Here is a 264,880-nt window from a genome sequence, read left to right as displayed (position 1 = left end):
CCTGCAGAGACCGAGAACTGTCATGAGCTCGTTAATCCTGCCCAGCACTTTGAGGTAGGTATGATCATCCTTGTATTACACGTCAGGAGATTGAAGTCCAGACACAGGAGACCCCTTACTCAAGGTCACTGGCTTTGAGTGGCAGAGCTGGGATTTTTCCACATATGGGCGACCTGGGAGCCCAGTGCATTCTGGCCCGAGACCACCCTGCCTCTCCCAAGGAGGAGAAAACTGGAAGTTGAGCGGAGAAGTGACGCCTGGTGGGCCTTTGCCTGAACATACTGGTCTTGCAATGAAGAATTCAAAGTTGGGCCTCCATAAAGTGACAAATGATGCCCTATCACAGGTGCCTTTGAGGTTATTGACCGATGGCCCAGACCTCAAGTACTCCAGTCCCGAAGACTTGTAGTCAACAGCTCTCGCTGTCTTAACTTCTGGACCTTTGTACCCTTTGGTCTGCCCTTGGGAGGCTTCGGCTCTGACAAGCTGCTCAGTACTAATCACGTTTTGTGAGATCCAGAAGAGAGAACACAACCACACAGGGGCGCCTGGTGGCTCAGTTGGTTATGCACCTGACTCTCGATTTTGGCTGAGGTCGTGATTCCCAGGGTCGCAAGATCGGCCCTGCATCCGGGCTCCACACTTAGTGGGGAATCTGCTTGGGATTCTCTCTCTCTCTCCCTCTGCCCCTTCCCCCTGCCCCCGCTCCTGTTCTCTCTCTCTCTCTCTCTCTAATAACTAGCTACATCTCCTTTTTTTTTTTTTTTTTTAAGAAGAAAAAGAGAACACAGGTGTCCAGCTACAAACCTAGGCCATGCCTCAACTCCCCTCTGGCCTGCTCGGTGGGAGTGGGTAACGCTGCCTCTCCGTGCCTCAGTATCTTCACTTGTAAGGCCAAAATAATTACATCTCACCTCAAGGTTTGAGGATCCTCAAGTGAGGTAACAGAGGCCAAATGGCAAGTAGCAGTGCCACAAACGGCGTTAGTTTTAATCACAGTGAAAGAGTAAATCCGATAGGCTGTGTGTAAAAAGCAGCTGCTAAATTCACAACTACTGTCCCTTCACTTCTCGATCCCACCCCCCAACCTACATCTGTGAAATCTTTTAGTCTACAAAATCCTTTCCGTCTGTTGCCTTATTAATCCTCACCCAAGCCCTGCGGGGCAGAGTGTGGGATTATCACCCCCAGGTTACAGATGAGAAAACTGGGATTGCAGTAGGGGGAAGTGCCTTTCCAAAGGTCTCAGAGCTGGTGGGAGGTGGTGCGGTCATCATACCTGGCCTGTCTCTGCCCTGCCCTCACCCATGTGACCAAGCCTGTGCTAATTAGCCTGGCACATGAGGCTCATGGGGATCTGGCCCCCGCCTGCCTCCTCAGATTCATCTCTCTCCTTGCCCCTTTATGCTCTGGCCTTCCCAAGTGTCTCATCACCCCTCAGACAGGCAGTGACCTCTCTTAGCCCTTGTCCTTTGTTTCCCTCTGCCAGGCCGCCTGGTGGACGCCTGCCCATCCTTCGTCAATTCCTTCCCGCAGGCCCTGTGACAGATGCCAACACAATGAATTTTCATTGTTGTCGTCACTACTGTATTGATCATTTTGCAGAGTGGATCGGGGACCAGACTCTGGAGCCAAGCTGGGTTTAAATCCTGGCCCAGCCACATACCAGCTGAGTGGTCATGGACAAGTTACTTAACATCTCTGTGTCATGGAGATGCGCCTTCTAGGATTGTGAGGGGTACATAGTACGTGCAGAAAGGTGGGCTCAGGGCCTGGCGCAGACTGAGCATTAACAATCATTAGCTATCACCGTTATCATTAGCTACCACGATTATTTTCTATTATTTGTATTCACTGATGCCTACCTCTGCCAGTCCTGGTGTTGGGCACACTGAGCTGACTCAGACACAGTGTCTGGGCTTGGGGCCCAAGGGAGGAGAGAGGCATGTAAATACTCCGTGACAATGCATTCATTCTGACCACGTCACTGTACTGCTTACACACCCCTGTGCCCATGTTCAGGGGCTCTCAGGAGCTGACACCATTCTGCAAGCACTCCCTCCCTGCCAGGGGTGGCCTGGGTCCTCGTACCCCCACCCTGCTAGGTGTCTTATCCATGGGGAATGGTTTTATCGGCTCTCCCTTCTTTCTGTGTTAACCCCAGAGACAAGCTGCTCCTGGAGTGCAAGGAGAGTCAGCTGCAGTACGATTTATCTCCCTGGGTCTCTTCCTCAGCTGAGATTTACAGGCTGTGCCTGTCACAGGGACCCTGCAGGCTCAATTACAGATCTGCTTCTAGGCCAGACTGGGGCAGAAACCTGCCTGCGTTTGCTAAGCGGCCCTGAGGGAGAGCCACGGGCCCTGACAGACGGGGACCTGGGAGAGTGTGGGACCCATTCAGCTGCCTCGCTTGTGACTCATGAGGAAACTGAGGCCAGAAATGGGAGATACATTCAAAGCTCCCATCAGGCAAATTGGGCCCAGTGTGAAGTCTAATGTGGGCCTTGAGTACCATCCAGGGAGCTTATTTTACTGTACCTGAGTGTGTGATTTTATTATTACCCAAATAGCTTTATTTTATTTTTTTTTTAAAGATTTTATTTATTTATTCATGATAGTCACAGAGAGAGAGAGAGAGAGGCAGAGACACAGGCAGAGGGAGAAGCAGACTCCATGCACCGGGAGCCCGATGTGGGATTCGATCCCGGATCTCCAGGATCGCGCCCTGGGCCAAAGGCAGGCGCCAAACCGCTGCGCCACCCAGGGATCCCTTAATATAACAAAAACATTCACTACGGAAACATGCTTTGAAAACTTAAGCCTAAAGCAAAACACTGCACTTTCAGAAACAAAGACCATATTCTGTCCACACAAACATATTAGGAATGTATTCCATTGTGCAGCCTAGGCATTGCCCGGCTTCACCAGCCTGCGATTACAAAACGGAGTCCCATTTTTGTCCAAAGACAACGGCCCTGAGGTCCCTTCTACATAAGCAGGAAATTATCCCGGTTATTCCAGGGAATCTCCAAGAGTAGCCACAAACCAGTCTGTCAATTGCAATCACCATAAAATATTTGCTGTTCTTCCTCTCCAGCTGTCTCCTTCTTCATCAATATCCTCAAGTAATAAGGCCCTTAGCAGGAGTCCCATTGCTGCCACTATGAATAGTGCCTGTCGTGGGGACCGTGTCAGGCCATAAAAGTGCCTCAGACTGCATTTTCTCAGGGCATGACCACCCAGTGGGGCTGGGCCTCCTGGGAGGGCACCCAGGTCCCTTGATGCCCTGTCCTACCGAAAGCTTACCAGCTGACAGTCCTTGGTCAGGCCTCTGAACCCAAATCATCTCAACAGTTATCTAGAGGTGATAAGAATGTTCTCATGAGGATCACATGAGGTCATATGTGCCTGACACCTGTTATATATAGTAGGTGCTCAATAAGTGGAAGTTACCATTTTTAAAAAAAGATTTTATTTATTCATAGGGGCAGGGCAGAGATACAGGCAGAAGGAGAAGCAGGCTTCTTGAGGGGAACCTGCTGTGGAACTCAGTCCCAGGACCCCAGGATCATGCCCTGAGCCAAACGCAGATGTTCAACTGCTGAGCCACCCAGGTGTCCCTGGAAGTTACCATTATTAGTAATATTATTATTATACTGTCCAAGACTGGGTTTCCCCAGGAACAGACTCTGAAACAAGGATTTGAAACAAATAGTTTATTTGAGAGGTAATCAGGGGAAGCCTCTATAGAGGTGTTTGTTAGAAAGTAAGATAGAAGGGATCTCCCCTGAGATCCCTGGATGGCTCAGCGGTTTAGTGCCTGCCTTCAGCCCAGGGTGTGATCCCAGAGTCCCGGGATCGAGTCCCACATCGGGCTCCCTACATGGAGCCTGCTTATCCCTCTGCTTGTGTCTCTGCCTCTCTCTCTCTCTCTCTCTCTCTCTCTCTCTCGTGAATAAATAAATAAATAAATAAATAAATAAATAAATAAAGTCTTAAAAAAGGGGGGGAGGGAGAAGCAAGGCATGTATTAGCAAGCAGGTTTCTGCTATAAACTCTCCAGTGCTCAGTTCCACTGAGGAATTCTGAGTGATAGTGTAGAATGTGCCTCCAAGTTGTTTGAATCAAGGGGCGAGGGAGCTGGGGTATGTATCCACCCCGTCCATCACTGGCTGAGATCTGCTCAGGGGAAGTAGATGTTGAGTCTGTGGCAACTTTCCTGCACTCACACAGGCCAGGAAGAGTAGGCTCTGAGCCCAGAGAAAGTCCTCAGGGGGAGTCACTTGGAAGCTATTGGGTCAGCATGCTCAGAAATGGTGACACAAGGAACACAGGTACGATACTCGGAGCAACTGCTACAAATCCCGTGAGGTGTCACTTCATCTTGAAAGAAAGATGCTAAAAGCATCTCCTTCTCCTTCAGGCTGGCAGAACCCAGGAGAAGGGCAGAAGCTACGTGGGTTCTCGTTCCAGCTCTGTCACCTTCAAATTGACTGTGACCTTGGTCTGTGCCATCTCTGGTCCTCGGTTTCTTCTCCTATCAGGTAGGGAGTTAAAAGCAGATGGATCTTGAGGTCCCAACCAGCTCTCCGAAGTTCCAGAATTCATCCAGCTTTTTCATTTGCACCTCACAGCACCCCTTGGCAGGAGGTAAGCAGGGCTGGTACCAGTCTCCCTGTCAAGAGCCAAGGGAACTCAGACTCAGACTCAGGAAGTGGCTAGGCCAGCAGTTCTCAGAGTGCATTCCCTCCACCTGCCACATCGGCGTCACCTGCACACTTAGAAATGCAAATTCTCTGGCCCCAAGCTAGACCTACTAAATCAGAAATTCTGGGGGTAGGGCTAGCAATCTGTGCCACTTCCCGCTGATTCTATTGCTGTGCGTGCTCGTGTTTGAGGCGAGGCCGTACAGGGAGTTCAAGACAAAAGTGGGACTAGAGTCTGAGTTCCTACCTCCCAGGCTGCACATCTGTTTTTGGCACAGAGCCATGTAGACCTTCAATAAATAGCAAGGAGATTGTTAAGCCCCACACCCATTTCTGGTCGCTGCATCTCCAGGGTACCCTCTGTGCTGTGCTTCATCTGCTATTAATCTCTCTGTGGCAGTTTGGAGCCCTTAAATGTCAGGGCACCGGTGGCTCAGTGGTTTAGCGCCACCTTCAGCCCAGGGCATGATCCTGGAGACCTGGGATTGAGTCCCACGTCAGGCTCCCTGCATGGAGCCTATTTCTCCCTCTGCCTGTGTCTCTGCCTCTCTCTCTCTCTCTCTCTCTGTCTCTCATGAATAAATAAATAAAATCTTTTTAAAAAAATTAAAAAAAAAAGTCAGGGCATGAGGCAGTCAAGTGAACCCATGATAGTTAAGAAATAATCCTAGAGGAGAGGATCCCCTGGCCTGAGGTTACCCTGTAAGGAAGTGAGCCAGCCAGACCCAAAACCCTGGTGTCCCTCTTCTTACCTCACAGCTCCCACAGCACTGACGAGTGCCACCTCTGGGCTAGCAGTGAGGTGGGGATGGGGGTCTTCTGAGCCATCTGGACATAAGGTTGGAATTCCTTCTGACACTAGGTCTCTAGTGTCCTTCAGCTTCCCCTAGATGCTTCTCCTCTCCCATCTACTTGTGCCAGGGCTTATGACAAAGTTCATCTTTGGAGACAGAAAAGAAAACTCTTTTGGAGTCTTGAAAACTATGGCATAGCAGCCATAAAATTTCTCGTTATGCCTTCCCCACCTAACTACTTCCTAAGACCACCTAGAAATTTTCCCCAATGTGGGGTGCTTCGGTGGCTCAGTTGGTTAAGTGTCTGCCTTCATCTCAGGTTATGATCCTGGGGTCTAGGATGGAGCCCTGTGCCGGGCTCCCCACTCAGTAAGGAGTCTGCTTTTCCTTCTCCCTCTACCCTTCCACCCCCACCCCATTGCTTGTGCTCTCTCTTTCTCTCTTTCTCAAATAAATAAATAAAAATTTTTAAAAAGAAAGAAGGAAAGAAGACAGTTTCCCCGAGGTAAGGAACCCTTCCCTCTGCAGAGCCTGTGATGCTGTCACAGCATCAAGTGGGGGCTGGTCCTGGGGAGAGTCGTCTAGGGTGGCAGCTAGTGAAGGAGGCAGCTGAGTCACTGCAGACCCCTAGAGAGCAGTCATTCAAATACCTGAGAGGGGAGGTACTCGGTCAAGGTTGTGCAGTCAGATCCTGGCTTCCTGACCGGCCTAGGCCTACCAGATGAGGCCTCTCAGCTCACCATCTCCACCACATGCCGCCCCCCCACCCCTCCTACAAGGGGTCTCGGGCTCACCCTGACATGGCATCACTCTGCAAATCTGACTTGACACCCCCGGCTTCCACTTTCACATGTCACTTGCCTGGACCACCGGCACTCTCTCCATTTGCACATATAAATTGGGGCTGCCAGTACTTACCCAGACTGATGGATGGCTACCAGAGCTGCTGGCCACTTCATCCTTGAAACTCATCCCTCTCAAAAAAAAAAAAAGAAAAGAAACTCATCCCTCTCAGTTTGTCCACCATCATATTTTTCTGGTTTCTCCTCATGGGTCTTAGGAATTTGTGGACTCCTTCATTCATCCCACCAAGATGTAAGTGGGTGTTTTTATGTGTCGGTCAGTATGGTTGAGTCTGGCAATCGGTGGGGAGCAGGATGGCCAGGACCTGCCTTTTGGAGCACACAGTGTAAGAGGACAGTCTGGGTCCTGTTGGGAGCCCCTCCCATCTCCTTCCTCCCCGCTCTCTCCTGATCATCTCAGCTACATGCCCATGACCATCAAGCCCCATTCTCTGCCCAGAACTTCCTTCCAAGCTCTAGACCCACATCTCTTATACACTGTGGAGGACATTTCCCTCCAGATGGTCCACAAACAACTCAAATTTGCTTCATGATCATCTTCTCCAGCCTGTCCTCCCCTACGACTTGTCTCATAAAACTGGAGAGACACTCTTCGCTCTTCCTTCCAGCACTTCACAACCATCTACCCCCTAAAGAATGTACTCTGTCCTTCCCACGGCCAGCGCCCCAGGCTTGCATCACTAACCCGGCCCTAGCCTTGTTCCCTCTAAACTGCATGGACACGGCTAGAGGGATCTTGTAACTCCAATCAGCTCAGTATCTGTCAGTGGATAAATGAATAAACAATGTGTGGTATATCCACACAGTGGAATATTATTCATCCATAAAAAGCAATGAAGTGCTGATACATATGATACAGCACTAGTGAACTTTGAAAGCATGAAGCCGGGAGAAGGAAGCCAGATACAAAAGGTCACATAATGCATGGTTCCATTTATGTGGAACGTCCAGAATAGACAAATCTATAAAGACAGAATTGATGGTTGCCAGGAGCTATGGGGAGGGATACAGGAGAGAAACTACTTACCAGAGAAGGGATTTTACTTTGAGTAATAAACATGTTTTGTCACTACATAAAGGTGATGGTCATCCAACACTGTCAATGTACTAAATGCCACTGAATTGTTCACTTTAAAATGGTTGATTTTAGGGACACCTGTGTGGCTCAGTGGTTGAGCATCTGCCTTTGGCCCAGGTCATGATCCCAGGATCCTGGGATCGAGTTCCGGATTGGGCTCCCTGTGGGGAGCCTGCTTCTCCCTCTGTCTCTGCCTCTCTCTGTGCGTCTCTCATGAATAAATAAATAAAATCTTAAAAAATAAAATAAAATGGTTAATTTTATTAATGTCACTTCAATTAGTTATGTTTTTTTAAATACCACGTCATATCCATTAGGATAGCTCCTACCAAAAACAAACAAAAAAAACAAGCAAAAGAAAGGAAGCATTGGCAAGAATGTAGAGAGATCGGAACTCTTGTGCACTGCCAGTGGGAATATGAGCTGGTACAGCCTCCACGGAAAACAGGATGGCAGTTCCTCAAAAAATTAAAAATAGAAATACCATATGATCCAGCAATTCCACTTTTGGGTATCTACCCAAAAGAATTGAAAGCAAAGTCTCAAAGAGACACTTGCACAACCATGTTCATAGCAGCGTTACTCACAATAACTAAAATGTAGAAGGAACCCAGGTGTCCATCGACTGATGAATGGATAGATGATATGTGGTGTAAATACATGCAGTGGAATGTTATTCAGCCTTAAAAGAGAAAGAAATCCTGCCATATACTACAGCGTGGGTGAAGCTTGAGGACAAAATGCTAAGTGAAATTGGCCAGGCACAAAATGACCAATGGTGTATGATCCTGCTTGTATGAGGTACTTGGAGGGGTCTGGTTCACAGAGACAGACTTGTAATGGGGGTTGCCAGGGGCTGCGGGGAGCAGTTAGTGTTTCACGGGTACAGAGTTGCAGTGTTCCAGGATGAAAAGAGCTCTGGGGATGGGTGGTTCTAATGGTGCACAACAGTGTGAGTGTATTTAATACCTCTGAACTGGACATTAACAAATGTTTTCAGAGTAAATTTTATTCTAGTGTATTTTATTTTATTTTATTTATTTATTTATTTATTTATTTATTTATTTATTTATTTATTTAGAAAGAGAAAGAGCATGAGCGGAGAGAGGGGTAGAGGGCAGAGGGAGAGAGAGAATCCCAAGCCGACTCCATGCACAGCATGGAGCCCAACATGGGGCTTGATCTCACAACCCTGAGGTCATGACCTGAGCACAAATCAAGAGTCAGATGCTTAAGTAGTATCTTTTCAGTTCCCTGTCATGGCTCTGCTCTTAGAATGGAGCTCCAGCTCCCCAGTTTGGCACCCAAAGCCCCCTGGGACCCGGCCCCTGAAAGTCTCAGACTTTATGCCTTGCTGCTCCCCACACACAGTCTTTACTTCACAGTCTCAACTACTGACAGTTTGTCACACATGCCCGCCACCTTCTCCAATGCTGTGGGCCTTTGCACATGCCCTTTGTACATGCTATTCCTTCTGCCTGGGACACTTTTCCCCACTTCCTCTCCAGGCACACGCTTCATCCTTTAAAACTATTCTTGGGGATTATTTTCTCTAGGAAGCCTCTTTTTGCCTCCCTGCTCCCAGGTCAGGGGCCTTTGGGCTCCCCTCTGTTATGGCACCAATGTCACAGTGCTATATGTCTGTCTGTCCCACTAGGCTGTGTGCTGCACAAAACCACTGACGAGGCTTTATTCACATCCATGCATGAGCCAGCAGAGAAGAAAGGAAGAGTGCTAGTGTGGAGATTACCGAACTCTTAGTTTAGGTGTGTAAGACAAGCACAAAGGAAGTAGAAATGAGGGGCAGTAGTGCATAGAGGAGGAGACCGTTCTGTTCATGCCACTGAGCCCCAGAAGCTTCTTGGAGGTGGGCCATTTGAGAGGGCGACATCTCCACAGTCAGAGATGGTGGTCATCGGGAAAGCATGGAAAAAACACAGAGGTAGGGAGTTGCTTGGCGTGGAGAAGGAGCAGAAAACAACTGGTCAGCTTCAAGCAAAACTCCTTCCAAACCTTTCAAAGCCACAGAAGCCTTCTTAGAAACAAAGTCACAAGGAACCCCAATCCATAAAACATATACAAGTGGAACAGCTCTGCTCAAACTAGACGTGAGGAACCGGAAAGCTCTCTTCTGTCCCCACCATCACACACACAGCGTCCCAACCACTATGAACACACCATCCCAACTGTACACATACCATCCCCACCACACACGCCATCCCAACCATACACACGGCATCCCAACCACCACACACTGTCACAACCACCATACACACACCGACCACCGCCACATGGTATGTGTATACCATCACAACTGTCACACACACACACAAATACCACCACATTCACACCATTCACACATACACACCATTACACATGTACCATTATCATTCTCACCAGAACACAGAAAATCAGCTGCACCGTGAGTACAGGTAGAGAACGGTTAGAAGTGTAACTCCATGAACAATAGGAATTAGTCACATGGTGCCTTATCAGCTCAGTTGAGGAGCTCCAACTTCATTCTGAGGGCCATGGGGAGCCATGGAGGAGCCTGAGCAGGAGAACCAGCTGCAGTATAGAGATGGTGTAGAAGGACAGCTGAGTTGGCCATGGCTAGCCTACCCAGACAAAGGCCCTGAAGGATGCAAATGGGACCCTCACTATTCCTTTAGTGCAGGGTAGGTAAGAGGGTGTCCCTAGGCTGGCATGGCAAGTATTCTCAGGCTTGAGGACATGGACCCAGGTCCAAGCCAGCATTCTCACTCCTCCTTAAGCTGGGACCAGACTCCATGTTCTGGCCATTGTCTAGATGAACCCAGGGTAATTGCTGGGAGCTGGGGGGGTGTGGTGGGGGCAGGGGAGGTTCGTGTTGGCAGTGTAGTGGCAATGGGGATGAAGAGAGGAAAGAGCAGATTGGAGAGACGGGACACACAGAACTGAAAGGACTGGCGTGGAAGGTGAAGAAGACAGATCAAAGAGGACCCCAGATGTCTGGCTAGATGACTGGTGGGTGGGAATGCCAGTCATTGAGATAGGGACCCAGGAGAAGGAAGAGGCTCAGGTGACATAATGATTCCATTTGAGGCCTATGGGGTGGATCTGCCTGTGGGACAGCCTGTCCCCGTTGTTCAGAGCAGAAGAGGGCAGCAAACCTAGGTGAGAGGTCTGGGAGGAGGCCCAGTGTAGAGTCACCAAATCCCACAGAGATGGTAACAAGACCTCAAGGATAGAAGAGAATGCCCAAAGCATCTGTAGCCAGTGAGATCTGTGGTGGGGTGAGGGCACAGGAGCTTCTCTAACCCCTCAGACCAACCAAGGTCCCCGGGACATTGTCTCCACAGCACCGTCTGTTTCCTGTTGCCACACTTGCTCATCTAGGGTGACTAACTAGTCCCATTTACCAGGACTTCCCTGATCCTAAAACTGAAAGTCCTGCGTCCTGGGGTTCCCTCAGTCCCAGGCAAACCGAGGCAAACCAGGGCAGCCAGCCACCTGTGACTTATGTCAGTGTTAAGGACTTGGTTGATGTCCATCTTTGCTAGTCAGTGGCAATACCACTTAAGAGTCAGGGGAAAGAGGAGGATGCTAGAGGATCTGGGAACTGGTTTGGAAAGTAGGGGGAGAACCTCAGGGAAGCATCTTGGATCTTTTTCGACCTGGGGAATTGGTGCAACCGAGATGTGGTGGCTCAGGATCTGGGAGTGGTTTGGGCCCCCAGGCCCCCCAGACCCCCCAGGCCCCTCTCCCCCTTCCCCATCTCTCTCTCCTGCCTCAGAGGCCATCGGCTTCCGGGAGATACCAGGGATCCCTCCTCACAGCCCCACAAGGTGGCGCTGTGCCAACGCCTGCCCTAGGCTCTGCCCGCAGGGATGGGGCCTGGAGAGCCTCAGGCCAGCCTCCTGAGCGGGCTTCCCCACCTCTCCCGGAGGCCCTGGGTGATCAGGGCTGGTCTGGGGGAAGGTGACGCCCCGATGCCCCCACAGTGCACACAGGCTTTTGCGCTCACCAGGCATACTTACACTTAGCCAGCACATTCTCCTACCCACATGGACCCCAAATACCCTTGACCCTGCCGCCCTGCAGGAACATGCTTGGCAGAGCCAGGACAGCCTGAGGGGTCGTCGCTCCCAGCCCCCTGTAGGGATGGCCTCGACCAAGGCACACATGGGAGCATCGGTCAGGACCACAGTGCACAGAGCCGCCTGCCTCGTCTGGCACCCTTCCCCTCACTCTGAGCAGAGGCCCTAGCTTTCCCCAGATGCCCTTTCTCCACAACCCCTGCCATGCCTCCCTCACGGCCCTCCAGTGGGGATCAAATAAGACGCCGGAAAAGAGGGGGTTTCGTGAGAGCGCAAGGTGGGCAAGAGGGGAACATACACACACATCTGTTCACAAATAGACCCAAACACACCTGCACACACAACAGGCAGCCCCCAGCACCTGTGCCCCAGCTACACACGGGTGAGCTCGTGGGCAGTGGTGCATGTGAACTTCAGCACAAGGACACATGGCACCCAAACTCACCCTGCTGCTTGGACCTGCACACCTGGTCCAGACACCTGATGCCTGGTGGGCCCCTCCTTTCCTCCTTTCCTTTCCAGCTATGAAACGGAGCTGGTGAAGAGGCCCAGTGCCCAGGCAGGGGTTCCCCAAACATCCAGACTGTCCCCCAGTCAGCCTCAGGTTTGGCTCTGGCTGCAAATGTGCTCCTGCAGCCCCCCAACCCCCGGTCCGGGTTCCAGCTCCCGCTCCACCAGCTGTTGATCTCAGGCAAGGCCTTCTACTTTCTGGTCCCTCCCCAGCAACCAAAGGCTGTATTGTCCTGATCAGAACTTAAGGGGTTCTGGGGGTCTGGGGAGAGACTTGGGGGTGCAAATGTGCCGCCCTGCAAGGTATGCCCCACCTAAATCAGAAGTCCCTGAGTCTGGGTCCCTCTGGTACCCTGAGAAGCCTTTCCAGGGGTTCATAAGGAGCCCGACACAGGACATGGTATGCCAGAGGCGTATGGGAAATCCTTCTTCCTTTATGACAGGGAATCGTCGCGTTGTGGCGGGGATTGTAGAGGTAGAGAAGGAGAGACTGTATGAAAGAATGGATTTCCACACCCCTGACCGAGTGTGGAGGTGCCTAATAACAGGAAGCTGCATCCCAGAGGAGAAAGGGAGTGAGCTGGTCTCAGAGTCTACCTGGCTCCTTATCATCCCTCCCCTGGCCTCAGCCTGCACCAGGCCTGTGAGCTCCTCCTCTACTGGGGGTGGGCAAGCCTGGAAGGAGCGGGTGTCCCGGAGCACAGGGCAATGGCCTGGGTACTCATGTGTGCGTCTAAACGTGTGTGTGTGCCTTGAAGGAGGCTAGCCTTCACATTGCTCAGAGCATGTGCAAAATTGCTCAGGTGAGCCTGTGGCTTCTGTTGGAATCCCAAAGGCACCTGTGGACTCTGAGACCTTACCCAAGTTACTTTACCTTCCTGTGCCTCAGTTTCCTCATTTAGAAAATGGAGATTATGATCATAATCAAAACTAACTAATAGACACAGGCCTCATGGGCATGTAAAAAGTAGCTAGCTGAGCACCTGGTGGCACATGGCTAGTGTCTTAGCTGCTGTTTTATGTAACACAGCTGGCACTGTGTACTCATTCATTCATTCATTCATTCATTCATTTTGATTCACTAACTGGCTCTATCTCTGTGCCAGGCCAGCCTTGGACTGGACAGGGTCCTCAACCTCCAGGAGCTTCCAGAACAGGGGGAGACAGGTCTGAACACCAACAGCAACAGGAGAGCAGATGCTGGGAGAGGAGCTGGGAGACAGGAGGGGCGAAGAGGCCTGTGGGAAAGGAGGGACCCCACCCCCAGGTATCCCCACACTCTGTGTGCCACCCCCATCTGAGAATTCCCTCTTCACCAACTGTCTACCTGCCTGCCTACCTCCGGGCCTTTGCTCACACTTTCCTTTGCCCAGAAAGGCCCCCTCCCACATTCAACCTGGTCAGCCTTAGTGGTACCTCCTGTGTTCCACTCTTGGCTTTACCCACCACACTCATCAGAGATGCACCATTTGACTGATGTATGGCCAGCACATGCCACCTCCTGGGGCTACTTGTTTCTGATGCTAGAGTGCCTTTGCTTCGTGACCTTGAGCACAACTCTTCACCTCTCAGGCCTCAGTGTCCGCCTCTGTAAAATGGGCAGCACCTTTTTCTCAGGACAGGTGTGAGGATCAAAAGACAGAATGTTTGGGGAAAGCACTTTGCAAACTGTAAATTGCTGGGCACCTGTCCAGGAGAGTTTTTTATTCAAATAACTTCCTTTCCTCTCCTGGGTGTGAGCCAAAAGGTGTGTACACCCCATAGGTTCAGGCCATACTTCCCTGGAGCTCAGGTGTGGGGCAGCTTCTGTTTGGGGTTTGTGTTTGATTCAAAGACAGGGACACTCCCTCTCCCAGGTGATGTGGGTGGCGCCTGGCCAACAGAACTGCCAGGGGAATCCCGAGGCTGACGGGCCCTGATTGCACCCCACAGTGATCAGACGGGAACGCGACCCCCAAGAAGGAGGAAGGACGTCCAGATGGTGCTGCAGGGACAGAGTGTCCCCTGGCATCAGGTGATCTGGGTGTGATTCTGGCTCCTCTGGGTGACCTTAGGCTAATTGCCTTCAGCCATAAAGCCAGTGCACAGGATTTATGATTCGGGAGCCCCTTATACTTCAGGGGGTCCTGAGGGTACCAAATGGGGACCAAGAGCTGACAGGGCCACTGTGTGGGAAGTCTCTTGAAGTCAGGCTCTGTACCCCCGGCCCCACCCCCCCGCCTTCCCAGGCTTGTCACCTCCACCCTCCTATCCACTCTATGCTGTAGCCACCTGGCGAACCTGGGGTTCCCTCAAGTCTGCTGAATCTCTAATCTCCAGCCCTTCCTCCCTGCCTCTCTCCCCAATCTCCTGTTTAACATCTTTTCATCCCCCAGGACCCTGTGCAGACATCACCAACTCCAGGGACCCTGGCAGCTTCCAGGCACTGAGGGGCTCCTCTTCTACTCACGTGCTCTGTGGTTTATGGGCAGATATACCCACACCACTCACATTACCACTGTTCCCCCAACACCTACCAGTTCAGGGCCAGACACAGTCATGAGTAAATACTCCTGAAGGTCCTCGGCACACAGAGTAGGGGGACCATCTGGAAGAGTCCATGTGGTTTTGGTTTTGCAGAAAGAGCCCCCAGAAGGGGCTGGGCTAAAGTCCCTGCCCCACCAGTTACCAGTTGGGTGGTCGCTGGCCAGCCCGTTGGCTTCACTGATCCCTGGCTTTCTCATTTGTTAAGTGGGGTGGTCTGAGCGTGAGAGCGGATAAATGCCCGTGTGCCCAGAGGGCTCAGTGACTGGGAGCCGTGGCTGCTCTATCTCCACTTTCACCAGGACTTCCAAGGGAAGCGGCATCAGGGCTCTGAGTGACACAGCCTCCACAGCGACAGCCGGGGGATGCTGCAGGCATGCGTTGGGCCAAGGTGCACAGATAGCTAGAGCAGCCTCCCCAAGGTGCCCGTCGCTCCTGGAGCCTGGGTGGGCTTGGAGGAAGCCAGCAGAGGGCAGTGAGCCCCACTGATTTTCTAGGAGGGAAGCCAGCCAGGACCTGGTTGACTTTGGAGGAGAACATGGACCGGCCCCGGGAGGCCCCAAGGGGCAGTGTGCAAAGCAGCCAGGCCTGGCTCGGGCACTGTGTGTTCTGGCGACTGCATGAGGGCCAGGCAGGCTGGGGGCGCCGCAGGTCCCAGGAGGTGCCCCTGGGAGCAGCTTTGAGCTCTGTCCACACCGGTGATGGACAGCTGTCCACTGGGGGGCCTCTCTGGGACCTCAGGAGTCCAGAACCCATTTTGCAACTTCACACTGAGACTGGCCAACACCTATCATGTTCCTGCACTGCAGGAGGCCTTGTGCCAAGAAGTATTGAGGCCGCTGGTTAGGAGCAGGGACTGAAGTCAGACCACCTGTTTTGAGGCCTGATGGTACCACTAAGCAGCCATATGACCCTGGGTGAGATACACAGCCTCTGTGCCTCCGCTGTGAGGCTTAAACAAGCTAACACATGTGAAGTGTCTAGAATCATTCCTGACTCTGAGCATTAGCCTTCACCTAATGGGAGCTATTAGCGGTGACCTCAAGAAAACCATTTAATTGGGCAACCTCGGTGGTGCAGTGATTTAGCGCTGCCTGCAGCCTGGGGTGTGATCTTGGAGACCCGGGATCGAGTCCCACGTCGGGCTCCCTGCATGGAGCCTGCTTCTCCCTCTGCCTGTGTCTCTGCCTCTCTCTCTCTCTCTGAATAAATAAACAAATCTTAAAAAAAAAAAAAAAAGAAAACCATTTAATTTCTCAGTGTCCTCATCTGTGAAACAGGACTCATAACAGTACTCCCCTCACAGCATTGTCACAAGGATCGGATGAACTAACTTATGGAAAGTGCTTCGATTCTGAGCATAACACCAGGTGCAAAGCGCTCCGTATTATTGGTCTAACACGTATCTTGTTACAGCTACAATCGTGAGTGAAGGCTATGACCTGTTTCTAGGGACTCCCCTCACCTGCTGTCTTCTAAGGTCTGGACTCTGCAGCCAGATCAGCTGCCTGGGTTTGAATCCCACCTCGGCTGTTTCTTAGAGGGAATGCTAATAGTTACTGTTTAGAGAACTAAATGAGAACAGAAATACAAAACGCTGTATTTTGATAAATGATGCCTAGCAGAGAGTACATCTCAACAAATGTTTCAGCTGTTGTTATCCCAGTTGACAGATGAGAAAACTGAGCCTTGGTGCAGTGAGGGAAAGCTAGTGGCAGGGCCGGTGCCGGGTCTTGGATCCTGGTGGGGGCCGGGGAAGTACCTCGTGAAGGAGGCCCAAGGAATGGGGGGATTCACAGACCAACATCACCAGGCCAGGAGGTGACAGAGACAGACATGAACCCAGGGCTTGGCTCACCGCCAACGTGGTTTACTCTCAGGTGGGACATGTGATGCCAATGGACCAAGGGCCTTCCTGCATGGGAGCTGTGTCCCGGGAGAAGGCATCAATGACAGAAAAAAGCATTGACTTGACCTTGTTGTTTCAGTGGGTGTCTTCATTCTGAGGCCAAGGACACAGAGGGCTTCTTCCTCTGCGGTTCTGAGAAACTGCCAGTGCCATCCAGATGTCCTGAATAGTAACTTCCCATCCTGCCTTCCCGGCTCCACCCCAACATACCTCCCAGCCCCCCTCCCGTCCTTATCATGAGGTAGTCTTCATGCCTCTTTGCATTAGCACATGCTGTTCCCCCGCTTCTGGAATGCCATTGCCTCTCCTCTGCCTGAGGTGTCCCTCTGGGCTCATCTCGCACTTACCCAAGTTGAGTCAGGCAATGTAAACGGTCTTGTTCCCAAAAGTCTTTAAGAGGAAGACACTTTGTTTCTGTGCTGGTCTCCCTTTGCTCGTCAAGGTCCACCCTGCTCCATGCCCTGGGGAGGCTGAGCACTCGGACTGTGTTCTTCTGTGCTCAGCCTGAAGAGCCCCGGGGAGGCTGGGGGCCCGGGAGAGAGTGGGGGGTGTTCCCCTGGCTGGCTGTGTCCCTCTACCTCTCCTTGCCCTGAGATGCCTAGTTCATCCCCCTCACCTCCCTGCGATGTGAGCCCCTGATGGGGGCAGGGTGGTGTCACGTCTGAGCCAGTCTGCGGGTCTACGCACATGACAGCGCAGAGAAGACCCTTGGGAAACGTCCTTGACCCAGACCGCACCAAAGGACTCGGACTGCCACACACGTGGGATTCAGTGAACAGAGTCATGTCGAGCTCAGCGTCCACCCGCCAGCTCCCCATCCAGTACCAGGTGCTTACGGAGGTGTGCAGGCGCCAGGCCAGGCGGGGTGGCAGGATGAACACTGCCTTGGGTGGGGCGGCGCTGGCAGCGCAGGCCGGGCATAGCCCAGCAAAGCACATGCACACACCTCACACTGTTTCAGAAGGCGATGCCTCCTAGGAAGGACGGAGAAGGGGTACAAAGTGATGGGGGGGTGCAGATGTGTGCTCAGGGGGCCACTGAGAGACGGGGTGTGAAGGAGCCAGGCCAGCGATGTTCTGGTGCAAGGACATTCCACACAGAGGGACCGGGGTACAGGAAGGCTGGGGGGTGGGAAGACTTGGTCTCTTGAAGAACAGCAGGGAAGCTGGGAGTCGGGGAGAGCCGAGGACTCCTCGGGGCAGGGCCCTCGCCTGGCCCTGGGCCTGCCAGCTTCCTGAATGGTGCGGGCGGGGGCCCCATGCAGGCGCTCTCTCCCTGTGCTCTCCAGTCTTCATGATGACCTCATGGGGAGGGTCTTGGTATCTCTACTCCGTACATGAGGAAACCGAGTCTGAGGGAGGTGAAGCAACTTGCTGAGTTCACAGCATCAGAGGAAGGACAGAAACGGACCCAGGCCTGCCTGCCCCGTAGGCCAGAAGGCATTTTTCCAGAACCAGCACATCCCTCTGCCAAGGATCTCTTCTTCCCTAACACTGGCCCTACAAGGGCAGGCTGCTGAGAGGACCCAAAGCTCCCAGCCAGAGGATAGGCATTCCGAAGGCCATAGAGCCAGTGGGGAGGGTACTGGGATTCAGGCCCCCCGCTCCTTGCAAAGGAGAAACTGGTTGGTGAACAGCAAAGCTGTGCTATGCCCAGACCTTCCTCCGGGGCCAGGGCGTATTGGCTAATGGGTATCATTTCAGTCCTTTCATTTCTAATAGACACTGTAGTGTCATAAAGACTGTCATTTCCCATGGCTCAGGCAGGATAATCAACATGCTGGCTGCCCACAGGGCTGGGAGTGGCAGGATCTGGACAGAGCTGTAAAGATGACTATCCTCTCCCTGTTGGCCATTCCAGTCCTTTTCCAACCAGATATAGCTGGGCTTGGGGTCCCTAGAGGCCCCCACTGGCTACACAGGTACAGGTGCCAGAGGTGATGACGCCTGTCACATTTTAAAAACAGAAACTGAGGGGCAACCCGGGTGGCCCAGCGGTTTGGCGCCTCCTTCAGCCCAGGGTGTAATCCAGGAGACCTCGGATCGAGTCCCACGTCGGGCTTCCTGCAGGGAGCCTGCTTCTTTCTCCCTCTGCCTGTGTCTCTGCCTTTCTCTCTCTCTCTCTCTCTCTCATGAATAAGTAAATAAAATATTTAAAAAAATAAAAACAGAAACTGAGGCCAGAGAAGGAAGTGGTCTCCCTAAGATCACGCAGCAAGTCAGCGACAAAGCTGGGCTGAGAACTTGGGTTTCCAGGCCAGAACTTTTGCATGAACTCAGTGGTAAATAGTAGTCACCGAGGTGTGTTAAATCTTTCTCAGGAGCCAGGCACAGTCATGCATGACCTCATTCAGTTCCCACACAGAACCGACGAAGCAGGTGTTATTACCATCACCCTCAATTAGCAGGCTGTAAGGTGGACCCCGTGGGATGCCCTCGAAGAAGATCTGGTGTGTGACGAGTCTTGTCCAGAGAAACAGACCCAGGTGGTTTGTAGGCTGGCCAAGATAGCTCAGCTGCTGGAGGAGTCTGAGAGGTAGATGGTGGGTGGGAGGAAAAGAGGAAGAAGCCTCTGCTCCAGACACACCGCGGTGTCAGTCAAGCCTCTCCTGCTGGCCCCTTACCCTGCTAGACTTCCCTAGTTCATCATCTTGCTACATTCACACAGCAAGCTACGAACAGTGGTCCCATTTTGCAGATAGAGATAGCGAGGCTCACACTATCAAAGTGATTTGCCCAAATTCACAAAATTAATAAGAACTTGGACTTGAACCTGGTTCTCCTAATGTCCAGGCAACTCTTTTTCCCTTCCTTAATTCATTTTTTACTTTGGTGGCTCCTTTCTCTTTTGTTTTCTCTACAAGTTACCAACTGTTTGCCTCCCTCTCCTTTTTGCCGCTACATCTGGATGTAAGCCTCCTGAAGGTAGGAATCTCATCTGACTTCTTCACTGCTGTGTATTTGGAGCCTGTCACAAAGCTGGAATCAAGGGCTTGGGTGAGTTGTTGAAGGAATCATGATCCGGCTATAATTTGTTTAACTGAAACCCATGGTCAGCATGGTCAACGTGGAGATTTCTATTGATGGTGAGTGATTCATTGTGCAGCTATGCGGGGGGGGGGGGGGGGGGGGGCAGGGGAAAGTGGTGTATTATAACTGCATTTTTTGTTTATTTTTCGTTAACAAGATTGCTCCACTTCTTGATACGTAGAGCTCTGGGGAGGCCTGGACCAATGTTCAGGAGGATGCCGGAGCCGTCCTCATAGGAAAGCCCTGGGAACCCAACTCCTGCTTCCCCATTGTGTAAGCTTAGAGAAACATGGGTGCTGGACTCGCTCTGAGTGAAGTCCAGTGGTAGGAGAGGGCCCACAGATGAACAGTCTCCAAAGAGAACTCAGCTGACGGGAAATAAGGGACTGATGACCTATGCTCAATATCAGGGGGAGGACAGCTCAGGACTTTAATCAGCTTCTCAGTCAAGGATCACCATCTACATGAGGAAAAATGCCACCGTGAAGGAGACACCTGTCCTCAGCTTGCAGCCTCACTGCTGAGCTCAGGGTGGGCCTGCCTGCATTTTATGGGGGGCACTGGACCCAGAAGCATTGCCAGCTCCATACACAGGGTCCGCGGGGATGTGCACAAGCAGCCGTCCACAGCGATGCCCAGGTGGGACGTCCGCTCCCTTTCTCTGTATTCCTGGACTATGGAGGCCGGGCTGGCCTGCTGTAGACAAAGTCCTCAGGGTTCCTGAGTCAGCCCAGGAGAGTGGAGGCCCCTGGATGGTGACTGAACATCCTGCCCATGAAGGCTTGTGATAAGCGATGAGCTGGAAACGTAAGAGATGCCCTTGTTTTTACCACCCTGGGTTGGTGAAGCACGTGTGCACGCTACAGAACACATCTGTTTTACCCTCTGTCACCAGTGACCACAACTGTCCACATTAACAAGTAACACACACGAGACTTCTTTTCTATTGCAGACTGTCTTTGAAATTAGTAACGATTGCACACCCACACAGGACATGCCATAGATGACAAAGCTCTTACCCATTCGTGCTGGTCTCTGAGCCTCACACCAACCCTGTGAGGGAGGGAGGGCACATGGATCCTTCCTAGGAAAGTGAGACTCAGAGAGCGACAGTGGCTTGCCCATGGTCATCAACGAGTCAACAAGTCCAGGCCCTGCCCCAGTTGTGGGGACCCCACACTGCCTGCCAGGGAAGCCCGAACCCAGGTCCCCGCCTGCTCACAACAGCATCAGGACCACGATGGCAATGACCATGAGGACTCCAGCCAGGATGCAGAGCCCCAGGAAGACAATGTCACTGGTGTCCTGGGCCACCATAGCCACGGGGCCCTCTAGTGCATCCACCTCATCTCTGGGAGGCGCTTCCTGAAGATGCTCTGCTGTGGCAGCATAGGGCCCAAGCCAGTCGGAGCCGGACAGCAGGTGGACAGAAGCCTCCTTGCGCCGTGGCTCACAGCGGACCTCATACTCATGGATGTCCTCCTGCCCACCGGCCGAGAAGTCGATGTACAGCACACTGACGATCACGGAGGTGTTGTTCCTCCTCTGTGGGGGTCACAGGGCGCTCACTTACACCTGAAGGGGCCAGGGCTGAGCCTGTTCCCCTAGATTTGTGGGGACTCTGTGCCAAAAGGGCAGAACCACAGGAGCCTGGGTTCTAGTCTCTGCTTGGCCACTGACTCCCTTCCTGCTCGGAACCTCAGTGTCCCCTCCTGTAAAAGAGACACTATGGGGATGTCTAGAAGTACAAAATCAGATTTAATGGGTCAGTGCTTGATCTGGCTTCAAAGAGGAGGCATCTCTGAAAGATAGTAACCGACCCATTTGCCACATTCCAGGCTCTGTTTCAAGTGCATTATCTCATTTAATTCTCACTATGACCCTCTTCTTATTGTTACCATTAATATCCCCATTTCACAGATGAGGAAACTGAGGCCCGGAAGTTAAATTCTTTGTCTGAGGTCACACGACACACAAGTGACAGGTAACATGCACTCACCCAGATCTGCCCAGTTCTTGACTGTGCTCTTAGCCACCAAGCCTCTCTCAAACCAGAGTAGACGTTAAGTAGACGTAAGTAGAACCAAAGCAGACTCTAAAGCATCTAATTCAGTCTCCCTTGGCAATTTACAGATGTGACTACTAAAGCCCGGCAAAGGCAGTAACTTTCCCAGAGCTAGGTCCAGAAGCCAAAAGTTGCCTGCCTCCCAGTTAGAAGCTCATATCCCTGCCTATGTGACCTTCTTTCTGGAATCTTTTCTCCCAATTATGCCTGCGGTCATTATGTGTCCCTGTTGTTGAGTCCCTGGCCGTGCTAGTGGCACCACCCAGGGTTAGGAAGAGCCACTGAGGAATGAAATGTGGAGGGCCTGGCTACTGCTGCCCTCCCTACCCCTATAGACAAGGGAGGCAGGAGTCAAGCTGCCCTGAAGATGGTGGGGGTGTTTGGGCCAGGACCTGAGGGGCAGCATTTTGATGGGCAGTCTGGTGTGGCCTGGGACAGGGGACTGCAGTGGGGCAGGGCAGTGGGGCAGGGCTATTCCCCTCACCTGCCCTAAGTCTGCAGCGGCTGTTAAACCCCTTGGGCTGCCCAACTGCCCATGTCCAGTGGTGGCACCTCTGAGATGAAGCTTCTGGATGTGGAAGCTGTCTAATACAGAGCAAGCAGGCAGGAGCAGTAGAAAGCTGCCATCACTGGACACGGGGTGACCCCTCTGGGGAAAGGGAGTTACAAAGGGGCCTCCTTCCAAAAGGCTCTGATTCCATATCCTCAGAGGAGGTTTTTGCATTTGTGCCCTCAACCTATCTGCCACCACACCCTGGTGTCCTGGGTTTTCATGGTACAGAATTGGAATGCCAGGCAAAGAAACACAAGATCTGTGAGTGGAAGGGGACGCAATAAAGTGAATCCACGTGATAAAGAAGGGAGAAAAAAAATTACATAAGATGGGGGTGTAGGGAAGGTTTAGGGGTTTTCGATGAATGAGAAACTTGAAGGGAAAAAACCAGCCACACGAGATGTGGTTGTTGGCGGTTATGAAATCAAGTCTCCAGTGTTTTTTAAGAGATGTGAGCTGCACATCTTTGAGAGCAACTCAGGACAGACCCTGGTCTTCGTAGGTCTAGGACTTATAAGGGTGACACTGGGAATCCAGGAGTCCATGGTTCTCAGCTTTTTGTTTCCATGATATTGGCCCCCAGATTCTATGATTCTGTGGCTCCAAGTTATGGTAGTGGTTCCATGGCTCAGCCTCTGAGTTATTATGATATCTTGTTCTCCATTTCATGGTTCCCTGCCTCTGGGATTCTCTGTCACCATGTTTTCATGACTCTGTGGAATGTCCAAAGAAAATCCCTGGGGGATTTAGGGCATGGAATCGGGGTGAGGGCAGATCATCTTGGCAGTTGAGACTGCCCCCACTTCTCTCCTCAGGTCAAAAGGACAGAGGCTGCCAGAAGCTGGGCAAGTGGAGGCATAGGCCAGTGGGCCCTAGGGGGACATTTGGCTAATGTGGGGGGGCAGGTTGGTACAGTTTGCTGGAAAGTATGTGATTTCTGCCAAGCCAGTCTGGCACATTGCCAAATACCACGGCTGGGGTAGAGGGTCTCCCTGGAGGTTGAGAGGGGTCCTCTTCTTTCCCCTTTAACCTGTCTCTAAGAATGCAACATCTGAGGTGCTTGGGCCACTCTGAGGGCCCCAAACCTGGAGTCAAGGCCTCAAAAATATACAGATAGTGGAAAAAATTCATTTGTAAGCCTCGCTGCCTTTGGAGGGAAGTGGATCCTGTCACTTGAAAGGCCCTTTTGTTCTGTGGAGCCCAGGGACCATTTGGATCACAGGTTGGGGAGGGGGCAGCAGGAGGCAGCAGGGCTCCAACAGCTCTGCATGTTAAAGGGGTGAGGCCCGGGTAGTGGGGAGTTCCCAGGAGAAGGGAAGGCCTCCAAGGATGGTCAGGGTCAGGGCTTTGCAGGAGGAGTCTTCAATAGAGGCTTTTGGGGTGGGTGCCTGGGGGGCTCAGGTGGCTAAACGTCTGACTCTTGATTTAAGCTCAGGTCATGATTTCAGGGCTGTGGGATCGAGCCCTGTGTCGGGCCCTGCACTTATCGTAGGGTCTGCTTGTGATTCTCTCTCCCTGTCCCTCTGCCCCTCCTGCTCGTGTTCTCTCTCTCTCATAAGTAAATCAATATTTTTTAAAAGATTTATTTATTGATTAATGAGACACACACACACAGAGGCAGAGACACAGGCAGAGGGAGAAGAAGGCTCCATGCAGGGAGCCCGACGTGGGACTCGATCCCGGGTCTCCAGGATCACACCCTGAGCCAAAGGCAGACACTCAACCACTGAGCCACCCAGGCAGCCCTCATAACTAAGTTAATCTTTAAAAACATAGGGGCTTTTTAGTTGTCACTGGGTTATACAGCAGGGCCCCCTTCTCTGTCTCCCATTTGAGTTCTTCCTCACGTTCACTCTGCTCAAGTTTGTTGCGTTCTGTGTCCAGGCTTGTGGGGTCACTGAGCCAGGAAGAGAAGCTAAATTCTCAGGAATGGCAGGTGCCTCTCAGCAGGAGTCAGACCCCCTACCCTGGGCCTGCCCTCCCCCAGCCCAGCCCCTACCTGAGACTCGGTGCCGCAGGTGTCAAAGCGGGCCTGGATCCTGAAGGAACTGCCCGCTTCCTGGGCGGCACAGCTGCGGCTGCCCAGGTAGACCTTGGTCCGCTCCAGCGGCGCCAGCGCCTGTGCGGAGATCAGGATCTGGAAGTCCGTGCGGGAGCAGCTCACGTTCACGGGTACGACTAGGAATGGAGGGAAGGAGGGAGGGGCTGGAGGCCTTAGGGGCAGGAGGTCTGTCCTCACCATCCCGAGACCCCACTCAAAGGGAGGCCTAGAGTGGCGAGATGCCTATGCAGCCCGATGGGGGTGTTTGCGTGTGTTGTCGCATTTAACTGCATCAGACATGAGCTCCCCGGGGCAGGCACCAGGCCTTCTCATGTCCTCGAAGCCCAGCTCTCATAGCAGGTGCTGTGAATGTTGAATGAATGAATAAATATTCTTAATCACAAGAAGAGCTACTATTTGCTGATCTCTTTGCCGTGTGCCTGGCAATTCATTCAACCATTTAACAAATATTTCTTGATGGCTTACTATGTGCAGGCACTATTTCAAGCACTGCAGAAATAGAAATGGAAAAAAAAAAAAAAAGAAAAGAAAATCCAACAGCCCAAACTTTCTGCCTCCTTGGAGCTTACATTCTAGTTGGGTAGGGGGGCAATCAGTATGAAAATGAAAGACCGGTCACAGTGGGCTGCAGGAAAATCAAGCAAAGAAGACAAGGAAAGCAGAGCTCGTGTGTGGGGCTGGAGGCAGAAATGCAGTGTTCCGGAGGGCGGAGAAGGAAGCCTCACTCTCTCCCCATGATGACACTGTGAGGTGGACACAACTAAAACCCATTTTAGTTTTGGAAACTGAAGCTCTGACAGGTGAAGTTGTTGGCAGTAGTTGAGTTGGGATTTTAACCATCATTGAGTCTACAGGATGGAGTCTACGGGTGACCCCTCCACCCCATATGGTGGGCCCTGCTGCCCTCCAGGCCAAGACACGTGACTTTCTGTGCCTGGGTGTATCCCAGCATGCATGTGCGTGTGTGCATGTGCGTGCGTGTGTGTGTTTGTGTGCATATGGGGGCAGTGCCTGCCGGGGTGGGGGCCGTGGAGGGTAGAAGGGGTGGCCGGTGGCAGGAAAGGGAAGAGCTGGCAGGAGGAGGCCTGAACTCTCAGCGCGTCTCCGGGAAATGCCTCAGACATGTTTCAGCCTCTGGTGTCTGGGCAGCCGGGGATTTACGGGCCTGCCATCTCCCACGATGATCTTCGGTGGCGCTGAACTGTGTGTCACCCCTGATGGATGCTGAGGTTGTCCTCCGGCCAGGAGGCCGCGTGCCGCCTGTGCCACAGCTGGAGCCTCGCCCACCACGAGTGCCCCTGTCTGACCCTGGGCTCCCACGGGGATCTGGGGAGGGGGGAAGGTGGGGGCTCCTGCCCAGGAACACAGTCGGGTTTAGAGCTGCCCACCTTCAGTCTCTGTAGGCACCAGAAGGAGAAGGGGCTTGTCCAAGATCCCACAGGCCTGGGAGAGGACCCAGGCCCAGAAACAAGATGATCAGAACCAAAGGGGACCTCAAAGATGCCTCAGCCAGTGTCCTCATTTTACTGAGACCCTCAGAGAAGAAACAACCTGCCAGCTAACTGAGGCAGAGCCTGTGGCACCCGAGTCCCTGGAGTGAAGCCCTAGTGAGGTTGCTCTAACAAGGGATAGCTCCCCTTAGCCCCAGGTTACGGATGGAGCCAACTGAGGCCCTGGAGGGTGGGTCTGCCCAGGTGGCCTCATTGCCACTAGCTTGCGGTGGCTCTGCTGTGTCCTGCCCCTTCACCACTTGCATATAGAGTAGAGACAGAGGGAAGATGTTTTGAATGCAGACCAGGCCTGAGACACGTGAGGGAGAGAAATCCACCTGCAGCCGAGGCAAGGATGTCCCCGGAGTCGGGCACTGGGACCCGTGCCCTCATTCCATCTGCATGACTGCCTACAAGGGCATTCATCATCCCCTTGTACAGATGAGGCCACTGGGTGACCAGTAAATGGCAGCATTTGGATGTGGCCCTGGTCTGTCTGTGCTCAGCCCTGGTTTCCTCCCCACTGGGCTCTGTTGGGCCACCAAGATGGTAGACACGGGTTCTCATCTTGGCCGGGCCCCTGCTGCCCACATGACCTTGGTGAGGTGTTTCCTCTCTCTACCTCCCTTTCCACACCTGCACAGCAAGAAGCTTTCACCTGCTCAGGCAGAGGGCAAAATGGGTCCAGAGCATAGGCTTTCCTGGGCCTGTGGGTGAGGGAAGGGTAACGAACAGAGGGGAGAGAAGGTGGAGGCTGCTGGCCGGCCAACCTAACAGGTACTATGGAACCTGGGAAAGCTTCTTCACCTGTCGCTGTAGCTAGGCGTGGCCACCTGACCAAGTTCAAACTCATGAGACCAAGAAGTCTTTTTCTGAAAATGCTTTTGCTTTCCTCATAATAGGACATTTGTAGCTGGCATCTCCCCTACCCTCTCCCAGCCTTGAACATGGACGTGATGATGTCTGGAGTTGTAGCAGCCGTGTTGCAATCAAGAGGCCAGCAGAATCCCAGAGTTACCAGCTGAGACAGTGTTAAGTCTCTGAACCAACAAAGCAGCTCCTTAGCTCTAGATCTCTCGTGATGCGAGGAAAACAAAAGCCATTTGTTCAAGCCGCTGTCGGTCAGGATTTATGACCGATACAAGCAAAGCCGGTCAGCGTCTCCATGGTTATACCGATTGTTTATCATAAGTGATATGGACATATTGTGTGTACTGGCCCTGGAAACATGGGATGAACCACAGCATGAGAGAGGCCAGGGTCTCAAGGGGGAAGGAGACAGATGAGGGGGAATTAGGGAATGTGGAGCTGGAGGCTAGAAAGGCAGGGCTCTGCAGTCATGGAAATAAGCATGGTCCACATTGGCAGGGTCCCCAAGGTCCCAGAGCAGCAGCCACCCCAGAAGAGATTGGAGGAGCCAAGTGGTGGGATAGAGGGAGGAAGGTGCAGAGGAACCCAGCCTTGTCCCTCCATCCTATCAGCACCACCCACACCCTCACCCCCAGCTGACCTCCAATGTAGGCCACAGAGAAGCCCCTTCGGGCAGTGCTGCGGTCCGTGTGCAGCAGAAGCAGAAGCTGGTTTTGGTTCGAGGTGACCGGCGCTGGCAGGTGGTGTCCACACCAACTGCCCAGTAGGGGTGCCTCCTCGCTGGCCCCATCATAAGCTGACAGATGGTCGAAGTCACAGGTCCTGGTCAGGCTATTGGGACCCTCCAGATCCAGGTCCAGGAAGAACACCTTGACCCGATAGCCAGGAGGCAGGCGGATGGTCCAGTGGCAGTGGATGTTGTTAGGGTAGGAGTCGGGGTACTGTGGGCTGGAGAAGTTACCCCGCACAGCCGTGTACACCTCCTGGCATTCTCCTGGATTGGGGAGGGGGAAGGGGTCGAAGAACAATGATGACGAGTGTAGAGACTGTGACCCTCTGCTTCACGGCTTGGGCAGTGGGCACCGTAAAGGTCCTGAAACCACCCTGGCAGGTGGTGGGCACCATGGTCGGCAAATCAGACAACTGATGCCAAAGCCTGCTTTAAATCAAAACTAACTGAAGACTAGGACTCTCATTCCCATCGGCAGTCCACTTCACGAGTGCTAGTCCTGTTAGGAATTCAACAACAAGACCTAATACTTGTCCCCAGAGTTGAGTTGAACATTAGACTTGATGGACAATGTGGCTCATGACATGACCTTGCTCATTTTCTCACTGCCCCTCATCCAGCTCTATCTTTCAGTCTCACCAAACACCTAGCCTTGGAGCACTGAACCCTCTCTGCCTGCCTCCCCGCCTTCATGCCTACTGAGCTCTCGGTCTCGAATACCCTTCCCTCCCTCTGCCTCTGGCTAACTCTTCCAAAGCACTACTCAATTCTCTCCTCCTCCAGGAAGTCCTCCATGATCCTTACTGTTAACGCCGATCACAGTGGCTTGTCCTTGTCTATTTCCTCCTCTATCTCCTCCACCGTCTAGTTCATTTCACTGTCAAGGGTTCATTCATTTGGGCAAACATCAATCGAATCTCTTCTATGTGACAGATACAGAGACAAATCCACAGGAAGTCACAGTTGGGGGGAGGGGGATCAACGTGTGAATCACAAACATAAAGGATAAATGTTAGATCATTGCTGCAGAAAAACCTCCAGAAGGAATCGAAAGGACTAATTCTGAGTAAATCAGGAAGACTTCCCAGAGGAGGTGACATGCTTCTGCCTTGGCACTGGCCAGGCAGGGCCATGCACAGCATGCACAGGGGACTCCAGGGATGTCCCCAGCCCCTTCTACCTGAGAAGTAGTAGGCCTTGAAGCCCCGGCCTCCGATGTTAAAGTCGGACTTGAAGATCACCTGCAGCTCGTGGCCCAGTGACACAAGAGTGGGGGGCCTGGTGCTGCCACAGTAGTGGTGCCCGTGGGCAGGGACTGACCCCTCAAGGACGGCCACGTAGTCATAGGTGCACTCCTCATTGCCCTCCAGCTGGAAGTCCACGAACACCAGCTTGACGGTGGCAGCGCCAGAGGCCCGGATCACCCAGTGGCACTCCACGTTGTTAGGGTAGTTGTCAGGGTACTCAGGGCTGGTGAGGACCCCCGAGAGGCCCGTCAGGACGCCACCACACACATCTGCAAAGAAGCCCTCCTGAACTGACCTTTCTCCCTACCCATGGCCCCTCAAGCCTCCTCCCTTGGGAACCGGATGCCCCCCAACATGCCACTTGGATGGGTATCTCATCACCATCCACTGAGTGCTTGCTAGGTGGCAGGCACAGGCCTGGCACTTGGCATCGAGGCCGTCTTTTGACACCATTACCGTCGCCCTAGGGGAACGCATAGTGGTTCTCCCCCATTTTATGGTTGTGAAAATGGAGGCACAGGGAAGGTGAGTAACTTACCTGGGCGGGGGGGCTGGGGGGTGTGTCACCCAGACAGATCCTGAGACAGGGTGTGAGCACAAGGAGTTCATTTGAGAGATATAAGGGCCAGCAAAGGGCACTGTCAGGCCTGCTGCCGAGCCCTGCTGGGGAACCCTGGGGAATGGCATCAGGCACACACTTCAGAGTTATGTCCCCCAAGACAAAGGGAGCTGAGGCATTTGTACAACAACTCCAGCAAGTCCAGGCCAAGGGCTGCTGGGGATAGAGGGGACCCACTGAGACTTTAGAAGAGGGCTTCCACTAGGGATGTAGAGGCTGGCAGGAGCCGCTGAAGGGATGAGGCCCCGGGAACATGGGCAGGGCCCTGACAGCATGCCACCCAGATGATAACGGATGCAGGGCCTGGGCACTCAACCGTGGGGTTCTCACTGTCCCCTCCTACCAGGCCCGTGGGGCACAGAGGCTGGGGTGCCGAGTTTGGGAATGTTCTCAAACTTTCCTAACAGAAGAAACTGAGGCTTGGAGAGAGGATCTGGTGAAGTGGAGATGGGTGTGAAGTCTGAAGACAGGTGTCCTCTCAGCTTGTCTCCTATTAGGGGTGTGACCCCGGGCCAGTGATCCAGGCTCCCTGAGCCTCGAGAGAATATTAGAGGTCAGAACCTGCCCAGCCAGATCTACCGGGGGCAGGCTCACGCGGAGTCTCAGAGGCTGGCGAGAAGAGGTGGGTGATGATGAACGCCCTGACCAGCTGGAGGCCCCAGCAGGGAGGGGCACACTGCTATTCCCCAAAACTCCAGAATCTCGCCCCAGGGATTGGCCTTTGTGAGCAGAGTGCTGCTCTGGCCGTGTTTTTCACGCTCGGCCGTGTCATTTTGAGAAGGCACACTCCTTCTCTGCTCGCAACTTTCTTGTTTGTGAAATAAGAGGGCAGGTTTTGACAGCCTGTGAGATCCTTTTCCATGTGAACACCCTTAGCAGAGGCTTTCAGACTGTGCTCCGGAGCTTCGCAGCAGGCCCCGGGGCATCTATCTGCCCGCATGTGGGGCAACTTTCATTCCTGTGCTGTATCCAAGCTCTCTACGGTGCCCTGAAAGACAGCGTCCACAGTCACAGGTCATATGTATAAATGTCACTCATTGGAGGCCATCCGTATTGACTTCTGTTTTCCGTGATTGGCTTATAATAAGTAAACGCTAAAAATACGAACTTAGAAAATACAGTAAATGCCTACCAATAAAAATACTGTCTTTATCTCTTTTATATAGAAGGGATTATCGTGAAGTTCCATGTGTTTTAATGGTACTCCTGTTTTTAAAAATGTTGGAAAAGATTGCTTATGGTATTATGACTTGGATATGCTAACATTTTAAAAAACTAAGTCTAAAATTCCAAAACTACTATGCAATTAGTCTGTGATTCTTGTGCTTCAGCATGCTACAGTTCTGTGCCTCCCAGGCCAGCTCGGGGAGTGGTGTCCTACCTGAGGCACCACCCCCCCCATTGTTGTCTGGGGACCCTGGGTGCCAGGAGCCTCTGTGGCTGTCTGTCGCTGGAGCTGACGTGAGTATGGCCTTGGGCTTAGGTCTGGGGAGAAGGGAGGAGGTCTGAGTATATGAGAGGCCTGGAAGCAGAAGGAATGAGTCAAGAAGAAAGGCAAGCCTAGAAAGGGCTCTGCTCCTCTCGGTAGACTAAGGGGCCTGCTTCCAGGCTGAGAGAGAGAGGGTTAGGTTATATCACATCAAGTGTAAGAGGGGTTAGGAAAGGCTTGAGGAGGGAGGACGTCACCGGCTCCACACAGATGGCCCTCGTGCATCTCTTACTCCAGAGGACTTGGGGTCCCTGAACCTGCGAAGTGATGGGGTGCTGCAGAGGGGCAGGCAGCAGTGGCAGCATGATGTCCTCTCCTTTGTCCTGGTACCATGACATGGGATAAGGACAATAGAGGGGTGCCTGGGTGGCTCAGGTGGTTAATCACCTGCCTCGGCTCAGGGTTCATGATCCTGAAGTCCTGGGATCAAGCTCAGGGAGGAGTCTGCTTCTCCCTATGCCCCTTCCCCCACTTGTGCTCTCTCTCTTCTCTCTCTCAAATAAATAAATAAAATCTTTTTTTAAAAAAGAGGAAGGATGATAGCGAGCACAAGAGGCCTTGCTCCTGCATACAGTGAGACCCTCCCAGGGCTCCCAGGACCACTGCCGTGAAGGTGGGGACCCACAGCCACCATGACCACAGCTGGAAGCTGCCTTTGCCCCTGAGCTGCGACAGCAGGGTCACCCCGTCTCACCCCACCCACTGCTCTCCTCCCCACCCCCGACCTCCACAGGGCCCCCCTCTTCCTTGCTCAGGCCTCCTTGCCTTTCTGGTAGCCGGCAGAAAAGCCACGGCTGGCCACGTGCTTGTCTGAGTGGAAGACGACAGACATGACGTGCCAGGAGGAGGTGAAGGGCGGCGGGGGCACCTGGCCACAGAACCTCCCCAGCAGGCTGCCCTTGTCCCCGGACGCCCCGTTGTAGACCTCCAGGTAGTCGAAGCCACAGGAGTCGTGGTACTCCAGGTCAAAGGCGTGGAAGGTGAGCAGCACCGAGGAGCCCTCGGCCACCACGATGAGCCAGCTGCACTCCGTGTTGTAGGGGTAGAGCCTGGGGAAGTTGGGGCTGGAGAAGTTTCCGGAAGGTGCCGAGAGCACGCCCCCACATTTGACACCTGGGGCAAGAGGGAAGAATGGCTCAGTCCGTGCTGGGGTCCTGGGCGGTGGGCCCAGCCACGAGGCTGGGTCTTCGGAATGGGTGGGGGAACATGAGGCCATGACCCTATACTCAAATTCCTTTACGCATGTTTGCTCCTTCATCTGCTTAATCCTCAAATACTTTTACCAAGCACTCTTTTACTCACTCAACAAATATTGTCTGAGTGCTAGGCAATGTTCTAGGTGCTGGGGTTTCAGCTGGAGCAGAACAGACAACAATTCTTGCCTTCGTGGAATTTCCTGTGTGGTTCTGACGGGGAAAACATGATAAACACAAGAAGTAAAATACAGAGCATACTGAATAGTGATTAGTGCTACGGAGAAAAGTAAAGCAGGGAAAGGAGACAGAAACGTTGGGGCGAACCTATAATTTTAGATAAAACGGTACTATATGCCAGCCCCTGGGCATGCGCGGTAGGGAATTTAAAAATAACAAATGAGCCACCTGGGTGGCTCAGCGGCTGAGTGTGCCTTTGGCTCATGTCCTGAGCCCAGGGTCCTGGGATCAAGTCCTGTATTGGGCTCCCCGCAGGGAGCCTGCTTCTCCCTCTGCCTGTGTCTCTGCCTCTCTCTCTCTGTGTCTCTCATGAATAAATAAAAATTTAAAAATACTTTTTAAAAATTACAAATGAAAATAAAATTACAAAGGATAATACCTCCACCCTCAGTGAAAATGTACACAGCCTACTGCAATGGTACAAGGACATTCTTATGTGCACATACTTGCTTATATTTTAATTTTTTTTATTTATTTATGATAGTCACAGAGAGAGAGAGAGAGAGGCAGAGACACAGGCAGAGGGAGAAGCAGGCTCCATGCACCGGGACCCCGACGTGGGATTCGATCCCGGGTCTCCAGGATCGCGCCCTGGGCCAAAGGCAGGCGCTAAACCGCTGCGCCACCCAGGGATCCCCTGCTTATATTTTAAAAAAGAAAACAATGTGAAGGAAACTAATAAAAATGATTGTCAGGGAAAGGAGTAAACAGAGGGAGGAAAACAGGCATGAAGCTAGACCTCTTTCAACGTTACCTGTTTTATAATTTTGACTTTATAATCATCCCTTTTAATATAATTTTTAAATTAGCAAAAAAAATTTTAAGGAACCCTTAAATATCCCAAACTGAAACAAATAAATGTAACTATGTATCGAGTTGGAGGCGTATTCACATGGTGAAAAATGATTTCAAATGACTTGGAAATACACTTTTTTGACCGTACCTTCCCAGTGGGATATATGCCCAGGACAAAATGAAGCACAAAGAAATCTGAAACTTGACTCAGGAGGCTTAGTGTTTGTAATCACAGTCAACAGCGCTATTTTACAGTATTTTATGAACCGGAATAAAGCACGTATGTTCATGTCCACAGAAGCTAAGATGTTCCGTGTAAGAGGAGAACGATACAACCGTAAAATTAAAAAATTAAAGAGAACACTTGTGATCCTTGATTTGAATTGAAAACAGTATGAATTTAAGGTTTATTCTTATCTCTAAAAAAGAATGAATTTCCGCGCTCTCTTCACTGAAAAGGCCAAAAAGCATGTACCAGGCCCGTGCTGACTCAGCAGGGCCCTCCGTGGGGAGCGCGCTGTGGAACGGGGGTGGCGGTCCGCTGTGCCATAGCGCTGCAGCCACACGCGGCCCTGGGGGCCCAAAGGACGGAGGCTAATCTTGCTGAGCCACACTGCTAGGGGAGGGACAAAATCCACAGGGAAGGTGATGTTCGGGTATGACCAGGAGGGATGAAGATTGTTAGTTGGCGACAATTTGGAGGGAGCAAATGGCCCAAACTCACAGGCACTTTGCCTCCCCGAGCCTCGGTCACGCATCCGTGAAATGGGGTGGCTGTGAGCGCCGAGGAGACAAAGCTTCTCCGAGGGCAGCGGATACACACCCGGTTCAGGTGTGCCAGGGCGGGAATCCCCTCTGACTTATGCCTTGATGGCAAGGGGCCGTTCCGTCCCCTGCCTGTCCTTGTCTTTCCCCAGCCCTGCCCACAGGACAGGAAAAGCCCTGGAGTGTTGGAGCAGGACTCCTGTGGCCAAGGAGGCCCTGGGTGCTGGCACAGGCAGAGGCCTTGTCCTCCGGGACTCAGCCCGACGACTTGAAGCCTAGGGTCACCCTGGGGCCTCTAAAACCTGGGAGGCTGGAAAATGAGAGCAGCTAGCCTCTGTTCTCTAGGGGGACTAGAGGAAGGAGCAAGACACCTGGGTACCCAGCCCCCCTCTGCCACCGACCAGGTGACTGGCACGTCACCTCTCCTTCTTCGAGCCCCACTTGAGCCTGTAGGAAACCCAGGCACTGAGGGCTGTTTGTGGAGCCCCACGACGTGCTCGCCCCTTGGCAACCAGTGAAGTGATACTGCTTTAGAGACAGGCCCATGACACAACAGTGCTGGGGCAGCGCAAAGCGACCTGGGACCAGGATGCTGGCTCAGGGTTCTGGGAGCTCCAAGGAGGGAGCTCTGAGGCTGATGAAAGGATGTGGAAGGCTTCCTGGAGGAGGTGGTGTTTGACTGGGGTTTGATAGATGGGCCAGATGTTCTCAGAAAGCAAAAGAGGAAAGGGACCTTTCAGAGAGAGGGTACCCTGGGGCAAGAGCTCTGAGGCCGAGGCATCTCCAGGAGGGGGTATGAGGCTCTGCTAGAGCACTGGATGCCCAAGGGACACAGGGAACCGAGGCTGGATATTATTCAGAGATTGGGGCCAACCCTGGGAGACACCGAAGGCCATTTTAAGGAACTTGGGATTTTACCTGGCTGGCAGTGGGGACGTACAGCAGGTTTTTGGGAAGGGGAAAAAATCCTCCCTCCAGCAATAAACCTTGCGTTGTTTTTTGAGCCAGTCCTTTAGCCCTTGGTAACTATGCCTTCTTGCACAGGTTACTTAACCTCCTTCTGCCTCAGTTTCTTCATCTGTAAAATGGAGGACTCATCCCCACCTTGGAGTTTGTCATGAAGATTAAATGCAGTCCTATTTGTAAAGCATCCAGCACAGAGCAGGGGTGCTGCAAACACTGTCTTCCACCATCTCAGAAACAAATGCACCCTCGACTCAGCCGCCTCCCACCTCAAAGGCCTCCTGCTTTCTGGCCTCCCGTACGGAACCCTCCTGAGACCCTGGCAGCCCCCCGTGCCCCGGCCTGGCCACCCTCCACCCCTCCCAGACCCTGCCTGTCCTCGGCAGCGCCTACCTTTCATGGCTTGGGCCCTGGGGCCTGGGGCCAGCAGCACCCCTGCCAGCAGCAGACAGGACGCCAGGTCTGCCAGCATCGCCTCACCGGGGCCCCCACGGGTCTGCAGAAACTGGGCAGGTTGGGATCTGAGGGTCTGGAGCCGGGGAAAGAGAGGGGAGTCTGAGAGGACCTCCAAGTTAATGATGGCCTGAATAATTCATCGGGCCCTCGAATTAGTAAGCTGATCCCCGGGTGCTTACTCCGTCCCGCCCGAAGGTGACGGATCTGGTGTCAGCGGGTTTACACATTCTGAGATCTGCACTGGCCGCACTGTAGCAGGAAGGGAAGTAACTTAGGGTGGGAAAGGAACCCGGTGGTGGAGAAAGGGCATGGGTTTGGGGGTCAGGCAGGTCTCACAGCCACCCTAGGTCAGCTCGAGCTGGCCAGGTGGCCTTGAACAGGTCCCCTGGACTGTGGGTCTCAGTCTTCCTCATCTGTCTAGTGGGGCCATTCAACCCTGCTTGTAGGAAATGGCATACGGCGACATGTGCTGCAGCCTGATGGGAGGCCCAACCCCCCACCCACCCACCAGGGTGCAGAAGGGACCCTCTAACTAGGGGGACAGGCACATCCTTCAGACATGCCTAGATTAGCTCAGACGGGGAGCGAAGGACACTGTTGGAAGATGATGGAAGAAGGCAGCCGAGACAACAGAACGGGAGAATTGTCTTGTACTGCTCCTAATGCGACCACGGATCTGGGCCACGGTGTCAATTCTGGCCAAAAATATTAGATATTCCCTCTTCAATGGGTCCACAAACCATACCTGAGCATCGGTCTGTGCCAGGCTGTGTGCTAGGTGAGAGGTGGCAAAAAGGCCCTCAAGGGCTCTGTGTCCAACAGGAAACAGGACCCATTTCCTCTGGGAGCCCTACTGGGCTCCGCTCAGCCCAGCTCTCGTGCCTCAGCTCCTTCCCTGGGCAGAGCCCCCTCCAGGACAGGGTGTCTGAGGGACACGTGGCACATTCCTGCCTCCCAGTGAGGAGCCTGGGCTGTGGTTTGGCCAACGGGGTCTGAATCCTGGCTCTGTCACCCTCTGCCACTTTGGTCAGGCCGCGGCAGCCTGGGAAAGTGGCCCAACCTCCCTGAGGCCCAGCCTCCTGAGCACGAAGAGGAGAAAGCTAGTCACTTGTCCTTTGCCGCGAGGATGAGATGGTTCGTAGGAAGCCTTAGCCATCGCCTGGCTCCATCCTTCGGAGCAAGCACGATTTTTATTTACCTCAGAGGAACTCAGAGGGCCATCTGCCAGACCACGTGTTGCCTCTGGCCCATCTTTGCATCAGGAGGTCCCCGGGGAGCCCTTTGCTGCCAGCATGGGAGGCCACCTGGAAGGTGTTCAGCAAAGAGCTTCGGGGGTGGTTAGGCCTGAGGGATTGGCTTACCTTTGGGGCTTGACTGGCAGCAACAGAAACGTTCTGCCGTCCCAGGCCCTGTGAGGGGACAGGAGCTTTTATCACACCCGCTGTGTATATGAGAGAAGGTGCTGGGCCTCAGCCAGGAGCCCAACGTCGTGTGCGTGTGCCCTTCCAACGTCACAGGCACACAGATTCCCTGTCTCATAGACGAGGAAGCTAACACCCAAAGGGAGTTAACATCACAGGAAGACCCTGTGATGAGCAGTTTATCTGGGAGGTGGTCCCGGAAGCATAGGCAGGGGCGTGGGGAAGAGAGCCGGGGATGAGAAGAAGCCAGTTGAGGGCATGTGGATGAGCAGGTACCATTGTGGGAAACGGAGGCTCCAGGCCCATGAGCACCTCCGGTGGCGGTGTAGACTATGCCCACGCTGCTCCAGTGAGGGGTGAGGAATGGCCCGAGAGCGCAGGAGTTGAAGACAGAAGCTGTCTGCATGCCTAAGAATGGTGAAAGCCATGGAGCCGGGGCCACGGTGGCATCGACTGAGCCATCCAGAAGACTGTCACCATTAGTGTGATTCCACCCTGGGCCTGCTACCCCTCGAACCCCTCACCTCTGAATGTTCCTCCTTCATCTCACTCCTGAAACAGCCGTCTCTCCCACACTCCATGCAACCTCTGCTCTTTCCCCCACCCTTCTCCACACGCCTGGCATACCCTTGGCCCCATCTTCTCTCTTGGGCTTAGATTCCAGGGTCAGGCATCCTGCTCTTTCATGACACCTGCTGGACAAGCCCCACGGGCCACATCGTCCCCTGCAGGTCTGGGCCTCTGAGCACAGCTGGGCAGGATCCCGGCACCACACAGCCAGCACTGGCACCTGTTCAGCATCCCCGGCCTCTCCGTGTTCCCCTGGCTGGCCCTCTCTCAGACCCTCCATGGACATCATCCCAGATGGCCACCTGTCTCCCCCTGCAGATGACCTCAGCCCCTCCTGCTGAGCCAAAAAGACGTAAAGCAGAAACCCCTTCATCTCTCAACCCTTATCCTGTCTCCAAGTGCTCATGTGTCCCTGCCCTCCAGCCTCAGGGGACGGTGGTTCCACATCCTGTCTGAGGCCAATTCCTCTCCCATGCCTGGAGCCTGCCCCCCTGGCTGCTGCAGGGACCTAACCCTGCATGAGCTCCCCTCCCCCCAGGTCCCCAGCCTCTCCCACCTGGCTGCCCATCTCCCATTCCCATTTTAGGCACGCAGGCTTCCCCATCATGGGGGTGGCTAGGATGCAAACGCTTCCCACGAGCCTGTGTTTCCCTCCAGCTCCCACCCCTACACATCTGTTGGCTCTCACCCCTACCCATCTTCTTGAACTTCCATACTTCTTAGCTTCACTTTCTCCCCTCTTCTAGGGTCTGCAGGGATGTGGGTATATTGCTACCACAAAAAAAATACCCTCAGGATTTGGTCAGCAAAGAGCAAATCACAGATGATGGCTTTTGGGCTGGCAACCGGTGGTAACCACCAGAGTGCCCCTTGGGCCACTCAAAAATCCTCAGCGACCCCACCCCCCAAATTGCCTCTCCTCTGGGGCTTCCTATTCTAGGTGGTGGCACTACCAACCCACTGAGCTGGAAACGTAGCAGCTGCCTCAGCCTCCCTCCCCTCATCCCCATGTACATGGTTCTGCACTTGCGCTTGGCAAGGACCTGAAGCTCTGAAACCATGGCTCCCCACACCCCCACCTGGCTCCTGCCTGCCTACTTCCCTGGCTTGCTTCCTTCCCCTCCAAACTGCTCTCTGCCTCGATCTCTCCAAAACACGGACCTGACTGTGCCACCCCTCTGCTTAGCATAAAATCCCAAGTCCCCTGAGTGGCATTCATGCTTCTTCAGGACATCTCAGATGTCCTTCCTATCTTTCTTCCCCACGTCCCAGCCGCTATCATCTCTCTCACTCACTGTGCCCCTCCTTCTGTCCCATTATCCTTTGACAGACTCTTACTCATCCTTCAAAACATTGCCACCTCCTCCAGAGAGTTGTCCTGCCCCCACTCCAAGCTGGGAGAGTGCCCCCTTCCCTGGGTACACCCCTAACATGGAGGGGATCCCCTGGCTTTTCTGCAAACATCCTCTTTCTTCTCGGGCTTTCGCTCCAGTGTCCGGCACGGGGCTTAGGCTGGAGCACATCATCTCGTTGTCCCCATTCCCACTGCACACCCTCCTCCTAGCACATACTACATGCTCAGCAGCCCCCAGTAGATTGAAAGCCTCGGGAACACACAGCTAAGAAGCATCCCTGTCGATTTGAGCCCATGCTCACCTGTGTCCAATGCATGTGCTCCCCCCACCCATTCCCCCCCCCCCGACCCACGGGAGTGGCAGGGGGTCTGGTGTTGTGATTTTGCCCAGAGCTCCTAGAACCAAGATCACGTGGGTTCCGGTTGCAACTCTGGTAGTTACTAGCTGTGTGACCCGAGACAAGTCACTTTGCCTCTCTGGGCCTCTGTTTACTCAGCTGTGAGATGAGAATGGTGGCCACCTGTCAGGTGTCGTGAAGACCAGATGTGGAGTGTGAAGAAGACTGCCAGCACTCAGCTCTCTCTTCCCATGTCTTCCATTTGTGTGGACCCCCAGGGCTACACAGACCTCAGGGCTGCTTGCTCTGTTCTTTTTGATACTCCTGGAAGTCACGTCTGGGTGGGGCCTCCCCTGGTCAGCAGCCTGGCCTCGGCTTCTCTCCCAGTCCCCAGGGGAGGCGGTGGTGAAGGGCCGTTAGGGAGTATCCAAGCTGCCCACAGGACGGTCCACCCCGGGGGCTGGGGCCTTCCAGCGTCTGTCTGTGCAGCCTCCCACAGCCAAGCCCTGAGGACACGCTCTCAAACTGCCAGGGGGTGTGTTGGCATCAAGATGATTCTCCTCTCCATGACTGGCTCTGCAGATGCCCAGACGCCTAGCCGATGCGAGGGCTGTCCCTGAGGAGCGGTGTGTCTGGGGTGGGGGCTGCTGCCACGTGTGCCTCTGCAGACTCGCCCGTCTCTGGGTGCACCTGAGTCATCGGCTGTCGTGCTGTTTCCTGGCGGACATGAGCCCATCTTAGCGTCTCTGAATCAGGCACCAGGCACATTAATAATCTCTGTGGGTGACTGTCCATTCCTGCGTGTGAATATGCCCTTTGCAACTGCATCCAACACTGTGCACTCATAACTATTTCTTTGCACACCTGCTCATCTCTGTGCATACTCACGATCACGCCTGCTCCTGCTTCTGTGTACCCACATGTCTCTGTGTCTAGGGATGTGCATGCACACCTGCAGGTGCCCCGCTCCCTCTCTGGATATATACAAACATTTCCGAGGTATCATCCCTTCCTGGGTGCTCACCTGTGTCCGAGTGCAAATGTCATAGCTGTGGGCATGCATGACCGCGTCAGGGGGTGTGTCCCTCTCCACACGTACATGCTTATCTTCACACGCTCATGTCTACTATAGGTCTGTGCCTCGGGTATCACGGCTGGGTGTGCGCATCTGTGCCTGAGTGCTCATAACCAGGTGGATATGCTAGCACAGCTCTGCTGGGCACGTCTACATCTGAGGCTCCTCTCCGACCCTGTTTTGTTTTCCTGTCTACCTTCTGTCTCTCCCCCTGGGTACAGGGAAGGTTTCCATGGGACAGTGAGGGTGCCGCCTCCAGCCTCCTCTGCTGCTGAAGTCTACACTGACAAAAGGGGGTGCGCCAGAGGGCAGTGGGCTTCTGGCTGGGCTGCAGGGAGCCACATCTCCCCACTAACGGGGGCCCTGGGGACTTAGGGGAGCTTCCGTGAGGATAAGCCTGGTGGCAGAGGCCAGGAGGTAGGGACACCAGGGAGCACCCACACCCTCTCTTCCCGAGGTCGGCAGGGACTGGCCCTGCAGGGTGGGAGATGGGCCCATCACATCCCTGACTTTCTCTGCGGGGTCCTGATAGAAGGCCACGGGGTGGCACAGGGTGAGTGGGCGAGCGTGTGAGGGAGAAGCAGAAGGGGAAAGAGACAGGAGGGAATAGACACAGCCAACAATCAGGAGAACCAGTGAAGGGAAGGGGCAAGAAGCAAGGTGGAAGCTGGGGAGGCAGGTCCTGATGACACAAGGCTGGTGGTGGGTGGGGGTGGAGTCCCCAGGGCAGCAGAGGGGGGCTGAGAGAGCCCCAGAGCAGCCCCAGGGCTAGGTCTCCGTGAAGAGGACACCGCTTCCCTGCCCCATCTCTCCTCTCTCCATGTCTCTTTTCCTCCCAGTCGCTCTGCCCTGTCCTTTCCCAAGGCTACACCGTGAGGGCCACATGCTGGGAATGATGGCCCCGAGGACCAGGGTTCCTGAGAGGCCCCAGACAAGGGCATGACCTTCACAGCCTCGGGCCCCTGGGCCTGAGAAGTGAGGAAGGGACTGAGATCGCCCCCATTGGTGGGGCCTGTCTGGCCCCGGGACCTTCCACACCGTCTCTCACTGAATCTCCCAATCACGCAGGGAGGGGCTACTGCCCCCACAGGACAGCCGAGGAGCTGGGCCTGGGCAGGGTGGGTGCCCTCAGTCCCAGGCCGGGGAGGGAACCGGGGGCCCTTCGTGGGACCTGTGTGCCCTCAGCAATGCTAGGGCACTGCCAACAGCCTGGGTTTAGTGGAAAGGGTGACGGGTCTGGGTTCAAATCGTCCTGGTTTTGGACCCGTGTTTCACATCTGACAGGCAATGACACTTCGGGCAAGTCACTCACTGGAGTCTGGGTTCCTCATGTGTGCAGGGGGCTTCTTAATCCTGCTCCCCATCTCCCTGGGCTGCTGTGTGGACTGAATGCAAGATCTGAGAGGCCAAAGGGCTTTGCAAACTGTGAAGAACTGTGCACTGTCACTGTCTGGGGTGGGGGCGGCACTGCCCTAACAACTGGGGTGACCATGATAGTGAGCTGGGCGGTGGGCGAAGCCCTTTGTGTCAGTCAGGTCATCTCCTGTAATCCACACGTGCCCTCTGAGCAGGCCCTACCATCACCCAGCGCGTAGACGGGGGCACATTGATGACCCAGGATCACAGGCCTCTAAGTGGCAGGACTGGCATTCCAACCCAGAACTGTAGAGCTGCAGGGCTGGTGCTGAGCACCAGATAGGGGTTGGGGGGTCCAGGGAAGTCTGACACAGGGTGTTCTGGAAGGCCAGGAGCAGAGGGGTGGGAAAGGTTCCAGAAGGAGGCCTCCTCACTTTCCCCACCTTTCCCCTCCCTTCGATGGTCAATTAGTCCTGCTTCTTGGGCAGCCCAGGATCTTTAACAAGGTTCAAGGCTATGGAAGGAGAAGCTGCCCTGGTGACACCTTCCCTACTCACCGTAGAGGCTGCTGGGATGGCCGTGCCAGCATTTCAACCTCCAGAGATGTGTCCGCAGTTCTCTACTGCCTCCTCTCCCCTCACCAGGCCCTTGTGTCCCTCTCACCCACCTACCACATCCCAACGCTCACAGCCCCCTCGCGGCCCATCCACACCCAGAGTTCAGGCTCGTGGGAGCCTTCCCAACCCTTCTGCTTTGCTCTAGATACCAAGCCTAAGACCTTTCTGCCCCATGGCAACTGTCGAGCTCCTGTTGTTTGCCAGGTACGTTCATATCCAGACCTTATCCAAGCTGTGTGACCTTGGCAGGTTCCTTTCCCTTCCCCTCTGTGTCTCAGTTGCCCTATCTGTAAAATGAGAATAATGACTTAATAGTTGCAAAGGGTTTAGAAGAAGAGTACCTGGTGAGTAGTGCATTCTATTTACTAATTTAAATTCATTAATTGAAATGAAGTTAAAAATCCTTACAGCAAACCTTGCAAGGTAAGGGTTGCCAGGCTCCATTGTACAGTTTGGTAATTAGAGCTCAGAGAGAGTTGCTTTTATGGAGTCACATATTCAACAAGCATCATGGAGCACCTCCTGTGTGCCAGGCCAAGGCTCAATATTTTGTGCACTTTATCCCACTTAACCCTCATGGCTCTGTGAGGAGGTGTTCGTATCCTCCCAAGGTTTCTAAACCCCTCCTGGGAGGTGGGACTATCCTGGGGAGGACCCCTGGCTGCTGATTGTCTGTCTCCCCTGGCACCTGGTCACTGGAGAGCAGAGACCTGTATTCTATTACACAGCCCAGGGCTCAGAGAGAGTGCTCGATAAATATCCATTGAGAGAAGGAATAAAAGCATCCCTGGCTTACAGGTAAGGAAAGTGAGGTTCCGAGTAATGAAGTGATTTGCCTGAGATCACACAGAACCACTCGAGGGGGAGTTGGGGTCTGAGCCATCTTACAAGCCTGTGTTCTTTCTCTGATGCCAATTCTACCCACAGGCAGACCCATGTCTGAGGAAGAAGATGGGGTCTGAGCCAGTGTGCAGACTTGGGGCAGAGCCTTGGAGATGCTCGGAGTGGCAGGGCTGGGGGCCGAGACCCCTGCAGCCTGATTTGTCACTGAGAGCCCTGGTGACTCCAGTCTGTCCACCTGGTTTTCCCCTCAGGCCACTAGCCTTTTTGGTCATCAAGAAGGCTCTCCAGGCTCATTCATGTTTATTCTCATAGCTTCTGTGACCCTGGGGGACTGCAGACACCTCCAAAGTCAGTGTCTTTGAAAACCCAGCAAAATGTCCACACACACGCAGGTGTTCAGAAATGTTTGCTGAACACAAGAAGGAGGGAGTGACTTCGTCCTCAGAACAGTCCAATGAGGTGGAACTTATTACGCCATTGAGGAAACAGGCTCGAAAAGGAGGGATGTGACCACAGCATCGCATGCTGCTGGAACATCATCTCTGGACGCCAGGAGCACATGTGGGGTGGGCACCAGGCGGCAGGGGGTTGAGGAGTAAAAAGATCTGAGAAAGGAGGCCCTGCCAGTTGTAGATGGCTCTTCAAGAGAAGCTGGAAATGTGGAAGGCAGAGGGGTTGAGAGATGGAAGGCGCACCCTTCTCTGGGATAGCTTTGTCATCATGGGGGAAACTTGGATAGGCTTCCTGGCTCGCCAGATGGAGGCAGTCGAGGCACACTGGAGATCCCCTGGAGCCTCTCTCTGGAGCTTTGGGGGCACTTCCCTGAAGGTGGTCATGTTGCTGGGCATGGAGGTCTGTCTCATGGCAGCGAGCCCTGTGGCCCTTAGAGGGGACAGAGGAAGGGGACCACTGCCCACGAAGACCCCCTTGTGGGCCAGGCACAGAGCTGCACACTTTGTTACTTGATCTCCACCCCAACCCACAGTCATGTGACTCCCACCAGCTCATTCATTCATTCATTCATTCATTCAACAGATGTCACTTCAACATTTGCTGACCAAGACATAGTGCTAGACAGGGCGATGGGGAGGGAGCCGGCAAGCTATGGACCCTTCCCCATGCAAGAGCACTACTTTCTCCATCAAGTGCTTTACCTCTTGTGCATCTGTGTCTTTCCCTATGAAACAGGGAAGATTGAGAGAATTGAGATACCTTAGCCAACACTGTTCTTGTGTCACCTCTCCCACATGCGCACCAGAAGGGACTTGCAGGAAGTCCCTACAAGCACCGGCTCCTGTGTCTTTTTGCCTGAGAGCTCCTCTGGCTGCCAGACTCTGAGCTCACCCCCAGGAGTCCACAAATTCGGAGAGTTGGTGTCTCTGAGCAAGCCGCAGCCCCCCAGGGACAACGGGTGTCACCCCTACTTCCTCACCCCCACTGGGGCATATCTGAAGTGTGTTCTGCAGGCTTGTGGCCCGACCCCAGTGGGTGAGCTCCAGCTGCCCTCCGGGGTAATCTGCCTATCAACAAACCCTTTATCTGCTCTCCTCCTGAACTGCCTCACTGTGCTTCCTTGAATCACCTTCCCAATAAATTTCTTGCACTGAAATCCTCGCTCAGGGTCTGCTTTGGGGCAAAGCCAGGCTGGAGCAGATGACCAAACCCTGGCATTGATAGATAGTAGATAGATGTTCAGTAAATGTTGTTTACTTCCATGGTCATTTTCACTTTTACAGAATCAGACATCTTTGAGAAGAGAGTCGTGGCTCCAACTGAACCACAACAGACTCATCAGTGTCATTCCAGAGCAGTGTGGGCCAGAGGTCTGGGGCTGCAGGGAGGGGGTGGGAAGGGGCCATGGGCCCTGGGGCACTTACTGTAGGCTGAGCCACTTAGAAGCCAGGTAAATCTCTGCACCTGCAATTATAAGGTTATTTTCTGTGTTCTTGGTTTTAGGAACTATTTTCCACTCCACTGTCCTGAATTGTACGTTCCAACCTGGGGTTCTATGTTCAACACCATTGGCTTCAAGCCCAAATTTGATGCTCCTTGTTACAAGCACCCTCATTACCACCCAGCCAGGCCAGGGGCGAAGCTCCTCCATGTCTGGGTGGAGGAGCTGATGCGGGGGCACTTGCCCCTAAAGTTGGCCAGTGTGGCCTACCACCTGGCCCAGTGCGCCCACTGGCCGCCGAGCTGAGAGTTTCGATCTAGCACCTGGGTAAGGCTGTCCCCTGGCCCCATTACAAGCTAGCATGCTCCACCAGCACCGGGAGCAAGGGGCAGAATGACATAGTGGTCTCCAGCTGGACCCTGTGGGATCCACGTGCAGACAGCTTCGCCACCTCCCGCTATGTGAACCCCATGTTCTTCAAGGCACTGGTCCACACCATCTATTGATAGTGAGCCCTGTGGCATGAGGGTTCCTGGACCCACGTGGGGCCCTGTGCTCATTCCTGGCACAGAAAGCTCAGCAACCTAGCTCACCAATCAGTGCCCTGTGCAAACAGCACCCACCCAGGTGAGGCCAGCAGCTCCCACAACTCACGGTCAATGCGAACAAGAAAACGAACATGACGCATCTACAGTACCCCTTCTCAGGCCACCCACACCACACTTGCAGCTGTGTTCCTTTGCCGCTGGCTGGAATTATGTCAACCACGTACAGCTCCCTGCTGGCTGTACAGATCAGAAGCTCTGAGGGGCAGATATCTAGGTCTTTGATTAATAAAAAATGGGAGATGAATTAATAATGACTTAATACATGCAATTTGGGATCAAAATCTTCCAAAGCATGGGGAAAATAGTAAAAAGGGGAGCCCTTGATGCTGGGAAGTTTGAGAACAAGTGCTGTTCTCAGAGGCCAGCCACGAGCCAGGCACTGCTGGGAGACGAGAGAAAGGAGAGGACTGGGTTCTCATGCCGGCTTTGTGCTAGGTGCTGTGCTTGAACACCACACACATTTCCTACAACCTCACATAACCCTGGGAGACAGTACAACCATCCCCATTGTAGATGAGTAAACTGAGGCTCCGAGAGGCCAAGTTATTTGCTTTGGATACTTACACAATTGTCAGGAGATTTTTTTTTTAAAGATTTTATTTATTTATTCATGAGAGACACACAGAGAGAGGCAGAGATATAGGCAGAGGGAGAAGCAGGCTCCCTGTGGGGGAACCTGATGTGGGACTCAATCCCAGCACATAGGATCACGCCCTGAGCTGAAGGCAGATGCTCAACTGCTGAGCCACCCAGCCTTCCCTTGGCAAGAGATTTGAATCTAGGTCTTTCCCACTTAAAAAAGAAAACAAAATAAAACAATATATAAAAAAAAAAAAACCCAAAGAGTCTGAAACTGCAGTGTCTAGAAAGTCACTCCAGTCTGCTGTTTATGAGTTTATGAGGAAGAGTAGAGGCACAAGCAGAGGGAACAGCATGTAAGCTGAGTGCCAAGGTTGCTTCTCCCACATATTGTTGTCCCTGGACCAGGTCACACAGTAGGTGCTCATGACAGTTTCAAATGGAAACTGGACAAGCCTGGAAGCTTAGAGGGCATAGCCTATCCCAAGGGGGGTACGGATGACTGTGTTTAAGCCTCTAGTTTCTGAAGCACAGTGACCAAGTGCATTTAGTCTTCTTTTAAAAATCTTTCATTATGGACCTATTTCAAATATGGAAAAAGCAGACATCAGTGACCCCATCAGCCAGAGTCACCCAATGTTCGTATTTGGTCATATTCATTTCAAATGCTTTTATATTGAAGTGATGCAGATAAAAGAAGAGCCCTCACCCCACACCATCCCCTGAGGTCACCACCATCCTTACAGTTTGTGTATCCCCTTCCTGAGCATTTGCCATGATTTTCTGTTTTTAAACTTTGAAAATATTGGTATCTCACTGTACCTTGCCTTCTACAATTTGGTTTTTGCTTAAGTATTATGTTTTATTTTTGTTTTTACTGAGTTTATGTTGATACATGTAGATCTAGTTCATTCATTTTAACTACTGTAGGTTATTTTTATTGGTTGAATATAGAACAATTTATTTCTCTATCCTCTTATTGATGGATGTATGGGCAGTTTTCATCCTTTGCTATTTCAAATGATGCAGCAATGAAAATCTTCATACACATCTCCTGGTGCACTCAGGTGTCACATATAACTTTTATCACAACTGCAGCGTGTAGGAACTTATGCACCCCTCTGTGACCTTGCAGAATTGTTTAATGTCTTGGAAGCTCTCTTGGAAGCTTGGTTTTCCTCATCAGCAGCCTGGGGTATTGGTGTGTGTTTTGGTGACGATCAGGTGGTTCAACATCGAGGAGACGTATATTTTGCAATCTGTAAAGTACTCCATATTCTTTGCTTGTTATGGGGGTATTCCACATTTGGGATGTGCTGAGCACACTCTGACGCTGGGGAAACAAAGCCCTGGGGCCCCAGGACAGGCCCAAGATGTGCTCACCTGCAAATGAGGCAGCTGGAAAGGCGCAGCAGCAAAAGGATGCATAAGAACCTGCTCGCTCACCTGGTGCACTGGTAGAGGAAGGCCTGGCTTCAGGGAGGAAGGGAACTGAGCTGAGTGAGTCCTCAGAGGATGGGGAGGCAAAGGTCAGTGGAAGAGAGAAGGGTGGAGGGATGGCCCAGGCACAGAGAGCAGCAAGTGGGAGGAGCTCTACTGACTGGAGAGCCACAGAGCCGGTGCTCATGCGGAACCTAAGGGGGTGGGCGGGGGGGGGGGTGACAAGGCAGAAAATAAGTCTGGAGGGGCAGGCAGAGCTGAGATGTGGTGTCCTAAGGCAACAGGGAGCCACTGAAGGATTTTATGCAAGGAGGTGACAGGCTCTGATGTGCATGCTTGGAAAAGCAGACCGAGTGAGCTCTGGAGATGCGCTGTTCAACACCGTACCTTCAGTCAACAACAATGTACTGTGCACGGAAACCTGTTGGGAGGGTAGCTCTCAAGTGTTCTTACCAGAGTTGGAAATCAGGTCTGGCTCCAGCGTGGAGGGAGTGAGACCAGTGGGGGGATTGTGGGAGATCTGCAGGCAAGACGCCCAGGGCCCCAAACTCAGGCAGGTGTCCTTTTGCTGCGTCACCCAGTCACTCGCCCCTCAACGACAGGCACGGGTGCAGCCTCAGCAGGAGGGGCGGGCAGGATGGGCAGCTGACAGAGCCTCACCTCCAATTCAGAGTCCATCCTCATATGCCCCAACCAGTCCCCTTCTTAGGCTCCCTTATTATCTTGCAAGGCAGGAGCTTTCAAGTCTCTGGACTATATGAGCCCTTTGGGCATCCTGGTACCAAGGGCCTGGCTGGGTCTCCACCATCACCCCACGGTAGGAGACCCCAGTCTAACCAGACTGTATGGATGCCGTGGGGGGTGAGGGGCAGAGAGGGTGACATGTTCTAGGACAGGAGGGGCTGATGGTTATCGCTGAGTGGCTGTGTCTAACGTCTAAATACCCTGTGTATAAAATGGGACAAAGACACGAAAGAACTGCCCCAGAGCCTCATTTCCCCCAACTCTGAGTGACAGTATTGCCTTTGAAGCTTTGACCCTTGGGGCAGTGGCATGTCTCTGGCCCCCCAGAACTAGGCTAAAAGCCTTGCCATCCACTCTCCTAATACTTCTCTTTCTAGAACACTCATCCTTTTTAGATTTATGAGTTTAATTTCCACAGTCCTCGTGGGGTTATAAGCTCTGCGGTGGAGTGACCAGAACTGCATCTGCCTTGTTAACTGGAGTTTCCCTGGTGCCAAGAACAGAGTGTGGCTCATGACAGGCCCCCCAGGAATATCTGTGAGAAGGAAGGGAAAGGAGGGAGGAAGACGCCCACGCTTCAGGAGCCTGGAGCAGGAGGGTCTCACCCAAGTCACAGGAGAGGCAGGAAGGGATCAGGGCTCCTGCTCCTGAGGCTTAGTGCAGTCCTTGCTGCTCACTACACCCCGTGGAAAGGGGCTGCGCCACGGACCACTGTGTCCCAAAGCACAGGCCACGGAATGCTAGTCTCCAAAGATTCTAGTGGACAAAACCATCCTATAGTTAAATAAGCTTGGAAAACTCCGAGTTAAACAAAATGAAAGAAATTTCTTGACCATCAATCAGACTTTTCTGATATGCTTGTGTGCGCAGGATTTTTGGTGGAGGCCCCCAGCAGGGACTGCAATACTCTGCCTGTAAAGCGCAGCCTGAAGCCTCTGACCAGATGCCCGCCAGGGCTGTTTACTGAACACGGCACAGCACGGACATGTGCGGCAACATTTGAGATAGGAAAATCCTATCTCACAAATAGTGGTAACTGCAAACCCCAATACAAATGGGGTGAAAACAGAACTGCTCTGGTTGCAGGGGGCCTGGAAACCCCATCTGGCTGTCCCCTCACTGCTGCCATGCCAGGAACCCCAGTGTCCCACAGAGCCCAGTTTGAACATCACCAGTTATCCAACTCTCCATACAGGTGACATCAGGAAACCTGGCTTCTCATGCCAACCCCACCGTGAACTGTTTTACCTCGGGCAAATCGCTCAGCCTTGCTGGGCCTTAGTTTCCCCATTCACACAATGAGTCTATTAGACGGGATGGTTTCTGGAGTCCTGAGCTTTAATCTCTGGTGTGAGGACGACTGTGATCCCATGACTGTAATGTTCTCACTCTGCTTCTGTGGTCCTCTGACTTGGAGATTTCATGGCTTCATGTTCCAATTCCAGAGTGCCCGCAGCCAGCCCAAGCTGATGCAGCACAGTGGAGACCAGACGGTGGGAAGCAGAGTTCATTACCTGCAGTGCGCTGCCCAGGAGCGCCAGGTCCCTGGGGAGGGCTGGCCCCACATGGGATGGAGGGTGGGGTGGGGAGGGCTGTGGGGGCGGAGCAGAATCAGCAGCTGCTCAGTGGGCAAAGCAGGGAGAAGGACCCAGGTCTCCTGACTCTTGCTCTATCTTTAGATCGCCATAGCAACCGTCACCAGGGCTCCCGGCTGGAGGCGGGCTGAGCTGGCTGCCTGCGGGAGGGAGGGGTATTTGTTTCTGTACCTCTTTTGCTGGGGAAGGACTCTGGGCTGGGCTCTCGAGCCAGGGGAGACTGAGAGCCGAGCTGTCTGCAGCAGGAAAGGCCTGGGCCCAGTACAAAATAACAGTAATCCAGGGCCCACCTTGCTCAGAGAATGTGATCAGGTCACAGACCCCAAGACCGTTGTGTCAGGCTTGAGGCATAGGAGGTGCAAAGTCAAGTTCCTACTCTGAGGAGCTCTTAGCTACCCCTGTGGTCATTCCCTAAACACTTAGCAGGCAACACAGCTGAGCCAGCCCTGAGGCCACAGCAGGAACATACAGTTTTCAGGGAAGGCAGGTTTTAGAACAGGCATTTACCCCTACGGGTAGGGTAGGGGTAGGACGGGACGGGAGTCCGCAAGCCCTCTAATCTAAGGAACCTGGGAAACTCCTGCACCTTCTCCTGCCTACCCCGACTCATTCCGGGGCTGGGCACGGCTTTCCCCCACAGAGGCCTCCTTGACTCCCATGCTGGTCTTTCTCCTCCCCAGGGCCCCCGCAGCCCCATACTCTCTTGCACAGGGATACGCCTGCCTGAGGGAGCTGGGAGGCTTGTGGGGTAGATGAGAGACAGAGGTGCACAGAGGGAAAGCATTTACCTAAGGTCACCTGGCCAGTGAGCAGTGGGGCCAGGCCTGCACTCTATGTTTTCTGACTCTAGTCTGTGCTTCTTCCAGTGTCTCAGTGGCAGGATGCTGGCTGGGGCTTTGGAAGGGAGGCAAGGGCTAAAAGAGGAAGTAGGAGTCCTCGGCTAGGCCTGCACACAGCAGACACCTGGCCATGTCCTTGGTAAACTCGGCTGAGCCACAGACCAATGCAAATGGCTTTCTCCGGCAGGAGCTGACCAGCTCTTCAATCAGGTCCTGGGCCAGGCGGCCAAAGCGGGTCTTCTCCCGGTAGCTCCAGGGAAGCTTCTCCAGGGAGTTCTCCTGAGACAATGAGACAATGAGAAACAGTGCAGGTGACTACCGAGAAGTCTTCCAAGCTCACACGGTTCTCTGTCAAACGAGAAAATTGAGGCAGAGAGGTGGGAAGGCAACCTTCAGCCAGCCCTACCCCAAGCCGGGGATTTCCTGGCCCTGGGGCTCTGCCTACCCTAATGAGCCAGAGGGTGGATGCTTATCCTCCCACGGCAGGTGAGGTACCGGAGAGGAGGCGGACATCCCAGGGCACATCCCAGGGCACACAGTGAGGCAGGCCCCACTATTTCTCAGTTTCCCAGAGGGCACTCCACCTGTCACTCCAGGGGGATGTTTCCTCCCCAAGATAGGGGGCGTCCCAGTACATTTTTAAGGTTGTCCGCCACCATCATTCTGGGAGCATAACATGTGCTCACTTGTTTCATAAAGTTTTAAAGACCTTGTTGATCACAGATATTTACTGAGTGGTCACTCTGCGTCTAGCCCTGTGCAAGGCCCTGGGATGTGGCAATGTCTCTAAACAGAGAAGGTTCCTGGTCTCGCTCTGGCTGTGTGTCTCAGGGATCTGGGGCAGCAGTGCCTTAACCAAGAGGGTGGTATTTCTCACATAGAAAGGCTGGAGGGAGTATTCCACAGTGCATGGTGCCCAAGCGACCCAGGCTTTTCTCTTTCTGCTCCTCCACCCTTCACTTGTGGCTTTCATCCTAGGGTCGCAAAAGAAAAACTCCACCTCAAGCTGACTTAGAGGAACTTTTTAAATGGACATTTTATGGAGGTACAACACACATACAGGAAAGCACACCAATCAGGAAATATATGTAGTTAGAAAATCTCTAATGGAGAGAAGACACCATGTAACCAGCATCTAAACAAACAACAGAACAGGACTGTCACCTCTGCAGACCCTATCAAGGCGAGCTTCTAGCTTCTGGGGCTAAGCAGAGAGACAGGAAGGAGGAGGGGGCTGGAGTCTAACCTCTGCCACCGTGTCCCAGCCGAGCAACCATGGCCTCTGTGGGCCACTGTGATGAGTGGAAGCCTCAGGGGCTTGCGTCACAGAGCTCATCTGATCCCAGAGGCCCCAGAAGACAACATTGTGGTGCTCACAGGGGATCCTCTCCGATGATCTGGTCCTTCCCATATCTGACCTCCTAGTTCTGACCTGACCCTTGAGGGCTGGGACCAGCAGGGCCCAGTGACCTTACCTGTCCCTCCCACTGCCCAATCCCCCCAGGCTAGTGAGGTTTGGCATAGCACCCCTCCCCCATATACCCAGGGATGCGGTGGGTCTGGTTGCTACCCAGGTGGGGTGGGGTACCCTTACCAACGATGACACAACAGGGTGAATGCTGTTAAGGAGATCCCGGCCCTGACGGCAGAAATGCTGACACCAGTCTGGGGACTCTGGAGAAATTTCTGGGATAGTCACAGCTCAGCAGAGAGATGTGAGCGGTGAGTCGACGTTAGGTGAGGAAGTGGGGATAAGTGCTCTGGGAGGGGGAAATGGCACCAGCACAGGCAGGCCTGGCAGCCAGAAAAGCACCGGGTACTTGCAACCAAGAGCAGACCAGTGATGCCCCAACATGCAAGGAGGGTGTGCCAGGAGAGGAGGCCACAGAGGTCGGGGCAGCCATGCAGGCTTGGCCATCATCCTGAGAACAGCGGGGAGCTGTGAAGGGCTGGAAGCAGGGTGGTGATGTGGTCAGTGCTGCCCTTCTGGCTGCAAGATGAAGGGCAAACTGGCAGGGAGTGGCTGCAGGGGGAGACCCATGAGGCTGCTGTGGCTGCAGCCCAGGTGGGCCAGGGAGCATCCTAGGTCAGGGAGGCACAGAAGGGCAGGAGGCACCTCCCACTCCATCACCCCTCACCTGCTCCTGTCGTTGACAGCCAGCTCACTCGCCTGCCCAGTCCCAGGCCACTAGCATCATCAATGCCTGGCCCAGGGCTGAAGGCCCTTTATTCCTGGTCAACTTTAACTCTGCCCTCAAGCCCAGGGTCAATGCCAGCTCCTCTGTGAAGCCCTCCCTGCTTGCTGCCAGTACCCTCCACACCCTCCATGTAGGACCTCTCCCTGTGCTGTCTTATACCAACAAGCAGTAAAAATAGGACCTCTGGAGCAGGACCACCTGGGTTCACACCTAACCCTCCACCCACTTGGTCAAGGTTCTTTTGCCATATGTATAGAACAGGCACAGTGGCAGTACAAGCCTCCTAAGATTGTGGTGGGATTAGATGATTTAACACACACAGAGTGCCTAGAACACTGCCAGGCACAAAGAAAGTGGTCAGTGAAGCCACCCCTGTGGCTGTCTCCCCATAGAAAGGTGAGTGCCTGGAGGGCTGGGGGCAGGTCGTCCTCATTTCTGACCGTCCCTGGCACCTGACATGTGGTTGGGGGTGGGGGGAGGAAGGCTGGCCAAGAGCTGACAGTGCCTGGTGCCGGCCTTCCTGCCACTCCTCCTACCTTCCTTTGACCTGGCCCTTGAGTCAGGCTGCACACTAGCCTCTGCTTTGTTCTCCGGCCTTCAGCACTTCCTGTTCCTGCTAATGCTCACCAAGCATGGCCCTCCCGATGTTCATGCCACTAAGCCTTCTGTCCCATGGACAGGCCCACAGAACCTGGGCACCGAGGATTCCAGGACCTCTGGGGCTGGGGTGGGGAAACCTGGTTCCCTGACACCTGCCCCAACCCGGTCACAATAGTGAAGATCACGGCAGTCTTTAGGGACCCTCTGATGCTGCCTCAAATAGAAAACTGATGAGAAGAGTGCTTCACAGTACTGGGCAGTGAGGCCAACCCCGAGCAACACAGAATGGGGGGAAGGCCCTCACCCTGGGGGTGTGTGGAAGAGAAATAAAGGTACAGACCAAGGAGAAGGCAGCTTAGGGCCTGGCTTCTGATGAGAAACCCTGGGCCAGAGGGGAGGGAGTGGGCAGGGTGGCTCGGGGGCATGCGGGAGGAGGGATCTCAGGGGCAGGGGTCAGGAGGCAGTTCAGTATCTGCAGCAGGGAGTCTGGAAGCAGCTTTCTTCCCATGTAGGAGCGATGTGGTGTGGTAGGGACCCTGATAAATTTGGTGAACCCAGAGCAAGCTTGCTCCACCAATTATTGATGGAATGCATGCCTACTCTGTGCCTGGCACTCTGCAAAGCACCAAAGACAGTGTGATGATCCAGACACATGATCTCCGCCAAGAAGGAGCTTATGCCCCCACTGGGGGACATCTGCGGCCTGGCCCACTGACTCCACAAACAGGCCCCCAGCCCTATACCTGGTGACGCCAGAGGCAGATGGCAGGCAGCATGGTGAGGAGGGCTGGAGCTCTCCCAGGGCTCCAGGCCTGGCTTCGCCCCAGCCAGCAGCGTGGACAGATTTGCACCTTCACCTCTCTGAGCTTGGTTCCCGCATCCACCCAAACAGAACTGTACCTGCCTTCCTTGCAAGGCACAGGGGGGTGGGGGTGGGGGTTCCCACCGGCAGCAGAGATTACTGGTATAGTGGGGCAGGGAGGCCACAGCAGGTCCTCAGGTCGGGCACAGGGGGACTGCACAGCCTCAATCTGGGAAGGAAGTACCCATGCAGGACTCACCTGGCTGAGTACAAAGAAGGTTCGGACGTTCCAGAAACGGGCCTGCTCCTGGAGGAAGGTTTTCAGGTAGATACCCTCGAAGGTCTTGAAGCAGCCGACCAGGGTGACGAAGGTCTCGTCCTCTGCGTTGTCTGTTATGCTCTGCAGGACTGGCACCATGGGGGCCAGGCCAGTGCCCGATGCCAGCATGAGGAGCTCACCGTGCTGGGGATTGGAACGGGGATGTGGCAGGTCTCAGCCTGCTCACCCGCCACATGGCCTTTTCTGGGGCTTGCCTGAACTGCACAGCACATCTGAGTTCCCCTGTCTACATCCTCCAGGAAGCCATCCTGGCTTGTGAGGTCTGTGTAACAGCAATCATGGACTCTGGGGGCTGATGATACATGAAATGGTCTAGCCCATCCTCCAAGTGGCTTAGTTGCTTTCTTGCGAATCTCCACAGGACTTTGCTTACTACCTCCCAAAGCCATTTGCTCTGTTATAGGCTGACTCCCCTTGCCAGGGAGATCTCTCTACCTCACACTGAGCTGAAATGTGCACCTGCCAAAGCCTTGTCCACTGCCCCTATCTCAGCCCTGCCCTGTAGGCTGCCTTCTCCACCCCTAGGCAGCTCTGCAGAGATCTGAGGGCCCTGACATGGATCCCTGAGCCTGCTCTTCTCTAGTCTGAGATACTATGCATAAGCGCCTAGCACGGTGCTGGCACAGAGGAGCCACGCAATAAAAGTGAATCTTTCCTAAGAGGCCCCAATGCCGCCAACCCATCACTGAATCCACGAATCCATCTCCTGGCTCTCGGTCTGTTTAGGAGGCATGATCTTCTTTAAGGTCAGTGCTTTAAAGGTTAGCTCCTGACCTATGTGGCCAAGCAGTTACCTCCTGCATTCTAGAGCTTAGGCTTCTAAGAATGCAGGCCAAGTTTTCACCACTAATGCACATCATGCCCCTGCATGAAACACTCCCTTGAGTATCAGTCATGCAGACATGGGTATAAATCCCCTGCTGTATGATCTGGCCAACTGCTTCACTTCTCTGAGCCTTGGTTTCATCATGTTAAAAATAATAACAGCTCCTCTCCACAGTAGCACATGCCTCAGATTTGTCGTAGGATTAAACGAGATGCCATCAAGTGTCTGGTGTGGATCCTGCTGCTCCACATGATTTGACCCCTTCTGTCATGGAGCCCCGCTACTGGACACACCACCCTATCCTGCGTGCCCCCAGACTCCTGCTCCCACCCCTGTCCCGTGCGCACATCCTCAGCCTCCTGGTCCCCAGCATGTGTGCTCCTCCTTCTCCCACCACTGCTCAGGGTCTCTTTTGGAAAGTCTTCCCCGAGCCAGTAGCATGTGAGAGGTCCTTCTTTTGCATCCCCACCTCTGTGCACCCTCCTCATGACACTAGTCATGCCGTACTGCCACCATTTGTGTAGGTGTCTGTCCCCCATCACACTGTGAGCTTCTGGAGAACAGGGCCTTGTCCCACCTGTCTGTGGCCCTGGGTGGGGTCTGAGAGTGTCTGGAAGGAACACATGGACAGATGCTCATATGCCAGTCTCAGGGCTGCCACGATATCCATCTACAATGAAGATGAAGGCAGAGAGGAAAGGCAGGGCCAGGGAGAGGGTCAGAGCAGCCCATGTCCCCTGGGCATAGAACCAAGCCTTAGCCGGTTTCAGCAGTCACATTTTTCTGTGTGAGATGCCATCTCTTCTCTCTTACTGACTAGCCCTACAACCTCCCTGGATAGGAAGTACAGAGACTTGGTAGGGGCATTCTGTGGACATGGAGAAGGCTTCACCTGGAAATGCTCAGAACAATGTTCATCAGGTGTCCCCTCTAGGTCAGAAGGAAACAAGGACAATCCTGGTCCCTGCTTTCAGGGGCTGGGGAAGAGCTAAAACGCAAGGCTGAGCATGGTTTATACTAGGAGTATGCTGCAGAAGAGTATTGCAACATACATACCACACATGTCTGCAAAATGGAGGTAGCAGTACCTAAGAGCTGCCGTGAGGGTAAAATAAAGTTTTATACAGCAAGTGTGAACATCAGAACCTGGCACATAGGCAGCACCATCCACGTGCCTCATAGTATTGTCACACACATGTGTGTGTGCATGGCTGTTCCATCCATGTGTAGAAGGGGAGCTGGAAGGTTTCTGCCATGGTAGCGAGCCTGGTATGTCTGGGTAGGCAGCCTACAGGTGTTCTTTCTTTTCTTCCTTTTGCCTCTCCATATCTGACTTATTATTATTATTTTGGTAATGTACAAGTACTGTATTTGTAGTAAGGAAAAAAACAATAAAAGCTATTTTTATATTAAACAAAAATAACAGAGAAAGGAATGATTCATTATTTTTCATTTGCTTTTGATTTGCTTTGTTGCCTAATTATAAAAGTAATAGGTATTCACTGTGGATAATTTGGAAGGTATAATGAAGAAAACGAAAATCACCCATAATTCCACCACTCAGAGCTACTAACACTGCATTGCATTTTCTTTTCATATTTATTCCTGTGCATTTAAACTTAGTTTTCCAACCCGTTGTATATGCAGTTTTGTACATAGTGTTTGTCACCTGATCTTATAGCATAAGCATATAACATCATTTATAAACATAATTTAAAAATCCAGAATGATATTCTATCAAGTACCTGTAACCCATTGTATTTAACTATTCCCCTGCGGCTGAATATTCAGTTTCCTCCAATTTCCTGCTATTATAAATAAAGCTTCAGTGAACATGTGCACAAGAGGCAGCATTTGGATTCTTTCCACAGGACAGACTTCCAGGAGTGGAATTACTGGGTCAAAGGATTTGAAGATTCTTAAGACTCTTGGTACGCACTGCCAAGCTGCCTTCCAGATAGGCACCAACTGATGAGAAATTATTAATTCTTGGGCACATCAGGGAAGGATATGAATATGCCAGGAAGATGAGAGAAAGGGCCTCTGAGTGGAGAGCTATGGAGTATATTTAAGGGAGTAGTCTCCACGGTGTTATAGCTGGAATGTGAAAGTGGAAAGATGTCTGAGGGTCTGATGGTACAGGAGTCCTGAGTACCAGGTATATGAGTATGGATTTTCTAGGCAATGGGCAGCCCTGGATAGTTGTAGAGCATATGCAGGCAGTTTTGTTTATTTGTGCCCATCCCATCTCCTCCCATGTCCAACCCCAAGGATGCTTTTGGGCTTGGGCTCGGGCTCAGGAAGACTACAGTGCAATTCTCCAGCCTGAAACCTAAAAACTGTGGTCCTGGAAGCTAAGCCAGGAGGGGTCTCCTGGGGACTTGGTGTGCTGGCACTGACCTGGTTTGGTTTATAGAAGAAGTCGCCGAAAGGTCCTCGCCAGAAGGTTGTGTCTCCTGTACTCCAGGACTTGACATACCGGGACATCAGCCCAGTCTCGTAGCACTGGGAGCAAATACAAGGAAACCTCACTGGGATGGATGCAGGCCAAGCGCCTAACATGGGTTATCTCACTGAATCCTCCTAGTTGCCCCAGAGTTGGTACATGGGTCCCAGTTTTCACATGAGGGCCCAGAAGCTTATCCAGAAGGAAAATGGTGAGGCTGGGATAAGAACCACAGGACCGACAGGCTTACTTTCAGAGGTCTCAAAACCACATGACTAGGGGGGTCCTGTGATGTAACATCACTGAGTAAAGAACTGGGTATGAGATGATTAATGGCAACTGACACTCACTCTACTGGGGAGACAACAGGGGGTGGTGGGGACTGTGGTAAATTGGTGAGTACATGAATGCTCCTTCTAAAGGAGGAAGTTGCTTTGCAGATTCTGGATTATGGATTATGGGAGGTGGATTATGAGGCTGATGATGCCATATCTTCTGATTTTCTAAGAGGGGTAAGAGATTCAAATTTTTTATTTTTGAAACATCAGAAATTAATTCTAAATTTAAAATGCTGTAGGCCCAAACCAAATACACTTAAGTGCTGTAATCCATTTGCAGGCCACTCATTTGCAACCTCTTCATTACCTGTCACTGTCTCCTGGCTGGATGGAAAAGCAAGGGTTGTGGAGAGGATTCCTTCATGGGAGTGGGCAGGCACCATGCTGGGGCTGCATGGAAGACAGCTAGACCTTAAGCTCCGTGAAGGCAGTCAGTGCCAGAACCTTGGAAAAGACTTCGTAGATATCTCAATGAATCAGTGAATCAATCCAGATTCAGGCCCTTCCCTTAAGGAGCTCACAAACTAGGAGGGCCAAAGTCTCACATATATACAAGGTAGAGACAGTCTAATACCCAACGAAAAGGACAGAATGCTGAGAGAGCCCTGAGGAGGTACAGTCACTTCCAATGGAGTAGGATCAAGGGTGGTTTCCTGGAGGAGGATGCATTTGAGCTGCACCTTGCAGACGAGGCAAGATTGCATTCACTAGGGATGGGAGCAGGAAGGCACACAGGGTTCTGTATCAGATGTGATATGGTCAAGGGTAGGACAGCCCAAGACATAAGAGTGTGAGGGAAAGGGGGAAGCTCTGACAGGACCTGAAGGGTGTCTGGAGTGAGAATATAACCAAGTTTGAAGGAGACTGGGCTTTGGTCACCAGACATGCTTTTGAATACCCACAGCTACCTCTGGGAGCATCTCTGACTTTGTTGGGTTCCATATGCATCAAACAAGGTAAGTCCACAGCCCTCCTGTAGGAAGTCTGGGAGGGAGGCTAAGTTCTCCTCCCAACTCGCTGGAGGCTTGTCTCAGAAGATGCCTGTTTTCTGGACCCCGTCTTGAGGAAGCCATAGCCCCAGGTATGGCTTCCATGGCCCTATAGCATAGACAGCACTCAAGGAGAAAGGAAGGATTCTTCTGTGTCTCCAGCACGTGCGTGGAGCCTGCTCAGTCTGTACTCATTAAACAGAACTGACACTGAACTTCTGTTCTTCTATGTGGGATCATGTTACCCAAGGGACCTTGGGACAGTGACATCATCACTCTGAGTTTCAGTTTTTTTATCTGTAAAGTGGGATAATGAGATTTACTCTGCAGGATGGTTACGAGATTGAAAGGAGATGATGAACATGAAGAGCTGGAAAGAGTGCCTGGTGCCCAGACAGTGCCCGAGAGATGGGAATGCCTCCCTCCCATCCACAGGGGAGGTAAACCTAAAAAACTCGCCTGCCTCCACAATTTGCAAAGACATTTCCAGCTCTTCCCAGCCAGCGGCTTAGGGATAATTAAGCATCTCTCTAAAGAGAGGCTTTCCGGTAAACGAAGGAGAAAATCAGCCTTGCAGCTGGGAGAGATCCAGCTGCCCTGAAGAACTATCTCCAGGCTTATCCTTTCAACAGAAACACACCCAGACAAGCAGCTTGGGGAAGCAGGCCATTTGGAGAGGATTTGTGGAATCTCCCAGACAAACAGTTGCGTGGAGAAGGGATCCCATCCAAGCTTCTGTGTGAGGGAATAAACACTTGGGCTTTGACTGCAGTCAGGGAAGGCAGGAGCCAAGACAGCCCTGGGGTCCTGGAGTCAGGAGGCCAGGACTTGCTCACTGGCTACACTTCTTAATACTTGTGGAGCCTTGGGTCCTCCTGGGGTCTCAGTTTGCTTGTCAGTGAAAGGGGAATAATAATTCCCGTCCTACAAGGGAGATAAAGGATGTGAAAGCTATTCTTTTTTTTTTTTTTTTGAAAGCTATTCTTAAACATCAGTGTTCCCTAGGATTCTGTTTGGGAAATGATGATGGAGACTGTATATCAGGTTGACCTTTGTGAAGCTACCGTTTCTGTAAGTCAAAAATGTTAGCATATCAAAAGTTTCATTATTTTTTCCACATAATCGTATCTTCAAGACCTCTTATACATCTGGTGTGGAGTCCTTGGGTCCTAGGGGGTGGGGCAGTATTTGTACCCAGCCCATTTTGTTCATCTCCTCTCTGCCAAGTGCCCCTCCCACCCCGGCTGCTCCCATGAGCACCTCTCTTCAACCTCAGACTGGGTACAGTTGCCACAAGACCTTGTTTCACCCCTCCTTGCCTTTGGTCATCTGTCCCCTCGGCCTGGAATGCCACTCCCTGTCACTGCCAATTTGTATTCCTTCCTCAAGGCCCGAATCCAATGCACTAGCCCCATCTACTCCCTGAGAATGGTCTGAGGCCCCACCTTTTTGCTGCTCGTCCCCTTCTATTCTGAGACAAGTGACGAACAGCTCCTCAAACCGTGCCTCCTCTGCCATCGTACGTGCTGTTTCCGGCCCTGTGACCTTCCTCCACTCCTTAATTTCAATGCACGGTTCAAACTCAGCTTCTGTGAGGAAGCCCCGCTGCCTACCCTGCACCCCCAGCTGCCCTGAATCAGGTTGAGGCCTCATGTCACGGCATCTCTCACATTGTACTGCCTTGGTCTGGCCCCCCATCCCAGGGCGGGAGTGTATCTGACTCATCTTTGAAGCCTAGCCACCAGTACACAGCAGGGACAGGAGACTTGGTTGCCCCTTCCCTGGGGCTCAGTGCTCACTCCCTCCCCGTGAATAGCTGAGAAGACGAGAGGGAACAGCATTACTTTTCTCAGTCTGAGCCTCCTTTTCATAGAATCTGTCTCTGCTGCGGTCTGAGGTGACAGCTCCCCTCCCCTGGGAAAGGAGGAGACGGGAGAAGGTTTCCTTCACTCTGACTGCACTTTCCAGCCAGCCTCCTCCCACGTGAACACTGGCTTTTCCCCCATGGGGGGCACCGCCCCATCCTGACCCAGGTGGCAAACAGAGGTCTGGTCTGTACCATCCTAAGAGCATCTGCGTGGGTCAGCTCACCTTGATTAAAACTTCAAAGTACCCTTCTGCATTGGCAGGGCTGATGGGTGTATAGGCTCTCTGAATTTCTAAGTCATCCACCTTCCCTCTGAGAAAGAAAAGCATATATATGGTCAGGTAGTCAGCCAGGCATTTGACAAACACTTATAGGTACCTACTCTGTGCCAGGCTGGGGAAAGCTAGCTGTGGCCTGGCCGCCCCAGTGGTCCTCACTGAAGGTGGAACAGAAAAAAGGAGTGTTGGGCTCCCCCACTGCCACATGCTGGCTGTGAGACCTAGGCAGGTCACTGATCCCTTAGCTGCCCCTCTGTAAAGTGGGGGCAACCATGTGTGTCCCTGTTGTATGGTTTTAATGGGATCACAGATGGGAAAGTTTTCAGAGAATCCACTGATGATGTGAGCTGTTTTTAGGACATCACTGTGGTTGGTCCTGACCTCTTCCTGACCACAGAATGAGAAAGATAAAGACTGCTAACATTTATTAAATACTTACTACCGGTACCAGAAGTATCAGAATTAGAAGGATCCTCAAAGTTGCCCTAGTCGAAAGCCTCACCTCATGCATGAATCCTTTTTATGATGTTATCAACAAGGGGGCCAGGATGATTATCATGAGCAATAATAAGAGCCATGTTGTATTAAATACCTACTATGGACCAAGCATATTGTGTACATTACCTCATTTAACCAACAATAACCCACATGAGGAAACCAAGGCTTAGGATGTTACTCGCCTGAGGTCACACAGCTGAAATTCACCCTTAGCTCTGTCTGACTCCAGAGCCAGGTTCCTCACACGACACCTCAGAGGTTCTCAGGAGCATCCAAGCACCCCTCTTTTGAGTCCTACTGTGTATAAAACTTTCTTCTCAGAGGTATGCAAACATTAAAAAGGCTCCATCCTGGGGCGCCTGGTGGCTCAGTTGGTTAAGTGTCTGACTCTTGATTTCAGCTCAGTCATGATCTCATGATCTCGGCAGGGTCGTGGGATCAAGCCCTGCTTCAGACTCTATGCTCAGTGGGGAGTCTGCTTGGGATTCTCACCCTCTGTCCCTCCCCCTTCTCGCACACATGTACTCTCTCTTCAACAAATAAATAAATCTTTAAAAAAAGAATAAAAAATTACAAAGCCCCATCCTAATGCATCAAAAGCAAGAAGCCAGACCAAAATATTCAAGAAATGCTTAGAGAACAACCAAGGAAATAATAAACACGACATGTGGTGTGGCAGGGATGCAAAGAGCACTGTGGCACCTGCTACCACAGAGGTAAACACGGACACACTCCACACGGAGGGAGCCCTCGCACGGGGAGCTTCAAGAGGCCTCCTGGAGCTTTTGCTACCATCCTGGGTATGAAAGAGGCAGGCCACTGACAGATAAAAGTGGGGACAGGATAGGAAGTAATCCAGGCAGAAGGCACAGCCTGGGAAAGACCTTAGAGGTAGGAAATGCAGAGCAAGCCAGGAACTGGTGAGTGGGTCATGAGGCTGGAGCAAGGCACGAGTGTGAGGGAGGAGTGGGGAGAACTTGGTAGGGAAGGAAGCTGGGGCCTTGGGGAGCTTCCCTGGAACACCAGAAGGGAGTGACATGGTCAGATACCTGTTTTAGGGCTGTCACTGGAGCAGCAGAGAGGGTAGAGGAGAGGGACCAAGCTCAGGGCAGAGTGCTGGGCATCCCTGATTCATGAATGGACGGTTGCATGGGGTTGTGGGCTGCCCTGGAGCCGTTGGGATGTTGAGCTTTAAGGACAGCCAGCCAGGCCACAGGCCGGATACACTGGGCACAGACACCAGGGGTCAGCATGAGGCAAGTGGCTCAAATGTGACCAGTAGTAAGATACTCTCCTCATCCTCTGGCTGTACCTATTTTTTTTTATTTTTTTTAAGATTTTATGTATTTATTTGGGGGAAGAGAGAGAGAGAGAAACAGCAAGCATGTGTGAGTGCACAGAGGGAGTGGCAGTGGGAGAAGGAGAGGTAGGCACCCTGCTGAGCAGGACTCTGAACTCGATTCCAGAACCCCAGGGTCAAAGGAAGACCTTAAAGGACAGAGGCCCCAAGGTGTCCTTGGCTATACCTTCTGTCTGCTTTGCTGGATCCTCCCTTTCCTGCCAATACCACAAATGCTGGAGTTGTCCGTTTGGCCCTTTGTCCCTCTTTCCATGCCTCATATGCTCCCAAATGCCATCCAGGTACAGGGTGATAATTCCCACACCCACATCTAGAGCTCATCTCTCTCTGCTGAGCCTCAGATCCAGAGTCAACCATCTAGCAATGCCTCCACCTGGAGGTCCCAAAGGGCCCTGACCCTGGGCAGGTGGGCTGGGAGGGGATCAAGATTGGGGGAGCTGTCAGAAGGAGGCTTGGAAGAGGAAGAAACTGCAGAAGACACTGGTAGAGGGTAGCTGGGGAGCCAAGCTGTCTCGGTTTGAATCCTGGCTGCAGGACTTACTACCTGCATGATCCTGGGCAAGTCCCTTATGCTGGAGGACAAGTGTCCTTCCTATCAACTGGCACTACTATTAGATTCATACTGCAGGCTCTAGAGGCAGACGGCTTGCCTTCACATCCTGGCTCCACCACTTCCTAACTGGGTGACCTTGGGCAAGTTACTGAACCTCTCCAACTTTGGTTTCCTCCAAATACACAGTTGTGTGAGTATTCAATGAGTTGCTAGGTGTGAGAATACAGAACTGTGCCTTGGAGAATAAATGCAATGAAACTGTTTGCTGCTACTGTTGGTTATTATGAAAACACAATCCCAGAACCCTCTGAGTCAGGCAGCACTACGTTTACTTTAAAGGTGATGAATGGGGATCCCTGGGTGGCGCAGCGGTTTAGCGCCTGCCTTTGGCCCAGGGCGCGATCCTGGAGACCCGGGATCGAATCCCACGTCGGGCTCCGGTGCATGGAGCCTGCTTCTCCCTCTGCCTGTGTCTCTGCCTCTCTCTCTCTCTCTCTCCCTCCCTCTCTGTCGATCATAAATAAATAAAATATAAAAAAATAAATAAATAAATAAAGGTGATGAATGGGGATGCCTGGGTGGCTCAGTGGTTGAGCGTCTGCCTTTAGCTCAGGGTGTGATCCCGAGGTCCTGGAATCGAGTCCCACATCGGGCTCCCTGCATGGAGCCTGCTTCTCCCTCTATGTCTCTGCCTCTCTCTCTCTCTCTCTCTCTCTCTCTGTCTCTCATGAATCAATGAATAAAATCTTTAAAAAAAAACAAATAAAGGTGATGAATGCAGGCTTAAGGAAAGTGAAGCAAGTTGCCTGTGACCACACAGCCAGCAAATGACAAAGCGGGGCTGCAAAGCTCTGGCCCTCCCACTGAGTGTACCGTAGGATGAGGTGCTGGCCAGGCCGCAGGCCGAGCTGGCTGTTCCTGGGGACCGCAAACCGAACACGGTAAGTGTCCTCGGTGAGTCTGTCCATGGCACTGATGCGGAAAGCCAGGAAGGTCTCTGGGCTCAGCCTAGATGGGCAGCTCTGCAACAGGAAAATATCCAACAGCTAGGCACAACAGACACACAAGCACCCACAAGCTCCTTTCTTGCTGCCCCCCAGAACAGGCTATTTATCTCTGCCTGAAAGTTTTCTGTATAGTAGAGAGTAGTCTCCCCTCCCCTCCCCTCCCCTTCATGCTCTGATCTAAGAAGACCTGAGCTTTTCATACTGAGCTGCCCCTGCTCAGAAGCCTTCTGTGGCTCCTTTAGCCACAGGATAACATGCAGTCTCTTTAGAGGGATACTCCACGGGCCTGTGGACAAACCTCAAGCTTCATTTTCTCTCCGATGTATCAGATGCCAAACTTGTCTCTGTTTTCCCTGCTTGCTATCTGGGAGTTTTTATTTGTTCAAGCTGTGCCCCTTATGCAGAATATGCATCTCCAATGTATGAAATATCTATTCATCCTTCAAACCTGCCAAAAATCCAGATTTGCAAAATTTAGAAATTGATGGGAACTTAAGATGATCTAATCCAATATTCTCATTTTCCATGTGGGGAAACTGAGAACTGAGGCCTGAGTGGTAGTGGCTTACGTGTCCAAGGTCATCCCTGAGCAGGAATTCAAATTCATGTCTTCTAAGTCTCAGCCCACTGCCTTTAACATTCCAGCCACCCGCACCTCCTTCAGGAAGTCCTCTCTGAATGTCATGACTCACAGATCTCTCTCCTGTAAAATGCCCAAACCTCATTCACTCCTGGAACGACCCCATGCCCAATTCAGGGTCACGCTTTGAACTTGGATCTGTCTGCTTCTATTAAGCACACTCTTTTTTCTCTGCTGTGCAGAGTCAGGAAAAGCTTCCCCACACAGGTGCACTGTGCAGGGCAGAGGCCAGGCTGACACTGCCACCCTGGCCCTTCTTGTCTGAGGAGCAGTGCTCTCTCACCTGTGGCTCCTCCCCATTCAGAAGGCTCCTGTCCTTGCTGGCTCGGGCTGCCTCCCACCTTGCCAGCTCTCGGTGATAGAGGTCAAACACACAAGGTGAGCAGCCACTGCCACAGCATTGAGAGGGCAAGGGCTCCACCGGCCGAAGCTGCAGCCAGGCTCCCTCATCATCATTCTCCTCATTCTCATCCGTCATCAGTGGGGCTTGAGCAGCCTGGGAGGGACAATTGGTGCTCCTCCCGGAACAGATCTGACTCTGTGAGGCCACAGGCCCAGACCCTCTGTTGTTGGCCTGAGAGAAGGAAAACATGTGGGTTACACTCTGGTCACCTCTATTTCTCCCATTCTGAGGCCTGCAGGTGTCACACTCTGTGTGAGCAGTGGGACAGGGATGAATCAACCCTGAGATCGGCTGCCTGGCAGGGGAAGCAGGCAGACGGGACACAACAATCAGAGCTGGCAACCAAAGTTTCCTGATTTCTTCCCAGACTTTGAGTGCTGAATTAAGCACTTAACATAGAAAACCATAATGAATTTAAAAAATATTTCAAATGATAAAATATAATATTTAAGTGTAATTTAATAATTATAAAATTATTTAGAAATAAGATTAGCAAACAACGCTTCTGTAGCTACCATGTAGTCAAGTACAAAGAACCTTGCTAGCAACCCAGAAGCCACTCCTATGTGTCCCTTCCTGATCACCTCCCATCCCCCATAAAGTAACCATAATCCTGACCTTTGGTATAACCATTCCCTTGCTTTTCCTTGGTTTTGCCACCTTTGTGTACAAATTTAATCACTATAGTTCAGCTTTGCCGGGCTCTTGCCTTTATGTAAACAGAATCCTACCAATGTATTCTTTTGTGTCTAGTTTCTTTCAGCAAGGTAAGTCACCCACCAAATTGCTGCATTTCATTTAATCTTTATAATGAGGCTGGTACTAGAGATGTCATTTTATAAATGGGAAAACTGGGGTCTGGGGCGGGGGGGCGGTAATAATGTACACAAGATCACATAGTTCCTAAAAGACAGGGAGGTCCTGTTTCTTGGTTACCAATCACTTCCCACAATTCCTAACCTTTAAGGCCTTTTCTACTTTTCCTGCTTCCCATGTCCATTTACACTGGAGCTTCCAATGATCCCAGAGGATGTGCTTCCAGTCTCTCCCTACACCATCCATTGGCACATCTGCCACCAGCTCTAATCATGACAGTCTCCCGCTTAGCAACGTTTAACAGCTCCCCAATAGCCTACTGGCTCCAATCTAATCTTCTTGCCTGGTGCCCCAGTCTCCTTCTGATCAGAACTTGTCCAAAACCTCTTATCATTTAGTTTTGGAAGGGCAGTCCCTCTGTGTGCATGTGCAATACATCTTTTTCTTATACTAGAAAGGGCTTGGTTTCAGAAAACTTGGTTCTATTGCTCATGAACTCTATGATTTCAAGAAGGTTTAGCAGGCTTGAGGGCAAGGATGGTGTCTTATTCTTTCTGTATTCCACCACCAAGCACAAGCCTGGCATACGGAAGGCTCCAGTGAATGGTGAGCGCTCATTTAGTTTGCAGATAAGGTCTCGGAGCCAGACCAGCCACAATGCTAGGTGTTGGGACATAAGATGTAAATAGGACATGGGCTCTCTACCTTTATAGAACTTGCAGCCTAACATGAGGTTATCTCAATCCAAACCATTTTTGTTTTGTGCTATGGACCAGGGATGCATTGTGAGTGAATGAAGTCTAGAACCCTCTTCGTGCTTTTTTTTTTTTTTAACTCTTGCAGTTTTTGCAAGATAAGTGAGAGAACAGAGAGCTCTGTGAACTGTAATCTGCAAGACAGTGTGAGGGTTATTCCTATCAGTACTTGCCTTGAACCTACCTTCTCTGGGTCTTAATTATCCTACTTCTTTGATATTTTGGAAATTGGCAGAGAAGTTGGCCAAGTCCTTCATGAACTTTTAAATATTTGGTTCCTGGGATCCCTGGGTGGCTCAGCGGTTTAGAGCCTGCCTTTGGCCCAGGGCGTGATCCTGGAGTCCCGGGATTGAGTTCCACGTTGGGCTCCCTGCATGGAGCCTGCCTCTCCCTCTGCCTGTGTCTCTGCCTCTCTGTCTCTTGTGAATAAATAATAAAATCTTAAAAAAAAAAATTTGGTTCCTGCCTCCTTCTAGCCTCTACCTCTTCAGTATAAGAAGCGCTATGTTTAAGCTAGGACTTGACACGTTGTTGCCTCTGGTAGGATGACTCTCTCCATCCTTCAGGGCTTTTCCTTAAAGGTCACCTCCTCTGAGAGGTCCACCTTGACCCTCCTCCTTCTCCTTCTCTGTCATGCACCCTATTTGTTTCTATTATGTATTGATTCATTTAACATATATTTGTTAGTGCTAGGCATTGTGCTAGGTGCAGGAGACAGAGCAGTGAAGAAGCAAAACCCCTTGCGCTCATGGGGTTTACATTCTAGCGCGAGAGACATCATGAGACAAGATCAAAATGGAAAACCTGGCCTTTAGTGTTAAATGCTAAAAACGAAAAAATAACTGGGGGAAAAGAATGGAAAACACATTTGCCAGTTGCAACGGCTTATTCGTGGACTTTACTTGCTTTCTACCCATGCACTCTACATTCCATAGCTGTTTTATTCACCAACGCAAACCAAATGCCCATCACAGGGCCGAACACATTGCAAGCAGTTGATAAAACAGGTGTTGGTGCAAGGAGCAAAGGAACATTTTTCCCAGCTCTGGCCTTGCTTCTGGGACGCGGACAGGTAAACCCCGAGGAAAGGGGGGAAACTAACTCCCTCCTGACGCTGGGGAAGGGGCGTGCAGTCGGATGCAGCCATCTCAGGCTCGGGGAGGGGCAGCGGCGAGCAGCGGGTGGTGAGGCAAGGAGACGGGAGCGCACCCCCCACGGCCCGGGCGCTGCGCAGGTGCTCTAACTTAGGGGCTCGGAGGGAAGTACCCTACCCAAACTTCAACTGCCCAGGTTGCCCTAAGTTGGGATCGGAAGTACTGGCGTTCTACCCCTAGTCCTATCCCAGCCTATCCCAAGACCACTCACCTCCACACCTGCGCCTCCCCTCGAGTTTCCTCCAGGTGCCGCCCTCCCGAGGGAGGCGGCGGGGGGAAGGGAGGGTCTCTAAAATGAAAATAGCCTGTGGGGTGGGGTAAGGCTAGGATGTCTCGATTATGATTGGTTGAAGTGGCTGCCACTCACGAAACGAGGCTTGGCGCCCCGCCCCTTTCGCTCCCAGCAGGCCTTGCGCGCGGGAACATGGCGGCGTCCAGGTAGAGGGCGTGAGGGGGACCGAGTTGGCATGGCGTTGGCGTCGGGGCCCGCGAGGCGGGCGCTGGTTCGCCCTGCGCGGCTCGGCCTCGGGGACTGCGGGGCCCCGGCACGCGGGGCGTACGAGTGGGGCGTGCGCTCCACGCGGAAGCCCGAGCCTCGGCCCCTGAACAGGGTGTACGACATCCCCGGACTGGAGCCCATCACCTACGCGGGGAAGATGCACTTCATGCCCGGCCTGGCGCGGCCGGTCTTCCCGCCCTGGGACCCTGGTTGGACGCACCCAAAGTTCCGCCGCCCGACTCCGGTTCACGAGCAGCCGCTGTACAAGGATCGGGTCTGCTACGTCTTCCACCAGCGCTGCCGCCTCCTGGAGGGTGAGGCCCTATAGGACGGGCAGGAGGGGACCTCGTGCCCCGTCCCTCCGCCCAGCACTGGCCCCAGCCCCCTGTGGCCTTGAAACTTCGTGGGTCTCGGTTTCTCCGTCTGCGAAATGGGTAGTGATTACGGCCTCTGAGGGTTTCGAGCCCAAGTGGGATGAGAAGCGCTGCTCCCGTGTGAGGCAGGATTAGAGAGCTGGAGGGGCCAAGGGAACAGACCCGGCTCCTGCCGTCCAGCTCTGTGATTCGGGGCAAGTGGCTGAATCTTCGGGAGCCGGCCTCTTCTGGGAGCTCGGGGTTCTGACTAGGTGGGCCACACTGACCCTTCCAGCTCTTAACGCCCTGACACGTACCTGTACACCGAAGAATTAGATGGAGGGAGGCTAAAGCATGCTTAATCTCCTGGCCTCTGGCCTGTTCTCGCAGGATTGGTGAAGGTGACAGAGAGGGACGTGGTTTGTGGGCACACGTGCTCTGGGTTAATAGTGAAGCCAGGGCTCTGTCTCCCGTCTCCTAGGTCCCCCTCCTTTGTCAGAGGTCAAAACTGAGATGTTTCCAGGAAGGGGTCTGGACCTAAAAGCCATCTGGCCTGCTTCTGCACCCCTTTCACTAAGAGCAGGTCAAAATGCCTGAGCCGAATAAAACCAGTCTGTGTCTAGAGTAAAACCAGAAGTTATTTTCCAGAGTCCGGGGAGGCGGGAGGGAGGGGCTCGTTTGTTGAGAGTCTCTCCCTGTTCTTGCTGTTCTTCCCTAGTCCCTTAATCACGTGGAAGTAGAGCAGGTTCTGAAAACACAAAACGGTCTCAGGGTCAGTGGGAGCAGTTATTTTCCAAAGAGTAATTAGGAAAGGAAGACGCCTGGCAGGATTTGGAAACTAAACCAAAGAATAAATCCTAGATTTGCCGGGGGGGGAGTAAGTCAACTGGCCAGCCTCTGAAGCCACTCAAACCCATTCCCAAAAGCTGAATTTCTGGTATCTAAACATTCCCATTGCCCTATCAGAATGCTGAAATGGACCTCACAAGACTTGGCGTCCCCCTCCCCTTTTTTTAAAATTTATTTTAAGTAGGCTCCACACCCAGCACGGGGCTTGAACTCACAATCCTGGGACTAAGAGTCCCATGCTTTAACAACTGAGCAAGCCAGGCGTACCACCCTTAAGTGACCCTGGTAACATGACCAGGCTTTAGGGCAGACAGACTCAGATTTTCCTCCACACCATCACTTACAGGGTATGTGACTTGAAGCAAAGTCTCTGAATTTCATCCTCCAGTTCCATTAAAATCCCATCAGATTTAGAGATAAAGTTCCTGGCACAGGATAGGTGGTGATGCTCAGTAAATGGCAGCTCTAATAATTACATATTATTCATGTACTAGTGAACCATAAAAATCTCAATTTTTTAATCCATTGTCAAGTTTAAGGAAAAGTGGCATTGTAGAACTCAAACTCTGACTCCAGTCCCATGTTTTTTCTGCTGCACCACAAAATTCAGAAGGTACTGTTCTAAACGCTTGTATTTCCCAGGTCCTATAAGTCTCAAAGTGAAGTCTTACTGTCCTCATAGCATTTCATTTATTAGCGCAAAGTAAATTGCCTGAGAAAGTCTCCTTCAAAGTATCCTAGGCTCCATTTAATCCTAGGCATAGCTTTACAAATGAAAATAAGTCTCTGAAACTGGTGTTTTCCCAGTTGGCACAAGTAGCCTACTAACCAAAGCAGTCACCAGCCTGCCATTAACTTGTAACTACACTCATGGAGAAGAATACAGTATTAGCATCGTTTTGACGGTAGGAGACTGGTATGTAGATTTGATGCATAATTTAGGTTCCTAATGCTGGGCACTTTCTTCCCTCAGGGAAGCCCGATCTGGGGAAGGTGAAGTAAGGGAGTTTTGCTTGGCATCGCAGCCCATCCCACTGACAGTAACTGTCCTTAATGTTTAAAAATGAAGCAATCTGAATCCAATCTATTTTTCTTTATTGATATTACATCTTTTCCCGAAAAGTATTTCAGGCATCTTACAAAAATTTTACAGCACAGCCAAATTAAATTAAAAACATGGAGGTGAGGAAATCCACACAAAGGAAAAATAAAACACTGAGGTGAATACAAAAAAAAAATCCATTCTGTGAGGTTCTGCTTGCTAAAGGGGAGCCCTTAACTTGGCTCTCAGCCTGTTAATGATACAGAGACAGGGTCAACTGACTAGGCCAGTTGCCTGTTTCTGTAGTTTTATTAGAACATAGCCACACCCACTTGTTTACTTGTAAGTGGCTGTTTTCATTGCTACAGAGTTGAGGAATTGTGACAATGTGTACAGCTCAGAAGCTGAAAATATTTGTTATCTGGCCCTTTAGGGAAAAGTTGTTGACTCCTGTTATAGAGAAGAACATTTTCAGTTATGTAGTCTCACTATGTCCATAAGACAAAACCATGCTATCCCAGGAAAACCCCAACCTTCTGGTAGTAAGGCCAGGGAGGATCCTGTGTAATAAATAGAACATGTGATCCTTTCAACAAAAAACAGCAATGCATTTCATACAGCTTCTGCATACAAAAATCTGCTTAAAGATAGCTCATTATAGAAGTTCAGGGTTAGGTGAGATGTGAAAGATTATGTTTCAATGTTCCCCAACTCAGGGTCCCTCAAGTTATTCATGGTCTCTTATTTCCATTATTTAACAAAAACTATTTTCCCTTGATAAAGCAACATGGGCTTAATCCTTGGCCCACACCTAACAAATGGAGTATATTTGGTAGACATGAGCTTTTCCAATCAGGGCCTTGGATGTGGGTTAATAAAGGGATCTAGGATTTGAAATGCTGGCATATAGTCTGGAGTCTGAATCTTGCAGGCCACAGACAGACTCTTTCCCGCAAGATTCAGCCTTAGGAGCCCAGCCACCTTTGCCGCTTTTTGAATCCCTCCAGGGCAGGCACGCACCACCTCAGCCAGCTGTTGACCATCATTAGTTGGTCCTGAAGCTGAGTTGAAATCTGGCTGTCCTGGCTTCCACTCTTATTTTAGTTCTGACTCCTCAGATGTCCTAGCACAAATCCTGATTCTCCCAAGGCAGACATTTCCCTAAGATGGTACTGTCAGACTTAAGCAACTCCTACAGAATCGTTTTCTTTTTTTGTTTTTTGTTTTTTTTTTTTGTGACTGATTACCCCAAAGGTGTGAAGCAGGCCCTCTGGCTTACCAAGGCCAAGTTAATAGAAGGCCTTCCTGAGAAAGTGCTTAGCTTGGTCAGTGATCCAAAGAACTATATAGAGAACCAAGATGAACGCGTTCTGAATGTGATCTCTCATGCCCGTCTCTGGCACTCCACTGAAGACACCCCCAAGAGAGAGGCCTACTGGTAAGTTTCCCCCAAGGCAATAAGATTTCTGGTCAGTGGATCTTAGAGTCAACCTGTTGCTTTACATCTCCAAATGTCTCTTCTTTCTTCTAAGTCCAGTCATCGTGGACAGTCTGATACAGCTGTGTAAATCCCAGATTCTCAAGCATCCCTCTCTGACAAGGCGGATCTATGCCAAAAACTACACGTTTTCTACTACCTGGAATCGAGGTTGGTCATCTTGGTGTTTTTTTTGTTTTGTTTTGTTTTGTTTTAATCATTCTGCTCTTAGCCCCACTAACAGCTTACCAACACCACGTCCATACCTGTGCTCATTTCCATCCTTCACAGACCAATTTTGTAGGCTCAGACACATCCTCCTATCATCAGCCACAGACCAGACCAGCCTGTTTTGGGGGATAGGAGGGACAGAAAGAAGAAGAATCTTTAAACAGGCTCAATGCCTAGCATAGAGCCCAAAGTGGGGCTTAATCTCACAACCCTGCCATCATGACCTGAGCTGAAATCACGAGTAGGACGCTTAACCAACTGAGCCCCAGGTGCTCCTCAGACGTTTTTGTTTTTAATCACTTCTTCCCATGACTTAATTCACCCGTATCTGTTGAGTGCCCGTGAGTGCCTAAATGTTGAAGAAAAGAAGTAATAAAGCACAGGCAGTCTCTGCCTTCACAAAGCTCATACTTGATTGTAAGAGCCTTCTTGCTCCATTCATGCTTTTCTCTTTTTCCAAATCCATTTTCCACATAGCTGCTAGAGTAATCTTTCTAAATTGCACTTCCCTCCCCTGTTCAGATCCCTCACTGCCTCCCAGGATCTCAAACCATTTATCATTGGATGCGACCCACTGATTTGGCTACCAGCTAGTCTTTCTGATCTTCAGTCCATCTCTACTACCCCCACCCCCACTGCACCTCTTGGCCAAATTTACACTTCAGCCACTTGCAGCTTTTTGGCATCAAGCTTTTACACCTTTTGCACTGTGCTGTACATTCTGTCTGAAGTGCTTTTTTCTGCTTTCCACATTTGGCTAAATTCTTGTCTGCAAGGCTCAGCCCCCTTCCTATGTGAATGCAGACGTTAGCTAGTCTGCTTCTGCGCTCCTTCTGCCCATCATACCTATTTTTATCAGAGCACTTGTTGTACTGTATTGGAATTCTCTAATGTCTTCTCCATCTGCCCCACTAAACTGAACTCCTGACAGCAGGGACCACATCTTACTCATTTTTGTACATGGCATCTAACAGTTCATGGCACATGAGCAGTGCTGACTGAAGGGATGGGTGGGTGATTACCACTCTGAAGTGTCTTAGGGATATTGGAAGCACACCAGTATTTTCATTGGTGGAAATCCGGAGCAGGGAAACTAGCTATGGAATGATTTGGGATTTTCAGGACCTCTGCTTGATCAGGTTTCTCCCAACTTGCCCCTTTTGAGTATGTGCTTCCTGGCAAGGAGTCAGCTATGCAGAGGTAATGGCATCACTAAGGAAATTATGAACCTCATTCATAGAGGAGTACTTGTTGGCCCATCATCAACTATTACCTCTAATTAAACTGCCCCATTTGGAGCTGTCACTGGAGGAGGGATGTGGAGGGAATTGAATTGGAAACCACACTAGAGTGGTCTGCGGGGAGAATCTAAAACCCAAGGTTAGGAGAGGTCCAGGCACATTTATCTTCTTGCAGATTATATGTGAGGAAACAGGAAATACTTTAGAAAACTATTCTTGAGGTGTGGGTGCGTTTTAATAAGCGGATCAGAGTTTATCCATGCACAGATGTAGTATTCCTGCTTTACACACCCAGTGAGGGAGACTGCATGCTAATTAGATGACAGTGCTGTTGACCAAACCAGTGTTTGGACATAGAAGATCATCGCCCTTGATCTCTTACCATTGCGTTGTGATCGCTTATTTCTAAACACCCAAAGCGCCTTCAGAGGAAGATTTGCCCCCTGGAGAAATTTCAGGAGGCCATTCTCAGGGAGCCTTTCAGGCACATTTTGCCTAGTGGCACACAGCCTCCTGTGGGGACCTCTGTGAGGGACATGTGCACACGCTTGCAGTGGCAGCTTTGCTGATTTGTCCGGTGTGTGTGTGTTTCCTCATAAACTTAACAGCTATGTAGCAGATAGGCTGATCCGTCACAGGTGAGGCTCCTGACTGGCCTGATTTTTCCTCACTGTCAGTTGTTGAAGACAGCTTGGCTCCTTTCCTGAGTTTAATAGCCTTTCTCCTTAGTCTCTAGTCACCTCCCTCCCTCAATTCTCCATTCCCCCTTCTACATCATGCCCTAATCACCTGGGTTGTCTCAGTAAACTGCTGTGGGGGAGCAGACTTCTGTGCCTTTGCACATGTTTCTTCCACCTTAACTAAAATGTTTTTCTTTCCTTTTTCTTGCCTGGGCACACTGTTAACCAATCAAGGGCAGTTTTGCCCCCTAAGGGAGATTTGGCAAAGTCTGGAGACATTTTTCATTGAACAGGGGGGAGTTGTACTGGCAACTGGTGGATAGGAGCCAGGGCTGCTGCCAGAACTCTGCAGTGCACAGAACAGTTCCCCTCACCAAAGAATTATCCAGTCCAAAATGAGAATACTGCTGAAGTTGAGCAACTCTGCTCTTATCCATCCTTCGGAAACTAGCTTAAAAGCATCCGCTTTTGGGAAGCATCGCAGGCCTCGGAGGTCAGTTTTCCCCATCTCTTCTGTCTCGGAGTATGGTTCACACTTCTGTATGCGCTTACTACCTAGGAAGCTTCTTGAGAGCAGAGGGTAACTCAATCATTTCTGGTCCCCAGCGTAGAGCAGGTGCTTGGGAAGATCTGGGTGGGGCAGCCCTGAACCCACAGAGACTGCCAGGCTTCAGGGCTCTTTGGTGAGGGAACACAGGAAGAAGAGGGCATTGGTTGGTCCCCTTGTCAGCATCTTGATCAGAGTTTTGTTTTCTGCGATCAGGCTGAGCAGCTAGGAAGGCACTAAGATTTGAGCTACATGGCAGGATGAAGGCTCTAGACCAGGGTAGACTGATTGTCTCTCTCCTCTTTTTAGAGTCTTTTCTCCTTCAGGTCTGTGGTCCTAGTGGAGCCCGACTGAACAGCAAGGATCCGCTGCCTGCCATTGCCTCCAGAGAGGAGGTGGAAGCTACAAAAAATCATATTCTTGAGGCCTTCTATCCCATATCTCCCACTATTGACCTTCAGGAATGCAATGTTTATGACGTGGAAGACAACACGGGTAAGTGTCATAGCCTCATATCTCCAGGCAGTGAGGAGATGAGGGATGCGCTTTTTCCAGAGGAAAGGAGCATACTGAATACTGTGTGCTTGGCACCTCACACGCATTTTTCCTAAGAGCCATGTAGCAGCCTATCCCCACTTTGTGGGCAAGAAGATGAGACTCAGGGAATCTAAGGGGTTTGCTCAAAGGCTGACTTTGCTTTTGATCCCTGAGGTAACTGTTACATCAGAGTTGTAATGGGTGGCTGAGGGGCTCTGGGCCAGGCGCCAAGTCCTTTATTCACAAGTCCCTTGAAAGACGCCCCTCTTTCTATGCACCCTATAAACTCTGGCCGACCTCCTGCAAGGACAGAGGAAGCCCTACAGGCCTTGGATGGAACTATTCATCTAAACTCCATGGAATAAGACACCGCCACCCCTCTGGCCACCACAACAGAAACTGGAACATCAGGCTCGCACCCTCTAGTCCGCCCCTAGGAGTCCTAGTGCCTGCCTTCTAACCTCATCTCCACGGTGACAGCTTCTAGCAGGCCCAGCCTGCTGCCACAACCTCCCAGCTAGCCGGCCAACCTGACCTGGGCTCTTTCCTCTCAGTCCATCTGGTTCCCAGTTCCAGAGCCACCCTTCTGAAACACAGATTCTGCCCCTTGCCTTCCTGCCTGCGTGCCTACCTCCCGATGCCTCTTGGGTACAGGTGGAACTCCTCAGCTTACCATCTGAGGGTTTGGGGGGCTGTTCTCTGCCCCTGCACCACCCCTGCCCTGTCCAGCTACACACAGCACACTGTGCCCTTCCTCACCTCAGGCTCTGGCGTGCCCTCTCTCCCCTGACTGGGGTCTGTGGCCGGCTGCTTCTTTCTGTCCCCACCTCAGTAGTTCATCTTTGGAGTCACTCCTTCCCAGAAATGCTCTGGGGTCCTCCCGGTCATCAGGGCCCCTCCCTCTGTCCTTTCCCAGCCTCCAACACACCCTGCCCACATCTTCACCTGTCCCTTCGTGTGGGGCCCCCCAGACTGAACCCCTCAAAGGCAGTGGCAAGCCATGCTTGGCCTCTGTTCCTGGCACCTGGCTGTACCTGGAGCCTGTCTCAGGCTGGCTGCACAGGGTGCTAGCAGCTAAAGCCAAGACGGTGGCCCAAGGGAGGGTGTTGCTCTCAAGTAGTGCTTGCGTCTGGGTTTTTCAGAGCCCATGTTTTCCCAGCTTCTTCCTCCTCCTCACCCACTCTAACTAACCCAGGTTACTCATTCCAGAAGCTGCCAGCCTACCAAGAGTTTACTCTTAGCTGTGCAGGGGACAAGAATGATGGCCTGGCAGGGGTGTGGCTGGGGAGAACAAGGGCTAAGCTCTAATCCTCAGTGCCAGGATTTGCAGATCACTTGTGAGTATGAAGCGAGTCACTTACCGCTAATAATTAAGTAGGGAATTTTGCAAATGATTTGCTTTAAAAAAATAATTACTCTAGTTTTCAGGTTTTCTCCTATTAACATCCCTGTCATCTATGTGCTTGAATAGTGAGAAAGAGGGCGGAGTTAGAGTCAGCCCACAGGAATGACCTGACACAGGTTGGCAAAATTTTCAATAAAGAGCCAAATAGTAAATATTTCAGGTTTTACAGGCCACATATGGTCTCTGTGACAGCTACTCCGGAGACATTGTGTAAATGAGTGGGCATGGCTATGCTCCAGTAGAAACTTTATTTTCAAAAACAGGCGGGGGGCCAGATTTGGCTGGCAGGCAGGCTGAAGTTTGCCATCCCCCGAGCTGTAGTGATAACATCTGCCTTTACGGAGTCTCTGTAGTGCCTGGCACTGAGCCAAGGTGAGGTGACTTTCTAAAGGCTTTGGGACAAGCTGATGATCCTTTTTGCTCCTCTACCTGATTATGCATCTTGCAGGATTCCAGGAGGGTTATCCTTACCCCTACCCCCACACCTTGTATTTCCTGGAGACAGCAAATTTACGACCACACCGCTTTCGACCAGACCAGCTGCGAGCCAAGATGATCCTGTTTGCCTTTGGCAATGCCCTGGTTCAGGCCCGGCGCCTTTATGGGGTATGTATGTGGAGGAGACCACCGAGCTACCTTATGTGATGTTGACTTCCGGCCTTACACTGCTCGAAGAAAGGAGGGAGGCACAAGGGATTCCTTCCTTGACTGAGGAGTTCTAGGGACAGGTGCTTCTATCCACCCTACGGAGATACCCTGACATCTGCCTGGGGCCTGCTGTGTGCCTGCGTGTCGTTTCCATAAGCCACTTCACTTGTTGATCAGAATAGCCCACAAGGTTTCTTTATTATCCCCATTTTCCAGTTATGCCCCTGAGCTGCAGGGAGGCTAAGCAGCTTGTTCAGCCTTACATAGCAGTGAGTGGTGGGGAAAGGGTCAGAACTAGGTGTGCCCAGCTCCTAAGGCTTGAGTTACTTGTGCTCTTGTACACCCCTTTGATTCTGTGATAGCAGAACCAGAGCACAAGGCTCCATTGGGCAGGAGGAGATAATGTAGACCTGTCTCCCAAGAGAGGACAGGTTCAGGGACCAAGATACCACTTGGTGATAGCCCCTTAATTCTCAGAGGAGGTTTCGAGGACCTGGATGGTGGAGAATGCAGGCTGAGTGGTGGTCCCACAGAGCTACCCCCAAAATGGGGGAGAGCTTGCCCTGGGAGCAAAGGCCTCCCGTAAAAAATAACAGTATGGGATTCCTTCAGCAGGCCTGGACACTGGATCCTGGGGTGGGGGGCGGTAGGGGTGTGGGGAGTGTGTGTGTTTGTTGGGCGAGGGCTGAGAGCTGCCAGCTCCTGAGTCTGAGGCCCTCCAGGAGGAGACTCATGATGTTCTGTTTCACCTGTTTCCCATCCTACTTGATCTGAGATCTAGGTGGGGTTGCAGAGGTGTGGTTGGCCAGATGAGATAGGGAGTGGATTGGACCTTGCTACATGCCAGACATTTAATGAGGATTCTTTAGATCAGTGTTTCTCAAAGTATGGTCCTGGGTTAGCTCATGAGCATCATCTGGGAACTTGTTGAAGTACAAATTCTGCATCAGAAACTCTGGGAGTGGGGCCCAGGTAACCAGTGTTATAAGAAGCCCTCCAGGTGATGCTGGAATAAGCCCAACGTTGAAAAACACAGCCCTAAAATTTGAAAACCACTGCATTGTTTGATCCGTACAGCAGCCCTCTGGCAGGTGCCATTAGCTTCATTTTACAGATGAAACTGAGGTTCAGGAAGCTAAGTACCTTTCCCAGTGTCACAGCCAAGAGATTAGCAGCTGTTACATCTTTATGTCACCTTTTTTGTCTTTCCAGTCCTTGAAGGTTGTCTTTCTTCCATTCCTTGACTACGTACTCATGAAGGCTCTGGAAGGTTAGATGACTTGCCCAAGATCCCATAGCTATTGAGTAGGGAAGCAAGCATTGGAGCCCTGGTCCCTCCAGCTTCAAAAGATGTGTTGCCTCTCAACTCTGGGGCAGGGGAAGGAAACAGACAGAGTCGCATGCCAGGTACCCAGTCTGCAGGCTCATTGTAGCTTCTGTGCCAGCTGTTGCCAGCAGAGCATGGGTAGCAATGCTACCACTAATTGCCACCCGGTTGGGTAGGAGAGGAGACCTCCCCCACCCCTCCAGGTACAAATTATTCCTGGGGATGTGAAGTTGAGCAATTATGGGAAGTGCCTCCATGTAAAAGGTAAAATTGCTGAGAAATTTATGTACTACCTGCAGTTTTATTGATCTGTAGAGGGAGATAAGAGTCAATACAGAATTCTCAGCTAACACTTAGAGGTACTTTTCTTTTTATTTATTTCTCATGCAGCTAAGAACAGGTATTTCTAAGGCCAACAGTCCCAGTGTGGCCCACGCCGAGGTCTGACATTAGCTATTCCTAATGTCATCCAGCTCTGGAGGGGTGAACGTAGGCAGCATTTTTGAATCAAGGATGCTCTGCTTCATGGGGCCTGCCTACCGGGTCTGTCCAGCAGGTAGCCATCACCAAACTGGACTGTTGGAAAGGCTCAGTGGGGTCAACGTATAATTTTTCATCCGCACGGGACACTCCTGGGCATGAAAAGAGGTACTACCACCCGATATCATGGGATGTTAAGTGTCAGCTACAATGTTAGAGTTTTCAGTGATTTCCTAGCATGGCATATGATCCTGGCTCACCTGTCATGGGCAACCTTGTACTGAACCTCAGTTTCCCCATCTGTGAAATGGGAGCAGACTGCTGGATTCATGAGATTACCAGTGGCTATAGAACCACTGTGATGCCTGGCACACGAGAGGCTTGCAGTAGCTGGTTGCTACCATTACTGTTACCAAGTAGTGCTGATTTGAAGGGATCATCAGCAAATGTGCTGCCAGGTGAAAGCCCGGTGCTGGCACGGTGGTGTGGGCATGCCAGGGATCTGACATGTTCTCAGAGCTGCCGGGGGCACAAAGCTCAGGTCAGGCGACTGCCTGCAGGTCCTGGGCATTGTGCAGTGCCAAGCCCTTTGGAGCGAGGCACTGGCTAGTCTGCCTCCTGGGGCCACACGTCCGTGTGATGCCACCAGACAAGTCTCAATTTCCTCATCTGTCAGGCAGTTGAGAGCTGAGCAGAGTAAGGTCATATATTACCTGACCCTCCAGGTTAACATTTGGTGGAACTGAGATCACTATTTGGATTTCCCATCACCTCCTGTGCTCTGCCACTGGCCCGTCCTCACCCCCCCCCCCCCCCCCGGCCCCCGCGGCAGGAATTACTGTCACGTGTTTATTAACCAGGAGGCCCGGGTCAGGCAGAGCCAGGCTGGGGGAGGGAGGGACGGACTCGCCCTGGATGGTGTCCTGAGCTCCTCCTCCTGTTACCATTGCCCGGTCATGGGAACCTTAAGCGGGGCAGGCATTTGTAGAGGCCGGAGCTAGAAGCTGCCTGTTCCCTGCTGCTCTTCACCCCGGCTGTTGCTGGTTTGATGGACTCGTCCCCCTCTCCTCTCAGAACCACACTAAGGTTTTGGAGCAGCCGGTTGTTGTGCAGAGTGTGGGCACCGATGGACGCGTCTTCCAGTTCCTGGTTTTACAGCTGAACACCACAGACCTGGCGTCTAACGACGGCATCAAGAATCTGGTCTGGGTGGACTCGGACCAGCTCCTCTATCAGCATTTTTGGTGTCGCCCAGTGATCAAAAAGAAAGTGGTTGTGGTAAGTCCAGCCATCTCCAGCCTGGTGATTAGAACAGGGCCATTACACAGTTTCCCCAGAGTGAGCCAAGGGTGGGGTTGAAGGAATGCTCACAAGTGGGACCCTGGCTTTAGGGACTTCTGCCCAGGATCTCTACCTGGAGGGCTTGTCCGCTAGAACGGTGCCTTTCCACCCTGGGCCCTGCCCAGTCCTCCGCTGCCCTCCTGCTTCCCTGTGCACTCAGCACGCCCAGCTCTTCACAGCGCCCCTCTGGGCCTTACTGGGTGCTGCTGCTACCCTCTCCCCCTGCCTTCCATTTCTCTGTCCTGTCCTTCCAGGGTTAGTGAAAGGACCCACCACCCACTGCTGCCCTCACTGCAGTGCCTCGGGGTGGGGTCCCTGTAGCCCGTGTTCCCCCATCATAGCACAATCCCGCTGCTATTCTGTAGGTTTTTCTCCTCCATCAAACTGAGCTCCAAGCTCCTCGGAGGCAGGGCCTGTGGACAAGGCATTCATCATTTCTTCCCACGGACGTGGGATTCGTCCCATGGCCTTGTGACTGTCACACCCCAGGGCTCTGCTGCCAGAGTCCAGGCCTGTGTTCTGTGCAGCCCCCTTGTCTAAATTCACTATGTGACGTCAGGCAGTGATAAGTGCACTGAAGGGTCAGGGCAGCGTCAGGGGCTGTGAGAGAATGGAATAGGGGTGCCGGCTGTGTCCTGGGTCCTGCACGGCCTGAGCAGGTGTGCTGCGTGGAACTGGTGTTGGGCCTTTGAAAAATGGGCTTGTCAGCTGCCTTGTTACCTCTCCCGCATCTGTCGGTGCTGTTTCTGCGCAGGAAACGCCTCTCTGCTCTGGGCCCTCTTCTTTCTTTGGCCCCGGATACCTTTGTGTGCCAGCCACAGCCACACCAGCCACGTCTGCCCTCTGCTCTTACCCTGCTCTCCTCTCCTACATGTTTCTCTGGGCTCTCCCTTCTAGAACACTGCCTTAGCGGCAGACACATCCTGGTTAGTCAGATGGCTCCTCCACACCTCTCCTCAGCTCCTGCACCCCCGTGCAGGCCCTGGCCTCAGCCTGGCCCTTCTACGTTCCGCTCTGCACTGGTGCATGTACTCCTCTCTCTGAGGCAGCCTGCTTTTGCTGTTTCTCTCTGGCCATTCTACTTGCCCTTTAAGACTCCGTCATTTGTATGGAAGACCTTCTCCCCTGCTTTCTGAGCATCTTTTCCCTACCTCTTTTGTGAGGCCTATCAGCTTTTCTCATCACTGTTGGAACGTCTAGCTGTGAGCTCCTTGAGGGCAGAACCAGATTCAAGCCACTGTTGGGCACAGGTGCAGCACAGAGAGAAGGGGCCTGAGCAATGTGTGTGAAGTAGTGAGAGATGATTTGGGGATCCAAAGGGGGCAACAGACCGCTGGTTGCAGTGAGAGGGATAGGGGATGAGGACAGTGCCAGCACACGTTCTGGCTGGAAGCACTAGGAGTGCTTTGTGTCCCCCAGCCCAGCCGTGTAGCCATCAGTGCTAGCTCCCCGCTGCCCCCCTTGTGCGTGAGAGGAGGTGGCAGTGACTATCCAGGCATTTAGGATTTACATAAAACCAACCTTTCTTTTCATTGCTGCTATTAAACCTACTAGCAGGATCCTAACGGGCTGTGTTCTTTCCAGGAACCTGTTGGGCCAACTGGTTTCCAGCCAGAGACGTTCAGGAAGTTTTTAGCTCTGTATTTGCATGGTGCTGTGTAAGCCAAGGACCGACCTGAGGTCTGAAGCCCCCTCGTCCCCCTTCACGCAGAAGATCCTGCCTCTAGAGCAGTGCTGGGCCTGCCGGAACCTCAGTGCTCCTCCAGCCTGCTGGTCTGGCTGCCAATAAAGAGCGCTTCTGGGGCCCTGGAGCCCGTGCCTGGTGTGGGGAGCTGTCAGGAAGGGCGCCTGTAGCTGCACAGCGGCTACACCGTGAGCCTGCCTGCGTGTGCGTGCGGCCCTGGGGCCTGACCTGGCCCACCCTAAGCCCTCCCTGCCCACGGCCCATCTTGACTATAGATAAGAATCTTTGTCTCTGGATTTCATCTTCTTCACCTGAAACTTGAGGTTAACATGAACTACCTTGTTTCGAAGCCCGTAGATGATGTATGTGTAGCATCTGCCACGTGATACGCTCTCTCTGATGCCTGCTGGGTTCCCCTGGGACTCGGAATTGCGGGCACATTCCATAATGACTGCAGGGAACCTGCATAGAACATGCATTGTAGATTTCTCCCTGGTATTCGGGTTAACAGAGCAAGTCCATCCCTGGTTCGGCTGCGGCCTCTCTTTCACGTAACTTCCAAGTCCTGCTCTGGGCCCGGCCCGGCACCTTAGACGCAGCATCCTCTTTGATCCTTGCATAGTTCTTGCAAGGTAAAGAGTGTTTCCACATTCAAGAAAACTGTTGATTGCCTTATTGTGTGCTGGGCCTTGTTCTGGGTCCTCCACAGAGGGGACGTGGCTGAGAGCAGTTAGCCAGAGAAGCAGTCCGGTCATGCCCGCTGCCTGCGGGAGGGCCTCTGAGGAGAGATCTGAGAGCAGTGTCACGGCCACCAGAGCTGTGGCCAAGTGGAGCCCTACTTGTGTCTGGTTCCCGGGCTTGCACAACATCCACTTTGCAACTTAGTTTTTAGGCTTGGTGGCATGGTGGTGGCTGTCTGAAGCCAGGCTGTGCTGGCTGAACCCCTGGATACCAGTGGAAACAGGAGGGGGACGGCATGACCGCCTAGCCAGCCAACCGGGGCCGTGGGAGGGGCCAGCGCTGTGGGGTGGGCCTCGGAGCTGAGCCCACAGCGCCCCCCATACTCAGGCCCCCGCACAGCTCTTCTGCAAGGTGACGCAGACAGGACTGGCGGTTTTTACCTCCCCCTATAGGTGGCGGAGCTGGGGCTCAGAGACCAGGTGGTGTAGTGGGAGGAGCTGGTTTTCTCCGTGACAGAGAGGTGATGACAGGTGCCCACTCCACCAAGTCCCAAGTGCCTGCCCCCCTCAGCCTCACCACCTGCACCCAGGCTTGGCTCACTGCCCAGGGTGAGGAGTCCAGCCTGTCGGCAACAGTGTAGCCCCTTCCAGCCGCCACCCCCCACAGTGACACACACAACACGGGTCTCCGTCCCTGCTGGAGCATGATGGAACCTGCGACCAGGTCAGGATTGGGCCCAAGGGTACCCCACTGCAGACCTCCTCTGGGGGCAGTCCAGCTCTTTAACAGTTTAAAAACACCTGCTCTGTGGCCAGCCCGGCCCCCTCTGGGAGCCCCCAGGTTGCTGGCACAGCGACTGGCTCCACCTTCCACTGCCTGAGCACCCACACACAGGTGACCGCACACGCTGGGGTGGGGGATGCAGGGGTGAGTGCTCAACAAACATCCAGTTGCTCCAGGAGTAACAGCACCTCCTGGGTGATCATGGAACAAGGAGCACAGATGTGGCCCCCAGCTTTGAGGAGCACCCCCACCTGGGGGGGCGCTCAGGGTTCTCACCCGTTTAGCGGACGTCAGGTGTGGGGGGGGGAGATGCGAGGCAGACCCCACTGTAGGCTGGGACCTTCCCTGACACCCCCGGGGCCCCCTGCAGCTCAGCACCCCTCCACCATGGCTTCCACCTGCACAGATGGCAGCATGGGGGCATCCTGGGGCCCAAGTGGCAGGCTGCTCGTCATTGCTGTCCCCTTGCCTGCACTGGGTCGGCCCGTGGCCGAGGCTCTACGCTGCTGGGACCGAAACCTGCCGCTGAGGATCCTCTGTGCACAGCAAGGTCCGCCCCCCTTGTTTGGAGGCGACCGCGCCGAGGAAGCAACGTGGTTCCGGAGGAGGAAGGGCAGGATGCAAGCCGCACCCCCTGGGGCCCCCTCTCGTGCGGCAGTAACCCCCCAGCAGCCGATGCTGCTGTGCCTGCGAGCCCAGGGCGCCGTCCGAGCCCCTCACCGCGGCCCCGGGAGGAAGAAAAACCATCCGCCCCGTTTATGGACAAGCCACGCAGGGAAGCAGTGGCCAAACCAGGCAATTTGCGCCTGGAGGGCCCCGGCCTCGCGGAGCTGCGGAGCCCACGTGTGGCTCCCACGGCGCTTCCCTCCGTCCTGTGGGCCTGGAGCAGGGTCCCCGGGCCGAGGCCGCAGCAGGCTCCACTTCGCAGATGGTCCAATCCGCAGGGCCCGCTGCTGAGGCCGCCCCAGCCCTCCTCGCGCCGCGGGGGGCCGGGCCCCCTGGGCCTGGGTCTCCCCATCCAGGGCGAGGCGGCTGCTACTCAGGATCCTCCCAGGCCCCGGCCTGAGGCGCACACTAGACCACCGTGGACGGGAGGACCGAGGACCGCCGGGGGGTGGGGGGTGCAGCCCCGGGTGCCCAGAAAACCGCACCGGGAACCTTTTCTACTTCCTGAACGTTCTGGCAAACCAACACGTGTTCGCCAGGCAGGAGACGAAGTGGACTTTAGACGGTCCCCAAATACGGCCGTGGGGCCGCGGAGTCTTCCTTCCCCGAGCGCCCCGACCCCGCTCACGCGCCCGGGAGGAGCCGGCGGGCACCCGGGGCCCGAACCGGAGATTGCCCTAACCGGTCACCCTGCCTCCTGCGGGCAGTACATAAACCCCGAGCCGCGCCCCCAAACACGTCAGGAAGGGCTGCGGAAAAAAGATGTCCCTTTAATAAAACGTTATCAACATATATCGTACACAAACTACAATGTATCATAATTACTTTTCTTTCCTCTCTTAATTCAGAACCAGACTACAAGGTAAGAAAAACACAGAAACAGCTACAATGTTCCCAATAATCCGCACAAGGTCTTTTTTCAGGCAGATGGTATCTCACATAGTATGATATACATGGATCAGGGAGGGAGGGAGGAAACAGCAGCTACAGGGGCGCGGGAGGAGGGGCTGTAAATGTACAAAGAATTCGGGTGTCTTCGGGGCAAGACACGGAGGTCTCGATGGGGGTGTGAGGTGACGGAGGCCGTGGGTCACCCCTCCTGGGAGGGGACGGGCTCCACTGCCGCATTTGTCGGTTTTTGAAAATAAAAACAGGACCGGAAACGGCGCGTCTGTTTGGTTGGTGTCCCCGCCCCCCACAGCTATTCCAAAGTCTTTCCATCCAGTTCCAAGCGTACACAGAGCAATTCCGGTCAATTTCCCATCTTTGAAAAAGAAGCAAGAATCAAGAGGAAAAAAAAAAAAAGTAAAAGAAAACCCAAACTCCAGCCCTACCGGGCCCAAACACACGACGAGGATGATGCGGGCCAGGGCCGCGGGACGGGATCGCACGGGTCACAGCTGCCACGTCCCAGGTCATAGCCATCCTGTCGGGGGCGGCCTCCCCCCACGCGCGCCGGCCAGGCCACGGGCCAGCCGGCAGGAGTCTCGCTGGGAAGAGCGGGGTGGGGCGGAGGGGGGGCCGGCGGGAAGGTCCGGGAAGGAGGAGGAAGCAGTCCTGGGAGCACAGTGCATGCCACCGGGTCACAGCGAGCGTCCGCCGGCCGGAGTCCTGGAAGCAGTCGGGCAGGTGGTGTGGCCCCTCGGGCCACCTGGTGGGGGGGTGGGAGGGGAGGGGGTCCTGGGGTTCCAGTTGTGCAGCCGCTGGCGCCGCCACCTCGGCCTGGAGAAACCGAGCAAAACTAAAACAGGTTCCTGACCCTCCCCTGCCCATCGCACAAACCAAAAACCCCAAGTGGAGAAAGGGGACTTGCTTTTCTCTTTCCAAAAAAGGCCTTTTGAAAGAAACCACCGATTGTAAACTGCCCAGTTTATTATTATTATCATTATTTTTAGATGGCTACAAAGACAGCGTGAGACCTCACACCTAGACTAGCTTTCCTGGTGGAAGGGCTTGGGTACAGACAGCAGGGCTTGGTTTTTTTTTTTTTTTTTTTTTTGGCCTTTTTTCTTTTTTTTTTTTTTTAAAAGAAGAAAGCAAAGAGGTTGACTGGGGTGGGGCGGGGGGGGCTTGCTAGAAGCTTCCATTTTTAAAAATTTTTCCCCCAAAAAAACCCCCCTGAAAACAAATTTAAAAATCCCAGTAACGGTAAAACCCCAAACAAAACAAACAACAAAAAAGTGTCACGTACATAAAAGGTCCTTTTGGGAATGGCAAGGGGTGGGAGTTTTCTGGTCATGGACTTGAAATATATTTTTATTTTGAGTTTTGTCCTTCATGTTTTATGGAATAAAAAGTTCGGCCTTTTTATTGCATGAAACTAAAATTGGGATGGGTGGGGGGGCTGGAGGAGGGGGTTGGGGCTGAGGGGGAGCAGGAGATGCCCCTCCCCCAGCTCCTGGGTAATGACACCTCACTTCTTCTTGCATAATTTCTGGCATCTTCCTGCCTGCAATGCCGGCTCTCTCAGCGTCTCGGAGAAGAGGAGGGGATCACACGCTCATCGTCATGCTTGGAGAATACTGGGGGGGCGGGGTGGAAGCAGAGACGGGGTTGTGAGGGCCAGGGTGTGGGGGCCCTGGGGACTGCAGGTGGCCAGTGTGGGGACGTGGCTGGGCGGGCAGCCCCCCCGTCCACCCCTTCCCCTCTCAAATCCCCCCTCCTTTCCAGCTGAGGAAGCAGCAGACCCAATGCCCCCCACAGGTCCCCCCCATAGGGCCAGCCAGGTCAGCCAGGGTGCCCTGAGGGGAGCCTGTCTGGGGTTCTCCAAAGCTGCTGGAGCACAATGCTGTCTCTTCAAATGAGATTTTCTAAGTAGAAGGCAGCCCCTGTGCAAGGAGACCCCAGGAACTCCAGGGGACATGGAACCCTCTTCCCCAGGACACACACACGTGGGCCCCCAGAGACCATGCTGCCCAGAGGCCCAGCGGCCAGAGCCTGGGCCTCCTGAGACCCAACCCAGGGTCCTTCCAGACACTTCAGCTTTCTCAGTATTGGAGGCATCGTGCTTCCCTGCAGAAGCCTCCAGAAGGCCCTGCCAGGGGTCAGGGTGGGGTCAGGGCCACGCAGCAGGAAGGTGAGGGCTCTGCACAGCTGCCAGGCTGGTCTTGGCCAGGAGGCTGCACAACTTGTTAAATAAGCAGTCCCAGGTCCCAGGGCTAAGAGGATGGTCTGAGGGCAACATGGGTGGGGGTGGGTGACCGCAGCACTTACATTGTCATTCTGGAAGGAGTGGAGGAAGTTCCCTCCTAGCTCACCATCGTCTCGAGGGGTGCCTGGAGGATTGCTAATGCCACTTATGTTGTTAGGAGAATTCTGGAGAGAGGAGAGAGGAGGTGAGGCCTGGTGCCCCAGCAACCTGCCCACCAGATGGGGAGAAAAGCTTTTTGGGGCCTCAGGGCTGGGGGAGGGTGGATGCCATGAGGGAGGAAACAGAGGACACACTTACTTTTGGAAGTCCATCTATGTCACCTGACCCTGCAAGGAAGGAAGACGGACTCAGTTTCTTGTTTTCTCTTAAGTGGAGAGGCCTCCGAACCACCCCCCCCCCCCCCCCCCCCCGCCAAAATCCCACACTGCTTCTGTGCCGACAGTCTTCTGTCCTGCCTGGATCTCTGAGGATCTTACCATGGGCCCAGCCAAGGTACTGGGGAACCAGGCCTGGCAGAGCCAAAGACAGTCGCGTGGGCAGGGTCGGGCAGGGGGCGGTGTGGCCACGGGGTGGGCACCCACTTACCTAACGATCCGTTCATGTGGTGTGGCTCCATGCCGCCCATGCCTCCCATCGGGCCGTCGGAGCCTGGACCCATCGGGAACTGGGGGAGAAGCACAGGGCATGGTGGTTTAGTGGGCCCCAGGCCCTTTGCAGGCTCTCATGGGCTCCCGCACCCAGCTGCCAAACAGCTGTGCCCTCAGGGAGCTTCCATTGTGGCAGGGCCCCTTTGCCAGGCCCCCCAAGGTACCTGACACCAGGAGGCCACAGCTGGCCCTCTCCTCGGCCCCTGGAGCTGTACAGGGCAGAGGTGCTCGGCCCTATGCACCCAATGAGGAAACAAACTCAGAGAGGGAAAGACACTGGACCAAGGTCACACAGTCATACGGGGACAGGTATGGACTTGTGCTCTATCCTTGGAGTGGAGCATATGGCCTACCGGTCAGAACCCCCCCCCCCCGCCGCCACACACACACACACAGACACGTGAGGATACCAAGCCGGGGACCAAAAGTATTAATGCTTCTCCTCCCCATTTTACAGATAAGGAAACTGAAGCAGAGCAAACAGGGAAATGCTTTGCTGGAGCCCCGTCCAGAGGAGCTGGGAGGGGCTGGGAGGAACTGGGACAGGGGCCTGGGGCAGGGGCAGGGGCTTGGGCCTTTCCATAGCCTATGGATGCTGCTTCCTGAGAAATGAAGGATTTCCATGGGGGAGGGGACGTCAGCTCTACTGAGAGATTGGGGGGTGGGGAGGGGAGCAGTCAGGCAGGGCAAGGGAGGGTTTCTCTCCTGGGGACACTGCAGAGGGGCCACTGATCCCTGAGCAGAAGGCCTGAGGGGCGGGATCGGCCCTAGCCCAGCGAGGGGAACTATCAAACCACTTCAGAAAAGCAGCAACCAAAGGCCAGAGGTCCCATCACTGGGTCATGAAGGGACACTGGGGAGGGGAGAGGTGGACACCGCAGAACGGAGGACTGTCTGGCATCTGGCCTATGCTGGGGGCTGGGGACGCAGAGCGAGTCACTGCTCAGCTAGGCCCGGAAGAGGAACCCACAGCTACAGACGCCCAGGGACGCCCAGGGACAGACGGGTGAGTTCCCAAGGGAGCCGAGGCCCAGGCACGGCCACAGCTTCAGGAAGAGGCACTGGGGGAGGGGGGGGGGGGGTGGGCAGAGAAGTCAGACCCGCTGCAGGGCGAGGGCCAAAGTCATCAGGGTAGGACTTGGGCAGGTCCCGGAAGCCGTTCTGGGTAGGGGGCCTGTAGGAGCACAAGGGGCAGGGGGCCCAGACCGCAGGGGCTCCCACCCGCCACCTCCACCACAGCGGCAGCCTCCTGGCCTCCTGGCTTCCCCCTCCCCAGAGGCTTCCCAGGGCCACATTTTTGATATCTGGCAACAAATTTCATACTTATTAATTCAAATGAGACGAGGACGAGGGTGACTTTTTATAGGGAGTCAACTCGGGACAACCCAATGACCACACAATCCCCAAGCACGATAATGTTATAAACAACTACATGTTTGTGTGCATGTGTGTGTGTGTGCATGTGTATTAAAGATTTTGAGGTTATAGATCATTGTGTTTTCTTATTATTAATTTTTTCTAAGTAGGCCTCATGTCCAGTGTAGAGCCTAACACGGGCTTGAGCCTCATGACCCTGAGATCAAGACCTGAGCGGAGATCAAGAGGCAGATGCTTCACTGACCGAGCCCCCCAGGCGCCCCTCTTGGATATTATTTTTAACAGCTTTACTGAGCTGTAACTCACAGACCATACCATCAGCCCACTTCAAGCATACAATTCAGTGGTTTCTCGTATATTTAGAGTCGGGCAACCATCACCACAATCCACGTTAGAACCTTTTCATCATCCCATAAAGAAGCCCTGACCCATTAGCAGTCACTCCCCACCCTGCTGCAAGCCTCCCAGCCCCAGACAACCATTAATTTGTTTTCTGTCTCTATGGATTTGCCTATTCTGGACATTTTTGCGTAAGTGGAATCCTCTGTGAGCTCTGTGGCTGGCTTCCTTCGCTCAGCTCGGCTTCAAGGCTCACTCGTGTTGGGGCACGAATTAGGCCTTCACTCCTCCTTCTGGCCAAATCTCGTCGCACCGTATGGAGAGATTGCACTTTATCTGTCTACTCCAGCAGCAGACGTTCAGGTTGTCCCCATGCTTTGGCTGTTGTGAGTACCGCCACTCTGAATATTGAACAGGATTACTCTGTGGACATATGTGGTCATTTCCCACGGGCAGAGACCCACCGAGAGTGGAGGTGCCCCATGTCACGCGGTGGCCCCATGTAGCCTTTTGAGGGACCGCCACACCATTTCCCACAGCAGCTATATCATTTTCCATTCCCACCAGCAGGGGAGGAGCCCGCCCACCCCCACCCCCGCCCCCGGGTCTCGCCGGCCTCTCCCCTACCGGGCCTGGTTGGTTCCCAGCCTCGGTCCCCAGTCATCCCTGGGAGCACGTGCAGGGGCACGCGGGGCTGGTGGCATCTCCCGGACGACCACGACACTGGGTGCCTTTCTGTGTGTTTACTGGCTACTGGTACATCTTTAGAGAAATGTCTGTTCAGATCATTGGCCCGTTTTTAAAATTGGGTTTTTTCACTACTGAGTTTTCAGAGTTCTCTGCCTATTTTGGATTCAAGTCCTGCATCAGATATGTGATTTGCAAATGTTTTCTCCACTCTGTGGGCTGTGTTTTTGCCTTCCGGATGGTGTCCCTTTGAAGCGCAGAAGTTTTATATCGTGATGAAGCCCAATTTATTTGCTTTTTTCTTTTGTCACTGGTGCTTTCCGTGTCACAGGTAAAAAAGCTTTGCTTTCACGCAGGCCACGAAGACTGACGCCTCTCTTCCTCTAAGCCTTTTATGGCTTCAGCGCCGGCAGGCAGATGGAGGGTCGACTCTGCGCTGATTCTGGGTTTTGGCGTGAAGCTGCGGTCCGGCTCATGCACCTGCCTGGGGATAGCCAGCTCTCCCTGCACCACTTGCTTATTCTGTATTACTTTGCCACATAAATGCTATTATTTCAATAAAGCCATAATAAGGCTAGTTAACGGGAGCAGGGGATAGAGGATTAGTTAAATGAATGGTTTGTGTGAGAAAAACGTAACAGTTTTATAATGTTTCTATTCTCTAATACAGTAATTTATTTGAGCTCTTTATTGGATATTTAAATTTTGTAGGCTATATTACTATGTAGTCTTAAAATACACAAATATAAGATTTTTTTTTTTAGAGGCTAAACGCAATGGACTGATGAAACAGATATTGCTTATGTTTGATTTTTAAAAATTATGTTTCTTGGGGCACCTCGGTGGCTCAGTTAGGCGTCCTACTCTTGATTTCGGCTCAGGCCATGATCTCAGGGTCATGGGATCCAGCCCCGAGTCCGGCTCCATGCTCAGTGGAGTCGGAAGTGTGTCCCTCCCCCTGCTCCCACACGCCCACTGGCTCTCTCAAATAAATCTTTTTTAAAGATTTTGTATTTACTTGCTCTTGAGAGCAGAGCATAAGTGGATGATGGGAAGGGAGAGGGAGAAGCAGGATCCCCGCTGAGCAGGGAGCCCGATGTAGGGCTCAATCCTAGGGACCATGGGTCCTGGGACCATGACCCGAGCTGAAGGCAGATGCTTAACCGACTAAACCACTGAGGTGCCCCAGTAAATAATCTTTTTTAAAAAATTGCATTTCTTTCTATCCTATAATAGGGCATTTTTGCTCTGTCCACCCCCCCTTTTTTAAGATTAGAAAGAAGTTTTACACAAAGAGGTAGCTAACATAGTTTCTTTGTGAGGTAAATGTCTTGGATAATCCATTCAAGGAAGACATTTGTCCAGCTTGATGAAGCCTACGTGGGAACAGAGGTGGCACCTGAGGCCACATTTCCAGATGGGACCAGGCTAGGTTGAAGAGACACAGCAAGAACATGAATCCGAGCTCAGTTTTCTCCGGAGGCTGCGGTGGAGCTGCCGGGGACCCACCTTGCTCTTGTCTGCTTTTCCACCAGTACTTCTCTGGATTGCCAGCAGCTTCTAGCCCATGCTTGTTAATTTTCTTATATAGTGGTAAATGCAAAAATCACTGTGACTTGCCACTCTGCTCTTATGAGGCCCTGGCGTCAGTCCAACACGGGAACACGGAAACACCCTCTCCACAAACACATCTGTGCACAGAGTACTTGGGATTTTACGGATTTGCACAGGTTTTGGAGCCTGCAGGAATTCACTTCGAGCTCTCCTAAGAGGTGCATCACACTTTGTATCTATGGGCTGGTTTAGGGAGACAGGCTGTCCTGTCTCAAATGTCCATCATTTCTAAGCATTCTGAAGCACCGTGGATCTCGTCCTTACTTAAGCGTCTCTCTCTCTCTTTCAGGGAAAACAGTTTAAAGCACAGAGGTGATGTTACCTTGTGAGATCCAAGATGGATTCCAAGTAAGTTACAGTTTCAATCAAGAAGCCAAGAAAAAAAAAAAAAAAAGAAGCCAAGAAAGCCCTGCCCTTTGCTGGTGACAGGTTTTGAGTTCTCAGGCAATCTCATTTTCAAAACCAAGTCACTACTTTGGCCAATGGGGTTTGACCCAATCCCCTCAGTGGCCCCTCATGGCTCAGGTGTGGTCTGTCCATCCTCTTCTAGGCTCCCGGTGGCCCCCTGAAATGATCACCCAACAGTTCTAAAGCCACAGCATAGACACGTCTACCTTACTGTAATTCCTCTCTACGCCCTCACCTCAACATGGTTCCCAGGAGAGGAGGACGTCACAGTGGGCCGAGCTTTCAGCACCTTTCCTGTGGCCAGCACTAGCTCTGGCCACTGTGCAGGCAGGTGTCTGGGTCTGGCTCCGCCTTCAAAAAGCCCCAAGTGTATCTGCGCATTTTGAGGAGATTGACAGGTGACCAAAAATCTTTCATTAGGAAAGCCTGGCCTCACAAGGAAGTAAGCCGTACTTCTGCAGCAGTGCTGAGGGCACGGTGGGTGGGACAGTCAGCAGGTAAGGAGTTTAGATGCCAAATGAAATTTGCCAAATTAACCGTGTGCTGTCTGCCCAATATGCAGACAGATGGGCCAAGTCTAGCTTGTGTTTGGACAGAACAACAACCGTCTTTGCTTTGTTTTCTGCAGTTTCACTAAGATCATGGTAGAAATCAACACGACGAGGTGAAGCTCCAGCTTTTGAGTCAGTACCAAAGAGCCAGGAACAGGTTTTCATCACCGTGATGTGAGGCACCACTTGGCTGCAGAAAGCTCCCGCTAGCTCGACATCAAGATGCCCTCCTCTGTCACCACACGGGACTTGGGTGCAGCCTTCGAATCCGGAACCGTGGCCTCCTGAGCTCAGGGAACTGCAGCAGGGACAGCCTGGTGGCAGTGTCGTTGGAGGGCTGTGCCGGCACAAATCCGGGGCCACTGTCCCCCTGGTCATGCCCCCCGCCAAGCACCTCCATTCCAATGGTTCCTCTCCCCAGTCCACTGTGCATGTCCCCCCCGCCCCACAGCTGGCACCTGCCAATCCAGTGAGGCCCGGGCAGCGCTAGTGCTGCCATCCTGCTCCCTTCCAGCCCCTTGGCCCAGAAGACAAGGTGCCCCTGGCTTGCAGCATGAAAAATCAGGCCGTGCAATCCTGACACGGGGCCGAGCAGCTGATCTGCAGGCAGAGTCGAGGCCGACCCTGTCAGGGCCCTGACCCTAGTGCACTCGAGCCCCACCCCTCTTGGTGCCATGATGTGGCCAGCCTACCAGGAGCTGCAGGCCATGAGCGCTGGCATCCGTGGTCGGGGGAGCCGTTTCCACCTGCCGCTGAACACCCTGAGCGTAGTCCCCTGCTCTGGGGCTGCAGTAAGGGCCTTACACTCTGGCACCCAGCCTTCTGAAGTTACTGTCAAAACCCCGGACTTTGTGTCCTGGGAAGTCGTGTCCTGAACACTGAGCTTTTAGTGCTAAACCTGATAGTCGGTCACCCTAATGAGAGGCAGGGATGACTAGCATGCTGGCTGCCCAGGAGAGGGACAGGGATGGCGGAGCAAGGGTTAAGGAGTGCAGTTCCCCTCCCTCTCCATCACATGACCCCTGGTTCAGGTCCCTCTCTGCATAGAGCAGGCACCCAGGAAGCCTCATTTCAGAGGCTGCCAGAGGATTAGACATGTGCAGTGTCCAGCATGGGACAGCCTCCAGGCAGTGTTGAGCATGGTGAGTGATCCACCGGTCCTATCAGGACCCAAACCAACAAAACCAAACAAAGCACCCCAAAAGGCCCGAATAATGTTGGGACCCCAAGTCCACCCTCTGGCTCTGCAGTCCAGACTGTGCATTTGGTCACACAGCGGCCTCCTTTCCAGGTAGTAAGTTCCCTGAGTGCAAGGTCAGCGGGACTCACCTCCCCCACCTAGGAGGAGGAGCCGTCTGTAGACGTGGGTCAGAGCAGTCCTGCCCTCAGGGAGCTCCCACCTGGGAGATGGAGACAGGCCACAGCTGCAGAGCCAAGGGCCACCTGGCACAAGGCAGCAGACATGAGGGGAGTGGGTGAGCAAGAATCAGATAAAGTGGAGTCTGAGCTGCGATATCACTGAGGGTTGGGGCTTGGAGAAGCCTAGGGGGGAGGGAGTGGCCTCTAGGCCAGGCAGTGACACAAGGAGAGGCCAAGATGATGCAGAGTGTAGGAGTCCTGGGGCTCCCAAAGGGGCCAGAGGCACAGGGCAGACGGGACCCCAGATGGGCTCCAGCAACCCACAGCTCCAGACCTGAGAGGCTGAAGGGCGGCCGGGGGGCGGCACAGCCCATCAGCAGGGATGGTGTGACCCAGGCCACCCGCAGCCTAGTGGTTTCCCAAACCGACACCCCACTCCAGAGCAGTGGCAACCCCCACAGTGAGGCCAGGCACCCCACTCTGACCAGAAGGGAGGACATCACTCTACCCCCTTCTCTCCCAGCTACGAAATGGGAACCGAGTTGCCCAAGAGTTAAATCACTTTTCTGATGGTTTATTTTATTCATCTTTGGTAACAAATGGCTGAAATCAATTAAACTTGCTTTCCCCTCAGCTGATGAAGTTAATTATGATTTGTTATGGTATCTGATATGTAAATTATTAGAAAGCGGACTTACGTTGGACCGGCTGCCTCCAGGCGGCACCGGATTAATCATTGTGTAGATGTTGTCACTGGAATTTGTTGAATCTGTAGAACAGTGGAAACCCACAAGTCGGGGTGATTAATTCATTTCTTAATTAAAACAAACTCGTGGCACTTGAACTCATTCTTTTGTATTTTATCACCTAAAATCTCCTCTAAGTACCACCATTTTCTGGCTAATTTGTATTTAATGAAGATTCACAAAGTTTTTAATCACAGAAAATTCAACTGTGAAAACCACTCAACCCTGAAACGAAGAATTCCAGGATGTCTGGACAACAGTGTGAATGTGGCAAGGCGTGTGGGTGTGTGTGTGGGGGATCTGAATTCTCATCTCCCCACCCCAAACCAAACGTGCTCCCCAGACACTGCGGAGGACGATGAGGGACAGCCAGACCACCACCTGCGCTCTCCCCCAATCCCACCCAGCAGTTTTAATCAAATCGGGGAAAGGGAAACGCCACAAATTACCCAGGGGCCACCTTGCCCAGCTGATGGGACAGGAGGGAGAGGCCAGGAGGGGGCTGGAGACGAATTAACATATGGAGTGGTTTAATGTGACCCAGTCTGAATGTAGGTCATGCAGCTCATAAAAATGCAGCAGCAGAAAGAGGGAGCAAGAGCGGGAGCTGAACATCACAGCTGCCAGCCTGACCACTGCAGCTTAGCAGCTTCCCTGCTACTGGGAGCTGAGGAGTCTGGGAACAGAGGGACCCATCTGTCTCCCAGAAAAGTCTCCTTAGAAATTCAGCTAACATGTTTGTATCAGGAGCAGGCACCCTGTTCCTCAGACAGAAATCCAACTACTTTTTATTTTTATTTTTTTATTTTTTATTTTATTTTTTGGGTGGGTAAAGGTGTTTGTGGAATCCCTTCTAGATGGAAGGGTGTTCTTAGCTGTGAAAGAAGTACAAACATGATGCTGTGTGTGTATGCGTGTGTGTAGATGCCCACATGTGTGCACGCATGCCCTCTTCTGATCAAAGAAAGAGGGAGAAGCCATCCCCTGCATAGATGACCGGAAGCCAAGAGCTCTGGGAACTCTTGAGGGACCATCATGTTACACAGTGCTGGTCCCAGGAGGCCAGAAATTCCAAAGCCCCTTTTCAGGCATCTAGAGAAATGCACAGCCAGGACTGGTGCTTACCAACTGGTGCAAGCCGAGGACAGTGAGAACCCTCGTTCCTGGATCTCCCTCCCCACTGCACAGCCCCATCCTTTAACCAGAGATGAGGAGTGGCCTGGCTGAGGCCACAGGGCAGGTTAGTGGCACCAGGGGACGCCTGCCTCCTAAATCCCTAATGCCAAGGTACCTGGTGGGGGAAACATTGCTCAAGAAGAATAGTTGGTGAGCTTAGGCCTGGCATTTGGGCCCCTCCAAGACCCCTTATGATCTTAATGGTACCCTCTCCCCAAGCCTTCTCACCTGCGGGACTAGGCATGATGGGTGTTCCTGGGGGGCCACCACCACCAGGAGGTCCCTGGAAGGGAGATAAAACTGACATCAAATATCCATGACAATGATACAGGTGGGGAGAAGCCACTGAGCTCCAGTGACATCAAAGACAAGTGCTTGCCCAGGGCCCAGCCCGGTGTTAGCTCTGGTTAAAGCTCAAGCAGGGCACACGTGTTTAAGCCTTGGGAGAGCTGGACTTGGTCTACAGCCCCCCAACCATCCCCATCGTTCTCCAGACCCAGAGGCAGCTGTGGGTGTACACATGTGCTCACACACACACCAATGCAGGGAACCAGAGGCCTGTGGTGGAAGCCAGCTGGGCCACTGGGCAGCCCCCAAGATGGGGACCCAACTCTAGGTCTTGTTGGGGGATTTCTGGGCCACTAGAAGGTACAGATACCTGAATACAGCAGGTATCTGTACAGATAAAGCAGGTTCTAGCATAGTTTGGAACTTGTACCCAGAATGTGTTGTGCAAGGGAAAGAAACAGAGACCCTGGAGAAGTTCTCTCGCACATTCAGCCACATGTGGGCTGTGACACGCAATGCTCCAAACCCACACATACTTACCACGTAGGTACCAGGTGATGAGGAGGAGTATGGAATCTAAAAACAAGAAGTGGGGGAGCCACGTGTCAGAGTCACTTCCTCTCAAAGAATGTCATTGGGCTTCCAAATCCACCTGGGGACACACCCCCTTTTTGCTGGGGAAGGCTGTGGGACCCCCTGGTTAGTGTCCCTGGGACGGCCAGGGGTGTGAACAAAGCCCAGTGCCCACACTGAACTGATCCCGAGAGCCTTGGCAGGGAGCTCTGAGGGGGTGTGGACATGGGAGGTCCTCCAGGTCAAGAGGACAGGAAAGCAAGAGCTTCTCCCCAGCCCCGTGGCCTTCTGTGTGGAGCCCATTCCCAGCTTGTTCCTCTGGGTGTGAGAAGCCAGCCCTGCCAGGGAAGAGGGGATCCCCAGGGGTTTCTACGTGGAGAGTGGTCTCTGAGCAAGCCCCCTCGGCTCACACATCAGGGTTTCTGCAGAGCAATGGGCTGGGCTGGGGCCGAATCCCTGAAGGCCGCAGCACCTTACTCCAAGCCTCACTTATAGCAGCATTCGTCCCTGCAGGCATCAGGGGGCGGGGGTGGAGAGTCCTGCCGCAACCCTGCCTCTCATGACACCTCCAACCTGGGGACAAGACCACCCTGTACCCTAGGAGCCCCTCCCTCGCAAACACCACCATCACCATCCCATCCAACTGGGGTACTCACTGAGTTAGCACTGTTAGGATTTGGCCAGGGCCTGCCAGCTCCCGGGCCCCTGAGAGGGAGAGAGAGAAAGAGGACGACAATGAAAAAGGTCTTATCAACCCCAAGGGGGTGGTGCCAGCAGGGCCAGAACGAGAGGGCTGACATCACTAACAGGAAGTCCTCCACAGTCCTAGGGCCTTACACACCATCTGGTTCTCGGGGAGCAAAGTGCAGCTCCTTGAGTGGAGAACTACAAGCTCCTATAGATCACACGGAGAATGTGTAACGTATATAAAATCTCCTGTGTGCATTTTCCCAGGAAGGGAACCCACAGATTCTCCCAGGGATCTGTCCCCGCAAGGAGGGGTTAAGAAACACTAAAGCACTAGAGCAGCACTGTATAGGGGTTCAGTCTCAATCCTGTCACTCAGAGCTGTGTGAGTACGGGCAAGTTACTTCACCTCTCTGGGCCTCAGTTCCCTCATGTGTAAGTGGGGGGTAATAACCACCTCACAAGATTATTAGGAAGAGTGGGGGGTCTAATGCCTGCGGCAGGCTCTGAGCCACAGCCAAAGAGGATAAGCCCAATGCAGGGCACGGGAGCTCTTATCGCAGTGTCTCTGACATCACTCCACTGCAGAGGGGACTGACGTCCAGAGAGGTGCCCAGAATTATCATCATTCACCGGCCATTCGGGGAGTGACAGAGGGCGGGGCGAGCCGCAGGCTCTGTGCCACCAGTGGGGTCAGCTGTGCCTTACATGTTAATCCCGGGCATGGCGGGGCCGAGGGAGTTGGGTGGTGGTCTCATGCCGCTGCCATAATTCTGCAACGATAACCAAGGGTCAGTCTATGAGAAGGAGGAGGGGAACCAGAGAGAGGAGGAGGGAAGAAAGACAAACAGAATATAAGCAAGAGGATTAGTCTGTGGAAAGGATCTGATGAGGAAAAAAAATAACATATTCATTAAATAAGGTGAGGGGGTGGGAACCACGTGACAGGACCACAATGACAAGCCAGCACAGAGGGAGGCTTCGGGATGGTTCTCTCGAAAGCATGGGGATGTCCAGCAAGCCCTCACATCTGTCTCGGGTCTTGGGTGGGTAAAGGAAGTGGGCTCGGAACAGAACCGACAGGGGAACACTGCCCACATCGGAAACTCTGAGGCTAGGGGCAGGGTGGGTCTGAATGTGGAAGGAGGAGGAGTCCTGAAAGGCCTGGCCAGTGGCTGTCCCCAAAGTCCAGCACATACAGATACCCCCTTCCTTGCCCCATGTCTGGGCTATCCCCTAGCCCCGGGATCAGGATGCCTGATTCCAGCATCAGCCTGTGGGGCCTGCGACACACACAGTGCTAGAGAAGCAGGAAGAAAACTCTCGGGGGAAGAGTCCTACCTCAGCTCAGTACACCCCCCCAAGGCATAGCACAAGGGGTCACGTGAGTGCCAGATGAGGAACCTCTAGTCACTACTACCCCTGGCTCTCCACTTCCGATGCTATTTTCTCTGCAGAAGAAATGCCTTGCTTCCCTTCTCCACTTGGGCTCCTACATATCTTCCAAACCCAGCTCGAAGAGCACCTCCTCTGTGAAGCCTTCCCTGTACATCTCTTAGGATGCTCACTCCCATAATGCCTTGCAATCCCCTGACCCCTGCCACAGCCCATGCCACACAGGGCTATGATCATGGCCATGTGTCTCTCCCACTGGGCTCTGAGTACCTTGTATGTGTGTGTTGGGGGGGGGGGTGGTGGTGGGAGACACTGTGTCTTGATTTTCTCCGTACGCGTGTCACTCCACACACCAGCCATCACAGACTGGGTGCTGAATCAATGAAGGAGTGAGTAAGTAAATGAACAGAAAGTAAAATTAGTCTGGTTGTAGCTTAAGCTCTGCCTTTATAGAATCCGAAAAATGTGAGGTTGGTGGAAATTTGACAGCAAAGAAATAGCTGAGCCCATAACCAATTTGACATACAGGCCCTGGGTTGTCCTTCTAACAATGCCACAAAGCTAGTATGAGTCCCGTTTTAGAGAAGGGGAGACTGAGGACCTGACTGCCCGAAGTCAGTACGCCAATGACTCCACCAGGGTCTAAACCTGGATCTGTAAGCCTCTAGGTCTGCACTCTCCCCACATATCTGCTGAAAGGCCATCAGGAAGAGCAAAAGGCCAGGAGGCTGAAGAGCCCGAGCTGAGCAGCTCCGAGCCAACATCATGCTGGAGCGGAGTTCTTGAGCCGAGGCCGGGTTCCTGAACATGAAAGCCGTGGGCCCACCTGCTCTCCCTGGTGTCCCTGACAGCGGCCTGGCGTCTAACAGGACACATGGACAGTGTGTAGACAGTAACTGGCAAACAGCAAGGCCTGGCATGGAGGAGGCAGGGGGAGTGGGCCACTGAGGGATCCCAGTGAGCTCCGGGACGAGCCAGTGCCAGGCCTGGCTTATAGACAGGGCCACGGGCTGGCAGGCAGAGCCACAGGCTTGAGGTCAGAGCACAGGAGAGCCCGGGCGTGGGCACGGGACACCCCAGTGCTTACTCTGGCTTAGACCGTGCCGGGTGCTCAATCATTACAACTGCTCCATCGCAGCCCCCCACTGGGAAGACGAAACCGCTGAGGGTCAGGAGCAGAGCGACAGCCCCCCGCGGCTGTGTGCACAGCAGAGCTACGGCCGGAGGCGCGCAGCCCAGCTCTGGCTCTGCAGCCGCCACCTCTGCCCCGCTGCCCTGCCTACGCGGTGGAGACGGAGAGCGGGCCGGGAGGATCAAATGAAATGACAGCTTTGAAGTGCTCCTTCGGCTCTCGGACATGCGCTCTGGTTTGGGACGCTAGCAGAACGAACACCAAAGCCCTTAATGCTGCCTTAAGCATCACAGAACCTCTGGTCTTAAAGGGTCCTCCCTAAGCCCCACGTGCAGCTCCTCAATCCCTCCACAAATCTCAGCCTCACTTCCGCCGCTGCAGGACAGGAAGCCTGCAGCCACCCCTGGCAGCCCGCTCTCCCCCGGGGCACAGCCTGGCCACTTCCAAAGGTTTCCCAGACAGAGAACTCTCCTGCGGGCTCCCGCCGCTCCTGCTGCCTCTCTGGCCCACTGCAGGCAAGGGAAAGGCTGGCCTGGGGGCTAGTGGGGGCGGGTGGGGCTCGGGCCGCTGCGGCACAGACTGGGCGATGGGAGGACCAGCCAGGTGCTCACTCCTGGGATGTGCCCGCCCATGCGCTACACAGACCCCCGGGGAGCCAGCTGCTGTTCCTACCTCTAGCTCACCTTCCAGAGCCTTCCCAACAGCAGCACGGCCACTTCCCAAGAGGGAGGCTGCCCACCAGATCCTCCCTGCTAGAGACACAGACTCTGGAGGGCCACTTCCGCCTCCCCGTTTCAAAGATGACAGGCCAGAGGCCCAGAGAAGCCTGAGATTTGCTCAAGGGTGAACAGAGTCGGGGGGTAAAAGTAGGGCTGAACTGTCAGCTGTGGGGGAAAGTTCTCAGAGCAGAAACAGCAGCCCTTTCCCCAGAGGGCTTGGCTTGAAAGCATGGTTTCAGAGACTCCACAGAAATGGTCCCCTTCCTTCAGTGCCCGCCTGTCCACGTCCCTGGACTGCAAGGTGTGCCCAGCAGCCAGATGCTCCCCCTTCCACTGCTGTCTGCACAGCTCTGCAGGGACGGGGCAGCTGGACGCCCGGATGGACCCTCCACGCAGTTTGGGGCTGGCCATAGCTACGGAGGCAGTCACCGTCTTCCCACACCCTCACCCTCGGCCCCTCTTGGCCACCCTGGACCCTAAGCAGAAGGGTCTGGTCTACCGGCAGGAACAATGAAGGGCCCCCCTGCTGGGGACCTCAGACCGGGCACCAGGCCCAGCCTGCTGGCCGGCTGGCAGGGCTGGGTCCTGCTCCCCCTCTCTGCAACTCCCAGGCGCAGGGGCTCTTCCTGGTGCTGCCCGGAGCCCGCCCAGCACTGTTGTCACCTTCACACATTCCAGTCTTTAGGACAGGCTGTCAGGACAGCTTCCTGGGCAGCAGGGTCCTGTCCTCCATCCCCCCTCCCATCATGCAGGGCCCCCTGGGGGCCCCTATGGGTGCCCTCCCCCCTCTTTGGGGAAAGTGCTTCATGTGGCCCCACTTTCTCTTCAGCCAGCCTCCAGCTGCTCTGGCTAGGTTTCTGATCCTTCCATGGCTTGCTGGGGCCGTTGCCCAGAAGCTACAGGCAGCGCCAAGAAAGAGTGGGGCTGTCCTGGATCAGCAGGGAGATGCAGATTCTTCCGGGCAGCACAGGACTGTCGCTAGGGACCATGGTTACCCCACGATGTGAACTGTGTCAAACACAGACCCTCGGGGCTGCTGGCCACCTGACGCTGCCCTCCATCCCCAGCCTGAGCACCAGAGATGCTAGCAAGCAGCACCCATGCGCTCTATGAGCCCCAGCACCTGGGAGGAGGCCTTGCACTCTGTCCATGGGAGCCCGGCCAGAAGGCCTTGCGGTTCTAGACTCATTCCAACAGGAGCCACTTTCTGAAAAACTTCGCCAGAACGTTCCCATCTGATACCGACATAATTCTTTAAAGAAGGACTATAATTAAGTAGATCTATTACCTCCCTTTGGCACTGGCCGTTTCACCAAAGCAGAGTAAAGCTTGTCTGAGGCACTCAGAGAAAAGGGCAGGGTGATGGCTGGTCTGCTGGTTCGTTTGTGACATTCAGGCTAAAATGCAACACAGGCTCAGGAAGTGCAAATGTCACTCCGTCCGCCTCTGAAATCTATAAAGTAGCCCCAAGACTACACCGTAAATATTCGTTGTTGGGAAGGTTCTGGAGTGGTGACCGGCTATTAGCAATCTTATTCCCCACTTGGAACTGCAGGCTGACGGTTTCCCACCTGGGTGTCTCTGTTCTCAGCCTGGCACTGTGCCTGCAGTGGTGCTTAGCAAAGGCTGCTTCAAGGGGCTAGTCTAGTCTCTTCTTCTAACAGCCCAGGCTGTGGCAGAGACAGGACTCCCTCCCTGAGCCCAGGTCTAGGGAGACAGTGGGGTGCGTGAACACCCTGCAGGCACCTTATGCTGTTTCTGCCAAACCTACCGTGGGCTCTGTGAGGTGATCACTCAGCTGCCCACTTTGCAGATGAGGGACTAGAGGCCCAAGCCGGCTGAGCTGCGGCTGGAACCAAGTTTTCCAGCACTGAGTTCTGAGTTCGTCCCTCTCCTGTCTGTTGGGAGTGACCAAGAAAGCACCCCCAGGGGATAGACAAGAAAGGGCCAGAGCAGGAGGTAGGGTGTTCCTGCCCTCTCAGGCTCTATAGTGCCCGCTCCCTGGATGACCCCCAAACCTGTCCCAAACCAGGCCAGGCCTGTCTGCCCCCAGTGGGGGGCAGGGGGCAGACATTCTGGGTTGTTCTAAGGGAGATGTGGCTCAGAGATTTAAGACTGCACTCTACCCAGAGCAGTATGGGAGACATGGACAAAGCACTTTAGGGTCTCTCTACTGATTCGATAAAGTCAAATAAAAAATAAGACATTTCCAGAGCCCCTGAGGCTCAGGGGGGAGGGGGTGCATCCACTGGCCTCATCCCGGGGCTAGCTTCTCCCTTCCCTCTCGGTCAACCCTCTTAGGACCTCCAGGAGAGTTCTGACTTCGCACCCTGCCTGGTGAAGCCAGGAGAGCCACATGGGCCCAAGAGGCCTTCTTTTGGCAAGACCTCAGCCTTTGGGACCCTCACCTCTTTAAAGCATGCGACGAGAGTGTGCCAGACTGCTGGTCAGGGACATGACGAGACACCTGCTCGGCTAGGAGGAAGTCCTAAACTTACAGAATACTCTGCTCTCAATCAGCTGACATCCATTCCCAGCTTTCAGAACCCCAGTATTATTAATACAGGCTTAACTCTGTTAATGGCCTTAGCCAGAAGAAAAAATTAAAAAAACAAAAACACACATGACTCAAAGCAATCATCAAACCCAGGCAATCAGAGTCCTAAACACCAATTTTAAGTCCCCAAGTTGGAAGACACAGACTACTTACTAAGAGTACCCCATGCCAACCGTCATGCCGAGAACTTGAGCCTCCCCCTTTGAGCGTTTCCTATTCTGCAGATGCTGGTCTCCTTCCCATTTTACAGATGTAGCTGCTAAGCCTCCAAGAGCCCAGAGGGGCGGGTGGGGGCCTTCCCAGTCCATCCTCTTGTGTCCCCAGATCCCCCAGGATGTGGAAGTCCAAGATCACTTGCTTGTCCACCCCAAGAGCATCTCTAATGGGCAGCTGAGGGACCTACAGATTCCGGACTCAGGAGAGGGAACACTCTGCTTTCAGACACTGCTGCCCCTCCCAGGAGTTCCTCAGCACAGCCACCCTGCAGAGGTCAGCTCAAAACACCCACATGGCAGGAAGGGGCCGCTCTGGTGGCTTAAAAGGAACTCATGAAAACACAAGCTTTGGGGAATTTGAGGAAAGAAAACAAACAAACAAGAAAACCAGAGCAGCAATTGGTATGGGCTTGCTTCCTTTTAGGATTATGGGGCCAAGAGGAGACAAGGACCTCCCTAAAATCTTTCAGCACCACAGATGTTGCAGCCACCACCGAGAAGAAAGCAGTGGGCTGGGTGTGCTGTAAATACAACTCCAGATGGAGCGGAGGACTCTGGGTGTGGGCAGACACCTCTCCTTACAAAAGCAGGGCACGTGTCTGCAGGCCTGTGCGTGGGAGCACTCCCCCTCCCCCAGGGAACCAGAAACCTGAGGAAGGGCCCAGAGAACGCAAACATCTGTACACTGAGTCAGGGAGACGGACCCCAAAAACAAGCAGGCTTCCAGGCAGGGCAGAAAAAGGAAGGAACACCCTACAGCAAAACCCTCCTGATCTCACTAAACGAAACTCCCCTCTCCTTATTTAGACTTCCAGGTTCTTTTAGATAGTCAGATCAGCAAACTCTCTGCCACAGCTACTACAGGAAACAGAACCACTCTCAAACACTCAGAAGAGTGGGATCTAACCATGAGAAGGTTCGAGAACAGGAATGGCCTGTCAGACCCCCTGTTGGATGGTCCTGTGGGACCCTGTACCTGTGAGGCATGGGGCTAGGTCACAAGGAGTAGACAGGGCACTTGACATCATTTTTTCCAGAGATTTCTGAGGTGTCCCTTTTGACAATGGAACCTCTCTGGTCAGAAGAAATCTTAGCTTGGAGCCGGGGCATGAAACCAGCAAAAGCCCTGGGTTCAAGTGGGTATTGGGGGCCCTGGCCGGCCTGGCCTCCTCTCAGTTGGGGTGGCATTGCTGAGAACCACAGATATAGAGACATTTCCTCTTCCTCTCACATCAAACAGGTGGGGAACCAAGGCCTATTAGGGCCCACCTGCCCCTCGAGGTCAAATGATTCACCCAAGGACAGACAAATGATGAGTCCGTTGCGGGCTGAACTAGGGCCCCTCCTTTATCTTGCCTTCGGGTCACTAGGACCCCGAGCCAGTTCAGGACCCAGGACAGGAAGGCTTTGGGATTCCTGGAGGATCCACACCACTGCTCCGGTACCAGACCCTCCACCTTCCAAATTCCTCAAACCCTGCCCATGGGAGGATCCACCAACCTGGCTGTCCATCTCCCCCTGCCTCCCAGAGGGCCCCTCAACTTGGCCTGCTGCTTGCCACAGGGGGCTGCTCCTGGCCGTGTGCAGAGAGGGCAGCTGGGGACCCCTGCGAGGTGAGTGACATGGAAAGGCCGACAGACCATGGAAGGAGGAGAGTAGGCGGGTGCACACAGATGGCCAGGGAGATGAACAGACAGACAGGTGGTTACCTGTGGGCCAGGCCCCATGGGCCCCATGCCTCGAGGAGGGTTCATTCTCTGCATCGATCCTCCCATGTTGGGGTGCCCTGCACAAGAAAGTAGGTGAACTGTGAGGTGGTGGCGGGGGCGGATGGGACAGACTCCCTGTGAGCTGTGGGAGGCCCCGCCTGGCCCTTTACCTTGTTGTCGGGTGGGATCCATAGAATTGGGCAGCAATGGCTGGGTCCCAGGAACTCCTCCCGGAGGCTGAAAGAGACGTGAGATCTGTGCTGAGTGGCTGGGGACAAAAGAGACATGCCCACCTGCCCTGGCCCTTTCACTACCCATCTGGGGGCACTCGAGAACTTGACCTCCCGGCTGGGGCTGGGGGTGAGGTCCCCAGGAGTGGCCGGCACTGAAGCTGTTATCAGCAGAGGGTGCAGCATGTGTTGGGACAGGAACCGTCACACATCCTGCTGCCTCCATGCATCTGTGCTCCTGCCAGAGCTCAGCCTCACCTTGGCCGCGCTGCCTGCCATACACCCCTCAGCGGCAGCCTGTCCCCCATGCTCACCTCCCAAACCCCAGCCACTGCAATTCAAGCCGAACCCTGTTTTTCCTTCACCCCATGGAGATGTAACTCACTCTATCCCTTCCCCTCAAGTGTGGGGTCCAGGAGACCCGCTAGCTAAAAATCCTATCACTACACAGGGTCTTCTTACAGGGGAGTTAGGGAGGAGGTGGCCTTTGAGATTTGGATGGGGAAACTGAGGTCCCGAGCCCCAACAGCCCCCAGTCACCTACTGGCAGAGCCAGGAGAAGCACTCAGGATTCCCACCCAGTCTTCGTCCTCCATATGAAATGCCTCCTTCTGACCCAAGGGGTGAAAAGGAGGCCTCCCAGAGAGTGGGGAATAGGATGCCCAATGAGAACCTATTCCCTAAAGCCTAGAGCAAGTGGCAGATGCTGGTGTGATTGCTATTAAGAAGGTGAGGACAGGGTGCCACGGGTCTCCTGAGTGACGCTTGGCACACTCACTGTGAAAACCTATTAAAAGTGATTTACTTGCGACTGAAGTTATTTCAGTGGCAACCGGGAAGAAAAGAAAAACACAGCAGCAGGGCTGGAAGGAAAGTATGCTTCTAGAACCCTATGCCTCAGGATGAAACCGAGGCCCTTGCCTTTGTGAAAACTGACCACCTTTTCCCATCTGCATTTGCCAGTGCTTCTCAGAGGCCGGGCACCTGGGACAGGGACAGCCCTCCACCCCATCCCCAGCCCTGACTGCTGCTGGGGGGGACAGCCCAGCAGGGAACTCTAAACCAGCTGTGGAATGAGGTGATGGGAAGCAAAGAAACTAGTTCTCAGTGTTGTCCCAAGCTTCAGAATGGGGTATATGTTCGTGTGTGCTTGTGGGAGGACCTGCTGAAAGTTTCCAGTGCCTGGGGGTACTCACAGTCTGTCCCTCTACCCCTGGGTCTTAGCTCTTCTGACCTCTTGCTTTCTCCCAGCCCTGCTTCCTCTCCCCAAGTTCCCAAGGTCTGAGTCACTGGAGTAGTTTGTGTCTGGCCACTTGGGGATCTGGGTTATTTCTAGACCCTGGTTACAGGATCCTGAGAGGATAAAGGCAGGCCTGCCTCTGAGGCCATCTGGTTTAGGGGAGATCCCAGCATGGGGGAAAGTAGACCGGGGACCCTCCAGGTCACAGAATACCCCTAACCCAACCCTGATGGAGCAGCCGTGGAGGTTGGGCAATCACTCCCTCTTCAGTACTCCAGTGAGGACAGTTCTCGAAGGAAGCTCCTCCTTGGGCCCCACCTAACCCTGCTGGGTCAGGAGCAGAGCAGGGCTGCCTGCAGCTTCAGAGGGAGCCTGGGCATTGCTTCCTTCCCTCCCTCACTGGAGCGACCCCGATCAGGGAGGGGACGGGACAATCCCGGCCCCCTCTACAAGCGAAGGCAGATGTGCCAGAACAAAGATAAAGGCTCTTATACAGAGAAAGTTGAAGCCTTCAAATGGAAGAAAGCAAAATAACTGCTTATATAGGGGACTGCAAGCACATACTGTGTGCTCTCTTGGAGCCTGCTCGGGAAGGTGACGCTCCGGGGCTGCCCCACAGGCTCCTGGAAATAGGCCAGTGCCTCTGCTATAGCACTGTGGGGCGGCCACAGGAAGCGTCTGCCCAGGGAAGGGACAAATCCCAACCACATCTGCACGGTCACCCAGCTGCCTGCCCCAGTCCCCCAGTCAGCCACAGGGCCGGCGGGGGCTCCTCTGGGACATGTACAGCCCGGCTGACCCCCAGGGTTCATCACCCCCTCACCTATAATCGCTTGAAAAACAGCAATGCTTTTTCTATATACAATCCCAAAACTATCACTAGGGAAGCAGGTGGGAAGATGGCCTTGTAAGGCTTAGGGAACAGGTTAATGATCCTTAGCTTCTTGTCCCCCAAAGTGCCTTTCTCATTACCCTAATACAGGGGGCCCCATGAACCTGAGCAAGTCCTGCTGCCTCTGCTTCCTCCACCTGCCACAGGGGAGGACTGAGCTCACTGGAGTGGCACAGTGCCTCCTCTTCAACCTGCAGCCCCAACTGAGGCACTCGCCACGAACTCCCCAGGTACAAAATCTAGGAAGGGCACACCCCTCCTGGAGGGCAAACATTTCTTGAGTTTGGAGAAAACTGGAAAATCGGTATAGATTTCCAATAGGGCAAGGGCGAAGGGGGTGGGGAGGGGGAGGGTTGGGACAATTGGTTTGTAACTCGAGGTGCAGATGATGGATTTATTCTCCATTTGCTCTCTTGGGCACTTGTTCATGCTTAACTGATAAATAGGAACATACATGTTTCCTCTCGTGTCCCTTAATTGCTGGAGGAAAGGCCATAATGATGATACGGAAGCATCTGCTCTCTCCACGGGGCAGAGGCCAGTTCAGGCCATGGAGAGCCCCTGGACATGCTGCGGGAGAAGGTGCTGCTGGGGCCTGTGCACGTGATGGCAGGGGAGGCCCCCGCTGGTGACCGAGGCAGCATGTGGACTACACGGAAAGCTAACCGAAGTGGGTGAGGTGCAGAGGAAATCAGCCCTGGGCTGAGAGCTGCAGACCAGCTTGATCTGGCTTACTGCAGGACTTCCCAGAATCCTGTTTCCTCATCTGTGACATACCCAAGGGTCCCCCTCCTTGTTAAAAAGTTGGGTCTCTAACCCTTGTCTGAACCTCTCCTTCATGTCACAGAAAGAGGAAACAAAAGACTTTTTGGAGAGCAAAAAAAGTCATCGGAAACCTGATCGACAATTCAACTCTACAACTGGAAGTCCCTTTCTATGATGGTCTCTCCTTGGGCCCTGGAGCTCGTACTTGGGGGCCTTTCTTACAGAGCCTGGAGAACAGAAACAATCAAGCCACTCGAGTTGGTCACTGAACTCCCAAGTTCCAAGGGCAAAGGGGCTGGACGCGCTGGTGATGCCGTCAAATTTTTGGAGGGGCTTTTGCAGGGTCACTCTAAGAATTATGTATAAAAAACACTTTGGCACGAAAAGCAATCTCCCCAACATTTAAGTTTCTTTTCAATCTTTCATCGCCAAAGATACTTTATCGTTACCTCTCCAGCTTCCTCCCACTGCTCCCCGGGCCACAATAAGCTGAACTATGGAGGGTGGCATGGGGGCCGATTTCTCCAGACCACCTAGAATTGCCAACCCTAATGGGCCAGCACAAGGCACACAACCCCAGGCTGAGAAGCCCTCCCCGTAAGCAGACCACTTTTCTAATTATACAAACAAATCCTTTCTTGTTTGGAGTTGGGTCTGGGAAACAGGCAGACATTGCTTAAAAACTCACAAATGTCCTGCTCTGCTGCATCCAGCCTCCTGATCTAAGCATTCCTATGGGCCATTTCTCCCCTTAATAGCAGGATTATATTTACCAGCCTTGGCAATTCTCAAAAGCTTCCAGGAAAAAATGCACGTTGTCAATTAACTTCATTAAGGAGGAAGACCCTTTTCCAAGAAGGGGCTGGAAGGGAGGGGCAGGGGCATTACCACCTTCTCTAGAATAGCCGAAACCCTGCATTCCCATCCTGGCTGCTTCTGCTGCTGCCCTCTGAACTCCAGAGCCAGCTGTCCAAAGCCCACCAATGAGAGGTAGGTGAAATGCTGTGAGAGGGGCTGTACTGTGGACACGGAGTGGACACAGGGCCCGCCCCAGGGACCCACCTGTAAGCTACTTCCTGCATTCCAACCTGCCCCTCCACCTCCCAGTTCTTTCCCCAAATTCTGCTTTGAGTCAAAGTCCAACTGGGGCCAAGGGTAGCTGGGTAAGGGGAGAGAGAACATGAAAAGGTACAGTACCTGGTTTCCCATTCTGATCGGGGGCCTGGGGCCGCCTGCGTATCGCGGTGACATAAAAGGCTGCAATTATAGGGAATTAGTTCAATGACAGCCTGCACTTCTGCACAGCGAAAACACGAAAGCACTCCACTCCACAAAGTCCAGTTTTGTTAAAACTGGTGATCTTTTAAACTCTCTTTCTCTCGGTGGCCTCTTCCCTCTGGGCAAAGCTTCCTTTGGGCAGAGGGAACAATAGATGCAGAGGGCACAGCCTGACTCGGCACTTGCCCATGGAGATCTATTCTGGGTGGCAGGAGAGCGTGGCTGGGACTTGGCACGGGACGCGGAAGAGCAGTTAGAGCAGTGCAGGGCAAAGGAAGAAACCTCTGCTCCCGGGAGGGGCAAATAAAGACTCACAAAGGGAGTTGTACACAAAATGTTCAGGGTGTGCGGATAAAGCTGGACACGCGCGCACACGCACACACAGAAACCACTGACAAAAGGTGGGTGGGGAGGGGAGCGAGGATTTCAGGGGGGCAAACATAATGAGAACAGAAAGGGGCCAGCGGGCTCCCTAACTTATGCAGGGCAATGGGCAAGAAAGCTTTCTCAGCAGCGAGAGTGCACACAGAAAAGGCTAGGGATGCAGCTTCGGTTACGGACAAATGGTTAACCAAACTCAAAAAACCAAACCAAAAGTGAGAGAGGAAAAAACAAAAACGCAAAGGCCACTGACAAGGTCACAGAAATAGATTTGCTTTTCTTTTGGTTTCATATCTAAGCGGGGTGTGATGTCCCAGGAATGAAGACTATTTTCGGGGGGGGGGGGGGGGAATATTTATTATTATTATTATTATTATTATTATTATTATTATTATATTTCGTTTGTCAATAAAGACTCGAAAACCATGGCTAGAGCACATTTTGATTTTTGTTTTTCCTCTGCTGGCTCTGTCCTCCTCGTGCCCCGCGCCCCCCGGCGGGCAGGCGAGCCACAGTGCTTTTACCTGACTGTGGGGTCCCATCATGCTGCTGGGATTGTGAGGTGGAGGCTGTGCGTGCGGCGAGGGCTGTGACCCCGGAGGACCCTGTGAGGCCAGACAGTAGAGGCAGGTTATAGATCACAGCACATGGAGAAGCGCAGAAGCTTAAAAGAACAAAAATTAAACCAAAACGAAGGGCAGGCGGCGGGCGTGCGGGCGGGCGGGCGGCGGGCTCTGATTGGTGGGGAGGTGTGCGCGGCTGCTTGGGTCGCAGGCTCAACAGTGTAGGTGGCGAGCAGGAGGGAGAGAAGCCGATGAACACACTCACGGGGTGCTTTACAGGGATGGAGAATGAAACCCAGCTCCTTTGTCAAAGCACGCAGGAGCAGGGGCCCGGGCACCGTCTACCATTGGAGCAGAGTTTGCCATGTTAAATACGCTGGTTGTGATGGGCTCAGAGAGCACAGTGAGGCACAGCAAGTGCACCTGCTCTGCAAAGTGTGCAAGGGCCACTTCTGAGCGCAGAAGAACCCAGAGAGGCCCTGCCCTCTGGGAGCTCCCAGTCTAGGGCGGGCTGGGGCAGGGGGGGATAGAGATAGGATGCGGGCTCCCAGGCCAGTCTACTGAGGGCAGGGGGCCTGATGGGTGCACAAGAATAGACAGGAAGAGTCAGGCTGTGCCAGAGATCAAACAAGGAAACAAAAGGACGGACCATTACCGAGCACCCACTCGGAAAACTTTGCTAATTCACCTTCACTTAAAAATGGCCCCATGAAGTGGGGTTTCTCATTCTTTTTTACCAGTTAGGAAACTGGATCTCCAGGTATGAAGGCATCTGGCCACAGCCACACAACTGGTAGATGGCAGAGCCAGGATGAGACACCTGATGGATGCAAGGTTCACCCAGGCTCCTGCAGCCCAGAGCTCAAGCAGGCAGGTGCAGAGGAGCTAGGGGGATGGGGCTGGTGGTCTGGGACTGCTGCGTGGGTGGAAATGTGGAAGGGCTGGGCCTTCCATTCCAGTTGGCGGTGAGCCACCTGTGGTTCCAAGCTGACTCCAGAAACCGTGGGCTATGCTGACCTTGACTACCCCCACCCTAAAAAGATGGGCAGGAAAATTCACTTAAACCATGTGGTTGGTCAAACTGGGATGCAACCCATTAGTGGGTGGAGGAATCAATTTAGTGGGCTGCAACCATCGTATTCTATAAACCTGGGACAAAAGAAAAGAAACTAACAGCTCCATGTGTTTTAAGGCAGGTATTTCTCACTAACTTTTTTCACATTTATACATACGTGTGTCTATGTATACTGGTTCACAAAATCAAACATATTTCCTACTGTGGGTCAATCATAAAGGACAAAAAGCCCATCTTGGAAGCTCCTTCCTACTTGGGATGCTCAGAGCTGGACCCTGGTGCTGTTGCTGAAGAAAGTGCCCTAATTCACTCTTCTCTGCCCTCGAGCATGTCATTACTTGTGGAAGTCACGTTTGAGAAAAATTCAAAACCTGCACAGGGGGCGGGGGGTTGCATTAAAGAGGAGAGATGGAGAGAGAATCTTTGAGATGCAGGAAGGATTTTGTCAGCCTTCTCCTTCAAAGCCAGGCTGCCCAGCCTCCTGCCTGCTCAGCAAACTGCGGGGAGCTGGGACAGGGCAGAGGGGCAGGGCAGAGGGGTGGGTCCCAGCCGGTGGGCCTGGAGACCCAGAGAAGAGGTGTGCAGGTGCCGTATGGGAAGCCAGGGGTGCCACTGAGGACAGGCCTGGAGTTTCTTGGCCAAGTGAGGGGCTGCTCACTTCCGGAGAGCTCTGCAGAGCAGATGTTCCCCTACCTGCCATGCTACTAATTTCAACAAGTGTGTGTCTTTCTAGCGGCTGCCAGCAACGGCATGGTTTGTTACCATGAGCAATTTTCTTAATTAACAGACATTAATTAGCCATTTAGCAATTTTGCAAGCATTTGTTTAGCGGCTTTCCTAAACATGAATACCACTGTGATAATGGCACTGATTAGAGGGTCCCCTAATTAACAGTACAGGGAAGGAAAATTGAAATCACATAAATTAAAAAGGGAGGGGAAGCTAATGAAGGCGGGACATATTTGCACCTGCAAGTCTTTTGTACCATGAAACTTGGGTGCAATGTAAACAAAATAAGATAATTCAAAGCCAACCCCCAGAAAAAGAAAAATAAAAAGAACGGAAGAAGAGGGTTTGAGGGTGAGGTCCAGTTGCCAAGAGGGGGCAAAAGGCCTTCTGTCGGTTCCCAGCTCTTGGCAAGAAAGGAGCGCCTCCTCCCTCCAACCCTCGTGGCCCTCCCTGGTAAGACCCAGTGCTTCCTTAGAGAGAGCAGTGTGTCTCTGGGCAGGACCCCACACCTGTGGCCCCATTAGCCAGGGGAGGCAAGTAGTGGCCGAGTCAATAACTGATTGTAGAAAACATAAAGAAAGCACCCAAGAGTGTCTGGCCCCCACAGGGGGCCTCAGTCATTGGCAGTCCCTACTAAGGGCCAATGCTTGAAACTGGGTCTGGAGGGCCATCCCAAGCTGTCTCTCAGCCCTGGATTCTGGCTGCTCGGCCCCCCCGCCCCCAACATCCAGAGGGCAGGCTGGTATGTGCGCCTCACCTCTCTACCTCCTTCAGAAGCTCCCTGGCTGGACTCTCAGTGAGTGGATGCCGCACAAGCTCGCCTCCAAGTAGCTCCTCAAGGCAAACGGCCAATGAATATTAAGGGCTTGGGAGCATGCGGCTGGTCAGTGAGGCTCCGGCCAGCTCAGCAACTTCTCTGGCCAGTAGGCTATTAAGTCTAGGGAGGAAGTGGCATTCTCAGAAGTCTCCCCCAGTAACTTGGAGCCAGGGTTTGAAACAAGAGAACCCTAGCCTAGGCTAGCAGTTATCCAGAGAGAAAACCCCACCAAGATCTCAAGACAGGTGAAGCTCAGCACTCGTCTCCCACCCCAGGGTCGGTGCTGACCAGACTGCTTGTGTATTTCCCAGCATGGCCCCAAGGACCACTGGGAGCTCTATGAGCTGGAAGCTTTTCTTCCATGAAGTCAGAAGCCTATCAGTTCCCAATGGCTACCCACATCTAGCCAAAGTTCCATCCTCCATCTTCCACATCTCTGTTACCTCCACTCAGCCTGGAGCTGTCTGCCACTCTGTGTCTGGACTCTGTCCCCGAGATGGTATGTGACAGCACATGGAGGGACCCTAAACACTTGGCACATTCTCAGGAGAGAGAATAGGGCACCACACTGGAAATATTTGCTTCTGTTAAGAAGACAGACATTTTCCCATTTCCACAAGGAGGGACAGAATTTGCTGCCCTGTGGTTTAGTGGGGCCAATAAAACATCTCTCTCTCATACCAAGCATCCTCAAGGAGAGATCAACAGGTAGGTGTAGAGAAAACAGACTTTGTGGTCTTTTCAACTCATTACCCACTTGGTCAAAAGGCTACATAGGAGGCAGACCAGAAAGGATCTTGTTTGAGAATTTTGACCTTTGTGGTTATGTTGGTCTCTTCTCTCCCCCAAACTGATAAGACCTGGCAGGCAGGGGGAGAAGTTCAGGGTAGAAGGTGGGAGAAGGAAGGAGTCAACACTGATGATGAGTTTTCCCACACAGGACGGCTCCTCCATGGGGCCTTCCCAGCTTCTACTTGCTGAAAACTTTAGAAGAATCCAAATTAGGTGTCTGAAAGCCTGTTTGGCCAAAAAGAACCTCGAAGTCCAGCTCCACCTAGACTGTGGAGGCGTTCTGTCTCGGGAACTGCCTAACCCCCTCCCAGCACGCCACAGAGCGGGTAGTCATCAGCAGGCATCTGCGATGCAGAGTACTGTGCTAGGTGAGTTGGGGGTCCCACCGGAAGCTTGGGAAGAACTCCACCTGCCCGCAGACTGTCAGGTGACCCTGACAGATCATCACTTCTTCCAATGTCCTTCATTCACAGGAGAGAAAAGAGATGCTGAGGGCAGAGGCGTGACCTGCCCACAGAGAACTCGCTGGTGGCTGAGCCACATCTAACCCCAGCCCAGGGATCTCTTGAGGATAATCATGTTCCTGTCCATTGTAGGTAAGGAAACAAGGTTTGGAAAAAACAGGGTTCAAATCCAGACTCTGCCACCAACAGGGTTTCTCTTCTGCAGTCGGTTAAATGGGAATAATAATGAAGTCACATGTCCCACACAGTGGGAGTGGCCTTCACCTGCGTTAGCTCGTGTAACCCTGAACTCCTCTCTGGAAAGGCTGTCTGTCGCTCCATGTCACACCTCAGAGGAGTAAGGCCACTGAGAAACTATCAAGCAGTGGAACCAGCCTCAAAGTCTGATTCTAGAGTTCCAGGTGGCCTGAGCTGACCCACTACTCTCACAAGCCCACCAGCGGAGCCTCCGTGCCACACATGGCACATAAGGAACAGAGAGGAACAAGTCCAAGAGGCTGAAGGACGTGTGGGTGCAACTCGTCACTCAGCCACACACATTCATATTCTAGATGCTGGCCTTGGGTGCCTGGCTAGCCCCATATCCTGGGGATGGGTCACAGAGGTGCATCAGACCCATCTGGCCCTGGAAACTCCCAGGCTAGTTGGGGAGAAGGATGAGGACACAGTGACAAACAAGCTCAAGTGTCGGTTTAAAATGCCATGGGGTCCAACAGACGGTGACAGGTAAACTGAGGGCCAGAGTTATCCACAGAATGTTGGCCACCAGGGAGCTTGGATGAGAACTGAGGTCCCTGGACTGGTCACAAGTCTTTCCCTGCAGTGCACTGCCCCCCCTCTGGGGTGACAGCAGGGGGATGTGCACCCAGGGTGAGACCCCAATCAGGGAACCCTGCAACCTGTCTGGGAAAAAGCAGCAGCAAATGTGCCCACTTCCTGCCTGGGCCTTCATTCTGCCCCAGACCCTGTAATGGACTTGCCACTCTGTCTCAGGCAGTCCCAAGGTCTCTGACCGGAGATAGAGAACTCCCGCACTTCCTTTTTATTCTTTCTCCTCCAATTCTAGCATTGGGTAGTGTTACATCTAGCCGCCTCTGAGAGCCAGTTATGCAGGGCCCAGAGAGATTCTGCTATGGGTGTGATCGAAGCAAACACTGGGCTGTTTCACTAAAACCCTGGACATGGAAAGTTCAGTGAAAGAGCCTTTGCCATCACAGGCATGGTGGGGAACAGAACACTCCCACAGCATGAGAGACCCAAGGTCTCTGCAGAAAGGTACTTCAGAGCATCAGCAGGGGCCACTTAGGCCTCTAGGTCACAGGTGGGCTGAGTCCCTGTACTTCACCTGAAGCCATCCTCGAGAGGTAGATGGGCTTATGAAGCATAAGGAAAGCTTCCAGCTCCACAGCCCTGGCATCTGATCCCAGCTCCTTCAGGATACAACGTGAATCCAGTTTCCTCATCAGGAGAAAGGGACATAGCAGTGGGGTGGTGCTGCAGACGGCGCTAGGAGCCAGGGAGGTTCCCAGGCTTCCGCAGTCACGCACCTCATGCTCTGGTGGCCACTCGCTGCCTGTGTACAGGGAAAGCTGGAGCTGGGCCTGCTCTGCCCGGAACACTCTTCTCAGCCTGCTGAGAGCCCACACCCCCTCTCCTTCCTGAAGCCTGCTCTGCCCCAAGTGCTCTCCGCAACACGTGGTGTCTTCCCCACACATCGTGTCTCATCTGTAGAAGCCACACAGGCTGCTCAAGAGCATGAGCACTACCTTCTACCCCATGTAGACATCCCGGTCAGGGCCCGAACAGGGCAGCAAGGCTTGGCCGACAGGCAGACCCCATGGCCATGGTCAGCCAACCCCGGGGTGGACATACCTAACACCTTTGAGTTTAAGGAACCAGGAAGAAAAATTAGTACCAACAGGGTGACCAAGCTGGTCCTCTGAACTAAAGATTCTTACAGATAAGAGAGTCCTTTAAAATTAAAAGTAAAAAACAAAACAAAACAAAAAAACCCACAGTGATTTTTTTTTAAGCTGAAAAGTAATAAAAGCTATATGCCAAGTTTAGTATTTCCAAAACTCCCCGATCCTTCCCCCAGCACCACTGCACGCTCCCCAAAGCTGCCTTTTCCCAGACCCTCAGGAAAACAGAGCTGAGACTTAACTCCAGGCTTTCTGGGTGCAGAGGTGAGCAAATGAGGACGAGCTGTGGCCAGTGCCAAGCGTTGGGCCCCAAAGCCCAGGGGCCTCGGGCTGGAGTCCTGCCTTATATCCCTGATCCTTGGGCTGCTCATCTATAAGGAGGGAGAATTCAGGTGACATGTTCCTCACAGGGAAACCATGAGAGTACTCTGTGAGCTGCTAGGTGCTCACCTCTGGCCAAATTTGTCTTGTATCTTCACAGAAGGCCTTAGGGGAAGGCCTTGGAAGTTTTAGGTGGCTCAGAGACCAAACACTCCACCCATCCCCATCTCTCCTCACTCATGGGGCCACTGGCCCCTGGCCTGGCAAGGCTGGGGTGGGGAGGTTATCGACCGGCAGTGGAAACAGACGACTTGCATTATTAGGGGCCTGTGTAATCTGCCTGTTGGGCGGTGTCACTTTAATTGAGTGAATATAAAATTACATTAATTACACACATGGTAAAAGGCATGTGGCAGACAATCCAATTTGCTCCTTGGACACAAATGCTGACAGAAAATGCTGTAAACCCATTCTGGGGAGAGGGCCAAGGTGTGCCCTAGTGCTACAGACACCCCATGTCTGTGAACACAGTCTGCTTTGTCCCTGGAGCACGAACCTGATCACCTGGCTGGGTGAGGGAGCGGGGAGCTGTAACCACCCTCCCCTTTAACCTGTACCTCATCAGAGGAAGTTATTCCTTTATTTTGACCCTATGGGAACAAAGTTGGCAATGGCTTGCATAGTTGCTTTCCTATCCTGTCTCTAACTGTCCCCTCCGTGAAAGCAGACACACATGCTTGTGTGTGTGTGTGTGTGTGTGTGTGTGTGTGTGTGTGTGTGTGTGTGTGAGAGGTACGGGCCAGAAATGGAACTGAAGTTACCAACTCAAGGGCAGAGGGAGCCTGGGCCATCTGTGTGCCCACCCAATGACATGAGCCCCAGAGAGCTCCAAGTCAGGGGCTGTTGGCTACCTGGGAAATGAGTCCATAAGAATCATGACCCCCTGGGGGCACCAGACAAGGAGAATGGGTATTGCCAGAGAGAGGTGAAGTGGTGGTGGCCCATCTTCCTGGGATGGTGGGGAAGCCATCAGTTAGAGGGAGCAGGACAGTACACAACGTCTCCCTCTTGGGGTCACCTCTGCAGACTATCAGCAATCTACACAGCCACCATGGTCCACTCTGTGCAAAGATCAGCAGAAGACTCATTGATTTCTGTCTGAGCAAAGGCCCCAGATGACCTCCCCTTCTCCCTGCACCGCTCTGAGGAGCCAGGACAGTGCTGGGCAGACGACAAGGGCGAGAGGTCCGCATACGTGTGAATCTGGCGCCAAGACACTCACAGAAGGTGCTCAGCAAATGTTCTCAAGAGACATGAGGCACGCTTGCCCCATAGAGACGGAGACGCAGAATCAGCAGGCAATGGTTTTTCAAAACAAAGGGAGGAAGTGTGGCAAATGAAAGTAGTGGCAGTGTCCAAGACCTAATGCAGAGTTCTGGCACATACCGCCCCCGGCCTCTTTCCCCAACCCTATGTGTAGACAGGAAGACTGAGCCCCGTCTCTCTGGTCCCAGGGCCAGGTTCAGTGCCCTGCACCACACTACATACCCAGGATGGAGGTGGGGTCAGCTGCAGTGCGAGGACCCCAAAAGCACAGCCACCATGCTGAGCAAGGGTAGGAGGAGGCAAACTATGGCTCAGGGCCAAAGATGGCCTGCTGCCTGTTTGTGTAAATAAAGTTTTATCGGCATACAGCCATGCTCATTTGTGTACTGTCCAGAGCTGTTGTTATGCTTCAGTGGCAGAGCTGTGACAGAGACCAGATGGCCCACAGAGCCTAAAATATTTACTATCTGGTCCTTCACAGAAAATGCTTGCTGACCCTTGGGAGAGGTAATGGCTTTCAAGGTTGAAGAGGGGGAAAAAAACTGGGGTCTTTTAAAATTGTCGAGGTAAAATAAAACAGTGTTATATCTACTTTTCTGATTTTTTACCTTAAATCCCTCCAATAAGACAAATGAAACAAAGATTAACTCTACTGACAATAAGAAAACTGCAGTCCAATGACATTACAGTATTATTTATCAGAGCCATGATTTTTCCCACTGAACAGAAATGAGCTCTGGACCAGGGGTCAGCAAACCTGAGCTCTATTTCTCCTACCAAGATGCCACATGGCCACTCTTGTAGCCCTGGTTTTTGTAACCACTGGTCTTAAACAAAATGACCTTTCATCACTATAACAAAATAGACAGCATTCCCATCCCCTGGCTGGTCCCAGAGTATCTCCTTGCTGATCATCTCCCCAGTCTCATTCTCACCACAATACTGGGAAATGAGCTAGTCCCTCGAATGCCAGCACAGAACATTCTGGGGGCTCAACTGCAGCCCTAAGTTCTTTCAGCAAGTTCACACTGTTTGACCCTCTCCTATACAGTGAATTAGCTCTAGGGTTATCTCGGGGCAGGGCTCTACCTTGAATGGCTACGGTCAGGATAGGGTGGGGGACAAGAGAGGTGGCTCTAAAGCTTTGGGGCCCCCCTGCTAGAGATTCTTTGTATGTGCCTGCATCTACATAATCAGGCACCCTTTCCAGGGACACAGGAAAAAGCATCTGCGGAACGTGTGCAGGACCCAGTCTAGCAGGCGTGCATCAAGCCACTGGGTCCTAGCACCCTGGAGGGAGTGCTAAGTGCTGGAGATACATGAATAAACAGTACTGCAGACCTCCCTGAAAGAATCCCAGGCTGGTGGGAGAGACCGCAGTTTAACTATGACCAAACAGAGACAAGGAGCCAGGTATACCAGAGAGCAAGAGACAGCAATTACAGCATCATCACATTCAGGCAAGGCCTGGAAGGATGAACAGGTGTCCTCTGGCAGAGAAGAAACAAAAGGCGACTCTGGGCTGAAAGACGGGAGCCTATGCCGGAGAGGCAGCGTGGGCATAATGCTGGAGGGCCTTATGCACCAGGTGGAGACCCTGGGGCTGGGACCTCTGGATGGAAAAGTCAGGTCATTAACCTTTCCGAGCTCCTGCATAAGACTGGCAATCAGATTGAGGTCTTGGGAATCACACATCCATTCCCTTCCTTTCCAAAGATGCTTCTATTGTGTCTCTCAAGTTAGAAATCGAGACTTGTGGCCAGTGGAAGACAGAGTTCATAGCTTTCTGGACACTACACATGGAATATGTACCTGCTCTCCCTTTAAGCCATACTCTAGCCCTGAATAGCTAGCCTTCTTTAATGTTGGCAGAGGAGCTGGGACCCAGGGGAAGGTTTCCAATACCCAGGCCTAGCCACCATGTGGGTTTCTAGCCAGGATCCAGATAGTAAACCTCTCTTCCCACGACGTATACTCATGGCTGTACAGACCAACTCTGTAGGTAAGCTGGAGAGGTAGTAGAGACTGACCTGGGATCCAGAACCATGCCAATCCCCGGGAACAACTAACTTTGCTAAGAGAACCAAATCCCCTACAACCAAAAGCTTGCCTTTACTCTGAAAATGGAGAGTGCTGCAAAGATGCATCCTACTCCTGCCCACCAGCCTCCCTACCACCTCTCACCAGTGCTAAGGCTCCCCTGTTAATCACATCAGCATTGGTGAAGGCGAAGCGCACATTAAAAAGGCAGGGCTTCATCCACCCAGAGAATTCCTGTTCTGCTTTAGGATCTCTGGACACACGCACGCATGCAGCCTTCATCCCCCTACCCTTTCACACCCTGACAGACAATTCTGAGAGTAAAGATCTCATCATATCCAACCAGGAAAGGGAGACAGGGGACTCTGGAAGCTACGCATCCAGGATGCAAGAATTCACCCCCTACTGACAATGAGCAGAAGAGGGTTGAGCTGAGAACAGGAAAGTCAGCCAAGATTTCCCCTTTGGTTTGCAGCTCCCTGGATGACTGGGTGGTCTCATGTTACCTCCTCCCTGAAGGAAGCAGCTTGGGGAATGGCCCAAGATCTCATTGTCCTTCCTCAGCTAAGGAGAAGCAACAGGATGGGGCAAAGGAAAGAGGCAGGACTCTGGGAAGAAATGGGTTTAGGAAGCCTGCCCACAGCTACTCCGCAGTGGGTTATGTAACCTGGAGTGCCTCAAAGAAGCACAAGGCCAGCTTGGGGTGTGTGTGGGGGGGGGGGGGGGGGGGGCGCGCGCACGAGTGCTGTTCAATGAACCCCGGATTCATGGTCTAGGAGCATCATCTGCAGTCCCTCCATCCCCACCACAGTTGCTCACCTGGCCTGTAAAGCTGGATGCCCCACCCATTCCCAGAGAGCTGGACGACTGAGATACTGGGAGTCAAGTATTTAGTCCAGTGCTGGGAACTAGCCCTCACCAAAGGGAGGCTGATGATAATGCAAAGCTGTGGCTCAGATCTTCCCCACCTCGAGCAATCCTTCAGGAGCCCCTTTCTTTGGCGAAATTTTCCTATGACCCCGATCCTGGCATGCTGCCTCCTTAACTGCCCAGAGTCTCATACTAGAAGCATGCCCCTTAAGTGCCCTGCTTGATGCTCAGTGCTCTTCAGCAAACTCTGCGGGAATCGTCTGACCCCTGAAGTGGTCACTTATTTCTTCTGCCCCAAAAGCCTCTGATGTCTCAGGGGACAGGAGCCAGATCTCTTCTCTCACTGCACCTCCCATGCAATCCTCCTGATGTTGGGTGTTACAGGTGGGCAGACTATGGCCCAGAAAGGTAAAGCTGCTGCTCCAGAACAGACTACAGGTCTCTAAACTCTTAGAGCCTTTCCATAACTGCAGAGTAGGTTTCTTGGGACCAGATACTATAACTACTCTGAGGAAGAGGTACTTCATCAGATCCACATGTGGGACATGTGTTTTTTGACCTTGGGACAAGGACAGGGCAAGACTTTGTCAAAGTCTTCTTGAATAAAACTGACCCGAGACTGAAAGACTTCGAGAAGGGGAGGAGAGAACCATGCAGTCTGGAGAAGAGGCCACACAGATGGGCTGGAGGAACGGAGGCTGGGTCTCAGCCTAGCCTCCTGTCCTGGGGGATCAACAGCTCGTTCAGTAATGGTGTGAAGGCAGCAGGGCTTAGATCACAAAGAACTGTGTCCTACCAAGAAGCTGGACCTTAGTTCTCTACCACAGGGATGCCATCAACAGGAAGAGCGCTCCAGGGAGGGGAATCAGCTGCCCGCTGGCCTGCAGTTAGCCCAGGCTGGGGTCGGCCCTGTGGACTGTGAACACCTGCAGACAGGTTCTGCTTGGCCTCCCGACCCTGGAAGCCAGCATGGCACGGCAGAAAGCTGTTGCTTGAGTATCGCTGAAGGAACAGATGACTGAGCACCTCCCCTGGAAAGAAGGGCTTGTGCAGATGTCTGATCTACCTTTTATTCGACTACATTTCCAAACTCATAGCTGGTGAAGCTGTTCCTATTTTACAGGTGGGGAGCTGAAACTCCCAGGTGAGATCCACTAGTGACAAAACTCAGGATGACTGGCAAAGACCCAGCCCCCTAGGCGGGGGAGCTGACATCAACTCACGATAAGGAGTTCCTATTAATGAGCCCGGCAGGAACAGAATCAGAAGCTCCTGGACATACAACCTGCTTCCCTGTCTCTACCTCCCCTGTAAGTTCCCACTGGGTGGACCAAGGAACAAGGAGTTAAGCCAGGTAGGGCAGGATTAAGTGAGATACACATTAAAAGAACCAAGCAGGGCCTGGGGCTTAGTAGGTGTCATATACATCAGTCTAACAGAAGGGCTAAGTACTAAAAAGCCAATCAATCTCGAAAATACCCAGAACTTCTCCCGCACATCACTGCCCCCAAGGCTGTGCTGAGTCCCTAAGACTTACTTCTTGGAAGAATTCTTACTGTGGCCCTTGCCCTTGAATGAGCTACAAGACCTAGCCCCACCCTGACCCCTAGCTCTGAGGGAAAGAACAGCCCCAGGACATACATGCATCCACAACACAGAATCCTGAGTGTTTAGCCACCCCAGGCATCAGGCAGGGCTTCGTGGGCCTCATTTCATGGCATCCTCACAAGCGCCCAAGAGTTTGGGGCTATCTTCACTCCCAACACCAGGTGAAACAATAAAGTTCGGATAGGTTAACAGTCTTTTTCAAGGCAGCCGACATGCCAGCCCAGGCCACGTGACCTCAGGGCCTCCAGGTAGGATGGAAGGCCTTCAGAGAGGGTGAGGAGGGGGATGGCGAATGAGCTCCAGGGGCTCAGGTGCTCAGCTTCTGACTGCTGATCAATATGGATCCTGAAGCCAATGGGTCATGTTCCCATGGCAGTGATAAACCATCACTGAACACGAGTAAATGTTTCTATGTAGAGTCCTTTACAGAGCTCCAAAGAGAAGACATTGCAATTTGTTGAATGACCTCCTCTGTGGAGGAGCAGCAGACTAGTGCCCAGAGGGGTCGGGTAACCTCCCCCAGGACACATGGCCAGGAAGTGGCACTGGGGTGTCTTGCTCCAAAGTCCAAACACGGGGATCCCTGGGTGGCGCAGTGGTTTAGCGCCTGCCTTTGGCCCAGGGCGCGATCCTGGAGACCCGGGATCGAATCCCAAGTCAGGCTCCCGGTGCATGGAGCCTGCTTCTCCCTCTGCCTATGTCTCTGCCTCTCTCTCTCTCTCTCTCTCTCTCTCTCTCTCTCTCTCTCTCTGTGACTATCATAAATAAATAAAAAAATTAAAAAAAAAAAAAAAAGTCCAAACACTATGCTTTGTGTTGCCCTCTTCAGAGGTGTCTGTAGGAAGCCTCTCCCAGGGCTGATGCTCTGCTCCTCCTCATCACTGCACTGCATACAGAGCTAACGTGGTGTCCCCTGGTCAGGCAGCCCCCAGGGTAGCTCAGCACCCAGCATGGAACTGACACTTCATAGAAGCTGTCACCTGCCCCCTGGCCATACTCTTACCAAGTGTAATCCCACCATTTTGGTATTGGCAAGAGACAGAGACTTGCTGGATGACAAGTAGGCCTGGCTCAAGGACTTCATTTATCTGAGGGCCTTCATCTGGGGGAGGGAGTTGTCCAGGAAAGGTCGGCTGAGGAGTTAATTTAGGCAGAAACAGGACATGAACCCCAAACCCACATTGTGGATCTGCTGCTATATCCCAGCCCTTAGGACAGCACCTCACAATTAGCACTCGGCAAGATGTGAGAAAGCCCTCTGACCCCGGTCCAGCCCCCTGGCCCAGCCCCGGCTCCCCGAAGGGCAGTTTCCTTTCAGCATGGTGTGATCGTATTCAGGGGGGTCTACCCTGAGCCACATAATGCCAAGGCATGTTATTATAGGATTCCACTGGAATTCTCCTCCTCCAATCTCTTCTGCTACAAGGGCTGAGGAATTTGACCTTTTTTTTTTTTTAAAGGGGGAAAAATAAAAAACCTCAGCATGATTTGCACAGAAGGTGGAAGCAGGAACACAGGAGGGTCTACCCCCTTGGCTAAGTATGAAGAAACAAAACAAAAACACAGGGGGCTCCCCCATCCTCCTGAAAGGTGGGGGAGGATCTTGCGGGGGGCGGGGGGATAGTCGGTGTACTGGGACAGCTTTCAGACACAGGGGAAAATCTAAGAGAAAACCCAGGACTGAAGGGGAAAAGGATAAATCAGCCCAAGTTTTGAGCACACGGAAGTGAAGGGGCTGCCAATCCTTAAGGACGGGATCCATAAAAGTCAGAGATCTGAGTCGGCTTACAGCTCAGGGGGAGAGATGGGACAGCCTGGGGTCTCCAGGGGCTTAAGGAGCAGCAGCAAGAATGAGTCCAGGCCTCCTAGACCCAAGGGTCCTTCCGGAAGACGCTCCCCTTCCTCTCCCCACAGAGGGAGCAGAGGCCCGGGGCTGGGGGTCCCCGGCGGGGAGGCAGAGGTGCCCAGTGGCCGAGCTCCCTGGTGCTGGGCCGGCTCCGCGTTAGGGGGCGGTCGAGGCCCGCGGAGCAGCCGGGTGCTTTGTTACCGAGCAAATCTCCCAGGCACTGACTGCTGATGCAGAGCTAACAGGGCGGCAGACACTGATTTATGTTCAACTTTCCATTTCATCAGCGAGAGTTACGGCGACACGCGGAGTTCACGTTTTTCGGAGGGGCGGAGAGGCGGCTCGAGTGTGCAGACGCACACAGGCCCGCACGCGCGCACACAGGCACACGCGCCAGGCCTTGCCGCAACTTTGTTTTCCCTTTCAGGAGGGAGGGCGAGGGGCCCGCAGCCGGCACGCAGCCCGTGCCCGGCACGTCAGGAGTAACCTTTTGTCCGCGGTTGCTAGGAGCCCCGCGCGGTCATCTGCCGCTGGGCAGACGTTAGGCACCAGGCTGGCTGCCGGGCGGGGCAGGAGCACAGCCTGACCTTTGTGGAGGTGCTGTTGGCAAGAAGAAAAGGCCTTTTTCTCCCCTTCTCTCCTGCCCTGGCCTTTTCACACAGGCCAGGCAATTGTCGGGGGAGGCTTGTGTGTGCATGCGTCCATGGTGGGGAGGTGGAGAGACAGCCCAGGTGACAGTTTCCCAGTTTCCCAGCAGCCAGGGGTTTGTTTCGACAGCCCTCTCAAGCACTTAAGGCCCAGAGAGGGGAGGATGGCTCCCCAAGGACACACAGCAGGACTGGACTCAAACCAGGACGTCCCACAACCAAGGCAGGGGTCCTCAGGCGTAAAGCCAGCTGCTGGCTTCTTCACAGTAGCCAGGGGAGGGGCTGCTGCTGCGCTTGGAACAGGTGGGGCTGGGGTGGGAGCGACCCAGGGCCCAGCAGTTGGGGTGCCCCGCCTCCTCTCTAATCCTTCCCAGCGGGGGTGACCCTGCCTTCTGTCAGGCTGGAGGCAGAAGGCAGGGTGGGGGCGGGAGAGGAGGGGGTACTTCTGTCCCCTGAAGAACTGGCACACTCACCCCTGACACAGCATCTCTGTCCTCCTCTCCCAGAGAGACCAACGCATCTATCAGAACCTCTCCTGTCTGCAGCAATGGGGGGGGGGGGGGGGGGGGCGCGCGCAGACAGTGCAGTCCAGAAAGGGAGGGGATTTGCTCCCCAACAGACAGGGTGTTCATCAAGAAGCTCTAGAGCCTACCCCCCACTCCAGGGCCGCCTTCCCCGAGCAATTCCCTGGCCATTGTGAACCTCAGTTTCCTCATCCAGAGTGGGAATGCCGTTAGCTCTCAGATGTAGCTCACAGGGTCAAATGGAATCACAGAAAGGGGTATCTTTTCTAATCTAGAGAGTGTTCCACCAACACTACAAGAGGAGGTTAGACAGTTCCACTTTAGGACCCGAGAGCACTGGCTGGGAGCCTCCAGGGGCAGGCGGGCAGCCACAAGACCACCTCCCTCTGAAAGCAAAAGGTCTGACAGGGTAGGAGGCCCCTTGACAGCCTCTCACTACCTCAGCTTAATGCAAGTCAGAACCCTGGGCATCCTCCCAGCTCTGCTTCTCCCCACTCCCACATCCAGCATGGGGCTGTCCGTTCAGGGCAGGGAGCCCAGGCCACTGCACCCAGTCACCAGTGCAGCCCAGGTCCTGGCCAAGTCCCCCTCCCCCAGAGAGCCACAGCCTGAACCCACATTCCCAGGGTGGCCAGCCTGCCACAAGCCCAGCTCTTCCAGGTCACTGGGGGTCTTCCTGCAACCCCGTCACTCCCCTTCTTAGCAACCTTCCATGGCTCCCCTGTCTTTACATTAAAGTCCTTCAAGTGTCTATCCAGGCCGCTTGCCCTTTCCCACCTACGTCCTGGCACACTGTGCTGTCTCCCCAGTCACTGGCATCTGCCTGCCGCTCAGGCCTCACTCCTCTCTGAGAGTTCCTCAGGGAAGTTTCCCAGATGGAACATAGGCTAGGCCAGATGCTCCTTCGCCTGCCCCCAAGGCACTGAACTCCCAGTGGAATCACTCCCCGCCTCCTCCACCAGACTGTGAGCCCCTGGAGGACAGGTCCACGGCTGCCTCTTTCATCCACAGTGCTCACCAAGGCTGCGTGACTGGGAGGCCACTATGCCCTCAGAGAACTTGCCTGGCCCATGGGCTAGGGGATATCCAGCAAGTCTGCCAGGCCTCCCATGGCTTAGGTCCAGGCCTCAGGCTGCCATCCATCAAATGGAGACCCATGCCCCTGCCCATCAAGTCCTCCTTTGGCAGCAGGCTCTGAAAACCACACAAACAAGGTGGTTTGCTTCTTTCTAAACCTCTTCTAGTCCCGCCCTGGCCCTAGTTAGACCCTAGAGAGGTCTTTCCTGCCTCAGCAGCTTTCTGCCAAGAGAAATGTCAGCTCACAGTGCTGCTGCCCACTTTCCACCGGAGAGGAAGGCAGGAAACAGACAGCACTTGGCCCAGTTTTTGGGGAGCACCTGAGCTGCTGCCACTGGCATGCCCTCACTTACTGGGCTTTGATCATCCCTGGAAACACACCGTCCCACCCCAAGGCGCTCAGTCCCCAAGGCTCTCTCTCTACTGGGCATTGAATCTCTACTTGGTTATCACTGGTGCCAAGCAGCTCACTACTGTGTTAAGTTGGCAGGTAGTAGAACCATCTTCCATACAAAGACTCAAATTGGCTTCCCTCTTCTTCTGTCTGAGGGATCTCAGATCTGAGGACTAAAGCCTTGCAGACTGCAGCAGGTCTGAGTATTTCATTTTTTCTTTAAGATCTATTTATTATTTAAGTCATCTCTATACCCAACGTGCGGCTCAAACTCACAACCCTGAGATCATGAGTCGCATGCTCTTTTGACTGAGCCAGACAGGCACCCCTGGTCTGAGTATCTTCTGTCTGGCTGAACATTAGATACTTCTCGTCAGTCATCAGAGCCCTCCTGAGGCGGCTCCTCTCTGAGAGAAACCCCAGCTACTTCTTCGAGAAATAAGGAGAGTGCTCCCTGTAATAGGAAAGGTCCAAGGTCGTGTGTATTTATCTCTCCCTCTTAGTTTTGGATCATTTCTCTGGTTTCTGGACCATATACATCATATGCTTCTTCTCCTCTTTCCCCCCTCCCCCCTGCCCACAACTGAGGGGGTGGGTTCTCTGGGAGTAGGCCTCAGAGGTGGGTGGACTTGGCTGGCAGGAATGAGAACTCACTGGAATGGGGGCGGAGGGGGGGGGGGGCATGTCAATCCCTACTGTGCCCCACTACAATGGAAAGAATCTGGGGATTGTTCAGGGCAAAACATACTGTGCATTTGGCAAAGGGGGTTGGGCCCTCTAAGATTGTCTTTTCCAGAGAAGGCTCAAGCTCTAGCCCTTAGACCTCAGCAATACCCGTCCCCATCATCAGTGTGGCTCGCCCCCAGGTTCCTGCCTCCACAGAGGTGACAGAGAAGGCGCAGAGTTAACCGTTCTGGAACAAAGACCTGGCCCAGACATAGTGCAGACCAGGGTGCTCCAGCAGCACCAGCTCACCCAACAGTCCTGATGAAGCCAACAGTCCTGAAAAAGCTCCAGCAAACACTGCCAGCAAACTCTCCAGCCTCATCTCCTACTGAGCACCTATGTATCACCCACCTCGCTGGGACACCATCCCAAACTGTGTTGCCCCCAGGAAGCCCCCAGGCAGGCCCCGGCTTCTCCATTTCTTGCTACAGGGCATGGGTTTGCCCATCAGTGTCTCTGGCAGGCTGGCTACTCCTGGGGGCAGGCTATGACTGATCAGTTCTGGCCCAGATTCAAGCCCCTTGCTCTCGCAGAGGTGGCCAATAACTATCACTAACCACAGTCCCGTCTGCCTCTGGGCCTCCATTCTGCATCTATAAATGAAGTACGGACTAGATCAAGAATGCCAAATACACAGGTCACATACTACCACTTACATCCCTGTGTTCATGGCAGACACTGCCAGTCAGGATCTGCTGAGCACACACACAGCTTCAGAATCCTCCTCAACAGTGTTCCAGCAGCTACCACTAACAATCAGGGCTGGCGCCTGAACAGAAACACTGCTTGCGTTTCAGAGAAGATGGCTAGGGTTCCTCTTTCTCCCTCCATCATTTCCCTCCTTTTCTCTTATTCTCTATCTTCTCTCTAGAGAATCAGATGTGTTATCTGGGCTGCTGTGGAAGAATGCTGGGATCCGGAACCAGCTGGCTTGGGTTCAGATGCTGATTACAGCCTGCAGCTGATAACTCTGGGGCAGGTCATACACCTTTCTGAGTCTCACTTTCCCAATCAGGCCTGCCTCCTCTGCAGAAGCACTGGGATCAAAATGAAAGTAAGTCGCATGTCTACAAATACGACATAACTGAAAACAATCACTGGAATTTAAAACAAAACAAGAACAGAAACAGCCTGTACTCAATGCTCCCTTCTTCGTGACTCCTGCCCTCCTGCAACTCCCCGGCTCTAGACCTAGAAATCCTCATTGGATGTTGCCTCCCTTAGAACTACCTTAGGGCCAAGGAGCTGGGGGCCCACTCAGACCAGCAGGTCTAGCCAAAACTAAGCGGAGTGTGCCAGATGTGCAGCCCAACTGACTTAAGCTGCATGGGGGAAAAAAATGCCACTGCTGGATTATGTAAAACCCATCTGGAGCCAAACCAGAAAATCCAAGTTGGAAAGGCCCTCAAAGACCATCTGGTCTACCCTGCTTCATCTACTAGTGAGGAAACTAGGGCCCAGGGATGGGGAACAACTTGCCCATGGTCACTCAGCAAGTTCATGGACAAACGGGACTAGGGACTAGAACAGCTGTCCTCAGGCTGTTGTCTTCTGCATCCTTCCCCACTACAGAACACCACCCCTGGACCCTCCCAGCCTGGTCAGAAAGAGGATCTAGAACTCTGGGACTGGCTGGGCTCCACTTCTGGTAACGTGAGCAACACAAACTCAGTTCAAACATTTCCTGGGTTCCTAGTGCACACCAGTTGCTGGGGATGCCAAGATGAAGGCTGTTGTTTTTTTTTTTACAAGGAATGCACACAGTAGAATGTCCTTGCTAAGTTCTACCATAATGCCAAAAAACCCAAAACATTTCCCAATATTGTGAGGTATAGTCAGGCTGGGTCCCAAACCATCTCTTTGCCGGCCCTCAACTTTCTACCAGAAACATCTCATACCACAGGACTAGGGCACTGTGCATCTCAGAAACCTAAATAAGAAAAAGCCCACAGATGGAACCTAACGTGTGGACAGCCAAACCTTCTGACTTCAGGAGTAGCCTTGCAATCTAAGGAAGTAGCCCCTGTGTTCCTTTCTGGGCTAGGATGGGGGGTAGATAGCTGCTCCCTCCCACCCACCCTGGAGGCACTACTGGCTTCAAATTTTAGCACCAACTGAGGGGTGGAGTCCTGATGCAAAAACTGGGCCAGCCACCTTAGGATAGGATCTGGTCAAAGCTAGATCAGTCAATCTGGGCTGGCTCCCTGGTGCAGCAGAGCTGCCCACCCAGACTGTGGCCAAGCAGGGAAAGAAGTGCAATTGTTGGCAGCAGATAAAACCTGATAGCATCTCTATTTCCCTTCTAATATCGGAGTGGCCGCCTGCAAGATGAGCGAGGGGCAGGGCCAGCAATCAATAGCTAATATTCCCTCTGTGAGCTGGCCTACTCCGGAAACGGACAGTCACTACCTCCTTCCAGAGAGATACCCTTTCCCTTCAGCAGTGACCCAGCCTGAGTAGTTCAGCATCACAGCCAGGAAGCACTGTATCCGCCTTCATCTTCATCTGTCTGATTAGAAAATGATGTCCTCACCTGAAGGGGGGCAGGAGTGGAACGATGGACACAAAGTCACCCAGGACGCAGAGAGGTCCCTGCTCAATGTCCCCCCTGCCAACTCCTGGTGGTTCATCCTGACTGGGGATCAGAAAAGACCTCCAGTCAAGAGGATCCAAGTGTTACCTCTGTTTGATAGTGGCTGGAAGTGGCCAAATAAGGACAGGAATCAGTCTGAGCTTTCTGACCACACACCCCTGAACGTCACAGGGGAGGGCCCGAGAAGTATGTCTGGAATTAGGCCTTAACCATGGACAATTATACCAAAGCAGGAAGTTAAGAGCTGCCCACATATCAGGCAGACCTTGCCTTGCCCCAGACTCAGGCCAAAATAGAAGTCAATGGCCTATTTAAAAAAAAAATACAGTTCGCTATTGTCCACCTCTTCCCACCACAGTGGCCTGTACTGGGCACTCAGATGCCAGCAAGCAGCCTCAACAGGCATGCACACACACACAGGTGGAGCCTGGCACCTCGGGCTCTGTCCACCAGGCAGGAAAGCCACAATTGCACTGTATCGAAAGTGTCCATGCATTGTGTGTGAGGATGCATAAACCTGGGAAAGAAGTCCCAAGCAGATAAACACCTGTGTGAAAGGCCACCAACTGGTACACAACACTTGTCTGAAGTGCCCAGAAAGAAGGTTGCTCCTTGCATGGATGATCGTCTCAGACAGTGGCTCTTGGGCTGCCCTGCCCCTCTGGGGAAAGGGCAGATGCCTACCTGGCTTTCTTTCTTGAGTCCATGAGGTTTCCAAGATTTGAATGTCTCATTCTCTTTCAAGTCTGGCCCCTGGCCCACGTCTGATGCCTCACCACAAGCCAAGCCCCAGGCAGTGCCTGGTCTGGTCTAACCTGGAGCCTACACACAACCATTTCAGAGGCTGTACCCCTTTGAACTCCAGGGTAAGGCTCCAATTCAGGCAGCAAGCTAAGAATACATAGACATAAGTGTGGCCATCCAAAGCTCTCAACCGCTATCCCTATGCCTTTCTCAATCCCCTTACTGCCACCACGGTGGTGGGCAATCTGCTCTTTCTGGTTTGGGACAACACCCAAATTTCACCTTTCCCTCCTTGGATGGTGAGCAGCATTGTCCAAACCCTTGTCTCATGGGACTCAAGATCAACTGAAATGTGAAATCTTACAAAGGAGAAGTGTCCTCTAGGTCATCCCCCACCCAGAAGAAAATCCCCTTACTATCTCTAAGAGAAGTTTGCCCCTTTTGCTAGGATGTCTTAATAACAGGGAGCCCCTGCCTCCCACAGCCTGCGTCTGACTGCTAGATGCACAAGGTATGAAATTCTGGCTTACACCAAGCAAAATTCTCTGTGGACTTTGCCTCAATGCTCCCAGTTTTAAATTCTTGGGCTTCACAGAGAGATCTTGGCCTTCTTTACTATACAACAGTTCTTTCCATATTCTTATCTGGAAGTGCTAGCCTTTCAAAGCAGTGGGGAACACAGGCAGGTTCTCAAACCTGCCACAGACAAATCTGAAAGAATGAGATGTTATACTGAAGAGCTTCATCAAAGAAGCTCCTTCCAGCCCTGCACGCTGATACCTCTCTGAGATGGCATTCTCCAGTCTCAGCCTGGTTAAAAATCAAATGAGTCCCCCCGCCAACCCCCACCCTCCCAAGGGGACTGCAGAGATAGGAGGAGGAGGAGGCACAGAGAGGACAGCAGCCACACCCAACCCTGACAGATGACAAAGCCCCCAGAGGCCGACAAGGTGTCATTTGGAGAAGACGGGGCTCCCACCCCATGTGGGACCTGCCCGTGTCTTTGGCGGGCGGAATACGGGCACAGATGCTCGTGGGATGCCGACTGTGATCACACTCGGAAAAAATCAAGTGGTTAACCAGAGGGAAAGGATTCTGAGACCTGCCAGGATGGTGGGTTCTTTGTTTTTTTTTAGATTACGCCTAAGGTTTGTAGTTTGGACAAGCAAAGTAAACAATGACGATGACAGCAGGCAACAAAACAGAAACAAAGAACAGTTTACTTGTTTAAAAAAAAAAAAAGCCTTTTGTTCTAGAAGACAGCTCCACACGGACTTGGAAGCAGCCCCACCGCCTCCCCGATTGGGGCGGGCCATGTCGTGACTTCGAAGCTGGTGTGAAGAAAACAAGCTCCAGCAGAAGTGACACAGCACATGCAGGGGGGCTGCTCGCCATCTCTTTTCTCCTCTCCTCAGTTTTTGGAAGGGGTGGAGAAAGGGATGGGAAGGGTTGGAACCAGCATAAAGCAACTGTATTTAGACCATGGCAAACTGAGCTACTGCTTCTTGTCTCTCCCTCCCTCCTGCCTGCCTGGGCCTGGCCTGGAGCGGAAGGAGTACAGGACCCAGGGGGCCCAGCACATACCTGAAAGAAACCCGGAGGGATGGGGCCTCCCGGCATCCCATCGTTGGGGGGAATGTTGCCAAGCACAGGGCTCGGGGCGGCTGCTGCACTCTGCAGAGACAAGGAGGTGGACAGTTAGTTGCTGCACATACCATAAAACACTTGGAACTCCCACCCCTGGCTGCCCCCCACCCATTCTGTCTGCCCATGTCCTCCACAAACACTACCTTCCCAGAAGGGTCTCCTGCTGGGCAAGCAATGAACTCTTTGAGCCTCTGTTTTGCCATCTCTAAAATGGGAGAACAATGCCCACACTTCTCATTGGCACCACAGTGCAGGAGTAGGTGGCCAGCACAGTGTAGCTGTTGTTAATGTACGGGTGCCCTGCCTTCCCCACTCAACTGCTTTATGAAGCTCTTGCAGGGCAGTCGAGGTGCTTTATAAATGTTTGTGCCTCCCCAAGAGGTTGCATGCTGTATAGAGAGCAGATCAATAAATATCCACAACTTAATGAATGAACAGCCTTGTTGGGAAATGTCCCTGGAGAGGCCAAAGGAGGGCGTTCGTTTTGGGCCCCATCAGGGTCTCGGGTCCCACAGCAGATGAGGTAGGCTGCCCAATGGAGGGACTAGAGGCACTTTTCTTCTTCAATGCTGCTATTCTGGCATTTACCTGGTACATCTGCCTCAGCAAATGCCTCCCAGGGGTGAACACACGTCGTTCTCCCCAGCCTGGCCCGCTTCCAGACAATCTGCATCCCACCTGCCGTGTGGTCAGCATGTCTGAGCCTGATGGGGCAAGTCATGCCCCCGCCCCGCCCTACCTGGGCTGGTCCCCTGCACACACACCCCTCCCCCACCCAGGCATTCCTCCTGCAGGACCCCCTCTCCTACCTCAACGTCACCAACCTACCCACACCCCTTGTTCCCCCTACCCTTCCGACTGAATTTGAGACTCAACAGCCTCTCAGGGGTCTGTTCTCCGGGACAAGAGTGAGCCCCCCTGGGGTCAGGAAACGGAAGGCCTCTTTCTCTCCTACAAATTCAGCAGAATTCACTTCTTCCCTTTCCTCAGCCAGGAAATAGGAACCAGAACTCCTAACTTCCAACTTTGATAGAAGGAAATGAGGTAATGTGTGAATCCTATGAACACACTACATGTAGCAAGATGAACAGATATCCCCTGGGGATCAAGACATCTGGGTTCCAGTGCTATTACCTGTACTAGCAACCGATGGGGATGGCCATGAGCAAGCCCGGTGGCCTTCCCACACCAGTTTCCTGTAAAAAGTGGGGGATCGCTGTCATCCTGCCTGCTCATTGGGGTTGTGGAGGATTATGAGACAGGATGCACTGTGTTTTGTAAACCGGGAAAGCTTGGTAATCTGGAAGCAAGGAGGGCTCAGTATGGGCATGCACTGGGTGTCTCAGGAGACCCAGGTAAAGAGATTGGGGTGGGGATGGACTGGCCAATCTAGCCCAACATTTTAAAATGCTTCTGCCTACTGAAATGCAACCCTCTCTATAATTAAAGAGACTCTACTAACCATCCTGCCATGTGTTGCAAGCATCCTCAAACATCACGAATGAGGACAGTGAGGTCCATGCCGGGTAAGAGCCCCACTCAGGAGGGATGGAGGGAGGGGCCACCTGCCTTGCACCCCCACCCCACCCCAGTATTATCTGGGTAATGGCCACCTGGGAGAGTATGCTAGGCTATGCATTAGCTGCACCATATGTCTGTGTTCGATGGTTCTGTGGAAATGCAACTTTTCAGGATTTACAGCCAACAGTCATTCCTCGGAAGCAGGGGCAGAAAAGTTTGAAAGAAAAATAGGAGTGACGTAAACAGGCACCCACGTTTTCTTCAAGTTCTTTCAAAGACTGGTTTTACATATAACTCTTTAATCCTGCAGGTACTTATTTTGGTACAGGATACAGATTCTACTCTTCAGGCATGACCTTGCTCCACTCATTTGAAATCCGGAAGCAAAAATCTCACAAAGGCTTGGATCTGTTTCTATGCTTTTAAATTCTGTCCTAAGTCTCTATGATTCCATTGTCTCGACTAGAGTTTCACTATGTATTTTACTTTCTCCTCCAATTCTTCAGTGGAAGTTTTTGGCTCATTTTCACCTACCTATCCCTCCAATGTCAGATCATTTATAAAAGTCACCCTCCTACCAAAAGAAAAAAGTTCATATATAGTGTACACACACACACACACACACACACACACACACAAACCCGGAGTAGTAGAAATGACATCTTTCTCAAACAGAGGGGCCCTCCCAGAACATGGTCTTTCTCCAACCACTCACATCTCCCCACAAGTTCTGCAGTTGAGCAGGTTGGGAGGTCAACGACAATAATTAACGGGTAGGTGGGAGTAGTAGGCAACAGCCTGGGGAAAACCAAAATCCTGTCTTGCTAAAACTAACTAAATGTTTTATTCAACAAATGTGGCACTGACTTGTTTGTGGGACGAGGACGAGAAAGATGGAGTTCCTGCCTGGGGAGGCCCTGGGTGATGTGTATGGCAGGAGCCACTGGGCCTGACGCTAGAAATAGGCTGGGTCCCTCCTGCCACCCCCTCTCCTGCCCTGTCTCTCCCTGAATACTGAGGCAGCCTCTGAGGTGAACACAAGCACCCTTGCTTGACAGAGACACAAACGTCTGCGTGAGGAAAGCAGACTCAAGACAGCCCTCTCCCATTTCTCCTCCTCCGTCCGGATCCACTCCTCCCCAGACTTTAACCCAGGACAACACTTTGTTTTTACAGAAAGCTCTGGAAAGCCTCACCAACTTGATTCTTTAAATTAGCATTTATCATTTAGCATACAACACTTATTAGAGAACACAGCAAAGGAAAAAAGAAAATTAGCCACCGTGTTTTCTTAAGGAATGTCAAGAGCACTTCCCCTTCTCGTTAAACAGCCAAAGAAAACATGAGTTTTTAATGAGTCTAATATTATATAGAAGTATCATTACTTACCCAACTTAATTAACATGCATTACATCAGTGTTCGATACCTTTGGTAGTTACAAAATGGTACCTCTTTGGTATTTTTATTTTTTGGATCACTACCTCTTGAAGTGGTCTATGCTGGCCACTTGTAGATCTACTTTTATGGTAAGATGTTCATGTCCCTTGCTATTAGTGTATTTGACTTTTTCCTTAGTGGTAAATAAGAGCTCTTTATATTTTAAGGACATAACATAAGGATATCTTAGAATTTAAAAAAAAAAAAAAAAACCTCTTAAATGAAAATTTGAACATGGGAGCATGACTTACAAGGCTCCCTCCCTCTGAGATCTCATTTCCCTACAAAATCTGAAATGAGTCCATGGTTCTAGGAACTATGGGTTGGTGGGTGGGCCATGGTTCTTTGAATGTCAGGGCTGGGGTAACTATGTTTCTAGAAAACAGATGGTGTAGTTCTCTGACATCTGGGTGGAGGACAGATTTTTGCTACCCTCCAAGGAAAGGAAAGCCATGTTAACAGTGATTAAGGTGGCAGGAAACTGAGGAGACAACTTTCATCATTCAAAGCCTCATCCACAGCAGCAAAAATAAGCCAAATAATTAACCTGAATTATGACAGTTACTGCTATTCTTTGATTATGAAGGCAACATGTATTTATAACGGGAAAACTTTCAAAAGGGCAGAAAAGACTGAAGAAGCAAAAGAGTGGCCAGCAGTGTTACAGGGCAACAAAAGGGTTAAGTACTAACTGCTGCTCACAAAACCCAATCCACTGGACCCCCTTCTCCCACCCCCGCACCTGACAGCAGTGGCTGTTTTACCTATCTCCGAGATGTGAGGCATACAGCAGGTGTTCAATAAATGATTACGACTTTTATTATTCAAAGACCTGCTCAAACCTGGCCATCTGGAGCCAGGCCTTTCCGGACTGCTAAGAATCGGCCTCTCCCTGCGGTTTCCAGCTTTGAGTTAGAGCTCCATTAAGGCACTCAGCAAAGCGTCTCATGTGAGTTTTCTCTAAAAACACAAAACCCAAACCAAAAGCCCCTGACACTCACTATAGCTGCCGGGGCTGTGGTGGGTGCCGGGGATGGAATCCTCCTGCTGGAGCAGGATTTATAAAGAGCGTTGGATTTTGAAGCTGGAGACCTCCCTGTGGGCTCAGGTCCTGGCTAAGAGCCTCAGTTTCCCCACATGTCCAACGGCAGGGCAAGACATGACAATCTCCAGGGCCCTTCTACACTGCTCTTCTCAACCCAGTCCACACACCCAGGGGGCAAGGGACTGGAAAGAGCAGGTCCTGTGTGAACAGGAGAACAGTCCTCTCTCCGGAGGACTCTGAATTTTAGCGCTTCTCTGTTCACTACAGAACACTTAAGAGATCAAAGATTAAAAACCACCCAGAAATCTCTTTGTTATCAGAGCCTGCAGGTAACAGCCAGTGACATCTGAGCTCCCCGTGCCCAGGCCCCCCTCACCCACATTTATCTACATAGGCACACATATGTGGACTAAAAAAAGTAGAATCAAATCAGGCATGCAGTTTGGTAACTCATGCATTTTTTAAAAGAACTAACTGAAAATTCTTTTCTAAATAGAAAACAGGCCTTGCCCTGGGTGGTGTGGCCCACTCTAGCCAGCTGCTTCCTCCATGACTCAGGGGCAACAGTCCTCTTGAAAAGCTCAAGGTGCCTCCAGACAAGTGCCTGAAGCTCCTCAAGCTGCCCCGCAGCATACTGTCTTTTTGTTCGTGGCCTGGGAGCCTTCCAAGGAGGACTGATCCCACAACCCTCTCCCTTAAGAGTAGGGTTTCTTTACGATCCCATGGTGGTTACACAACCACCAGGCCCCCGGGCTTCACTGCAGCGCCTCACCCGCGCCTCACCCTGCACACGGACTGGTTTCACACACGCACACATGCCTACAGCGACAGGCATCCTGTGCTAGCAAGTTGATGTTCAGGAGAGACCGCCATGCCTGTGCTGAGCATCCCAATGTACCTCTGACAAGCCCACCCGACACCACTCAAGTACAAACACACTTGGAAGTCTCAAACATGCTGCTGGGCCCCTTTCTCGCTCTGGAGCAAGAAGTCCCCTGTGGCTGCAGGAATAGCATGGTCAGTGCAGAGGAACCAGGAGAAGCTCCCAGAAGACTCTCACCTCGTAACTCACAGTTATCTTGTGGAAAGTGACAAGTGCTCAGGCTTCCTTCTCAAAGTGTGGGTCTGGAGGATGTACCCTGTAAGGTGTTATCTTCCAACCCCACCCCAAGAACCCCAGTTATTCTCACTCACAAATTAACATGGGACAGCTCCCTCCCTCCCCCGCATCATACCCATTTTCCCTCTTATAAAATGATCCTCGGGGTGCCTGGGTGGCACAGTCTCTTAAGTGTCAGACTCTTGGTTTCAGCTCAAGTCATGATCCCAGGGTTGTGAGATCAAGCTCTACGTTGGGCTCCAGGCTCAGTGTGGAGTCTGCTTGGGATTCTCTCTCCTTTTCCCTCTGCCCCTCCCGCTTGTGTGCATGCACTCTCTCTCTCTTTCTCTCGAAAATAAACAAATGCATCTTTAAAATAAAAATAAAAACAATCCTCTGTACACAAAGCCCCTAGAAAACTGAATAAAAACAAACACTCCAAGGGAACCGTGGGACTCCTGCCAGCTTGGCCGCCCCTCCTGACTTACAAGGCTGCAAAATGGAACTTTGTTCTGCAACCCCCTCCCTCTTCGTCCCACCCCAATACTCAGGCCTAGGCATGTAGCAGCACAGAGCCCACATGCAAAACCACCAAGTACAGCCTTCCTCAACTGAAACTCCACACAGGCCATGTGGCCAAGCACCCAGGACACCACAGGGTGTGTGGCATGTGGCCGGGTACATGCAGCTCGGCAACACAGGTCACTCAGAGGAGTGAAGGCACCTCTGTGCTGCCTACATGAGAAGGGCAAGTGAAAAATGATGGTCTTTGTGGGACCAGGGGAAGGAGGGATGCTTGCAACGGTATCATCAAGACAGAGGCTTCAGCAATCTGTGCAAAATATCGGGGTGACCTGGATCCCTCTGGGCCCAGTTTCCTAGAGGGAATGTTAATCTTAGCAGGAGAGATGAGCCGGAGATGTAGACAAGGGAGTGGAGAGAATGTCATCATCCAAACAGAAAAGGCCAAGATAGAGAGAAGTGGGGTCAAAATAGGGAGAGAGACAGAAGAAGCCTCTAGATTTTACACACAGACCATAGAAGAGAATCTGTTCTGGAGAATGGGGGCTCTAATTCTGCAGCTTGGAGAAAACACAGAGCTGTTGCTATGTGAAGAGACAGAACCAGCTGGCATTAAAAATAGGTTTAGATGACACACAGGAGTGAGTGACACAGGATCCCTGCCCCAAATAGCCAGGGGGCAGTCATGTGGAAGGAGGAGTGGACGTGCAAGATCTCTTGGTGCCAAGGGATGGCTCTGGGTCCAGAGGTAGATGCTCAGAGCTACAAAAAGCTTTTCCACATCTGAGCATCAGAGTGAGTTGCCTCAGGAAGTGATGGCCTATGTTAACTTGGGGTGGCTCACAGCTGGGACACAGCAAGAGCATGCTACAAATCGGAACATGCGGGCTTGATCTCTGTTCTCCAACTGACACCCATGCTGGCTGTCTCAGCCTCAGTTTCCCCTCTGTTAGAGGGGAGAGCCACATTACCCTACCACTGTCTGGTGTTTCCCCCTGGGAATTATTATCATAGAAGAGCTCTAGAGTGAGGGTCCCTGGACAAGGGCTCCCACTTTGGCTGCAAACTACCTACTGTGTGACCTGCTCAAGACTTCTTGCTTCCAGCCTCTGCTCAGCTCCAGACAAGGTGCCTGAGGTGCTGTGGTTTTGCTGAAACAGTGGGCATCACACTGAGATCTCAGTTGAGTGACCAGAAAAAGAGGCCACGGGTAGGCAAAAAAGACCCTGACCTGCCATAGCCAGGCCATCAGGCCCATGTGAGAGCTGTCCTGACACCAGAGCTTCTTCCCACATCTCCTGGGTGAGGGGGATCAATTCAGGGACATAGAGAAAGGATGCGCAAAGAAGCAACTGTCTTCCATCCTGACCCCAGAGATTAGGACAGAGAAGAGAATGGCTGACTGACTCAACAGCCCCACAAAGAGGTCATTTCTGTTTAGCAGTAAGGAAACAGGCACAGAGAAGCACATCATCATAAGTGGCTCTGACTTTAGTCTCCCTGTCCCTCCACACCCCCACCCCAATCTTGGGTCCAGAAACCCCAAACAGTCTCCCTGCCACCCTTGTAGTTCCCCAGGAGGGTTCTGTAATGCTTTTTGACACTTATGACAAGAAACAAGAGATCATTACAAACATGAGGCAAGCACAAAGCAGTCTCTGCATCTGAGATCATCTACACGTTTTGCTCTTCTTCCTAAGTAGACTGACCTAACCCTGCTCCTTCCAGCAAATAGCTGAGCTGGCCTTCAGGAAGGGGTGTGGTGGTGGTGGGAGTGTGTGTGTGTGTGTGTGTGTGTGTGTGTGTGTGTGTGTGTAGGAATGCATGAACCCATTGAAAAGTCTTCTGGATCTAATTGGCAAATTACCCTAGGAAGAGAAGGAAAAACAAGGTAGGTGGGAGCTTGAAAAGGTTACAAGGGCTTTACATGCGTCGGACGCGCTCGGCAGACACTCGCTCTGGGGCTGCTAGGATGCGCCATGCCTGCCAGGGCGGCAGATGACAGTGCATGGCTCTGCCCTCGAGGTCCAGAGGAGGATGAAATGAGCCGCGGTGACAGAGCGGAGGGGTGTGGGCAGGTGCTCCAGGCGGGCGCGGTGAGGCGGGGATTAGTGGGATCAGGGAGGCTTTACGGAAGAGGTGGCACTCAAGCCCAGGCCTTAGAGGATGGCAGGACTCGAAGATGCGGGCGGTGATACAGAGGTGAGAGATTACCGCTGTCATCTCAACCCTCCCCGGGAGCCAGGCCCGACAGCCTCTCTTTCAGAGCATAGATGCTGCCAAGCCTCCACCTCGCCAGGCTCTGGCCCAGCCCAATATCGGGGGGTTGGGGGGGGGGAGGGTGGAGAGGGGCAGCGTGCCTGGGGCTTACTCACTTCCCTCCTTAAAGGGGGACTGTTCTGCAGGAAGGCAGTCAGCCACCCACCCCCCACCGCTGCCTGAACTCATCCAGCTACTCTGGCCACAGCTTATCCAGTTCCCCCCAGCATTCCCGACAACCCAGTAGGGACTCCACATGAGGACATCAAGGGATCTGTCCAGGGTCACAGAGCTCAGATGGGCAGAACTGGAAGTCAAGCCCAGGTGTGCTAAAATCAGAGCCCAGTTCTCAGACACATCACAGCTTCTCTGGTCTCAGTTTCAAGGCTGATGCTCCAAGATGGCTTCAAGATGTTCTCTGACCAGAGAACAGAGGTCAGGGTTTAAGGCCCAGCCCTTCCATTCTCCAGGAGCCCTTCACAGGCATCTCTAAAGGGGGGAGCCCTCTATCTTCTTTGGGGCGTGGGGAACTTGAAATAGGACTCTCAGGCAACAGGTCCAGGCAGAGACAGGTGATCAGCAAACAGAAGCCCCTGAACCAGCGACACAGCACCAGGCCGACATCAAACATGCTTAGTTCCTAGGATTCCATGAACATGAAGCAGGCCAGGGAAGGAAAGGGGGTCAGGGCTATCCACAGACATCTTCTGCTCAACAGAGGTCGTGCTTCTGAGGAGTGGCCTCTCTCTACCCCATGTAGAGAAATAGGATTTCATTGTTAAAAATGAAAACAAAGGCACTCCAGTCAGGATATTCCCAGAATGAAGAACTGGCTTCTTTCCCTGTGCTGAGAAGGCCAGGGCCACCATGCCACCGGGCCTTGCTCATCCATCCCAGGGAGCACCCAACTTCTGGGAACTGGATCAAAGGGTACCGTTTGTGTAAGAGGTGGAGTCCCACATAATTAATACCTGGTTATATCATGGATGCTGGCCAGGGCACCCTCCGCCATGTGCAAACACCTCTCTGGCTGGGCTGCACAGCACAGGGCGCGGGTTCTAGGCATGTACACGCAAAACGGGGGAGATTAAGGGCTAGAGGTGCCCTCACAAATGAACAGTACAGAGTGGATCAGCCGCACACTATTTGTACAACACTGATTCTCTTCTTAAAGAGAGATGAGCTTCATGGCCTGGGTTTACACCATTAGCCCCCCCCCCACACACACACACACACACACAGTCTTAAAGGAGCTACTTACAACCGCAAACATGTCATAGTAGGCCAGTGACAGCTCCTTAACAAGAACACTGGCAGTTGCCTCTGCAAGGCAGAAAATTCCCTGGCGTGGACCCACACACACGCTCAGTTCCAATGACAACTTAATCCTGCCAGGACTGAGGTGTGCAGAGAACAAAAAAATTGCCTGCTTCTAGAAACTTTTAACTTTAGAAGAAATCACTAAAGGCATGACCCTCAGCACATTTTTCAAAAACAGGAGACCACACTTTGCTTGGCTGGCGCCAAATTTAACGGGGACAGTCACTTGCCCTCGGCTCATCCTCTGCTGCAACAGGACAAATGTACAGTCTGAAAAGTTCACTGGGGTCCCCTGTTATCAAGGCCAGAAAGGCAGACACTTGGCCAGAGAAGCCAGTGAGTGGCCCACCACAGTGGTTTGCATGACCGGTGCACAGGCTCAGAGCTGAGCAGATGCCGCCTCCGCCTTGAAAGCACGCATTAATTGCACTAATTTAGCTAACAGTCTCTGTTTCGTCCCCCACCCCAGTCAACCAGCATCCTTTGGTACTGCTGGAGAGATGCAAGCTGTTGGCTTTAGTGTTATTTTGTCAGCCATTAAACGATTCATCGGAGTCATTAATTGATTTATTACTGCTGCCTGCTCAGAGGGTTTAGCAAATAGAGAATGATGTAGGTCACAATGCAAAAGGAAATTGGACCAAACAACACCATGAGATGCTGGGCACTTAGAGAGTGAGCCACTGTCCACTCGGGAAGCCCTCCATGCCCAGCTGTCAGATGGGGGGACAGCAGAGCTGGCTCTCCTGCCTGAAATCCGGGTGCCAGACTGCCTCCCGCTCAGGCGCTGGTGCTGCCAAAGACGTAGACAGCAGAGAACCTTGTCCAGAGGCCCCTGGCAGCTGGCTCCCAGGCACCTGCCAGGCATGATCACCAGCAACTGGGTACGAGGGGGAGAGAAGCCTTCACTGGCCCCCACCCAGGCCCGTGTGTCCACCCTCCGGGGGACTACGGAGGCCAGGGAGTGGTCCCAAGCCAGGGCTCTGCTCCTCTGGAGGTAACAGGCTCCTGCCACTCTCTCCCTATCCCTGCACTGCCCTCAGGAGTGCCGGGACAGCAACAGCTGACAATAACAGGTGCCTCCTAACGCCTGGCCCTTCAGGACTTCTCTCTGACCCTGGCCACAGTCCTGGGTGGTGGCAGTGAAGAGAACAAGCACTTAGTTATACAGCAGGCCAGGGCACAGCCGTCCTGGGTATCGGACCCAGGTCCTCCTGACTTCAAAGTCCACATCCCCTTCCCTCTACCATTTAGCTGACACCACAGGGCACTATGGCTCAGCCTCAACAAGGACTCCAGCCAAAACTAATCGGGGGAACAAGACACCAAAGCAGCCCCCTTCTTCTCAGAGGCCCCAGTGCCTCATTTATAAAGAGACAGAGTCAAGGTGAGTGAGGCCTGAGGCTCTGCAAGAGAGAAAGACTGTGGGACTCAGTTCCTCCTACGCCCCTGAGGCACTGGCCCCGCGAGATGCTGATGGCTTGGCTCTGCTGCCAACACAGATCATAGACCCCAGGGGCCACTTTCTGGTGTGCATGCTCCTCTTGCTGGGGCAAGCCCTCCCATGGTTTCCCCTGCTGCCCTACCTGCCCTTCAAGCCACAGCCCAAATGCAACAGGTCCGGGAAACCTTCCCAGAATCCAGCCAGGCACCGAGTAGTTCACGGTGGAGGTCTGCTGCACTAGATTAGACTAGAGAGAAGTAATTCTCATCCTGCCCTGCTCCCAATTCCTCGGGTTGTGAGCAAACACAAGGGAGTGTTGTTGAGATGAAGGAACTAGCATGTTCATTTTACAGAAATGTTAACATTCCCAATAGGAAGATTATAGGGTCACAGATTCTGTGTGTGAGGGTGATGGGGGCGGGGTGCTATACACATATCTCCCTCTCTAAAGCAGGAAAGGTAAATCCTCTGGTACCCTGTGTGCCCAAAGAACCAAACACAGCCAGTCTGGTTGACTCAAGTTCTATAATTACAGGAATCAACCCCTCAAAAACACATCACACTCCCACCCTGCTCAGTGGCACTGTGGAACAGAGCCCACCCTAGCAAGCTTTCAGAGTGAATCACCTCAGAGGGTGATCATTTAGTTTGATTCAAAAGTGATGCAGAAGGGCTGAAGAGCCAGGTCAGGTATACACCAAGAGCTGGTCTGCTTTGGTCCTTGATATAGCCCCAACCCACAGAGCTAAGTCTGCAGCCTGCTATGGACCCGTGGAGGATTCGAGGGCAGGGTAGGAGTTGGGGAGGGCCTCTTCAGAGCTCCCACAGAGAGGTCCACAGATATTTGCTGGGTGTCTATCAGGTGTGTAAGACAGGGCTTTCTTGCTAGCATTGCCCCAGAACGGGTCCAGAGCATCCCAGAACACATATCCTTTTGGGATCCTAGCGAGAAACCTGCTAATGAGGTGGGGCCAGGAGCCCAGCTTGGAAGCACCAGAGATGACCTAGCCAGTCAAAGGCTAGGGGACAGAGGAGTTTATCTACTGAGAATTCTGACCCAAACATGGCTAATAAAACGGACCCAGAATTTCCCATAGAGGTGGCACGCCTTCTACTCCATATAGGGCATTGAAACTACAAAAGAAAGTCTTTATAGAGAAGCTCATCAGGGTTCAACAAGTGAGATACTTAAAGTCTCATAGAGAAAGAATCATCTATTATCATGGACACATATTTAGGACTCCAGCTCACGAAGGCCTTTCCTTTGTCCGTATTTACTTGATGCGCACACCCAAGTGCCCTCTGCACAGGTTGGTCCTTCTCCCTGGACCACCCCTCCACACTCTCTCCCAGGGTGATGCCTCTTCGTCCTTTATGTGTTCTTCATCACAGCACTTGCCACATCTAACTGTTAATTCCTTATTAAATTCACCAGCTGTCTTCCCAGGGACAGGGGCAAGAATGATGTACACAGCACAGACGAGGTGCAGGCTCAGTAAGTATTTTTTTGGATGAATAAAGTCCTTGCAGAAATCCTGCTTTTCAAGAATATCCACTACATCTACAAAGTCAAATTCTAAGACTAGTTAGCTCAGTCACTCACTAACTTACCATGTGGCTACATCCATACAACCACTCCCTTCCCTCTAAACAACACATACATATACCCACACCCACACAAAATACCCAGTCCTGTCTTAGAATACACTGTTTCCGTTGTCTGCAAAAGTCAAGCTTTGGGGATTCAGAAAAACCTTGGTGCTACTTGGCCCTTTGTGGCAAATGACTTGGGCAGGTCACTTCTAGACTCACTGGTCAGGTCAGTAAAATGGGATCATCTTTATACCTCTCCTCCCAAGACAGCTATAAATTAGCTAAAGCTAACATCTGGGCAAAGCATTGATAGTTGTGAGGCCATGACAGGAAGCTAAACTCCCACTTTGGAAGGAAGTCGAGACTAAGCCCAGTGGACTTGGTGCAGTAAGCGGATTTGAATTATGAGCTGCTGAGATCTGGCCGCTTCTCTCAGCCCTCTTGGCCACGCCTCTCTTCCATCTCTAAACCAAAGCCTAGTGATATTCTCAGATAGACTAGATGTCCTGGTTTTCTATCTCCCTGAAGATAGAGGTCTGCACCACTGACCAAGGAGCCTCTTTTTCCAGAGACTCCTTAATGAAGCTGAGAGAACCTGCCTACCACCTATGGGGCTTGGGGACACAAAGGTGGGAGGGGCCCCTCCTGGGCATGGTGGGAAGCTGAGGAGGGCTGCAAGGCAGAGGTTCCACTCTGAGATGCCTTTCTCCTTGTTCCACAAAATGCACCCCACAGACAGGAATCCTCTGCCAATCGGAGGACTGCCCTTCACAGCTGGACCCTCCAAGCCACAGGTTTCTAAGAGACATGGTTCCTGCAATCAGAGATGAGCCACAGAGCCAGCCCTGAGCTCACTCAGGAAGAATGTGTCCTCTTCCTCCTCCTTGATTCAATCCCTCACTTCACATGGAATTGAGAACCTGAGAAAGGCAGAGAAAAGAGGTAGAACAGAGACCAGGCTCTAGGAGCCCACAGGGCCCTCTGGTTGCACCCCTCTTCTGCCCTCTCCCGCTGCTTACCACGCCCTGGGAATGGCTCTAGCCTCTCACCAACCAGGCCTCAGGTCCTCCACTGCCCCAGGGACACTGTGCTACTTTTGCATTCTCTCCCAGACAAGCTCCCTATTACCCTCCATTTATCTACCTATAGAACTCTCAGTCATTCATCAACAGCCAGCTCAAATGTCCCTGCCTCCCAGCCCAGGGCAAAGTCCCTGAGAAGGTTCGTGAGCTAGAACTCAGTATCAGAAGATACCAACTTTCACCTGCAAGTGTCTCAAGATCATCCAATAGAACATTCACTGCCAGTGAACTCCTTCCTACCCAAGGGCTGCTGTAGTAAAGGGCAGAGCACAGTGGAATGAGGGCCTCCAGGTCCCCAGCTAATTCGGAGAGGCAGGCAATTCACCCCGACTCAAGATGCTCCCTCAATGCAAGACAACACCTCTACTCGGGTTGGCATGAGACTTAAAGCAAACAAGGAGATGATAAAGGGCTGTGATCTCATGTCATCCCTTCCCTCCCCCTCCTCCAACCTCCCTCTTCTCTTGTGCCTTGAGCTTCAGTCATGGGGAACACTCTCTGGTTCCTAACCTGTGCCCAGACCATCATTCCCTCCCAAATGCCATTTCAACTCTCCATCTGACCCTTGGGCCACCCTGGGCAGGATAATTTTTTCATTTTCCAAGCCCATGTGAAACTCTACCAGTGACTCTTCCAGTATTTTCTATGTGGCCTTATTGGAAGGACAAAAGCTCCCTGCAGGATTGTTGGTTCCAAAAAACAAAATCCAAATATTTACTATGCCTAATAATCAATAACCATCGAATGACTGGAGACTATGAAAGAGCTTTTTGGACAAAGCTAGGCCTGGCTCTTCTGGGAAATTCCTTCCTTATTTTCCACCTTTAGAAAGATGTAACTTTAAAGAACTGAACAGACTTTCATAAACCCAAATGTGAAAAGGGACAAAAAGGGGCCATACCTTCCAGTGTTTCTATATTTTTCTCCTCAAGCAATCATTGCAGAAGAGAAACATGGAAACCCTGGGAAAGGTTTGAATTTGAATCTTGCTTCTGCCGTAGCTTGAAACTTGTGAGTCACAGAGACATGGCAGGACTATCCATGATGGATGACCAAGTGCCCCCCTCTGCTGCAAACACGTCTAAAGCAGTCTGTTTTTCTTCTGTTTTGTCTAATTCCATTTGAGGCCATGGCCTGGGTCTTCTCCACCAAAGACATAAGTTTTTAATGAGATTTGGGTAATCCACAGGCCTTCAGAAACTTTGAATCTAGAACTCAGAGAGGAGGGGCTCCCATGGTCCCTCTATTGTAGATGTGGCCCCAGGCTCACAGACATGGGTCAAGGGCAAGAGTCGGGTCTGGGACTTAGATGTCCCAGACATCCAAAGATGTCTGTACCTTGGCAGTCTCATCTGTAAAACTGGGCTAATAAGCCCTGCTTCACAGAGTCTATGAAAGTTAAGGTTCTGCAGCCTCCCCTAGAACTCTTCCTGGCCTCCATCCATCGGGTACTCAATAAATAAGTACCTGTTGAATAGACACTCCTGCTAAAACCCTCCTCTATGCCTTTGCTCTACTGAGGAAGGCCTCACTCACCCTGAGGGGACCAGCCAGGCAGTGCTCACCTGTGGACCCCCCTGAAGTTTGCCGGCCATGATTCCCAGCAATGGAAACAAGTCACCACTCAAGGTGGGCACCAAACCTCCCAACGACTTGGACGTGGGAACTCTACTCCTTTGCTTCACATCTGACTTGTCTTGCTGGTAAAGGTCACGATGGTGAGGTATCTTCACAAGGTTACAGTTCTTCCTGCTATCACAAACCAATGTCACCCACCCCATGGCCCTGGCGGGAACCATACAGAAGACATCCGTCATAGAAGGGAAAAAACCTTAACCCTGCGACCAAGCCCTCTGGTTCTGACACCAGTTTGGGGCCTGGTCTCCTCAACCTGAATGTGACCATCTGTCAAATGGGAAGTCGTCACTACCTGCCTGGCCTACCTCATGCAGGAATGTGAGGCACAAATATTGAAACAAACACAAAACCTGGTGTTACCCGAAGGACAACACCCCCAGTCCCCAGACCACCAAAGTGGCAGGAAGAAAGGAGGAAGCTGAGGTGACAAAACCCTGGCTAGCTGTGCCACCCACCCCCCACAGTCCTTCCCCTCACCTACAAAACTAAGGGAGTGGGGATTGGATTCCTGGTCCTTAAACGTGGCTGTACATCAAAAGCACCTGCAAGCTCTGCAACCACCCAGCTGCCCACCCTTCCCAGGCTGCAGGGATCCAGCTTTTTGGGAGCTCCTGGATCAAACGTTCTAGCAGATTCCTCCTGGGTTCTGCCTCTGCCCTAACCAGGGAAAATGGACCGTGGGTCCAGCGATGACTAGCCAGATGGGCAGTCCTCTCCTGCCCCTTACCCTCCAGGCTCCCAGGAGGCCTGCAGGAAGCCTCTGGATGCAGGTCGGGGCTTAGACAGCCATCCAAACAGGTACGAGCCCAGATGTAATTGGCCTCTCGGTTAAGCTTTCTAATCTCATTAAAGCTGCCTGCATCATGCAGACCACAGCTCTGCATTTAATAACAGAAGAGCACTGCCCTGCCTGAGGTAAGCTGATTAGGTCTGGGGAGACCCGAGAGGACGGGTCTGGACCATTGCCCCCGGCCCGCACCGGACCCCTCGGCCCTTTCCACGCCATGCTGTGTGCAGATGTCACAAACTCAGACTGTAAGAAGAGGGGGCGTGCTGCAGAAGGGGCAGGCAGGCAAGAAGTGTTTAGAGCGGGCAGTGGGGGTGGGGGGACACAGGGCCAGGCGTGCCACCCACCTTGGAAGCCAGCGCTGTCCCTAGGACTTTCGATACATGTAAAGCATCAAGTAATTTTATTCCCTATCTTTCCAGGGTGTGATAACACCCACTGCACCCCAGGAGACAGCTGCCCCTCTGGGCAGAGTGCAAGGCTCACAACTGCTTCCCTCCCCCTTCCCCCACTGTCTCCCCCATTCACAGTGGGAAGAGGGCTATGGTCTGGAGTCCAGACAGCTGCTCTGCATCTTTGGAAGAGAAGACCTGTCCTGCCAGCACCCTTCCCCCCCCACCCCTCTGAGAGGAGGTATCCCGACGTCCCTTCCTGATAAGTGTGTGAGGAGGGCTGAGGAAGTATCCAGCTCCTGGACATCAGTCAACGTGTGCAAACATCCCTGTGCAAATACATGTCATCCACTTCTCGATCATCCCCTCTATCTAAATACATCCCAAGAAAATAACTTGGCAGTGGTGAGAAATTCTGCCACAGCTCCAAAGTAGCAAACACACACACACACACTCATATACTCACACATACTCTCATACACACACTCACACACTCACTCTCATACATTCTAACACACACACACTCCTACATTCTCACAGTCATAAACACACACATACTCTCATACACATTCTCACACACACTGTCATACACACTCACTCTCATACACATTCTCACACACACTCATACACATTCTCACATAGTCTCATACATTCTCACACTCATACACATTCTCACACTGTCATACACACTCACATACTCTCATACACATTCTCACATTCTCACACACAGTCTCATACACATTCTCACACTGTCATACACTCAGTCTCATACACATTCTCAGTCATACACTCACACATACTCTCATACACATTCTCACTCACACACTCATACACATTCTCACACTGTCATACACACACTCTCTCATACACAATAACACACTCATACACATTCTCACACTCACATACACAGTCTCACACTCATACACACTCTTATACTCACACTCTCACACTTATACACTCACAAACGCTCTCATACTCTCATGCATTTATACTCACACTCATATACACTCACACATACACTCTCACACACTTATACACTCACACTCAAATGCTCTCTTACATACTCTGTCACACAATCACACACACACACACACACACACACACACTCTCTCTCTCTCTGCTCTGTTCAAGGTGCCACACTGGGTCAAGGACAGGCATGGAGACACACACACACAGTCAGCAACCACCCAGAGTAGGCTAGGGGTTCGGTCCTGCTGAGAGAGGCTGGTTGTTATTAATATTTAATAGGCAAGATAATATTTTCAAAGGGAAGGGATTCCACGCAGGTTCCGAGCCAGGCTCACACAAATGCCCCATCCAAGGGAGATGTTGGGGGCACGCCCAGCCAAGTACACATACACACCCATCTCCACCCCCTGTGGGACTCACATTAAGACATTGGCAATTTCCACTCCACTTGCCAAGAACCCTGCCCCGTGGAAACAAAGGCAGCAGTCATGGGGTGGGCTAGCGCATCTTGGGGACCTGGCCACTGTCTCCCCAGTCCCATCAGTTCACCAAAGAGGAAACAAAGGCCCACAATAGGAGACAGATGTGCCAAGAACCTGGCCAGGGTGCCACTTATTCCATCACACTTTCATTCTTTGGACAATTTGGATAGTGGTGGCTTTAAAAAAAAAAAAAAATGCCCTCAGCTATATCTAAGCTGCCTACAATCACCACTAAGCCCACCCTCTAGGGCACAAGAGCAATCAATTATTAGGGAAATATCTGAGGGTCAAGTGCATGTGGGCAATCCTCCAACCATGCTAGCTCTAGGTGAACCAAGCCAACGTCTCAGCCACCATACAATGCCTCAGTGCCCATCCACCTCACTCTCCATCCAGACTGGGTCCTCAAACCTGGAGCACTCACCAGTGTCCTCACTGCTGTAGCTGCCCCAGTCCTCCCCTGGTCCCTGTTCCTCTCCCCAGATTGACCTAACCAGGCCACTAACGATGCAGGTTCAGAAGCTCAGGGGACTGTATGCTCTGGGCTGCATACCAGCTGGACTGGGCCCTTCTCAGTTCCAGCTGCGCTCACACAATCCCTCCTTCCTGAATGTAGCAAGTCTCTTCAAGCTTCTGAGTGTTTGCAAACTATTCCTTTACCACCCTGCAATGCTCTCTTCCAAATACTCCCCTTTAGGTCATCAACTGCTATTCCTTTTTCCTTTGCAGGACCCATAGAAATCTTCCCCGAATATAGGAAGCCCTCTGGGTAGAGCCTTCTCTTGGGATCCAGCAACAGGTCTCTTGGAGCACCATCAGCATCTGCTATGTAACCTCTTTCCCACTCAACTGTGAGATCCCACAAAAAGTCTCTTAGGCATCTCCCAAGGCCCAGCTGAGGATCCAGCACACCAAAGGCACGTTTAGGCCCACTCCATTTTCCAAAAAACCCTTCAAGTCTCAGAACCAATACCAGAGACACTGTTCAATCCAATCCTAGTTGTTTTAAGTCAAGAAAATGAAGGCCCAGGGAGAAAGAGAGAGTGTTAATATCACACAGCTCCTTAGCAGACCAGGCTGGCAGCGGGGCCTGAGTCCTCGTTGACTCCTTCAAATAGGCCAAAAGCCCCCACAGCAAAACCAAACTCAGGAGAGTGCTACCAGGACCAAACATCCAAGAAAGAGGGGCAGGAGAGAGGTGTGGAGGCAGCCCAGGAGCCCCAGAGAAGGAAATGGGACAGGCCAGCCTGGAAACCCCAAGTGGAAACTATTAAGAGTGTCCTAACCAGGTGCTCGACAATGACAAGAGGAAGGACCAAGGACAGGACCTGACACAGGGAGGAATTCAACAAACATATGCTGTTGCACAATTCATGGCACAAATGACCAATTATAAACCAATGCAATGCATGGTATCGTACAGGCCTGCACTGGGCTCCAGGATCCCAAAGAAAGGAAGGATTATTTCTGCCAGAGGGTGGGGCAGTCTGGGACAGCTTCACAGAGTGGTGACATCTGATCAGACACCATCTGTTATTTTTCTCTAATTGTTCCACATGTGTGAAATTTTGATTCTAAGCTAGAATGTGGACTCCGAGAGGCAAAGGCTGTGGCTACTTCTCCTGCTTTCCCCAACCCTTCTCTCCAAAGCATCCATTTGACAGGGCTCCTCACAGACACTAAGGCAACACCAACAGGAGTGACGAGCCACACCTGTCTATTGCAAAGAGGAGGTAGAAGCAATGCTTCTGGCTTCCCACAAGTCTGCTTTACCTGCAGAAGCTCCCTGAAGCCCATCAAGGAATCCAGCAGTGTCTGGGGCACTCCCAACATTCCAAATGTCCCATGCCCCTAGTGTGGCATTAAGAGATGGACACCCTTAGGCTCTTGAACACTTCCTGTACCTAACGGGTGGCACTAAGTCTTCTTCCACACCTTACCTGCTTCCCCCTCTCAACAGCCCTGCAAGGTAAGAATCAACACCCCCACTTGACAGACTGGGAAAACCGAGGCTTGTAGAGAAGTCACATTGTGAGGTCAGCAGCAGGCCCACGTGGGTCTTTAACCATATCACACAGCCCATATTACTTCTCTGCCAACAGTTTCCTATACAAAAGCATCACCAAGATTGCTTGGTAGGAATGAGTTAGTGCCCATCCAGATATCCCATCTGCAAAAACACTACCACCAGCAAACCAACTAACCTCTGGAGCAGACCATACCTGGTGGGGGTCACTCACACAGACCATACCATACCCCAGTTTCTACAGCTGCACCCTATCTTCTCACTTTCCAGAGGCTTCAACACCCCGCCCCGCCCCACCCCACCCCCCCCCACAGCCACATCCTAGTTTCCATAGAAGCCCAGAAGAATGCAAACTCCAAAGATTCCCTTTCTTGTTTGGATAATGGCCACTTCGCAATTCTCCCTCCCACACCAGGACCCTCGCTGCTCCTGAGCAGGCGTTCAGGCCAGGGAGAGAACAAACGGGAGGGGATGAAAAACACACACAACAGTAAGCTGCAACCCAAACAGAACTAATCCATTCAGAGCCCAAAGAGGCTGAGCAGATGGGAACCCGGCATTCCCCCGCCCGCCACCACCCTGGGTTCCGGGGCCTTCACCACAGTGTTATAATTATAAAGGGTGACCCAGCCACATGCTCTGGGGGCCGCCCCTACTCCCAGGCACCCGCAGGCACCGCCTTCATCTGGTTTGTGTTTGGAGCCCTCCCCGAGCCTCCCCCAAATCATATGCACAAGGGCAGGCATGCAAACACCCCAGCCTTGGGACACGCTTCCATGGGAAGGAGGGAGGTGCCAACTTTGTGCAACTCTGGATTCTGGGCAGGAGAGGCAAAACACCCCTAGAAAGGCTCCCACCCCCATTCTTCCCAGCCCAGTGTCCCCTACTCTCCCTCTGAGCACCTCCACATGTGCAGGATGACATCTTCCTTCATGGCCATCTGCGTCTGTCTTCTCCACCCAGTGTGTGAGGGCAGGGCCAACCTGTGTCATTCATGGTGACACCCCCAGTGCTTAGCACCAGATTCAAAGATATGCTGAATGAATGCAGTCACAACTCCAATTAGGTATACTGCCAGTTTTATTCCCTTATATGTATTCCTGTTTTTAAGCCTTAAGCCCCCTGAGGATAGAAATCCTGCCTTGTTCATTCCCTCCTCAAGGCCTGGCACTTTGGGGGTCCTCAATAAATACTTCAAGCAAAGAAATGACCATTCACCGCCTTGAAAACACTGAAGATCCACAAATGGAGGGATAGCCACCGGATCAGGGAATGTGAGGGCCTAATAGAAGCTTCACCCTGCTCATTTGTAAAAGGAGGGAGAGTGCCTTCTTTGCAGCCACAGACAAGTCAGTGTGGCAGATGCAGGACTCGCATCTGGGTCCTGAGGCCCACCCTGCCATGGCAGAGGAGACAAAAGGCACCAAAGATGCACTCACTGCTCTAAAGAAGCGGGTGATCTGGCGGGGCAGACGAGACAGACACGTGAAACAATTAGTGAACAAGATAACCGCCAGGCTGACGGTATTATACCCTGATATAATAAAGTACACGCTGTACGACACAATTAGAGACAAGACTGAAGCACACTGCACTAATTACACAGGACAAAGAGTGAGCAAATGGGAGCCGCTGGGCTGCTTGGAGTTGTCACAGAGGGCTCTGGAGACCAAGGAACCCGAGGTGAGTCTGGGGTGGAGCCTCCACCAGGAAGCCTCTCCAGATTACCACTCCCTCCTCAGTGCTCCTGCTCATTCCCACCCTGAGCTGGCCGATCCCTCTGTCACTTGCGGTCCTTCTCAGGCAGTCTGATATCGACCACCTGTGTGGTCAGCCCAGCGGCAGGTGGCAGGTCCTGGCATCAAGCCAGCCCCTGGTAACCAGTCAGGGTTCATCATTTCAACATGCACAACCACTATCCTGAGCCTCTGCATGCATCACCTCATTCAGGCCTTACAACAACCCCAGGAGGTGAGGGCGTGTGCTTCTGCAGATCATAAGCTCAGAGCTGGAAAGTCCCCTTCCCAAGGCCACAGTGCCAATAAATGGCAGAGTCAAGAGACAATATAAACCATGTCCACTGCTCTACAGATCTCATGCTCCTAAATCTCCACATCCACATGGTCCAGCATGGAAGTGGGCTACCGAGTACTTCAAGATGTGGGCAGTTCAGAGATGTTAAAACAAAGACCAGATCTCAAGGACTTGATATAAAAAGCCAGTATGTAAAATAACTCATCAATTATTTTTACAGTGATTATATCTTATATCTGACTTATAGTATTGTGGACATACTCATTTATAAGTATACTACTGATATGAATCTCATCTGTTTTTTTCTTTTTTTTAAGATTTTATTTATTTATTCATGAGAGACAGAGAGAGGCAGACATAGGCAGAGGGTGAAGCAGGCTCCCTGCAAGGAGCCTGATGCGGAACTTGATCCAAAGGACCCTAAGATCACAACCTGAGCCAAAGGCAAACATCTGCTCAACCACTGAGCCACCCAGGTGTCCCTCATACATTTCTTTCCACTTTTTTTTTAATGTGACTATGAGAAAATGTTAAGAGGATAGGTGTGGTTGCATTCTTGTGAACATTGTGATGTTTGTGAATGAATGAGAGCAGGATGCAGAGAAGAGGACGGGAGGATAATGAAGGTAACATTTCAGACAGTAGGAAGCACAGAGCCGAAGAGTAGCGGGGAGGCAGCCCTGAGCCCTGAAGGCTGGATGAATGGGGGTGACGTTCGGCTAGAACTAGTGGAGGGCTCAGTCAGGTATACTGGTGCCAAATGACGGAAAACATGGAAAGCAGAGCAGGACTCCACCCTGGGGGTTCTGGTAAGAACAGGCGGCAGAGCTGTGGACCACACAGAGAAGAGAGCTGGGAACGATGGCCCAGTGTGACTAGTGGCCTAGAATTAGTTGCCCACCCAGCTGCCTTGTAGAACACAACAGCAATTTCTCAATTTCCTGAATTAAAGAGCATTGGAGTGGGTCTCCCCCCCAGGGCCAGGAAACTTGTTCCAAGTGGGCACAAACGTTCTGTGGTCACAGGGTTAGTCTCACGAGGGGGAGCAGAGGAGGCCGTTTGGAGGAGGAAGGGCTGGTAGGGCAAGGCCAAATGGGGGTTAAGGAAGTGAGGGTGGGCAAAGGACACGGCAGGTGGGGCTCTAGAAAAACAGGTTATTTTAGGCAGAAGGTGTGATGTGTGCGTGCAAAGGCTGCCTACATGGTACAGGCAGAGGCAGAAGGCAGAGCCTGGAGGGGTCGCTGGAGCCAGGCCCCAGGATTTTCTGCTGATAAAGACTAAATACCATTGGTGCAAGGCTGGAGGTTGAGTCTGGGAATGTGGCCAGAAAACTGACCAGTCCTCACTCGTGGAAACAACCCCTGGGCCTGGTCCAAAGAACTCTCAGCTGTTGACTGTTGAGAAGGTGACCCCAGAGAACCCCAGAACACCCCTCTCCCTGGCACCGCCAATGCTACCACAAAGGGGTGAGGTTCACGGGACCGATGTGGCCACTTAGCATACCCAGTGAAGATCTACCATGACAGGCAGAGAGCCAGGCAGACCAGTGCCAAGGTGTCTGGAGGGAGGTGTGGCAAGGGGAGCAGGGCTGCAGGTAACAAATTCCAGCTCTGACATCTGCACCCTGAAAACCTTGGGGCTGTTAGCTGGGTAAAAGAGGAACCACAATCTTACTCCCCAGGGTCCTTAGGAGAAATCAAGTGATTCAGGAAAAGTGAATTACCCAGCACAGACCCAGGCCCTTCCCTTTCCAGTGTTACTGGTCCCCCGAATGCCTCCCTTCCACAGTCGGGGAAGGCACAGCACCTGCCTAGCACAGTGGGCAACACATGAAAGGCATTCAATAAATAGTAAAATTTCTATTATCAGATGTCATGGCTGAGGAACAGCAAATTAGATCCAGTTAGGAGAACAGAAAGTTACCTCAGTGAGCAATCACAGGGCCATGGAACACTTCTTAAAAAGAGAAGGAAGCGTCAAGCTGCAGGCCACTGCCTGCATTTGCCAGGCTGGGCAGCTCGGAGCCAGGGCAGAGCAGCAAGGTACTCAAGTCTGGATCTTCTCATAGACAAACGTGAGAGCCAGAAGGAAGCTCGCAGGTGAGGTCAGGGCTCACACAGCGTCACCACAATGTGGTTCTCTCTGGTAGACTTTTTTGCCCTCTCTGTTTTGTCCCAAGCCCAGGCACCCTGACCTGCTAGTCATTTTCCCACCCTTCCCTGTCTTCTACCAAGATCCACTCCTACTCTTCGTCACTTGTGCAAACACTCTACCCTTGGAGGCCCCAGGGACATGCCACCCACGTTCCTCTGTGGCCCTTCCCAGACCTCCCCAAAACCTGACTGTGGTGCCCCTCCCCCACTACCACTCGGTCCCCGACTCCTGGCACCCTTCTATCCAGGCTGGCAGCTCATGGGTTCCTTTCTTATTCCTCCTTGTAAGCCTCCGTGGCCGGGCAGGACTAAGTCTGGCCCACACAGAACCCACGAGGCCTTCCCAAGGACAGAGTGGAGATCATACACCTGCTAAAGAGTGGGAGGGATGTGATAATGTACACCTTGGTGCGATAAGCCTCAGGCTGGTGTCAGCCCTGTGTCACACAGCACATCCACCGGAGGACAGGGGAAAAGCTACAAGTCTGAACAGGCATAGAGTTTCAGGCCAGGACACCAGGTTTGCTATCAGCAAACATCAGGTTATCTGAAACCAGGCTGCGTAACAGGTAAAAAGCCATGTCCACAGCACGGCCTCACCTGACACCGTGTTCACCCCTTACCTGGGTTATCCCCTGGGGAAGGGGTGTGTGAGACCAGCACCCTGGCATCTGACGTTGCTCAGGAGCTATTATGGGTAGTATCACCGTAAAGTGACAGAAACAGTTTTTTGTGTTCGTTTGGTGCAAAGCACTTATTACGCTCACTTCTCTCTACCTTCATGCCAACCCCAAGATGTAAATACTTTATATGACCCATTTCACAGAGCAGGCAACTGAGGATTGGATTGCCAGGGTCACACAGTTGTAGCTGGCAGAGCTGGCATCTGCCTGATGCCGAACTCTTTCCGTAACCACTGTAGTCTTCCCCACTGGCACCCACCACCATCACTCACCTTGAAACTCAATCTGGAGATTGCCAGGGGGAAATGATGAAGACTCAGATAGGATTCCAGCTGTTCCCTGTTCCCATAGCCCCCAGGATGGATGAAACACAGATTTCAATGGGTCACCCAGGCCCTGCCGCCCTGGAGTACCCTATAATCCCATCACACTCTATTCCTTCTGCTCTTCTGGCCCTAGAATCCTAGGGCGCACTGCATGAAGGAAACCACTTCCCTAACATTCTGGCTGCCTGGCAAACACCACTCTCCGATACCAAATCAGCTCTAGCATCACCTTCCCTACCAATCTTTATACCCACTCCTTGTTTCCCCTGAGCCTGGAGAAACGCCCTCTTCTCTCTCTTCTGTGCCTGGCTTACCCTGGCCTGGACCCTGCATGGAACTACATGCTGTACCGTACTATGCTCTATCTGGCTTTACGTGATGGTAGGCTCCTTGAGGGCAAAGAACCCATCTTAATTTATCTTTGAATCCCTAGTGTTGTAGAATAAAGTAATGTTCTAAAGCACGCGCGCGCACACACACACGCACACACACACACACACACACCCTGCCAAACAACTCCCAAGCCCCTCACCAGAACAATATGAAAATAACAAAGAAGATTAGAATAACACACCAATTCGGAAGGGCAGGGAGTCATCCCTAGGTCAGCTCAGAAAATTGAGAATACCTAAGAAAAAGGTAATCTCTGCCGCTGGCTTACGGAAAAATCTCACTGATTTGGAATAATTAGGGATAGAAGATGGAAAGCTAGTATGATTTACCACTGTGACAAAGTTACAATGTACTTCTGACTGTATATGAGACACATACAGAATACAGCTTTAGTGAGTGAACAGGGCCCATTTGTCAACAGCATACCCAGAGCGTGTAAGCAAACAGAACACGCTAATTTCGAGCAGTGCAGACTATCAAGCAGGTTTTGTTATCTTCCTGCATCTTAGGACACCACTCATTTGCTTGGCAAATCTGTCTTCCAGGCTTGGCCTGAGGGAGTGAGGCATGAGCTCTGCCTTGAGGGCAGTTATAAAATTTCCATCAGACCCCATCAAACTGAGCCGCCTCCAAACAATACACAATTCTGCAAGTAGCCTAATGAGAGCCAAAGTTTCTACAACAAGCCAGATCAAGTCAACATAGTCTTGAGCTTTAGAACTGCATAGCAAGAGAAGGGAAAGGAAGCTGGTTCTCAAAACAGTCAGCCTTGCATCCAACTGATATTTGGGGAAATGTCCCTATTAGGATTTGAAGCTGATGGCACTGTGAGAAATTACTTGTCCTTCCACAACATATTCAGTGGGCTGGGAAAACAGCAGGCGGTCAGAAAGTTGGCTTCTCTACCATTCCTGACACCACCCAGTAAAACTCAAAGACTCTGGAGTGGTCCTGAAAATCCCTAACTCCCCAATTGCCCTGTACTAAGAAATAACCAAAAGCCTCAGCCACTGCCAAAAAAGGAAAAAGAAAGAAAACCCCAGGAACACGGCAAATCCATGTCCAACTCCTTTGCCCCTTAGAACAAAACCCATTGCAGGCGCACACAAAGCAGGAGAAGGTTGGACAAAGAAGAGGCCAGGTCACACTCGACAAGGCACTTTCTTGTCGTTTCCAAAACAGAACTGTCCTCTATTAAAACACTCTTGTTGCTCGGATGTTGGGGGGGCGGGGGGAGCACACACAAATCTCAAAACAAAAGATGAGCCGTGGCAGGGAGGGGAGGCCTGGAGCCTGCTCCTTCTCCCTTGCACACTTCCCAAGTGTTTGAATGCCCGCGGATCTCGGTCCCCGAGCTGGCAGCTGTCTGTTATTATCCTAGCAACTCCGAGGGCCCCAGCACCAGGGAGCGTGTCCCGAGCAGGTGAACGCCATCTGCCCGGCTCTGACAAGATGCCCGTCTTCTCGTGCCTGCTGCTGCCAGCAGGCCATGGGGACCTCAGGGAGGTGCAGCCAGCCTCCCACCCTCTCGGAAATGGTTCTTCAATGCTCAGCCAGGCTTTCTTCTCTCTCCCCAGGGGCCGTGGGCTCAGTCACTACCTGGCATTTATCACAGAGGGGGAGCTCTTTTGAAAAACACTTGGTCACCTTTCATAGAAATTTCTAAAGGCATTGAGAGTATGCTTTTGCAGGGTGGGGGAGGTTTGCACAGAGTTGGGTATACATACAGAGGAAAACAGAGCCCACCGACACAAACCTTCCAGGGGTTAATTTTAAGAAAGACCTTTAATTGATCTACTAAGAGAAAAAAGTTTTCTACCTGCCTTTTAAAAAGCACTCCCCGCATTAGCGAAGAAAACATTCCCAACACACCCTGGCCCATTTCCTCCTGCCCCCACCCTGGCTGTTTTAATTGGGGTAAGTGGTTCCCTGATGCAATTTGCAAAGTACTCCTCCAGACCATGGGGAGAGCAAGAGCTAAGTGGAAAAGCAGGGCTGGGGTGGGCACAGGCCCGGGAGAAGAGCGAGAAGGCCAAGTGCTCCCGTCTGCCTCTTCTGCTCCTGGGAAGAGGAGGGTCCCCACTCCAGGTGTTCTCACTGGCTGCGCTGTCCAACAACTGAAATGCCTGCGCCACGTGTGACAGGCGGAGCTCCACTTCACGGGACAAAGCGAACCACATGTGGAGCCGGCGAGCCGACAAGCCTGTGAAAAGGGTCTCCGTGGGGTCCGACTCAGGGCTCTCCACACCAGGAGCTAAGGGCACCTGCAGGGAGCACACATCCCCAACCTCACCTCTCCGGAGTCTTGAGCAATGAGAAATCTGTGGTTTGGTATCTTTTGAGCCACACAAGCTTCCCTGATGCCAACCAGCGACAGACTTCCTTGTCTTTGCTAGGAAAGCCCAGTGGGGACAGGCACAGGGAGAGAACAGGCCACCCCAGAAGGGGGCAGCAGAGTTCCGGTCTGGCCTTGGGCAGCCTGGGCTCTGGAAAGAAACCCACCGACAGCCTAGGAGTTAGGACTCGGGTCCCAGGACTGAAAATACCCCAGGGAAGGGGGTGACAGACACAGGCACTTTCTGCTTTGGAACAAAAGCCAGAAGGCAACGAGGAAGTGTGGAGAACCTGAAGTCAACGATGGTCCTGACCCCTATTGACTGTGGGGCTCTGCGGGACTCTGGGGATGAAGACAAGGTGTGAGATCCACCTAACGCAAGAGGCCACTTTGGGGCACACTGGGGCAGTGCAGGTGCAGGCTGGGGAGCCCTCAAAGGACCTGGCCAGCAAGGCCTCCAAGTCAGCCCTGTCAGAAAATAAGCAAGACATGCAGCCCACAGGGGTGATGCAGCCCACAGGAGTGACGCATCTTGGCCTTGTGACCACCACAATCACCACTGTCACACCGGGAAGGAGCTGCGGGCCACGAGGTTCAGCAAAGCAGCCCAAATACATTGAACAAGCAGCCCTCTCATCCCCCACCTTCCACCTCATGCCCTGTGCATAAGAGGATCTGATTTCTAAGGTCTTCTGCCAGAGAACCAGCCAAATTATCATCACCATACAAAAGCAAGAACGCAGCCAAATGAACAGTCCTTGAATTACTCCACCCAAACTCCGTGTTGCTAGGGTCCCACTGGCATCTATAGCAGTTGGACAACTGTGCCCAGCATACGTACGATACAGCTAGTGAAAGCTCGTACACATCTGTCCCAGCCTACACCCAACTGCCTCTCCCCTAGCCTACACTGGCCTCGCTGCCCTTTCTCATTCTTGTGCAACAAAGCAGCAGCCCACAGGAAAAGGGCTCCAGCCCACAGCACCAGCTCTGAGCTTTGTAGTATTTCAAAGGAAAGGGATTGTTTGGGGCAAGTGGTCAAAAAGGGCTTCCTTTCACAAGGAGGGTGGAGCTCACGATGAGCCTGGAAGAATAGACGGGATTTCACAGAGAACATGCTCCCGTTCACTCCTCCACAGCCTCTACTTTGGGCTCAAAGGAAAGTCATGATCTGTTCTATGCCGTTAAGGCTGTCCCATCTTGTCCCAGCTCCTGAGCCCAGTGTTCAAGCCAGACCAACCCCCATGCCCAGAGATGCCAAGACTCAAAACCTGCTGTTCCCACCTGGGAGGCAGAGGCCACAGGACAGAGCCCCGCTGAAACCCCTGGGTGTCTCCTCCCCACTAAGCTCCCCTTCCAGATCGGGGTATTGAGCCAGCTCTCTGGAAATGTCTCCTCCACTTTGAATCCACTTTGGAAAGGCAGGCTCGGTTGGGAGGCTGGGGAGGAGCTGGGATGGGAACATCCTGTCTGCATCAGGGCATGGGGGTGGGGCTCAAAGGCTGCCCACGTGTGCTTCAGGCTTTTTTTTCTTCCACTGAGCAGGAAGTGTTCATTCGACCGACAAACAAGCATCTAGGGGTCGTGGTAGGGTTAGGGCAGTGAAGCCAACCCCTGATTTGTGGAAGTGAATAATCCAAGACAATGGGTGTGTGACAGCAGAGAAATCAGCTCCAGATGCAGGCCAGAGCCAGCTGCCCAGGGACCAATCGGGTAATCAATCCTGTTGATATGTTTATTCTCAAAAGGAGGACTTGGGGGAGGGGGCTAAGGCTCCGGCCCAGACAGACAATGGAAGGCATCTGGGAGCTGGTCCTATGAGGCACCCCCTCGCAGGCACAATCCGGCAGGCACAATCTCGGGGTTCTGTGTTCTCTTCTGCTTCAGGACTTCCCTGCTCCCCAACCAGGAACTTGGGGGAAAGGGAGATGACCACACCGAAGCCAGTTGTGTGTCTGAGTTTTCTGAAATCAACAGCCAAATCCCCTAGCACTGAGGGTCTTGCCAAAGTGCTGGAGACCAGAGACCCCCCTCCAGGAGATGGCCGGCTGAAGGCTGCCCATCACCTCTGTGCAGAGGCCTTAAACTGATGCTACTTAGGGTCAAGACTGTCAAGCTTTCCCAAAACAAGCCTTCCTGGAACCTCAGAGCAGCTAGTTAATGGGAACCCTGGGATTTTCACTTTGCAGACCTACAAAGTATCAAGGTGGGTGAAATGAAAATGGGGGACTGGTAGGGCCAGTTAATAAGCAGCAGAGTTAGGCCCAACACCAGAACTCCCTTCCTATCCTGGGGCTCTTCCCAGGCACCCAAATAGCTCCCGCCCAAAACATGTAACGCTAGACCAAATCCCCAAGGGGAGATAGGATTACTTGGTTTTCTGCCAGATGTGGGGGAGTATGACCACGCAATGGCAAACCACACCAACCAAGCATATGGGACACATCCCAAAAAGCAGGTTTGAAGACCTAACATGGCGACGCCTGGTTGGCTCAGTGGTTGAGGGTCAGCCTTAGGCCCAGGGCATGATCCCAGAGTCCCAGGATCGAGTCCCACATTGGGCTCTTTGCGTGGAGCCTGCTACTCCCTCTGCCCCCCTCTCTCTCTGTCATGAATAAATAAAATCTTTAGGGGGAAAAAAAAAGACCTAACATTAACACCAATTCTGTGGAAAAGCAGAAAGAATAAAGGACTCTCCCCTACTTCACAGAGCCCTTACACCCACAAGAAGATGGGCATGAGAACCCTTCTATATGATCCAATGTGACCAAGAGCTGTAGCCTTATTTAAGTTGTACCCAGACCTGGCTTGTGCAGTCTCACCAATGTTGGCAAGGCAACAGGGACTCCATGCCTGGCACACACAGGAAGCTTCAAAATGCAATGACTTGTTACATAGTTAGTTAAATGGATAGAAGAAAGCTGGGCCTGACACCTCTAACACTGCTTCCCAGGACAAATATGCTATGGTCTTAAATATTTCCTTAGATCCTTCCTAAAAAGGACCTTCCCTGGAGGAAACATGTGTGGAATGAGCATCCTAGTTAAGCAGTAAACACCTGGTCACTGCTGTACCCCAACAGGGACCAGGGTGCTGGCTTGCACTGTCCCTTCCCAGCATGGAAATTCCATGAAGTCAAAGGTCACCTGGGTACGAATACTGGACAAGGAGGAATACTTGTTGAATTGCCCACCCTTTCTTGCTGGTAAGGGGAGCCCTTGATGAATAGGGAAGGGAGAAGGGAGTCGAAAATCCTAAGAACAAAAGAACGGCAGAGCTTGTCACTCCGGCCCTGATCATCCATGGCACCCTCTCCAGCCATCTGTCACATCATATAGAAATTCCCTGCGTGTGATTCTGTCTGCCTGGAAAGACTGCTGGCTCCTATCCATCTCCCTATCCCCACTGAGTGTGGTGCCCAGGAGGCCCCATAAACATTGTTGAACAAAATGATGAGCCAGGGCACCATCAGAGCCTGCTTGTGCAGAGCAAGCATTGGCCACGCCCACTCTCCAAGGCTAAGGCTTTCTAAACCATGCAACTTCCTCTCCTTAACCTTGAAAGCACAGAGCTCACAATGCACACAACAGCACGAGATCACACCTGGCCTACCTTTGTTCCCATCAGCCGCCCTCTCCTCTCTCTTGGGCAGCTGTGAGTCCCTGGCAGTCAGGGAACAGAAAGAACTCACCACACTCCACCTGGCATTATAAGAAGCACACAGCGGTCGGACTTGGTGGTTGGTACAAAAAGTAGAAAAGTCAGGGTTATAACATTTTTCATCTAGAGCAAAAAAAAAAAGAGCTTCCTTTAAAAACGTGTTTCGTAATCCCCAGAGCAAGCAAAAATGCAGTTAGAATACCCATTTATCTATTCTAGCATCAGTATAAATCAAGACAATCCTTTTGAAAATAATTTACCAAAATGACTTAAGGATCTTGAAAGGAGAGCCCCATACTTTCTGACCCAGTAATTTCACTTCTGGAAATTCATTCCAAGGAAATAATCCAAAATAAAATGCTAAGATGTTCACTGCGGTGTTATGTACCATGGTGGGGTGGGAAGGGGGAGGACACAAAGGTCTATCCAGTAAGAAATGAATAGCTAAATAAAAACCTAGGCAGCCATTGAAGTATAATCAGGAATAATTAGAAGCATGCTCATCAAAAGAAAAAGCAGGCAACAGACACACGTGTAGACCCAGAGAGCATTTTGTCCAAGTCTAGAAGTTGTGATAAGATAATGGTGGAAAGCATGTTTTCCTTTCAGTTTCCAAACTGTCCCTCTCAAGCTGATGCTAAAGATCCACCTTAGGTGAGGGGAAGAGCCATGCCTGTGTCTCTGTCCTCCTCCAACCCCTCTACCTCATGACCAGGCCTGGGACTTCAGCGAGGGGACAAGAAGTCGGGGAGGACTCTGAACCATGGCAGCCGAACCTGGTTTCAAGCTCTGTTAACAGGACACCTCCGAGAATGACATTTAACCAACAGGAACCTTCCAGAAACATTTAAATACCCCCCTAAACTGCCGAACCAGGCAGGCAGGCTTCATATATGGTGTGCATGCGCATACAGAGAGCCACGGTCCTCAATACACAGAGACAGATACACCATTCCATCCCCAACAGCCACGGTGGCCAACTTTCTGCCCCAGTCAGCCATCTGGGGCTCAAAGGGAAGGTGTCAGATTGATCACCAGGGTTGGATTAAATTTTTTTTTCTTCTTAAATCCCCTTAACTGAGAAAGCAGCTTGAGCCAATTCTGCTTTTCTCACAGACACCAAAACACCAAGCTGTAGTTACACCAGTTCATCTTCACACCCCCAGCGTTTGGGGGAGGGGAGGACCAAGCTTCCAAGCAGCTCTCCGCAGTCTCACCTCCTGGGAGAGAAACTAGAAGCACAGGCTTAAAGGAATAGGAAGCTGGGAAAGGGCCACATCCCCAGCCACCATCCTCACTGTACCCCCACTGCCGCCAGGGTCTCCTTCAGAGAAGGAGGTGGCACTGCCTCCCACAGGCCTCTCCAGATCCCCAGCTCAAGCAGGAATATTTCCCTCCCTCCGCTCTGCTCTGCTATCGCAAAGACCTTCTAGACTATCACACTACTTGCAGCCTGACCCCTGCCACTTAACACATCCTTATAACTTACTGAGAGAGTGATGGGAGAAAGAAGGTTATAGTGTCCCAGGATACACCAGGCACCTTCTTCCCACGATCTCTTTTTCTCCCCTCAGTGATCTGACCAAGGGTATTCCCATTTTATAAATGAGCAAACCAAGTCTTGGAAATGCTGCAGTTCTGTGGTTGAGTCCTTCATATTCTAGACTTTCTACACCACACTGGCTGTTGCAGACTGTGCTCAACAGAGCACAGGACAGGGGACCATTACCAGGCACTCAGTGTGTGCCAAATGCTCCTACATACACTCTTCTGAATCCTTCTACCAGCCCGGAGAAGGAGAACTCTATTCTCATCCCCAATCTCCAGATGAGAAAACTGAGGCTCAGAGAAGAGCAGACTACCTTCTCACCCAGCTCCTAAGTGATGAGCTAGACTTGAGCCCACCCCCAACCCTGTTCAATTGTCCAAAGCTCCTCCAGGAACCAGCCTGCAAACCATCTGTGTAGCTCCCAGCCAGGTCTGTACCTAACTGTGTGTAGGTACTCCAGACATGTGCTTTTGTTGAGGGGGAAGGGAGGCAGAAACCAGGGTAAAGGAACTTCCCAGGATTTACCTCTAATGGGGGACTTCCAAACACACAAGCAACAGCAGCAGCAGCAGCAGCAGCAGCAGCAGCACAGGACCAGGGTTCTCCTGGGAGAAGAATGCTGCCTCCTGGCTCAGCAGCTTCTTCTGAACCTTACAACCCACTGCGCCCATCTTTAGCCCAACCACTAGGAAGATCCTTAATCTCCCACCAACTCCCAGTGCAAACATGCTGTTTCCTGCTTTACTACCCAGACCCTCCCTGAATTTATTCATGATCAACCTTCCAGGCTGATGCCAGCCTTCCAAAGACACAGTGAACACCTCCAGGAAAAAAAATGGCCAAAAGCAGGTTCTGCATCAATTTATTAGGTTATTAAAAAAGGGTCCTAGGGGCAGCCCAGTGGCTCAGTGGTTTAGCGCCGCCTTCAGTCCGGGGCCTGATCCTGGAATCCTGGGATCAAGTCCCGTGTTGGGCTCCCTGCATGGAGCCTGCTTCTCCCTCTGTGTCTCTGCCTCTTTCTCTCTCTCTGTCTCTCATAAATAAATAAAAAAAATTTTTTTTTAAAAAAAACAAAGGTCCTAAAGAAAGAAGGGGGGAAAGCAGTGAAGACATGGTGTTTCCAGTATTTCTGCTGTCCTTGCATTCGCCTCTTCTCTTTCAAGGAGGCAGGTGGTATGGGAAAGGCCTAAGGAACGAGCCAACCACAAAGATTAGTGCTCAGGAGCCTCGCTTCAAAGTCACTATCTAGACAGACTCCACAACTTTCCAGGTTTTGACAGGAGAAGGGGGAGGGGCTCTCTCAGCTCACAGAGTCCTCTGAAATGCAAGGACCAGAGGCCACCTCCTGCTGCTCCCACCATCATGGGCACATGGTACCTGTTCCACACCAAGCAGAGCAGAGGGGGTAAGGATTCAGAGGTGAATCAGAAGTGCCCCTGGCTTCCAGGGCCTTCCAGTCCAGTGGGGAAGAGAGCCACCACAATCACCAGAGACTTCCAAGGGAAGAAAAGCACCAAGTAAGTTATGTGGAAGATGGGGCACCTGGGTGGCTCCATTGGTTTAGCATCTGCCTTTGGTTCAGGTCATGATCCCAGGATCCTAGAATGGAGTCCTGCATCAGACTCCCTGCTCAGTGGAGAGACTGCTTCTCCCTCTCCCTCTGCCTCTCCCCACTCCCATTCATGCTCAGGCTCTTGTGCTTTCTCTCTCAAATTAATAAATAAAATCTTAAAAAAAAAGTTATGTGGAAGAAAAGCCAATCTCTAAGATGAGAAATGCTGGCTGGCTCTGGGCTCTGGCCCCCATTCCCAAAAAAAGAAAAAGAAAAAAGGAGAAGGAGGGGAGAGGCCTGGCTTCAAAGATGCCAAAGACAGAGGTTACACTGAACAGGTTTTAAGTTAACAGCCCCGTTACCGGACAGTCAGGATCTCAAGTATCATCCAGGTGCTAGGAACCTCGGAGCAGAGCCACAGAGAGACAGGCCGAGACTTCAGAAAACAAGGTGGAAGAGATCAGCACGAATAATTTCAACCCACAATCTCAGTTAGTCCAGCTACTAGCACCATCCCCGGCAAATGGAGACATTCAACCCATGCTTTTTGTGGGATGAATGAATAAATGGGAATGCCTGGAAAAGAACCTGGAGCCTAGTCATAAAGGGTAACCTGCCCCTCAAAAAGCAAAAGAGCATCAGGCATCCTGGGTGGAGGGGACTACACATGCCAAGGCACAGTGACACAAGGTAAGGGGGCATATCCACGAACTCCAAGAAGCCCCTCTGTTCATGCCTGAATGACAAGGGATGCCCAGGGCAAAGGTCCCAAGTCCACAGGGCCCTGGGCTCAGCTGCAGAGCATGGGCTGCATCCTGAAGCAGGAGAGAAAGCAGGGGTGTCCAGACACAGGTACAGCATGGCCAGACTGCCATCACAGAAGCAAGAGTTCCAGGGGCAGTTTCAATTCACAGTCCAGTGTCCCCCGTCCGTTTCCAGGTAAGGAAATAGAGGACCTGAGGAGGTCCAACACTTGCTTGAGGTCCAGTGGCTGGATGGTGTCCATCCCTGGCTTCCGTCCCAGGGCTCCTTTTGCCACCCATACTACTGTCCTGAGAGCGTTCACTGCATTACCTAAATATTCCAAAAATGCCACAGAAGCTCTTTTGGATGAATCTGCACAAACAAGTGGTCCGGCTCTGAGGCCTGGGAGGGTCTTCACTGGCCTGAGCCCCAGCTTCTGCCTCCTGTGAAAGATGGGGAATAGATGCTGAACCGAGAGAGCGGCCATGCAAACCAAGTGAGGGTGTGTACAACGTTGGCATGTTGACCCTCTGAAGGATGGCTGACTAGCATCATTCACTCATTCAAACACACCTGAGTGTCTCCTGTGTGCTGTTCTGATCAGGAAGAGGAAGCTGGAGACCACTAGGACAAAAATGGACAGAATGTTTCCCAGAGTGGACGGCGGGAGCAGGGGGTGCAGGCTGATGGCCCTTGGTCTATAGAGTGAGGGATTAGGTAAACAAGGAAGAAAGTGAAGCCATGTGTTTTATACAATGTTTGCCTGCTTGGAGATAAAACCAGAATGCTGGCTGAGAAAGCAGCTGGGAAAATGGAATGCAAACTGCTCTATCCTGCCCCTTCCAAAATTCTGAGACTGAAAAATTAGTAGGTCTCCCCAGTATCCAGGGCTGTCGTTGGGGTACAGCTAAGGTCTGGATTCCAGCCTTCCCAAGGCACAGTGTATGAGATCACTGTTCAGGAAAGCTCTGATCTGATCAACATCCACTATCCAGTATCCACTATCCTTCCCGTGGCTGGCTGGCTGCTGAGACAGGTGCAACAGGTGAGAGAGAGTAACACACCGTTTCAGGCAGTAAGGGTTTGGTGAACAGTGTTGATGTGGACTAAAGAACTGCATGGACTTGAGCTCTTAGGAGGTGTGCTGCAGTGCTGCCATTGAAGTTTTGTGGCTGGGAGGACTGGACAAGGAAAAGGCATCAGTGGGTTGAGGCCTATGTGTACAAGCAGCCATGGCCAGTAGCCCACCAGCAATGACAATGGCCAGTCTTCTCTGATCTGGGTCAGGAGGCAAGTCCCTCAAGGACCCACAATAAACAGCTCCTTCTTATCACTACCACCTAATAATACACTTGGCACATAAATTCAAGATGGCACCTACCAAATACCAAAAGATAACAGCCAGGCCAAGTCAAGCAGGGACACAGCGTGTGCACTCAAGAGATGCAGAAGGCAAGGCCCTTTCTCCTAGGATGGGCAGAGGGAAGAACAAGAAGGAACAGCTGTGGTCTCCAAGAAGTAAGTCAGCCGTGTCCCCTGCCCCTCCAATCAATGAAGCCAGGTTCAAACAAAACCAACAGCCCAAAAGCATGAAGTCAACTAGCGTTACCAGACGGCTTTGAAAGTCTAACACAGTACCTGTCATGGGACAGACACCCCATACAATCAGTGGTTTCCTCCAAAACTGCCCCTGGAACCTTAAGGGTGGCGGGGGTGCTGAAAATAAAAACAGACAGGTTCCCTGCCTTCTGGGACAATACTGATAAATAACGACTTACACTCCACAGGTCTGCTCACTGAACCCTAGCCTATGATTTTCAAGGAACTCAGGAAACGACTCCAGGCTTTCTGGACAAGGAAAAGGCAGGATATCTGAATTATTAGAACATTCCAGGGGAGGGCAGAGGAGAGACGTCCAGCATCCTTCACCCTCCCCCCACCCCATCCCAGCACTGGGAACCAGTGGTGGGCCCTGGAGCAAGTCAATAAAGCTCCCAGAGCACCTAAAACTACTCTTTAGGCAAAAGAAAGGGGGGGGGGGGGGGACTTTGAAAAAAGAGAAAAGAAAAAAACCTCTGCCTCTAGGGCTTAATTAGCTTTGTGAAAGGCCAAGAGATGCACAGATAACAGGTACTTTTGCCAAAAGAGGAGAAAACTAAACTACTCCTGGAAACAGACAAGATCCATGTCCCCAGCCCCCAGGACCCCTCTAACAGGTGGGGCTGGGAGTCAGGCCCTGGAAACCAGTTCCTCCAGCAGGGCAGGATGCCAAAGCACCCTGTGGAATGAGGCTCCCCATCTTCTCTGGAGAAGGTAGCAGGCGCTCCAGCCTCCTGCCCCAGCCTGCTTTGCCAGCCCCTGTCCCAACAGGCAAGAAAGGACTGCTGCTGGCCTCACCTGCCATACTATCTGCCTTCAGGCAAGCAGAGGGCAGAGAGAAGGCCTGCAGAGCGCGTGGGGGGGGGGGGGGGGGGGCGGTGGCGCATAGCGGGGTGGTTCCATCTTGGATTCCAGAAGTCTGGATTCTGGTGACAGGGGAGGCATGCAGTGAATTCATCCAGTTCTGGAGATGAAAAGTACTGACCCGGGGGATCCCTGGGTGGCTCAGCGGTTTGGCGCCTGCCTTTGGCCCAGGGTGTGATCCTGGAGACCTGGGATCGAGTCCCGAATCAGGCTTCCTGCATGGAGCCTGCTTCTCCCTCTGCTGTGTCTCTGCCCCTCTCTCTCTCTACGTATATCATGAATAAATTAAAAATCTTAAAAAAAAAAAAAAAGTACTGACCCTGTAAGGATTACAGGTGAACCTCTGCTTCTACCCATAAGCAAGGCTGCAAAGACTGGGGAGAAGAAGGTGGGGAACCAGCAAAGATGAGAGTCCCCTCCCTTGAGGCTTGCAATGGCTCACCTCAGCAGGTGGGGTACGGCAGGTATGCCTCTGTGCCCCACCCCACCCCCACAGGAGTTAATGAGTATCAGTCATTGAAAGTCCGTGGCACGAGGTATTGTACCGAGTTTTTACAAGAACCTGCTCACGTAATCCTCAAGCATGCTCTCCCAAGGATATAGCCACAGAGTGGAGGAGCTCGGAGGGTGGGGTGGAGTGGGGAAGACACGCAGAACTTGTTTCTTGGAGATCACAGCTGTTCCTTCTTGTTCTTTCTTTCGCTCATCCTAGGCCCCACTCTTCCAAGTCACATCTCTTTTCCAAATACCCCTGAATTCCTGCGGTTAGTGACCAAGAAAGCTGGCATTCAAACTCAGGTCTGTGGACTCCAAAGTCCCAGCTCACGGGCACCAGACGCGGAGACAAACTCTCAACAGTCTCTGGGCTGTGGACAAAAATCCCTCTCGGCAATCAGAGAAAGAAGGATCAGGAAAGGGGTTTGCCCCTTTCAGACGGCCCTCTGGCATGGCCCCATTCCCTCGCCAGCCCCTGTACCACCACAGGGGCCCCCACCATCTCTGGCAACCCTGAGGACAGCCCCAGTCCCCACCGCAGAGATGGCTGTTCACTCAGTGATGCCACAGGTCAGGCAGCGGGAAAGAGCAGCAACCCTCAAGGCTGGTGTTCACCCCGGGCGCTCCCTGGAAACCCTGTAAGGCTGCAGCTTCACCTGCCCACCTGGCATTCCCTCCCCAAGGCGATGGAGGCAGGCCTTGCGGGGGAGGAAAGGAGAAAGCCAGCCTGATTTACAGAATTTACCAAATGGGTCAGTTTTTCACCAAGTTCCAGGGCTTTGGGGAAAGCTTCAGGTTTTTAGGAGAAGTAGATTAATGGCAGGGAGTTAATGGGGCAGTGATATATCCTGCCTGAAATTTTCTGAAAAGTTCTGTGTTGAGGCGTGCAAGTCCAGTGGACCTGCCATGATTTAGTACGGCAGCCCCTGAGAATGGGCAGGCCCACTACATCGGTAAATCTGCTAAACGAGGTAGTTTCTGGAGGGCGGTTTATAAGATATATGGCCTGACGTGTTGCCAAACTTCCCAGCTAGCTGAGCCCCAAATGTGAAGACAACGGGAGAGCCAAGGCAGAAAGTTGGCCCCCCTCTTCTAGGAGGCGGGAAAGTATGCAGGGAGCAGCCAATGCTGGAGAACCAAGGAAAGCTGAACTCAAGTTCCCTGGCTTCCTGCTTGGGCGGGGGTAGGGTTCAAGAACAAAGGAGCTGAAGAGAGCAGAACCAAGAGGGAACTCAGACATCATCCATGTAGTAGTACCATCTTTCCAATGGGAAGACAGAGCCTCAGACACTAGCACACAGGGCAGCCTGGTGTCTCGGATCAGGATCTGACTCTACCTGGGCAGTCACATCCCTGCCCACCCCTCCAAACCCCAGCCATACCCCTCTGCCCAGGCCTGCCCTTTTCTCAGAAAGCCTCTCCTCTGATCTCACAGGGAAAGGGCAGGATGGCCCTGTGCCTCTCTAGCTCAGGTATCACCAGGCTCACCAGTTCATCTGGGAACTACAGACATTGCCTAAATGAAGGAAGACAGAGTCACCGAGAGTATAACCCTCCTCTCCAACAAGCCCTGTGGGGAGAGATCACACACACCACCCCAAGTCTTTCCGTAGGCAACATACACGATCACAATCATCATCCCAAGATGAGATGCTCCCTCACTTCGTAGCTCCCACTGATGTACAGGTCCGTATCAGATCAATTACAACACCATCATTCCCCATTACCTTTGCTGAAGGATTTGATTATTGGATTAATTTATAATCTGCCTTCCTGGTTGTTTTTCTGCCTATTGCTCTCTTTATACCAAAATCACATGTAAGTAGAACTTAAACAGTCCAAAAAGGCCTTTGAATGTCTCGACTGCTGATGTCAACTCATTAGAAGCATTACTGCTTCTCCTCTGTTTTTCTCCACACTCCTCACCTTATTCTGAATCCCTAGAACCAAAACCCTTATCTGTGGACTTAACACAGTGCAAAGATAATCCAAGGGAAAGTCCTGCTTGACATCAGAGCTGTGCTTTCCAGTGGATTTCCAGCACCCACCCCAGCCATCTGGGACACCTCCACTCGATGGCTCAGCAGGCGCGGACTGGGAACCGGGCACAGAGGGCTAGGTACTGACGCTGGGTCCCTTTCAAGGAGAGGGTGCGGCGGGTGGCTGCAGCAGTGGGGCTTAAACTCTCCAATCTCCCTCCTGGAGCTCACGGTAATCTGATGATCACAGTGGATAATTAGAGTCTCTTATCAAAACAATTAGCGGATGAATGAACAGCCAGTTCTGTCTCCAACACAACTGCACAAGAGCAGCAAGGAGGGGGAGGCAGAGGCAGGGGAAATGACAAACTGCAGCCGCTGGCCATCCTGCCCGCGCCTGGGGACAGGCGTCCCAATTCTAAAGCACACTCGTGGCTCCAGCCTCACTTTGGACTCCTCCACGCCCAGGCCACCAGCATTTGCCCGGAATGCCCTCCCTTTGTCAGCCAGCCCGGCTCCTTTCCCTCCTACTCTGGGAAGAATCTGCCTCACCTTCCTCCACCCTCCTCCCTACAGTTTCATGCATACCCTCAATTTACTCAGGACACCCCAAGGCAGCACTCAGGGCTCTTACTTTCTGTGGCTACTGGCACCCAGTAGGGGCTCCAGAAACGCCTGCTTCTCTCCCTCACGACTGATGCGAAGTGCTCCATGGGAATACCCAGGCCGTTCCACCCAGTGCCCTCGTCTGCAATCTCATTAGCTAATGTTTAAAATTCAAAGCTCCTCCATCATTCCCGTGTCTCCCCATCTGTAAACAGGCCTGTGGGTCCAATACCATTTGTTTCCACCGGCAAAAATACACAAGGATTAGCCAGAAAGCCCTCTGGAAACATAATCCGAAGTAGCCTGGATCGGAAAGTGGGACCGATTTGCCTGAAGAGGGGGTCCCCTCCTGCTCAGTTTTTGGACATAGGAAATGAGGCCAAGGAGAAGGTGGGGGACACAGGATGTGTACAGGGCTCTTGCCAAGAGGTGACCCAGGGGAAGAGCCTCTGGTTTCTAAACACAACTGAAGACACTGGGAGGTGGGGGTGTACCACCTCAGGCCCAGCCTCTCTAGGGTCTTACCCCAGTGCCACCCCAACAGCAATACATTCTGGGGTGTGCTGGTGCCATGGGGTGTCCCCGCCCCATTCCTGGTGTTCAGGAGAAAGGGAGGGAAAAGCAAAGAAAGAGAGGAGGAAAGGGCAGGGCCCAACACAGAGTTCTCCCATCTGCTTTTGTTTTCCATTGCGTTCCTTTCAAGGTCTGGGTTCTGCTAAGCCCCCGAAACCCATGGCATCATCTGTCCACTTCCCCCTTTACAATCTGCCGCCCTGCCCGCTCCTGACAGCCATCAATCACTCTGTAATGTGCTGACCCCAAGGCTCAGGGGACGGAATTTTCAAGTCAAATGTAGCCGTTAACATAAATAAAGCATTGCCCTGGATTTCTTCCTTTCTTTCTTTCTATCTCTTTTTTATGATTCTGCAGCTGCTACTGGGGACTCGGTAGGCAACAAAAGTGAGGCCAGACAGGCAGAGTGGAATGGCAATTCTACTTTTCTGAGTCATAACAATTATGACGTGGTGATAAGAAACATTTTCTATGAATTTTTAAGCACCAGTTATCGTGTTTTGCAATTGTCCCCCAGGAAAGGAGGACAGATTCTACAGGCTACGAGCCAACTGTCCTGAGCAAGGCAGACCCCGGGGTCCCTCTGGCAGCCCACCCCAGCACACCCCCCACCCCAGCTGGGGCTCACTCTGCATCTTAAATAAAGCAGTGTCCTTTAAGCACATTTACATGCAAACGGCTTCCATGTACCAAATATAGTTCCGTAAGCCAGCGTTTATTTTTAAACATGAAGAAGAGTCTCCCATAATAAAGCTCATGATAAATGTTATGATCCTCAAAATGGTTTTTAGGGGAAGAGGAAGAGCAAGTCAGGGGCTGGGCGGGAGAAGGGAAGCTCTTCCCCGGGATGGGACTGGGAGCAGGACCAGAGGAGGGGGATCGGCCCTTCTGGCCCTTCTGCTGCTCGGGGCCAACAGGACTTCTGTCCAGACAGAACCCTCCCCCACACCGCCCTCCCCTCCTCGTTCCTGCACTCCCTACACAACAGGGGAGCAATGAGCAAAGACACCGTCCGCGATGCCAAAGGGACAGTCGATGCCAAAGGGACAGTCGTCAGAGATCTAACCCACTGATCCAGAAGAGGGCAGGAGCCCCGTAAGAGCCAGGTGTCTGCAAAAGCTCTGTTCACACGCTACAGCCAGGGCCTTTGAGTCAAAGCCAGGCTCACTTGAGACTGGAGGGCAAGGTAACTATAAGCTTCTGGCTCAGCTACCGATCTTCTGTGTGGCCTTGGCCAAGTCACAGCACTTCTCTGGGTCTCTGTTTCCTCATCTCTGTAATGGCAGAAGCTGGCCTAGAGAGAACCCTGCAGGTTCATTCAAGGCCTAACTATGCATGACTACCTCTCAAACCAGAAGCTCCACTGGCGCTCTCCCTCAGGCAGACGGCAGCTTTGCCCATTGGGGTTTCTAAGTTCCTCAACCAATGGAACAAGGTCTTGACATCCTCACTTACATCGTGAAAGACCCTGCGGTTCCTCCAACTCCTTTTGGTATCTTTACAAAAAGCCGCGCACAATAACAACAGGATATGAAACCCACAGACTGATTTGCCCCTCTAGTGGCATCTCCCTCACCTGTGGCCCAGCCCTCTTCCAGAATCATCACTGAGCATAGAAGGTGCCAATACCCCACCTTGGAAATGTGGTGCTTTGTATCGCCACAACAGGCACTCCCTAACACCAGGCCTAACTTCCTCCATGTTATACTGGAACAGGGAACCAGTGTTTGCCGGTCTCAGAGGCCCAGGGTGGGAGCATATGTTTTCCCTCCCTAGATCCTAGGATCCTCTGACTGGTGGGTTTTCATGGGAAGTGAGAAGGGTCCCCATATGGAAGCAGCTAGATAGAAGCCAATGCCTGTTTCATGGGTCCAACAGTAAAGTTCCAAAAAAATATTCTGGAAACTACCAGACTCAAAACTGAGGAAACAAATGTATCTCCTGGACTTTCTGGAAGAAAGGGACTTTAGGAGTCTAATCCCCAGTCCCCACCAAAACTCTGCTTCTGGAAGAGAGGGATATACCACTGAAGGCTGGTGGCTCTGAGTTTGAATATGCCTGTGACCCTGAGAATGAATGATAGACTTTTTTTTTTTAAAGGCTGTTCAAAGCAGACACATTTAAAAAGGCTGCATATTTATCTTTCTGACATTTTTAAATACGTTGCAAAAAGCAGAATCTTAAATCAAGGTACATTTTTAAAAGCATGTTGTACCAGGGACAAAACAGCTTCCTTTCTTCCTTGAAGGAGCATGCCTTCTGTGGAGCAAGGATTGCTGCATGTGACAGAGTCTGGGCCTCCTGCATAATCGATACTGAGTTATGTTTTGGAGGCAGCAGGACAGCCCGCCAGGCAGGAACCTGCAACCACACAGAGCCCAGTCAGAGCCTCTGTGTCCTACCTGGGCCTCCAGGCTCAGCCCAGGCCCCATGCTACAAGGGAGCTGAACTCACCTCAAGGAAGCCACGGGCTCTGCAAGGGCTCCCCAGAAGCAGACATTTTCCAGACCTAATTCAAGGATCCAGCTCCCTGTCAACTGTTCCAAGACACAATACCAAGCAGGGAGCCCCTCATTTCTTTGGAATCTGGATGCCATGGTGGCAAATGTACCACACAAAACAGCTGCCCCAGCTGCACTGTTCTCTGAAAACCAGGGGAGGGGTCGGCCCTGGGGGCTGTCCTCCTCACCCCACAGTTCACATTAGGGCTGGCGCAGGCAAGGGAGAGGAACCCTGGATTTGCTCTTTGGGAGGATTTTGGTCAAATGTTACATGAGCTGGGGGGAGAGCCTTCAACATACACTGAGGAACTGTGCATCCCAAATGATCCAGGTTTCCACCTGCTGCCCAGCATACTGATGCCCAGCATGGCCTGGTTATACAAGTATCCCAGTTCAGATCCTATATGGTCCCTAACAAACGCACATCAGAGGCTTGAGCCAAAGGAGGAAAGGGACCTGCATCGATCCCTCACTGCAGGCAACCCCCAGAGCAAAGAGGGCAGAAACAAAAACCTACAGGAAACTGCTCTCAAGGGCTATCGCCCATGGGTTCTCCATCACACCTGACCCAGAAGGCGGCCTGGGCCAAAGTCTACTGTCAAAGGAAAAAAAGCAACAGTCAGCTGCTGCCACTATGGAGGAAGGCTACCCCAAGGGACCACAGTGCCACTCGAATGAGGATTGGTGGTGACCATGAGAGCGGTGCTACCCATGTTGCCTTACCCATGTTGCCTTACCTTACACTCCACTTCACCTGCAGTTCAGAGGGAGTTAATAATGCCCCCCCATTTGCCCGGGTTCATGTGGCACGACCCACTCACCTCCAGGTGCCTCCTCCAAGACCACTCATCTCTTCCTGTTTCACTCACCCTTGTGGTTACATTTGACCAAATTCCTCCCAAATTCTTCCTGGTATCAAGTATAAGATATTACTAGAAATTGGCCTTCCAGCAGTCTTTTGAGGTAAAGGGGAGCAAAGGCGACCCCTTCCTTGTTTGCTGGGGTCCCTCTCCACCATCACTGGTCATCTCACTTCCCCCCGTCCATTCTCTACCAGAGTGAACAGAGGTGCTCGGTGCTCCCTGCCTGTCATGCTCACAGTGAGGACACAAGTACTGTCTGCTGACACAGACCAAATCTCAATACAACCAACAGCTCCAACTTTGTACCAGTTCACATTCCTCCCCCAAGCCTAAACCAGAAGACATAACCGGCTCAGAAATCCCCCAGGACAGGCTCCCACCCACACCACCACCAGATGGCAAAGAGACACCATGAACAGATGCCCCCAGCCCCCCCCCCCCAAGGCCACCCTGACTCTGCCACCTCTCTGGAGCACTCAACTCTGTGTAGAGGATTGCCACACTAGTAGTGGGGACAGGGTCCTGAGGTGCCTGTTAAGGCAAAGCTTGGGACCAATGAGGAATCAGCTAATTACAGTCACTGAAGGCATTGTTAAATGGTTTATTAAACTTTGCAAAGAAAAATACGTCAACATCCATCAATGCAAATGCTTCTCTATATACATCAAGCCCTTGAATATTTCCTCCTAAGCAGAAATAAAGCTTTACACATGTGTATGCACATAAGCACGTGCCCAAAAAAGGTAACCTCTGTATGTAAAATCAACTATGTAGAAAGGACAGGTACATGCCTGGCTGGAGAGACAAAGGCATATCATCTGGATGAGGGCATGTTATACCATGGAAGTGTGTCCGTGCATGGACACAATACTTCGACCAGATGCTGAATCATTTCCAGATGCTACTGTCTAGGACTGCCTTTGTTAGGGAAGAGGAGAAAAAAGCTTGCCCTTCATGTCTAGATACTTGGGTTCAGGTTACATGAAACAGGACTAGTTCAGAAAATAGTGCAACTTCACAGCCAAGGCAAAAACCCAAGAACAAAAACCATACCAACAGGACTACAGGACCAAGCCAGTCACAAAAGGCCGAGGACTCTGGGTTTAACGCTAACTCCCCTCTTTCCACCAGACACGTGTGGTCTCACTTGGACAAAGCAGGGGGTCCCTCAGGCCTAATAACAAGGCTGGCATGCCTCCCACAACAAAATCCAGTGGCGTCTGATGCAGGGGAGAGGTCGCAAGATTTGGCTCCTGCCTGTGCTTGGCCATCATGCCTGCCTCAGGGCCACGCCAATCAGCTGGCCAGCCCTCCATCAGCAACCTCTCTACCCTGAGCAGCTGCCACCAAGGGCGGGCAGCACTGGTGCCCACAGCATGGGTACACAGAAAAGAGAACTGGCAAAAAAGGAGCCAAGGACCAGCATGATCCCTTGTCCCAAGCGCCCACTGGCACCCAAAGCCAAGGCAACAGTCCCCTGGTGAAGCCAGAACTTGGAACGCACGCATGCCCTGCACCTACCAACACAGGCCTTTCCCATCAGCCCACATCACCTGCCTTTTCCAATAGCCTGCAGGCACAGGTCCACGTGGGTCCCACTCACTCTTGAAAATCATTAGTCACAGGCCTGCAGGGCTTGGAAGGTCACTGGAGGTTATCTAGTCCAAATCATCTTATCGCCCAGATGAGAAACCAGGGCTCAGAAAAGTTAAGCAACTTGCCCCAGGTCACACAGCTCAGAAGTTGAAGTTAACTGGATCCCAAAGCTGCCTGGCTAAGCCCATGCTCTTTCCACTCAGCTAAATTCCCGTAAACCAGCTGCCCCTACCAGTCCTAGAAGGTAAAGGAAGTAACAACGGGGATAATCAGACAGTGGCGGCCAAGGAAGGAGCAGCAGTGGCAGCAGAGGACAGGAGGCCTGGGTGGCAGCCACAGTCGCCACAGCAGTCAGCCCCGCAGAAGCCGTGGCATGTGGAGGACCGGGAACCTGAAGCCAGAAGCCCCAGGTGCCAGTCCTGGACTCACCATGGACCACCGGCCGTGCCTTGGCCATGTCAAGGTGTAGTCAGAGGCTGTTCCCTCATCAGTAAATGAAAGGGCTGGACAGGAGCATCTTGTAAGCTCCACCCCCCACCCCCAGCCCCGCGTTCCCAGTCTCCTGGCCCTGACTATAGCGGTGCCAGCTGGTTATGTGGCCTCCAATGAAGTCACCTCACCTCTCTGTGCCTCTGTTCCCTGGCCTGAGACAAGGAGGTGACAGGACGGAAACCAGAGCTCCTGGGTTAAGAGCACCAAGAGGCCAGGTGGGCCTAAGGAGTGCCCCCCAGAGGCCCAGCGCCAGCACACTGGCTCCCCCACCCTTCAGCCAAAGCTGCAGGGGGACAAGGGGCCTGAGTGGGAGTCAAATGCATCGGAGACAGGCTGAGTGCCCACAGGGGACCAGAAGGGACAAATAAAGCGTGTCACTCCTGGCACTCGGGTCAGGAGGCGAACAAACACACGCACACGCCTCCTCCCACGCAGCATTGTTCCTCGTGCCTCCGTCAGCAGTTCTGCCGGGCCTGACAGCCGGGGCTTCCTAATAGGGCAGGCTGCACCCGGCGGACACCCGGTCACTTCCCCTCCAGTGGTCCACCGGGACATGCCACTGCCTGGGGGTGGGGGAGGTGCCAGGAAAGCCGGCCTTGTCCTCTCCTCAACAAAGGACGGGGAGCCAGCCAGCTACCGGGGGCCCGGGGGGCCTCTCAGACCCTACACAGGTGGTCTCCTCGGTCCTCCCACCTCTTTGGGCATCCCGGACCATGGGCCCTCACCTGGCAGTGGGGAACTCCCTACCTCCCTCTAGGGGCCTGTTCCACGACCACCTGGTGCCTGGACTTAGGAGAGCAGAGGCCTCTATTTATACATCCACCCGCAGGCTGTGGTTCTGCCCTGGATCCAAACACAACAGCGTCCTGCAGACAGGCTGCCTCACAGAACAAAGGACACAGCCGGCTCCTGCCCTCCCCCCTCCCCACCCCCAGCAGTGGCAGCCATGTCCAAGGTCATGGGGCCTAGGTATTAACAACTCTAAGCCAAACAATCTGGGTTTGAATCCAGCTCTGACACAAGCTCCATCATCTTGGGCAACTGACTCAACCTCTCTGTGCCTCAGTTTCCTGATCTGTAAAACCAAATAGTAACAGAATTGATATGTATAAAATTAACAATTTTGGTAAAAAAATAAAAATTAAAAAAAAAGCAGCAGCAGCAGCAGCCACTCTTTGGAATGGCGCTTGGCACACAATGAGGACCATACAGAAGTCAGGCATCATTAAAACCACCTTCAAGCTCAACGCCAGCATTTCCTCATCCAGCACCCCCACCAGCTGCTGACCCTCTCGTTCACCACAGAGAGCACAGGCTCTGGTGCTCTGGGTTCCAGTTGGCTCTGCCACTTCCTTGCAGTGTGACACTGGGCAAGAAATGCCATCTCTCAAGCCTGGGTTTCCTCTTCCAAAGAAAGAGGCTCTTCTGACCTACCTCAAAGGATGACTTTAAGGATGGAATGATAATGCATGTAAAGCACCTAGCTATTATTATGAATTATTAACAACAACAACATCATCCTTCTCCTCTTGGACATGATCCTTGTTCAGCGAGCCTGCGCTACTTTCTTTCAGCCAAGGCCAACTGCCGGGACATAGGACCAACTGTCAGGTAACGCCGAGGGTCACTTTCTCACTTGTTGTTTAAAATGAAGCTCCCCATCCTGTGCCTATGAAGTTGGTATTTTTTGAACCCGCATACAGGACTTTCCATTTATACCTATTAAATTCAATCCTGTTGTTTTCTACCTGGAATGGGAGCAAGGAGGTTTTGCTAATCAGCTCTGACTCAACCAGTACAGAGGTGCTGTCCCCAGAAACACTGCAATCCCCAAGAAATCACAGGGTCCAGAGAAGCCGGGCTCTCAGAACTAGTAAGGTGACAGCCAGAGCTGTGAGGGCCTGCGCCAACTCTGCCCCGTGTCCGCCAAGCACCAGAACACGAGAGACAGTTCTTACTACCAGAGCCCTATCAGGAAGAAGGGACAGTACCACACTTTCAAAACTAAAGCCACATGTGGAAACTGTTGTCATAAACACAGCCCCTTTCTCAAGGCCTCCACTGCATTCCTCCCCAGAAATGTGTTTCATTTCTTCAACATAAACACAAATCAGATTTATTACATTCCGGTGATAGTTCCAGGATGGGGATTGAGAAAGCTGTGTTTCCTGGGAACAAAAGGCATTTGTGCCTAAGTGTGCAAGGAAAAAGAGCGAAAAGCGAAAACTGCCTCCCGGACTCTGGATCTAGCAACCAGGGGCCACTGGCAGAAGCCTTTATGCAAGAGGATCTTTCTGCCATCTGCCCTGCAATGGCTGCAGGACACAGAGGCAGACTTAAGGCCGGCGTTCAAGATCCCATGTCTGGCCATACTTAAAACGGGCCCACCGTGGTCTACAGAGCTTCACGCCATTTAAAGTCTCTCTCCCCTGAAGCCAGACAGATCAATGCCACCAACCCTTTCTGGCACCCACAGTGGCCCAGCAAGGAGTGAGACTCATCTTGGCCTGTCCTCAGGAGACAAGAATACAATCCTGGAAGACAAGCACTCTGTCCCCTGGAAGGTGGTAGAGAAGCAGCTGGGGAGGTGGCGGAGCTGGGGTTCCCACTCAGACTTTCAGTTCCTACCACTTCTCTGCAGAGGGATTCCTGGGGAATGCAGGCAGGAAAAGGAAGCAGTTGGGGGAAGGGCAGGATAAATGAGTCTCAAAGAAGGGAGGACTGGGAGCAAGAGCCAATGTGACATCATGGGACAAGTACGAGCCCAGAGCCGGACAGACTACTCAAATTCCAGCTTCACTGCTTCCTGTGTGGCTTTGCACAGATGACTTAACCTTTCTGAGTTTCAGCTACCATTTCTGTGAAAGAAGAAAATGAACAGGACCATATCTAAGGTTCTCTTAGCAATGACACTCCAGGTTCTAGCTAGGAATTTTTATGCCTTTGGTGAGCACTGTTGAAACCTTTCACCAGCCATCCAGAGGAACCCACCCAAGCCCCTCCTGAAACCCTCAAAGGCGCTGGCTCCTCACCTCCCACCCTCTTCCCCTCCTGCTCTGGGGGCACTAACGTGAAGGAACTGGATTCGATTCCTGCCCAGGCTCAGTGGGCACCCCAGCTGCCATCTACCTACAGGAGAAAAAGCCAGCACTGGCCAGAGCCTCCCAAGCCCTGAGAGCCAATGGGCACCTGGCAGATGTCCCACCTCTGCAGACTGGCCTGGTTCAGCAGCTTCTCAAAGTCAACAAAGGAAGGTTTTCAAATCCTAAAAGGTTTCTCAAGCCCCTTCTAATCTGTCTGCCATTTTGTTTCGTCTGCTCAGCTCAAGTCAAGGGGAACTTGACATTTGGAATACTAACTGCAAATAATCCCACACCAAGGACAGGGCTGGCATGCTGCAGTGTCAGCATGTGGCTCACAAGGATGGTGGGGACACTCTAAGACATTCCAGCTATCTGCAGAGGGTCCCAGAAGGCACATGTTGGGTCAGGCCCCATACCACCTGCACCAGGACCACCCAAAACTGTCAGCTACCCCAAGAGCAGGACTGTATTGAATTCACTGGCTTCTCAACACCCCACCCACAGTGTGGTTGGTGGACAAGAAATGCTATCGTGGATGCTCTGTTGGTAGAACCTATGTCAAATAAAGTGTACAAACAGTGGAAGTAGAAAAGGACAGTGAACCAGTAACCAGTACTTTTGCAAACTCTTGACGTGAGCCCCTGCTCTGAAGTAGCCATACCATACTAGGTTGCCCCAGGCAAAGTGCTATGCTCTGTATACTTCCACTCTGCAACAGATCCCACAGTTGGCTTTAACGGTGAGATCCACCAGCAACCTTGCCACTCCTGGGACCACATGCCTCAATCAGCAGGATCTGCAGGTAGAACCACATGCTCATCCCTGTCACACAAGCTCGGGCTCAGTGCACAAGACAGGCCAGCACCCAGGGTCTGGGGAGCCAGCTACCTTAACTCCTTCTATGCAATAACTCACTCTAGTATGTCCTTTTAGCAAACAAGGTGCCGGAAGTGCCAAGAGGCCTGGAGAGACACGGACTTTAAGGGCAGGCTTTGTGTGGCCCAGGCTGACCTCCAATCTCTGACCTCTGAAGCAACAAGGGCTTGGCTGACATACAGCATTTTTTTCCTCCTCAAACTTTTCAAAGACAGCATGCCCTTTGGGTATAAAAATAAAATCCCAGAACCTCAACTGAGTAATAAAGTAAGATATGATGGCTATACCCACCGGTAATGTCATGTATGTATACAAATAAAACTCAAAAGTAAATAAAACCAAAATACATACTTGGAACCTCTGATCCCCCAATTCATTAAGTCAATTCTTGCAACTCAACGCCTCCTCCAAGAAGCCATCTCAATGCCCTTTGTGATCCTAGGCGCCTCTCCCATGTCCCACAGCCCCTGTGGCCCCTACTAAGACAGTCCAGGGTCCCCAGTACCTAACAAAGCCCAGCCAAATTCAACATTTACTCTCCATTTCCCCAACTAGACTATGAAATCCTTAAGGGATAATACAAGTTGACCCTTGAACAATACAGGTTTGAAACATACTGGCCCACTTATATACAGATTACTTACAGTGGAGTGCAGTACTGTAAACAGATTTCCTCTTCCTTAGGATTTTCTTACTAACATTTTCTTTTCCCAAGTTCACTTTACCCTAAGAATACACTATATAGGGATGCCTGGTTGGCTCAGCGATTGAGCGCCTCCCTTCGGCCCAGGACGTGATCCTGGAACCCTGGGATCGAGTCCCACATCGGGCTCCCTGCATGGAGCCTGCTTCTCCCTCTGCCTCTCTCTCTCTCTCTCTCTCTCTCTCTCTCTCTCTCATGAATAAATAAAATCCTAAAAAAAAATACACTATATAATACACATAACACACAAAGTATGTGTTCATCCACGGTTTGTGCTCTCGGTAAGGCTTCCAATCAACAGTAAGCTATTGTTAGTATTTAAGTTTTGGGGGGGTCGAGAATAACATGTGGATTTTCCACTAGGTGGGGGCTGTCCCTCAACCTCTGCGCTTGTTTAAGGGTCAACTTCACTTTGCAAGTACCTGGAGAAAGACCTGGCATGTATCTCAAACTGAAAACCCATCTGTTGAATGTAATAAAGGAGTGGATAAGGACATAGCCTCTTGCCTCTCTGCAGCCGCCCTCCACCCCAGGAAGGAGTCTGAAGAGCCCTGGAAATCTAAGCCCTAATAAGACAACTCTGACCTATCCAGGGTGACTGCATGGTCACTTTGGGTCCCTCTGCCTTTAGAAAAATATATATACTCAAGGGACATGAGCTTGAGTTTCTATACAGACCAAGGCAGCAAAGGGAGTTCTCTCTTCCCAGCTGAGGCTAAACAGGGACCCAACCACAAACATCCAGTAATGCTGAACATGACGTGAACAATATAAAAATAGCTGCTCTATCTTTTGCCCCCACCCTTCCCCTCAGCAACACAAAGGGCAGAGCAAAGTGACACCCCTAACGAGTCTTAGCTTGTTCTTGCATGGACAGCCCCAGCCTCCTACATCTGGACCAGCTGCTGTGAGCCAACAGGGGATTCCAAATTACATTTTAATTACCATAATTTTTCACAGGTACCTGAAACCAGACCATGACAACAGCACAAGGAATCCCCAAGTATGATGCATGAGGTCCATGTTACCAGCTAGTCTGTGTGCATACCTTTTCTCCCGTGCCCTTCATTTCATGGGGTACTTTACAGTTTGCAGAATGCTTTCAGAGGCCCTCTCTCTCCACAAGCGCCAGATTAAGACAAGAGGACTTAATAGCAGCCTCTAAAGTATGGTGCCCTCTACAGAGACCTGGGGTTGTTTTGTTTTTTTTTTTAGAAAGGAAAACTGGGGTTTGAGGCTCCAATTCTTCTCCCACAGGGCTAATAGGAATATTAAAGATCAAATAGAAAGCATAGTGAAGATTTTTTTTTTTTTTAAAGAGAATGCACCTTTAGGGTAGCTCACAGTGAGCAGATGGTAGGTGCTTAACAGACACATATGTTCCAGGTAGATGTGTTTGCCTATACAGCTAGCCAGAGAGTGAGCTCTGGAATTAATCTGCCTACATTTGAATCCAGGTTTTGCAACATTTTAGCTGTGGGATCTTGGGAAAGTTAATTAACCTTTCTGGGCCTCCATTTCATCAACTAGAAAATAAGGATGAGAATAAAAATTACTTCCCAGGGTGACTCTGAGTCCAGAGAAATAAGTGCAAGTAAAGTACTAGCAGGGCACCCAGCCCTAGCATATAATAAGCACTCAAAAAAATGTTTTTTTCTTTTTTCTTGGCTGGAGGAGAAAGGAATTAAAGCGTCTTAAAAAGAGGGAAAGGCAAAATGTACAGTTCAGCATTTAGCTCCCCATTCAGGCAGACATTGCAACGGAATTCTAAAAGGAATTGGGTGTGGTGGGGAGCCAGGACCCCATGGCTGGCCCACTCTAGTTCTACCTAAACACATCTTTCTTCCCCTACAGAGAGCATAAACACCTTCAAGGAAGGGACTGGGTCCTGTTGCTTTCTGGTTAGCCCTTAGGTCCCTGACATGTGACTGGCATAAAACTTCTGCTCAGTCAATATTTACAAAATTAATTGAACAAATTAATTTATCTCTCCTGCCTCTGTGCATTCCAGCTATCAGAAAGAAGCAGGCTGCACAAAGAAAGCCCTCTAAAGGGGCTTGTCTCTTTTCAGCTGCAGTAATATTTGCAGAGGGAGTTGGCGTCCCCATGCATGCCAGAGCCCTAGCCCACTACCGGGGCTGCTTGGGGCTGCAGAGAAGCAGGGGCACTTCCCCTGGAGGCGCTGCGGGCTCTGCTCTTGGGGGGAGGGCGAGCGGCATCAAGCCCACCCACGTCCCCAGATTGTGGGAGTCCCCACACCTGCTGAGGGGCAGCAAGAAGGGGGCAATAAAGGGGCAAGCGGCTCCCAGTGAAACCCCAAAAGAAAGCCCATAGGCAGTGACGAGCCAGTGCATGCTTTATTTTTAGCCACAAATGATGGAAAGTTACTCCCGGAATGGTGCAAATTTTGCCTCGTCACCCTCCATCCCTTTCCAGGAGGTCCAGGGGGAAGAGGAATTTCTGCAGCTCTCTCAGAGGCGGCGGCGAGGGAGGACACAGAAAAAGGTGAAACCAGGTGGGCAAAGAGAGGTGGTCTCTGTGTGAGCCACCAGCTGTCGTTCCCCTACCACCACCACCACCACCACCACCACCACCACCACCACCACCAAGCTGTGGAGCCTCCTGAGGTCGCTACACCTCCACCTCCTAGCAGGAGGTGGGGTCCCCACCACAGCCAATCCAGTAACTGGGCCCTCCTGCTGGGAGGCACAGGAATGTGGAATCAGAAAGACCAGAGTTCCCATGCCACCTCTGCTGCCTCTGCTGCGTCCTGAAGCAAGCAACTAAGTCCACTGAGTACTGGGTCTCCATTTCTCCACAAATGGTGCCTCCCCGGTGGAGCCATGGCATGGAGCAGAGGAAACACAGTGCCTGGCACCTGGTACCTCATCCACAAGCTTTTAGCCATTAAACTGGGGCCCAAATCAAGGTCTTCAAAGGCTCTGCTGTGTGATCCTGGCCCAGTCCTTTCTGTTCTCTGGGCTCCGTGTCTTTTCACCCACTAAGGGGACAGACTGGCCCGGACAAGCTTCGAGACATGCAAGCTCCGAGGTGCTGCCTACCCTGGCCTCTGGGGCTACAGGCAAAAGTCTCCCTGTTTCAAGTGTTAGAGGTTCCACTCTGAAATCATATCCTGACCTCAAAGTGGGCCCCTTGCCGCCAGGAATGTTAGGAAATCATGGTGAATTCTGATCTCAGACTGCATCCATGGGCCAAAGAGAATAGACCCTGACCTGCCATCTCTCCATTCCACAAGGATTTACCACCCCCTTTACTGTGCTGTGCTGGGCAAACAGGACAGACCAGTCCCTGCCTTCCCCCCCAAGCCTAATTGCTAAATGCTGTAAAAGGTAAGTTAATTCTTTTATTATGCTTGTGGTCAGAACTCAAAAGAGAAGTACTGGGAGCCTCGGGGGTCTGTATAACTGGAGGCCTGACCCACATAGGGTCAGGAAGTACCCTTTGGGGCTGAGATCTGAAAGATGGGCAGGTGCTAAACTGGAGACCAGAGGTAAGGGAAGGGAGGGACACACCTTCCAGGCAGGGAAGGAACACTTGGGAAAAACCAAGAGAAAGGCCAGGGTGGCTTAAGGGCACAAAAGGAGAGCAAACTGCCCCAGTTGGGGCTGGCAAGGCAGGTTCTCACAGGTGGACTGTCATACTTATGGGAGGCCTCCTCCATTCCCTCCAACCCCGCCCCCAGAGGGGGTTTGCTGGAACCTCTGGCTTTGGGTAAAGTTCCCTGCAGAGACCAAGCCAGCGAGATAGAGCTAACCCGGGCACAGCAGAGCAGGACAGCCTTCGGGCCCAGAACACGGGCATGGCATCCTGGCCTGGAGCTGGCACCTACATCAAGAAGGACCCTCCTCGGGGCAACCCGGGTGACTCGGTGGTTTAGTGCAGCCTTCAGCCCAGGGCTGAAGAGACCTGGGATCGAGTCCCACGTCAGGCTCCCTGCGTGGAGCCTGCTTCCCTCTCTGCCTGTGTCTCTGCCTCTCTCTGTGTGTGTGTCCCTCATGAATAAAATAAAATCTTGAAAAGAAAGAAAAGAAAAGAAAAGAAAAGAAAAGAAAAGAAAAGAAAAGACCCTCCTCAAACACACTTTTGGTTTTTCTAAGGTTTTGATCCATCCCTGCCTCTCACTCCCACTTGTTTGACTTCTTATTTTTATTTATTTATTTTTAAACCGGGGCCTGCTTACGGTCAAGTTAATGCATTTTTAAAAAGAAAGCCTCGAATGTGCTGCAGCCGTCCCTCAGCAGAGCTGGGTGGATCAATAGCCCTCTCAGCGTTGTTCTGCCTCCACCACCTCCACCACCTCCACCACCAGAGGCCAGCAGGGTGGGGCGCCAGGTCTACCCCTCCCCATCCTCACTCCCAGGCAAGGTCTCCCACACCCTGCCTTGTACCACCTACAGAGTTAAAACCCAGCAAACAGAAGGACAGACTCAAGGAAGGGACAGGACACTGGACAGTCTAAAAACTTAAGTTCTGATGTCAGCGCAGCCTTGAAATCCTGGACAAGAGACTTCTTGTACCAGTTTCCTAAGCTAAAAATGTGGGCATATGTCTAAAAACTGAGCGAAGTAATGGGAAGAGGGATGTGGGATGCTGCTGACCAGAACATCCCAAGGACCCTGATCCTGTCCCTCAGGTGCCAGGTTCCCCCAACTAGGCAGACTGTGCTCTGGGTGGAGGCACAGAGCCACCCTGCTGTCACAGATCCTCCCTGCCCACCTCCCCCTCCTACCCCCTCCCCCCCTGGTGAGCTGCCATGCTTTGAGCTCCCTCAAGTGAAAACCCTCCCTATGCCGACAGATGGGAAGTCCTAAAATACAGCGTATGGATCATGTTTCGTGACTAGCAAAACACGCCAGCCGGGACACTTTGAGAACCCGGCCGGTTTTCAGGAACAGGATTTTACACATTTCCCAGGATTGGCGGATCTGTGCTCGCCTCCACCCACCTGCAAGCTCTGGAGCCCAGATCCTGTACCAGGGAGATACTTAGGACTGGTGGAGACCTTTAGGGGAGGGGAAGCCCCACAACCAACAGGTTGGCGGTGCCCTAACCCCCTGTGGCTTTTGTTATTATCATTTACTGAGCACCTACTACATTCCTTGCTACAAATCGGGTGTTTGGCACATGCTCTCAAGTCACAAGGCCTGTGTCGCAGTCCTGACTCTGACTCTAACTCTCTGGCCCCGAGCTCGTCATTTCCCCCTCTGAGTTTTGGCTTTCTTATTTGCGAAATGGGGCTGGGAAATGAGCTGCTACTAACAACCACGGTCACTATCCACAACATCATTAACCATCAGGTAGCTGTCACCAACCCCACCCTACACAAGAACAAAACAGGCACCACAAGGCCATGCTAGTCACAGGGCACACCCAGTGGCAGAGGGGCATGGCTTTTCTGAATGGCCACAGGGAATGGCTTCAAAGGGTCTTCAAACCCCTTGACAGTTATCTGTACATGTGAATATGCATTGTTTGGAGAGAACATCCATCTCATCAGTCTTGCGAGGACCTGTGGGCCCAGGAAGGTGAAAGCTGTGCTCCATACTGGACACACACAGGAGAGCAGTCCTGGACTCTAGGACTTGGAACAAGGATTACACCCATTCCCCACTCCCTTCTCCCCAAAGGAAAGAAACTGGCTGGGTGTTTTTGTTTTTTTGTTTTGTTTTGTTTTTGTTTTGTTTTTTGTTTTGTTTTGTTTTGTTAAGATTTTGAGAGAGAGAGAGCACGCGCATGGGACCAGAGTGATGGGAAGGGGCTAAGGGAGAGGGAGAAGCAGACTCCCTGCTGGGCAGCCAGTGGGGGCAAATATGCCGTGTTGGGGTTCAATCCCAGGACTCTGGGATCATGACCAGAGCCCCCCGAGCCAAAGGCAGACGCTTAATTGACTGAACTACACAGGCACCCCAGAAATTGGCTTTTAGTAACATTAGTTACAAAGAGCTCCAGACTGGAGAAAGGAATGCCATGGGCAGTGAGCATGTGGGCAAGCCTCCTGGAAGGTAAGCCTTGTGCTACACAGGCTCTGGAATCTTACAAGAGGACTTGCAACTTGGCAAACTGAGGCAGGTGGTCTCCACTTCCGAAGGCTCTGAGAAGAAGGGAGACAGTGGCCAGGAGCCAAGCACCTGGCAGCTGAGGAAGCATTCAGTGGGGAGGGTGCTGGCCAAGAGGCACCTATGGTTTGATGGCTGGGCTCAAGCAGCCAAATGGACTGGTATTACCACAGTGCATCTGACCTTCTACGGGCAGGGGCATGTTCAGAAAATAAGTCACACCAACACAATTCAAAACAGGGTATTAACAATATTAATCTTTGGATAATGGGAAGTGCCAGAATTTTATCTCATTTCCTTCAAATGAACATACACCCACAATAGCGCTTGGAAATAAGACATGAAGCTAATTACTCACAACATTACCTATGTGAAGCACATGATCAGTCTCGGCATCGTGAATATTTGCAGAAATAGACTCCTGAGGGCCCCCTCTGGCAATGGGGGACCCAAGCCACTCCCAAAAAAGCTATCACTCTGGAGACAGAGTGAGGAGACCAAAGATACTTCCTTGGATCCCCTGTGGCTTGGTCATTTAGGGACATACAATTGTCCTCCTGTAATGACTGGTAGACGGGGCAGTGAATCTTCTGGACTCAACATGTTTTGTTATCTTCAGAGCGGTGAAGGCCTCGTAAGAGGTGAAAGAATTGAGGGAAATGCCTAATTAATTTTCTTTCTCTTTTTTTGATGGGGTGGGGGTGGGCGACAGAGGAGAGGAAGGATGGCAGAGAGAACAAAGTCCCCCCACTGCCTAAGCCCTTGCCGCCCGCAGACAGCGCTCTGAAGCCTACGGCGCACTGGTGTAAATTTCACTTGGCATGTGTGGTTTTTAGTGGCAGCATTTTGAGGATACATATAATCCTGACTTCCTATTTACATTACATTGGTTTTCACCAACACAATAACTACAAATGCTTTCTGCTCCACTCTTGTCATCTGTGTGGAAATCCTTCTCAGACAGGGAGACTGTAAAGTCGTGGGAAGAATTCTCATTCGTGGCAAGACTAATCTCAGTTCTCTCTCTGTTCCTACAGGAAACTTCTGGGAGGGAAAAAAGGGGGCTGGCCCGACCCGTAAGACACTAACCCACACCTGGCTTCCTGTTCATACACAACAAAACACAGGAGCCCTTATTTAAAAACATCCCTACTGACACGACACAGTGTTTGCCCTTCCGATAAAACAGTTCCTAGCTACCATGGCTGCCTGGGACAGACACCCAGAAGCACACTTCAGAGGCCTCCTAAGCACCACCCTCACTTGGAAGGAGGAAACTTAAGCACTGAAAAAACCTCCAGATCCAGGGGTTCCCAACCACCTCCTTCCAGAGGGCAGGGCGAATAAATCCTGGCTTGATCCAGGTGGCCTCCAAATTAATAAGACAGGAAGACAAAACCATTTCGAAGGTCATCCCTGAAGTAGCTGCATGTAAAAGCCCTGGTCTCCACAGAAGCTTCTCATGGTAAAGGCCATGCAGTACCTCCCCCTATGCAAGGCCAAGCCCAGAATCCTGCCAACACAGGATTCCTAACATGAATGTGCTGGACTGACTGAAATTACAGAATCAGTTGGGGTCTTTAAGGTCCCTTAAAACAAGAATTTGAATACGCTCTCTGGATTTGGGGCCAGCACCAGCATCCTGTGTTGAGGGTTGAACTGGGTCCCTCTAAAAGATACATTCAAGTCCTGACCCTGGTATCTGTAAATGTGACCTGATTTGGAATCAGATCTTTTGAAGATATACTCAAGTTAAGAGGAGGTCATACTGGATTAGGGTGGGGCCCTAACCTACAACTGGTGTCCTTACAAAATAAGAGAAATTTGGGCACACAGACACACAGGGAGAATGCCATGTGATGACAGAGGCAGAGCCTAGACCCATGCAAGCCAAGGAACGCCAAAGACTGCCAGCAATGCCAGAAGATAAGAGACAGGCACAGAAGGAACAGATCCTCCTCTAGGGCCTTCGGGGGAATATGGCCCTGCCAACACCCTGATTTTCAGCTTCAAACCGCCAGTACTATGAAATAATGAATTTCTGTTGCTTAAAGCCAGCCCCCCATAAATAAATAAATAAATAAATAAATAGATAAATAAATAAATAAATAAATAAAGCAAGCAAGCAAGCCTGCCCATTGGGGTAATCCTGCAGTACAGTAAACGAATCCATCCTGAATTCTTTCCAACCCTCCAACCTCCAACTACACTCTCATCCACCCCCTTCCTCCCTCTCTGCACTGTTCCCAATGCAGTGTTACATGACCCACTCTCACATCCATGCAACCACCCTTGAACTTCCACCAATATCTGCTGAGACAGGTTAGAGTCCTGTCAGGGACACAAGGTCATCTTTACTGGGTGGTGGACTCTGCCCCTTGGCCTGCCAACTGATTGCAGCCAAGGAGAATCTGAGGCAATGCACAAGGTATTAGGAAATGCAGAGATGTGGGGAAGCAGGTTGAAGGTGGGTGGAAATTAAGAGACTTGGCAGAAAGAAGGAGAGAAAAGGAGAAAGTTCAAAAAGGATCCTGATGGTCAAGGGCACAGACAAGAAAGTGGATGTCATCTCCCCTGCCCGCCATGGCCAGCCACATGCTTATAACTCCCTCCCCTTTCTACCAACTTGACACCTGCCTGCAACTTTACGTCAAGAGCCTGCCAAGCAGGTTAACACTAGAGAGCTGACTACCCACAGAGCTGTTGCATTTTGAGCTTCCACAAAGAGAAAGCTAGCCCGCTTCCATCCAGGGGCTAGGCTTTATTTGTTTTGGATTTTCAATACCTGGAACTTGGTGTGGCCACGTTAACACAGGATGACCAAGATGCTAACCAGGCAGACAAATGAGGTTAAAGGTTTCACATGTTGCCTCATGCTTGCCAACTTAAGGAGCAGAGTCACCTGAGGTCCTGAGGCATAAGGGCAGGTCTTACTCCCCTACAACCCTCGCAACTCAAGATGGCAGCCACCAATGTGCCTCAAGCAGCGAGGCCAGGGGACTGACAGAAGTCAATGGAAAGTCATCTTCCACTTCTATGAAACCACCAGAAGCAAAAGAATCCTCCAGCAGGGGCAGTGGCAGTGATGATGGTAATACACATCTAGCCGGTTAGAGATCACACCAGAACCTTGTACCAAGGTTCTGGCACTCACATGCAAAGCAAATCCACAAAATGAAGCTGGCCTCAAGTGACAGGTGCAGCGCTGGACAGGCAGCCTAACATCTTGTTGAGAACCTGGGCTTGGTTCGAAACCCAGCTCCAACTGCCTTCAAGCTGTATGCCATGCATCCAGCCAGCAAGGATTTACTGAACACCTACTATGTGCTCTCGGTGGCCTCACTTGCAAAAATCGGGTGACAATACCTGCCTTCCTGAAGCTCTTCTGAGGACGGAACATCGAGACACATATAAAATGCCCAGCACAATGCTGGGCATATTAAAAAGAGCCCTTGTGAAAGAGATCAGAGTTATTATGGTCCTATTTTCCAAATCAGAGCTTGACACCCAAGGTCTCCATTAGTACCAACCCCTAGAATGTCAGCTCCATGAGGACAGGCAGGGTTATCATCTGTACTGTTCCCTGCTGTACTCCAGAACCTACAACTGTGCCTGGCACATGGTTAGCACTCAAATGATAGATGAACACCTGCTGGGTGCCAGAAATCTAAGGCACCCACTATTGGCAGAGGTATTAAAACGGTCATGACAGGGCAGCCTGGGGGGCTCAGCAGTTAGGCGCCACCTTCAGCCCAGGGCCTGATCTTGGAGTCCCAGGATCAGGTCCCACATAGGGCTCCCTGCATGGAGCCTGCTTCTCCCTCTGCCTGTGTCTCTGCGTCTCTCTCTCTCGGTCTCTCATGAATAAATGAATAACATCTTAAAAAAAAAAAAAAAACTGTCATGACATGCAGAACAAAAGGACAGAAATCTGATATTATAAACAAGGATTCTGCTTCCCAACAACCGAGGAATGAAAGGGCCACAGGATCCCCCTAAATGAAGCCAAATTAAAAGAGGAAACCAGCACGGAGCTGCCTCTGGTTGCAGCCTTGGAGAAGCACACAGGCTCCACCTGAATCAAGCAGGTAAAGGATTAGTGACATCTTAGTATTCTTCATAAACTGAGGTCATCATACAAGATAGGTAGCCAAGGAGGAAACGAGTGTAGAAGCGCTAGAAAAACATATAGAAATCACTGCTTTACAGATATCTTTTTCAAGAGAGAGCTCCCACTTTAGTCAGGATTCACAAAAATGCCCCCTTTTTTAACTTTATACCCGTTTCTACTTCACGTTCAAACACCCTGGCAAGTGTCCTGAAATGCATAACACAAATTGCTGGCCATGTTGAGCTCCTTCGTCCATCACCCACCCAGGGTCCCTTCGGCCATGGCTGTTGGCTGTCACTCCAACTCTCCTACCCCAGATTAAACCTCACCAAACCCTAACCTGGGTACTGAACTGGAAATGCCTTTACCATTCCACCCCTAAGGGCTGTATCTCACCTGCCACTTCCCCCCTGGGACTATTAAGAACCACTATGATTAAGACTCAGGGGGCATCTGCATGGAAAAGCAGGACACCAGGGGGACACCTGAAGGCCAAACCACCGCCTTCTTGAGGTGAGTGACCCGAGGGCAGGTTGCTTCCCTTCCCTGAGCTCCAGGCCCACCAGCCAGAAAAACTGGTACACGATAGTAACAGTGCCTCCCCACTGGGTTGTTGTAGAGGGCTGAAAGAAAGAATAAGGGAATGGCTCCTAAGGGGTCCTCTTCCAAAGTGAGACACAAATGCCGTTACTAGGTACTCTGGTCTTCACTTTCTCACCGCGGAAGGATGGACCAACATACATGCTAGAAAACTGGCCCAAGCGCAAGGCAGCCCTTGCAAAGCAGATGGGGTCTTCGTTTTTCTCAAGTGCTGAACAAGTCCAAGAAAGGCTGTGGTGCGATTTACAAGGGCCACAGCCAAGAGAGATTTATACGCGTATGGCCTTCTGATGGCTTTCTAAGACCGTGCACACCCTCGTTTGGCTGAGGACCTCAGCAGCAAGTAATTTTCTAATTGATTCATTAGCACTCCAATCAACTACTACTTTAGACACAAAGGGCCCCACTCGGGTCTGAATGCCTAAGCCAGGGATACTGGATGAATGAACCACTCGCCTCTGGTTAGCTCGGCCCAGAGACTGTGAAGAGAACCCCCAGAGGCCCTCCAGGAACCATACCTACCTGGGAAAATTACCCAGAGTCTGGAAACAGAGCCTACACAGCTTCTTAACTGGTATTTTTTGTAATGAGAGTCTTCTGACTAGAACATGATTATGCAAAAATGCTACATGAATGAGATCTTAGGCAAAAAGCCTGACAGGAGATACAACCCCCATTACACACCCCCCCAAAAGAAGTTAGCACAACGTTCGTTTAAGTGGTGGAATGATGGGGTGACTTTTTCTTCTGCTTTTCAGAATGAGCATGTACAGGACATTTAATTCCTTCAGTTTTCTCAGGTGTAAAGCCACAGCAATTACACCCAATTCCCAGTTACTATAAGGATGAAATTAGATTATGTATGAATAAGCAGCACCCAAGAGCTGTGGGCACTGGACAGTGTACCAGGCTTACCCACCAGCTCAGTGACGAGAGGGCCAAACTGCCTCTCAGGCCAATAATCAGAGTTATGCTCAGGGAGGTTATAAATTACTCCTGTCACTTGTGAATTGTTGAAGCCACAAATGCTAAAAATTCACAGATCTCAAGGGTAAAGCTGTGATAATTTAAATATAAATTAAGCTTTAAAAACAATCCTCCTTCATTATTCCATATTCCTCTGGCATAGGAGATACTCACATAGGACAAGGTTCCTCAACAGATTCACCTAAATAAGAAGGAACATGCAGCAGATGCTATAAGGGAATGGTCAGAAACTTCACAGGCCCTCATGAGATTCAGGACCTGCTTGTTGCCTGTACACTCAGATGTCGAGAAGTCCTCAAATGTAACGTGGCATTTTGGAAAGATTTCTGACTCACCCAAGCCTGGATCAGCACTCTCAACCCACTCAAGCAGCCAGCCATCCACCCAACCCACCCTCCCACCTACCCATCACCCATCCAAACATTTCAAGGTTTATTCTCCACAAGGAACTCCCAAGAAACTGGGAACTCTCAGCAAATAGGCTTCCTTATTATGAAAGATAAAAACTTAGCAAGCACCGTCAATCTGCACAGCCTTGGGCTACATGGAGATCAAGGTACATGAAAGGACCAAAGGCCTAAAGATACTAGTTTCCTCATCAAAACCCAAAACTTCAGGGATGCCTGGGTGGCTCAGTGCTTGAGCATCTGCCTTCAGCTCAGGACGTGATCCCATAGTCCCGGGATCAAGTCCTGCATCGGGCTTCCTGCATGGAGCCTGCTTCTCCCTCTGCCTCTCTCTCTCTCTCTCTCTGTCTCTCATGAATAAATAAATAAATAAAATCTTAACAAAACAAAACTTCAGAAACTAGCACAGGACATCTTAGGAAGTTTGAAGGAAATTGATTCAAGTCCTACTTCACCTAGCAAGAAGTCACCTGTTACCCCAGGAAGTGACATACTCCAGAAAAACTGAATGTGTCCAAATTTCTTGGCTGGTAGGTATGGAGGTTTCCTCAAGTGACATTGTGAAAAGGAGTCAAACTTTTCCACAAAAATTCCTGAGAGAACCTTTGTCAGAAACTGTCCGCACTGGGTCTGCATCCACCCCACACTTCCTATGAGGCTTCGTCTCATCTCCAAACCCCCACCTCTCTTCCCCTCACCTCCCACTCTCTAGAGAAGAAAGTCATCCATTTCATGTCTTACTATGGCAACATTAACATAACAAGGCAAACAGAAAACGTGGGTGGCTATCCTGAATCTCACCTCACCAGGCTCTGGGCAGGAAGCAGCTGCATTTCACTCATCTTTATGACCATCCGAGGATCTACCATGATTGGCATTGTACTCACTACTATTATTACTGTTGGCAGAAATACACAGAATAATGCAAAATTTGAGAACCACCTCCCCCCAATCTCAATCAACTGCTTTAAAACGTCAATATGGGGGTAATTTTTTTAAGATTTTATTTATTTATTCATGAGAGACACAGAGAGAGAGGCAGTGACACAGGCAAAGGGAGAAGCAAGCTCCATGCAGGAAGCCCAATGTGGGACTCAATCCCAGGACTCTGGGCTTTAGGCAGGCACTAAACCACTGAGCCATCCAGGCATCCCTATGGGGGTAAATTCTTTGCCAATTTTTTTTGCTCTAAAATAGAGGATGGTTCATGATAGAAGAACCTCAACAAAATCCATGAGGCTCAACTAAGATTCCCCCCACTTTACAACAAGCACAAAACCTACCCAACCCCATAGAATATAAGCAGACTCCGAGGGGCATCCCTTGAATGGCAAACCTGAGAACTCTAGGAGAAAACTGGGGGCACAAGGTCAGAGGGAAGAGCTGGTCCTCAAGTAGTCCATCCTCTGTGTGGCCATCAGTTTCCTCATCCATAAGGAAACCACTGAGGCTCTCCATACACCTCTGCCATGGGGGAGGGCAGGGTTCTGAGGGCCTCGGCCAGCTCTGGAGCCAATACAGTTTGTTTTCTTTATTCTGCATCTAACCAGGCTTCGGCGCTCTAATTACAACACAGCACATCTATTCTTTCCATGGAAATCAGGCCCATTGTGAGAGAAAGAATTTTGGACAAAAATCTAAGTCAAAGTGGGAAAGAACAAAATCACCTCCACTTTTATATCCTAGAGGTCCCAGAAATCTTCACGTCAACCCATGTGCCCCCACTCCACCCAGTGACTTACCCTTAATACACACACACACACACACAAAACCCAATCCCAGCAGCTTCAATCCTGAAGATCTCTTCCTTTAGTTGTTCTAAGATGCTTCACTTGTAAAGGCCCTGTGGACCTGATCTGGCCTTCCCACCCCTAAGCCAAGAAGATCTCTCCCCGTAGGAAAATTAAAACTTAGAGTATCCAGGTGAACCACCTGAGAATCAGAACCCAATTCTGATCAACCTCTCTAGGTTCCACAGAAGACAGACAAAAGTGGGCAGAAGGCTGCCCACAAGATGTGGCCTGACCCCTGTCTCCCCCACAGTGCCGCCCAAAGGCGAGGGCTTGAAATGCATTAAAATGCCTGAAATGGACAAATTAACACAAGCCAGATAAAAACTAGCTAAAACCCTAAAGCCACCTTCTACAGTGACCAAAAAGCCAGCCTGAGGTCCAGAAGTACAAAGAGACTTTGCCAAGACGCTGCTTCCATCCCCAGACCTGGACTGAGTGATGGGAGAGGGATGGAGGACGATGAGGTCAATTTCAGTGTTTTACAGGTGGAAGACTGTGGTGCAGAGGAGACTGACCACCCAAAGTACACGGGCACAAGAAGCTGGGCTGGCCGTGGGCCCTCAGCTGCAGGTGGCACACCATGTGCCCTCCCAAGAATACTCCCACATCCCAACACGGGGTCATGCTGGCCAGCAATGGGTGACTCTTTCATTCCACTGCCCCAAACGATCCTCTGAACTGTAATCCTACTGCCTATGGACTCTCCTGATCTTATGAGGATGCATGTCCTTTTATCATCTGCAGTGTAGGTGCACCTCCCAATCCCTCAAACTCCCACCCATCAAGAGACACATTCCAGCCCAACCTTCTCACACACCTGCCATACACACAGTAGATGGGACGGTCCAACACGGACCTGGTATAGCAGGGGAAAGTCCCTGTGTGGGATCCAGAAGCCCCAGGAGTGGAATATGCCATTGCTTCTGGTCCTTAGCTTCTGCGTCTATGAAATGGGAACAGTGAGCCTCCATAGCTGTCCTCTGGGCCTTTAACCCACAGACCTCTCTGCACAGAGCTAACTCTCTCAATGGGGAGAGGCAGTAAGCCATATAAAATTCCCTGACAAACCCCAGGCACACTCAACCTCTCTAGAGGGAAGAAATTCAGAAAAGCAAGAAACCCAAGAAGCCAACCAATTGGAAATCCCTTTGAACCTGGGCCCAGGCTAACATGTAACTCTGCACAGGACACAGTGCTTAGGAAAGCACAGCCTCTACACATGCCAATTATCAGGCCCATGGATTTCTGGGCAATTACAGCCAAGGGGAAGAGAGGAGAAACAGAGCCGACCCCTCTGAGAAAGGTGTCCTCAATACAAGGTCACTCTAAAGGAAGGTCCCTCAGACTAGGAGCCTCTCTGGCCAGGACCATGATGAGACCTGTCCATTCTCTGCAGGGCCCAACACATGCAACCTCTAACCAACATCTGCTGAGTGAACGAATGAGACTAACTATCCTGTCCTACTTCTCTCTGCTCTGGGCACCAGGCTGGGAGCACAGGAGACATGCAACTCATGTGCTGAACTGAACTGAATTTCTGGACCACGTCCATCTGGAGGTATATACAGAAGGAGGGAACCCAGTGTAAATATTGCAATGGGGGGGTCTCCCCCGACCTTAAATAGGACCCCCAAAATTTAAGGATTCTTGTCCAACTAAAGACGTTCCCTGAAAATCCTTCTAAAAAGCCAGTCCCCTCTGAGGGCACTAGGAAACAGGATTCGATTTACACGGTGGTGTTTCAAGAAGGCAGCTATTGTATGCAGGAAAATGAACCGGAGTGCAGTCTTCTATCCACACCCTCCTCTTTGTGCAAGGGGACAAGTCCCACATTAGGGTTCCTGGAACCCAGCTCTCTCTCCTCCGCCCACCCTGCCTGGCCAGACCCCCATTAACGCACTGCTAGTGCCATCAACACTGTTGTTTTGGAATGTGCCAGTAATTCTAGTGGCAGGAACAGCAAGCTTTAAGCTCAGCAGAGAAACCAGCTGGAGAGGCAGCCTCATGAAATAATGAAATGCCAAACCAACCCCTACATCTTCTCCAGTCTCTCAGGTCACCTACCAGATTAGAAGGCCTGTTGCTACGGCAACCATATCTTGCAAGTGCCGGCTGAACTTCCCCATAATTTTTAACCCTTTAACTAGCTTGAGGAGGGTAGTGTGCAGGCGAGCCCAAACCATGGAGAGTTGGCTGGCTCTGGCTGTGCTTTTACAAATTAAAGCAAGGACGGAGAAAAGCAGCGGGCAGGGGGAAGGGCGAAGGTCCCACTTAAGCAAACAGACAATGCAGAAGAGAAACGTAGCACACATCCACCTTGCCATCAGCCACAGAACCACCACGATGGGTGCCGCACAGCAAACTTTTCATGCACCTGGCAACTCCTGCAAAGCGCGGGAGCCAGGACAAGATGAGAATAAACAAAGCCAGGACGGGACTGTGCCTGCCCCTCCCGGCCAGGCTCTGTGCCCCTGCGCTGCAGACTTTGCCGGGCCCTTCTGTGGTAAGCAGAAGGCGGACAGGAGCCAGGCGGAGGGGGACAGATGGCCAGGCAAGCACTGGCACTTTCCAGTTGTCTGATAGACGCCTGCTGCCAAACAAGCTCCCACCTCCCTGCAGCCCCCCCCCCGCGCCCCCCCCCCTGCCCAGTACACACACACACACACACACACACACACACACGCACACACGCACGGCTCCTGGAAACTGCATACAGCCTCCAAGGCACTGGAGCACCAGAGCTCTGGGGGTCGCTCCGTCCCTCCTCTGATCCCCCCACATCTGCAAGGCGTGGGGGATGCGCAGGCAGGAGCATCCACTCCCTCAATCGTCCAGGCTACTCTCTCTCTCCTTTCAGGGGGAAGGTCTTTCACACACACCCCCAACCCCCAGCCACTAAACCCTCTTTGTGCTCCACGACCAGAGTTCATTGGGTCCTTCAGGAATAAATCTTAAAAATGACTCTCCTCAGCCTCTCAGATTTGATGGGAGAAACTTAATGAAACCATGCAGGGGCAGAAAAACACCAGCCAGACTCCAGTACTAGGGGGTGAAGCCAGCCCCTTTACCTCACACCACACTGTCTGTTGTGGGGGGGGGCATGAAGGAGAAAGGGAATAGGGCCAGTAAGCATGAGCAGAGGCTCCTGACCCACAGTCCGACTGATGGGGGGTCCTGTGTGGTTTCCCAGAGGCCGAGAAGAGGTCTCTGGAAGGAGGGAAGCAAGAAGGGGCTAAGTCCACATGAGAGCAAAGACAAAGCCTAATAAAGGCACAGGAGGGAGGGGGAAAAGGAAGCAGGCACCCTGGGACCCAAAGGACAGGCTGGACAGCAGCAGGGGATGGAGGGTGCTGCCCATGTCTCTCGAGAGTGCCTAGCACAGCACTGCCTGCCACACTCCCGCCCCCCCCCCCACAGCAGGCACTGGACAAATGCTGCACACACACACCACAACCCCATGCTTGACAGAAGGCAGTAGATTCAGTTGGGGGGGAGGGGCGCCTGGGTGGCTTAGTTGGTTGAGCATCTGACTGATTTCAGCTCAGATCATGATCTCAGGGTCGTGAGATCATGCCTGGCAATGGCAACAGGCTCAGCACTCAGTGCAGAACCCACTTGAAACTCTCTCTCTTCCCCTGAACCTTCCCCATATTTACATGGGCTTGCCCTCTTCCTCTCTCTCTCTCTCTTAAATAAATTTTTAAAATATATTTTTTTAAAAAGTAAGTTGGGTGGGGGGCAGGATGTACAACATGGGGGTCAGGAGTGCTTCAGTAGGTTTTCTTGGAGAGCAGGAAGGGGGTGCCTTGCCAGTGTCCCAACACTATTAGCAGAGAAAAAGGAGAAAATTCAACCCTTCCCATCCCTGTCACCTTAACTCCCTGCCCCATATTCAACCACTGTCCATCCAGCCTGGCCACCTCCACCTGTCACCCATGCAGCTGGACACCTGGGAGCAAATCCAGTCCAGTATATTAAAGTCCTAATGTTCTCTCTGCCAAGTAATTAACAAAACGTACCACAAACGGCACAGCGCCTGGAGAGGAGGGATGATTTTTATTAGCATGTTCACCTGTCACCCAGGCCTTCCACACGCAGAGCAGTCAGTCAGGTTAAAGAGGAGCTGAGCAGAGGCTGTGGGGTGGGGGAAGCTCTGTCCCTGCCAAGAGGAAAGGCAATACTTCGGCTAGAGTTTTATCGTTGGGCTGCATGCACTGGCTACCGTGATACCTGGGGGTATACCTCCAGAAAGAGCTGGAGAAGGACCCTCCAAAGCCAAGGCAGTTAGGCAATCAGTGCTCACAGAATACTCCCCATACCATCCAGACACGGGGGTGTCCTTATAGTCGAATCTCCTTCCCTAACCTACTCAAGGGCTGGGCTGTGACCACACATTTACATCCCTCTGCAGTGTCCAGGATGGGGCAGGAGCTCCAAGAACATTTGGGAGATAAAAAGGAAATCAGCTTTTCCATTGTAACCCTCCAGATGGGCAGGCTGCCACCAAGCTTATCCATTGTTTGGTCTCATGTATCCAAATCCTTAGGTTCATTCAATAAATCCTTACTGAGCACTTACTATGTGCCAGGCATTGTGCGTACAAGCATGAGGACTAACACACCTGTCTGCCCTCGAGGAACACCTCTCATCTGGCAGCTCTTCTCTGTGCACCACCAGCTCTCCACCCCTGCCTGTGCTCAGCAGGCCCTCGGTATTTGATGGAAATGCTGGACTCTTAGACTCTCATCAGGTGCACCCCTGAGGCTTGGCCAGCGTGCCCAGTTCAGGTGGAGATAGACAAAGGCAAGGGCAGAGTCATAGGGCTTCTGTGCAAACCCCAGTAGCCAATGGCCAAGGCAAACCAGCCAGAAGCCTCACTGACAATTCCACAACTGTTAAACTAAAGACCCTGTCGTAGGGGGCTGCAGTTCTGGCCTTGCTCCAGGTTAGAAAGCACCAGGAAAAGAGACAAGAAGCCTGGCTTCCAGCCACAAAACCTAACTTAACCTGCCATGTGACAGGAGAACGGGGTACAAGTTGATTTCTAACCTCTGGCCCACAGTATCCCCCGATGTAAACCAAGGGAGTGGTCCCATCTAACATCTGAAGACACCCTAACAAGCAACATCAGGAGAGAATCACCATCCTGGCCAGACAGGGCTTTGGAACAAAGGACCCAGCAAAGAGGATTCCAGGCAGAGTGGGCACCCTGCTACCACGTCCCCACCCACCCACGCTCTCAACAACACAGGGAAATTCTACCCACAGCTCTGAATAATAATAGAAGTAACATTTAGGTAAGGTTGGGGATTAAGCTAAACCTCACATAAGAGGCAGGGATGTTGGCATTTGGAAGCAGGAAACAGGCCTGGGAACGTACTTAATACCTACCACAGAGCAAAGCGGATCACGGCCAGCTCCTGACTCAAGAGCATCTTCGCCCCTGCCACACTTCTCCCTCTTGCCAACTCCAGACACTTCGAGGGTGCCAGGCCAAAGAGTGGGGCTGGAGGTCAGTTTTGGAAGCCACATTTTCAGAAGAACATTGGCAAACCAGAAGCCAGGAGAGAAGCCTTCCAAAACAGAACAGGAGCTATTTTAAATGGAAACCCATTGGTGGAGGCGGAGAAGTTTTATGGGAAGAACAGAGAACATGAATGAGTTGCTATAATTAACCACCCCCCCAAAAAAAAAAAAGCATAAAGAAGAGGGCATCTTTCTACTTGGTGGTGGTAATACCAAGAACAATTAGAATTAATTCTAATTGTCTAAAACTGAAACGTGCCATCCCATCAGGTGGTGAGTTCCCCATCACTGAACATGAAGCAGATGCCGGAGAGAAAACTTGGGCCAGGGAGGCTCAAGTTCAGAAGGGACTTTAGAGGTTATCAATTGATAAAATGCTGATGGCAGGGAAATGCAGAGGGAAGCATTCGGGCCTTTCATATTTTAAAATAGCTTTTCCTTAAGGGGGGGGGGGGTAAGAAAAGCAAGGGGAAAAAAAGTGTAGGACTCCCAAGGAGGACTTGAAAATGTTCTTCCTGCCCCTAACCTACAGAGGGCTTTTTATCAACAGAAAGTTTCCCTGAGACAACCTTGGTCAAATTCTTGCGGGCTGCAGAGGTCACTGTTTTTCTGGCAAAAGCTGCAGGTGGCAACTGAGACCATGGCTAAGTAAGAAAGCTCCATTATGTAAACACTAAAATGCTTAGGGTGCCTCTGCAGAGCACAGAATCAGATAGCAAGCTGGGGAGCAGACCCCATATAAGAAATGAGGCAGACCGGCACTCATCATTTTAAGGGGGCAAGCTGCCACGTAGGCATCGTACGCCAGCATCCTACAACCTGGCATGCTGAGGGTGGACGGTGAGCTGCAAAGAGCAGTCAACACTCACCACCTACAGGGAAAACTGTTCCGATCACGAATCAGAGGGTTACCACGGAGTCAAAGCACGACCTCCACGCCCTGCCGGGTATCAGTGAGAACCAAGTATATTATAATCGCTACTCAGAATTTCATTTACTTGCTGAATGCTTAGGACCTAGAACAGTGCCCCGCACATAACATGTGCTCAAGAAATACTTATAGAAAGAACAGGTATTTAAAACGAATAAGCAAACCAAGTGGGGCACCTGGGTGGCTCAGTGGTTAAGCATCTGCCTTTGGCTCAGGTGGTGATCCTGGGGTCCTGGGATTGAATCCCACATCGGGCTCCCCATGGGGAGCCTGCTTCTCCCTCTGCCTATGTCTCTGCCGCTCTGTCTCTCATAAAGAAATAAATAAAATCTTTAAAAAAAAAAAAAAAAAAAGGCAAACCAAGTATCTTCTCCCTTAGTTTTAGAGTCAATTACGTAACTTCTTTTCTCCCGCTGATTCACCTCTCTCCTTGTGTTCAGGCTCAAAATATTACATGAAAATTATTTTTGCATTCTCCAATTCTATGGTGGGATAAAGGAGCTGTCTAGAAGCTTAGGGTAAGAAGCTATGGCATGGGAACATGGAACCCTCAATTTGAGCTCCACAGGGGTAGGAATTTTTGTCTGTTTTGTTCACTGCTTTATCCTCAATAATGTGGTACAACACTGGCACATGGTTCGTACTCAACAAACATCGTAAAAGCACGAGCAAACACATTCACTGTACGATCTTGGCACATCGCTTCTCTCTACAGGCCATCTTTTCTCAACCAGAAAATGTTAATGCCACCGGGCTCAGGGGTCCCCAGCCAGCTCTAATATGTTCCAAAGTCTGTGATCCAGGTGAGCTGGCCTACAAATGGCTTTGATCAGAAGACTGCCTGGGTCCCCTCAGGAGCTTCCACAAGGAAGGAAGCTAGGAGGCAGTGTGGTGCCATAGAAAGAACACAGGCTTTGGAGCCCAAATGTTTAAATCCCAGCTCAGCTCAAGACACAGGACTTAAGGGAATGTCATTGAACCTCCTAGAGCCTCAACTTCCTCATCTGCAAATTGGGGAGACCACGCCTAGCTACCTGTTCAGGTTGCAGCCTGGATTATAGGATAATGCACATAAAAGCCCCTTGAAAGGGTTAAGGTTAGCACAGAGCAAGGCCCCACAAACCCTCACTCACAGAGGGACCCACGTCATTTCCAGCTCTAGGCTTTACAATTACTTCTACCCTTAAGGAGAAGATGCCAATTTGGGACAAAGTATAATCAAGACCATCTCACAAGGTCACATTATTTGAAGATTCACAATCTGTAACTTGGCCTGTCCTATGTACAAAGATGTAAATGTTTACCATGTGCAGTTCATCTCGAGCTTTTTGCTCCCTTCTCAGAAGACTGAACAGACAGTGGTTTAATGAAGAGAAGGGGAAATATTTGGAAAACTGACCACCCCTAGTAAGTAGACAAGAGCCCTTCTGAAGCTGCAAAATTCAACCCATGCTGGTGGCTGGCATGGAACAAGCAGAGAAATGCTGCCCCCAACAGAGCAAGCCCTCCCAGGCCTCAGGGAGGAGGTGAGGAGCCCATTCACCCTCCTCCCCACAGGCCGGATGCCAGCAAACAAGCAAGGCCCTAATCAGCGGTATATATCAACACAGCATCTATGAACAGCAGAAGTGACAGCCAAAATCAAGACAAGTGACCTTACTGGACATACCAGACATATTCAGGCCTTTCACACCACTATGATACTGCCAGGCAACGTGCGTTATCATTAAAAGGTAAAAGGCCTCGTTTTTTAACTCTCCCTGACTGGGAGGCGTGGTCAACTCCCCCACCACGCACCCCACCCTTTACCCCTCCCTCCCTTTCTCACTAAAAGAAAGTGCAACCAGAAGTTCTCCTGGAGAGAGACTGGGGGGCATAATTAAAACAGCTCAGGAAGGAGGGGCTTAAGGCCCGGCAAAGGTTTCTTGGGTGGCTTAAGGCAAAATACAGCATATACATCTTTTCATTCCTGGTCTGGCATCTTATTTGCTTATCTTCACTCAGGTATTCACCTCCGTGGTTAGGACAAGCAGAGAAGACCATCAATCAACACATCCACGCGAATATCCTAACAAGGGAAAAAACCCTCCCTCTTCTCACGGGTCATTCATTTCCTCACTCTGGCCCAGCTCCCCAAGAGCGTGCTGGGTGGTTGATGTCAATATTGCACCCCTCTGGACAATCCCCAACACAAATAGGTGCTCAGTTAAGAACAAACTTCCTCTGGGCGCTTCACTGGCCCAGCCAGCAGAGTGTGCAACTCTTGATCTCAGGGTTGTGAGTTCAAGCCCGTGTTGGGTGTAGAGATTACTTATAAACAAACAAACAAAACTTCCTCATGCCCACTGAGTGGTCTACTCCACAGAGCAGACTCTCCACCAATAGTCCTCTCGACCCCCCAAAATAGGCCAGGCAACCCCACCAGGGGTTGCTGTGTGGAAAAACAGTCTTCACTAATGAGTGGGGGACAGGCGTCTGGGCTGTGACCATCAGGCTGAGACCTCCACTGCACCCTGGACTCCCCGAGGCACCCTGGGTACCCTGAGGTGGGCCCTACACAGAGGCAGGGTCCTGTGATCCGCAGAAGGAAGTCAGTCCACCAGGAAGGAACACCCAATGGGACATTTCTCCCTCTATATGCTCCCAGCCTTGAAAGCTTCAGGAAATAGCAGGTCCCCAAATCTAACTTTTTTCATAGACCAGGTAGTTGGTTTTCTTTAAGTCCCAGTTTATCTTCTTAAGCTGTCCAAACATTTGCCAGAGTATCTCAGCCACATGCTAGGCTGCCCTGGAGGTCTGTTCTGCTTTTAGTGGTCAATTTTTTCCCCTCTTTCTCTCCCCTCAGATAATAGCAGAGCCTCCCATTTATAAGAGCTGCGTGCCTCCCGGAAGTACGAATCTGCCGGGATGGGGCTAGTGGGCCAGAGTGAAGGGTGGTCTCCAAGTGTGTCTGCACAGCACACCGCTGGTTCACTCAGCCACATGTTTACATACACGGAGAGTCTGGGAGAGGGGGGTGGGGCAGAGGCCTCCCAGCCTGCCATCAGCCATCAGGATGCGACACTCTCTGGAGGGCATTCCTGGGAAGGGAGGCACCAGGCCTTGGGAAGCCCACTCTAGCACAGAGCCCTGAACGCCCAGAGACTATTTGCTGAGTCACATCTCAGTTTCCACAGGAAAATGATAAAGACATTTGCTCGTCGTAGCTGTGTGAGATTTTTCAATCCAGAACTGCAAAGCTCTTAAAAGCACACTGCCTTGTTTTGCCAATCTGGGAAATGGGGACAAGTGTTCCCTTCTCAATTTAAAAGGGAAAGGCCAAGGGAGGATACACACAGCTTTCAGCAATGATGTAAGTAATGTGCATTTCTTCACCTGGAGCAAAAGTATTATTTTAACACAATTCAAAGAAATGTGAGACAATCTTGCCACCAAATCAGCCATCTGATACCACACTGACAGTTACAAAGAAGAGGGGTAACCTTTATTTATACTCCTCCCCTCCCCCATCACTAACCACAGTCTCCTCAGGCCCTCAAACAAGTAGCCTCTTAAAGAAACAACCTGTATATGAGTGGGGAGCACAATACTGTTGTCCCTGAAACCACCCTGTGTACCACCTTTTTTTTTTTTTAATTCTTGGGTGACACACAGAGAGGCAGAGACATAGGCAGAGGAAGAAACAGGCTCCCTACAGGAAGCCCAATGTGGGACTCGATCCCAGGACCACAACCTGAGCCAAAGGCAGACGCTCAACCACTGAGCCACCCAGGTACCCCACCACCACCAATTTTTTTATGTCAAAATAAAATGCTAAGAAAGCCATACAGCAACAAAAGCAAGATTTATTTCCTCTCTCGCTGTAAAGGTATATCATAGGGAAGATCTACAGGAGAAAGATAGAGGGAAAGGTTTGCTGTTTTGTAGTAAGAGAGCTTCCTTAATCAGACTTAGGCTGGGATTTACCATATATTACAACTCTTCAGAGTAGAGTAATTGGCATAGTTAGGTACTCCTGCTCTCTAGAGAAGCTGGACAGGCTACCTCCCCAGTTACCAGAGGGGAAACAGACCAGGCTCCTGGCAAGGTCAGGCTCAGATTTGGTCCTGTAACTCAAGTCAGAAATTCTTCCCTGCAGACTAGTCTCATGCAGACGAAAACCTTACAAAATCCAAAGAGAACACTCTAGAGCTGGGTTTGGCAAGTTAAGGTCCATGAGCCAAATTGGTGACCCACCACCTTAATATTTCTTAATATTATTTCTTAATAAAATTTTATTGGAACGCAGACACACCTCTTCATTTCTGAATTATACATGGCTGCTTTTATGCTATGATGCAGAGCTGAGTGGTTGAAACAGAGACCATACAACCCACAAAGCCTAAAATATTTACTACCTGGTCCTTCACAGAAAAAGCCTGCTGAACCAGAGTCCAACCAATCCACTACACAAAGCGTGTAATAATAAATGGGTTTCAGAATGAGGACAGCTAGTTCAGCACCTCCACTTTTGGAGATGGAGAAACTGAGGCACAGAGAGGAAGAAGTGACCTGCTAGGGTCAGACTGCTACAAAGACCGGGAAGTCCCTCCTGCCTTTCAACCCAGCACTCCTTTCAACATAAAGCAACAAAGCAACAGGTGAGGCTTCTCACAATAAAACACCACAGACCAAATAATAATAATAATAATAATAATAATAATAATAATAATAATAATAAAAAATAAAACAAAACAAAACAAAACAAAACACCACAGATAGGAAAGCCTGGGTAGTTCAGTAGGTTGAATATCCAACTCTTGATTTTGGCTCAGGTCATGATCTTGCAGTCATGAGATCCAGTCCCACGTTAGGCTCCTAGTTCAGCGGGGAGTCTGCTCTAGATTGTCTCTCTCCCTCTCCCCACTCACGTGTTCTAATAAATAAATAAATCTTAAAAAAAAAAAAAAAAAAAACAGTGACAGGAAAAAATACAAAAAGAAAATTAAATTCTACAAACATATTAATGTTTGGCCCAGGCTTAATATCAGCAATGTAATAAATGGGGAGGGGAAGAGGACATAGGATGGTCTAAGCAAATTAACATTCAAAAGGACAGACTATTTTAAGCCCTTTAGAAAATACCCCTTCCAAATACCCAAAGCACATGTGCTAATTACAAATCCTGCCCTCTCCCTACCCAGGCAGATGGCCACTCCTTCTTACCGCAGTGGCAGTGAACTTGGCAGTCCTGAACTGAAATGGTCTTTCTTTACCAGTTGCCTGCAATTCTAGCTTCTCTTGGTTCTCACGCAACTCTGCCCTTGAGGAGACCAAATTAGTGAGGTTTGTGCTCATTTTTACACTCTAATAATTAAGACTTCTCCCAAAAGGAGTGCTCAGCACTCTCCCCCAGAACAGTTGTGGGAAATTGGGTAGAGAGGGAAATGGAGATGGAAAAGACCCAGGCCTTCATAGAAGGGACAAGAGGGAGAGTCAGAATCCACATCTACCCTTTCCAGAGCTTTCCTCAAACCAGCACTAGGGAAAACACTGGACAACGTGAGCAGTGCATGGAGATGAAGCAATATTACAAAGTGAAAATTAATTAGCTGGCATGTTGACAGAGGCTCCATTGTGCCACACGGTGAAGCAATCCAAGTGCAAGGGCATCACACACAATGTCGAAAGGGCCTTGGCAGCCACAGGTACAAGAGGCGAGGACACTCTCTGTTGTGTTACCAACATGGTTCCCTCAAGGAAGGTATGCGTGTGTGTGTGCGCGTAATGGCTAGTAGAAGACTAATCTGGAGGTAGATTTTCTTAAAAATCTTCAACACAGCAGTGACCAAAATACAAGTAAGATTCTATTCTTTGAGAAGCTAAAGGGAAGGGCTACCACTGAGGAACAGCAAGAAGCTTGCCTATGAGCCACCGAGTGGCCCGAGAGCAGGACAGGCAGGTGGACGCCAGGAAGGCAGATGCTCTCCCACTCAAGTGACAGAACAGAGGCAGGAGGAGGCCCATCTACCATAGATATTAGTGGCTGGAAGTGCTCCTTTATCCGCTTGCAATCACTCTATCCAGCCCTGTCATGAACTGGCACTCCTGCCACCCCTACACTGCCATTCCCAGCTCTGCCAACAGCTGCCTCGCCCCACCCCAGCCTTGCTCACATTAGTTGCTACACTCCTCCAGCCGGGCTGTCCTGGAAATCCAGCAGGCTGTGCACCACTGCCGTGAAGAACACCAAATACCTGTGCTCCGATCTAAGCTCAGACATTTACCAGCTCTGTGACCTAGGTCAGGCTGCTTAACCTTTCTCCGCCTAACTCCTCACTGCTACGATACAGTTCTGGCCTCAGACTTCCTCCTCGTGTGGGCTAAATGAGTCTGTTTATGTGCAATGATATGAATACTGACACAAAGTCAAGCCTAAATAAGTATTAGTAAGGCCCCCAACTCCTCCTTCTTAGAAGGCACTTCCTCCAGAAAGCCTTCCTGAAATCCTTCCATGGTTTAACTGCTCCGCACTGGAGCCTGTAGCTCCATCTGCTGCTAACACCTCTGGTGGCATTTATAGAGGACTTATAGCTTATTTTGTATTCGCAGCTATTTATAATCATTGTTGTCCACGTGACTCTGAGTTGGGCAGGGTACTAACTACATCCATTCCCATATCCTGCAATACTGGCAGCACAACCCAGGTAACTTTCTGGTACCTTCATTTGTAGTACCTTCATCTGGTACCAATACTGGGCCATTACATTGTTCTCTCATAATTCTCTCAAAAACCCCATGATGCTCTAGACTATTACCCAAGGATACTAGATGGGGGATCTGACACTTACTCTCCCTTGGATGGGTGACTTAGAGTTACAGAGTTAGTTAGCACGCTGCTGTTTAATTCTGGTTTGCTGAAATTAAAGACACAGAGTACCCATGCAATAGGGCCTTGGGCCAGAACTGGACTGGCTTTCAGGGCTGAACCAGAGCAGATATTCACACATGTAAATGCAAAGAAAAAGTGCAGTGGGGGTAGGGTTAGGGGGCAAGGAGATTCTCCTCAAGTTTTATTTTATACACCTCTGTGTTTTAGCAATATTTAACCCAAGAAGTACTTAGGTACTAATCACATAATTAAAAATTAAGAATCGTGTTACAAAAAAAAAAAAAAAAAAAAGAATCGTGTTACACTCATCTCCAGCAGGACCTATAACCACTCAGATTTCACTCTAACAAAATGTTGAGATTCCTGGACAAAAGGCTTGGTACAGTCCAGCTTTAGAGTCAGACAAACCGGGCTGCCAGTCTCAATATTATCTCTCTCCTTATATACTGCTCAAGGTACCAAAATTCTCAGAGCCTTGAATCTCTTGAGCAGGAAGGGAACCTGACCTCACCCTGAGTTTTCACGAGGCTCGCGTTAAGTGGCAAGTAGCTCTAATGTAGCGGTCTGCACACAGGAGGCCAGAGTATGGCCACTGCCCCCCCTAGCTTTGAAGGGTTTCTTCTAGTCCACATCCACAAGATGGTCCTTCTCCAACATGATCTACTCGGGCAAAAAAAAAAAGAATGCTATCAACCACCATTCCTGCCCATAAACCCCCAGCCCCGAGCCTCCCCTTCTGAGAAGGTCGACCACCCTTTAGGAGCCAGGCAAGATTCTGGCTATAAAACCAGTGACAGAAACCTTCTGGCAAATGAGGCCCCTGATGTCCCATTGTCTCCGTAGTCCAATCTGTGCCTCTTGCACAAGGTTTCAGGGACATAAAAACATTCAGATAAATGGGTCTCTACTACAGAGCTCTTACATGGGGAAAAACCTCTAAATCTAAATCAATTAATACGTATGCAGTCCCCACCACTGGAGCCAAGCTTCAGCAGGGCAAGAGGAGAAAGAACAAGGGCCGGGTCCCAGCCCTCCAGCGCCAGACTGGCCAGATAAGGCCGCACAGCCAACAACGGGAGGCCCTGCACTGACTTCCCGGGTGTGGGTTACCGAGGTCAAGGCTACCAGTGCAGCTGGCATCTCCTGACACTGCTGGTTAGCACCTTTGCCAGGAACAATGCTGGCAAATGAAACTCAGACGTCTGTGAAGCAATGTGGTGGCAGTTCTGACGCACTAGTGGTTATAAGGTGTGCTGTGGATACCATATGACCCAACTGTTCCACATCTAAGAATGCTATCCTATGTGCGCACACCTTGACCCATGAGGATGTCCACCTCTGTGTTGTTTACAGAATGAGAAAATTGGAAACAATCTTAATATCCCATAGCAAGGGACTGGTAAATTATGTTGCACTCAGGGAAGCAGAATACTTGGGTGATCACTGAAAAAGGCAGAAAGTATCTAATGACATAGAAGGGAGGAGGCTTATGAGAGCCCTTCACCTGACATCAAATCAGAAGCTTCGTGAAGAACAGACAGCTATGAAGGATGGAGATGCTATGCCACAGCCTGGGAAAAGAGACTTGTCTTTGGACTGCCAACTAGACCAACAGTAGTCGGGTGGCGGGGGGCGGGGATGATCACCAACTCACAACCCAGTCACTTCCCCACCTGCAGTATTTTTTTTTTTTAAGATTTTATGTATTTATTCATGAGAGACACAGAGAGAGAGGCAGAGACATAGGCAGAGGGAGAAACAAAATAGGCTCCCCATGGGGAGCCCGATGTGGGACTCAATCCTGGGACCCCGGGATCATGCCCTGAGCCCAAGGCAGATGCTCAACCACTGGGCCACGCAGCATTCCCTCTTTCTTTTTTTTTTTTAAAAGGGGGAAGAGGAACAGAGGAGGAGGGAGAAGAATCTTAAGCAGTCCCTACACCCAGCAGGGAGCCTGACGCAGGGCTCTATCTCACGACCCTGAGATCATAACCTGAGCTGAAATCAAGAGGTGGATGCTTAACCAACAGAGCCACCCAGGCGTCCCCCCCACCCCACCCTTTTTAGTATTTCTGAAACCATTTTAGGATTCCTCAACCAAATAAGGTCCTGTAGTCAAACAAGTTTGAGAATCACTGTATTTTATACTATCTACCCACACCCCACTCCCTTTCTCTACCCCACTTCTGGGATCTGCAATGCATCCCAATGCACTAAGAACTCGAGACACCCTACATTTTGGAAACTGCTTACGCCTGCATTTCTCATGAGCATCTGGCTGCAGACCCTTCACTGAAAGCTGTCTGAATATGTCACTGAAATGCTAGGGAATGCTGATGGACTAGAAAGTATCCCGGATGTGGCCAGGAAGCATGGGGACCCTGTGCCTCTCACCTACTAGAGCATCTTCAGCTACATCATCTCTTTTTCCCGGGTGCACCCTCTCCACCGGAGCTGCATTAAATCAGAGGGCCACGATGGCCAGGAGGGGAGGCATAAAGGTGGGAAGAGTTCAGTGGGCAGGATCCTCAGCACCTCGCTTCCCTTACACTAGTGGACAGTTCCATTTTCTATTTTATTATTTGGTCTTCCACATAAGACTTCATGTAAAGAAAGGGCTCTCCTGCTACAAAGAAAAAAAAAAGTTGAAAAACCACTGAAGCCCTATAAGGTCCCTTCTAACTGTTACAGTTGACTTTCTTTAAATTTGTATTTCATGTGGGAAAGAGTCATCTCAAATGGAGAGGCTGGGCCAGTCTTCCTGGAGAAGGTGAGAGTTTGAGCTGAACTTGCTCCAAAAGACGCTCCACGGGTTTAGGGTTGGGGATGAACCAGGGAGTCTGCCTCTGGGCAGGAAGGTGGGGAGCGGGGTGACAGTGCTGGGGGAGATGAGAGGGTCTGTGCAACTAAGTGGACGGATGAAAAGGCACCTTGGAAACCAAGGTCAAGAATAGCCATGTGGAGGCTGGCAGCAAGAAATCGGCCGATGTTTGAAGAGTTATGCGATCAAAACAAGAGAGCCACTAGTTAGGTGACCGTGGCGGATGGTTTCTGTGGCTCAGCATGGAGGAAAGGCTGAGGTGAAGAAGTGCTCATGGTCTGGCTATCCAAGGTCAAATGCAGAATTCAAGGTTCAACTTGAATGAGAACTTCAAACTCAACCTCCACCTCAAACCTGGTATAGAAGGATGCCCAGCACAGGCCTGGATATTCAGACTCACCAACTAGTCCAAGAACATGTCCCAGGCATTCTGGCCAAGATAGGATCCCCAAGGATGGCACCCTAAATGGCCTCCTGGGCACACATACCCCTTGAGGTTATCACCCCTCCACCGCTCAGGATTCCCCACCCCCACCCCAACCCATGAGGATCTTTGTGTGGAATGGAACTCAAGGTGTCTGAAAGAGAAAGGCATCTGTGCTGCCTCCTCTATGCTTCCTCCAACCAGGAGGGTTCGATCACATTTTGGCAATTAGTGTGTCCCACCTTCCATCCCCTTCTGGATCCCCATCTGGCACTTCAATTCAAGCAGCCCTTCTTCGGTCAGCCACCTCACATCTTATGGAGCCTCTCCAGGGCCTTCTGGAGGCTGGCAGTTGGCTCTGGCAGAAAGGTACAGGACTTCCAACTGGAATCCAGTTACAGTACACATCTGACTTTCACTTATCTAGAAATCCAAACAACCAGGAAATGCACACGACGTCACTGGCCAATTTCCAGCTGGTGTGTGACACCGATGACAAGGAACTCCTCTTGCATGCCGATGTTATTCAACTAACAATAGCTGGCTGAATGTGCTATCGAAAATAATCGTGAACCTGGGGCACAAGGAAAAGAGTCACCGTGATCAACTTGCAATGTCTGACATGAACAAGGGAGGAGTGTTGGTGTGTGTGCCAAGCATGTGCCATCTGTCCTCTATACCATGACTAGCCCTTCAGATTGGATTTTACTTTAAGCTTCATCATATACTGGACATGTGACTTGGGAAAGTCACAAAAGCCACCTACCTGCCTTTTCATCAACAAAACAGGATAAGAAGCCTTGTCCATTACTCCCCCAGGACTGCTGGAGGGTGCCGACAAGCTCATGTACAAGAGACCGTGCTCTAAAGTATCCAGTGCAGGGGATTATGATATTTGAGGGATTATAGTTCCTCTCCACAAGAGTGGCCCCGAGGCACTACACGATCCTGAAGAGGCTTCTAAATCAACAAAGAATTAGCACGAGCGTGGTGGCTGTGAGGGTGACAGCCCTGATGAGGCGAGGCTCAATTCTGAACTTGAAAATGGTTCTCTGCTCCCGTCACACAGGACAAAGGGACACTGGGGTCCCTGTGTCTGCATGGATTCTTCCCATTATTGCTTGGCACTAAGCTGTGGGCACACAGGCCCTGGAGACCACAGAGCCCAGTTTGCAAATCAACAGGGCTACCACCTCTTCCCAGCAGTGGTGAGATGGGAGAAAAGCAATGACACCATTGCCAGAAGACCACCTAAAGGGGGTCTTGCGGTCTGGCAAAGGGCCATGCCAGAAAGCCGCCAGGCAACCCCAAAGCTATGGCCACTTCTTCCACTGCATTATTTTTGTAACTGTACTGGGTCACTGAACTGGACTTTCTGTATAGGAGCTGCACGTCCTTGTAAGACTCAGGTGTTGGAGGTCCATATCTGGTTTAGGCCAAGATCTGGTTTAGGGCAGGCTCATACACCTGTGCCCAGGGTAACTGCGTTGCTGGTGGAGTAGAGTCACTATCATGAGCTCAAGCATCCAAGTGGGGCGGGGGGGGGGGGGGGGGGTGTCTCTGGAGTCTGGTTCTCAGGGGTTTGAGTGCTGGGTCTTCCATGCTGTGGGAGCCTGGAAACATCTTTTAGCTTCTCGGTGGCCCAAGTTTCAACCACAAAAATGGGATAATACCTGCCTCGCAGGGTTGGTTATGGCAGTGAAGTCACTGCACACAGGCAAGACCAGAGCCTGGCACAGACTAGGAGTCCACATGTCCATGAACAGGCTTCACCTTACACAACCGGCATGTCTGGAAGGCTCTCTGAGAAAGCCTTGGTGAAATGCTAAGCCTTGCCTTACGACACACAGGAGGGCCTGCTGGAGCCTTTCCGTGATGTTACAGGGGAGGGCAGGGACGCGAGCGAGACACACCCAACTCAGAATCTCCGTGCATCTTGTCAATTACTGTGACTGGATGCATTATCCACCCTCCAAGCTGTTTCCTTTCCTATAAAGTGAGGCTAACATCACCCCACAGGACTGATGAGAGGACCATCAATAATAATTACTAATATCGAGAGATAAGACACAATAATGAAAATGACTACTGTTTACCGGGGCTGTGCGCGTGCCAGTGCTGTGCTGGGCACTGTGCCCACATTTTATCTAATCCTGCCCAAGTCTCATAGGCTCCTGGCTTCTCCAACAAGAAGGGTGGGGGAGGGGAGCCTGCCTTTCGGGTGAGTATTTTCTACCTTGCAACCACCCCTCCTTGAGTTGCTGGGGATGACGGCTCCCAACCCACAAAGCACTCTCTGAGCATGCCCCGCAGAGCAAACTCCATCCAAGAACCTTACTTTGCTTCATGGACATGGGTTATTCTCGTTTTACAGATAAAGAAAGTGAGGCCGGGAAGACTCCTCAACTCGCCCAAATAGTGGGTCATACCATTAGTTAGCTAATGAGCATCTATCTCTCAGTGACTAGATCTGGATCCTGTCAGGCAAGACAGTGACTCAAAGCCAGGGGGGAGGAGGGGGGCGTCTCTGGATCCCGGCTCTGGGGGGTTTGAATGCTGGCTCTTCCATGCTGTGTGAGCCTGGAAAGGTCCCTTAACTTCTCTAGGGCCAGGTTTCCAACTGTAAAATGGGACAGTGCATGCCTCAGAAGGTTGGTTATGGGAATTAAGTCACTTCACATAGGCAAGACCAGCGCCTGGCACAGACTAAGAGCCCACATGTCAGCCACTGTCACTGTTCACTGTCCAAGGTCCTCCCTTAAGAAAAAGATCTGCACTTGCCTGAGACATGCTTCTCCTCTACTTACTTGTCTCTGTCTTCTTTGAAGCCCAGCTGCAACGTCTCCTCCAGAAAGCCCTCCCAAGCCCTCAAGCAGCCAGACACACCCCTCTCGGGGCTCCCCTCAGATTTGGCCTGGGTCCCCCTCCCAGCACTGACTCTGACCTATTCAGTCGATTGTCAAATCAATCTGCCTGCCCTTCAGGACAATCAACTTGATCCTCACCCAGTTCTGTACCCCTGGGGCACCATGCTTTTGGCAGGACCTAGATGACATTCAATAAATGAAACCAAGTGACTGGCAAGCCACCCTTCCCAGGTTTCCGGTTCTTATGCCAGCCATCTTTTACTGAGGAGCCAGGAGTGCCAGGGAAGGTGCTGAGCATCCATCGCACATCTGCACTGCTCACAGACACCTATACCGTGACCCACTTTATGGATGGATAAACTGAGGCTCAGAGGGGCCAGATAATTAAGCTAAGGACACACAGCTAGAGAACAGCTGGACCAAGACAAGAGCAAATCTACCTGACTCCAGTAGACCTTCCTGCTTAGTCGTCCTCTACTTGGTCTTTGCTTTTCCTCCTTTTCTATTTTTGGGTGTGTATGGTTTAACAGTGATACGGTATCTTTTTGCACAAAGTGAGGTGTCCCCACATGTAATTTCCCCGTTACTAGGAACAATTAATAGCAAACCAACGGGCCTCTGCACTGGATGGCTCTGATGTGCCCAGGCCCTCCTCCCAGTGTCACCTGCACTAACCCACTGACACAGACACTCAAATGCCACCTGACTGACTGACAGCCTGGCTTCCACCTTCTTCCCTCTTCCCCTCGAGGGCCCCCAGAACCAACAGGGGAAGTTGGTTGCTAATGGCAACGGCCTTGGGAGCAAGGTGAGACCTAGCAGCCCGCTGCTGAGGGCTGGAGGGAAATTTTCAAGAGCCTCTGGGGCCTCTTTCCATCAATCAAGGCGGCCTCTTCCCTGCCTGGGCCTCAGTTTCCTCTTCTATAAAAAGCAGGCACCACCCTCCCTGATTCTAGTTGTAGAGCTGAGAAGAGTTATGGGAATCCAGGCAACTGGGCCTTGTGGGGGCAGGGAGTATGGGGCCCTGGTTGGATTTAGATGGGCCAAGCAAGTGTTTTTAAAAAACAGGAATACCTTCTGGCACCCTAGCTCAGCAGACCCGCCCCTCCACCCTCCCACCCCCACCCCATGCACACACACACACCCTGTAAGGGGCTGCTGCACACTGAGGCCTCAGAGTTGAGCGCCATGGGCTGAGCCTATTCCTGGCTGTGTGTGATCTGGGACTACTGGAGATAGAGCTACCAGTATTTTCATCCCATCATCCTTACTAGACCAGAAACCTGCTCGGACAGGTAAGACAAGCTATTCTCGACGTTTAGAGCTGACACCCAAGTTGTTCACAAGAAAAAGACATAGCTGTCTGGGGGTGGCCAGAGCAGCCACGTAACCGACAGGCTGGAGTCCTAGCTCCCAGGGCTACCCACAAGGCAGGCATGGGCTCCTCTGAGCAAACACCCAGGGAAGGCGGTCTCAGCCCCTACGCCCTTTGATACTAATCCCCTCAACTAGCCACAAAAGGGCAGCCACCCCATCCTTCAGGAACCAAAGCCCAGCCCCTCCCAGCTCAAGTTCATGACCTGGCCAAGCCTTTCCAGGATCATCAATACCAAATACCGAACATTTTCCAGAGAGAAACTGGTCTACAAATCACACTCAACTATCCTTGGTGGAGGCTTACACTCTCCCCACCTCATAGATGAAACGTCGTATTGTGAGGTCAAAGGAATGAAGCAGTCAGTGAAGCTGTTCATGGGGCACAAGCTTTCTCCAGGCCTCTGCCTCCCTCCTCGAAGCAAACTAGTACCCACTGGGCCCAGCGCCCTGCCAGGAATACTGAACACCCAGCCCTGGCCCCAGAGAACTGAAGGGGAGCTATAGCTCATGTCTACGACACCCACCCTTAACCCGGGGTGGGTGCCCTAACTGGCGGCCACTAGGGCATGATTTTGCTTTGAAATGCTTTCCATCCTCACTTTGTTGAAAGGATACTAGTCTAAGCTTATGCACAAAGATGGAACTCTGGTCTAGGGGAGGGGCGAAGGGCTGCTCCCCAGGGAAGACGTAAATGGCAGCATGGCAGGCACCCTACCTCCTGGGGTAGGAGTCTCGCAACAGGTAACTCTGTCCTATGGAAAAGTCAACAAGGTGGCAGAGAGGAGAGGAGACACCACCCAGCAGGCTGGAGGCCAATAACACAGCCCACCCCTCAGGTCAGCTGCCCGCACTGCCCACTAGTTTTCTCCTGTGAGGTTCTCCACTTGTCCACAGATGAGTCCAGGGCCTGCTTCTGTCCCCAGATGTTGGCAGGCCCCTCAAGTCAATGAGTTTATTAGCATTACGGCAAAAATCACCACAGCGAATATCACTGGAGTCTCAGGATAGCCTGACCAAAGAATGTCATCACCATTTTACTAATGAGGAAACCGAGGGCAGGGAGGTGGCCACCCCAAAGGGCACTTGATAAGGTAAACAGAAAAACCCAGAGGTGGATAACAAGCCACTAGGTACTATTAATTCCTGTTTGAGGTCCTCCATTCAGTTACAGGTTTATTAGCAAAGGAGGGTGGTGGCCCCAGCAGATACTACTGTTCAGGATGTGTACCAGTGAGTGACACACTCTGAATTCTTGTGTTCAGGTCGGAGCATCTAGTCATCTCTAGCTCACCTTCCTCAGGACTCCCATGCTGAGACTTGGCTGATGCTGCAAGGGGCCACCTCAGCAGCCAGTCCCCTTTCATTGACAGCAGTCACTCCCCAAGTGTCAGGGTGTGGACGGGAAATCGGCCCTGGTAAACCATCTCATGAGACAAGACACAGACACAGGCCACGGTCTCCCCCCTCCCCACCCCCACCAGAAGTCTCGTCATCAGGCAGAGAAGATGGTCAAGGCAAGCACTTCAGGGTTCATACAGGAATCATCTTTTATGAAGCACCAGCTTTTAAAGAGAGAGGCACAGCCAGAGGCCTTCCTTTGGACTTTATCTGGACACAGACAGCTGCGGTGGCCCTGCCTATAACTTGAGGAGCCTGGGCGGCAAAACCTTGTCCACTGGGCAATATGGCACCAGGCCAACCCTGAGCCATCCGACGGGCACAGGTGGTACTGACCAGGCTCAAGGGCCTGGCACCTAAGGGGAGGAAAGGGGAGGAAAGGGGGGGGGACACACAGGGGAAGGAGAAAGGAGAGGTGGGGGGAGGGAAGAGGAGGGGAGAGGAGGAGAGGGGAGGGGAGGGGAGGAAAGAGCCTTTGTGCTGGCCTCCCTTCCCCCACACAATCCCCCAGAGCAACAATCAGTTATGCAAATAGGAACCCCTCCCCCAAGCCAGAGCTGCCAACTGCTCCTAGGCCCCTTCCCACTCCCTCTAGATTTCTACGTCCTTCTCGGGTGTCTCCTTTGCTCCTCTGCCCCTTCCCTCCCTCCCTCTGCGTGTCTGTCTGTCTGTGTCTCTGTCTCTGTCTCTCTCTCTCTCTCTCTCTCACACACACACACACACAGAAGCACAAGGCCCTTAGGCCTTGCCCATTCGGAAAAGAAAGCTGCCCCTGCCCCCCACCCCATCCCTTAAGGTCTTTGGTCTTTAGAAATTAGTTTTACCCTAATTTTACCACTGCCATACTCATTTCTCATTTGGGGGCCAGAAACAGCTAGTCCAGGGGAACAGTTCACAACTGGAAGATGCAATCCATCGCTTAGAGCTTCACAAAGTAATGTGAATACACCACCCACTTCCATCTTATTTTGCTAATTCTCTCAATGAAACAGAGTATCTGAGGGTAAAAATCAGCTTTGAGGCAGGGCCCTCACCTGGCCTGGTGGTCTATGTTGGGCACCCACCAAGCACATGGAAAGTCCAAGCTAGGTGACAACTTCCAGTGGGGCGGGGTTGTTCTCAGCCACCACCACCCCCCTTCTTTTTTCCGCAAGATACATACTTCTGATTGTTTCAGTTTCAAATTACCATCAGCCATCTAAATTGGGAATCCCAGAGCAGGCACCACAGGTGCATCAGAGGTGGATATTCAAAGCAGGCCTTATTTACAAATGGTGATGCAAATCTGCCCCATAAAGCTGGACACACAACACACAATACACACCCACACACAATACACACCATGGCCACTGTCCATTCCCACCAAGGACCAGGGCTGTGAGTGTCATCCATCCCCCACAATGTCGAGATGGCCAACAATGACCATGACCGTGACGACAGACATCTTCGGGCACACAGGGAGCCTGGTGCCTGTTGTATCTTGAGTTAAGCTTTGCCAGCTTTGAAATAAAGACAGTTGAAAGACAGCGTAAATGTTTTTCTGAGTCCTATCTACAGACTGGTCAAGTCTTCTCTTACTTCCTGGGTAAAAAAGTTCCAAACCAAGGGAATTTAAAACATTCCACTCAAGGAATGCCAGAGGGCAGGCCACAGGGACTATTTTTCAAGAGGGCAAAGAGTAAAGGGTACTCTGGCCACAGGCCTTAGGGCCTCCTCTCGCTCTGCTCCCATTACTGTGCTCTCATCAGGTGAAAGTGACACCCCTTTCCCTTGGGAATGGTTCCCCCACTCCAAAACCCAAAACCCAAAACCAAAACCCACCGTGGTCCCGGCTTCCCCTGTAAGGACAGTCTCTGGGTTCCACCTTGTAAGACCTCAAAGCCACGCTGCAAACCAGAACCAGAGCTCTCCAGCCTCCCACAGTGCATTTGCTGAGAGCACACTGTCTACAGGGCACTATCCTGCCTCCTTCAAATACTTAATCTAGAGAAGGGAGCCTTAGGCGCTTTTGTCATCTGTTCTTTACAGAGAAAGAAAATGAGGCTGGAGAAATATCAGGGCCACACAGGGCACTCAGAAAGGACAGTGCCTCCCCCCACTCTCTAGCATCAAAATGGGGGTCTCAAGTCTGCTAGAGCATTCCCAGCAACAAATACCAATGAGATACATTTCACAAATCCAACAGTTTTCACGTTCTAACGGATCCCTGTGACTTTGGATAAAAATCTGAAGGGCAGAATCATATGTAAATTTGAAAAATATCATCTACCAAAACAACTCAGACGGGAGTATTGGTGAAACGTGCTAGAAAAGTGGGTTAGAAGACAAAAAGTGGCTTTGGTGACAGCATTTAAGACACTCATGCCAAAAATGCATGTGGAGACCTAGAGTCAATTTTTTGATGTAAGTTGAGAGCAGAATATAACACTTCTAAACTTACATGCCCTCTCCTATAAAGCGATGATTTTAAAAGTATAAATTAATAACTTTAATACTTTAAGGAGCAAAAAATACTTGTGGCAACAATGAAGCCACACCAACCTGCCACAGTTCTGCTCTGCATCCACACCCACTTCCACCTGCTGCAGGCCTCAGCTCTCAAGTCCTTTTTTTTTTTTTTTTAAAGATTTATTCATTTTGGAAGACACAGAGAGAGAGAGAGAAAGAAAGAGGCAGAGACACAGGCAGAGGGAGAAGCAGGCTCCATGCAGGGAACCCGACTCTGTTCCCGGGTCTCCAGGATCACATCCTGGGGTGAAGGCGGCACTACATGGCTGAGCCACCCAGGCTGCCCAGCCCTCTCAAGTCCTACATAAGGTGCCCCTCCACGCAGCCTCAGGAAGCACACACCTCCCACCAGGTTAGAAAACCAGGCACTGGGGTAGCCCTGGTGACCCAGCAGTGTAGCACCGCCTTTAGCCCGGGGTATGATCCTGGAGACCTGGGATTGAGTCCCATCAGGCTCCCTGCATGGAGCCTGTGTCTCTGTGCCCCCACCCCCCCCCCCCCCACCAGGTCTGTCGTGAATAAATAAATAAAGTTAAAAAAACAAACAAACAAACAAACCAGGCATTGGAGTTCCCACGTCACCAGGAAAAACTCCACGCTCGTCCTCCAACAAATTAAGGTAATAGCTAGACTTTTCCCCAACATTCAATTTTTCCTCCCCCCAATTTCTGCTTAAGCCCCTAGTCATCGCTAGCTCGTTTAAAGATAACGAACCCTGGGCAGCCCGGGTGGCTCAGTGGTTTAGCACTGCCTTCAGCCCAGAGCGTGATCCTGGGGACCCGGGATTGAGTCTCACATCAGGCTCCCTGCATGGAGCCTGCTTCTCCTTCTGCCTGTGTCTCTGCCTCTCTCTCTCTCTGTCTCTCATGAATAAATAAAATCTTAAAAAAAAAAAAAAAAAAGATAACGAACCCTATCTTGTAACAAAGGTGGGGGTGCTCTGTTGCCCAGAAGCATGGATCTAGCTCTTCTAGAGTTTGCCCAGCCTTGTTTCTAGGTGTCACACACAGAACTGGTGACCAAAAGGGCCCCCAAACCGCTCAAGGCAGGAGATCAAGGAACTCTGATGGGGACCCCAGGGTCTTTCAGCAGGGAAGGGGGTGAAAGCTGTGCCCCTGCCACAGCTACAGCCGCAGATCCCTCTAACTAGGGCAGGAGCACCCCACCCCCCAACAACAATAACACTGTTCCTTCTGGAAGGGCTACCAACAGCTGCACCAAACTTCCAAACTAACCACCACCTTGGGGGTGCTGTGGCCCCCCTGTCTGGTTCCTTCTAGTCCTTGTCAGAAGGTCCAGGCAGGGACCCACCAACTACTTTTGTTTCATTGGGAACAGGCAAGGCGGGGGCCTAGGCGGCCACTGGAGGCTCCACTGAAGTTTCACTGGTGAGTGAGTGGCGGGGGCACAAAGGAAGGAACCGCTGGGGGAGGGGAGGCCGCAGAGCTGGAGGGCTGGGACAAAGGGGACAAGAGACAAAAGGACAGGAAAGGGAGCCTGCTTTCTCCTCTGAGGAAGGAACTCTCCCTCTAGCCTGATATTTCACTCAAACATCCCAGGCTAGCAATGGGAGGCGGCTTCAGGTGACACGGACACCCCTCCGGCCTCAGCTGCACACTGGTGGCTCCCCTGGTCATGGTCGTCCTCTGCCCCCGGCCTGTCCAGGCCCCCTTCCTCAGCCCACTTGTTCAAAGTCAGGGAGGCTGCTTTTGATCAACTGCCTCTCTCCAGCCCCAGCCGCCACCCTGAAGAGAGACAAAGAATTATTTATTTGGAGAAAAGAAAAACCCTCAAAGTGTCAGCCGGTGACAGACATGATACTTTCTATACAGGAATGAGGAGGCAGGAGCGAGGCGCCAGGTTTTCTAGTCTGCGGGGGGCTGTCACCAGCAACACACAAGCCGGCCACCCTCTGTACCCTCAGATGCTCTCAAACCCTACCTGCTTGGCCCTTTGGGTTTTTTTCCCCTTAAGACCACCACCTACCTCACCAGGAGATTGTGATAATTAATCTATATTGAAAAAGAATGTGTCCAGCACCGGGATGGGGTCTGCAATCAAGATGGCAAAATCTGAAACGTGGGCGAGGTCAGACCAGAAAGGCCTGGAATGTCTGGCTCACGTGCAGAGCCTCTGTCCCACAGTCAGGGAAACCTCGGAGCTGTCTTTACCGCAGCTCCTGATCTGTTTCGTTTTGATCTGATTTTGAGTTTAGTAGAGGAGAGACTGAGGCCATCATATTTTACATTAACAAAGCAAAACTGGCATCCACGCAGAGGCCCAAGACAACAAAGGGGCAGTTTAAGGGTGAGGCCAGAAGGCTGACTGTCACCGCCAGCAGGGGCAGCAGGAGAAAGGCAGGAGCCACCAGTGCCCTCTTCCATGGACCACAGCCCTTCTATACATAACACAGTTGGCTCCTTCCCTCCCTGCTGCCACCCATGCCCCTGCCAGGCCAGAGTCCCATTCCTCGGGACACCACTCCTTGGGATATCCAGATAGCTGAGCACCGCCAACACACCAGGCACAGCACAGGTAGAAAAGTCCCCATCCTCCCAGCAAGAGCTTCCATCATCATGCATCAAGCCCTCCACTCCTACTGTTTTGAAACTCAAGACTTTTAATGAGCACCGACTATGTGCCAGTCCCGGGGGGCTCACTCTTTCATAGGGGCCTGGGAAAGGGCACTCCCAGTCCGGTAGTGGAGACAATGGGGGCTTGAGGAGCGGTAAAGAGCCTATACTCAGAGAAAGGAAAAATGGAACTGGGCCAAATGAACCAGAGAGAGGTTGGGAGGGCTGCTCCAGGCTCCTCGGTCCTGGCTGGGCTGGGCGGCCAAGCTGGTAGCAGCCACAGCTCCCGTATCAAGTCAGGGATGGACTGTCCTCCAGAGCAGCAGATGCCGCAGTCCCAGTGGTTGAGTGACCCTTTCTGTGGCCTAGACAGGCTAAGTCACACCTCCCCTATGACTTCTATTCTCACAGATCCTCCTCACCCTCAGGCCCAACGCTTGAGTCCCAATTATACCCTGGATGGGGCCCCAGCAACTGACCCACCAAATAATAAGACCAACGATTGGGCCACGATCAGCTCTGATCAAAACCCACCTCTCAGCTCTCAGTGAGAGCTTCTGTCCTCATGAAAAGAATGCCGAGGTGACACATGCTCCTCGGAATCATTTTCATTAAAAAGTGAGGGGGAAAGTAGCTTGGGTACCCCAAATGTCAAAGAAGCTCTGGACAGGACAGGCACAGGCTTCCTGAGACACAGCAGCCCAGAGTGGCCCTGGCCCTCCCCAGGGTGAGATATTCCGGAACAAACTCACTGACTCACCAGAAAAGGGTGGCACTGTGGCAGGCACCTGTGCCTCAGTGGTGGCCTGGGGCCTGGCTGCAATGTCCAATCCCCAACCGCGGGGGGGGGGGGGGGGGGGGACACATTTGTGCTTTTGGTAAAGCCTGGAAAACTTAACTCAGGTCTGAGAGAACAAAGACCCCCTAAAAACATCCTTAAAACCAGCATATTTTTCATTCTTTCATAGTTTATGTTCTTGCAGATTTGTGTTTCCAATAACCAGTTTTTCAAGAAATTTTACTGGAATAACAGCCATGCAAGGACATTTTTGTTCCACCTCTTCTGTCTCCAAGGTACAATCGTCACTTTCCCCAAACTTCTAGCCATACCCTGACAAGGGCCCCGAATGGCCCAGCTGTGCGGAGTCGCACACACACCAACACCGGGACGGGGGAGGTATCATTTACCAGCACTTTACAGAGAAGTAAGTGAACAGGTAAGTCCAAGCAGTCAGGCCAAAATCCAGAGCCCCAGGCTGTGGCGGCCCCAGGGATGGGGCAGGCTAAGGCACACTTGACCTCTTTCAAGGGAGACCTAGAGGGTTCTTTGGTGCCCCCCTCCCCCCCAGGAGGACAAGTCCATCTGAACCTGCACAAGGTATTATCTACTGTTCAAAGATGCGCAGTTAGGATCTTAAAACACATAAACCCCAGAGAAAGGGGAAGAACGTCTATGAGTTCTGTGAGGGTAAATGATCTGCTGCTGCCCTGTCTGCAGCCACACCTCAGAGGCATCAACTATTTGATGAATGAAAGCTAAACTGACTGGGTGAATATCCAAGAAAACCAGGGATCTGCTCTAACCTCTCAGTAGATTTTGGATAAAGTGGTGTTTGAAGGAAGTGATTTCAAGCCTTGGGAAAAGCCTGTATAGCTGCTTTAGAACTAAAGCTGCCCCTCCGCTGGGGTGTCACCGGCCCGTGGTGAAGAACAGGTGAAGAGCCATTAGCAATTAGGAGCCACCGCAGCACAAACTCCCTCCCAGCCCAAAGCCTGAGCACCACCACCACCCCCTCCCGTCCCCAAATCTTGTTTATCCTCCTGGCAAAGCAAACCTTCTTCTTCTCAGATAATGCAAAGGCCAACCGTACTAGATTTGCATGGCCTGATAAAATCACCACCAACGCTGAGTGACAGGGGGTCCAATCATGAAATATTCCTACCAGATAAGCGCAACAGTTACAAGAATAAGAACCTGGCTGCTTCCCGTGATCCCACGTTAACACCACACTAAGGCACCAGCTGAGGGACAGTGTTCAGGGCTCTTAGCCAGGTCCCTGCCCACCCTCTTCCCCATCCTCTATAAAAAAATGCAAAAACCAGGCAGAAGAAGAGTCACAGGACTTTCAGCCTCAGAGATTTCAGCAGTTAGCAAAAGGTTGGGCTGAGTGAACACTAAGCGTTTCTCTGACGACATTTCATGTTGGAAGTTCCATCAATATGTCAAAGACCTAGTTCAGAAAAGCCAGGCGAACAGCAGGGCCAGGGCAGTGAAACCTGGACATATGCTGAGGGCATTAAGGCTGCAGGGAGCCACTGAATGCACCGACGGAGCCCAGCTAGGTGGGCAGCCTCCTGGTACTTCCTGATGACTTTCAGTCCACAAATACAAACTGGAATATCCATCAGGTGTCCAAAGCCCTAAGTTTATGGGCCATGCCTGATGGCTCAGATGATTATGAGAGATTTCTGAGAATTCAAGGATCTCTGAATTGAGACATGAAATATGAATAGAGATCCCCAGGGGGAGAGAGAACAGTGGTAAGCACTTCAAGCAAGGAAGAATAGCCTGTGCAAAGGCCCTGAGGAGGGAGCCTGGCCCTTCCCTTCCTTAACTACAGTCTGGGAATGTTTGGTAACCAAGTCTAAGAAACTTACATTGTCCTAAGTGAACCCTGTATTTTCCACCCTCACCATAAAAATACACAGTCAACATTCCAAAATTCCCTCAATTTTTCCCCCCACCATACAAGGTCAACCACCTTCTGACCCCTCACTGCTGACCACCCTTCCATTTTTGCAGTGGTTTCCCAAAAGCAGAGGCTTCTAATCCCTGAACAGCTCACACGCGCCTACAGTTAAAGACACACCCTAGCTTCCTAGCTGGCCAGTGGTCATCCAGGCTGCCTGTTCATGTCTGCAGAACAGGCCTGGACAGGGACAAGGGAGAACATGTTTTCTAACCAAAAGAAAAGAGCAAACCAATCTGCTCTGGGCAGCATAGGCCAGGAAGGAAGTAGGAAGTCATCCTGAGTGCAGGAAGTCCTCGCTCATCCCTAGATGAGACCAGACCAAAGCCCAGCAACAGGCACTCAGTCCTGGGAAGGGAAAGATGGTTTGGGGGTAGGAGGCAGAGGTGAGAACACTGCTCTGCCTCGTACACGATGTGCTGAGGACACACAAACACTTCTAACCAAAAAGCACTTGGTTCTCTTGGAAGCTCTGTCCTCACCCCCACTCCCCAGCAAAAACAGACTGCAGGAAGAAAATGAATCAAGTTTTACAAGCTTCCCTATTTACCCAGGACTACAAATCTATCAGTGGGGAAGCTTTTAAAATAAACTCTCTCCTAGCAATGTCACTTCCTTTCTTCTAGTTGCCACTACACACACACACACACACACACACACCCCACCTCTTTAACTTTAGCTGTGGATCCTGAGTCTGAAAGAATGATTCCAAATTCAGAACACACACCAATCCACCACTTGTAAGTATGTCCTACATTTTATTCGGCTCCTCTCATTTACTTGTGTGTCTAAACATACCTGGTGCAGCTCCCTAAGCAGGGATACTTTCCCAAGAGCACTGGCTACCTTTTAGCCTCTCGTTCTTTTATTCCGGAAATACTATTGGGCATCTTCTAAGGTGCTTGGCATCCTCACCCCAAAACAGTACTGCAGGTTGAGTGCAACCCATTTTACAGATGAGGACATGGAGGCTCAGTTAAGCAACTGGCACAGGTTATACTATAAGTAAAAGCCCTACTGGGGATTAGAACCTAGGCTGCTTCACCTTGTTCTCTACACTCTGGTTCGCCGGCATCCCATATATTTCTCAAAATCCAAACTGAAAAATTGCTTCCTTTAAAAAGAGACTCATTCTGAAGGCACCTGGGTGGCTCAGCTGGTTAAGTGTCTGCCTTCGGCTCAGGTCATGATCCTGGGGCACTGGGATTGAGCTCAGGTCATGACCCTGGGGTACTAGGATCGAGCTCTGAGTCAGGTTCCCTGCTCAGTGGGGACTCTGCTTCTCACTCTGCTTCTCTCTCTCCCCCTCCCCCACTGCTCATGCTCATTCTCTCTCTCAAATAAATAAAATCTTTAAAAAATAGATACATATAGGGACGTCTGAGTGGCTCAGCGGTTGAGCATCTGCCTTTGACTCAGGGCATGATCCTGGGGTCCTGGGATTGAGTCCTACATCGGGCTCCCTGCAGGGAGCCTGCTTCTCCCTCTGCCTATGTCTCTGCCTCTCTCTCTCGTCTCTCATGAATAAATAAAATCTTTAAAAAAAAAATACATACGTACGTACAAAAAATATTTTAGAAATTTAAAAAGACTCATTCTGGATCACCAGCTGCTTTAATAGTAAACTTTGAAAACCAAAGGCCATTTCAATTGGTATTTCCAAAATGGATCATGGAAAACTCAGAAAGCAGTAAATAGAGCCTGTGCTTCAACATTAACGGCACCACTCGGGGTGGTTCCTTGAGGTACAGGGTTTGGGGTAGTCTTTCCAAAACAGGGACAACGCCCAATAGGTCATGAGGAAACAGCAGCCCCTTGGCTGGGGAAATGGGGTTAGACCCTCAACCCACAGTCACTAACCACAGGACCGGGGCAATGAGAGGCAAGGCCTCTGAACCTCTTCAATGGCTTGAGGCGCTCCAGATAACATGACCTATGTGCAGAGCGCCTTACAGCCCCCAGGGCTGACCACATGTGAGCTCCCAGGAGCTGAGGAGGAGGGCAGGGAGACAGGAAGGCTCTTCTAGCAGTTGAGAGGATCCAGGCTATGCTGGAGTCTAGAAATAGCTCAGATCTCACCCCCAGTTCCAAGACTGCTTACAACCTGTATTCCAGTGTTTGCAGGGGAGGCAATGAGATAGCATCCCCCAGAAAAAAATAGAAGGACTTTCTCCATTTTAAAATCAGCCTACTCCATTCATCCTATACTCTCCGCTGGCTTTCTATACCCCTAAATTCATCAGTGGGCCCTACCTTCTGACCCCATCTTCCTGCCAAGCAGGTAGCCCCTCTCCTATCTGGCCCACATAACTCCATAACTCCGGCATGCCTGCCTGCACACAGCCCCTCTGCCACCCACCTGTCTGCCCCTTCCCGCTACCCTACACCTGGGTACCTCCTTCCTACACCCTCACCTTGCTTCATCCATAAAGCAGAGCAGTAAGAACTTAGGTCACTCTCACATGGCTGCCTAGTCTATGAGAAAATCCTTTACAAAAAGTCAGATGCAGTTATTCACGTGTGCTGAGGTCTCTGAGTCCCACACACATCCCATACACAGCCCTTTACTCATTAGACTCTGTCTCCTGCTGCCATCACTTCTGGGATGTTGGTCAGAAAAGCCCCATGAAGTGAGAAACGAGGGAGGATCCTAAAAAGAACTCTAACTCAATGACTCGACTACTTGAAGCTGAGATCCAACTTCTCATTTAAAGCAAAAACAAAGCTGCCAAACGCCAGGCCATCCATCCTTGAAGAAAGGAAGGATTTCCAGCTAACCCGTCCAATGAAATCCAATGTGGCCTCTTAACTAAAATCCCCCTACTCTATGGCAGGGTGTTCACGGATTATTTTCCTTCAAAAAACAAAACAAAACAAAACAAAACATAATTTACACATTGAGTGTCTTTACTTTCCAAACCATTCAGAATTAGGGAAAGGGGGGAAAAAACACGTCTGTTTCTATTTGAAACTGTCAAAATTAGCATTCAGTAATTAAAAATCACACCCTTTCTCTTAATAACCTAACCAGCATGATACAATCAGGTTGTGCCAACTCTTTAATCTAATTGACTAATTACAGATTTTAATTTAGTCAGTTACTGAACAACTGTTGACAATTTGTTTTCATTAGGGACAGAACAGAATAAATATTTAGGCTTCCAGTCACAAAGACTCCTGCAATCAGTTCTCCACCGTGACCCCAACTTCAGAGCAGGCTCTGGCTCTGGCAACATCTTGAGACACAGGTACACACACAGCTCTGGAGCCACTTCTCAGCTACAGCCCCGCACACACCTTCCGCCAAGTCCCTCCTAAGGCGAAAGCCTGAAATGCGAGCTGCGGCCTACATTCCCAAAGTACAGGCAATTCCCAAATTCACACACGTCACTCAAGAAGTGGCAAACACTTAAACGTTGTGAAGAAAAATAAATTCAACGCTACATGTCACTGGCTTTTAAGCAACAAAGTAAGTTAACAGTCAAAATAGGTTTATCTGCATTCATCTCACTGGGAAGCAAACTGTCACTGACATCTTTTTTTTTCTTTTTTTTTTTTTTTTTTAAAGAAATGTTTATAGGTTTCTTCTGAAACAATCCAATTCTTTCAAAGTGCATTTTTACCCCAAGGTCTCCACCAACTCCTAAAGTCATCTTAAAGTTTCTTAGAGTAACAGGATGGTTTGAAGGCTAGGACAGAGGCTCTGGGTTCAAAACCGGACTTTCCTATTTAATGACCTCATCACCAGTTAAGCTTCGAAAGAAAGGGATAAAAATATTTACCAGGACTAAACATCATACCCAAGCACAGCACCCGGCCCAAGGTAAATGTGCATCAGATTCCAGTCACCACTGTTTCAGAATTCACTGCCCCCAGGCTACAAATCAGGAAACTGAAGCCCAAAGAGAAGACAATGCTCGGTCGAAGGTTACACAGCCAGTAAGTGGGGAAGTTTGTTTGTGAAAGAGGACTTCTGCCCCAGGGATCCATCTCTTCCACTGTAAGCCAGCTGAGAGCAGTAGGGAACTTATACTTATTTGCAGGGGAGGGGGCTGGAGGTCTCAGGAGCATCTTCTGGAGATGGGAACCTTCCACACAGAGTCTTACCAGCCTTGGGCCACCCATCCTCCAAAGTGGGTTTTCCCTATAGGAAAGCTTTGAGCAGCCTGAACTTGGAGGGATGACCCAGAAAGAACTCTGCCTTGTGCCCCTCCTGACTCCAGGGGGAAACACAAGGGTCTTCACTCTACAAAGCCTAATCCTGGCCATTCCAAAACAAGCCTACAAAGAGCCTCCCTCATTGTTAGGTGGACAAAGCACAGATGGATGCCACAGGTTCCCAGCCAAAGAACTCTAACCAGGTCCCTTGAAAACCCTCCTGGAGCCTGAAGCCTGGTTGGTATTTTTTTAGGCTCAACAAAAATCAAGCCTACCTCGGGATGCCTGGGTGGCTCAGTGGTTGAGCATCTGCCTTTGGCTCAGGGTGTGACCCCAGGGTCGGGGGATTGAGTCCCACATCGGGCTCCCTGCATGGAGCCTGCTTCTCCCTCTGCCTATGTCTCTGCCTCTCTCTGTGTCTCTCATGGGTAAATAAATAAATAAAAATCTTAAAAAAAAAAAAAAAATCAAGTCTACCTCAACTGAAATGGAACCAAAATTCCCAATGTGTTCTGTTGACCAGAATTCGACCAACCTGGCCTGCTCACACTAGATCCCCTGAGCTGAAAGCAGCTCTAATCAGCAACTCCATAGTTCTTCTTCCATTTCTTCATTAAAAGTGACTCGATGCATGCAATCTATTTGCCAATGAAATATCTTCAGGCATGGAGTCTACAGGAGGTGACAGAGGATTAATAAAAAGTGACCTTGTAAGTGAAGAGATGGGGAAACTCTCCCATTAGGGCATGCAGGCCTAAAGCAACAAGTCTTCCTCCTGGCCGAGGTCACTGAAAACCAGCCCAGTAAGGAACCATCAGACCCACAGGCAGGGCTTCAGTTTTTGCCCATCTCCCTCGGGACACATTCCCACCTACTCCTCCCAGTACCAGTATCAAAACTACCCTGGCCTGGGCAGTGGGGCATCAGTTAATTAGGCAGCAAAGATGCCAAATCTGGTACTAATTCCTGGGGAGGCAGCATGGTGTGATAGTGAAAAGCACTTTTTCTAAAGATTTTACGTATTTGAGAGAGAGAAAAAAAAAGAGAGAAAACACGCATGTATGCACAAATTGGAAGGGGAGTGGCAGAGAGAGAAGCAGCTCCCCACAGAGCAAGAAGACCCAGGTGGAACTTGATCCCAGGACATGGGGGAACATGACTGAGCCGAAGCAGACACTTAAGCGACTGAACCACCCAGGTACCCTGCACTTTTTTTTTTTTTTTTTTAAGTCCACCTCCAACATGACTAGATCTCTCTATTACCTCCGTTTCCTTTTCTGCAAAATAGGAAATGGAAACAGAACTTAACACTGGACTGTTTGGAGGAGAACAAGAGATAAAGCCTAAAGGACTCAGAACAGCGCGTGGCATACAGTTAGCACTTAAACTTGCTCACTGTTCTCAACTGTTCTTTCCTTCATGAAAGGGGAAGAAGATCACGTCCCCTACATTGCCCCAAGGGGGCAAGAATTAAATAAGAACACTTTCTCGGCACATAGCAAGTGCTCAGTAAACTCGAGTTTCCTTCGTTAAACCAGGGATCTGTTATTACTAAGCCACAACCCTGTAAGTTGAGTTACTTATCTCTCAGCAAAAAACTACCACCCCAACTCCTAATGGCTCAACCTTCCATGGAAGATCGTTGGCCCTCTCAAGTAGCGGCGGCCAGAGTCCCTCGCAGTGATTTTTGCCTCATCTCTTCTCTTCAGGTTCCCTTTGACAAAGATGCTGCTAGCAAAATAATGCCAAAGAAAGTATGTGGCGACAGTCAACTAGATTTAAGTTCATTTTCTATAGCTTGGGGTCAGAATCGACTGATGCACTCTAGTGATCAAGTTTTCTGCAATTCCCTATTCCACGCATTAGCTCGCTGACAGAAATTCACTGCGGTATTTAAAGTGGCAGCCATCACAACTAACTCAAATTGTATTGGCTTCCCCGATGCTGAAATGCTCTGCTGAAACCATCAATTGGCCAATTCAGAGATAACGTGGTGGCTGAAATTCCCTGTCATGCTGTAAAATCCCTTCTGCAGCAGCTCACCAGCCCGGAGATCCGCAGCGACACCTGCCACCAGAGCCGTGGGCCGGGGCGGCCCGTGTAACACAAGCGGGCTCCCGGGGCGGGAGCTGGCGGGCAGCGGGCGGCCGGCGCTGCCAAGAGGAAGGGCCTCCAGAGAGAGGATAACACTTGCTACTGGAAGCCTTCTAAAAGACAGCGAGAAAGAAGAGCAGCACGCACACGCCCCACACCAGGCCTGCCCACTGGGCCGTCTGCCCCTCAGCAGATGGCCGAAGCCCCACGAAGCCCACAGCATCACCCAAAGAGAGCTGCAAAGTTCCTAGCAGGTGGCCCAGAGGCGCCTGCCTCCCCAGTAAAGGCTTTCCCAACTCAACGGCTGCCACGGGCATCAGGTGTCCATCTGGCCACAGACCTGCTGAGCTACCATCCCACTCAGGCCTCAGTTTCCCCATCTGCAAACTGAGAGGCTGCTTCTTAATACATGTTCTACGATCTGATGGCCTGTTCGCATCTCAGAAAGCCTTCCCAATGGGGGAACCCCAATTTATAAACCATTTTCACACGCTCTCATCCAGCTTCTAAAATGTTTGAGAGGCAAGAAAAAAAAAAGTCCAGGCCTTACTTCATGGCGTTTCCTATCACGGAGGAACCAACTAAGGCTCCAAGAGGCCAAATAACTTACCCCAGGCCATCTGAAAGAATGAGAACTCGGAACTCTGGTCACCCGGGTCCAAATCCCGCGGGCCAGCCGTGACACTGCCTGAGCTCCCACCACCAAGTGCACAGAGGCGGCCCACAGCAACCACCCGGGACTACCCGCCCACCATCCGCGGCTCTCCCGGTCGGGTCCTGCGTGCAAAGCCCCACCTGCCTACCCCAAGAGCTCACCAAGCTGCAGCTAGCATCCCCGCAGGGGCGGGGTGTGCCACCCCACAGCCTGCTCTCTCCAGCAGCCTTTTGTGACCAGAGAGGACGATCAGAGGAAAACCTCTGACGGGGGCCCCAGGGAGCAGCTGTGCTTCTTAAGGTCAGAGGACTATGAAACAGAAGTGAAATGTCAGGCGCTTCACCCAAACACACAAAGAGCAGGAGACACAAAGCCTGCCTTGGGAGCTGTGCAAACAGCGGTCACCGGGAGGGGACGGAGAATCTGAGAGGCTGGGCCAGCCTGGGTCAGCTGTGATGCCCTGAGACCTATTCTCAACATTCCTGCCATAGCCAGAGACTGAGCCCTGAAGATGTTCAGACAACACCCCCCACAGGGGCCACCTGGACCCGCAGACACACAGGAGGGCCGGGCAGGAGAAGCTGCCCAGTGGCCAGCCAGCAGGGACGAGCTGCCGACCTCAAGCGGGAGCCACTGCTTATGCAGCATTTGGCAAGCACCCACTGAGCACCTTCTACGTGTTCTCTGCATGAAGAATATGGCAACAAACACCAAAGGTGGCCACCAAGGAAACCACCAAGCACCACCCTGGAAGCAAGAAGCATAGTGGAGAAACAATTCTCTCAAGAACCCTCGGAGGTGGGAATCCTTCCCTCCTTACAGGAGGGTCATGACCCCATTTGGCCAAAGTCACTCCACTGGGGGATCCCAAGATTCCACTTCAGCCTCCTCTGGGCTTGTGGCTTTCAAAGTTTTGTCTGAGACCCACAAGAAGGCAAATTTTACTTCGCAAACCCAGGACACACGTTTACACACAGAGATCACGGAACACAGAAAGATACTTATGCTTACTCCATGTGATACAGTTGTTTCATTTTTTGTAATTGCCAGTCGTGACCCACTAAGCTGATTTCCCAAGGCACTAATGGGTCACAACACACAGTTTGCAAAACAATGCGTTACCATGTACCACTTGTCCATCTCCATTAAAACGTGTATTTAACATACTTGATCCCTGGGCAAGGATCAGACCTTTGTCGCTTTTCAATGCCCGAGTCTAACTCACCAATGTGGGGATTTATTGAAGACTCTGCAACAGGCCCCGGGAGTGGGGGGTGGCACACGGGGTAGTAGAGATAAGAGCGCCTGCTCTTCAAGAGCTTTTAATCTACGAGTTGGGAAGGGAAGAGATACAGCCTTGACCCAAATCATTCTTCTTCTGGGCTGCAAGTAGCAAGTGAATACAGACACAGAGTTCCCGGAGGTGGAAAGAAAAGAAGAAAAGAAGGGTATTCCCATGGGGGTGGTCCTGGCAGGGCCAGTGGTGACAAACACATTCCAGGGTGGAAGCAAAAACTCCACCTCAGGTGGTGTGGTATCAAGCAGGGACCAGAGAAAGGGTCAGAAGGGGCAGCAGGGAAGTTCCAGATTCCTGTATCAAGAGAAGTGGCCAAAAGAAGAGGAAATGAACACTGAATGAACAACCCAGTCCAGGTACCACCCAGGAGAGCCCTGGATGAGATGAGACACGGAGGCTCGTCTGGAGGCTGTGTGTGTGTGACCCTCGCCCTCCAATTGCTCAAGGGTACTTGAAGAAGGCAGATTCAAATCCAGGGATCCGGAGCACCAATCAACAGGTGAGGCAGCCAGTGACAGTTCCTGCCCAAGGCATACACCCGTCACACTTAGACCATTCTCCAGCTGCCTCCCTTTTAGTTGTGAGAAGGCCAGGATCCATACAGGCCCCGTGGTGAGGTCACAAAAAGGATAGCACACGTGTACATGGTGTGTACTGGCTGCACCAAGCCCTATTACAGGTCATGGGGTGCGTACAGGTGCATAAGTTCATTTAACCCTCATGACAACCTTATACGGAGGATATACTTCATCAACCCCATTTTCCACCTGAGGGAAACGGAGAAACAGAGGCTCATTAACGTGCCTGAATTTGCACAGGTTGAAGTGAAGCAAGGCAGCACAAGGCAAAGGAAAAAGTCCCAGATCTGGATTAGGTTTGCAGGTTTGAGTCCTACTGGTGACCTCAGGTGGGGCACCTTTCCTCTCCGGAACTCAGTTTACCTATTTGTAAGATGACGAGGTGACCTCCAGTTCCATCAGCTCCAATCTTGTTATGTACATTTATGTTAAATACATTTCTCGGCTGCCAGAGAGGGTGGGACTGTTTACCTCCTCCCACCATCTGTCCTGACTGCATCTCGGTCTCTCGGAAGACCCAGACCATCTCCCACGAAGCTTTCTACGCACTTATCACATCCTGGGCTGCATCTGCCTCTTTGACGAGACAATGAGCAGAACAGGCGCTCAGTCAGTGAACCAGATCAACCCCGCAAAACTCATCGGTGTCTCCTGCTCCTGGTCTGGGAGCCAACTGACCAATGTCTCCCTGAGGCTCGGCCAGGAAACCCAAAGAGAAAGCAGTCAATGCACGGGCACCAGCTTCCCACAGACCTGCGACAGTGACACATCCCTTCCCAAGCTCACTTCCTAAGGCTCCTTTTTCAGGACGCCAAGCCTAAAGAGTCAAGTGAAATGTGAGGCAGGCTACACACCAAAAAGGATGACAACAAGACGCCAACAGAGCAGCCTCCAACCCTGTCCATCCCTGTACATCACAGCACATCAGAGCACAACTAACCTCCCTCCTTGCCTTTCTCTAGACCACTCCAGGGCAGGATAAGCAAGGACGACACTTGTGCTTTTTTCACAGTGGAGAGAAAGATCTTGAAAAGTGCAGGCTCCCCCAGTAACAAAAGGTGTGGAGCCAAAACTTGAATCCAGATTTCTGCTGGTGTCAAGTTGCAAGCCCCCCTGGGTCTTACCACTTCACTGTGCAGGACTGGGACAGGACTCCTCTGCCCCACACAGATAAGGGGTACAGACGTCTCAGGGGAGCATTTATCAGGGCCAGCTTGTGGCAGGACTACCCGCTCTGCCCTTTGCAGGGCTGTGGGGATGAGACAAGACAGCTGGTATGGAGGGAAAGACCCCATGACACATCAGGGGAGCCCAGGCACTGCAGGGCATTGTTGGGAAATTCAAGTGTTCCAAAAGTTCCTACAGGTGGGCTTGCTCTCCCAGAAAAATACGCTGCTGTCCCCATCATTTTAAACGTTTGGGGGGACAACTTTAGAGCTGCAAAGAGAAAGTAAACAAACTCACCAAGCACAAGCCACAGACAGACAACCAATTGACGTATAGGATACTTCACTCTCAACAACCATGCAAAGGGATCATCACTCCACCCTCCACAGAGGCAGGAACAGAGGATCCGCAAATCCACCCCACCAGGAGAGGACGGTGAGGCCTGGAACTTAGGTGTGCGTCCCCACCACCACTCAGAGCCCAAACCCTTCCAAATGCAGAGGATTGCAGACCCGAGAAAAGCATAGCACAGGGAGAGAAACATCTCTAAAACTCATCTCGCCAAGGCTCCAGAAAAACCCCATTACCCTGGCGAATCAAAAACAAACAATCGTTATTGTCTATTTGCTGTAAGCTCCTAGCAACATGTATTAAAGAAGTTTATGTGAATCATCTAATGCACTTGTGCCATGGTCAAAATTATTACCAAGCTAAAAAAGATTAATTTTTCTAAATACTCTAAACCCTAGACGCTATTATAAAGGCTACAGCTAGTGTAACATTTCTGTTATCTTGGCTGACAGGCCCTCAAGCGCACATACCTCCCCTCCACTTCTCCCTCTTAAAACACACACACACACACACACACACACACACACACGCATGCGCGGGCACAGGCATATACACACACAGGCAGGAAAGTCAGGGGAAGGGGGCAAGGCAGCTCTGGCCTGAGGTCTCCACTAGAGAACTCGCTTCCCTTGGAAAATTAAGACAGCCTAAGGGACACTCTGGGGAGAGCTGGGTGTCTCTGGCTCCTTCAGAGCACTGGCTGGCACAGAGCTAACTCTCGGTCCAAGTTTGCAAATGCGTAGCTAACAAAGATGGCATTATGCAAAGACGTGCACACGGCTGGTCTTGGAGTTCAAATGAAGTGACCACTGCCAAAAACTTTGTTTGGGTCCCCCCACTCTAGCACCACCACCACCCCCTGCCCCTGCCACAGCCCCACCTCCCACCTTGAAATAAAGGGCAAGGATTTGCAATTTGGGGTCTTGCCGCCACTTGAAACCCATTAAGGTGGCCGCACAGCCTGAGTTCTGGCAAAACGCAATTCCAGTTACTCATTTAGTGTTTAATTAGCCACCGATAGAAGAGTCTGGCAGCCTCTGGGGTCAGAGGAATTGCAGCAAACAGGGTAGAAGCCCGAAGAAAGGATGCGACACAAAGTCTAAGCTCCAAGGCGGGTGGGGAAAGAAATAACTGTGTGTGTGTATTTTGTCTTTTTAATCTGCCACACAAGGGTGCCAAGGGTCAGAGCCAAAGGCAACTGCTGTGAACTTGCCAGGACCTCTGGGCAGATGGCTAGGCTGGCTTATCTCTGGGGAGAGCACTCCCCAGCTCCTCAGAGCCAGGTCGTGGCCCTTTCCCTCTCATTCCGCCTTCCCCTGCCCCCAAAAGGTTCTGGCGGGTGTGGACACTCCCAGCCTGGCAGGAACCCCAGCTCAGCACATCCAAGGAGAACCCTCTCAAATATCACTTTGCTATTTCAAACCCACCAAGGACGCTGGACCCCTGCCACAGAGCCACAAATACCTCAGCTCCCTTCCACGCCTAGGCCTCTGGGGCACTTTCCTAATCCCCTCTCACCGCCTGGAGACACAGGCTCCTGGAGACACAGGCTCACAGTGGGGTCAGGGGTCAGCAGAGTCCTGCTGCAGGGGCACAGGGGCAAGGGAGCCAGCCCCACAAGAGCAGAACAGAAAGGGACCTCAGGTCCTCAGAGCACAGAAACTGGGGCTCTCTGGGACCTCATGTCTAGTATATGCTCTCAGTTCTTTCCTGAGAATCACAGGAGGGCTGGGCTTAGGAGCAGCAGCCTGCACATCTTCCAAAATTAGGTACAAAGTCTCCTTTGTGGGGACACATGTATTTTCTGGAAGGGAAGGCCAGAGCTTTTATCACATTCTCCCTGCCACATGGGCCACTGCACCATAACAAACTCCCTTCCCAAGTTCCTGTCCCACTTCCACCAGTGACTCTGTAGATCACCTCTCAGGAACTTCAGACTAATTCTGCTGAATGCATTTCTTCAGTGACTCTGTACAGGAGACACTTGGGGTCAACTGCAAACCCCTTCCCTCCTCCATTCAGCAGAAATTCTCTTCTCAAATGAGGGCTGTCAAAAGCTGAGCAGCAGAACCTGAAACACCAAGAGCTAGCCCAAGCTCTGCCACCCCATCCCCATGCCCCCCCGCCCCGACTCAGCTACATGCCCTTAGACAAACTATCTAAACTCCAGGCCTCGGTTTCCTCATCTGTGAAATGGGGATGAAACTTAGTAACACCTGACCAGTAAGGCCACCGTGACGCCAAACCACAAGCACGTGCTGAAAGGGGCTATGAGAAATGTAGTGACGTGAGCAGCGCAAGGAGCCCAGCTGCCCTCTAGCACCTTCAGCTCAGAGGCCGCCTTAGGCTCTTCCCTACTCCACTCATTTCTTGCCATCAAGAAGAAAACACACAATTAGCTACCACAAGGAGAGACAGGGCTGCTGGGGAGCCAAGAAGGCACCAGAGACACTTCTTTCTACCAGCCACACTGACCCTAGAGGACAACCGAGCAGAGAAGGTGGCTAGGACACCACTGGATGTAAGAGACACAAGTGGCACTGGGCGTGTCCACTCCACAAAAGGCCAGGACCCAGACAACAGGGTCCAAAGAACCCCAAGGGCTTTTACCAAATACCCTTGAGAACCACAGCTCTGGTCTGACTGAAGAGCTGGGAAATGACAGCAGGGTCCCTATGAGCCTCCTCCCAGGGTCAGAGCTCTTCGACTTAAGGTAAACGGATTTTTCAAAAAAAGTCTGCTCCTACACCAAATGCCCTAACACTCCACGTTGCATCTAGTCAACATCAGGGCACTCATGCTTACAAATAACGTGCCAGGTGTGTGTTGAGGGGGTGAGGGGCAGTAGACTGTGACTCAAATAAAAACTCACCAATTCAAAGAAAATTTAAGCCCCCTCACCACTGAGTCACCTGGTTCATTTCAGGCCCCACAGCCTGGCCTTGACCCATGATCACTTGATCCCTGACACTGCTATCAAGAAGAGGTGGCAATTTGCCAGGAACATAAAATTTTTTCTCCAGAACAGAGACCAGGATCTTCCCAGTTGAGGTCCTTTCCAAAGACCCTTTCAGTCCCACAGCACCTGGGCACGCCCCCTCCACCCCTGCCCTGAAAGCATTTAATACTCACTACACCCCCCCAAGGCCTGGGTGGTACCTGGGCTGCACAGACTCCCCCACAAACCAGGAGAATCTCTGAATCACCTCAACAGCAAATGGAAGGACAGTTACTGCACACTTGTATTAACAAGAGGTAAGGTAAGGTAAGGTAACTAGTTTACCAGCATCAGAATCGCCTGGCTCAAGATCACTCGGCAAAGGTGAAATCACCAAAGGAGTATCTTCCAATATTCCAATGGCTGCTCCAAGCCAGGCTACTCAGTGACCCACAAATTACCTATTTTTTCCTCACCCATAGCTCCTTAACCCCTTCATTCAATTAGCACACATGCCTACTGTGTGCAAGGTATTGTGGGAGCTACAGAGATGAATAGCTCTGTAGATCGATGAACGGGCTCTGGCATGGAAAAAATTAATAAGCTGTGGTTGGAAAGACAACCCTAAAAGAGAAATTAGTCGGAATAGGTACAAACAAATGACACTTGCTACGGACCTGCAGGGCTGAGCCTCGACAGTGTTAGGAGCACCAATTCTGGAATTAGCTATGGCCTGAGTCTGGATCCTCATTCTACCACTTAGCTGCAAATTAACCTCTCTGCCTCAGCTTCCCCATCTGAAAAATGGAATTAGCAACTCCTTCTCTCACCCGACCACTGGCAGCTTGAAATGAAAGACTAAAACCAAAGCACCCAGCACAGGGGCCTGGCACACGGAAAGCCGTCAGCAAAGGCTCTGTATAGATGGTTTCCATGGACAATGAGATGGAGTGATCAGAGTGTGCAGAAAACTATCACCAAAGTCCACCAAGGAGTTAAAAGATGAATAGGATTTGAATGGATAAGAGAGGCATGCATTCCAGATAAGAGGAAGGGAGCCCGGAAAGAGACAACAGCAATTCTAGCAAGAAGGAATGAGGGCTAACTAGATGGTAGCCATGGGAATGGAAAGAACACAGGAAGATTTGAGAAGCACAAAAAGAAGAGAGGGTTCCTTTTCTCAATTTTCTCTTAATTTACCAGGGGCTCCTCTGTCACCTCTGCAATCCAATGCCACCCCATAAAATACAGATGTTCCCTCTCTGTTCCCATTCATCACTCCATCCCTGCTCCCACACAACCTCAATCTCAGGCCAGTGACACCAAGAGAATTCCAATCTAAAAAGAAAGGGTTTTGAGATGCCTGGGTGGCTCAGCGATTGAGCGTCTGCCTTCGGCTCAGAATATGATCCCAGGATCCGGGATCAAGTCCCACAATGGGCTCCCTGTGAGGAGCCTGCTTCTCCCTCTGCCTAGGTCTCTGCCTCTCTCTCTGTGTCTCACATGAATAAATAATTTTTTTTAAATGAAATAAAATAAAATAATAAATAATAAAAAGTAAGAAGAAAGGGTTTTGACCCCCGCAAATCTGTGAATCTTGGGCCTCAATCAGTAGGACTTCAACGCTTAGTAGCATCTTCTACACATTTACACCAATTTCAGTACTCTCCCCATAATTATGCCACCATTCCTTAACAAATAATATTGAAAGCAAACCCATCAAGCTTTCCCTGCCACCCATACTGTTTCAAGATGGCAGAACAAACCACAAACTGCCAGAAAAATCTTACATCATTTACTAGAGAACCAAACTTAAAAATTATTAAACTTCTCTGACAGCTTGCAAAAGATAACATAGACATCCTCTACCATGAGATTTCCTTCAAACAGGCACATCCACTAACCCCCACTCTAAAATAAAACTACTTGCACAGCAAAGACTGACCATATAGGAATTCGCTCTCCGTATGTTTAAAATAAAAATAAAAAAAAAAAAAGCAAGGTTTTTTTTTTTACTAGGTAGAAAGGTCAAATTCACCAACTATTTTTATATGCCTAATGTACCCTCCTAGCCTCCTCCCCCAACCTCTAGCTCAGGAAACCCTATGATCATCACCACGGATTTTCCCAGAAGAACCACATCACAAGAGAACCAGTCACCTCACCTTTTACTACTAAAAGTTTACCAGACCATGAGTGCCATTTGCCAGCTTCTCTTTCTCAGCTCTGGAGAGGGCAGAAGGACTGGTCCATTTTCTGAGCATTCTGTTCCAAGGGCATTAACTTTTCAGTCATAACAAAATTTCATCCCATTAAATATTCTCAAAACCAATGCAACCTCCAGCTGAGTTTCTGACTCCTCCGTAGTGCTTGGAGAAATTTTCACCATAAAAGCATTCATGGTAATGGGATATGACCACTTGTAACACTCAACCAGATGGGTTCTAGTGTCCTAAGCCAGTCTCAACCTCTGCATGCAGGGGACACACATGGCCTGGCCAGGTAGGTGAGCTCTGACAATGTTCAAGAAACCAATTTCCATGCTCTAGAGCTTGAAGACCCGTTCCCACCCACCTTATGAAAAAGCGCAAGACCAAATAAAGCACCTCTTTCTTATGTGCATGTGCTCGCTCGCATGCATGTACACACCCCATCTACAAGGCCATCGGGAAGCAAAGACTGGAAGGAGGCCGGGAAGAACTGCAGACACTTCCCCTTCCATTTCCCATCTCCCCCAGATCATGTTTCATCTGATCATAAATTCTGACTCCAACCCATGTTTGGAGTCTAATTTTTTTTTTTTTGAGGGGGACTGCCATGGGAGATGGATATGCAGCAGACATCACTCTTATAAGCATTTCATAAATCTTAAGAAACTCATCCAGGTAGAGGACGAATGACAGGGTAGCAAGTGCTATGGTGTGATGAAATTAACTATCTTCACAAGAACGTTTTGAACACAAGATTATGGACCAGCCAAGTACCTCAAAGTATACGTGGTCTTAGTGGGCACAGCACGAGCCCTCCAACACACACAAACACACACACGCGCACACCCCAAAACAATTTGAAAGACTGCTCCCTGGAAAGTAAGGAAGGAGTCCATTTCACCAAACTCTCCCTCAACCACTCCTTCTGCTCCAAAACACAAGTTTCATGTTTGCTTTTTTTTGTGGTGGTGGTGGTGGTGGTGGTGGTGAATTTTTTAATTAAACCAACACCAAGGAGGCTCAGTCCCTTCCCAGCTAACTGTCCACTCCGACATCAACCTCACATGGCTGAGCCCTGAACGCCACCATTTAATCCTCCAGATAGGTATCTACACTCTTTGCATAATTACCACGTTATGAAACACCATTCACCAAGTTAGAACGGAGCAAGGGCAGCAGGGAGGTGAGCAGAACAAGAAGAAAGGCCAGGAGAAAACAAAGACCATTGCCAATTGGCTGTATATTTGCTTCTGGTACTAAAGAAGTTAGAGCTATCCAACCCTGTAATTATTGCCAGGATTAAAAATTTGTTACTCACGTAATCATGAAAGGCTTTTGCTTCACTCGAATGTTCACAAGTGTCTCGCCTTTCAGGAGCTGCACAGTAAAGGTCCCAAAATACACTGCAATCGAAAAATAAAATAAGATCGGGTTACTAATTATCACTTGTGTACCAACGACAAGAGCACAGTGTACAGTGCTAAAGGCACTAGGTCTCCCAAAGACTCGATCCCACATTTCCAGTCTTCCTTGGGCAAACTCAGGCTTGAAAACAAAATGGACCAACCTCTTCTGGCAAGCCCGACATCTGTAGTAAGAGTGTTAGTTCTCATGGATCAGGCACCTACTGAGTGCTGGCTGCCTCACACCCGTGACCCTGCTTGCAGTGACCATGGTGCTCTAAGGCAGGCGGCTATCCCCACTTTATGCAAGGGGCAGCTGAAGCTTGGGCAGAGTGGTACAACCTGTGCATGGGTGCTCAGATAGGATAGGCAGGAATCTGGATAAAAATCCCTGCCTGCTTCATCTGTGCTCCTTTTACCAACCCCCACCCCCCCACCCAAAATGGCTACATTTCATAAAAAGGTTAAACTGTCAAAGTCAGGACTATGATTCATACAGGGAGCAATCTGGGTGACTGGCAATAAAGGAAACCTACAGGTTCTTAATCTCAGAGCCCAGAGCCTACACCCCCCCACCTCTCCCTCCTCACCCCTACTCCCATCCAGGCCCTCCCCCAAGGAATTCTTATGCAAGAACCATCCCCCCCACCCACTCAAAGAATGCATATCAATTAGCCAAAGGAGAAGTTATAGACAACCAAGTATCTTGTCCTTTCTTGTTGAAATAGTCCTCCTCACAGAGGCACCTGTCCACCAATCCTGCAAGTGGGGGAAGGAGAGGATAAGATATCTCTGCTCTAGGAGAGCCTAGATATCTCTGCCTCATCCCCCTCCAAAATTTGGTGCAGTCACTCTAACACTTTGTATTACACAAGAACAGACGTACAAGCCATCTGTGAGCCAGTAACACCTTACACAAACATGGGGTAGTCACTGGTATTAATACAGGGTAGAAACCCTCACCAGGTCAGGAGCCTAAGGCCCAGGGCCGGAAACCCACTTGAAGGAAATGGGCACCAGAGCAGAAGTCTGACGCCTGGTCTAGTGCTCCTGTCCCCATCACAAACAAGCTAGTTCTGCGAGTCATCAGACAAGCCATCTCACTCAAGGTGTCTGAATTCCATGGCCTGATGGGCTCTGAATCAGTGCCACCCCTTCCTCCCACCTGGAGAGCCTCAGCTGTCATTTGCTCAGGGTGGCACAAAGTAACTTCTAACCAACAAGACAACAGACACAGCCACTCAGAGCCACCACTGCTCAAGTCCAGCACAACAGACTCCTCTCTTTCAGGGGGAGCTGAGACAATGCATGAGAAGACCTGGGGGGAGGGGGTGGGTTGATAGAACGGATAGAACAAGAAAATCGGGGGCTTCCAGCAGCTGCAGAGGGAGGCTAAAAAACATTCCTTTCTGCCCCTTGAAGCTGCACATATTTGATTAACTCCTCCGCACACTAAAGATTTCTAACGCTACCAACTCCCCAACCCCTTCTCAGGAACTTTTACTCCGAAGCCCAAGATTCCGCAAAAGCCCAAGATTCTGCAAAATACCATGACGGTCGGGCACACCCACCTCTGCAAACCACCCCCACAGAAAACCTATCCCCCTCTCCTACAGGTAGAATCCTGAGGCCACAACACCGCAGTTCTGAGGTTGGCAGAAGTAATTAAAAACTCATTTTCTCTGTGCGAGTTTGAACAGATACTTCATCCCCCCGCATTTCAAAGAGACTTGAACAGTAACGTGAACCGGTGGTCAGGTAAACGCTCTAAGATCCCAAGACACGGCACTCTGATCCTTCCGAACTCCACCAAAATATCAAAGGCCATTCTGCTTTCTTGTCCCTTTCAAAAGGATGTCAAAGACTCCACCAATCGGTCCCGCAAAACATCCAGGTCTTACGCTCACAGCGACTCACTCCTGCTGACCCTCAGCCTCCCTCCTTACCTGCCACAAATAAGAGAGAGCCAGGAACTACCAACTACAAGCACTCCCTCAGGTCAACAGCAAGCAGTTAAGGTTCTCAGTAAAATGAAACTTTGTGGTTTTAGGGATGCTTGGGGGGGAGGGGGCTGGGGAGGAGGGCCCACAGAGGAGAGGAAGATCCAGTCAGTCTGAATCAGTATCTAAAGGAAGTGGCAGCCCCTTCTTGCTTTTCCTCAGGGTGCCTGGGAAAGGCCCCAGCGGCTTTGCTCTCTCCAGGTTTGAGCTCACAGAAGAAAAAGGAAGGGACAGGCCAGTTGTAAAACAGACCTGGTATCCTATCCCCCCCCACCCCACCCCCACTCCAACTCCCCCTAATTAAAGCAGCATGCAGAATTGACCAAAAAAAAAAAAAAAAAAAAAAATCCTTCCAGGTTTTCTCAGGCCCCTGCCTGGTGCCCCAGAGAGAGACAGAAAAGTAGAGGAGTTTCTTTGTAAACACTAAACACGGTTTAGTAGGTTTCTCAATAGGAGGGCAAAGAGAAGGCAAAAACTTTAGGCACCAGCCTCCCGTCTTCTTTTGCTCCTTCACCAGCCCCGGTCAGAGCGCCCAGAGGTGCCCCGGTCTGTGCCAAGCCTGAGAGCTAAGACACGGGGGTCTGCTCCAGGCCTCCTGTCTTTGTTCACCCGGGACCCAGGTCTCAGAACAAAACCAAACAAACTACCACAGAAACTTACCACCACCACGAGTGCAAAAACCCAGGCGGTTCTCCCAATGTGATGTTTTTTTCCCATCGAATCTGGAAAGCAGAGAGCAGACACCGCTTAGAGGGGCAGAGAGGACGGGCGGGCTGGGGGCTTTGGGGGGGGGGGGGTATTAGCCAAAAGGCTGTGAGGACCAACTAACAATAAATGCCAAAAGGTGATAAAAATTCAAAATGGTGGCCACAGTGGCTGCTCCTGAAAACAAAGGCTCTAAGAATAGTGGGGAAGAGGGGGTGTCAAGAAATTGGATGATGGGGTGGGGGGGCAGTCGCACTCACCTCCGACAAGAAGGTCTGTGCAGATTTCTGTGCTCCTACGTGCAGTAAATATTCGTAGACGTATAAAGCTAACCTGGAAGGTGGGCAGGGGGCACAGAAAGGGGGAAGGCGTCAGGTCGCCCGGGGCGCTCGCCCTGGACCTCGCCAGCCGGCTCCCAGCCGCGTCCGCGCTGCCTGCCCCAGGGGCCCGGGCCGGGAGGGAGGGAGGGCGGCCGGCCTGTCGGCGCCCCGGGGCGGGGGTGCGCACCGGAGGACGCGCCGCCCCGAGCCGCGAGGGCTGCAGAGAGCGGCCCCCCAAACTTGAACTTCCAGCCGGCACCGGGGCCGAGCGCAGCCGGGTGCCTCCAGCTCGCGAGCCCGCCGACCCCGCCGACCCCGCCGGCTGCCACCGTGTGCCCCGGCCCGGGGAGCGTCCGCGGAGACCGGGTCCCGGACCGCGGGGCGCGGGGCGCGGGGCGCGCGCTGGAGGGGGCAGCACCGCGCCGCCCTGCCCTGCCCTGCCCTGCCCTGCCCACCGCCCGCCTCCCCCGCCCCCTCGCGGCGACGGTCCCCCGAGCCCCGGGCCCAGCCGGCGCCGCCGTCCCTGCCCAGCGCGGCGCCCCGAGGCCGAGGGCGGGCACGGAGAGCGCTCCCGGCCGAACAAAGCCCCCGGCACGCACTCCTCACGCCGCGGGCGGACAAAAGGAGCCTTCGGGCTGCGGGAGCCGCGGAGCACGCGCCCCCTCCCCTGCCCGCCCCGCCGGGCCAAGTGCGGGCTCGCGCGCCCGGGACCTCGCCCACCCCGGCGGCCCGGCCCCCCCGGCGCCTCCAACAATGGGCGCCCTCCCACGCCGCCCGCGGACGGCGCCGGCCCCGGGGCGCAGCACCCCCGCCCGCCCGCCGCCCGCCGCCCGCCGCCCACCTGCCGCCCGCCCGCCGCCCGCCCGCCGCCCGCAGCCCCGCGACGGCGCGGCCGCCACTTGGAGGAGAACAGGGCTTACTTTTCCCGAGCCTGCCCGTCCGAGGGCACCGCCGAGCCTTTGCCTTTGGCAAACATGGTCTGCAGGGAAGAGGGCGCCGAGCCCCGCCGCCGCCGCCGCCGCCGCTCCCGAGCTGCCCCCTCGCTCCCGGCCCCCTCCCCGGCCTCGCTCGCTCGCCCGCTCGCGCTCTCCTCGCCGCGCTCCCCTCCCTCCCCCCCGGCGCCGGCTCCGCGCTCTTTCCAGCTGTCAAAGCGTCAGCCCCGGCCGCGGCCCCATCGCCCTGGAACTCCTCCCGCGCCGGCTCGGCCCGAGCTGCCGCCGCCGCCGCCGCCGCCGCCGCCGCCGCCGCCGCCGCCGCCGCTCGCCCGCCGCCCGCCGCCCGCCGGCTCGCTCGCCCGCCGCCCGCCCGCCCGGCTCCGCCTGCGCCGCCCTCCGCGCCTCCGGCACCGCTGCCGCCGCCGCTGCCGCTGGTCTACTTGGAGCGCAACCGAACGTGGCTGCCCGGGCGAGGAAGCGGGGCGGGCGGCGGCGGCCCGCGACGGACGGGCGCTCCGGCCAATCGGCGCGCGGGGGCGGGCCCGGCGGCCCGGGAGGGACGCCCCGGCAGCGCCCGGCCCAGGCAGTCCCCGCTGCGGCCGCCTCCGCCGAGCCGCGGCCCCTGCTGCTGCGGCCGCGCCGGGGGGCGCCGGGGGGCGCCGGGGGGCGCGGGGGGCGCGGGGGCGGGGGCGGGGGCGCGCGCCTCCCCTCCCCGTAGGTGCCGAGGGGGAGGGGGAGGGGGCCGGGCCCGGCCGCGGCGGGGGCCGCCGGAGGGGGCGGGGGGCGCTGCGGCAGCGGCGGAGGGGAGGTGGCGCGGACCCCCCAGCGGAGCGCCGCCGGCTCCCTCCCGCCACGTCCCTCTCCCTTATCGGCCCCTCGCCTCCCCCCGCCCGGCCCGGCCCGGCCCGGCCCGGCCCTTATCTCCCCCGCCCCCCGCCCCCCGCGCCGGGTTCCGACCCCGACCCCCTCCCCACACTCCCGGCCGCTTCCCCGCCGCCCCGCCCCCGGCCCTCCCTCTTGCCCAGTGCGCCGCCCGAGCGCCCGGCCCGGGGCTCCACGCTGCGAGCTGGGCGGCTCGATCCGGCGCCGAGGCGCGCGGCGGCTCCTTTACTACATCATTAAAATACTTCGGAAAGCCCCAAAGTGGAGCCGCGCGAAGAAGGTCCTTGGCGTGCTTTGGGGAGCCTGGGGGAGGGGACGGGGGACTTGCGCTAAGACAAGGGAAGAGTGATAGCTCCCAAATTTCTCAGGTCGGCCGGCGCTGGCAACTTAGCCCGTCGGCCTCTCCACGGGAGACCGTGCCGCTGCGGGCGGGGTACGGGGGCGTCACCTGGGCGCCCTGCAACGTGGAATGCGCGCCACAGGAATCTGCAAACTTCAAATAAATGGAGCTAAATTGGGGAGGTGGGGGGGGATGAGAGTCAGACTTGGGGGGAGGGGAAGCTTCCATTGTCAGTGACCCAGGTGTACAATGGGAAATGGGGGGGGGGTGGCAGAGTGACCCAGCTATTTGCCGCTGACTCCTCTCTGCCCACTCTGAGAACCCCGAGTACACACGATGAGTCCCTTATTAGACCAGGATCCGGCGAAATAGGGGAAGACTCCCCCATTTTCAGACTGCGTTTAGAGCGCGGTTCTCTTTAAATGTGATAAAACATTGTCGGCACTGTCTCTTTAAAAGAGTCAAGCAGAAAAAGCTGTGTAAGCGCTGATTGGCTGCCTGTTTGGATACATCTTTAGGGGAGCCTTGAAACTGTTAGCCTAGGTTGATTTTTTTTTTTTTTTTAACTGCGCTGTTCCAATAAACAAGTAACGCCCCTCCCCCTAACATGCCTCGCACCAAACAATTAAAGGATAGGTCAGTGTCCTGGGGAAAACACGTTTCAAGTAGGAAAACTCAGAACTAAATTTCTACAAAATAAAGAATAATCTCCTACCATTAAAGTTTGCCTATTTTGATCTATTGAAAAGAGAAAAGGGGCTTTTGAAAGAAATGCCCCGCAGCAAACCGATCTGCATTGGTTCAGGAAGGAGACTCGGTGCATTTTTGGAATAATGTTCTACTCCGTGTAACAGTCTCCCTAAATTAGAATACAGCCAGGCCCTACGGATGCCAATGGACGCACTCTGTTCTCTGCTGGGACCTAGAGATCGCAGGGGAAGGTGACAGATAAAGGGAAATACTGAACCCCAGTCTATGGTTGTTCGTAGGCTAGCCCCTAGTTGAGAGGTTGTTTTGTGAATGAGAAGCATGGATGTTGGGAGGGAGTTGAAATACAACGATAGGGGAGAGAAGGAAATAATTACAGTTATTTTTTCCCCTAGGCGGTTTAATTTAATAGGGCTAACTTAAGGTGCCTTAGAGCCCACGCTAATTAAATTGGCCTGTTCATCCCCTTCCCCTGGACTTCTATTTTTGATGGGCTAGGAATGGCCAGGGATGGCTTGTCAACAGACTGACTCACAAGAAGCCTGACTCATCTTGGGTCTGCAAGGCCCACGAATTACGAGTATGGTGAGTATCCATCGGGTCCTGGCTAAAGGAAAACACTGCCCTTCTCTAGCTCTATGATGGCAGAATCTACCAAGTTGGCCATGCCCTATCAGCACCAGGACTGCGCCGCAAATCTATCTGTCTGGGCATCATTTTCCTCACCTGTCAAATGGGAAAGGAGGGTTAGAAGATCTTTAATCTCTCTTGAGAATTTGATGTTCTAGGATGCTGATTTTTCCCTTCTATAGTTTTCTTTCCCCACCCCCAACCCCCACCCTGGAATAAAAGACCTTCTTCCGGAGCATATGTAGCAGGAGAAGAGAAGTGGCATTCAGGGAACCTGTGCCAGGTACTCTGTCCTTGTGGTCTGCCCTTTGCTAGGCCTTGACACAGAAGGCTTGTGATGAAGCTAAAAGAGTCAGTGAGAGGACCCAGAGAGAAAAAACAGGGAGCCCCCCAGCCTGCTAGAAAGAAGGGAGTTGACAGGCACCTGAAAGCAGGACCACTCCGCAGCCCCAACCAGGTGTGCATACAATGATCCAAGATGCAGTCCTATCAGAAACCAGTCCAAACACCCAAGAACAGCCTTCAAAACCGCAACCCACCTTTCCCCCCACTGAACACCCCCCTCCCCAGCTCCACCTTCCCTAGACCACACATCTTTTGGCCTGCTATTTCTACCTGAATGCCTTCTAACTCAACATCCCCCTTTGACCATAGAAGGCTAACATCGCCTCCTACGCTGTGCATCTCTTCCAAAACCTCTTTGCTCTTCACTCCTGGAGCAAAACTCCTCTGTCCCCCTGCTTGGTCTCATTTTGCTTGAACCTCCATAGTGGTTCTCTGTTCATTCTGCCTATTGTTGTAGCCAGTTGTTTACTGTCTGTCTCCTCTACCAGACCAGGCAGGGAGAGGAACTAACTCTGAGTCATCGGTGTGTCTCCACCACCCGGCGCAGGTTCGATACTTGTGTGCATTATCAACATTCAGTGTGCATACCAGGGGCTAGGGAACCAGGAGAGGAAAAAATGGTCTCATGCTCAAAGTAGCTCTGGGCCCAAGCTGGAGATAAGAAAGGGATACTGCCAACAATGGGATTAGATAAGGCCCCTCTCCCAACCCCACCCACCTAAACCACAGCCACCTGGAACTACTATACTTTTGGTCCCCAGAATGTACCAGGTCATTGCACGTAGCCACCCCAGACTCCTTCATTCTTTCTTCCTCCCTTTCTCTGTCCCTCCCTATCTTCCTTCTCTTCTTTTAGTACACATCTATTGAGCATCTACTATGTACCAAGCACTGTTCCAGGTCTGGGTAATTCTTACCCAGAATTCTTACCCAAACAAAAATTCTTACTCCATAGAGCTTCCGCGGTTGGGAAATCCTCTGTCCAAAAGCCTCTTTCCGTGACAGACTCCTACTAATTCTAAGATCCAGGGGCACCTGGGTGGCTCAGTAGTTGAGCATCTACCTTTGGCTCAGGTGGTGATCCCGGGATCCCGGGACCCTGGGATCGAGTCCCACATCGGGCTCCCTGCAGGGAGCCTGCTTCTCCCTCTGCCTATGTCTCTGCCTCTCTGTGTGTGTCTCTCACGAATAAATAAATAAATAAATAAAATATTTACAAAAATAAAATTAAATTAAAATTAAATCCAGCCTGGGCAGGTAGCACCTCCTCTAGGAAGCCTTCAGAGGACGCCCTCTCTGAGCTCCCAGACTGGGCCAGGGGTCCCCTGGTGGCCCCTGGGCCTCCCCAAAAACCCAACAGATTGCAGATGCACACTGCATAGGCATGGACGTGTGCATCTCCCTCATGGGAACACGAGTTCCTCCTTAGGGAATGACCCCCACTTACCCATGGAATCCCAGTGCCCAGCAACTGTAGTAGAAGGAGACTCAAATAACTAGACGACCAGAATGAGGAGGAACAGGCAGATGAGGTTGGAGAGAAGGGATGGTTAACTTCAAGCTTAGGCTAGAATGGCCACTCCTTCACTCAGCGGCCAGAACCAGGAGGGCAGAAATCTTGGGCTCTGGGATCAGCTTGGCAGTGGCCAGGCCTCCAGAAGGTGGTGGTTAAAGGAAAAAGATGTGAGGCTTGTTGGTTGTGCTTGACAAGGATGCCAGAGGATCTCCTTACCTCTCCCTGGTTTAGAAGCTCTTTTTCAGAGTTCCTCACAGCTGCTGGGGGAATGGAGCTCCCCTCTGGTGATGATTGGAATGGTCACCAAGTGAGTGTGGTATAGCCCATCCCCCTCCTGCACCCAGCACAGTGGGTCCTGGAATTGAATGGAGGCACCTCTGGTCAAAGCCTCAGGCTGCTCTGCCAGGGAAGGGGGACCCAGCCCAGGCAGGTCAGCCCTGGTTTTAGGGAATCAGGAGACTCCAGGGACCTGGCTTTCACCCAGCTCAGGCCACTCTAGTGGGACGTCCCCTCTGTGAGCCTGTCTAGGAAAGAAGGCAGCCAAGATGTCCAGGACAGGCAGGAGGATGGAGCGCAGGAGCCCCCAGGGAAGTGCCAGCTGGGCTGTCGGTTGGTTGGTGCTGGCCAACCCAACACTTCTGAACGCCTCCGGACAGTGGAGATTCGCTGCTTTGAAGACTGTTTGGAGGCTCAACAGAGATAGTAATTGGAGAAACATTCTGTAAATTGAAAAAGATGATTAGTCCTGATGTTATTAGCTCAGCAGAGCCAGCAAAAGGAGAGGTGCTGAGGAAGAAGGAAGTGAATTTAAGTACACAATCAAATGTGTTTTGAAATGTCTTGTGATGGACACACACCTGTGCTGAGACACCTTGTCGTAGCAAAATGGTTTTAGGCATTTTCTTGAATGGGTTTTGTTCTTTCTAGAAAGCACCTACCAAGTGCTCAGCCCTCAGGAGCCAGGGATGCTGAAAAGTACAAAAAGATACAAGGCAAGGTCCTCCCAAGGGTAAGTGGGGAAGAGAAGCCAATGCTGTGGTCCTTCCAAGGCTCCTGTCGAGCTTCCTCCACCTCCTCTCCAGGGTGCCTGGGCAATGAGTTCCTTCCCATGCCACCCACCACGAAGCCTTCTGAAGTGTCCAGCACTGGGACACAGGTGCCTCTTGCATCCTCCATTGGCCTTGGGCCAGCACGTCTCTCTGAGCACTTGCCGGCTACATCCTTATGCTCACCATTCCCTCTGCCTAGAACACCTTCTCCCAGACAAGCCTCACTTGCTCCATCTGAACATGGCCAGAGCCCTCCCTAACAAACGTCTACAGGATGGCACCTGTCCCTTTCATCCTGTTCCGCTTCCCTCCATAGCAACCATCACCAACTAACGTGTTATATGTTTGTCTATTTTTCTTACCTTATTCCCTCATTAGAATTTAAGCTCTGCAGGAGTTTTATACCCACTTCTAGAACAGGTACTCAATAATAAAAAAAATGTTCAACATTGAATAAAATAATTTACTTAACAAAGATTTTCTGAGCGTCTGGTATGGGCTCTGCCTCCTGGTAGGTGCCGAGAATGCCGGGCAAACGAGACAGTCACAGTCTCCTTCTGTTCGGAGCTCACAGCCCAGCGAGCAAGATAAGGGTTAATTCAATAAGCACACAGATAAATATGTCATGACAAACTGTGCCAAGTAGAGGATGCTATAAGAGCAAATACCAGAGTCTGATCCCATGGAGGAGGAGTGGTGATCAAGGAGGGCTTCTCTGTGTCGGTGACATCTGAGTTCTGAAGGATATGGGAGAGTTAACTACACAAAGGAAGGATGCTCCAGGTGGGGCAGGGAAGTCTGCGGCAGGGAGGAGCCCATCACGTCAGGTGCAGTTAGTGAGAGCTAGTCCTTGTGACCGGAGCAGAATGCCCAGCTGTCCTGCAGGTGCCCTTACCACAGTGTCAGAGAAACCCCAGAGCAGGAAACAAGAGCTCCTTCACGCAGGCGCAGGCCGGGAGGCGCCGTCAGGTAACACTTCAAGAAGCCGGTCACTGCAACAAGTGACTGGAGTCACAAGTGGGCTGATGACTTTCACACTTGTCCTAATAGATGGTATAGCAGAAAAGGAAAGAAAAAAAGAAAATATCAAGCGTTGGAGGATGTGGAGAAAGGGGAACCCTCGTGCACTGTGGGTGGGAGCATATACTGGCGAGGCCACTGTGGGAAACAGTAGGGACATTCCTCAGAATATTAAACATAGAGTTGCGATCCAGCAATTCCACCCCTAGGAAGACACCCAAAATAATTGGAAGCAGGGACCCAAGCAGATATCTATACACCAACGATCATAGTGGCATTATTCACTGTAGCCAAAACGTGGGCTCAACCCGAGTGTCCATCGACAGAGGAATGGACAAACAGAATGTGATGTATCCATAGCATGGAATGTTTCCCTGGAAAAGGAAGGAGAAAAAAAAAAAAAGAAAAAGGAAGGAAATTCTGACACAGGCAACAACGTCGATGAGCCTTGAAGATGTGATGCCAAGTGAAATAAGCAGACACAGAAGGACAAATACCATGTGCGCCTACTCATACGACTACCTAGAGCAGTTAAATTCACAGAGACAGAAACTGGAATGGGCTGGGTCGGGCAGGGGGAACTTGAGTTGTTGGTTTAATGGGTACAGAGTTTTTGGTTTGGGAAAATGAAGCTCTGGAGATAGATGGTGCTGACGGCTACCCGACACTGAATATACTGAGCACCACTCACCTGTACAATTAAAACTGGTTAAAATGGTAAGGTTTTATGTTATGTATATTTTACCACAATAAAAAAACAGAAAGGAAAAAGACTGCAGTAAGAGTGATGGGGGAGGGTACAGAAGGGGTCCAATACAGGATGTCGTGGGACTTTGAAAGGGGCACCTAAAAAGGGGAGCATTTGAACTTGTCCAGTGGGGGGAGAGGTGGGACAGAGCAGGATGTGGTGGGAAGCATCCAGAAAGCAACTGGGACCAGGCCAGGTCTAAACTGAAGTTTGAATGGGACCTGGGGGGCACGTGTGGTATGTGATTCAGACAACAATGAGTGGCATTCATGAATTTATCCCACTGGACCATTCAGGGCCTTAGGTGTCCTGCTAGGAAGTTTGGCCTTTATCCTTGCAGGCAGGGGTTTCCACCAGGGATGACCTCCTTATGCTTTAGGAAGAGCACTGGGAGCATGGGAGAAGGGAGGAAGAGGGGAGCCCGGAGGGCATGGAGTGCTCAATAGTAGGTGTGGTGAGCGGTGCTGAGGCAGGTGAGATGGGGGGAAGCCGGTGGAAGAGGATTCCCCAGGCTCAGTTGCTAATAGCCCATGAAGGTGTGAAAGCTGACTCCCAGGCTGGAGGGGGGGCGGTGAGAGGGCTGCCAGGCCAGGGGGCCCAGGAAGGGAAGCAGGTCTGTGGATGGCAAGCATGAGGAGGTCTGTCGTGGACGTGTTGAGTTGGAAAAGCCCATTGGATGTCCAGATGGAGATATCCAGGGACAGGTAGACGGTAAGTCTGGAACTCTGGAACAAAGTCCACCCTGAAGACAGAGCCTGGGGAGTCATCAACATGTGGAATTCAGCTTCAGGCCCAGCAAGGCAGCTAAGGTGACCCAAGCATAGCCTGTGGGAAAGAAGAAAACATGCGGGCAGGATGCAAATGGTGGGAACCCCCCCACAGTCCCCCACCTCAGAGCATCAGAGGTCCAGATGCTCCTGAAACCCACTTCCCACTCTCTCCCAATTTCCTTCCTCCCCCTCTGACTGCTCTTCCTGTTATCCTATAAAGGATTCTTATTTTCCAGCCTCCTCTTAAAATTATATTAGGCAAGCTATTGCTGATACAATGTTACATAACAAACAGCCCCAAAAATCTCAGTGGCTTATTATAAAGGCCATTTATTTCTCACTCACAGGTCTGCAGTCAGTCTGGCGGCGCTGCTTCAGAGTGCAGCTTGAGGCTGCTCTTGGGTCCCCCTTGCTGGGGCCCAGGCCGAAGGGCAGAGGCTGCCTGGTGTGCTTTTTCAGAGTGGGTGAGAGGAGCACCAGATGCCAAGCCAATCCATGCAAGCACCCGCCGCTCCCAAGTCACATGGCCAACCCAGCATCAGCGGGGCAGGGAGAGGTATGCCTCCCACAGAAAGGGAGGTGGAGATTTGCTACACAAGCTACCGTGAATGAGCTTCTCTCAGGCTCTGTCCTTGACCTTCACTTTTCCTTTGGGCAAGTTCAGCCATGCCCATGGCATTGACCACACCTGAGCCTCCATGATGACTCCTGAAGACATCCTCCTGGCCCAGATGTTTCTCTCCTTACCACCACTGCTCACCCCCACCCCCCACCATCTGTTTAGTTAAAAGGTATTCCCACCTGGATGTCCCCTGGGTGATTCAAAATCCCTGTGTCCAGAAGTGGACTCATTATTTCTCCCTATCCAGTTCCTTCTTGGTTCCCATCTCTGTGCAAGGCACCAACACCAAGCCAACAACCTGGGCCAGAAACCCAAGATTGGGCCTCTACTCCTTTTCTTCCTTACCCTCTACCCCTCTGCCAGAGCCTGGGTTGGTCAGCTAGATCTAGTAAGCATCCTACATTTTTCTTTTCTTTTTTCTTTTATTTATTTTCTTTTCAAGATTTTATCTTTAAATAATCTCTATACCCAACATGGGGCTCGAACTTATAACCCCAAGATCAAGAGTCATGTGCTCCACAGACTGAGCTAGCCAGGTGACCGGTAGGCATCTCATTTTCTGTCCATTCACCAGCCCCTCTCATCACTGTGGTCCAGCCCTGGATATTGCACAACCTGCAACTGATCTCTCTGCCTTCAGACTCTCCCCCAACCCTCCACCCTCTTCTTGCCAATGAGATAGATGTGTTTAAGGCACAGACGTGACATGTTTTTGCTCAAAACTCATCAGTGGCTCTCATTCTCATACAAGATGAAGCCCAAAGTCCTCAGCAAAAAAGTTCAAAGTCCTTCATAATCTGGCTCCTGCCTCCCTTTGCAGCTTGTTGTTCCCCAGTGTCCTGAGCACTGGGGATGGATGTGCTTCTTGGGAGTTTGCACTGATGGGGGAAGCAGACAACTCTACCAGTACTTATGATACTACATGACAAGTGTCACAATGGAGGATACAGGCCCCTGTGGGCATAGCGCAGGGGTGTTATGCTGGCCCAGTGGCCAGAGAAGGTGGCCTTCCTTGGACAACAATAGGAATGGGTGAGCTCTTGAGGAGAAGCTGGAGACGGAGCTCTGAGGAGCACTAGCAGTCCTGATGGAGGAGGAGCTGATGAGAGTGATGGAGGAGGCCTGTGCAGAGGGGTCAATGAGAAGGAAATCTGGGGAGAAGTTATGTAGGGAAGACAATGTTTCAAGGAAAATGTAGACTCACAGATAGTGGTCAAGCCACAGAGAGCTCTGCAGAAGCTGGCTGGCTGGTGAGGGCAGTTTGGGGGCACAATCTGAGCAGATACCCTATGACAGCAGTGGCCGTGTGGGAGGGAGGCCAACAGATAGCAAGTGCAGACGACTCTCTAGATCTTGGGCTGTGAAGAGGCCAAGAGACAGGCCAGTGCCCCAGGGGTAAGGAGCTTTGCTGTGTTTTGGTTGAAGACAAGAGGGACTAGATCCTGCATGAATGCTGACTGGAAGGAGCGAGTAGAGAGGTAGAGACCAAAGATACGGGATGGAGCCAGAGGACAGGTTATAGTGAAATCCCTAATAAGGTGGGAGGGAAGGGGCTCAACACAGTTGGAGTGATGCCTTCACTCCCCTTTGGGAACACAGACATGAGGAGACTTAGTCTGTGCCTTCAAGACACTCCTGGTCAGGACACCTGAGTAACTCACTTGGTTAAGCATCTGACTCGATTTTGGCTCAAGTCATGATTTCAGAATCATGAGATCGAGCCCCCAGTCAGGCTCCATGCTACATGTGGAGCCTCCTTCTTAAGATTCTCTCCCTCTCCCTCTTCCTCTCCCTCTGCCCCTCCCTGATCATATTTTCTCTCTCTCTCTCTCAAAAAAACAAAAACAAAAACAAAAACAAAACAAAGATGCTCATGGCCTAGGGGAGAGGGCTGCGGCTTTGCAGAGGAAGTAAGCTTGGAGCTGGGGCTTTGAAGCTTGAGCACGAATTTGCTAGGCAGAGCAGCAGTAGTGAGGGGATCCCAGGCAAGGGAACAGCATAAGGCCTGGGTATTGAGGGTGGGGAGGATGGCATGGTGACAGGAGAGGGGAACCAGGATGTTCACCACACCCTTCCACATTGACTTCATGGCGCCCACCTTTGGTACCCCTGGACCCCGAGGGAAGGCAAGGACTGTGTCCTGTTTACCTCTGTGTGGCCCGGTACGTGGCTCCTATGTGTGCTGAGTAACGAAGGGTCCACTTCAGACAGAGTAAATCTCTCCTGAGGACGAGTGTTGTGGAGATAGCAAGACTTCCTCAGGGGGTCGTGGCCTCTCTCCCTTCCAAGCGCTGGATGCTGTCCTGGGCTGGCACTAGTGAGTGCTCAATAAATGTCGGCTACATCGCTGGAGGCCCTGTGTTCCAGACCTTTCTAGCCACCCTCTGAGGCCGCCGGGGAGGAGGTATGGGAGCAGTCCTCTTCCCCAGCTATCTGGGGCACCCAGAGCAGAGCTACAGGCTGTTCTCCGATTCGGAGCCCTGTTTCCACGGAAACAGACAGCGGCAACCATCAAAGTCCCAGCTTTCAAACAAGAGTCTCTTCCAAAACTTACTCTCACGTGATTCACAGACCTCACCATCGTGGGGGCTGCAGGGGCCTTCCAGAGGGTCCCACCTGCCCTGTGACGTGAGGGCAGAGCTGGTGCCAGAACACCAGACCCTGCTCCTATTTCAATGCTTCATCCTTCATCCGGTGCTGCCCGGGAGACCCCGCAGCCATCCTGACCCATTAGCAGGGCCTCAGTTTGCTCATCCATCCATCTCATGAGAAGAAAGTACTGGAAATGCACACCTGTTGGGCACCTCAGATTCCTGCCAGCTCAGTGCAGGGGCACCCAGAAAGCCAGGCACAGGGGTGGGCGTAGCATCCTCCTCTTCCAAGGCTGATGTCACTGGAGCCCAAGATCCGCTCCCTGGTCACTGAGGGCTGGGGTCCTGCCCCAGAGGATGCTGAGAGGAAGGAATGAGAGGACACAGGTCACCCCCCGGCACTTATCTGGCACAGGGCAGGTTCGCAGGAAAGGGACTCTATGCAGTGTCCCCTGGGCTCTGCCTCTCTCTGCTCTGGAATGCTCTGGAATGCCTGCTTGTGCTCTTGGTCTCCGCCTCTCCTCTGCTCTATCTTGCAGCCTGTTGCTCTGTCTCTGCTTCCCTGTCTCTACCTCTTCTGGCCTCCATGTATTGGCCCATCTCTGTCTCTGGATCTCTCCGTACAGTTCCCTCCCAGTCCCCTTCTTTTTTTTTTTTTTTTTTAAGATTTTATTTATTCATGAAAGACACAGAGAGAGGGGCAAGACACAAGCACAGGGAGAAGCAGGCTCCATGCAGGGAGCCCGATGTGGTACTCGATCCCGGGACCCCAGGATCACGCCCTGAGCCAAAGGCAGATGCTCAACCACTGAGCCACCCAGGCGTCCCCTTCTCAGTCCCCTTCTGTGGGCTCCTCTGGGTTTTACCTGTCTCTCTGGATTTCTCTGGTCTCCCACCTGAAAGACACATGAGGACAGAGATTTTATCTATTTTGTCCATCATCGAATCCCCAGTGCCTGGGACAGAGCCTGGCACATAGTAGGTGCTCAGCAAGCACTTGCCAAATGAATGATCTGTTTACGTGTCCCTTCCTGCATGTCTGCCTCCCCGACTTTCGTCCTTATCTGCCTACTGTTGTGTGTTTTTGGACCTCTGCTTCTCTCTCTCCCTTCCTTCCTTTGTCTTTCTCTTTTGCTCTGTCTCTCTCATTCTCTCTCCCTGTTCTGTCAGTGGCTGCCAGCCTCTCTTTTACACATGGGGGCATGAGCTCGCGCACGCACACACGCACACACACACACATATGCGCGCGTGCACAAACACACCCTCTGCAGCATTCTTGCCTGTAAATGTTCCCTAGATTGCTGTGGGTTTAGGAAACCTAACTTCAATACTGCAGCTCCAACCCTCAGAGAGCCGCCTACATGCATTCCTCCCTCCCCGCCGTATTACCATTATAGACAGGACCAGGTACTGGGGCAGCCCACAGCAAAACTGGGGGGTCAGTAATTTGTTTCCAGGGCCTTCAGCTGGCTCCTGAGTCACTGTTTCCCTCTGCCTGGTGCCCCTCTTGACAGCAAGAACCCCAGGGCCAAAAGACCACTCCCTCCAAAAACTTGCTGTAGGAAAGGTACTGAGACCAACCGCTCACTGCCCTTAATCAATCATACTTTTTCTTTCTTTCTTTCTTCTTTCTTTCTTTCTTTCTTTCTTTCTTTCTTTCTTTCTTTCTTTCTTTCTTTTTCTTTCTTTCTTTCTTTCAGATTTTATTTATTAAAAAAAAAGATTTTATGTATTTATTCATGAGAGACACAGAGAGAGAGAGAAAGAGAGGCAGAAACATAGGCAGAGGGAGAAGCAGGCTCCATGCAGGGAGCCTGATGTTGAACTCGATCCCGGGTCTCCAGGATCATGCCCTGGGCTGAAGGCAGGCGCTAAACCGCTGAGCCACCCAGGGATCCCCACCATCATACTTTTTCAAGGACATAAGAATTTCTTCTCTGGAATGCTTGGGGGAGAGGAAGGTTTTGCCTCCAGGAAAAGGAATGTTAGGCCCCTAGAAGCATGAGGAGGTAGTATGTGGAGGTTCAGAGAAAGAGGTATATAACCCCCAGATACCAACCTTGTAGACAGCCCTCTAATCGATAGACAGTGTGATGTGGGCAGTGGGCAGCACTCTATGGAGAACAGCAGAAAATCTGGTTCAATCTCACCTCTACTCCTCATTTGCTGTGTGGCCTTGGGTAAACTATTTGACCTCTCTGAGCTGCCGCTTCCTCATTTGGAAAATGGGGGTCATGCTCTCATTCTTTTGGAGTGAGATTTGGAGCAGGGTGTATAAAGCACGTCATGCTTCACACGTAGTACATGCTCAGTGAATGATCATTTCAATTTCTCTCTCAGGGTGTGGATATGCCAGGAAAGATGGAGCAAGGCTGTACTATGTATCTGTACTGCACTAGGGCCCTGTGCTGGGGCTGCAGACCAGTCTTGTGCAGTGATTGCTAGCTCTAACTTTGGAACAGAGAGGCCACTTACTGCTCTGTCATTGACCTTCTGTGAGCCTTGGTTTCCTCTTCTGCAAAATGAAGGTCGTCACACCAACTCTTTAGGGGTTTTTGGAAGGTTAAATGAGATAATAGCTATAAAGTACTTGGCCAAGTACATGGCCTGGTGTGTGGTCAGGAAACACTAGCTTTCTAAATGTTAGCCCACTGGCTATCACAATGATCCCAAAAGCACGTGTTCTTTCATCCATCTTCCAGGGGAGGAAGCGAGGCTGGAGGGAGGGGCAGTTTACCAGGTCAGCCAGCTAGCAGGAGTCAGGGTTGGGACTGGACTCCAGTCTCTTTCTTGACATTGTCACTATTTTAGCCTCTCTCTCCCTTCCAGAGCTTCCCCCCAAACCCAGAAGCTAAGTCCTAGCTCATAGGTCTTCCCTGAACACGCTCATTTGCTCACTTTCACTAGGCAACGATGTGCTTTGCATGAGGAAGCAATACGTGGGAGCAAAATTCTTGCCTTGGGAGGCTCATTCAGGACAGCCAAGCTCTTGAATTTAACACGGAACCACAAATGGGAGAGGAGCTGGTGGGGGTGGGGAGCAAGAGCCATGAACAATGGGACATGTGAAATCCTTCAGCAAAAGGGTATCTGCTGCTGCGAATTCCAGGGAAGTGCTATTCATGAGTGTGGTTCATCTTATACACTGGCACGGAAACAAGAATAGGAGGTGTGGCACCACATTGGCACTCTGAGGCCTCCCATGGAGGGAGGGAAGAGAGGGAGGCGTTCGCTCACAGAATTACCCTGGAGACAGTGAGGGGTTCTGAAGCAGGAACCCCAGCTGGCCACACCTTGAGTCTGCTCACTCCATGGCTAAGTCCCCCCAAATGCCTTGAGGTAGGATCGTAACCCATTGGGTAACCTGGACTGGGAGGAGCTAGCTCAGTCACAGCATCTGGACCACATATGCCCCATTCTGTCCCCTAAATGGCTCAATTCCAATAAAGGGATGAGACTACTAACTAAGCCATCTGGGGGTGAATGGAGGGATCCTTCTGCAAAGAGGGCAGGAATAGAGTTTATCAGCAGTGTCTTTAGCTGATCGGAATGCCTGATAACACGAAACCCTCCCCTCCAGTTTTTGTATTTTTCCAACTTGTCAGAGCCATGAGTCACCCTCTAAGTGAAGGGATTCCCATGCCTAGGTACTGGCTGGCTGGCAGATGCCAAAACAAATCAGACCCAGTAGCGAAGTACTTGGCTAGGTTTAGCAAGGTGCTGGGGCGGTATTTTAGGTGAGGTACTGTCACTTCTTGGAAAATGACTGTCTTCAGAGCAGCAACTTTCTCTCCTAGGCATTTATGTATCCTCTGCCACTTTGCAAACATGATTCCAGTTCAAAGAGCTTGCAACAAAGAGATTCTGTTCCAGATTAAAGAGAGAGAGAAGGGGAAAAAAGCAAGAGCAAGGAAATAAGAAGAGAATGGAAATGAGTAGCGCCTCTGCTTGTGACAGAGCTCCAGATGAAGTTATAAGCTCCTTACCGGCCAAGGCAAAAAAGGAAACATGATCACTTCTAGAAGTCCTGACGTAAAGAGGATAAAAACTAACATTCATTGAGTACAA

At 51.9% G+C, this 264,880-nt stretch overlaps 4 protein-coding genes and 2 long non-coding RNA genes across 17 annotated transcripts; 2 read left to right on the top strand and 4 right to left on the bottom strand.

The window, feature by feature from the left end:
* Positions 1 to 20,709: 20,709 nt before the first annotated feature.
* Positions 20,710 to 35,044, bottom strand: CDCP2 (CUB domain containing protein 2). The gene is made up of 6 exons (XM_025426336.1): positions 34,966 to 35,044; positions 31,382 to 31,729; positions 28,442 to 28,777; positions 27,172 to 27,525; positions 24,109 to 24,287; positions 20,710 to 21,036 (listed from the first exon to the last, which is right to left on the bottom strand). The coding sequence occupies exons 1-6, from the start codon at positions 35,042 to 35,044 to the stop codon at positions 20,710 to 20,712; spliced, it is 1,623 nt and encodes a 540-aa protein (XP_025282121.1).
* A 14,140-nt stretch (positions 35,045 to 49,184) lies between these two features.
* Positions 49,185 to 68,538, bottom strand: LOC112647068 (NADH-cytochrome b5 reductase-like). Of its 6 annotated transcripts, none has more exons than XR_003128047.3 (9): positions 68,383 to 68,538; positions 65,327 to 65,617; positions 64,270 to 64,418; positions 60,932 to 61,019; positions 57,468 to 57,572; positions 55,645 to 55,737; positions 54,161 to 54,364; positions 50,251 to 50,580; positions 49,185 to 49,602 (listed from the first exon to the last, which is right to left on the bottom strand). XR_003128047.3 is itself a non-coding variant. In XM_025427711.3 (8 exons), the coding sequence occupies exons 2-8, from the start codon at positions 65,519 to 65,521 to the stop codon at positions 50,377 to 50,379; spliced, it is 1,038 nt and encodes a 345-aa protein (XP_025283496.1). In that variant the 5' UTR covers positions 65,522 to 65,617; positions 68,383 to 68,538; the 3' UTR covers positions 49,185 to 50,376. The 6 variants fall into 6 exon arrangements, 4 of the variants coding, with proteins under 4 accessions (XP_025283496.1, XP_025283498.1, XP_025283497.1 ...); XR_003128048.2 differs by lacking the exon at positions 49,185 to 49,602 and adding an exon at positions 51,179 to 51,275 and having other exon boundaries at positions 50,441 to 50,580; XM_025427711.3 differs by having other exon boundaries at positions 49,185 to 50,580.
* A 25-nt stretch (positions 68,539 to 68,563) lies between these two features.
* Positions 68,564 to 82,861, top strand: MRPL37 (mitochondrial ribosomal protein L37). Its single transcript, XM_025427710.3, has 7 exons — positions 68,564 to 68,984; positions 72,169 to 72,352; positions 72,447 to 72,562; positions 75,400 to 75,585; positions 77,481 to 77,638; positions 80,562 to 80,765; positions 82,413 to 82,861. The coding sequence occupies exons 1-7, from the start codon at positions 68,639 to 68,641 to the stop codon at positions 82,488 to 82,490; spliced, it is 1,272 nt and encodes a 423-aa protein (XP_025283495.1). The 5' UTR covers positions 68,564 to 68,638; the 3' UTR covers positions 82,491 to 82,861.
* A 2,531-nt stretch (positions 82,862 to 85,392) lies between these two features.
* On the bottom strand, positions 85,393 to 249,734 carry SSBP3 (single stranded DNA binding protein 3). Of its 7 annotated transcripts, none has more exons than XM_025427714.3 (18): positions 249,577 to 249,734; positions 248,597 to 248,669; positions 248,292 to 248,353; positions 245,547 to 245,631; positions 133,421 to 133,510; positions 111,283 to 111,363; positions 110,297 to 110,356; positions 106,143 to 106,209; positions 105,973 to 106,049; positions 98,954 to 99,042; positions 98,215 to 98,263; positions 97,526 to 97,561; positions 96,926 to 96,980; positions 95,474 to 95,544; positions 88,379 to 88,457; positions 88,091 to 88,119; positions 87,856 to 87,957; positions 85,393 to 87,164 (listed from the first exon to the last, which is right to left on the bottom strand). In XM_025427714.3, exons 1-18 carry the CDS (start codon positions 249,630 to 249,632, stop codon positions 87,135 to 87,137), a joined length of 1,191 nt encoding a protein of 396 aa, XP_025283499.1. In that variant the 5' UTR covers positions 249,633 to 249,734; the 3' UTR covers positions 85,393 to 87,134. The 7 variants fall into 7 exon arrangements, with proteins under 7 accessions (XP_025283499.1, XP_025283501.1, XP_025283502.1 ...); XM_025427716.3 differs by having other exon boundaries at positions 98,954 to 99,018; XM_025427717.3 differs by lacking the exon at positions 111,283 to 111,363.
* LOC118354775 (uncharacterized) lies at positions 89,428 to 93,321 on the top strand. The gene is made up of 3 exons (XR_004815856.2): positions 89,428 to 89,446; positions 92,747 to 92,805; positions 93,008 to 93,321. It is a non-coding gene; the product is annotated as an uncharacterized LOC118354775 (long non-coding RNA).
* Positions 249,735 to 254,024: 4,290 nt separating the features above from the next.
* Positions 254,025 to 258,118, bottom strand: LOC112647070 (uncharacterized). Its single transcript, XR_003128051.3, has 4 exons — positions 257,945 to 258,118; positions 256,773 to 257,654; positions 254,870 to 256,104; positions 254,025 to 254,731 (listed from the first exon to the last, which is right to left on the bottom strand). It is a non-coding gene; the product is annotated as an uncharacterized LOC112647070 (long non-coding RNA).
* Between the last annotated feature and the right edge of the window lie 6,762 nt (positions 258,119 to 264,880).

This window comes from Canis lupus, chromosome 5 (assembly GCF_003254725.2).
Source record: "Canis lupus dingo isolate Sandy chromosome 5, ASM325472v2, whole genome shotgun sequence".
NCBI classification, from domain to species: domain Eukaryota; kingdom Metazoa; phylum Chordata; class Mammalia; order Carnivora; family Canidae; genus Canis; species Canis lupus.
This window is presented reverse-complemented; position numbering and strand designations above follow the sequence as displayed.

What these genes read in the sequence shown, in the direction of transcription:
- MRPL37 (XM_025427710.3), top strand. Translation starts at nt 68,639, where the DNA reads ATGGCGTTGGCGTCGGGGCCCGCGAGGCGGGCGCTGGTTCGCCCTGCG. An exon ending in CCCAAGAGAGAGGCCTACTG is followed by an intron (nt 72,353 to 72,446) that starts GTAAGTTTCCCC and finishes CTTTCTTCTAAG; the next exon opens with TCCAGTCATCGTGGACAGTC. An exon ending in TTCTACTACCTGGAATCGAG is followed by an intron (nt 72,563 to 75,399) that starts GTTGGTCATCTT and finishes TCCTCTTTTTAG; the next exon opens with AGTCTTTTCTCCTTCAGGTC.
- SSBP3 (XM_025427714.3), bottom strand. Translation starts at nt 249,632, where the DNA reads ATGTTTGCCAAAGGCAAAGGCTCGGCGGTGCCCTCGGACGGGCAGGCT. An exon ending in CACAGACCTTCTTGTCGGAG is followed by an intron (nt 248,354 to 248,596) that starts GTGAGTGCGACT and finishes TCTGCTTTCCAG; the next exon opens with ATTCGATGGGAAAAAAACAT. An exon ending in CAAAAGCCTTTCATGATTAC is followed by an intron (nt 133,511 to 245,546) that starts GTGAGTAACAAA and finishes TTGTCTCTGCAG; the next exon opens with AGTGCAGCAGCCGCCCCGAG.
- CDCP2 (XM_025426336.1), bottom strand. Translation starts at nt 35,044, where the DNA reads ATGCTGGCAGACCTGGCGTCCTGTCTGCTGCTGGCAGGGGTGCTGCTG. An exon ending in CTCTGTGGCCTACATTGGAG is followed by an intron (nt 24,288 to 27,171) that starts GTCAGCTGGGGG and finishes CTCCATTCCTAG; the next exon opens with TCGTACCCGTGAACGTGAGC. An exon ending in CCTGCGGCACCGAGTCTCAG is followed by an intron (nt 21,037 to 24,108) that starts GTAGGGGCTGGG and finishes TGACCCCCACAG; the next exon opens with AGGAGGAACAACACCTCCGT.
- LOC112647068 (XM_025427711.3), bottom strand. Translation starts at nt 65,521, where the DNA reads ATGACGGATGAGAATGAGGAGAATGATGATGAGGGAGCCTGGCTGCAG. An exon ending in TCTTCTATAAACCAAACCAG is followed by an intron (nt 55,738 to 57,467) that starts GTCAGTGCCAGC and finishes TCTTCATTGTAG; the next exon opens with ATGGATATCGTGGCAGCCCT. An exon ending in CCACCCAGGGCCACAGACAG is followed by an intron (nt 54,365 to 55,644) that starts GTGGGACAAGGC and finishes TCCAATCCCCAG; the next exon opens with CACGGTGAGCTCCTCATGCT.